This window comes from Marmota monax, unplaced genomic scaffold, assembly GCF_021218885.2.
Source record: "Marmota monax isolate L192 unplaced genomic scaffold, Marmota_monax_Labrador192_F-V1.1 WCK01_AAM20220418_F8-fsc00007, whole genome shotgun sequence".
Taxonomy (NCBI): domain Eukaryota; kingdom Metazoa; phylum Chordata; class Mammalia; order Rodentia; family Sciuridae; genus Marmota; species Marmota monax.
In genome coordinates, this window is record NW_026692781.1 from 7807046 (window position 1) to 8095403 (window position 288358).

The window sequence follows — 288358 nt, forward strand, 5'->3', positions numbered from 1 at the left end:
TGCTTATTTTGGAGGGTGTTCTTGGATAGAAGAGGGTGCTAAGAACTTTCAAGCCACCTCACTGTTGAGAGTACATCTATTTTTAGTGTGGAAATATTTGAAGTAAAGAAATATGAAGGTTTGATAAAGAGTTTGACTGGGTCTCTTTTGTTATTGTTATTTACATTTGTAAAATTATACTCTGCCTGGTGAGAACCAATAAACTTTGAAAAAGGCATGAAAAGTTTAAAAAGCCATAATCAGTGATACCAAAAAACACTGAACTATATTTATTAGCTCTGGGGCCTAAATAGATCAGTATAGTCATAAGGAAACAGGTGCTTGATGAAAGAAAATATCAGACTTGAGGCAATCTTTATGGCACAATTATTATGTGTTTATTTCATTTAGGAAAATATACAATAGAATATGAGATATGACCTCAAGGAGGTTACAAGAGAATGCCTACCAGATTATCATTTTAGTATGTTTGTGAGACACTGTCTAGGGCTTATTGTTGCTGCTGGTTGTTCGCTAAGCCCAATTTTGTGAGGAAAATAGAATGAAGAAAAAATGGATGGGGAGCAAGGGTAATATGGCTAAAAATATTAAGGCTTTAAAGTCATATATAAAGCAATGCATTCAAAGTTTTTTAAAGCTGGAACCTATAGCTAACATCTGTTTAGGCCCTTTTATTTGGTGAAGAGGAAACTGAGGTCTATCCTGTGAACTGACCCAGCTGATAACTGGAAGGACCAAGACCAGAGCCAGGTTCTCTGATTTCCAGTCTAGTGTCCTTTCACAATTAAGTGCCTTTGAAGGTGAGGTAAATGACTGAAGTCTCCTTATGCCTAAGTTGTGCTAATGAGCCCTAGTTTTCTTTTACAGGTATAGATGGTTTTTAGAATTGACTACCAACATTATACATTTTTTAGCATGAATTTCATCAATTCTAATCTTTCAATCACCACAATAGGATTTATTAGTCTAAAATCTAATGACATATTAGAAAGTGGTGTCAAAACTTAGGTTCACCCATTGCTTCACATTCATATCTTTAACCTATATGAATGATTTACAATTTTTGTATTTCCTTCTTGGCCTCCTCTCAATTTCAGTTTCATACTTCAACTGCTGCATCTCTACCTGTTTTTCCTCTCATGATCTCATCCTCAGCAGGAAGCCAACCTTCCCTCCACATATTCCTATTTCTGTCAATGACACCATCATTCTTCCAGTCACCCAGGTCTGAAATCTTGGCATCCTCTCTCTTTCTTCTTCTTTTTCAATCTAAAGGGTCAACAATTCCTCTGGCTTCTTTCTCAGACATGTGTCTCAATTCCATTCCTTCTTTTAAATTCTATTTTGTACATCGTAACTCAGGTCCTCGTCATGCCACTACCAGCTAATCACAATAACCTGGTTCCATCCCTAGCAACCCTTCCTACAACTACTTTGGGCTGCTCTCTAAATTACTATTAAAACAAAAAACAACTTTGATCAAGTTCAAATTCAAAGCCCTGGACAATGTTGCCCATACTTTTGCAACTTACTCTCACTTTGTTCCACAGAATCATTCTCACTATCAACAATCTAGTTCTTTTTTTCCCCCAAAGCCCACTGGCACCTTTTGCTTGCATGCAATAGATTTTTGTCTCCTCATCTGAAGTTGAATGCACCTGAACCTAAAGTCATCAATTAAAGCAGCAAACCACGAGCCCTCAATATTCCGGAGGTATCTCCTGATAGTCCCACTGAGGCACCTGCAGCCCTCTCTTCCAGAAATATATTTTCCTGTTTATCCCCTTCTCTATTAATTAATTAATTAGTAGAGAATTTATTCCTGTAGGGCTTGAGACAATCTCCCATCTCTTTGTACCCCCAGAGTCTATATTATGAGGACTGAGTTGACAGAATAGGTGGTGCTAACTTGTCAAAAAGATGTTAAGGTTAGCAGAGGACTAGGAGCCACGCGCCTCCTGCCTCAGGACAGGGCAGGGGCGCCCCGCTCAGCCCCACTCCGCGGGCTCCGGGACTCTGGTCGGACGGTCCCTGGAGGACGAAGGCCGGGGAGACCCGAGCTCCTTCCCCACGCCGCGCTAGCTGAGCGTCTGAGCTGCGGCCGGGCTGCGGAGGGCAGGGAGGCCCGCGGTTCAGCGCTCGGAGGTAGGTGGTGCTGTTGCGGCGACTGTCTTCCTCATTGGCGCCGCGCGGAGAGGCGGAATGTTCAACTCCTGACTCCGGCGGAAGCGTGGGAGCTTGCGCCGGCCGCCGTCCCCCGACCCCTGCCCCCGCCCTCGTCGCGCCGGGCCTCTGCGCCCCCCGGCAGCTGCTTGCACCCGGCCCGGGAGCCAGGTAGGGGCCAGGCTGCAGGCCGCGGAGGGAGGCCGGGGAGGAGACGCCAGGCCCGCCGCGCTCGCGAGTTGTCCCGGCGCTTCGGGGCAGAGGCCCTGCCGGGGAGTCCCGCCGGCCGGGAACTTCAAGGGCGCCCCTCCCGCGCGCGGAGGCCCGCCCGGGCGGCGGCGGCGGGAGCCACTGTGCTCGGCGCTCGCTGTGTCGGCGCCTGACCTGCCGCGGCGCGGCCGAGCCCGGTCGGGGAAGTTGGGACAGGTCGGACCGAGAAGTTGGCGCCGGAAGAGCGGGGCGCAGGCTGGAGCGGGTCGGGCTTCGCGGCCGTGGTGGGGGCGACCTGCCGAGCCCGCGACCCCCGGGGCAGCGCCAAGGGGTGGCCTTGCGAGAGTGGGGGGGACGGGCACTCCCCAGACGAAACGCGAGCCTCCCCAACCGGAGCCGGGTGCCGGACTCTTCCCAGCCGAAGTCAGCGTGTGAGGGAGAGAGAACCAACTTCTGCTTTTTTGGGGTACTCTGCCGAGAACGGTGTCCCCACCCAGCGCGGGCGCTCCTTGCCCTTCCGGCCGCGTCCTTGGGCAGCCTGGGCGCCCTCCCCTCCGCCGCCGCCTCCACCTTTCCTTCCGCGCAGCCCAGGGTGTCCGCTGTGCAGATCCTCGAGCTCCCGAAATTTCGTGGGCTCTGAGTCCTGCACCAGGCCCGGAGGTGTGTGCCGAGGCCCCCCGCTATACGCCTCGCTTGCCCATGACAGTTTTCAGAAAAACTTTAATTAAAAACTGGGTAGATGACATCGAATTGCCTAAAAAAAAAAAAAAAAATGGGGGAATCATTGTTAGACTGCCGATAATGTGTGTTTCTGATGCGCCTTGAGATCCCGCATAAGCACTGTTTATGGGGAACTTAATTACTATTTTTGTTGGTTAATAATGAAAGCACACCATTTGGTGGCCCATTCCAACGATTTTACAAAAGCAGACTAATAATGTGCATGAGAATTTTCTGACAGAATGAATTCGAGGGTATTCAAGATAGTTGTCGAAGTATAATCCCATTTTACCTCTAAAGCTTTGGTAAGGACAGCCTTCTCACTTTCCTGACCTAAGGTGAAACCAACAGGCAGGATTCAGTGTATCCACACTGTTTAAAGACAAAAACAAACAAGAGACCAGTTAGTGCCTTTTTTATAGTAGGCCTATCTCCACAGTGAAGTTTCATGTCGTTTCTGATTTTCAAAAAATTGGATGGCTGCATTTTAATTATGGTTTTGGTCATTTGTAGAGCTTTTGTTTTAGATTCCTGCTACAATAGTGAGAGATTTGGGAGATTGTAAATGAATATGAATTTGATTTGTTTGGAAAGAGAGAATTAAGATAAAGAAACATGGTCTTTTGGAGCAATGTGCACTGTTTATTTTAATCTTCATATTTTAATTTCTACTCTAACTTTTGGGGATTATTTTGGAAGTTTTTTTTTAAACTGAAAATGTTTATATAAAAAACTTTAGTGGTAATAATTCCAGAGTAAATGACCATAACACAAAGGTAAGAAGAAAAAAATTTTTTCTTGCCTAGGAAAGCCAATAGATGACTGGTCTCTTCCTTATTCCTTTAGGGGCTACATTAGAACACATTAAGGAGAGAGTAATATCCAAATATTAAGCACGCGGATTTGGATCTAAAAATGGATGGTCAAAGATCTTGGGAACTGAGGGACCTTCTTGCCAAATAAGGAAACTTGGCAAGTTGCACTGTGTATTTTAAGTTAGCACAGAGTGAGTGTTATTGGCAATACATTGGCTCAGTGCCTATCTGGAATAAGCAATGAAACTGACTTTGATAGGGCTTTGGTATAATAAACAGGAGTTACAAAGGGCGTGGAGTGAATAATCATCAGAGAAAACTCTGGAGAAATTATGAAGATGTTTCATGAAAAGAGGTCAGACTTAAAGTGAAGCTATTAGTGTGGAGGAAAGCAAAAGGGACAGTGGATTTTAGAAACTGACAGATTTAGAGGAGAGACTGTGTGTGTGCCTGTGTGTGTGTGTGTTGAACTAGAAAAAGGTGTTTGTGGTGATATAGGAGTTCTTGAAATAAGGCAGCCTTATATCTGTATCCTGAGATGTTGGAAATAAAAATCAATTTGGATCATTTGTTATCCATTTTATTCTGCCCAGGACAGATTGACAGGGTGGGTGTCTTGTCTATCTAAATGTAATAGGAACAGTCAAGACACCTTTAGGTCTTACTGCAGGGAAGATTTAGGCTACTACTTTTGTGGCTATTAACCTTGCCCCGCTACACACAAATAAGCAGAGTTCCAGCTGTGATCAGAAAACTGAACCTGTTAAGGGAAGAGAGCCATAAATGCTATCGCTTAGATTGGTTTGACTGATACATGGGTGCTTTTGTGTCAGACCCTCCTACAGACAGCTGAAGCAACGATTATGCCCTAATAGCAGTTAAATAATCCCAACACAGTAGAAGACTGTGACAACAAAGCAGCCATAGTTGCTAAAAGGAAATTAAAGCCCAAATTGAACTTCAGGTGGATAGTAAGCAACCTGGTAATTACTGTAATAAGAGAAGGGTCTGTTTAAAGGAAAAAAGGAAAATTAGAAGGAGGTGGCAGAATGATGTGGTGGAAAAAAGACATAGGTGGAAAAAAATGATACGAATTTGGAGGCAGACCTGAGTTGAATCCCAGTTGTGTCACTTGTAAATTAGGTAGTCAGCTTGGGCAATTTTTCTACCCTTGATCCTCAATTTCTTCACATGTAAATTGGGTACAGTAGTACCTGCTTCCTAAGGATAAATATATGGGACAGTACATGGAAATGCTTGAGCCAGTCTCTCAAATTTTGGCCACCATAACTGAGTGGTAGAGAGGGGCGTTTCTGTGTCTCAAGCTGTACCCAAAGAAAGCTGCTTGTCCCACCTCTCCTAGCTAAGACTTACCCTTAGTAGCTGGCCCTGCTCTCAAATCACACTTACGTGTAATTGGGGGTGGATAGGCTTTCATTGCTACTCTTCTGCTTTGAGTATAAGGATTTCTAAAGTGGCTCTGTGTACATACCTCTGTGCTTGTAAGCTTTGTAATGTTTTGGGGGAGGATTTGAACATTAATGAATTTAATGTCCATATGAATAATTTGGTAGGTATATGAACAAGGGAAGTTTAAGACTTAGAGGCTACAACTGAAATCATTTGAAGTTATTCTTATAGCTGATATTAAGCACAGCTTGTCTTCTGGGTCCAACACCATTCATTCTTTTTGTACTCATTTCTGGACTTCCATATAGAAAAACCAAAAAGAGAAGGCAAGAATTGTTATCCGTAGATCACAGAGTAAATATCTGCCTATTAAACTTTTCTACCAAAGTGCCTTGTTGTAGTGAAGAAGAAATGTATTCCTTCAGGAGACTGTACATATAGCCATAAGCACCTTCAATGTAAGTGTTTTCTTTAAAATCCTGTATTTAATCTTAAAAATTCTTTCCTCTTTTGTTGTACTTAATTGAGCAAACCAATACAAAAAAAGGACCTGACACAAAAGCACCCATGTGTCAGATAAGCTTATTCCGCCAAATGGTAAAGTAAAATTGACGTTGTAGGGCATGTGTTTATTCATATATCATCTGCACAGTGCTGTGTACTCCACATATGGGAATGTGCATATAAGGAACTTGGGATTGGTGCTAGTAAAGGGTACTTGCACCATTAAGCTTTGCAGCTCAGCCTGCTGCATGGGGTAATGTAATTCCATATGCTAAGAAAAGAATAGGGGTACATCATCATCTGAAGAGTTTTTATAGTTTGTGGTTATTCTCTGGCTTTCAAGATGAAGAGAGCTCTTTGCTTTGAGAATGTGGGAGAAGGAAGAGGAGAGTTGTAGGATGGAAATCTGGAATGTATCTCTCATCCTCCCAGCCCGGGGAAGAGAGTTTCCATTTTTCCATCCTGATGTTAATCATTGCTCTTCATGTTTGCTGTCAGGTTCATGACTGCATTCTCATAACAGAAGGGAGACTCTCAGTACTTCATAGTAGGCTGATTAGTCATCATACATATAGGACTGGAGTGTATCTTGAAGAAGCATCCATTCTGCTCACCCAATTGATGCAGGAATCTCCACTCCATGCCCTCACCTTCCACTGAACACTCAGGGATGGATCACTCATGACTGAGAGGGCAGCATATTTTCTGGTTGGGCAATCTGAAGAACCAGGAATTCTTTCTGTAACTTGTATCCACAGGTAGTTTTGCTTCTGGATCAGCAAAGCGTAATACAGAGTCTTAGTATTCTCTAGTTTTAACATTCCCATTTGTTAATGGTTCACTTTAACATAGGGATGACCAGGCTTTAACACACACATTTAGAGAACATTTGTTCTAGGTTATTAGTCTAAAATTGTACCTTGTTTGTCAGCAGCCAGGAAGGTTAGATACTTTCTATTTGACAGAAAAGTGGTTCCAGGATAGAAACAAGTAATGAGCAGCAACAGGCCCCAAGGATGTGGGGGAGGCTGGTCCAGAAAGTAGGCCTCACCCTATATACCTATGCCTGCTTCCTCCAGCCAACCCCAGTATGCCCCCTCCCTGCTCCCTATTTGACTTAACCCTGGTCTCCTCTTCCTTATGCCATGGCAAGCCCCTGTGGTGGCCCATGACATGAATGTGGCTGTTCCCCTTTTGTAGTTGGCTTGGTTGTAGCAAGACACATTCCACACAGCACTTCTGTGGCATAAGCACCCCCACTGACCACTTACCTGGTCTTCCTTTATTTTATTTCCAGTGACATTTCTGGCAAGGAAGCATGCGATGGAAGTTGACTCATTAATTGCTTTAACTAGAGAGTTTTATTATATGTATGGTAAAGCATAGATTGTTGGTGGTGGGGTGGTGAAACAATAGCTGTTTTGTCTTTTAGACTCTTATTTAAAGTTGGCTTCTGCTGGTTATCCATATCTGAAATTTATTCACTCAGCCCAACATATTCTATGCATGATATGTTGTTTTTTGAGAGCAGTCTTGAAGGAAATATTGATGATAGACACAGTGTAGTTATTTATTGATCGAATGCCTAATCTCCTTTAGCTAGTCTTGTAGCTCTTATCTTTTTAAGTGATTTAAAAAAAAAATGACCTAGTAGAACAGCATTTTTGTTCAGTAATAGAGTCTTTGAATCCTTGACCCTGACCTGACATTATGGAGAACTACACCAAACCAGAGCTACCCCTCCTGCACCCCACCTCTTTTTTTTGGTATCAGGGTTTGAACCCAGGGGCACTTCACCACTGAGCCACATCCCCAGCCCTTTTCATGTTTTTATTTTGAGACAGGGTTTTGCTAAATTGCTTAGAGCCTCGCTAAGTTGCTGAGGCTGGCTTTGAACTTGTGATCTTCCTCCTTAGCCTCCTAAGCTGCTGCAATTAGAGGTTTGCACCACCATGCCTGACTTCTCCATTTTTTGAATGTAAGACTCTTACCAAAACAACAACACCAATGATTCCAAGTAGTATCATTTTATTTATACATGAAGAAGAGCACATTTAATTTATTTACCGTCTATGTGAAGGAGGCTGAAATAACACCAGTATACATGAATATTAGGGCAGCAAGGTTGGCAGTTGAGGGCCAAAGGCTATTTTGAAAAATCTTTTTAAAAAACCTTATCCAGGTCATGATAAAACAAATTAGTTTTTTTTTCCTAATTGAATCAGAAATAAACTTATAACTTTGTGAAGAAGGGGGGAAAGGAAAGTATAAATTAGGGATAGTAAGAGAGGAAGGAGCCAGGTGTGGTGGCACCCACCTGTAAGCCCAGTGACTAGAGAGACTGAGGCAGGAGGATCCCAAGTTCAAGGGCAGCTTCAGCAATATAGTAAGACCTTATCTCAAAAAAATAAAAAGGACTGGGGATGTAACTTAGTGGTAGATAACACACAGGTTCCACTCTAGTATGGCCCCCATTCCCCCCAAAAAATCTAAATTCAGAAATTGTAGGCCCATGTACACTAAAAGGTAGAAACATCCAGAGAATGTCCAAAGTTCCCTTATTTCTAATAAAATTAATCCTTTTATCAAGTAGACTTAATTATTTTTTAAAATTATGATGTTAGGTTATTTGATGAATCAGGTTACAGTTTTCCAGAATTAGGTGTCCATGTAATAGGCAGTAGATAAGATCTGAAAGAACAGTGCCACCATGGAAGGTGTGTACTCTCGGGCTCAACCACAGTGAGTGCTGTGATTGAATAAACAGGTTCTAGAAATGCTAATATCTAAAAAGTGCAAAAAAAAAAAAAGTACTACATTTTAATAACTACATATTCTCTCTGGGAAAAATAAGTAAAAACTATAATTGCTAATGAAATAGATCTGACAAAAATGAAAAATGACAAGAAAATAAAGGGCAACAAAGAGAGGAGTTAGGAAAAATGAAAATAAAGAAAATTACATGAAAAGGATTTATAGACCAATAGTATTTATTTATTAATAATTTCCCTGCAAAAGTAATGGAAAGATAAAAGAAAACAATTTTTAAAATGGGGAGAGGAAAACTATCAAGGAAAGCATACCTGACCATGAAGACTGAAGGAATAGATGGCTAAATATGTTGTTATTAAAAAAAAAAAAAAGAAAACAATGATTTCCATTTATTGTGTGTATACTATGTACTGGGCACCAAGGAAGGCACTTTCACATCATCTCCCACTTTCTAAATTATATGCAGAAAAGTTATTATTGCTAGTGAGAAAACAGAGAGCAAAGAGGCTTAGTATTTTGCCCAAGGTCTAATAGCTTATACGTTTGGATTTGCTGCTAGATCTAGTAGGGCTCCTTCCCCTGGACTGTGCTACTTCTTGCTGAAATATCTGTTGTTTGAAACTAAAACTTTTCAAGGAGGTCAAGAAATACAGTGTATACTTAAAAATAACTTTTGGACTATCAATCATGGGACATTAAATGGGAGGAATTTAGAAGATTGAAAACTTTTTAAAAAGTGGAATAATACTCCTTTTAAGGTTTCTAATTTTCATATGACTATTTTTGATAATTAATGATGCTGTATATGTTTTCATTCATTTAGTAGTTAAATTTTTGTTTTGATTTTAATTTAAGAAAAATTTTAGGTTAAAAATATTTGGCATATTACTCAAGTATTCACATGATTGGACCCAACCACATTGTTAGGATCTTCAGAGTTGTGCCATCTTTCTATTCTTTGATTTATTCTGATACTACTGCTCTAGTTTACCCCTCAGTGTTGTGTGATAGATAGTATTTAAAACAGCTTTGCCAGTGCTAAAAAGTTAGTACTGAAAATTGGTACATGGAGAAAAATTGCTTTTTTGGTGTAAAGCAATTTTTTATCATGGTGAGTTGAAAACAGTGTATGTGATTTGGTACCCTGTGTAAATAAACCTACACAGATGACTCGCCACTGGTGTACTCAGTTTGAAAAACTGGAACATAATTTGGTCAGGTAGCAGTCTTCCCCAAGATGCTCTAGTTATAACTGACATACAACTCAGATTTTTTTATTCTTCTGGTAATAAACCAGAAGAAGGTATGTATGCATACACACATGTATATGTGTGTATATATATATATATATTTTTTTTTTTTTCTGACATTCATATGGGTATGGGAATAGAAACCTCAACCAAGTTTTTCAGCTAAGTGCACAATGCTTTGCCAAGCTCACTAGACACCCTAGAATTGTTAGTCTCTTCAGTATCAGATGGGACTTAATTTTTTTACAGTCTCAATAAAACATTCAAGTAATTGCATGGTTCCATTCATGTATTGCCAATTCCCAAATGGCAGGGTGTATCACAATGTGAGTAACTGTGACTCTGGGAAGAACATGACTAGTTGCCTCATGTGAAGTGGTGAAGATCCTGGAGAATGGTGCTTCTACATGGGGTTAGATTAATTCCTATTGATCTCATCCTGGTTCAGATCTATACCTTTGTTTTGAAAAGGATTTCCCTAGTCCTCGAGACTCAGAGGGACCTTGTGAAGATCCACACACTCTCCTCAATCTCCCAGAAAGCCTAGGTAGCAGTTTCCAAATCAGGATTTGCTTCAGAATCCTCTGAGGGCACTTGTAAAATCTACAGGTCTCAGATTTTACTTAATTTGATTGAAATCTTTGAAAACTAGATCTTTGAAATCTAGCTGATCTTTGAAAACTAGATGATTGAAATCTTTGAAAACTAGCTGCAAAATGCACAATGAAAGAATAACCAGAAACTATTAATTTTTTCAAATGTTTTGAATGGAAAAGGTACACACTGTGTGCCTGGTTATGTACAGGGTGCCAAATAACCAGATGGTAATGGAAGTGAGTTTGGAAATGTATGCCTGTTGGGAATTTAGTGGGAAAGATGAATGGATTTAGAAAGATGCTGTGGTACAGAAGAGAAAGAATATAAAGTTTTCTTAAGGGGGCTCAAAGAGGTACCCTGCACACAAGTTTGTTGGGCAGAGACAGGCATTTGAAGTAGAGACACTAGCCTGTGCAAAATATGGAGGCGTGAGATAGTTCAGCACACGTGGGGAGCTGCTAGCTGTTCTTCAGGTGCATATGTGCAGTGAGAAGACATGAAGAAAGAGTGGCTCTAAATGGTAAAGGAACAACACCAGAAAATTTCCTGGAATCAAAGACATGAGTTACAGATAGCTGAGTTCAAATTTTCTATCAGCATTTAAGAAAGACTCACCCCTAAGCATGTCCCAATAAAACTTGGAGTTCCAGGGATGAATAGAGGATCCTAAAAGCTTTCAGAGAGATAAAATCATGTAAAAGGGATTACTTATAAGAGTAGTATCAGACTCTTCAATAACCACGTTAGAAACAAGAAGAAAAAGAAGCAATACCTTGAAAATTATACGGAAAGTGGTTTTCTACACAGAATTGCATATTCAGCCAGGCTACCAATGAAGACATTTCAGAATACACAGGTTCTTAAAAAGAGTTGCATTCTGTGAATTCTGTCCAGGTATCTAATGGGAGGGATGTTGTCAAAACACAGAAATAAACCAAGAAAGAGAAAATGGAAGATCCAAGGACAGGGATTGCCTCAAAAGAAAAAGGTGAGGGAAAATTCTTGAATGGTAGCAAAGGGAAGGCCTAGTCTAGGTCAGGCTTAGAGAGCAGCCATTCCAGCCACACTGAAGCAGGATGAGGTGTACAGAGAAAATGTCTCCAAGAAAAAAAATAGAACCCTCACCCGCTACACCAAAAAAAAGAAGAAGAAAGAAAGAACCTGCTATTTTCAGTTAATTAAGAGACATTTTTCAGTTCTTGAAAGAGTTGATAAGGTGAGTATTATTAGGAATATAGCCTTTTTATGTTAGGAATATAAAAAGCTAAATAAATAACAAATGACAAAAAACAGGATAACTAATAACTTTAGAAGAGACAAAATGTTATTCAAGAAGGGAAATGTAAGCATTAAATCCTGTATAGCACTGCAGAATATAATATTTACTTTGTCAGACTACTATACACTCTGCATATTTACTTAACCAAATGTTACAGTATGATTGAAAACAGGATTGGGCAAGTGTGACATTTGTATGCCTGGTGGTGAATGAAGGATGATATAGGAAAACTAAATCCTTATTTTTCATGGGGGTAAATTAATAGATATTATCTAAAATGTGGAAAAATCAAGAAATGGCAATATAAGCTTATTGTTTAGAAATGTGGAGCTAAATACCAGAAAGAAATACTGAAGAATTTGAAATTAGTTGCCTCTGGAGAGTGAGAATTAGATGTGGGGAACAGTAGGGCAAAAGACTTAATGTTTCATAGTTTTATAGTCCCATTTCATTTTTTATGATTGTTAATTAAGAAAAAAATATAGACATAGCATCTGTAACATGAGAAAATCTTGCACATGTATTTTGCATTTTGTTAAACAAATTTTTTAGCTTAAGTATGTTCCTACCTTTGGCACAGTCCTAAATTTTATCCAAACTTTCTTTTGTACAATTAACTGAGTATGAATTGTAGCAAAAGCCGGTAGGATGAATATTATTTTAGTCTATAACTGGATACATGGTTCCCCCAAACTCCCAATTTTTTTGTGGACCTCTTCTAAATTTTAGAGGATAGACAAACCCACTCTTTCCCTTTCTTGCCGTCTCACCAAAGTAGAGCACAGTTTGGCTTGTGCAAGAAATCAGCTTTCCTTAATGACCTGATGTTCCTAGTCATCTGCATATTAAGATCTCTGAGCTGACTGTGTACATTATTCTGAGCCTCAAGTTGTTTATGGAGAAAATCTGGTGAATTTATATTGATACAAACTGACCCTCAACCTTTTTATTTTGAAAAAGAAATCAAATCTCACAGAAAAAAATTTTACCTAGATTTGTCAGTTCTTAACATTTTGCTACATTGCTTTCTCTCTCCCCCTCATCCTCCCCCCCCCACCCACACACATAATTTTTGGAAGGTGGGGCCAGGTATGATGCCCGAATCATTTACCTGGTCATTCTTAGTGGAGAATAGGAAGACTCCTCAAACCACAGAAAATATCATTGTAATAATCTCTAGGAGGGGTAGTGTGTTACTCTGGAAACAAACATAATATTTTTTAAAACATCCTTGGCAGTGTTCTTTGGATGACTTAATATATTGTAATCAAGGGCAAATTTTTTACTCTTTAATTAAGTTCTGCTACAGTTACAGTTCAGGAAGCCACATTTGGAAAATACTTGGCCAACTTTTCTATCATTTCTAAGCTGGAAGTATGTTATGGGAGTTTAAGCATTGACTGTGCATTTTGTTGGCAGCATTTTGGCTGGGCTGGTGCGGGATGCTCCGTGGCTTAGGTTATGTGTATTAGAGGTGGCCAACCACAGCTGCCAGGAGAGCTGTGCTAGCTTGCTGTTGAAAGACGCTTCCCGTTTGTCAGGCTTCCTGATAGGAGACCTGGTGACACAGTAGCCTTTAGGCAGAGCTCTTTGGGATACGGGTGTAGGAAGTGCTGCTACAGGTTTTGTTGGGGGGAAATCTGAGCCATTTCTCTGTGGACAGCTGCATTTCAAAATCTGGACAAGTTGCCGTTGAATTTTGCACGGGCTGCCAGAGTGAGTGTTTTTATTTTGATTTGTCTTGCTTTTCTTCTTCCTAAGTGATCATGGCCTTTCTGGAAGTTTCAGAGGACTCATTATTCACCATCTAAAGTAAGATTCAAAGGAGTTTTCAAACTTATTTATAATTCAATTTTTTCTTTCTTCCTACAGATTTTGTGGAAGTATACTACTTTGTCATTATGAGATGTCGTCTCTCGGTACCTCCTTTGTGCAAATTAAATTTGATGACTTGCAGTTTTTTGAAAACTGCGGTGGAGGAAGTTTTGGGAGTGTTTATCGAGCCAAATGGATATCACAGGACAAGGAGGTGGCTGTAAAGAAGCTGCTCAAAATAGAGAAAGAGGTAAAAAATCTTTTCCTTCTATCAGAAATGTTCATGACAGCACTTATATAAGCTCTTCTACCTAGAGATAGAGGGTCACAGAACTGCAAGGGACCTAGCAAGGTCTTTGGGGCTGATCCATGAGGCCGTTTCCCAATTTCCATTCTGGGAACCCCATAAATAGAAATTATTGCAGCGTGTGCTTTAGGGTTGAGTTCTACTAGGGGTCATCTGAAGTGAAAGGATTTTTTTTTCATGACATGGAAGAACCTTGTTCTCTGAGCTGGCTCTCCTGGAGTTCAGGGTTTTTCACTTCCGAAGGCAGCCAACAGGGGTCAGTAAAGAGTAATGTGTAATGTTTTCATCCCCTTTTATATATTCTTGATTTTGTGGTCCTTGGGAGTTGTCGTTTAAAAAATAAAAATCAATGTTTTTCTACTGAAATAGGCAGTACTGGCTTCTTGTATTTCACCTCTATTTAAGGCTAGACAGAGAGCTGCCCTGCTTTGTAAAATCAGAAAAGGGCCTTGGTTTTCAGAGTATGGGATTCCTGCTGATTGCAGATGGGCTCTGAATTCTGAGACCTTTCATCTTTCTTAGTAATATGGCCCAACATGGTCCACAAATTCAGTTTGGTACTTCAAGAATAAATCTACTTTCAGAGCTGACCTATGGGGCTCAGCTGAACTAATTTTTGTTTTTAGTGCTTTTTAAAATTTTGAATGTATTTTAACTGATGCATTAAAAACATAAAAATTACACATATTTTGGGGGTACTCGGTAATGTTTTGATATGATACATGTACATAATATGTAATGTTTCAATCAGCTTAAACATGTCCATCTCCTTACACATTGTCATTTCTTTATGGTGAAAACATTCAAAACCCTTTCTTTCAGCTTTTTGAAATATACACGATGTTATCATTACTGTCATCCTACTAATAACTTTTAATTCCTAGCTCTGGAACTTGTTTTGGTCATTTCTGTTTATGTCTGGTTTTAGCTAATTATTGTTCTTTCCATTATCCTTTTAAAGTGAACTTTTCTATAAATATCCTTTAATCTCCTGAGTGATTTTATTTTTTTCCCCATTAATTGTTGTCAGTAAACCGTAGCAATTGATTAGAGAAGGAAACCCAAGTGGGAGCATTTTGTGGATTTTCTTCCAGCAACCTCTATCATGCTGATTACCAGCCATGTTTCCCATCATTGAAGTTGGGTTAGAAGGACTAAGATACCTCTATATTAGGGTGTCTGTAAGTTTTAGAAAGCATTAACAAGTGAAAACTTTCAAAGCTGGTGTATGTAAAACAGAAGGGTCCTGGCTAGAAAAAATTTGTTCTCTTTCCTCCCACTTCTTGATCAAGAAAAAATTTTCAGAGTAGCTAAGTAATAAGGCCATTTCTTACTCTTGACTAAACCCTTTATGTAGTAAACTTTGCATTATTGTCCCCATTTTATAGAATGGGAAATATAGTTAAGATGTCCCAGGAGGGGCAATTGAAATTCAGGAAGCCAGACCCCTATTTTTTAGTATTTAACTCTGAAATTTCTAGTTGATCAGGCAAGAATAGAAAATAAACAATTCTATCTGCTTGTATTGAAAGAAGTTTATGATAATATTTTTAAGCTTAAGTCATGGAACTTCAATACAATGAACATGTTCTTACATGATTATTGGATTTGAAAAAGGATATTATAAGACAGAAAACATATTTTGATAGGAAATATCAGTTGCAGTCCATTTACTCCCTACCCTGCAAAAATTCATTTGTAATACTTTTTCTACAATGTTTGAGAGAGACAAGAAAATTCATAGGACAAGAAGGAATTGGAAACTTCCAAATCTTGCTTTTGTTTAGGTATTTAACCTAAGTGTGTACAGTTCACAAATGGAGTGTATTACTATAAACTGCAAGGGCATAACTCATAAACTTGTAGGTAGGGGCTTGGGCTAGTAATGGAGCGATCATTATCATTATCTTGTGGCAAAGCACCACCATAAGTGCTGAATCAGCATGAGTTTAACATGTGAACAGTTTTGGCTAGGTGCTGGCAGTTATTGGAAAAGAAGTATGCATTTCTTGTGGAAATTGTTGTTATACTTTATGAAATATGTATTGGCTACTGCCTGTACATAAAACATTATTTTATCATGTTTTCTAAATGATAAAATAAAGGTAATAAGCTCTGAATTTTTTTCTGATTTATAAATTCAATCCCTTGTTACTTGGTCATTTTTTGCCAGTGAGTTTGTGAAGGAACAGAACATTTAGTAAAATATTTATAACTCACTTCATATGACTCTTAAGAATGACTTGACATCAGACTAAATGCATGTTTTGTGAACTTAGTGAAATATGGAGGAAACATATACCAAATGCTTGACTTTGCTTATGTGGGAGGGTAAAGAAAGACAATTTGCTTCCACTTTGTTTGAAGACCTCTAGTTTAATGAGTTGCTTTCCATTGTTGTAGTGAGTATATATTACTTTTCTAGTGGTGGGGGGAGAAAACCAGCATTTAGTTAAAATTCTCTTTAAAACTTCATTTTCGGGCTGAGGTTGTGTCTCAGCGGTAGAGCGCTCGCCTCGTGTAGAGTGCTCACCTTGCATGCGCAAGACCCTGAGTTCAATCCTTAACACCACGTAAAAATAAATAAGTGAAATAAAGGTATTGTGTCCAACTACAACTAAACTTCATTTTCAAAAGCCTTTTAAGCTTAGAGAAAAATGACAGTAATACCATGAACTTGAGTATGTCCTGTCCCTAAACTCACCCCTTAGTAACATTTTACATTTGCTTTCTCTCTCTCTCTCTATATATATACACATTATTGATTTATATGTAATCATATTTATTTTTGTTAAACCATGAGAATAAATTCCAGATGTTATAAAACTTTATGCATAAATACTTCAACATCTCTCAATATATAACTACAGTACAATTAAAAAATTCTTATTTTATTATCCAATCTATATTCAGGTTCTTCCACTTATCCCGTTAGCCTTTTATGGCAGTTTTTTTCCAACCCAGGCTCCAATTCAGGATGACAGATTGCATTTAATTAGCATTATCTATTTAGTCTGTTTTAGTCTGGAATAGTTTCTTTGCCTTTGTCTTTTAAGACTTTGACATATTTTTAAAAGTACAGCACAGTTGTTTTACAGAATGTTCCTCGTTTTGAGTTTTTCTGATTTTCCCCTCACTTACTGTAAGTGTGTGAAGTTTGACTAAGAATGCTGCATTGGTCATGTGTCTTTGGCAGTCCTCCCTGTGGCTTCATGGGAATTGCATGATGTCAGTTTATCCCATTATGGGTGATGGTAAGTTTGAACCCTTGGTGAAGAGAAGTTCATCCAGTTAGTTTAAACCCTTGGTGAAGAAAAGTTCATAGTTTTTCCACATTAAAAATATCCATTTTCCCTTTGTAATTAATAAGTAAGCTGCAGGTAGATCTTTGAGGTTGTAAATGTCTTTGCTCAACAAAGCACCTTTTTAGTATCCATTGATGATTCTTGATTGAGTTAAATATTATGACAGTTTATGAAGTAGAAAGCAAAAAGTTCCCTCCTTACAAGTTTTCCTAACTTATTTCTTCCTCTATTTATTTATTTATTTACTCACTCATATATTTATTTATTATTTGACTATAGGTTTAAAGGTTTTTGATATTCAAAGTGTTTGAGTCTGTTACTATTGTTACTCTTTTTTCTTTCTTTTTTTTTTGGTGGGGGGTATTGGGGATTGAACTCAGGGGTATTCGGCCACTGAGCCACATCCCTAGCCCTATTTTTTTGTATTTTATTAGAGATAGGGTCTCACTGAGTTGCTTAGTGCCTCACTAAATTGCTGAGACTGGCTCTGAACTTGCAATCCTCCTGCCTCAGCCTCCTGAGCCTCTGGGATTACAGGTGTGCACCACTGCTCAGGCTTGTTACTCATTTTTGTATTTAAATGGTCACAAAGTTAGCAAGTAAGAGCTCCTTCAGACTGGCTCCTGTGTCTTTTTGATATCCTCTCCTCTCCTTAATTTTTTAAAAATATTTTTTAGTTGGACACAATACCTTTATTTTGTTTACTTATTTTCATGCGGTGCTGAGAATTGAACCCAGGGCCTTGCATATGCTAGGCTGGTGCACTCCTGCTGAGCCACAACCCCAGCCCCTCCTCTCCTTAATTTTTTTTGAACATTTATTTTTTAGTTGAACACAATACCTTTATTTTGTTTATTTTTATGTGGTGCTGAGGATCGAACCCAGGGCCTCACATGTGCTAGGCGAGCACTCCACTGCTGAGCCACAACCCCAGCCCCTCCTTAATTTTTAATGATACTCTTTCTGGCACAAAAAGATGTTCTAAAGAACACTCATTGCCAATTCCTGTAGTCAGCCATTCCATCAGGAAGCCTAGAGTTGGTATGGCTGGGTTAGGAATCAAGATTCATTGACTACTAGGATTGTCTATTTTAGACTTTTTTTAAAATATTTTTTTAGTTGTCAATGGACTTTATTTTTTTTTATATGTGGTGCTGAGAATCGAACCCAGCATCTCACACAATCCCAGCCCTAGACTTATCTTTTTTAAAGAGTCTTTGTCCTTACAGCAGAAGTGAAGGCATTAGATAAATTGTATTTGTGAAAGCATTTAATTTAAAATTTAAAATCATCCCTCTGCATAGGTAGGATCTGTGATACACTGCTATTCTTTCTGAGTTTAGCAAAATGTATCACAGAAAAAAAATATTTAAATGTTTATTTCTTTGAGGCAGAAATCTTACTTATACAACTTTATCCTAAAGAAATAATCAGAGATGTACAGAAATATGGATATAATAGAGTATCTCTGGTGTAGAATAGTGAAGAATTGGAAACAACAGATGATGCTATAGCCATATAATGAAATTTCATTCCATCTAGAAAAGTATTTTAAAGTTTAGAAAAACACTTATAATATATTGGTTGCTAAGTAGTGAAAGCAAGTTCAAAACATTATATATAATACGATACCAAGCATGTGCTTGATGTCTGTATGTCGCGTCTTTTTTTCTTTAACATTGGAGTTTTTCTATGATACTTTCATATTTCCTTTTCCCTAACATTTTATTTTGAAAACTTTCTTTTTTTTCACCTACTTGTTGAGCTTATTTTTTTTTCTTTCTTTTTTTATTTGTTTGAATTAGTTACACATGACAGCACAATGATCTTGACAACTTTCAAAAGTAAAATTTCAAGGGGTTTTACAGTGGATGTCTATCTACATACCATGGAGAGTCTACCATTGATATAATTACTAACTCGATCACATGTGTAGCCAGCTGTCTATCCTCTCACCTCTCAGTTCATTTTGATGCAGTTCAACTAATTTACAAAATCAGTATATTTCCCCTTAAATAGTTTATTTAAGTACATTTTTCTTTTGTGGCAAAATTTATATACAAGGAACTACATAGGTTGCTAGATTTGAGAAATGTGGATATCATATGACACCTGTAATTACTTTTTTTATTATTATTTTAATATTTATTTATTTTTTAGGTGTAGATGGATACAACACAATGCCTTTATTTTTATGTGGTGCGGAGGATCGAACTTGGGTCCCGCCAGTGCTAGGGGAATGCTCCACTGCTGAGCCACAGTCCCAGCCCCCTGTATTTACTTTTATAATCAGAAAAATTCAATGGAAAAAGTATAGCTCTAATAGTTTGTTACTGACTAAAGAGGTTCAAGTAAGTTGAGTTTTATAAACCTCTTTCACACATGAATTTTCTAGTCTCATATGTACCTCTAAAAATTTAGTTTTTACTTTTGCGTTGCTTTTCTATAGCAGGACTACCAGAGCACAGTGGCAGTTGAGCTTGTTTACATTGTTGTAGATTTACTTACAGTGCACAGTTTATTTTTGTTTGAAACAAATGTTTTAAACAGGAAAAAAAATATGATCTTAAGAATAAATACCTAAGGTAAGAATAGAAACCTTTATTGATTCTTGGGAAAGGCCAGAGGAGTTGGAATAGAACTGAACTGCTTTGGCAGAAATTGAAGTAAGGAGGGGAGGTGCCAAAGAAAGACACTGTGATTGCAGTGTCTTATGAGAACTACTTACCCTGAGTAGAACCAGCCCCATACTACACTGCAAAGAGTTCACCAGCTCTCCAAAAAAAGCTTTGAGAAGGATTAATCACACAGCTTAATTTTACTCTGGCAGTAGATTTGATGATGTGTTGAATCAGACATGTCTGCATGTTTTTTGTTTTTTGTTTGTTTTCTCTGGGAAGATGGAAACCTGAAAGCCTTTATGTTAACTTGAAATTTGTTGATATTCAGCGGGTACTAGGAAACCACAATTAAGTATGCGATATGAAAGAGACATTTTTTTCTTTCCCCAAAAGAATAGAAAGGAAATAGAATCCTCTAGAGGTAAAATACAAAAGACCTTTTCTTTTACTTGCCTTGGCTTATGCAAGACACCACTCCCTTTATTTTAAGGGGAAAAAAAAATCCCACCAATTTAGACTATTGTAGAAATGTTAAAAGCCAGATAAATTCAAGTTTCTAAACCTTTTTTACATTATAAATATGTATAAACAGGATTAAAATGTCAACTGGTTATAACAACAGAAACTATCAATTTTTCATATAAAGGGGAAAATATCAGTGTGAATTAGAAAATGAAATCTTGAAATTGTTGTGAAACTCAGAAACAGCCAAAAATAAAGCCTTTATTATACAAAGTCTATCAACATGACAGTATTCAGTACTTGATATTACAAGGATAGTTAAATATTATCACTTTATTGGTATTTTTAGAGAAATAATACTACATTTACTTTCTTTTCAAATCCTTTCAATATTCAAATATATCAATGGGATCAATATAAATAAAAATTAAATATCTTAGATACTTGACAACTGCTATTGAGTTCTGGCAGTTTCTGTAATGATTTGTCCAAAGGGGGCTCAGAGTGGCCATTTGGTATTTTTGGGAATAGAGTTGCCATACTAACATGTTACCTAGGTTGTTTGTTACAGTATCTCCATATGCCTAATCTCTTCCCTATTGCTATTTCTCTCATTATGAAAGGAGACTTTCCATGCATTAGTTAAGACAATTTCATGCAAAAATTTTCTCTCCCCAATCAAATTTGTCCATTCTAGGTTCCATTCTTTTAGGAAAATGGTTCTCAAAGTGTGGCCCCTGGCGGCAGCATCACACATCATCTGGGAACTTGTTAGAAATAAAAACTCTTGGAACCCACCCCAGACCTGCTGAATTAGACACTCTGGTGGGTGGTGTCTGGTAATCTGAGTTTGAAAGCTTTGCGGTTGCTTCTGAGGCCACTAGAGTTTGAGAACTATGGCTTAGGCTGTACCTAGTCAATCATGTCACATTCAGAACATCAGTGTGTTAGCTTCTGTTTGGAACTTGAGATACCTTGTTAAACTTGTGGTAGAGAACTTTTTGTTCTTAAGCCCTTAAATGCCCCCTGTGCAGATGACCACCTGGGTACAGGCCCTGCTTTGCAGTGTCACTGAGCATAAGGAAGTAAGGGCTGACTTAGGAATGCAAAGATATGTGAGACCCTAGATAAATACCTTCATATTTGAGTCCCTCCCCACTTTGGTGCTACCCTCACTTCCACCTTTGTTTTAAAAATGGTCTGACCAGTTATAGTGCTCACATCAAATAGGGTTGTTGAGGATTAAATGAGATAGTATACATAAAATATATAGAAGAGCGATGGACACATGGGAAGACTTGGGTAACTGTTAACTTCCTTCACAATGCTCTCTGAAGTCAGACTAGCAGGTAGGTGTCGTCTTTTGTGAAGATTTTGGTTTGTTCATGCCTAGGACCTCATGTTGAGAAGGGATCAGGTGTGTGTTAGTCACTGTGACCAAAGTACCTGACAAGAACAGCTTAGAGGAGGAAAAGTTTATTTGGGGCTCACAGTTTCAGAAGTTCAGTCCGTAGATTGCAGACTCCATTGCTGTGGACCCAAGGTGAGGCAGAACATCAAGGGTGAAGGTGCTGCCTTTACATTTAGCAGGAAAGGGAGTCGTAGTAAGGCTCAGTGTGACTGTGAGTGGGCAAGCATGTGTGCAGTGTATTTCATATCTCACATCTGAGAGCAGGGTTAGTCTTTGCAGCCGCTGTACCATACTGCTCCTCACACTACACCAAGTATGATTATTATTATGAGTCCAAATTTGGGCTCAGCCCTCTGCTTCTTCAGTTCCTTTATAATTTTATAATTTCCTTTGCTAGGTCAGAAATTAAGGTTCAGAGAGGTTAAGTAATGTGGCTAATATAGACAGCATCCTTTGTGGAAATCTTCCTTGGAAATCTTCACAGCCCTGGACACAGTGCCTTGTTCAGTGAAAACACTGAAATATTTGCTCCTTGACACTTGGTATCCTGTTGCAGTGGGCTTCCCTCTCATTCTCATTCATCCAGGAAAGGTATCTTGTATTGAGTTACCTATATTTTCTGAGATCAGGCGAGTTCAGGATAGTATGGCCAGAGACCAGTTACCTTTATTTTCTTCATTTACTCTGCTTGAATCTGTGAGGACAGTGCAACACGTTGTCTTTACTGTATCACTGTGAATACAGCAATAGGGTGGCATTCAGCTACAGAGTAGCAGGACTTTCAGTTTTCACCTTTTCTTTAGGGTACCTTATGTTTGAATTTATAAATGTCTTTGCTTTGGTGCCTTTTAGATAGTCATGCCTTTACCGCTTAAGGAATCTTACACATTTCATAGTGCCTTAATTTTGTTCTAAATCATCACTTCGAATTAGGAAATAATTAATTTAGAATAATGAATAATTTTATTTGATAATTAGTTTCATCATCCATAAGTATATATTGAATAGCCATCCATTACTCAGCTGTTTTCTCTGTGATATTTCTGTTACTGGGAGCTTGTAATCTATGACACTCCAAGGTGAAATGTTATTAAAGAGAGAAAATTTGGCACATGTTGAACAAATATATAGATTAAATGAATACATATGTATTACCAATATATCTGTTGATAATGTGAACCTCATGGGAGAGGTTGGTGAGGAAAAGCCACTGGAACCAAGAAGAGTTTGGAAAATTACCTGTATTATAAATAATGTTCTCAGTATATGAAATGCAGGTACATTGACACAAATCATTACTGTATGGTGCTTTTTAGATCATTGAGGTGACCATAAAAATGTTTTATTTACAAGTGAATACCTCTTTTTTTTTTGTTATTCAGTCTTTTAAAGTTTTACAAATCCTTTCAAAATTTTTGTTAGATTACATATTTACTATCTGTGGCAGTTATTTTCATTTGCCATAAGAGGAGCATTATTGCAGTGTTATTTGAGCTTTTCATTAAAGTCTTATTGATCTTGGTATATTGAGCAATAAACATCTCAGTTAATATTTGTTCTCTAGCCATGCTATAAATATTGTGCTGAAATCAAATCAATTAATATATTCCAGTAAAAATGTTCTGCCCTGACTAACCGTATGATACAAAGTTGGGCTTTTGCTGCTAGAACAACAACAAACAGTATGCAGCATGAGAAACTCAAAGCCTCATAGAGAACAATGGAACAACTGAAAAATTAGAGGAGAGGAAGAGCTGCCTATGAGTTATTTAGATAGTTTCAAAATAGATATGATTGGCTCTTAGTCTTCAGAAATAGAATTCTCTCACTTGGGTATTAAAAGCTGCCTAGATTTTTCATCTCTGCTCCCTGGTGAAGACAGGAAGTCACTGTCATGAAATTACCCAAAAACTTAAGTTTCAAGTTTCTTGATTCTTGGGTAATTCAAGGTCATGTTATAAAGTCCCCCCCCCCCCCACTGATGCCTGACTCCTGCTGCTGGGTAGGACATCCAGTTTCTGTTTGAACACCACCATTGATGGCATGTGAGGTGCAGGCTGCTCACTTTTGCAATGATTTAATTCTCCAGATGTTCTTCACAAGGCGCCTTCTAGCAGTTGTTACTGATCCTGCCCCTGAGGCCACAGAGATAAACCTTGCTCTTACAGGTCAGCTTCCTGAGGACAGAATCTGTGTCTCATGGGACTGCATGTAGCACCTGGCCCCTAGCAAACAGTAAACGAACAAAGTGGTAACAGCGGTGTTGACATCTTGACCTTTTCTTCTTTTTCAAGATTTGCAGAAAGGCTACAGCTATTTCTGAATCTATAGAGAAGAGTGCAGCTTGCCACTAATAGTCTACTTTGTAGCCTTTCCTTTTCTGTGTTTAGCTGAATTTCCAAGTTCTTAATAGCTTACTTTGTCTCTGAATGAAGGATTCTGTTCTAGAGCAGCAGGAGGGATTGTTCCTGGCCATGCTTATCATCTGGTTTGTTTTTGGACATATTTCCAGAAAGAATTCAAGATGCTTTTTCCTCAGCTCTGCTAATATCAGATGTTCACTGATTCATGACCTGATAAAAATTGAGGTGTCCTAAATGAAATGAGACTGCTATCCCTGATGCCTTTCTTCAGGAAAAGAGTGCTTGGCAAAATTAGCTTCATTGGAGAAGCCTCACTGATAAGGATGAAAATGTCTTCTGAGTGTTCGTGCTGTCTGCTAAAGAGGGAGGAGCCTGTAGGCTGCTCAGCTTTTCCAGAGAGATTATATTCAGCAATTAATGTACAAAATCAGTTTTACTCAGTACATTTTTAAAACATGCAGACCAGTGCTTCCTTTAATGGGAAAGCAAATTGCTTCTGTTATTGGAATGTAGAGTCTACTTTAAGAAATATGTACTCATTTTTATTTTAATCATTTGGATGTGCCTTTAAAAATATAATAGAGTTTCATTAGCATCAGCTGCTGGCCAGATCTTTAAAGCTGTGAAAGTGAAGAACTTTTCCTCCCTAAAAATCTTAGAATATTGTATTAACCACAAAGTAAGGCTTACCCCCCTCAGTGTAGCCTGTATTCTTCCTTAGGAAAAACTTTGCACAAAGAAACTTGGGGGTTGTGGCTAAAGTCAAGGCATCTCTCCTGCTTTAACCAAGTGATCAAGATAAACATCAATAGTGAAAGTCATATTGATAGCATGTATCTATGATATGATGTGATGAGAAAAGCACTTCACATCTGTGATTTTTCTTCTCTGAAACCTATAACCCCAGCTTAGTCATGAGGAAAATATCAGAAAAATCCAAATTTGGTCGACATTCTACAAAATATCTGATGAGTACTCCTCAAGATTGCTGTTATTTGGAGAATGAGTGTGTTAGTCAGCTGTTACTGTAACAAATACTTGAGACAGTCAGTTTATTAAGAGAATGGGTTTATTTTGGCTTATGGTTTTGGAGGTTTCAGTCCATGATGAGCCTCATTGTTTTTAAGCCTGTGGGGAGGCAACATATCATGGTGGGTACTGTGTGGTGAAGCAAAACCATTTGCCTCACAGCCAGGATGCAAAAGAACAGAAGGAGGAAGAGACCAGGGCCCACAGTTCCCTTCAAGGGCATGCCTCCAATGACCTAAAGCCTCCCACTAGGTCCCACTTCTTAAAGTTTCTACCACCTCCCTGTAGTGCCACAGACTAGAGACATTCCAGGTTCAAACCATATCTCAAGGAAAAGACTGAAACTGTCACAGGCCTGAAGAGATTAAGGAGACATGATGATTTCATATGATGTGCTATCCTGCATTGGATTCTAGAACAGAGAAGGACTTTGGTGGAACAAATGGTGAAATCCAAATGAAATCTAAGTGTAATCAATAGTAATGTATCAATTTTGGTTTCTAAGTTTTGACAGATCTACCCAGGTGATATGATATGTTAGGGGAAACAGGGTAACTGGCCCTATCTTTTTACTCTACAACTTTTCTGTAAATCTAAAATTATTTCAGAATAATTTCATGAGTGAGCAGGTTTGTGAGCAGATGAAGAATTATTTTTTATACAAGCAATGAACAATTAGAATTTGCCATTTAATAATATCATTTACAATGCAAAATAAATAAATACATAAACAAACAACTTTTGGAAACAATCCAAATGTCAATCAACAGATAACTGGATAAATAAAATGTGGTATATGTATACAGTGTATACAAAATGTATAAGCATTCAGCCTTAAAAAGTGGATGCAGTTCTGATCCATGCTATAACATGGATGAATTTTGAAAAAATTAAGTGAAACAAGCCTAATACAAAAGGAAAAATTTTGTATGATTCCACTTACATAAGGTACCTAGAATACGCAAATTCAGAGACAGAAAGTAGACTTGAAGTTACCACAGGCTGGGGAGAGAGGGAGTGGAGAGTTATTGTTTGGTAGGTATAGAATATCTGCATGGGATAACTGGAAAATTCTGGTGATAGTGGTGAGAGTTGCACAATGGTGTAAATATAGTCTGTCTTCTAAATTTACACTTAAAATAGTCAAAGGGAGTTAAGCTAGGTGAGGAGGGAAGGAAAAACATTAGGGAAGAGAATAGCAGTGACAAAGTAGAGGTACCAGTGGTTGTAGGTTGAGGGTTTATGAGTTCAGGTAGATAGAAATATACGATACAGTGGTCAGTAGGTGGGCTGCATAGATTTTGATTATAGAAGAGTGTAGGGTCTACAGTGTGACCAAAGGAACTCATGACTGAGGTAGGCTGAGAAGTTTGATGACAGGAAAAGGGTTCTAAGACTTGAAAGAACAGGTGTCAGAGGTTCATTTATGTGTGTGTAACAATTCCCATCCTATAAGACAGGAATAATAATTGGGGAAAGTGGCAATGAGATAGAGGCTAAAATCATGGGGATGTGAGGGGAGCTATCTGAGGATGGGGATATGATGGCAACAGTGAAAGATACTGATTGATGCAGTCTCATGACAAAAGATCCAGCTTTTAAGGAGGAGGGAGGGAGAACTGTCTAAAAGTGGTACCAAGGAGCTCATTGCCATGCCCAACGGAGTAAGTGCTGAGAGGGACAGAGCAGCAGCCATCAAGAGGGCTGCCCAGGAGGGCCTGGTTTCTGTCAGAGAAGGGAAGGGAAAATTGAGAGAAGGGGTTCATGATAGTGGGAGTGTAGCCAGTGATGGAGCTTGAGGTCACAACAGAAGGGTTCCAGGAGTTGGGAAAGGTGAGAGTCGGGTCCGTCTGCAGTACAGGTAGTCATGTAGCATTAATATATGGAAGTTAGGGCCTGGGAGCTGGGCCGTCATGGTGATGGCATAAACAGGGATTTGTGCGCAGGGAGATCTTTCCTGAGGTACTCAAGGCAGAGTCATGGCTGGCTGAGGGATTCAGAAGGTCAGAGTTAGGGCTCCCCTGGCCTCAGGAGTTGGACATACGAAACCTGGGGAAGAGCACCTTGATTGTGAAAATCTGTTTAAAGATGGAAGGATTTTCCACAGATTCACCTTAGCTTGAGGTGCTGGGATTTGTGTAATCTGAATTTGTCACTAACTAAGCAGATGAACTGTCTGAGAACAAGATAATTCTTAAGGACCTAGGAAATCTAAACCCAGCCAAAACTTCTTGCTAGCATGTTCTTTTTTTTTTTAATTGATTTTATTATTTTTTTAAATACACGACAACAGTGGAATGCATTACAATCCTTATTACACATATAGAGCACAATTTTCTTATCTCTGTATATAAAGTATGTTCGTGTCAACTTATGCCATTATACATGTACTTTTTTTTGCATTACAATTCTTAATACACATATATACCACAATTTTTCATATCTCTGTTTGTATATAAGGTATGTTGACAACCAATTCAAGTCTTCATACATGTACTTTGTATAATGATGACCATCACATTCCACCATCCTTGCTAATCCCCATCTTCCTCCCTTCCCCTCCCACCCCTCGAATTAATCTAATCCTCCCATGCTCTCCCTGTCCACCCCACTATGAGTCACCCCCCTTATATCAGAGAAAACATTTGGCATTTTTTGGGGGGATTGGCTGACTTCACTTAGCATTATCTTCTCCAACGCCATCCATTTACCTGCAAATGCCATGATTTTGTTCTTTTTTAACACTGAGTAATATTCCATTGTGTATAAATGCCACATTTTTTTTATCCATTCATCCACTGAAGGACATCTAAATTAGCTCCACAGTTTAGCTATTGTGAATTGTGCTACTATAAACATTGATGTGGCTGTGTCCCTGTAGTATGCTGTTTTTAAGTCCTTTGGGTATAGTCTGAGAAGAGGAATAGCTGGGTCAGATGGTGGTTCCATTTCCAGATTTCCAAGGAATCTCCATACTGGCTAGCATGTTCTTAATGGAGACTTAGTCTTTTTTCCAAAATAGCAGTCATGTATTTATGAAAAGTCTGGAATAGATTTTCATTTATATGCTTTAAAATGAAATGCATGTTTTAAATAATGTCTTCTATTTTTCATTGAAAATGGAGGCATTTAAATTCTAGGAAGCTGTAGAGTTTAGAGCCTGGGCTCTAGCACCAAACAGAGTAGATTCAGATCCTGGCTCCATCTCTTATTAGATGTACAGGCAAGTCACTTCACCAAGCCTTCATTTGTCTTCTATAAAATGTAGGTAATGATAGGGTTCACTTCATAAGGATGTCATGAGGACCAAATGAGGTAATCCACATAAGTACACGCTCATCATTCCTGGCACCTTGTTGGTTTTCTATATTGCTATTATGACTGTTATTTCAACAACTTACAGGCAGAACACACCCAGTGTTTCTACCCTTCTCTGTGGCTTGTTAGCACATATTTTAGCGTATCTTTAAGACATGTAAATAACTAGCTGTTTATGTTGCCCTGTAGTATGATGTTCCCAACTTAAAATTCATGTTCTTGGTGGCATTTTTTTCACAAGCAAACAGTATTTTGTCATTTACTTACTGTATTTCGTGTCATAAACTGGGATATTTTATCTCTTTGTAACTATACATGTTCCCTATCCTTTGGAAATGGAGACCTCCCCCTACTTGAGAATCACAGTCCTATGGAGTCATTATGGTTGTCTGGTAGAGTGGTCTGGAGTTGTTTTTTTCACGTGTAAACTTGATGGGAATGGAAAGCAATAAGAATATTTAGAGCTGCTGAGGTGTGGGACACAGGCACTCACATCCTTGGTGGCAGTCTGAAATGGTGTAGCCTCCTGAACACAACTTGGGAGACTGATAGTCAACATGAAATGCCATTATACTCCTCACCCTCACTTTTGGGAATTTGTTTTAAGGAAAAAATGGGTAAGGGTCATTGAATTTAATGCCAGCTGAATACAGTGATCATCTTCCATTATAATCAGAAAAACAAAGCTAACCAAATACATGGATTGTGACAGGACAGATATTAAGAAACATTTTTATAATTGTTTTTTTATAATGTCTATTTTATACAGATTGGCAATTCACCCCTCTATTCAGTTCTAAATCGTGCAAAATGCTTTGAAAGTACATTTATATGCTTTTGATATTTTCTGCTTCAACTCTCCTAGAATGTCATTGATGGCCCAGAATTTTAATCTCCTTATTTGTCTTTTTTTCCCCCTCCAAGTCCTTTGTCATCCTGAAGCTCTACATGTTTGTGGTATAAAGTAAACATGAATTCTACTCGAGAGTTTCTGTAGGGCTTAGTTGATGGCTGTAGAAACACTGCAGACGTTTTAAGTAAAATGTGATTTGCATTTATCTGGGCACTGGGCACCTTTTTTAGAATTCTTTAGAAATACAAATAAAACCTTGGCTTACTAGTCAGTAATGCATAAGAATTTTGCCTTTGTTTATAGCTTGCACCAGACCTGGTCATTATACAAGGGAGAAATTCCCTGTTTGCTCTGTAGGTGAAGCCTATAAAGAACATGTAACTAGTACTTGGATGGTATTTGAAATGCCCCTTTTCCTTTATTCTGGGGGGCTCTCTTCCAACCCATTTGTTTTAGCAAACCCATACAGGTCCTGGAATGTTTTACCCACAGCCATTTGTCAGGATGAGGAGGAAAAATTTTTCCTTTTTAAGAACTCTATATAAAGAGAGAAAAGCATTTGGCACCTGTTTATCTTAGCAGGGTCTGCAGAGAGGGAGAGTGAGTCTCCATAAACTCTTCCATTCAGAGAGGAGTTTAGAAAAGAAACAGAATCCTGTGACCTTGTCTCCTCTGGGAAAGAGCACTCAGAGCCAGACGGAGGGATTTTGTCTACAAACAAAACTCTTCCTAGATTTGTCCGTTCTCTGGTGGAGCCCATCGGTACAATTGTTTTCATTCATCTAGTCCAGTTAGCTATAATCATAAGATCCATTTGTAATACATCTTCAGAAACTACTTTAGGATTTAGATCTTTTAAAAATTAAAACTGTCTTTCATTTTGGTCCCTATTTGGTGGAGTATGTCTCTATCATCCCGGTCAATTAAAAGATTCAGTTGGGGGATGGGATGGGATATATTTGTCATTTATTTATTGTTTTAAAAACAGGTAATGAACACTGAGCGAGGTAATAAATAAAGCCACTATCTTTACCTTGAGGAGAGGAAGGTCAAGGAGGCAAGAAGAAAGGGATTTAATAGGATGAAAAAGTGAGCACTGAAATAAGTTGTTGGTGGGAACCATCCAGAGTGAAGGCAGGTGAATCCAGAGGGAGGGCTGAGCTTGGTACTGACAGCAATGACTTGATAAGGACGGACAAAGCTCAGCCATTGGCGACTGGGTAAGATGGGAGGCCCAGGCTTGCCATTTTGAAGGTAGAATAGTTCTAGCTCAGAAAGCGGCTGAAGGGATGTGAAGCTGAAAGTCACCACAGTGGGGGTGATAGAAGTTTGCAGTGGGCCCAACAGCCATTTCATGACACCAGGTTCACTCAGGATGGGGATGGTGAGAACTGAGGCAGGCAGGGAACTCAAGGAAGGCGAGAATGTTTGCAAGATAAAGAAGTCTGTAGCCAAGGTCATTTAAGTAGTCATGTGGAAAGAAAGCAGTGATGAGTGTTGATAGCAAACAAAAAAATGCAACTATTTTTTCCATGATTAATGAACAGACTCAGTCCACTCATTTTGATTTAGAAGTTATATAAAATCAACTTTGGGGAGACAGGTCCAGGGAGGATGCTTATCAAAGGACACAATATTCTACTTAAGACAGGAAGAATATGTTCAGAGATCTTTTGTATATCATGGTGACTACAGCCAATAACAATATATTGTGTACTTGAAAATTGCTTACAGGTTAGATTTTAAGTGTTCTCACCACAAATAAATGATAAATATGTGAGATAACTTATATGTTAAATAGCTTTAATTTAGCTATTCCACAATGCCTACATACTTTAAAACATCAAGTTGTTCTCATATATATATATAAAACTTGTCAATTAAAATACACAATAAAAAGTTGTATATAAAAGAATTTTTCTTTAATGCTAAAAAGAAGCTTGTGTCCTAGTTAATACTGAACTGAAGTAATGTCTCAGGAAGATGATCTGCACACATTCCCTCCAGGGAGATATATATCTCACACCCTATCCTACAACTTAATCTCCTGATCTACCAGGATGATAGGGGCATTTACTCCACCAAATAGGGACCAAAAGGAAAGGTAGTTTTCATTTAAAAAAAAAATCTAAATCATAAATGTGTTTCTGAAGATGTATTACAAATTGATCTTATGATTATAGCTAATTGGGCTAGGTGAATGAAAACAATTGTACAGAATTAAAGCAACCTGTCTATTCATAGGTTTAGTTTAAGTAACTTATGGCTTTGTCAAAAATTAAACCCAGGGGTTAGGTTTTTGGCTCAGTGTTACAGCACTTGCCTAGCCCATGTGAGGCCTTGGGTTTGATCCTCAGCACCACATCAAAAGATTAAAAAAAAAAAAAAGGTATTATGTCCATCTACAACTGAAAGAAAAGATTAAAAAATGTTAAACCCAACATCAGGAGAAAATGATGAGATTGAAGAACATAATGAATGGAATTGCAGAGTCTAAAGTTTAAGTCAGTACAAACTCCAGAGTCTACACTGGTGATCTAAAAGAGCGAGGCCAGCCAAACATTGCCTGATGGTAGGAGGTGAGGACTGTGGGAAAGTGGAGTGAGCGCCTCTGCTGTGGGTATCTATATGCCTGTCCATCAGGATCGCCATTTTTGCTCCTTGAAGTTTGTGCTGTTTATGATTAACAGTAGTACACAGGGGTATCTGTCCTCCTGCTATGTTTTATTTGGTCCAACATGAGTATTTTGCAATTAGATGATTTTACAGAAAAATTCTGATTCCTGGCCTCCTTGAAAAAGCGGCAAACTGGATTTCTGTTCTTGAGTGGTGAAACTGGGTGTCTTATTGATGGGGTAAGGCTCGTTTGAATGAATCAGTTCTAAAAGATTCAGGAAACAGCAGTTCTGTTGTTTTATAATTGTGGTTCATGTAATAAGGTCTAATTTTCATTAGTATTTAACAATGCAGACAGTGAAATAAATAAAAGAATTGGTCCTTTTAAAAATTTGTTCATGAGGTATATCTGAAAGATTAAGGAATGTTTAAGCCCAATCTCTTAAAATACCAAAAGAGTTCCTTTTTTGAAGTAGTGATATATTCTAGTAAACTTTTAAACTTCCTCATTTCTTTTTCTATTTTCCAATAAAATATAATGAAGTTTATTCTTAATTGCACAAAAAGAATTGGCTAATAATTTCCAAGATTACACAATACAGAATAGAACAAATGTTAGGATACTTGAGAGGAGTGCTTGTCCAGGAAAAAACATCTGAGTGAGGCAAACAGATACAAATCATGTTTGGCTACAGAAACTTCTGTTAATCACTTCTGGCACCTAAGAGCAGAGAATCTCTCCTCTTGCCTCCTAAGATATGTTGAAACATCTAAGTTCTGTAAGGTCCTCCCCTGCCTCAGAGTGATGTGCCTGTTATTTCTCACAGACAGGAAGGAGGGAAGGGAAAATTTAATGGAAAGGGTGACCAGAGTACAGGATCTGAATCTCTGTGATGGCAGAAGACTTACCCAAAAGGTTTTTTTTTTTTTGGTCTTTATGCAATTATAATTGAAAAATTCTGGATTCAGCTATTTTGTTTCTATCATTTCATGAATGGGGAAATCCAGCATTTGGTAGGCCTTAAAATTGTTTTCTGTCTTTTCTCCTAGTAATTTCATTTTCCTTCAGTCAATTTGGAATATTTCTTAGTTTGTTGTATTATTTACATTTTTAGAAAGAGAAAAAATTTTCTTTATATATACGCCAGAAAGAACAAGATCTGAAATTAGTAACATTAATGAATTTAGTTGGAGGAGCAAGAGCTGACCACAGAATTTTATAAACCTATTAATTTTTTGAAATTCTTTATAGACTCATGTCTATATTCTAAGCTTGAGATAGAGGATCAACCTAGAAAAGAAACCGATAAAAAATGTTAATATTATAAGTGTCAATTACTAAAGACATGAACATGTGAGAGCCATACCAAGTGTACAGATGGGTGCGCCCACACATTTTTCTCCCTTGGGTTTTCACAAGACTTTGTTCTGAATACAATGATTGTACAGTGTAAGGTAATGCATGATCTGGAGAATATATCTGACAAAGAGTTTTCCTGGATTCCTTCAAGGTGAGAGAGTCCTTAATAGCAAGACTTGACTTAGATGCTAGTGGTAATTATGATAGTTCACCATCATTTTTGCATTGACATCATCATGGTACATTGGACTTGATTTCTGTCATCTTTCATTGAAGGAATTACAACCTCTTCCTGTCATTTCCTTAAAATATTATCAAGTTAATCATTCTAGAAGTAGCTGTAGTTAAATTTTGGGAAGTGTATTATGTCAATTGTGTATTCTGTCAAACGAATAATATCATGATACAGTATTGCTTCAGTACAGAAATGGTAGATTATATTAATCAGGGTTCATTCAGGAGACAGAGCCACACCAGTAATTTAAATAGGGAAGTGTTGTGTGTGTGTGTGTGTGTGTGTTACTGAGGATTGAACCCAGGGGAGCTAAATATATTCCCACCCTTTTTATTTTTTTAAATTTTGAGTTTCCCGAAGTTGCTGAGGCTGGCCTGGAACGTGTGATCCTCTTTCTTCAGCCTCTCTAGTAGCTGGGGCTATAGGCTTGTGGCACACAACTGGCTGAACAGGAAATTTTGATATTGTGTAAGGCCTTGGGATCAATCCCTAGTACTGCAAACAAAACAAAACACCATAAAATCATTAATGAGTAAAGGTAATTATAGTGTAAAAAAATATAGAAGACACAGGTATAGTGTAAAAAAATATATAGAACACTATAGAGCACAAGTTGAGAGAGGATACTAGAGGAGGGAGAAGACTAGGCAGAGACTTCTACACAGGCTGAAATTTAGGCCTCATTGGAGAGGGGGTAACTGCTGCTCACCAGATGGTGGAGGCTTTGCTGTGGTGTGAGATTGGAGCTGCTGCTTTTTTTTTCCCTTTTATTTATTTATTTATTTATTTATTTATTTATTTATTTATTTATTACATGACAATAGTGGAGTGCATTACATTCATAATTATCCATTCACAGCACTATTTTTCATAACTCTGTATATAAAGTATGTTCACACCAAATTATGTCATTATACATGAGCTCTCTTATTTTTTTTTTTGCATTACAATTTTAATACACCTTTATACCACAATTTATCATGTCTGTTTGTATATAAGGTATGTTGACACCAAATTCACATCTTCATACATGTATTTTGTATAATGATGACCATCTCCTTCCACTATCCTTGCTATTCTCCTTCTCCCTGCCTTTCCCTCCCACCCCTATTCCCTATCTAGAGGTAATTTTCCTCCCATGCTCTCCCTCCCTACCCCACTTTGAGTCACCCCCCCAGTTATAACAGAGAAAACATTCTGCATTTGTTTTGGGGGGATTGGCTGATTTCATTTAGCATTATCTTCTCTAATGCCATCCATTTCCCTGCAAATGCCATGATTTTGTTCTTTTTTAGTGCTGAGTAATATTCCATTGTGTATAAATGCCACATTTTTTTTATCCATTCATCCACTGAAGGACATCTAGGTTGGCTCCACAGTTTAGCTATTGTGAATTGTGCTGCTATAAATATTGATGTGGCTGTGTCCCTGTAGTATGCAGGTTTTAGGTCCTTTGGGTATAGTCCAAGAAGAGGAATAGCTGGATCAAATGGTGGTTCCATTCCCAGCTTTCCAAGGAATCCTGGAGCTTCTTCTTAAGAAGCCATCTTCTGGGGTTCCAGTGAAGTTCTCAGGTGTGCTGTGGATTGCTGCTGGAATGCGGGAGGCTACCCTCTGGGTACTGAGAGGCTGAAGCTAGCGTTTAAGAATCTTCCCGCTGGATGCCAGTAAAACTCACTGAGGGTGTGTAATACTGGATCTTGCACATGCTGCTGGCAGCCACAGCCACTGGAGGGAGAAAATCAAACAGGACATAAGTGTCTTCCTCAGCCATGCCTTGCAGTGTTGCTGCAGCAACTTGTATCATCACAAGTTAACATTTGCCACCTGACGAAGAAAAACTAGAGTCTAGCTCCAGTTTCACAAGACAAGGCAACAAATGATAGATTTGTTGCTGAGAGGCAAGAAATTAACTGGCACAGTTCATCTTTTTAGCTGTTCAGCATCCATACACAGTCTCAACACACTTGAACTTTCATATAATAATGAAGCAATTCTGTTGTTGTTTTTTTCACTTAGGAAGATCAGCTGCCCTTTGTGTAAGTGAATTTCTCTCCCTTTCCCCGCGAGATGAGATTCATGGTCTCAACAGAATGGATACACTGAAATTCATTTCCTTACAGTACTGAATATTGTTGTCTGAAGGCTGTATCATAAAGTAAACTTTCAACAACTTGTATATAAGATATTAAGGAGAAGGAAAGATAAAAAGGAAATGGCCACTATATATAAGTTGTATACACATATATAAAGAACAAGCAAAGGGAAAACACTCAAAGCTACTCCAGTCCTCATTTCTATTATTGATCTTTGGATTCCTTCTTCTACCTATTCCATATTTTATTTTTCCCCCAGCCAAAAGTCTCAGTTGGCTTGGGAGTCTCTACCTGGTGGGGTTTCCTGAACTTTGATTCCTGAAGGTTCTCCATCCTGAGTAGTCCTGCCTTTTATTTATTGTCAGTGTTTAATTAACATTTATTATTGATCATAGAAGTACTAGGAGGAACCCACAGAATTCTCTGTGTTTTAGACATAGACTTCTTTTATAGTTTGACTTTTAAATGTCCCCCAAAGGTTCTTGTGCTAAAATCTCAGTCACCAGGCTTTGGTGCTGCTGGGAGGTGGTGGAACCTATAGGATGTAGGGCCTAATGGGAGGAACTTAGGTGTTATGGTTTGGTTGTGAGGTATCCCCCAAAAGCTCACCTGTGAGACAGTGCAAGAAAGTTCAGAGAAGTGATTGGGTTGTAAGAGTCTTAACCCAATCAGTGAATTAATCCCCTGATAGGGATTAACTGGGTGATAACTGAAGGCAGGTGAGGTATGACTGGAGGAGATGGGGCATTGGGGATGTGGCTTGGGGGTATATATTTGTATCTGGGGAATGGAGTGTTTGTGTGTGTGTGTGGGGGGGGGGCTCACATCATCATGTGAGCCACTTCCCTTTGCCACACTTTTCTGCCATGATGTTCTGCCTCACCTTGAGCCCTAATGAATAGAGCCAGCGTTCTGTGGACTAAGACCTCTAAAACGGTGAACCCTCAAATTAGCTTTTCTTCCTCTACAATTGCTCTAGTTGGATCTTTTAGTCATAGCAGCGAAAAAGCTGACTACAACATTAGGTCATTAGGGGTGTGCCCTTAAAGGGCATATTGCCCCCCCCCCACCTCTCTTTGCTTCCTGGCCACCATGAGATGAGGAGCTTTGCTTTGCTGTGTGCTTCTGCCATGATGCTATGCCTTGCCACAGGCCCCAAAGCAACAGAGTCAACCAACCAAAGACTGAAGCCTCTGAAGCTGTGAACCAAAAATTAACCTTGTCTCTCTTGGTTCTCGCAGGTATTTTGTCCCAGCCATGGAAAGCTGACTAACATAACTTACTTGCAATAGCCCAATTTTTCACTGGTAATTGGGATCAGTCTCTCCAGTCAGTAGAGGAGCTTTATTTTTGGCTTGTCAGTTCAGTGACAATAAAAGAAACTAAAATAGGCAAGTGGGATTCTCATATTCCAATTCAATAAGATCATTATTGTGTTCCTTGAAAAACACTTCATCCTTGGGGACTAAGACCTCCAACTTAACAGAGCTCATTGTTTCTGGGATGGGGAACAAAAATTCTGTGAGCTGGTTATTAGGTATAAAGATGATAGGAGCCAGTCCCACTTTGGTTCCATGATCCCCCAAATAGATGTGTTCTGTTGTAAGGGAGACAGTGCTTCTGATTCAAAGCTGTAGTTTATGTTGTAAATCAGAAATGCTTTCATGTGGTGTCCCTCACTTCACGCCATATCCCATAACCGAGTCTGCAGTACACCCTTCCACCTTTTTGTTAGGCTGTCTGCTTCTTGAGGGAAGGGATGCGTCCTAGTTAATCCCATATGCATGCGTCCATTGCTTCACTTCCTTTGCTGTGTAGTGGTTTCCTTCATTGGAAGCTTTGTGGTGTGGAATACTAACTGGTGAATAAAGCATCCCGTGAGGTGCTAATGAAGGGATTTTCAGAAACATTACAGGCCAGGAAAACAGATACATCTCCAGGACTTGTGTCCACACCAGTGAGAATAAATCCCTGCCCCCGCATCCAGTATACTTAGCATGCCCTCCTGGGAGTGGCAGCTCTCAGGCTCAGTGCCACTTTTGTTAGTGGATAGATATCTACTTGGCAGTAGCAGCAGGCCATTAGCCTTGCTGAAGGGAAGTCCAGATTACTGAGCCCAGGTATGGTCTCCAGCACTGCCATGTGACTACTTTGTTCCTAGGCACATTGAGCAAGCTTTGAAAAGTCTGGGAAAGAGGCTGAATAACATCCACACTGTGGATAATTTTGTTCGCCTGATAATTATTATTTTTTAATATATATATATTTTTTAGTTGAAGAGGGGCACAATACCTTTATTTCACTTATTTATTTTTATGTGGTGCTGAGGATCAAACCCAGTGCCTTAAATGTGCTAGGCAAGTTGCTCTACCACTGAGCTACAAATCCAGCCCTCACCTGATTATCGAGCACTTCCTCTGCAGATTCCCTGGAGTAAGAGTTCACATGGGACATAGCTTGGGCCCAGTGTGAACGGTCCATTCACATACTTCATCCCTTAAATTCTTTGTACTGATCTTCTAACCCTGTCCCCTTCAAGTCCCTGATAATCAAGCCAAAATGTGAACAGTCACCTGTGAATTAATCAAAATTTATACTTATGGTCATTTCTCATTCCAGACAAAGTGAATCAGCAAATATCCTGTCAAAGTTCTACCCTCTGAAAGGATTTTCCTTAAATGGGGAAATTTGGGGTTCTCCCTGACTGGGCATGTGGTGCTGCAGACATCTACTTTCATTCATTTGGTACTAATTTGTCACATAGAATTGTTTATAATTTGAGCTTGTGTTTTTATGTTTCTCATTCTACTTCTTGTGGAAAACTCATATTGATTCAAGGCCAGACATTAATAATCCTTGAAATGTCCAAGTATTTCCTTTCCCCAGTGCACGGTCCTTCTAGTCAATGGCAGCAAGTCCCTTTGGTGAAGTCCTGAGGAGAATTTATGGTGTATTCCTGGGCCAGAGCTTGTGAACGTAAGTCCACCTTGGGTGCAGTGGGAGAGAGCTGGCCAGCAGGAAGCTACTCATGATGATTTGACATGTTGCAGCTTATGCACAAGAGTCCAGCTCCTGGGGTGTTAGAGAAACTTGCTGGAAGATGAGCTCAGCTGATCTCTGGCACACTGCTGATAGCTATGTCATAATAAGAAGAAAAAGCAACAGAAAATAAGAAAGAAAAGCCCCTTCCTCTTTGATGACCCTCTCGTGCCACTAGTAACAAAGACAAACTGTACCAGATGACAAAAGGAGAAATGTTTACAGGATCTAGCTCAGATGCCCCAAAGGAAGGCAAGGTGTGGATTTGGAACTGAGGAGCAGGTGATTCACGTCTGGCACATTTTATAATATAGTGGGTTCTAATAAAAAAAAAAAATGGACGTACTATTTTTTTATTTCTACATTGAAAATTCACTGCCTAGTCATTAGTTTACATATTTTGTGGACAATATATATGTTTGATCCACCCTTAAAAAATATCTGTTGTAGAATGTCAGATTTATCACCTCCTAAAGGAAAATACTTTCTCAGTGCATTTTTTTGTCTGTGTATTTCAGTCTTCAAATCACTAATACGTCTGGGTCCTGGGACCAGGAATGAAGAATGCGTGTCGTCTCACATCTTTTAGCTTGGTGAGCGCTCGCACCACAGAAGAACAGGGATCTCAGGTCACCCTTTCAGCAGCCTCACTCACTGTGTTTTTCTGCTTAGACATCTCTACCTCACAGATTGAAAATAGAAAATGAAGTTAAATTTCAGACATGTTCTTTGAAAACAGAACCTTACATTACTGAATATACTAGTATGTCTTGTCCATCACTAAAAATGTCGGTACACTGAGCAGTGGCATTTCATTCCAGAGAGGAGATTTCTCAGAAGGCTTTTTTATTTTTCTGTTAATTTTTTAATTGAAGAACGTACATTCTCCAGTGCTGTTTTGCAGTAATCTGTACATTATAATTGAGCAGAAAATTATATTGCTAGAATGATTGAAAACAAATGCTTAGAAGCAATATAGTTAAATTTCTTTATGGAACTATAATGTGTTTAACTCAGAGAATGAGATATTGTCTCTAAATGTACATATTCGAAACACACTTTGTATGATGCTTTTGCAAGGAGTACTTAATAAGATTCATATAAATTGGAGAGGGTATAGAATTTTAAGAGTTTTGCGCAGAGAGAAGAATCGCAGGCGAGAATAATGCTGTAGTGTTCCAGCATTGCGTGGAGTAAGGGCCGTGTCCAAAGTCACAAAGAACACTGCTTCACAAAGAAAATATCCACTCCCTGTCTTTATTGTGGGCCTAGAGGGAAGGGAAACTGCTTCAACTACAGAATACTCTGACAGGCTCTTTGGGCAGGGAGTTCTACTTAGCCAAGCAGAGTAAGCATTCAGATGGGCAGCGTCCACACTGCCAGTCCACAGGCCGACAACAGGCTCAGGATTTCAGAAGATGGAGCAGAGCTGAGTTGCTGTTCTAGTTGTGACAGCCATGTGGCTTTAGAATGGACATGTATTGCCTTGCCAAACCGCAGTCCTAGTTGGTTTGGTTTTGTGGGTTTTTTCAAACATACAATAGGAAGTAGGGACTAGCATTATGACCACTCAGTAAATATCAGGATTTCGATTGCAAAATGGATAAAACAAGGGATAAGAAAGCAAATTTCCGCTGCGGAGGACCACCCAGTGGCCACCTCCTTCTAACTGACAACAAGGTGGGTGAATAATGATCATAAACTCTCTGGAGGCTGGGGCCCACTCCCTCCAATCCATTTCCTACTTAATTTACGAAATCTTTTCCTATTTAATTAGTGATTTACTTCTTTCTCACCCTTTCTAAGCCTTGCACTGCTATTTCAAATGAGGGAAAGATAGGAGAAAAATACCTTTATAAATAATTTATTCAGAAACAGAAATTTTGCTTTTCTGAGGATTGTGTTAAAAAGATGATGTTTAGAATTAGCAGCTCTTTCACATTTAGGATCCCAGCTAAAAGTAAGCATGTTTTCATTTTGAAAAGTTTTTGGTAAGGAGAAAATACAATATGAAGCCGCTGGTATAAGATATAAGAAAAATCTGAAATGTGCCACATTTCAGATCCTGCTTCTTTCTTGAGGAAGCTTTTTTTTTTTTTTTTTAATTGTCTAATTCCTAAATGAGATGGGAGTGTTAAATCCAGAGTGTATCTATTGGTTTCCCAACTAATATGTTAGTAAAATTTATCCTAAATTAGGGCAAAAAAAAAAAAAGAAAGAGGGAGTGAGAAGTCCCATAATTTATACATGTCAATTAATGTTGATGATACTTGTGATCTTTATTGAAATCTTCCCATATGTCAGGCATTGTACTGAGTGTTCTGGGTGCATAGGTGACCTGCCAGTGAGTTAGGTATTATTACCAGGACATAGATGAAGAGAGAAGTGAACTCATAGGCCAAGAGTCCTATGGTCAGTAAGTGGTAGATTTCAAATTTGAACCCAGACCTGCTTGCCTTCTTTGCGTACACATTTTTTTCAACTATTATCTCTGTTAACTGAAGCATATGTAGCCTTTTCTCCTATATCATACTAGTTTAAGTCTTCCCACACCTACTCTTCTCTTTTTAACAAGATAAATGTAATGATTTCATATTGAAGCAAAAGCATCATGAACATTATTAAAATCAAGAGAAAGGCATTTTTCCCTCTAATGGTAAGTTCAGCTCACACTCCTGCTTGATGCCTTCTCCAGTATTTCTCGTGGTGGTTTTCTAATTGCAATTTCCAAGAGATGACATTGATTTGAGTTTATACATCTGCACAAGATGTTGTGATAGCAGCACATGGAAAACCTTAATTATGGTTTGGCTTATGGTTGACCTTAATCAAAAGTTTCCATTCTGTTATTTGCATTATTTCTCCCATAGCTGTTGAGAGACTTTCTTTAAGATTATGTTTTTAGTATGTTGTTGAGTTGATTCTTTCCTGAAAGTGAAAAATCATGATTATTTCCTTCTCAAATAGAATTCCCTTTGAATTACATTAAATAAGAAACTATTTTATTGGTGATATATATATATATTTTTTTGGTACCTGGAATTGAACTCAGGGACACTCAACCACTGAGCCATATCCCCAGCCCTATTTTGTATATTTTTTAAATTTAGAGACAAGGTCTCACTGAGTTGCTTAGCACTTTGCTTTTGTTGAGGCTGGCTTTGAACGTGCAATCCTGATGTCTCAGCCTCCCAAGCTGCTGGGATTACAGGCATGCACCCTTGCGCCGGCAATTGGTGGTAATTTTAATATAAAAAAATCTTACAACTGCATCACATAAAATATAGGCACTAAAAATGTTCTTCAAATCAATTTTACAAATCTTAAACATTGAAAACAAAAATAGATTCATGTAAGACTGCATAAATAATTAGTAATATTTTTGGAGTGCTTATTATACTAAGCTTATTTCATTTTAATCTCCACATAGTTCTGCAAGGTGGTCACTACAATCTTATCGAAGCTAAGGTGCCTTTGATTTTAAATATATGCACCACTAAGAAAGAAAAAAATGTGTCAGTGAAAACTGGATGATGCTACCAGTTGTATACAAACCTAATTTCAATGATACTAGAAGAAGAGTGCATCTTGGAATCCAAAATGTGTCATTATTACTGTTTTACAATCTGAAGAAACTGAGACAGAATTCAAAAACTTACCTGAAATCATCCAGATCAGGGGTAGGAGAACTAGGATCCAAGCCAGGGTCTCTTTGACCATGGACCTTGTGTTGCATTTATTTTTTCAAAGAGGATATCATTGAGGGAAGTGGGGGGTAGGGGTTTGGTATTTAGAAGTGAAACTTTACTAGGTGTTTTATTTATATTTGACCTATCTAAATCACATTGAAATAGCCATTTCTAAAATCAAAAATTGTAATTGAAACCCACTTAACTAGAGTGGAGTCAAGAACTGAAGGCCAAACATAGTATTATGAAAATGGAAAAAGGATATGAAGAGACATTTCACAAAAGAATAGACTATTTACTGTTAATAAAGATAAAAATGAATGCAGATACTATTGGAAAGCCTGGGGAAATAGATATTAAAATTGTTGGTAGTAGCATAAATTCGTATATTTTTGAAGGGCAGCACTGCATTATGTATCAAAACATGTGTACTTTTTGACCTAGGCATTTCATGCTTAAAAGTATATTCTGGGGCTAGAGTTGTGGCTCAGTGGTAGAGTGCTTGCCTAGCACATGCAAGGCACTGGGTTCAATCCTCAGCACCACATAAAAATAAATAAATAAAGATATTGTGTCCAACTATAACTAAAAAAAAAATACTAAAAAAATTGTCTATCCTAAGGTTGTGGGTAAACAACTACATATGATAAATGTGTAGTGATGTTCATGTGTTTTTATACAAAAAATAAGAAATAGCCTAAGTGTTCACCAATAGTAGTGTATTCCTGTTCAATAAAAATTAAGCTGTTATGGAAAACAGTAATCTAGATCTATATTTGCTGACTTAGAAAAATGTCCATTTTATATATATATATATATATATATATATATATATATATATATGCATATATATAACATGTAGACAATGTACATTTGCTTAATGAAGAACTGCTTTGAAATGATACCTATTTAATTTCTGTCAAAAATAAACAAAACCCCAGACAAACAGAACAATAAGAATATGTCAGTACTTCTAAGCTGTCAAGTAGACAAAGGTACTCAAATTTTTGTTCTGGATTCTGGAAAGAAATGCTTTGCCTCTCTGGTTCCTTGTTCTGTAAAATGAGAGTTAAAAAAAAAAAAAAGAATGATTAAAATCTTTTCAGTTCTTAAGTTTAAAGGCAAATTCACTAAAGTACAGAATTAAATATGATGTGAGATGCACTGGATCCCCCAGAGTGTACCAGTTAACTGAGGATTCCAAAATGTTAGGGCATGGTAAGCCTAGACAGGACTAAAAACTTAGCTGGGAAAATGCTCCAATGCAGCGTGGAGTTGGCGTTTCTGTTCTGGGCAAACTGTCTGGTATATGAAATGAGACCAGCCTTGAGGGAGAGGGAAAATCTGGCTGCTGACTGTTGCTGGTACCAGAGTACCATCATATCAAAGCAAAACAAGAACTTTAGCTGCACCAGGATTTAGTGTGATGGGATTTTAGAATCTACCAAAATTCTAAAACATGTAGGTATAACTAAAACAAGATGCTTCCAAAAACATATTTTGCCTTGTCTTTCACTACCTTTGGAAACAATGTGCATAAAATTTATTAGAGAATGTAATTATTTCTCAGAGTAAGTGGCCTTTGTGCAGTTTTTGTGTGTCATGATAAAACAAACAAAAACAATTAGCTATGTCTTCTAACTTGATAACAGCAGCAAAAAGAGTGGCTGCCCAAAAATCTTTAGTCCTCCTTGTGTGTGCTCTCGTTTTGTTTCTCTGCTGGCTTTTACCCACTAGAGGGGACAATGCATTGTCTCCAGGGAATCAAAAACTGTCAGTGTGCCTTAGAGAATATAAAGGAGATTAAGAAACATATACACATATGAAGTTATGTGTATAGTAATCAGTAGTTGGTGCTCCATTAAACAACCAAGTGCCACAGTGTACCAATTCTTTAGGACATGTTGCCATGGATACGGAGTGTGCTGAAGATGGGGAGTTGCATAGGAATTTGACAATTTCACTTTGAGATGGAGTGAAAATAAACTATCCAGAGATAGGAACCATTAAATCTGTCATGTATCAAGAGTTGTTTTCAAAATTGTCAGTTGAAAACATGTTTCAAAATGAATATCAATTAATGGCAGTTACTTTATATTGACTCTTATTTTGTAAGCTAAAAGGCTGGATAGAGGTCTTTGGCTCTGCTAGTAAATCATGTGACATAATAGGTATTCTTAGGAGAAATGTTTTCATCAATATTGAATAAAACTCAGCAAATCAGTGTAGAAATATGGAAGGAATACAGGAGGACCATAGCCTGCAAATTCTCCAAGGGTCAATCAGGTGCACTCAGTATTGTAAACCTCAGGTAGGTTTTGGATTGATGACAAAGAAAAATTTGGAAAAGAAGCAAGTTTTAAAAACAGATGTGATGTGAACAAAACAGAGGCAAAAATGGCACAAATGGTTTGATGGGATTTCATGTTTTCCCATTTCTAAGGGTAGTTTGTAACTGTGATTAGATGTCTAATTTTTGGATTTTCTGGAAATATCCCTGATCTTACCCCTCATCTTCTCTGGTGGAATTTACATATCCAGTACCATGGATTCCAAAACAGAGTCCTGGGAATAGAAGGACAAGACTTCTGAAGAAATGGGTATTTATCTAGCTATTTTCTCAACCATATTAGCTTTGTTGATAAGGGAGTGCAATTTTTTAAAATTTCCCTATTATCTCCATCTCTGCCTCCCTTAGTTCAAGTCATCATTACCTGCCGGCATCTGGTCATCGTTCCTTTCTGATCTATTTGCCATATGGACACCAAATTTAAGAAAAAAGAAAAACAGATCAAATCATGTTATCTCTACACCAGAATCTTTGATGTTCTCTATTACTTACAGAATAAATTTTCATTCCTTAGGCATTTAGGTCTTTGTCAAAAAGTTACCCTCAACAAACTTTTCCAACTTCTGCTACCTGCATCTCATATACCCTGAGTATCAGCTTTAAGAGAGGACAAAACACTCACCAGGCATTGTGGGGAAAAGAAAAAAAAATCAGAGAGGACAGAACATTCTCTCAGTGGACACTGACCTTTTTGGCCTCCAGCTGAAATGCATTTTTGCCCTCTCCTTGCCTGTTATCCTTAAAAATACCTCTCCTGTCCCCTCCCTTCCTTACAGCAGAGTTAAATTTTCCCTCTGTGTTTTTGTAGATGTGTTTACTTCTTTATCAAGTCCTTATCTTAGGATGCTTTCTGTAAGCCTTTCCCCTTCTCTTCCCTGGTCAGATGTGTATATAGTGTTAGAAGTACAGGCTCCAAAGGTGTTGTCCCTGGTTTGAATCTCAGCTGGACTATTTCTCAGCTTTGTGACCTAAGGCCAGTTACTTATCCACTGTATCTCAATTTCTTTATCTACAAAATGAACATAATATTTGTAGCCACTTCATAGGCTTGTTCAAGGAATTAAGAGAGAACACACAAGAAGCATTTAGCACAGTGCCTAGTGCATAGTAAACATTAAATAAATATTAGAAATATATACCATATATTTCTTTCTTTCTCTTTCACTTCTAAGCTTCTAATTGTATTATATTTTGTATATAGTAAGTACTCCAAAGTGTTCATTGGTTTTAAAATATAGCTTATTAATATAATCCTCAATAACTATTTTTCTCCTAAGTTGGTGATAGAGATATAAATTTAGAGGGTAAACTTTTAACATGTGTTCTCTAGATTTTTCTATACTTTAAAATGCAAAGTATAGTGAAGAATTTTTTTTTTAAATTTTTAATTCTAAAATTTTATCAACAAAGCAATACAAACTTTTAAAACTCCTTTACCCAAAGAGGCTGATATCTTGTGTTTTATCTATGCTAATAAAAAGTGTGTAAGATCTGAAAATGGATCGGGTAACATGTAAAAATATGATAATAATTTGAAACTACCTATTTTCAAATTGATGATTCCTGGAAAGACACTCTCTCATGATAATTGTAACTAAAAGGATATAGTGAAATGAGAGGAGAGGCCAAAGTTTGATGTAGAGAGTGAGTCATTCAAGTACTACAACATCTACAGTACCTGAGAATTTTAAATGTGATCATAAAATTGACAGTTGAGATCACCTTTTAATTATAGAATTATACAGCCTGTTTTTCTTTAATAGCCAATGTCCAGGGTGAGTTTATTTCATGGAGAACCCCCCTCCCCAAACAAAACAAAACAACAAAACAATCCACATGATTTTTTTCCAGACACAACATTGTGATTGGCACTTCCCATTTTTCTTTTATCATAGTATACAAAAATGAAGTAACAGAAACACACCAAAAACATACCCCTGTGCCCCTTAAATTAGCATATTTAAACTCAATCTTCTTTCTTTTAAATATTTTTTAGTTGTAGATGGACACAACACTTTTATGTTATTTATTTATTTTTAAGTGGTGCTGAGGATTGAACCCAGTGCCTCACATGTGTTAGGCAAGCACATTACCACTGAGCTACAACCCCAGCCCTAAATTTAATCTTGAATCAGTATTTTGTTATACTTTGATTTGAACTCTATTTACAAATTAAATTGTACTTATAAAGATAGCAACATTTCTATTATAATAGTATTTTGATATATTGTGGTTTTATATCTGGCTATAAAACTTTTTTAAAACCTCAGTAAGAATTATATTTCTTTCATAGTACTCAATTTGTTTATCCATTGAATTTCTGAGTCAGTTTTCTCTTGTTGTGCTTTTCTGCCCTATTATACAAATGACACACACCTTTGGAGTAGGCACAATGTGTCCAGTTTTCCTAATTTTGGCTACACATAAAAATGACCAGATGGACTCCTTAAAATACAACAAGCATTACCAAGATTCTGATTCAGAAGTTCCAAAGTAGAGTCTAGGCTTGTGTGTGTGTGTGTGTGTGTGTGTGTGTGTATGATATTCTTCTTTTAAACATGCATGCCTGGTGACATAGGTCAGTAGAGTGGCATTTGAGAACCTAAAATAAGAATATTGAAATAAAGTTTCCATGAACATATTAGTTGGGTTTATAGACGTTTTTCTTAGTACATAAAGAGTACTTAGTCCTTATGGAATTAAGTAATTTTACTCAGTGTCCTGTTCAACCCTTCCATTGATAATACCATCATGCTTGCTCTGCAGTTATTATGATAATAGAAAATGTAGTTGACATATTAAAAGGTACAATAAGAACCAAACCCTGAAGATATGACAGCAGATAAGAGCAAGAGCCTGATAGATAGAATAAAAATCCTGCATGTAGGGCTGGGGATAAAGCTCAGATTATAAACTGCTTGTCTCTCATGCACAAAGCCCTGGGTTCAATTCCCAGCACCATCAAAAAAAAAAAAAAAAAAAATTCTACATGTAGATTCTGGAAAGCTAAGTGTAACTAGAAGGTGAGGAAGATGTAGCTTAAAAGGACATTTTATATTCAGTTTATGATGGATTAACATGTGATATATTAGCCAGATTTTTAAACTGTGATTAAAATTTTAGAATTCTGAACAAGGGGAATCCTTCCTGGTCTCCTCTGTCCAGAGTTCTAGATCTGTTCCTACTTTGCTCTTATTAACTGGATGCTTGGCAAATAAGCTTACCTCTCTGGGGCTGTTTTTCCATATCATGGGAATAATTCCTGCTCATTGTTATTCCCTTACTTTGTAAAGGCCAAATATAGTGAATGCAAATGCTACAGTGTTGTCCCTTTAGATAATTTTCTTATATTTATTCATATGGTTCAAACTCCTTTTCCTTGATGAGAGTGACAATATCACTAATTTTTAGCTCTCTGGAATTTTAAATAACTGAAATTTAAATTAAATAAAATCTTAAGAGATTGTAGCATATAGATTATTGTTAGACTTTATGTTTTATGGAAATGTGAGCACCAAAGTGGTTGGTAAATGGCACGTTATTTATTTTTTTCTCTTTTAGTTTATATATTCACTGACAAACCTTACCGTGTGTAAAACTGACCGAGGTATTTTGAATGTGATGTGGTAACAAAAGCAGTACAAGCCACCTCACTGAATAAGCCTCTGTTCCACTTTTAGCGAAAAGGGATACCCCAGAAATAGGAAAAGGACATAGTGGTAGTTTCTTTTACACCATTTGCTGATGGCAGCATGTGATGGGGTGGGGGTGGGGTGGGGCTCCTTTTTCCTGTCTGTCGCCTTCCTTCTCCTCCTTTCCTAGCTCTCTTTCTTCCATTCACTTGTTATGACAACAGAAATGTATTATATGGAGATCAAAATCCTGCAGATTATAGTTCTTTCTAATTATGTTTTAAACCCAAACATGAAAATTAGAATCCTTTTACACACAATATGACAGTTTCCCATCAGCCCTAAATTGGCATTTTTGCTTGCATGCTCTGTAGCACCTGAAGAGCCTCCATAGAGAAGGGAAGAGGCAGAGGGTGAGAAAGAAAGGAAGATTCTAAATGACAGTCTTTTGAATAGTGCAAGTTCAATCCCTAAAACAAAAAGCAAGATCTTTTTTCCCCTAAATAATGTGCTCTCCAGCTTCACCTCTCATCCTGAGAAACATGAAAGAGAAAGTAAAAGAGGTGACCCAAATCACAGAGTGCCTTTGATAGGAGAAATTCGGCTGTTTTGAACACTTACAATCAAAGGAAGTGGTTTCCCTAATTACATGAACTATGTGAAATCTCTCAGAATAGCTCTTCCACCCCAGGATTCCTTGCACTTTAGAAGTTTGCATAAAAGCTCACATGGAGAATCAGATGCAAAGTGTTTGATTCAGATTTTATTAGGCAGAAGAGTGCCCACATCCATCCTGCGGTTTGCCAGCTGCTTGGGTTAGGGCCACTCTGCCTGGTTTTGATGTGGATATCTTTCAGGCCTGCAACATTAAGATCTTTGTTCTATCCTTTTCCTGCAAGAAGCACCAGCTTTCAGGGAAAGTAGCTATGAAAATGTCCAGAAGATTGTTCTTCCCAATTTCTCTCCCCAACCTAAAAAGAATCAATAACGCTGTGTGTGAACTTTGCACAGAAAAACAGTTTCCTGTGTTTATTGCTAGGGAATATTCAAGTGTTAGATTTTATTAAGCTTTTTCTTCTTCTTTCCATTTTTAACATTTTATATGTAATAATGACTTGCCATAAAATTTATATGTAAAATTCTTCATTTACTATCAGAATCTAAATTAAGAGTTTGCCAAAGTACTTGGCTCAAACAATAATAGTGATTATGGCTATATTAAATCTTCTGTACCTTGGCAGTCACCTTGTTATTGATGGACACAGTGTCAAGCAGATGTATAAAAGAAGAAAGTTCTTCTTTAACACTATTCTTAAGTTCTCTGTTTGGTGAGGCAGTCCTTACTTAGTATAAAGGCAGAAGAAGACAGAGCATCTATTTTTAATTAAAATGTCATTTTGATATATATCAAAATTTTATATATATCAAAATGCATTCTACTGTCAAGTGTGACTAAAAATAAAATAAATAAAAATTTAAAAAAAGAAAACAGCAAAAAAAAATTGTCATTTTGAGAAGTTTTTTTTTTTCCTGGATGAGTAATTTTATGTGTAAGGGAAATTGTCTAGTAATTATATTTAAGAGTTAAAAGGAAGTGTTATGTGAGTTTTCTCTTGTCTCTCTTCCTTTCCCTCCTCCCTCTTTGCTGTGAATAACTATGTTGCTATTACTGTAGTTTCTAAAATGTTCTGTTGAAAATCTGTGTATTCTAAGAAAGAAATAATAGTCCATGAGCAAAAATAGAAGAAGGTTTTATTTCATTTATATTCTGTTTAAATTATTAACTGGAATCATAACTTACATTAAAATTTGTAATGCTAGGACTATTGGCTCTTAGGCAGCAAGATTTAAGCAAAAGAAAATAAAATTGCTCTTCAACCATCAGACCTATGTACAGCTATTTAAATAATTGCCTAGCCATTTCTTTCTGCTTTTAATAATTCATATTTATTTCAGGTTTGTAGCTTACTTTAAAAGATACATAGATTAATAAATTCTTTTGTTTGTTTTTTGTTTTTATAGTGCTGGGTTTAAAACCCAAGGTGTTGTGAATGCTAGGCAAGCACTCTACCACTGAGTTACACCCCCAGTCCCAGATTAATAAATATTTGTAATTTTAAAGGGAATATTTAACTATCTGAAAGTGCCCATAATTTTGAGATACATATTTTTCTTTTTTGTGTGTTTTGAATTCCTAGTGATGGATGGGTCAAGATTTGGCTATTTTGTACATTGTCACAGCAATATAATATTGAAAAGATATGAAGGATGATGAAGGATTGCTACTGTAGCAGATGTTTTGCTTAATGGGTATTTGCATATCATTTTTAGCTTAGAAGTCTAACACAATACTCATACTGAAATTTTAATAGCAATTTTAGTCTAGCAACTACAAATCATCATTTTAAAAAGTAGTAATTTGAACTTTTGTATAGATAAAGTTGGATAGCAGTATATTCAGTTACTAACAAAGGCCCCAGTCTTTGGTCTGCCCCTTTGGAATTCTTACACAGTCAGGTTCTCACTGTGTCTGTTAAAATGACACTCAGCTACCTGCCCTATCCTTGTTATAGGAGAGAAAGTTGAATATTCCTGAATGAGAGGCATTTGATATTACTTTAGCAGCAAAGGGTCATTTGTTTGCCTTCTTTATCTAGTACGTCTACAGAGCTAGGGATATAGTACCACACATAAGTCAGAATTTATCTTTTTGTTCTAGATCAAGATTATGTCTAAATCATCCCGGATACTGAGACTTATATATCTGTGTTAAAGTTCCACAGGCTGTCTGGAAAGTGGTTCTCTAATCCTTACCATTGAGAAGTTCTGCTTAAAGGTTGACTTAAGTAACTTCTGTTAAGATTTTAACCCACGATCCCTTGCATCATCTTCAAATGATAAACAGTTATATCCCTACGATAGTGCCTTACCATTTATAAAGCTCTGTTAACTTATATTTTTTACTTTTATAAGTGAGGAAATAGTATGTTTTCCAAAATCACAGTGAAGAAACCAGAGCTTAATCTTAGGTTTTCTGGCCCTGGACCCAGTGTTCTTTACCCTTAATAGAATCTCTGCTTTGGAAAAGACCTTAATTGACCACAGTTTTGATGCCTTAAATGTCCTCTGAAACATTCCTGCCACAAATGGGCATTTAGCTTCTGTTTGAATTCTGATTACCAATGATGGGAACTCACTAACCTCCTGAGACAGTCCATTTTATCTTTGGAAAACCATGACTGTTAGAAAGTTCTCTGTGTTCTTTGAGTCTACACCACATGCTGTCTAACAACCCTTGTTTGGGATAAGATTAAAAGGATCAGTGTAATACTATAATGTGCTTTTTAAAAAGCAAAATTATGCATCCCAGAAAACTCTTACAAAATATCTATTATGCCAGTTTTCCCTTAATTATTACTTATAAGTAAAATAACTACACACTTCAGCTTTTTAGTTTTCTGTGAATTTTAAAATAAATTTATTGTTTTTTGGAATTTCTTCCAAGAATTAAAAGTGACCACTGCTTTCTTAATTAAGGGAAGCCAATGAGATGTAATGTATTAATAGTAGAAAAGTAGATTCCTAAGCTCAGCAGCATGGCTTCTTTTTTTCTACTTCATCCTTTTGCTCACTTTGACCTTTTCATGATTCCTGTGTCTAGTTCTATGAAGAATGTCATTGGGATTTTTTTAAAAAATATTTTTTAGTTGTAGATGGACACAACAGTTTTATTTATTTATTTCTATATGGTGCTGAGGATCGAACCCAGTGCCTCACGCTTGTGAGGCAAGCACTCTACCAGAGCCACAACCCCAGCCCCTGTCCTTGGGATTTTAATAGGAATTGCATTAAATCTGTATAATGCTTTTGGTACTATGGCTATTTTGGCAATATTAATTCTGCCTATTCAAGGGCATGGGAGATCTTTCCATCTTCTAAGGTCTTCCTCAATTTCTTTCTTTAGAATTCTGTGGTTTTCATTGTAGAGGTTTTTCACCTCTTTTGTTAGGTTGATTCCCAAGTTTTTTGTTTGTTTGTTTGCTTGCTTGCTTGTTTTTTGTAGTCTTCCTAATTTGTCTTGCAGTGGATTCATCACTGATGTATAGAAATGTGTTTGATTTATGGGTATTGATTTTATATTCTACTTTGCTGAATTCATTTATTAGTTCTAGAAGTGTTCTGGTAGAGTTTTTTGGATCTTCCAGATATAGAATCATGTTGTTGGCAAATAGTTATAGTTTGAGGTTTTTTTTTTTTTTTCCTATTTGTATCCCTTTAATTTCTTTTGTCTGTCTGATTGCTCTGGCTAGAGTTTCAAGGACTATGTTGAATAGAAGTGATGTCTTGAGCAACTAATAAAAAAAAAAGTGGTGAAAGAGGGCATTCTTGTCTTATTCTGGTTTATAGGGAGAAATGCTTTCATTTTTCTCTATTTAGAATGATGTTGACCTTGGGCTTAGCATAGATAGCTTATACAGTGTTGAGGTATGTTCCTACTATCCCTAATTTTTCTAGTGTTTTGAACATGAAAAAGGTACTGTATTTTGTTAAATGCTTTTTCTGCATCTGTTCAGATGATCATGATTCTTTTTAAGTCTATTGATGGAATTACATTCATTGATTTCCTTATGTTGAACCAACCTTGCATTCCTGGGATGAAATCCACTTGATCATGGTGCACTATCTTTTTATATGTTTTTTATATGCAATTTGCCAGAATTTTATAAAGAATTTTTGTGTCTATGTTCATCAGGGATATTGGTCTGAAGTTTTCTTTCCTTGATGTGTCTTTGTCTGGTTTTGGTATCAGGGTGATACTCGCCTCATAGAATGAGTTTGGAAGAGTTCCCTCCTTTTCTATTTCATGGAATAATTTGAGTAGTATTGGTGTTAATTCTTCTTTGAAGGTCTTATAGACCTCAGCTGAGAATCCCTCTGGTCCTGGGCTTTTCTTGGTTGGTAGGCTTTTGATGGAGTCTTCAATTTCATTGCTTAAAATTGGTCTGTTTAAATTGTGTATGCTATTTTGATTCAGTTTAGGTAGTTCATATATCTCCAAAAATTTTTCAACGTCTCTGAGATATTTCTATTTTATTGGAGTATAAATTTTCAAGATAATATCTAACTATCTTCTGTATTTTAGTAGTATCCTTTGTGATATTTCCTTTTTCATCACAAATTTTAGTAATTTGAGTTTTTTCTCTCTTCATTAGTGTAGTTAAGGGTTTACTAATTTTATTTACTTTTTCAAAGAATCAACTTTTTGTTTTGTCAGTTGCTTGAATTGTTTCTTTTGTTTCAATGTCATTGATTTCAGCTCTTATTTTAATTATTTCCTGTCTTCTACTGCCTTTGATGTTGATTTGTTCTTTTTCTAAGGCTTTGAGATGTCATTTTAGGTCATTTATTTGTTGTCTTTTTATTCTTTTAGTGAGTGAGCTCGATGCAATGAACTTTCCTCTTAGCACTGCCTTCATAGTGTTCCAGAGATTTTCGTAAGTTGTATCAGTGTTCTCATTTACCTTTAAGTATTTTTTAATTTTCTCTCTGATTTCTACTGCTACCCTCAGTAGCATGTTATTTAGTTTCCAGGTGTTGGAGTAGCTTCTATTTTTTATTTTATTATTGATTTCTAGTTTCATTCAATTGTGATCTAATAGAATGCAGAGTAGTATTTCTATTTTTTTGTATTTGCTAAGAGTTGCCATGTGGTGCTGAGAAGAAAGTGTATTTACTTGATGACGGATGAAATACTCTATATATATCTGTTAAGTCTAAATTATCATTGTATTATTTAGTTCTATAGTTTATTTGTTTAGTTTTTTGTTTGGAAGATCTATCCAGTGGTGAGAGAGGTATGTTAAAGTCACCCAGTATTATTGTGGTTTATTTGATTTTTGAAGTTGAGAAGGGTTTTTTTGATGTTCGTAGATGCTCCATTGTTTGAGGCATATATATTTACAATTGGTATATCTTGTTGATGTATGATTTTTTTTAAGCAGTATGAAATATCCTTCTTTATCCCTTCTGATTAACTTTGGCTTGAAGTCCACTTTATCTGATAAGAGGAAGTCCATGTGAGTGATATGTTTTTTTTCCCCAACTTTTCACCTTCAGTCTGTGAATGTCTTTTCCTAGGAGGTGAGTCTCTTGAAGACAATATATTGTTGGGTCTTTTTGGTAAATCCAATCTGCCACTCTGTCTTTTAATTGATGAGTTTAGGCCATTAACATTCAGGGTTATTATTAAGATACGATTTGTATTCCCCGTCACTTTGGTTTATTGTTGTTTTTTAACTTTATTTAGTTTCTCCTTTGATTGACTTTTCCTTTAGTGTAGTTCCTCCATTTGCTGATTTTCTTCCCCCACCCCACCCCCAAATTCCTCCTCATGGAATATTTTGCTGAGAATGTTCTCTAGTGCAGGCTTTCTAGTTGTGAATTCTTTTAACTTTTTTTTTAATCATGGAAGATTTTTATTTCATTTTCAAATCTGAAGCTTAGTTTTACTGGATATAAAATTCTCCATTGGCATCCATTTTCTTTCAGAGCTTGATGTGTTATTCCAGGACCTCCTGGCATTGAGGGTCTGGGTTGAGAAATCCACTGAGCTCCTAATTGGTTTCCCCCTATGTGTAGTTTGATTTTTTTTTCTCTCACAACCTTTAAAATTCTATTCTTATTCTGTATGTTAGTCATTCTCATTTTAATGTGCCTTGGTGTGGGTCTGTTGTAATTTTGTATATTTGGAGTTCTGTGAGCCTCTTGTAGTTGATTTTCAATTTCTTTCCTTAGATTTGGAAAATTTTCTGATACTATGTCATTGAAAAGATTATGCATTCCTTTGGTTTGTATCTCCATACCTTTGTCTATTCCAATAAATCTTCAATTTGATCTTTTCATGTTATCCCTTATTTCTTGGAAGTTCTGTTCATGTTTTTTATTTTTTTAAAACCATCTTCTTTGTATGGTTAACTTTATTTTCAAGAGTATATGTTTTGTCTTCATTGCCTGAGGTTCTGTCTTCCAAGTGGTCTAGTCTGTTGGTGATGGTTTCTGTTAAATTTATATTTTTTTATTGATTTCTTCATTTCGAGGATTTCTGCTTATTTTTTTCATAATCTCTAATTCTTTATTGAAGGGATGTTTCACTTCCTGTATTTTCTCTTTGATTTTTACCCCTTATACTATCCTTTACATCGCATATCAGCTTAACTATATACCTGAATGTGCATTTCTGATGAAATTGTGTAGAATTAAACACACAGTGCATGTAAATCTGATAAAATTGGTGGATTGTATCCATGTCAGTTTCTTTGGGGGAAATTGAATAAAAAAAAAACTATATGGGATCTTTTTGTATTATTTCTTATACTAGCATGTTAATCTATAATAATCTTGAAATAAAATGTAAAAAAATATATATCATGGTATTTCATACACACACACACAAATACACATATGTGCAACTTGGGTTTTTAACTTAGTATTTTGAGGCCCCTTTTCATGTGGCTACATATAGAGCCACTTCATTTCTTTTTGAATATCTTTTGTATTTAAATAGTATTTATTTGTTTACTTTACCTTTTACTCCATTATACTAAATTATATTTCTATTCAGAATGTAAATAAAATATTATTAGACACATGAAGTTGTAATTAGCAAAAACTGCAAAGTGACTTTTATAAACCTGTTCAGGTATTTGAAGAAAACCATGGCTAGATTGAGAGAATAGAATGGGTAATTCAGGAAAGTCTGAATATTAAAACTTCTAGAATTTAAAACTGTAGTTTCTGTTATGTAAATTTTACTGGATGGGGCTTAACAGTGGATTGTGGAAGGCAAAGGGAAAAGATCAGCCTATGTGAAGACAGATTAATATAATTTACCAAATCTGAAGAATACAAGGAGAAAAGATTGAATGTTCAAAACTGGGTGCAGCAGTACATGCCAACAATCCAGAGCAAGATAAATTAAAAACAAAACCACCATATCTAGACATACATAGTTCAACTGCTAAAATCAAAGGTAAAGGGAAAAATATTTTAAAAAGTGAAAAGAAAAATGACACATTACATAAAGCAGAACAATACAAATCACTGGTAACGTTTCATCAGAAACAGTGGAGGCCAAAAGGAGGTCGAATGACACTGTTAAGTTGCTGAAAGGAAAACAACAACAACCAAAACAAAACAAAACAAACCTGCCAACTTAAAATTCTATATCCAATTAAAATATTCTTTAAAACTGAAGGTGAGGCCAGGTATGGTGGCACATGGCTATAATTCCAGTGACTTGAAGGCTGAGTCAGGAGGATTCCAAGTTTGAGTCCATACTCAGCAATTTAGTGAGGCCCTAAGCAACTTAGTGAAACCCTGTTTCAAAAGAATATAGAAACAGCTGGAGATGTGGCTCAGTGGTAGTGCCTCTGAGTTCAATCAACAAAACAAACTGAAGGTGAGACAGACATTTTTGGATGAATGAAATCTGAAATAATTTGAGATAATTCTTTGCCATCAGATTTTCACTATTATAAGTGATCAAAAATTATGGTAAATATGAGTGTAAATATTAATGATCTTTATTCATTTTGTTACTTTCTTCAAAAGATAACTGGTTTCTTAAAGGAAAGTTTTAATGTTATAGTATGGATTTTTTTTTAAGTATAGACGTTAAAATATTTAATAGTAATACAAAGGATAGGGAGGAGAGCAATCTTACATTTTATGTATAGTACAAAATTAAATCCAAGTAGATTGTGATAAAGATACATACTGAAGTCCTAGAATCACCACTAAACCCCCTCAAAAAGCAAAACAAAAAATCAGAACAACAACAACAAAAAAAGCCAAAAAGTCAATGGAGGAATAGGAATGAAATACTAAAATAAAATACTGCTCTCCCAAGATAATTCATTAATCAAAACAAAGATAGAAAAGGATAATTAAAAAACAACAAAAACAGATGGAACAAGTGGGGAAATAAAAATAAATAGTAAACTTAAACCCAACAGTGTACATAATTACATTAAGTATTAATGAATCAATACCAAATTAATTAATTAATTAATTTAATTAATTCATTACCAATTAAATGGCAGATATTGCTAGGCTGGATAAAAAAGCAAGACCCAACTGTATGTCATCACAAAGTATGAACTTCAAGAACCAAGGGTTTTAGCAGATAGTAATTTAATAATGATAAGAGTTGATATCTTAAAAGATAGAACACCGTAAGTAAGTATGTATCTAATAACAGAGCTTCACTCTAGAACTAAAGATATGTCAAACTCACAATTACATTTGTAAAATTTCAACACCCCCATTGAACAACTGAGGACATTATCCTTCACATCTATAAAATATACATTCTCTTCAGGGGCACATAGAACATTCTCCAAGACAGACTATGTGATTGTCCACAAAATGAGTTTCTACAATTTCCAATCATATAAAGGACATCCACCAAGAAACTGTAGCTAACATTTTAACTAAACAGTGAAATATTGAATGTTTTTTTCTCCCTAAGGTCAAGAGTATGTCTGCTCTCAAGGATGTCTGCTCTCACCATTTCTGTTCAGAGTGTGGTGAAGGTCCGGGACAATGCAGTTAGATGAGAGAAAGAAACAAAAGGCACACAGTTTGGAAAAGAAAGTAGAAATATCTTTTTTTTTTTAATTATTATGATGATATGGAAAATCTTAAGAAATCTACAAAGTAAGTACTAGAATTGGTCAATTAACTTAGCAAAATTACAGGGAAAATGTTTGATTCTATTTCTATATATTAGCAAAAAAATTCAAAAAACAATTTAGAAAACAATTTTATTTACAATAACACAAAACACACATACACACAAATACACAGAAATGAATTTAACAAAAAGATACCCAAAACAGAGATACCTCTTTTTTGAAAACTATACAATATTACTGAGAAATATTTCTCAAATATAAAGATAAATGAAGATATTTCTTATCTATATATTTTTTAAAGTTATTCTTTCTTAAAAAATATTTTTTAGTTGCCAGTGACCTTTATTGATTTATTTGTTTATTTACTTACTTATTTATATGTGGTGCTGAGAATCGAATTCATTGCCTCACACATGCCAGGAGAGCACTGTACCACTGAGCCCCAGCCCCAGCGCTGCCTTATCCATATGTTGAAATACTGTATAAAGATGTCATTTTTCTCAAAAAATTTATTTATATAAGAACAGAGTTGAAAGATTCACACTGGCAGCTTTGAAGCCTTACTACATGGCAATAATCAAGATAGTATGGTATTAGCATACATACAAAACTATAGATGAAAGCAACAGAACTTTATATTTAGATCTGCACATATAACAATCCATTGAATTTTAACAAATGTGCCAATGCAATTAAATATGGAAAGTGTTTTTAATAAATAGCTTTGGAACAATAGGTTATATAAAGTGAGCCACAAATTAATTCAAGATTCTTAATAAACCTTAATGTAAATGCTAAAATTATAATGCTTTGATGAGAAAACAAAGTATTTTAAACCTTTGGTAGACAAATATTTCTTGGACAAATCAAAAGTGCTAAAAATAAAAGTGAAAATCAATCACTGAAGCTTCCAATTTAAACTTCCCCCTCAAGAAAAGAAATAATTTTTTATTTTTATTTTATTTTTTTTGGTTGTCAGTGGACCTTTATTTTGTGCGGTACTGACAGTCGAACCCAGTGCCTCACACATGCTAGGCAAGCACTCTATCACTGAAAATAAATTGTTTAAAAATAAAGAAGTAATCCAGACTGGGAGAAAATTTTATAATAGATACATCTGCTGAAAACTTGTTTCCAGAGTATTTAAAGTACCTCTACAAGTCAATTAAAAAGTTTTAAAAGTAGGCAGAAGATTTGAACAGTCATTAGATAACCGTTATAGTCATTTGAACAGGATTAGATAATCAATAAGAGTGTGTGAAAGTGCTTAACAGTATTTGCGGTTAAGGAAATGCAAATGTAAACCGCAGTGAGGTTGTTTCAAATTTTGGCAGGAACGTGAATTGGCATATTCCCATTTATTGTTTTTGGGAATGTGAAATGCGACTACTTTGAGATACTTTTAAAATGTTTCTTCAAAAATTAACACTCTATGATTCACCAATTCAGTTCCTAACTTATTTACCCAAGTGCAATAAAATATGTCAAAAAAACCCTAGTGTATTTATGGCAGCTTTATTCATAATAGCCCAAAATATCAAATATTAAGAGCAAAATGGATAAACAAACATTGATAAAATAGAATACTAATTGGCAATAAAAATAACAAATTACTGATATATACAATCACATAGATGAATCTCAAAAATTTGAGCAAAAGAACCAGACTCAAAAGGCCAAATAGAGTATGATTCCATTTATATGAAATTCAAGAAAAAGCAAAACTGTGGTGATAGAAAGCAGAACAGAGCCTATAAGGGTTGGCATTACTGGAAAGTGCATGGGAAGATGGAAATAATCTTTATCTCAATGGTGACAATACATTGATAGATAGGTGCATGCATTCATCAGAACTTTTACTTAAGTTCTATATATTTTACTTCAATTAAAAACCCCAAAAGTTTGATATTTTAAAAGCACACACAAAACAATAATGTAGAGGGAGGGCTTCTCCAGAAGCATCAATGCATAACTGTGTGTGTGTGTGTGCACATACATATACATATAGGTGTGAGAACATTTGTGTTCACATCACAATTATTTTAAAAATATTTTCATCACTTCAGAAAGAAAGAAACCCAAGCCCATCAGCAATCATGTCACCTCAGTTTCCCCTCATACTTCTCCCAGGCAACAACTAATCTGCTTTTATTCTCTACAGATTTGCCTAGTCTGGATATTTCAAATAATACTTAGCCTTCTTTTATTCACATGATTTCAAGATTTATGTTCAGCATTTACCTGTTTTATTTTTTTTTGTTGTCAGCATGTAGGTCACATTTTATAGTTGGTAAGAAAAATATTAATGTTATTTGTTATTCATGTATCATAGACTTAGATGTACTCTGATTTAAAGAAAAAAGAATATTCTGTTTCATTCTTTTTAATTGCCAACTAATATTCCATTGTATGGATATACCATGTTTATCAATTCATCAGGTGGTAGACATTGGATTGTTTCTAATTTTTTTTTATTATGAATAATGCTGACATGAACATTTACGTACAAGTTCTTGTGTGAACATGTATTTTCAGTTCCCTTGGGTAGTTTCCTAGGAGTGGAATTTCTGAGTCACATAGTAATTCTGCTTAATTGTTTGAATAAGTGTCCAACTATTTTCTAAAGCAGGTGTACAATGTCTTATTTCTCTTAGAAGAGTATGAGGGTTCTAATTCTCCACACCCTTACCAACACTTGTTATTCTTTTTTTTTAATTATTACTACCAAGCTGTGTGTAAAGAGGTATTTCATTGGGTTTTTACTTTACCCAATGAGTAATGACATTGAATGTGTTTTCATGTCCTACTGGCCATTTATATACCTTGTTTAGAGAACCATATTGATTCTGTGTCTATTTTTAATTGGGTTATTTATCTTTTCATACCAAGTTGTAGGAGTTTTTAAGTATTGTAGATATAAACAGATTTTTTTAAAATTTTTTATTGTTGGCTGTTCAAAACATTAGTTCTTGATATATCATATTTCACACTTTGATTCAAGTGGGTTATGAGCTCCCATTTTTACCCCATATACAGATTGCAGAATCACATCAGTTACACATCCATTGATTTACATATTGCCATACTAGTGTCTGTTGTGTTCTGCTGCCTTTCCTATCCTCTACTATCCCCCCTCCCCTCCTCTCCCCTCCCCTCCCCTCCCCTCCCCTCCCCTCTTCTCTCTCTGCCCCCTCTACTGACATTCATTTGTCCCCCTTGTATTATTTTTCCCTTTCCCCTCACTTCCTCTTGTATGTACTTTTGTATAACTCTGAGGGTCTCCTTCCATTTCCATGCAATTTCCCTTCTCTCTCCCTTTCCCTCCCACCTCTCATCCCTGTTTAATGTTAATCTTCTTCTCCTGCTCTTCGACCCTACTCTGTTCTTAGTTACTCTCCTTATATCAAAGAAGACATTTGGCATTTGTTTTTTAGGGATTGGCTAGCTTCACTTAGCATAATCTGCTCTAATGCCATCCATTTCCCAGTAAATTCTATGATTTTGTCATTTTTTAATGCAGAGTAATACTCCATTGTGTATAAATGCCACATTTTTTTTATCCATTCATCTATTGAAGGGCATCTAGGTTGGTTCCACAGTCTTGCTATTGTGAATTGTGCTGCTATGAACATCGATGTAGCAGTGTCCCTGTAGCATGCTCTTTTTAGGTCTTTAGGGAATAGACGGAGAAGGGGAATAGCTGGGTCAAATGGTGGCTCCATTCCCAGCTTTGCAAGAAATCTCCATACTGCTTTCCAAATTGGCTGCACCAATTTGCAGTCCCACCAGCAATGTACAAGTGTACCCTTTTCCCCACATCCTCGCCAGCACTTGTTGTTGTTTGACTTCATAATGGCTGCCAATCTAACTGGAGTGAGACGGTATCTTAGGGTGGTTTTGATTTGCATTTCTCTGACTGCTAGAGATGGTGAGCATTTTTTCATGTACTTGTTGATTGATTGTATGTCCTCCTCTGAGAAGTGTCTGTTCAGGTCCTTGGCCCATTTGTTGATTGGGTTGTTTGTTCTCTTATTGTCTAATTTTTTGAGTTCTTTGTATACTCTGGATATTAGGGCTCTATCTGAAGTGTGAGGAGTAAAGATTTGTTCCCAGGATGTAGGCTCTCTATTTACCTCTCTTATTGTTTCTTTTGCTGAGAAAAAACTTTTTAGTTTGAGTAAGTCCCATTTGTTGATTCTAGTTATTAACTTTTGTGCTATGGGTGTCCTATTGAGGAATTTGGAGCCCCAACCCACAGTATGTAGATCGTAGCCAACTTTTTCTTCTATCAGACGGCATGTCTCTGATTTGATATCAAGCTCCTTGATCCATTTTGAATTAACTTTTGTGCATGTCGAGAGAAAGGGATTCAGTTTCATTTTGTTGCATATGGATTTCCAGTTTTCCCAGCACCATTTTTAAGTATTGTAGATATAAACAGATTTTTTAAAAGTCCATTCTGGGGTTGCCTTTTCATTTTCTTGACAGTGTCTACTAAAGCACAAACATTTTTAAGTTTGGCAAAGTTCGGTTTACTTTTTGTTGCTTATACTTTTGGTGTTATATCTAAGACTTTGTCTAACCCACGGTCATAAAGATTTATTCCTATATTTTCTTAAAAGAGTTTTATAGTTTTATCTCATACCTTGATGTTTGTGATCCATTTCAGTTAATATTTTGTTTGAGGAAGGGTTCATCTCCATTCTTTTGTATGTGGATAATATTCTTGGGGATATTGGGAAATGAAATTTTTGTTTGGGGATATAGCTACCCTGAACAAAATAGAATATAGCCCTCAGTACCTGCCACAGCATTGATGTTTTTAACTCAAAATAGTATACCACCAAACTTAATAAATTGTCCTAACATTTCTGAAATAAGAATTTGATCAGGAAGCATTATCTATAATAAGCCTCAGAAAGGACTAAAAGAAAAAGTTCTCTAACCTTACTTGTTAAAATGATCTTATCCTAACCACTCTAAACGCATGAACTTGATTAAGGAGCATTATCCATAAGTGACCTCACATGGAAACTTTAAGGAAGTTTCCTTGATTATTATTATTATTTTTTTTTGTTATTCTCATTTTCCTGAAGACAATGCTGAAAAGCCGATACGAATTGTTATTTATTACAGAGGTTTTTTTTTTGTTTGTTTTTTTGTTTTACTGTTTCTTATGCTTTCACTCAACGACCTATCTAATTACTACCTAAAAAATAAAAAAATAAAATTCCCTCCCTCCCTTCCCCCACCATCTCTCTCTCTCTTTCTCTCTCTCTCTCTCCACCCCCCACTGTGTTCTAGTCTATCTGCTTTTATCCACTAATGTTACACAACTCTTAATGGGTTCAACAAACATACCCTTAAGTGGGCATGTTGATTCTCTATTGAAAAACAACTTAGTTATCCTCCCTGGCCCTTGGGGTCATAAAAACTTCTGGCTACTTTTGGGTAAAATTTTACGCTATAAGAGGCAGGATGTTCAGTGGATTTCAGTACAGGTTCAGCTCAAGAGTTTTTCCTTTATTTTATTGTTCTAAAGCCAGTTGGAGTTAATCCCACTATTTCATAATCTTTGGGTGAGTGGGAGTAGCACTGTCCCTGGGAGAGCTTTTTTCCAGGCGAATTTTTAAGCTGGGTATACTGAGGTAGGAAGAAAAGCAGTACTTCCTGCCATATTTCCTAACCTCCTCATGGTGCTTGAAGGCTGTCTGCAGATAGTTTAATAGGAAATGTGTGGATATTGGTTATTTTGCTGATCTTTACCAAATGTTCCTTTTTGGGACATTTCATGGTTTGCTAAATTTGGCTGAGTTCTTGGCTTCATTGGCTGGGTAACTCTGGGATGTAAGATTGGTGTTTGATGAAATAAAACCTAGGGCACTTCTGAAGTCCCTCCCATTAATGGTTCAGCCTGCACTGTCTCTTGTTTCTTCTCCCACTTGCCTAAACTGAGGAAGGTTCTTATGAAACTCAGGTCAAGGGCTGATTCTCTTAGGCTGAATGCTCATAGACAAAGTAAAACCTGTAGTCATAGGGAATTCTGAACACCAAACAAAAATTGAGGACATGTAGAAATGATAACAATGTATGATAGGTACAACATTTATAATGCTAATGCTAATAATCAATACTTGGAACTTAATGTGTCAGTTTTCTGGTGCTTTATGTGCATGAACTCTATTGAATGCCTAATAATAATAAATTGTATTCTTGCAGTATTTTTCATTTTACAAAGTGTTTTTACATTTATTTGATTCTTATTAAAACCATGCAACTGTGAGACCAGTGGAGACTGGGGAGACATGACAGCTAAAGGCAGTGTGGTACCCAGGGTTGAATCCTGGAACACAAAGAGGATATTAATGGAGAAACTGGTGATCTAAACAAAGTCTGGATTTTAGTTCATGGTAATGTTCAATAGTGACAAAATTTTATCGATGTGGGAAACTGGGTAAGGGAATATCAAGCTCAATTGTCTTTTTCTCTTAAATAAAATTTTTCCAAAAGATATATTTATTTAAAAACCTTAGGATCTAGTCAAGGCAAGTTTTTATTATCCTCATTCTACAGATTTCTAATGTATAGAAAGGATAAGTAACTTGTTCGATATCATACATGGAAGGTGGTGAAAAACCAGGACCAAAACCCTTCTGTGCCTGTCATTCAGAGCTGCCTTAGGGAGAATGCATTGTGCTCTGTGTCTGTGATCTCCATGATTCCTCCCTACAGCCTTTGAGGGTTTCTAGAAAGAATAATTTATCTTTATTTTTTTAAAATGTTTAAAATTTAATATTATTTTAAATTGCATTTTATAGGGTACGATGTGATAATTCCATATGTGTTTAATGTCCAAACCCAGCTAATTAGCATTTCCATCTCCTTAAACATTTTTCATTCTCACATTATAGATAAGAGATCATTGTGATCCATGTTCACTAGTGGAAAAATAATTCAAAAACATATTTCCTATTGAATTTAAGTCAGTAGTCCTTCCATATTTGAATGGATAATATAGTACGGATTTTGAGACCTATTTGATTAAACCAGTACAACAGACACCTCATTTAGGGAACATATAGAGAAGATGTGATGAAAGCTGGATAAGGGCCAAAGCCTTTTTTTTTTTTTTTTTTTTTAAAGGTTGATAGTGTAGGGTGGTTTTCTGTGACCTCTGACCCAGGAATCTGAGAATGGGCAGAAAATAGAAACATAGGAACTGCTCCATCAAATTCAGATTTGTTCTGCAAGTGTAGCAGTTGTGAGGGTAATGATGGCAAGCCAGAGTCCCTGTCCTGGAAGTGGAAAAGAGAAGTACTGCTCAGTTTCTTTCAATTTAGCAGCTTATTTTTCATATAGTAGGATGACTTTAATAGATTTACTTAGAAATTTGCAGAACCGGGCTTTTGGTCATCTGGGTATACTTTGGTCTTTGAATTTATAGATTCTTTTGCTGGTTGTGTTATTGTTACCAGAGCCTTAGGCCAGAGGGCTGACTTTAGCAAGGGGTCCCAGCAAATCAGATCTGACTACTTGCCACAAAAACCAAACAGAAAAGTAATGGTAAAATGCGGGAAAGGAGCTTATTAAATTACTATAGTTATACGGGGAAGCAAAAGAGGATCAGCATTTCCAACTGTCTTCGTGGGTAGCAACTTGAGCTTTCAGATTATACAGACAGGGGGCCAGAAATATGCACAGTCAGGAAGTCTTGGTCACACTGGCCTGGTTGATCATTACCTCAGGATTGGTCAAGTTTTTACCTAAGGGGTAGTTTCGACTTAAAACAAGATGAGCCCTGTTGTTCTTGGAATCCTAGGTGACTCAGAGCAGAGGGGACAGTTGGAGAATGCAGGTAGAGATGCCAAGTTTTTTTTTTTTTTTTTTTTTAATATCCTGTTTTTAGTTGCCTGTTTGACATTTGTGGGTTCAAGTAAAGAGTGTGAATACTTGTTGCAGTATTCCCTGCATAGGTTAACGCATGTCCTAACTCTTCTGATTTTATGTTTTCTAGACACTCTTTGGTTTATGGTCAGTGCCCTGGACAGACCTGTGTTTTGGCCTTTTTCTTTTCTTCATGATTTTTTCTCTGTGCTGTTGTTGTCAGTCTGTGGATCTGCTTTCTAGAAGTTTCTAGTTCTGTATATCTGGGTTCAGTACTGTGTATCTATCTTTTTTGAAATGTTCTTTGTTCACTCTAGATACAGTTTCTAGCAGCTGATAATTGGGAAAAAGATATGCCCATCATGAGGTTCACATATGAGTTTGGTCCATGAAACTGTTTTAATTTGATACTGGTTTTCTTATTTTCCATGTGAAGAACAAATTTAATGACATTAACACACCTGCAAGGCCACACAGCTCATACATGGCAAAACTGAAATTCAACTTTAGGGTTTTCTGACTTAGAAGCAGCGATCCTGCCGTTTAGGTTGTCATAGAACTGCTCTGAGGCCAGTGGCTGTTGGTCCTGGCTGCTGATTTAACTTTCCCAGGGCTTAAGAAGCACCCATTCCTGTGCTCTACCGCATACCAATTAAATTAGATTGAACTCAGAATATTAGCCTTTAAGAGATTTCAGTTCATTCTGTCTGTCCTTTTTACCTCCACATTTGGACATTTAATTAGTAGTTAAGCTGAAGCCCCAAATGACACAACCATCAAGTGTCAGAACCAAGACTACAAGTTCTTTCCACATTCAAATCAAATAAATGTGTTAGAGCATTTACTCTGTACAAATTCTTAGACGTATGTGTAGTCACAGGTGAGTTTGTTTATTCACGTGTAATGTTATATAAATGTTTGGGCATGTACATCTTTGTGATTTTAAAAATTTACATTCATATTTCACAGTTAAAATCATAGGCTTTGCAGCCAGGGCTGCCTCATTCGAATCTTGGCTTCACTGTTTCTTAACTGTCTGACTGTGGGGCAAATTACTTAACCACTCTGCTCCCTGGTTTCTTAGAGATAAACTAGGGATGAGATGGTACTTTCTGCATGAACTGAATGAGTTAATGCATATAAAGTGATGAGCCAATGTTGATACACAGGAAGTGCTCCGTGACTGTATGAGTAAGAGTGTACTCAGTTTACAATTTCTGAAACTTAAGACTTGGTACATGGATTGCAAAAGAATTATAATAATGAAACTGTTTATGTGGTTGGGTTCATATGTGTAAAATGTTATGTCTTCCTATAGGCTCTCAGCAGACTGTTTTTTCAGGCTTCATAGCCCTCCATCTTCTGTCTCCTGGAAAACAGGAGTTTCTAATTTATTTTCTTCTTTGTCTCTGGGTTCACTTTGGAACCATGATATCTCAACTCGGCTTGGCAATGACCTTCTGTGCATTTAGTAGGTAACTGTCTTGATCAGCCAGAAAGTTGCTCTGGTGCAGGTTGTTGGCATATTGCATTAGTCATCGCCAGTTATATTTGCTTATGTCAGAACAGCTCCTGTCTCTTGGAAGTCATAGACAGTCAATAGGCAGTATTACAGAGACCCCTGAATCATGGATATGTGAGGAAAAGCACCCATGAGGCTCTGTGTATTTTCCAGTTGTAGGCAACACGCTTAGATCTGCCTTCTTAGCAACCAACTGGAGGAGCATAAGATAATAGGTTGTTAAAGTAATCACTGAAGCAGTGGGGTAAAAACAAACTGGTGTTTAGGAAAAGCACAAATATTCTTTTTTAATAAGACCATTATACATCAGTTATAACTTTGCATGATTGAATTAAAGAACAACAACATTTTTTCTTTCAGCTGGGAAGAATTTAAAGTTGGTTTTGAAGAGAATTCCAATAACTAAGTTTCTGTCATAAAGCAATATCAGGATAAAAAGTGAATGTATTCAGCCTGGTGATTTTACTTAAAACCAATTATTTGAATGTATCTTCAGAATGACCAATGTGTTTTCATAGACAGGGGTAAAATAACTAAAAGAATAGGTCAAGAAAAATAAGAATTATAATTTTTAAGCTTAGGAAGAACTGACTAATGTAAAACTTAGCCTTCAGATGTTATTTTTCACTATCTTCACCAAACACAAATGAGGACTTGGGTTTCCACATGAAGTTAGTGAAAGAATAATGGTGGCCTGTGCTGGTGCTTGTTAAGTATCAGAGGTTTGTTCAAGTGGATGCTAGCTTTTTTTTTTTTAATCAGGCTATTAGGGGAGAAGTAATCTCTGTTAAGAGTGGAATTGTCTTAAGTTGTGGTTGTAGTTGGGGACTAGGAATACAAAGACTGGAAGACTTCAGATCCCTTAATTCTTAGAATTCTGATTCCAAATTATCTGCATTATGTATTTGTTAGAGTTTGGCACTTTTATTTTTTATTTTTTTGCGTTCAACAAACCAAAAATGTCTGGCTTATAACAAACGCTTGCCTTTGCTTTTAGTTATTGTTTTGAGTGCATTAACAGCAACCCAAAATAGTAAAATCATTAGTCATTTAGCTGAAGAATACAGGTATTCAAAATACTATCTAATTGGAGTCTAAAAGATGTTAAAGGACTTTTCAGACTATTTTAACATTAAATTTGCCTAAACTCTTCTAAATGATTTTGTAGATTTCCATAATAAATGTGGCAAACATTTCTCTTATGGGATGTAAATAATTAAACTCTGTTGCACTGTAGAGTAATATTATAAAGCACTTAGCTAATCAGATTGTGAGAGTTGCTCAAAATTCCTAACCATGTAATTTTTGCATAGAGAGAGGGTGCTTCATGCTGTGCAATTAACTGGTTTTATTAGCTATAAATTTGGTTGTTGCTGGCTGGCCTAATGGCCCAGAGCCTGTGAAGAATTAGATCTTGGTTTTTGACCAAAATCCTGTGCAGTCAAGTATCAGGAAGGCATGGAAATCTTGTAGTGGGGCAATGGCTGAGACTCAATGAGGAGTTGTTTCTCATGCTTCTGTAACTAACTCAAGAACACTTTGGAATTTTCTAGGCCTCTTGTAATGTTTGGATGCTGCATAAACTGATGTTCCATTCTGTTCTCAAATTAGGTTTGTAAAGTAAAGCAGTGATTTAGTGATTGTAGCTGGACGTGGAGATCAGACTCTTTAAAAAACCTGGCTTCCCATTTACTGTGCCCTAGGGCATGTTTTAAAATTTCTCCTTGCCTATATTTCTTTCCTTGTGAATGTTAGATAATAGTAGGCCCTTGCCTATGGTTTTTGTGACAGTTTAAAAGTTCAATCTTCATCAGGCATTTAGCCTAGCTCCTAGTAGGCACTCAATAAATGTTAGCTATTAATATAGAGGAATTACACAATTGGAATCTGTGTAAGCATGGCATTTTTTTAATTAAAAAATGTTTAAAGGCATTCATGATTTTATTGGATTTTTTTAAGAGAAAAGACCAGAAATTAAAAATATATATATGAGAAGAGGTAAGAGATTTGAATTCAGATTTTATCACTGACATTTGACTGCTGGCAAGTGAGCTTAAAACCAACAAAGATCCAATTTTCTCAACATTTAAATATGATAAAATATTTTGTTGGTGAGATTCATGTAGGGTAAATGTTTTGGAAATGTTAAAGTGCTATATTTAGGTAAAAACATAAGTAAACTTGGAAAGTTGATAAATACCTGAGGCTAATTAAATCAAGGAAATATGGAAGTACAATCTTCATTATTGCAAGAGAGGAATTTCCTCAGAAACTTGTCTTGACAGAACAATAAATGATTTACAAAGGAAGGGGATGGATGTCAGAGAAAGGGATTGGCATTGGTTGAGCACCTGGTATTTTCCTGGCACTGGGATAGGATTACAGAGCCCATTGACTTAATGAGGAAACTGAGTACCTAAGAGATTAATTTCTTCAAAGTCCCTGTGTTAGTTAGCTTTGTGTTACTGAAACAGAAACCTGAGATAAATTAACTTAAAAAGAAGAAATGTTTAGTTTTGCTCACAGTTTTAGAGATTTCAGTACAGGACCTGTTGGCTCCATTGCTTTAGGTACTGTGATGCCACAGTACATCATGGCTTGAGTACTTGCCAGAGGAAGCCTTTTCACTTCCTGGCTAGCAAAAGAGAGGAAGAGAAAGGGACTGGGATTCCATTTTCCCTTTAAAGTGCATGCTCTTAGGGGCCTAAGACTTCCCACTAGACCCTACCTCTTAAAGATTTCCACCACTTCCCAGTAGCACCAGGATGGGCACTAGCCTCTTCTACTTGGGCCTTTGTGGGGGATTTCAGACCTAAATTACAGCAGTTCCCCTTGCTTGTAGGTAGAATAGCCAAGACTCACTAAAACCTGTTTGCAGAGGACATCCTAATATACCACAGTTAATTAATCAGATTGTTGTTAAGCTCCTCACTCTGTGAAAAGTAGTACTAGTAAATGCATTAATTTTTCTGAATATGGATGAATAGCAATTTAAAGCACAAAAGAATCTAGGATGTAATTTTGTTCATCCAAGTCATTTTCTAGGAAGAAAGCAAGGTCCAGAGTGACCAAGTGCTTTAGGGCCATCTATTTTGGAACTAGAATTGAATTTTCACTTACGAACGCCAGTATTTAATGATGTTTCTATTCAGTTTTTAGAAGCCTAATAATCTTTCACTTCTTGAAGCCTTCTTCAAGGGAGATGTTCTTTGGGGAGATTTTTTGAATAGTTTAGGATAAAGTGATCATTTCATTGACCAAGTTACATAACTTGTTTAGTGGGAAGTCAGATTCTCATAATATTTTTGTCACTCAAATGCAGGTTGTTTCAGTATATTTTGCTGTTTCATATCATCACAGTGAGAATCAGGGTGAGCACAATGAATGTAAACTCTCTTAGCTTATTTGTGATTTGGAGGTATCTCTCAAGTCCTTGGTCTTAACTCTTCACTATTTGTTTTTCTCAGTTCTAGTCATCCTCCTTTCCTGCCAGGTTATCTATCCTTTTTCTTGGCTAGGTATCTTCTTAACTAGAGAACAACACGAGCCCTGAAAGGAGCTCAGGCCCCTCTCCAAGTGGTGAATCTCTATAACATTCCATGCAGGAAAACCACTGAGCAACCAGAGACTTCCCAGCACTAGTGATGTTTGTGGTAAAAATCACACATGACTCCATCTCAGTGGTTCAAGAAGCATGAGCAGAGGCCTGTCATCTGCTCAATGACTGGTTTATTTTTTCTTCTTAGCTTTCACAGCCAATTTCTTTCCAAAGAAAAGTCTTCCTGACATCAAGCATCATTAAGAATATATGATATCTTACATTATAGAACCAAAATTCAGTTCATTTACCCTTCCTTATTTCCCCAAATACCTAAGGCATACCCCTTGAAAGAGAACCTGTAGAATTGTGAAGTTTGCTGCTTATCATGTGATAGTTATTTAATACATCTCATAAAGTTCAAGTGACTCAAAGAGCATGACCTGGGTATGACACTTGGGTGGTTAAATAGACAATTGAAAATCCTCCAAGTCTACTTTTTAAGTTGTTCTTGTAACATAGCATTTTCAAAAGTAGAGGGGCTGGTTTTCCATTTTACTACACATGTAAGAATGAGTTTTTTTAAAAAAACATTTTTATTTTAGTGGGCTGGAGATATACCCCTGTACCCAGGTGCTGGCCTAGCATGTGCAAAATCCTGGATTTGATCCCCACTTCTTTAAAAAAAAAAAAAATACTTGTAGCTATAGATAATCTTGGGAGTAAAAATATAGTGAATTAAACAGTATTTTTGTTTTGTTTTGATCCAGTAAGACCCTGGGAATTTGATGCATAAAAGCTGAACTTGAGAACTCTGCCCAGTTATCTTTATAATCAGAACCTGAAACAATTAGCAGGGAAGGGAAGGAAAGTTCTACCTATCTCTTCCCTGAAAGAACTCTGTGTTCTGACCTCAGGGATTTATAAATACAATTTTAGGAGCTTTTAAATCAATAATTTCTCATTGTCCTTACATTCTTCGAAGTACAATGATTCTCAGCTCTGTGGTGATAAAGATAAGAGGTGCTCTGTACTGAGAAGACCAGTGCTTTCATCGTTTACAACCTGTCCTTTTATATGGGCCCGATTCATCTGTTGTAGGTATTTATGGTATTGGTCCAGAGAGGGAGCCTGTGTGAAATGCAGCCCAGCTGAGAATCAGGGCTCCACCTCTCAGTACACCTTGGAGGAGCATCTGTCTGCCAGAGCATTCTGGAGCATAGTGGGTATGGAAAGTACAGACTTGACCCAAGCCTCTTCACCTGCACAGATGGATTCTGGAAATATCTTGGGTAGAAAATATAAAATGGAATGTTTAAGACTAAGCAAACCTTTGCATTCTTAACCTTAAAAAGTACAATGCTGAAGCATGGGTATGCTTGAAGAATCCAAAGCAGGAAAGGATGCTCAAGAAATTGTGTTCACTTTGTTTGTCTTGGACACAGAACCTTCAAAAGGCAAAGTGTACCCGTCCAAATCCTCATAAAGTTTAAATCAACAATGAGTTGATGAAATATATTTCAAGTGTGGCTTCTACTGTTGTATAGTTGATTGACTGTCATTGTTATGAAATCTAGATTAAATTATCCTTCCAGATATAAAAGAACAAAATGAATACTAAAATAAATTCGTTTCCTCTAGTATTTTGCTCTTCTCATTATAGTGGTCAGAGTAAACAGGTCCTAACCTAGGCTCTCTATAAAAATTATTTAAATACACTAAATACTTTCATTGATTACTATTGTTCCTTCATCCTTCAAATGTTATTGAGTACTTTCTGTATATAAGGAATCTGACCTTTTCCCCACATATGCTGTTGAACTAGTCATTTTACAAAAGGAGTAAAGTAGGGAAGGTTTTCCCAAAAGGCAGAGGTCACAGGAGCAGACAAAAGAAGAAAAAGGAGTATCATGTAAAAACATTCAGAGCCTGGTACTGAGCAGGTAGAAATCCATCTAAAGTGTGCTCATCTCCTTTGCCTGTGTCCTTAGCGCTGTGGCTCTCGGAACCCATGGCCTTCTGTAGGAGGAACCTGGATGAACATTAGTTTGTTCCAGATCCATGTCAGGAGAAGCTGACAGGTCACAAGTTAACTACCCTAGTTTTTATATGCCTGTAGTATCCTGGGAAGATAGAGTTTTACTTTTTGATGCCTCAGTGCTAGGGAGAATGTGAATTTACTTGTAAATTAATATTTTCAACTCCATATTTATATGTTCTTATCATATATATATTACATACAACATGCTCTTATTGCTTTTTCTGGTTTTAAAAATTATACATGCTTATTATAGTTTAGGAAATATAAAAAATTTAAAATAACCTATGATTCTTTCTTGAGATAGATAACCACAATTAATGTTTTGTTTTATTTCTTCCCATTCTTCTGTATATATCATTTAGTTTATTTTATTGGTACATTATTATTCTACATAATAGTAGGATTCATTATGCCATATTCTTGCATGAGCATAATATAATTTGATCAGTCTCATCCCCAGTACCATCTTCTTTTCTCCCCTCCTCTTGTTACCTATTTTTTTTTTTATGGGATCATCACATATCTTTTCTTGAATTTTGGCAGCTTATAGTGACCTGGGACCCATATTGGTATTTTGGAGACAGAGCTGTCTCTGGAGAGGGCCTTTGACCTTACTTTTACAGTGTGCTTAGTTGACTGTGTCAGCTGAATGACTGGATGAGCCACTTTTCTTTCTCTTACTATCATACTCACATGCAATCCAGAATCTTAGAATTGATAAGGATCTTATAGATCAGGGTCTGTGGAGTAGTATGTTTAAACAAATACAACAGAGAACAAAAAGGAGCCATTGCCATTCATGGGCAGTAAGAGTATACCCTGTGTTCATGCCAGCCACATCATAGGTGGAAGCATGTACCCTGCTGAGACATGGTCCAGCTCAGCAGCATAGGGCCATAAAGCTTGTTCCAAATATAGGATGTGAATGGAGACTTCCAGCTTAGTGATGTGGGGCTTCATACACTACAGTTTTCATTATAGCAATTAATAGGTTGTTGTCATATCTGTGTTTTATTTTTATTTCACAAAAAGAAGCTAATTCAGTTTGTTTGCTTGTTTGTTTTGGTACCAGGGATTGAACCCAGGGGTGCTTAACCACTGAGCCACACCCCTCAGTTTCCTCTTTTTTTTTTGACATGGTGTCTTGCTAAATTGCTGCTGGCCTGGAACTTCAATCCTCCTGCCTCAGCCTCCCAAGTCCCTGGGATTATAGGCATGCACCACTGAATTCAGTTTTATTTTTAATATTTTTGTCATATAAACACACATAGACTTATCAATGGACTATAGAAGATACAAAATAAGTTTTAAAGATGTCGAATCTTTAAGAATATTGTGGCAGCTTTCCAAAATTAAATAAGTTTTAATTTGGGGCTTGGGTGATAAAAAGTTTTCAGTTTTTTTTTTTGTTGTTGTTGTTGTTGTTGATGCTAGAGATTAAACCCCAGGCCCTGAGGCATGCTAAGCAATTGTTCTATCACTGGGCTCCCCTCCCCTCCCTGAAAAATAATTTTGAATTAAGGAAAGGGATGGTATCACTGAAGGTGGAGATACTAATCTTATCTTAAACTGTTGAGAAAGTCCTTTAAGGAAGGGAATTAAAACTGATCTTTGACTTCTTTTAATATCTCCAATGGAATTAGTCTTTTGGAACCTGTGTGCTGGTCAACTTCTGGGAACATGGCACACTAAGCTAATAGCTCATCTCTGCATATAAACAAATAGAAATGCCAGATGAAACTAACAACAAAACACTTACCTCCTCTCCAGGTTTATTAACAAACTGAAACTCTTGTAATTTTTTCTATAAAGAAAGTAAGAAGGAAGGAAGGGAAGAAGGAACTGGCCTCAGCTCTAAACAGTGAGAGCAGGCACACATTTCACTGCAAAGATAGAGCATAGGCATTTTTGTCCATTGATACATGCATTCCTCATAGATATTTTTATACGTAGAGTTTTGGCTACACCATTCATTCCTCTGATTGAGACCCTTACTTTTTGGAGTATGTTGGAGCTTGAGTTAAAATTGTTGAAGTCTCAGCTACTCCTTAGATCCTCAAATCCTAATCTGAACAATTACATATTTATTCCATGGTTATTTAGACCTTAAGATGATTATTGAATACATAGATTCTGATAATCTCTGCAAAAGTCTAATCATCTTTCAAGCTTTTTTATTGTGGTAAAATATATATATAGCATAAAATTTGCCATTTTAACTATTTAAATGTGTAATTCAGATGATTTAATTATATTTACAGCATTATGCAGTCATTGACACCATCTATTTTCAAAATTTTTCATCACCCCTAACAGAAGCTCTGAAACTATTAAGAAATAACTCCCCATCTCCTCCTCTGCCCAGCCTCTGGTAACCTCTAATCTGTCTAGTATGCTTTCTCTCTGAATTTACCTACTAAGTACATTTCAGAAAAGTTTTCAAGGTTCATCCATTTAACAGCATGTATCAGAATTAATTCCATTTATGGCTGAAGTAGTATTTACACATCACATGTTTGTCAGCATATGAACACTTGTTATCACTTTTGGCTATTGTTAGTAATGCTGTATGAAATTGGGTACAAGTGTCTGTCTGAGTCCTTAGAATAGTGTTTTGCAAAGTTTAAAATGTGTAGATCCTATATAGGAAAAATTAAGACTTCTGGATTTCAAGTGTTGACAAAAATTATTACTCATTGTAACTGAAGTAGACACAAGAAGTTGAGAATAGCTCATATACCTATAAAAATCAAAATTAAATTTTCAGTTAAAGATAAAACCAAAATCAATACAATTGAAATTAACAATTTGTATAAAATTATATTTACTGAAAGCAAATGGTTTATGTTGGTTTTAATAATGTAAAAATTTTTTGGCATGATGGACCATTATTAATTTAGCTGTCATCATTATTATGTTTCCTTTTTAACAGCAAACTTATTTTTAAATCACTAATACATTATTTTGGTGGACAGTCCATCTACTAGTGTGTCTCAGAATGTAAATCTAGGAAATAATGGAATAATAACACTGTTGCAAACAGACACCTGTAGGTACTTACTATCAGGTACTGACTGCTGGGAGCACAGGTTTTCATCATTCAGTTAACTCCACGCTTGTTTCTGTTGGAGCTTGTCTGAATTGCTAGCATCCTGATATCATTTGACTTTTTTATTTTTTACAAACCCGTCACTTATTGTCTGCCTGTTGATTATTAGCCTATTTCCATGAAACTAGTACAGCACTCTAAAGTATTGTGTTGTTTTCATGTTGTTAAATCAGATTCTGAGTTCATTAAATAAAAACCTAAATCCTTATTCCAGGAAAATGTCCTTTACTTTCAAAGTACACTGCAAAAGGGTAGTCTTGTGTTCATACTTACCAACTTCTAAAAGGAATAAACACTATCTTCCTCAAGGTATTGCTTGGCAAAACCTTAAATATAAACATGAAAATAAGCTGGAACACTAAAAGTCTCCTGATTTATAAAGTGGTCATCCAAGGATTAAAAATATTCCCATATTTGTTCATTACTGACACAGAAATTTTTAATGGTCACAGAATTCAGATACCCCAAAGAATATACCAAAGGGTAGTAGTTTCTAGTTTGACAAATACCAATCCAGACATAACTCTACTGCTTTTCTCACATTGCATTCTAATGCTTTATTCCCAAAGTGTTGATCTGCCACTGAAAATAGGGTAGCTTGTGATTTCCAAACTTTGTGTGAATTCTTTTTTTTTAATTTATTTTATTTTTTAAATACATGACAGTGGAATGCATTATAATTCTTACTACATATATAGAGCATGATTTTTCATATCTTTGTATATAAAGTATGTTCATGCCAATTCATGTCTTTATACATGTACTTTTTTTGCATTACAATTCTTATTACACATATATACCACAATTTTTTATATCTCTGTATATAAAGTATGTTGACAGCCAATTCGTGTCTTCATACATGTACTTTGGATAATGATGTCCATCACATTCCACCATCCTTGAAATCCTGTATCATTTCATAATGAGAATTTAGAATTGCCATGTAGATGAATAGTTGTGATGCCCAAGTAAGGCATTTTTTTCCTAATTGGGAAGTATGTGAGGGTGGTTCTTGGTAAACACAGAGGCTCTGCACCTAGTAGGCACTTGATGGGTGCTAAGGAATTGTTTGTCTAAGCAATGATAGCCCCCTTCAACACAAAAGAAAAACACTGTCAGCTCAGCCTTGATAAGTGTCTTATCTAATCAATGATAATTTTCCTTTCTCTATTCCATATTAACCCCCTGCCATTCCTCAAACCTGTTTTCTACCTATTTGTATTACCCTCAAAAACAGTTTCACAGATTATGGGTTTTTTTCAAATATTTATATTTTAGTTGGACACAATACCTTTATTTTATTTATTTATTTTTATGTGGTGCTGAGGATCGAACCCAGGGCCTCCGCACGTGCTAGGCAAGCGCTCTACCACTGAGCCACAATCCCAACCCCAGATTATGTTTTTAATGAAATCTCAACTCTTACCCTATAAAAAATATATTAATTCATATGTGCAGATTCCCAAAGGGCAGGTCCCATTCTTCTTCCTCTTTCTCCCTGTCCTCTTCCTCTTCCTTCTTTAAAAAAATTGTTTTTATTGGTAGTACTGGAAATTGAACCCAGGGCCTCACACCTGTTAGGCAAGCATCTGGGTTCCCCCTTCTGACCAGGGCTTCTCCATGTTTTTTTTGGTGGGGTAGTGGTACTGAGGATTGAGCTTGGAGGACTCAACCAATGAACCACATTCCCAGCACCCACTGCTTTGTGTTTAAATTTTGAGACAGGGTCTCACTGAGTTGCTTGGCGCCTTGCTTTTGCTGAGGCTGGCTTTGAACTTGCAATTCTCCTGCCTCAGCCTCCTGAGCTGCTGGGATTACAGGTGTGCACCACTTGCCAGTCATCCATTTTTGTTAATGAAGATATTTTTCTTGATGATCCCCTTTCTGGGTGAGATCTTAAAAATCTACTATTTTCTTATTGCTAATAACATAACTTTCACTTAAAATATAAAACATTTTTTATATTTAACTCCCATGATTTTATGCTTCATTATATTTATAATTGATTAACTATAGTTTATCTCCATAAAATAATAAAATTTCAATGAATATATATGATTTATCTAGGCAGTATCTAATATTCTATAGACATTGTCAAGTATGCAAGGTGGTATGTCTGTTTTTCTATTTTAACAAGTTTAATAACTATTTTTTGCAATGTCACTCTTCAATGCAGTTTTCTGTATTAATATATTTCAAAGTATACAAACATGGTGTCCTATCAGATCACCGTGAAGGTCAAGAGCCTACCTTTTATTTTTACAGTAACTTGCATACAAAAAAGAACAATACTATATCTGGAATAAATTATTAGGTAATAATATAAATGGGTATTACCTGAATCTCTTCCATTAATATTTGAAAATCTCTACCTTAATTTTGACTCATACTATCAACAGAAGTTTAGACTTGCTGTGGCCTCCCAAAAGAGATATTATGCAGAAGAAAATATATATTTTGTTATTAGGAGAAGGGCTTTAACTATATGGCATCTACCTCTTGAGTCACCCTCCTCACTGTCAGTCATGCAGATTTTCTAGTACCCACCTCTTTGGTTGCCTCTTCAGCCTCATTTCCTTTTTAAATTTTCATAAAGCTTCAAAAGAAATTTTTTAACTTTCAAGTATTTCACTAAAGACTATTTTCTCAGCATCACATATTGTTGTATATCTCTGTAAATGTAAGTAAATAAAATTGAGTAGGAATCCTATTTTATTAGGCTATTATAAATGGAATTTTATATAATTTTGCATTTGATTTTTGTACAGGCAGAAATACTGAGTGTCCTCAGTCACAGAAACATCATCCAGTTTTATGGAGTAATTCTTGAACCTCCCAACTATGGTATCGTCACAGGTAGGAACTCATTATTTGACTTCTTTCTTTCCCTAATTACCTAGCTTTAGATTGCTTAATATGCTAAAATGCTTAATATTAGGTTCACTCATGAATTGTGTACTACTGTCAGATGTCACTTTTGTTGCTATAAAGCATTAATAAATTTGATTATATCAATATAATTAAGAATAGTGTTTCCACTTCTACCCATGTTTAATTGTGCTAATTATATCTGCGTAAATGCTATTTAAATGCACTCGCAGCTGCAATGCCAATACTTAAAGGTGCCGTTTAACTAAAATTTCATTTAATTAGTTGAAATGAGAGATGTTTTTTGTAACTCTGTGACCTTTTATAAATTAAGATTTCTTGAGCTATTCATGCTGTAATTCTTTGCAAGGCATTTTAATCCCATTAGAGCATTTTTTCTTCAAGGTCTCTGACTTGAGAACAGTATTTTTCAGGTTTGGTCATCTGATCTGATAATGACCTTGAACCAAATTATCACTTAATTTGCAGCAGTGATTTTTTTTAACTGATGGAAATACCCTTTTCAAAAATGAGCACATAGAATATTTTGTAATGTGAAACAGAAAGACCTATTTTTAATATTCTGTGATTATATTTGTACAATCCAATGGGAAGCTTTAGGTCTACAGTAACTATAAGTTCAATTTTAAAGTAAGTAACTTTGGTCAGTTCTTTATCATGGCACTTCTTTGATTAAAAGCAAACCAAAAAAAAAAAAAAAACCTCTGAAAGAATAGCTCTATTTTCTTCCACCACAGTAGTAAGAGCCTGGATTGTCTTTAAAGAAAATAGCAATAAAACACCCTCATTAAACAAATAATTATGTTAGGTACTTTCTTATAGATTATCTTACCTAATGCTTACAATAACTCTTTGAGTAAGGTGAAATAATTTCTATTTTACAAGTAAGAAACTAAAATTCTAATCAAAGTGACTTTCCCAGAGTCCTCCAGCGAGTGGTAGAAACAGAGGGGTTCACATTTCCCAGACTAAGTTTTCTTGAAGCTCCTTTTGAATGCAAGCCAGGTTCTGGAAGGCTATGAGCTTACTTGTTCTTCAATTCACAGGGACATGTTTGCTATTACTTCGGTCTTCTGACGATATGTAGTTTAACATGCTTTTGCTCTTTAGTAGCATTTTTACATAGGTTCTTAGCTGGAGGGACTTTTAGCCCAAATTGCTACCTTTAGGCTTGTATCAGAAATGGGATATGCTGCAATTTTCCTCTTGAGCCTGTGTTTCTTATTAACATTGATACCTCCAGTTGTGTTTGGTGTTAGGGATAAATCATATCTAACCTTTTGTATCAGTTTTCTGACTTAGAATTAGACCTTTTCCTAACTCAATTATCTTATGGCACCTTTTCCCCAAATTCATTTTTTTTTTTATTTTTATACATGTGAATCTAGTTTTCTGATCCTCATTGGTGGCTGATGCTATTCTTGCCTAGTAGAGGCTATTTCTGTCTACCAAAAAGATTAGAAACTCTGCTGTTTCTATTGTACCCTTGATGTATAATGCTTTGGAGAAGATTTTAGCCTAAGTAGGTCAATGGGCTATTCATGGAGTTTTCTAGTATCTTGAGGTGAGGATGAATTGTAGAAATGGGAACTTGAGTCAGGGTGCAGGTTCTTTTCTTACTGTCAGTTCCAAGGAAGATGTGAACAAATTCATTCTTGGCCAGCATATTCAATCTGAATTACCTCATTCAAAGGAGGGAACTGAGTGATAAGTTTGATTTTATTTAGTATTTGTATCAAATTAGCTAGTCATTTATTTCATGCATCCTTTTAGCATTTCCTACCCAAATTCTTTGCTTAAATTGATTAGTTCTTGATGGATCTGTTTCCCTCCAGAGCCAGTAAGTAAGCAACTGTTAACATTAAACATTTCTTTAAAATAACATTTCAGAATTGTAGCATAATAACAAATTGTATACTTATTGCTCTCTTATTTACCTGTTAAAGTTGATTATTAAAGAGATCTATTAGAGAAGTTTCAGTGCTCTTAAATGTATTAATTTGGTGATTGTTGTTTTTGCTAGAGATTTAGTTTTAACTCAGTGTTTATTTATTCAAACCTTTTCAGTCAACCTTGTGCAGCATTAGGATAAAGCTATGCTCTGTACATGGATAGCAGTACATATACCAACTAAGCCAAGTTTTGGGGTAAAATAATCCAATGGATTAGGGATGATAGCACTTACCCTGCCTCTTGAAATGAATACAAGTCTTAGTGTGAAGACGTGAAGGGAAAAATAAAGATAGGCAGCCAACAGACTTTGCTCATCCAGACTAGCTAGGTAGCCCTCTGTGAATCTTGTCATCTGTATCAGATGTTGTGGACTCCAAAAGAGGATGTTTGAATGGCTTTTGAGTTTGTATAACTTGGAGTTTTTTGTTAATAGAAAATGTTGTTGCAGCCAGCAACTATTGTCAGTCATACTGAGGGCTTGATAGAATGATTTATCAGAGTAATGGAATGGAATGAGTGCTGAAATGGGAATTAGAAGATCTGAGATCTTGTCTTGACTCTGCCAAAGCTTCGTAGATGGGTCACTGAGGATCTCTGTATATCTCGGTTTTCTCATGTAAATGAAGGTATAAAAAGAGAGGATCTCTGAGAGAGAGTGTATGTGCACATTTATGCATGTGTGCTTGCTGAAACTTTTCATTACAGACTTATAAAACCTGATTATAAGGAGGCCTGGTAAAATGTCTAAGAAGCAGCTGCTAATTTATTTCCCTTAGAAGGGATGACCGTCATTCCCCTACAGTAACAAAGAAATGGAATAAGCAGAAACTCCAAAGTCAAGAGATAAGATAAAATAATGGGCTGTCTTTTCTTCGATCTTTGGAAACGGCTCAGTTCTGTACTAGTCTCATTCTTTAATATACATGCATACATACTATCATAAATACTTCCCTATGAGAGGGAGAAAGGAGTTGTTAGATACTAGATCATGTAGCCCTTTTGTTGCATGCGGAATGGGAGGGGAACCCCAACTCAAAGTACCTGATATTCCAAGTGTAAAAAAGGGCTGCCAGACTGGGTCTCATGGTTTCAGGGAAAGCAATTTGGGATTCCAGAGACCTAAGGGGCTGCATCTTTGTTCTCAGGGGCTGATAGCACCCCTTGTTTGTCACCTATTCCATATTGCCATTTTTTTGGTTTTGTTTTTGTTTTTCTTGTAGTGCTAGAGATTAAACCCAGGGCCTCATGCATGCCAGACAAGCCCTCTACCACTGAGCCACATCTCCAGCCCCTCTGTGTTACCTTTTACCACTACACTAAGAGAGGATACTAATTCTGCATGATTTGTCAGCAAGCCCAAGTTCTCATTAAATTTGACCATGGAAAGCATACAAATTTAAGTGCCCAATCTCATTTCCTTTAACTTTATATTGATTTATTTTAAGCACAGACACATTTAATTTGCATTTTGATATTGTGCTGATCTTTTTAGCCAATTAAAGACATGTCAGTTTTTATTATAGCAGTTTGCAGACATTTGCCCAAATTCATTTGTTCTGCTGTTTATGATCCAAACTAAGTTTGGTCTTGGTGATATTTTATTATAAAGAGATTTCATGATAATGGTATTTGATTCAACAGTACTCAATATGTTTGGCTTTCTGTATCTGAATATTCCCCATTCATGAAACCAACAGAGGGTCAAAAATATTTTTTAAATAATAATAAAACAATACAAATAAATAAATAATACAACTATTCACATAGTTTCTACATTGTATTAGGCATTATAAATAATTTAGAGCTGAATTAAAGTATGGATGCCCCTCCTCTAGTGTTGGGATTTTGTCCTGATAAACCCTCCATTAAGTTGAAAATACCCTAAGTTGAAAATACATGTAATGCACCTAACCTACTGAACATCTGAGCTTAGCAACGCAGTGCGCATGGAGTATCGATTGTTTTCCTCTTGTAATCTTGTGATCTTATGACTGGGAACTATGGCTTGCTATTCCTGCTCAGCAAGAAAGTAGATAAATTATTGTTCTGCGTATTACTGACCTGGGAAAAGGTCAAAACTCACAGTATGTTTTCTATTGAATGTATATCACTTTTACACCATTATAAAGTTGAAAAATTATAAGCTGAACTATTCTAAGTAGGGGACCATAGTATATGGGAAGATTACCTATGTTATATGCAAATAATATGTCATTTAAAAAAATTTTTTTAGTTGTAAAATACCTTTATTTTATTTATTTTTATGTGGTGCTGAGGATCGAACCCAGTGCCTCACACATGAGTGTTCTACCACTGAGCCACAACCCCAGCCCCAATATATCATTTTATATAAAACGTGCATCCAGGAATTTTAGTATCCTGGTGGGGAGGATCTTATCTTCATTAACTATCAAAATAAGACTGGTGGTAATAGTGTAGTAAACCTGATAATTTCAAGTTGTTTTCTCAACTATTATCTATGAGATGAAATGGGTTAATTTTTAATTGGTGACTCAGTGAAATAATAAATTGTTTAGTTCATCATTAGAATAACTTTTAAAGTTATTTTACATGGTTTTCAGAGTATATGACCTTCACTACAGTCTAATATGTTTGAAATATAGTTGTTTTTGGATCTCTGACTGTTAATATCTGTAAATTTATCCTAAGCTACAAGTACCCAAAGGCACAGAATTAGGGTTGTTGGATATTTTAGTCCCATAAGATATAATAACCCTGACTCGTTTATTTTTTCTTTTTTTAGTACCAGAGTTTGAACTCAGGGGCACTGAACCAGTGAGCCACATCCCCAGTCCTTTTTTGTATTTTATTTTGAGACAAGGTCTCCCTAAGTTCCTGAGGCTAGCTTTGAACTCACAATCCTCCTGCCTCAGCTTCCTGAGCCACCGGGATTACAAGTGTTCACCACTGTGCCTGGCTGACTCATTGCTTTGTAAAGTTGTTTGTAGAAAACTTACTTTTAATAACTTCCTGAAGTCATAATTCAGACTTCATAGTTCCAGACATTTCTTAATATGTGTTAAGCTTTGTACCTCTAGTTCTCCTTCTTCCCCTCTTTCTCCCTAACACATATAGAGCACAGCATCCAACAAAGAATACATATTTTTTAAGTACACATAGAACATTCTCCAGAACGTATCCTAAGGCCATGAATAAGTTTCAGTGTATCTTAAAGAATTGATATTGTACAATGTATGTTTTCAAACCACAGTGGAATTATGTTAGAATTCAACAATAGAAAATATGAAAATATGAAAGAAATATGGAAAATTTCCAAATATCGGAAATTAAACAACATGTTTCTAAATACCCCTGGGACAAAAATGGGATATTGATCCTGAAAAAAAATTTGAATGGGTTTTAAAATGTTTCAAGTTGAAAGATTATAGAATGCAATTGGAGCAGTATTTACAGGGAAATTTATAGTTCTCAGTTTTAGTATTGATAAACGAAGTTTCTTCAACCTGAAGAAACTACAAGAACAAAGTAGAACTAAAGTAAGCCAATGAAGGGAACAGAACTCAATAAACTAGAAAGCAGAAAAATAATGGAGAAAATTCCATGAAAAAATTTGTTTTAAAAAATCTTTTTATCAATAAAATTGACCTTTGATTAGATTGAACAAGAAAGGACAGAATATACAAATTAGGAAAGTCAGGAATCAAAGAGATGACAGCACTGTGGCTCCTACAGAAGTTTTAAAAGATCATAAGGGAATGTTATGAACAACTTTATATTAACAAATTAGTATTTAGATTCAATGAACAAATTTCCTAAAAAGACCCTAGGTATCAAAAGTGAACCAAGAATAAAACAATAATAAGCCTATAAGAAAATTTTTTGAATTAGTAATTTAAGATATTTCCATAAAGAAGAGCCCTGGCCCAGATAATTTCACTGGTCAGTTTTAGCAGCTGTTTAGAGAAGAAACAATACCCATCCACACTCTTTCAGGAGACAGAGGCCAATATTCTCTAAGGTCAATATTATCCCTGTACCAAAGCCACATTAAGACATAAGACAACTACATATCCCTTGTATAAATAGATGCAAAAATCCTTAACCGTGTTAACATATCATAAAAAGGACTGAACACCAGAACCAAGTGGAATTTTCCCAGAAATTCAAGGTTGGCTTGACATCTGAAATCATTTAATGTAAGGCACTATAGTCGATAAATATAATAAAAGATAAGATCTTTATATGACTCTTTCAAGACACCGAAAAAGCATATGACAGAGTATTAACACCCATTGATAATGAGACTCTCAACAGACTAAAGTAGAAAGAAATTTCCTTTACCTGATAAATAGCATTTACAGAAATCCACAGCTCGCATCATATTTAATGGCGAAATGCTTGATGTTTTCAAGGAGACTGAGGAAAAAACAACAGGTTTCACTCTCACCGTATCTCTTCAGCATGTACTGAAGGTTCTAGCCGGTCAGATCAGGCAGGAAAAAGAAAGAAATGCATTCAAATCAGAAAGGAAGAAGTAAAACTGTCTTTCTAACATCCTTTCTGTAGAAAATCCCAAGGTATCTACAAAAATAAAAATTTCTAAGTCTAGTATGCATTTTTAGCAAGGTCACAAAGATCCAAGGTCAACATACAAAAATTAGTTTTACTTCTATATACTAGAAATGGAACAAACTAAAAATGAAATTAAGAAACAATTCTGTCATAATAGTTTCAAAACAAATAAAACAGTTGATTATAAATTGAACAAAATAAATGTAAGATTTGTACAATGAAAACTAGGGAACATAACTGAGAAAAAAGAAAATCTAAATAGATATTTCATGTTCATGGTTTAAAAGATTCACTGTTAACAAGATAGCAGTGTTCCCCAGGTGATCCACAAGTTCAGTACAATTCCTGTCTAAATCTCGCATTTATAAAATTTGACAAGACAGTCTTAAAATTTATATGGAAATACAAAAGACCTATAATAAGACGAACCAGTCTTTATAAATTCTTAAGTTTGAGGTGTAAGACTGCTTTATTTCAAAACTTATTTTAAGTCTGCAATAATCAACACAGTGTAATGTTGGCTTAATATATATAGATCAGTGGAACAAAAGCAAGCCTAGGGGAAAAAATATTTGTGCATTGGTTTTCAGCAAAGGGGCCAAGACTATTCAATAAGCAAAAGATGGTCTTTCCAGCAAATTATGCTGAGATGATTAAAAATCCATACATAAACCAAACAAATTTAAATCCTTATCTCATGCCCTAGACAAAAATTAACTCAAAATGCATCATAACCTAAGTATAAGGGCTAAACCTATAAAACTTTTAGAAGAAGAATAGGAGAAACTCTTCATGCCTTTGGATTAGGCAAAGAGTTCTTAGATATGACACCAACAGTACAAGCCCATGAAAGAAAAATCTATAAATAAGAATTTTTACTCTTTGAAAAATCGTGCTCTTAAGAGAATGGAAAGACAAATGACAGATTCAGAAAAGATTTGCAAATCATATATCTAATAAAGGACTTGTATCTAAAATAAAGAACTCTTAGAATTCAATAAAACAACTCAAGAGAAGCCAGGTGAGATGGCGCACACCTGTAATCCCAGAGGCTTGGGAGGCTGAGACAGGAGAATTGCAAGTTCAAAGCCAGCCTCAGCAACCGTGAGGTGCTAAGCAACCAGTCAGTTAGAGACCCTGTCTCTAAATAAAATACAAAATAGGGTTGGGGATGAGGCTAAGTGATTGAGTGCCCCTGAGTTCAATCCCCAGTACCCCCCACCCCAAAATGGGTAAGAGATTTGAATGGATATTTTGCTTAAAAAACAACACACACACACACACACACACACACACACACACACACAAAAGGGGCTCGGGGGTGTAGCTCAGTGGTACAGCATTTGCCTAGTGTATGTGACCAGGGTTCAATTCCCAGTAATGGGAAGGAAAAATAAAGAACATATAAAAATAAAGAACCAAAAAGAAAAGATGTTAACTTCATTAATTACTAGAAAAATGCAAATTAAAACTACTACAAGATACCACTAAAGGTACACCCAATAAAAGTATGCTGCACTTGTTGGTACAAGTGAAGCATAATCATAAAGATAGTACCAAGTATTGACAGAATATGGAGAAACTGAAACCCTCACTTATTGCTTGTTGAAATTGTAAAGCAGTTTCATAGTTTATTAAGATAAACTTACCATATGATCCCTACTCCCAAGAATCTACCTAAGAAATGTACATATTTCCACACACAGACACAAATGTTGAGAGAAGCATTATTCATAATATTAACAAAAAACTGGGAACAACCCAGTTGTCTCTCAACTGGTAAATGAATGCAGTATATCATACCATAGAAGAGTGTTCAGCAATAAAAAGGGATGAAGTATTGATACATGTCACAACACGAATGAACCTTGGAAACTGCTGAGGGAGCAAAGTCAGACACAAAAACCACAATTGGTCTGATTCCATTTATCTGAAATATCCAGAAAATGCACACAGGTAGTGAGAAAAAGCAGACTGTCGGGCTGGGGGTGAGAGTAGTGATTAACTCTAAGCGGCGCGAGGGAATTGTTTAGAATGGCAGAAAGGCTCTGAGACTGGACTGTCATGATTGTTGCCCAACTCTTGACTTTACTAAAAATCATCAAAGTGTGTACTTACAGGCAGTGAATTTTATGGCATGTAATTTATTCTTCAGTAGAGCCATTTTTAAAAGAATCTTCTCACTTTCTTGACCTTCTGTGTTTGTATTTTGAGAGCTCTTCTAAATCCAGATGCAACAAGGATTGGTTTGTTGACAGTTTGTAACATAAACTCTGATTTATTTATTTAATAGTATTTATCTCACCAGAATAACAACTTTTAAAGAAATACCTATTTGCCTGCATGTCTGTGTTTCAAGTACATTTTTCCAACACTTCTTTGTGTTTCTCAGTTCCTTCTAAATGGCTTTTGATTCTCAACTAAAGTTTACTGTTCATTTTGTGTTAGCGGGCTTGTCTTTCACAGATTCCCCCTATCCCCAATGATATTAACTTTTAGAAAACACAGCATAGAATAAATTTTTGTATACTTTGGATGTCTTTTGTTAACTTTGTTTGTTGATGAAAATATAAAGTCTTGTTTCTGAAATGCTCCTTGGTTTTGATTATGTGCTTTTCTTTCCTTTTAAAATAGAATATGCTTCTCTGGGATCACTCTATGATTACATTAATAGTAACAGAAGTGAGGAGATGGACATGGATCACATTATGACCTGGGCCACTGACGTAGCCAAAGGTAACATTGCTTGGTGAATTCTTACAGAATTGGTGGGAGCATTTCCTCACTCTGACATGGGGACTTAAGACAGAAATTTTTTTATTCTGTTTCTTAGATATTCTTTTTTCAGAACAAAAGTAATATAAAAAATTCTGCAATTCACTGTACATATTTTAGGTGACTACCTTTCAACTCCTGAATTCCTTTTCTGTTTTTTCATCATTCATTTCTTTTCCTAAAATAGAGTTCTGCAAAATTAGTAAACTCCAGGGTGAATGTTTTAGTCTTGTTTTGTGACATTGTAATTGACCAGCTGCTTGACACTTTAAGTGGAAAAATTATAATTCTGTTGTCCATGTGAGAGTCTCTCCCTAGTATCTAAAAACATGATTTAGTGTAGGATTAGCTCCACTCATTTTGTATACATAGTAATATACTAAAAATAGTAATGACTCGCCAAAAAAGTTTTCTCTTGCCATGTAAGAGCAACTCAGATTTTATTTTATAGTCAGTGTAAACTTGGATATCACCTTTGGAAATAAAATAGTTTTAATATGCAAAATCCCTAAACAAGGTGTCTACTCCCCCACCACCTACCATAAATTCCTACAGGGACTAATGCTTTCTTAAGCAATTCAGATTCCATTTATTTTTATCTTTTTTTTCCATTTTTCGAACTGAACATTTTTAGTTTCATTTGTAACTGTCAGAGTTACTTTGGAAACAACATAATCTAAGTAATGAATGCTGGTAGTTACATTTGTATTCTGGTAACCTCTAGGAAGCAAGTGTGTCCGCATTTTACTGGAGGCACTTAACTCCTTTGCATCTTGCTACTCTATTCTCTAGAAACATCTCTTTACAAAGCAAATGTAAAGAGAACTGCTCATACTTTGCTTTCAATGCAAGGTCACCCAATGACTTAGGAAAGCAGTAGTCTGTCCTTCTGGGAATTATCTTAACTGAAGTTTTATGCATACCTGTCAAATTCTTCAAATATGGAGAGTTAAAATTTTTCTTAAGGTTTCGTGCTAGATTCTGCTACTAAATGATGTTTTATTACCTTATAAGAATAACAAGCTCTGTGTTTCGGATGAACTACGTAAAGCTTGGGTATATTAATGAACTTAATTGTGTATTCATGCATCAAACATCTCAAATCAATCTTGAAATTTCACATTAAGATGTTTTCATGTGGGCTGGAGTTGTAGCTCAGTGGTAGAGCACTTGCCCAGCATGCATGAGGCACTGGGTTTGATTCATGACACCACATATAAATAACTAAAATAAAGGCCCACTGACAACTAAAAAATATTTTTTAAAAAAAGATATTTTCATGTAACATCACAGTCACTTCTCTGCATGTCAGAGGTATAGGAACCACTTGTGTGTAAGCAAGATTATGTGTTGCCTGCAGTATTATGGAAATATATTTACACAAATGGAAATGCACACATGGCTCTTCTTGACACTTAACCTTATAGATATTTATATTTAAGGTGCTTGGCCAATTACATCCATGTTATTACTTCATGGCGCTTAGCATGGATAGACAACAATGACAGAATGACATCAGCATTCTGCTTCAAGTTGTCCCTAGTAGCCTATAACACACACACACACACACACACATACACACACACACCCGCCCCACCCCACCCCTACCACATCATTTGTATCTGGGGCAAGTCTCTTGGTTCTAGCACAGCTGTGACCTTCTGGAGTTTTTCAAGAGTTCCTGACTAGCATTAGAAGGTCAGGAAAGAACAGAACAGAATAAAGTAGCAAAGCAGAACCTGAGGTAAAGGGTAGGAAAGGAGGGGGGAAGTAGACACCCTGAACAGAGTCCAAATCTATGAAGTAATAAAATCCCTTTGCCAGATTGGTGAATTGGTCCGAAAGGCAAGCACTAATGTATCTGGCCTCAGCTGAGGATGTCTTTACCTATTTATAATTACAATTTTTTAACTTTAAAAGATCCTTTTAGATGGCCTATAAAAAGGAAAAAGAAACAATTCTTTAGGAATAACTTCAAACCTCTCTAGAAAGCTAGTAGAACTTGGAGATTAAATAGGAAAGCTTGACCTTGTTGATTCTGTTCAAGTTCAGCGAGGCACCTCTCAGTTTTAACTGTGATTTGAAGTTACTGAAACAACTATATGTTGAGAAATCAGAGACTGAATAATTCATTCCATTAATGAGAGTGGACCTGTGCATTTTGAAGTAGGCATTGCTCACCATCATTGCTGTTGAAAGAGTTACGTCCTCAAAGCTAAAAAAGATTCACTTGTTTCTGGATGGGAAGAGGAATGGGAGTTGAAGCAGTCCATCTGAAATTGTCACAAGTCAGTCAACAGTGCATAAAGGAACAATTAAGCAGATCAACTTGGATCCAGCCTCGAAATGTCACCATTAATTCCAAATCCTCCCCAAAAGTCTTCTCAATGACACCATCAGATTTTTTTTTTCTTTTAGGAAACCCTGAATATTAAGCCTGATTGACATATTTTTCAACCTTCTAAATGAAGCTGAATTATAGTTGATTTTATAAAAACAAATTAAATAGAATTTTATATGATTATGATTACTATATAGTAATATGTACACTAAATATTATTTAAGTATATTCCATACATTGCACACAAATAATTTATGGTACTTTTTAATAATAATCTGCCATGAGGAAGAAATTGCCTGTATTTTAAGCTTTTATACTTGAAACTGTCTTTGTTTCTAATAGTAATTAAACAGATTTTACCTGAAAAAATTTCAGGGATTTGTTTCTAAATCAAGAGAGAAGTAGCTATGAAATTGGATCATAAAATTATTAAATGTTACTCATGTTGTAACTATTAAATTTTTATAGTTTGAAGTATGTAGAACTTCATATTAAAATAGATTCCCTTTGTCCCAATTGCTTCTTTCTTAAGAACATTTAATTTCTAATACTTTTGTTAACTTCCCTCTTTTCAGTGATATCATTATATGAAGTTTACACTTTTTCTTATTTTCTGTGTTCGTTCTTTTCATGTTTCTTCAATATATAATAATCATAATAGTAGCAGAATAATAGATTATTAATAAATTAACCTTTATAAGATTGAAATATTCTATATACTTTTAAAAATGAAAGCCTAATTATTAAATTGTTTTCAATGGATAGTTCATTAACAAAAGGAACCTGTTTGATTTGGCAGTGGAAGGGGCAATTTTCTCCATTATTTAGAACAGAGAACTGGAGAAATAAATACTCAGTAGAAAATATTTTTTTCCTAAAAGTGTAGCTAATATATACTTATGAAAAGAGTCAAACACTACTAAGGAGGTTACCACAAAAAATTATCTTTTAAAAAGTCTAATTTTTTATTCAGAATAATGAATGCATTTAGTTTATACTTATGTATCTTGATTCATATTATAAATATGTTGGAGAGAATTTTGTAGTATGTTTAAATAAAGATTATTTCAAAGATTTATCCTGGTGAAAATATTTTAGTTTACAAAATAAAATATTTTGTAACTACTATATATTTTTCTATCTTAAGATCATAAAATCCTTTACCGGTCATAACTCAGCAGTCCTCCCGGCTCCCACTCCTGCCCTATCTTCATTCCCAGGTCTTATTAGAATGAGTACTGAGAAAAATAAACCAGCTGGGTAACTGCAAACCTGCAGATATCCATATACAAATGGGAAACAACTTTAGCGGGTGCAGAAGGCAGTTGGTAGTAGGATACCTAGTCATGGAGCACTTTTTCCAGTGATTCCCATGCTATATTCATACAAATTCCAGAAAGCTAAGGTGTCCTTACTAGGTATTGTAAGAAGCTAGCTGTACCAATCAAATTCCAACCTCTAAGAGATTAAGACATAAATCTTGCTTAAATAAATGTTACTAATGTAGACATAGCCTATTTCTGTTTTATCAATCCTGGAAGAATAGAGCATGTGGATTTAGTTTCTGCTATTGAATTCTTTGTGAAAATATGCATGGTAATACTGATGCAGTATTGAAAAATATTAATAGTCTTTTTTCTTTCTTGTATGAAAAGGAATGCACTATTTACATATGGAGGCCCCTGTTAAGGTGATTCACAGAGATCTCAAGTCAAGAAATGGTAATGTAGTGATATGTTTTTTTTACACATTACAGATTACATGCACCTGTGTATAGAAATAAGGATCATGCTTTATTTATCCTTTGTGACCTGATGTTTGACTCACTACTGATACCATGAAAATTTTCCACTGTTAATAAATATCAAAATTCTCTATATTGTTTGAGGAAGCTGCATAATGTTCCACTGTATGAATATAGCACAGAATGTGGACAATTTGGATTGTTTACATTTTTTCCTATGATAAGAAATGTTTGGTTTAATACCTTCCAGCCAAATTTTTCAACACATCCCTAATTTTTCCTTGGAGTCATTTCCTAAAAGAGGTATTGCTGGGTCAAAGTGTGTAGTCATGTATTTTTAGTTTTCTATGTTTACATGGTTCTCTGTACTAGCATTTTTGAGTTTCATTTCTGTTACTTCTTCATTATATGGTATAAATTTTTATGTCATCCTTGCCCATATTACCTGGAATAGTGCCCAAAAATGATCAGTATGCTTAGGAGTTTGGAAATAAAGGCCTTTTTTCTTTTCCTTCTCTACTTTTGTACTTTCTATAGTCTATTTATGATTCTTTGTTTTATATTTTGGAGAGTGAACATTTTAAAATAACTTGCAGTTAGACATTACCTTCAAGTAGGAATAGTAACAGTGCTTCTTCCATTACATCACTTCAAAGTTATGGGAGAAAGGCAGTAAGATTATTTAGCTAAAGCAGAACTAGCTCAAGCAAACATCAAAGTTTGCTACTTTAAAGAAAAAAATCTCGCTATCAATTACTTTTTTTTATTATTTCCAAGCAACTTGCAGTAAGGAGGAGAATTATTTATTTTAAGAAAATCTTTAGGTCAGTGTTGCAAAAAGGGGTGTTTGATAGTAGTGTGCTTCTTAGAATGGGTAGCTATAGCAAGTAGAGGAGGAGGACCAGGGAATGAGCAAGGTATGCTTGCTCATACTTAGGACTGTGAGGTCTGACTGGGAGGGGTGGGAGAGATGGGGAGGAAGGAAAGTTATTGGCAGCTGCCCCTCTTCAGGAGCCCAGGTTGGACCCCCAACCTAGTCGAGATGACTCTGCCTGACTATCTTGCCCTCTTTAAGTCATCACTTATCCTTTGGCTCATCTTAGAAGCTTCCTGGAACTAAACATTCTTGATATAGATGACTAATAGGAAATCATTAGAACATAATCTAGAATCTATTAGGAAGTATCAGAGTTCTATGTCTGGAAATTTTCAGTTCATGCTCAGAATTTCAATTTAAACAAGTTATTTGATTTCAGTAGATTCTAAATCTTCCACAAAAGAACAAATTAACTAATTTGTGGGTTTATCTATTCTATCAATATGAAGACCATATAATAATGGAGAATTTTACTTTACCATTTAAAAAAATTATAATCTGTACAGTTACTTGATAGGAGCATAAAACTCAAATTGAAAAAATAAAGACTCAATTTTTTGCATTTTTTCCCCCGGAGAAAAGGAACAAGAATTCCAGTTTCTATGTTATACATTTTTATAATGTTATTTTTAAAAGTATTTGTTAATCTTACAATAAGAGAAAGCACTAGAGATTTTCAAAAACAATTGAATGTAATATTAGCAGTATTTACATTTCTATTTGCAAAAGTTTGTAGCAAACGTCTAACACCATGTTTACCCCAAGGCTATTTCTACATATGAGGTCATGCAAAGATTATTTTCTCCATTTATCAAAATCATTAGTAGCAGCTAATAAAAACCTGTACTGATTATCTACCATGTTCAGGCAATGCGTGGCTTACAAAAGAAATACCAGAAGCAGTGCTTCAGGATTCTGTCCTTGGCCTTCTCTCCTCTTATGGTCTTATCCTCCCACTCCCACTTACACCTTAATATTCCCATGTAGGTCTCAATTTCAAAACTATCTATCTGCTTATTAGACATGTGTGTATATATTTTACATGACCCTAAAATGAATTTTGTCCAAATTAATCTTTTCATCTTCTCCTTCAATCCTAAAAGACCATTCCTGCATCCCTCTGCCAGTGACTGGCAGTACAGTTGCCCAAGACAGAGATTAAATAAAACAGAATTAACCATTTAAATCCAGAGCTCATGTTCTAACCATTAAGCTGTTTCACTCCTTATCTGCTTTCATCCTTGAAACCTCATCCCCAATATCCAGCTATTCATCCAGCCTCACTGATCCTGTCTCCTGAGTATTTTTTCTCTCCCACCCTTTTTCTTTTTACTTTTTAAAATTAGAGCATTCTAGTTTAACATAATAGCTAGGTTTATCCCTACAAACCAAACATGCATGGAATTCGATTATAGTTCATATTCTCCCCCTTTCCCTTTCTCCTTCCTCTCCCCATTCTCCTTCCTTGACTGTACTTGATCCTCCTTTTACTCATCTATTAATTTATTTTGATTGATTCTTTCTACTTATACCTAAAGGTGAAATTAATGAAATTATGGTATTTGCTGATAAATGAATGAAAATGGAGAACATTGTGTTAAGTGAAATATGCTAGTCTCAGAAAATCAAAGTTGAATCAAGGGTCATATCTCTCAATGTGGAACCTTGAGCAAAATAAGGGAAAGAAGGAGGGGGGAGGAGGATCAGCCACCATAAAGATACAGGAAAGATCAGTAGTGTAGAAGAAGGAGATCTTGAGGGAGGAAGGAGGGATGGAAAAGGAGGAGAAATGCAGAATGAATTTTTAAAAATCATTGTATGTGTATGTATAAATACACCGCAGGGAATTTCACCCTTGTGTCCTGAGTATTTCTCGACTCACTATTTCTTTCCTGTCCTTTTTCACAGCACTAGTACTGTCATCCTCATCTGTCTCTTGGGCCACAACCTCTTGCATGCACAGCTCCCTCTTTGTCTCTTTTTCTCTTCTATAACATGGTCTGCTTCCTGCACATTTGCTCATTTCCTTTCTTCATGAAAATTGTTGGTTGACTTTCCATTTCTCACAAGGGCTCTTCTTTACTTGACCCTGCCTCCCAAAATTCTCGTGCCTTGTCTTCTGCTCCTGAGGTTTTGCATAGATTCTCTTTCTGCCCAGAAAACTACTTTCCTCCTCCAGCACGCCTCATTTCTAGTTAGCCCCTACATTTTTAGGTCTTTGTATAAGCATCATTTCTTCCTGAAAACTTCATCTGACCTCTGAAGACTTGGATATCCCTGTGGGTTGGGTCCATAATACTCTCATTCTCTCTCATTGTGGAATTTTTTTTCACTTTATTGTTGATGTTTAATTTTCTCTCTGATCAGACCATAAACTCCACCAGAGCCAAGACAGTGCCAGTCTCATTCACCTTCTGTATAAAGCATATACATGGCTGTTGCCAGAGTAGATATTCAGCAAATAGTTGTTAAATGAGTGAATGAATGTATGAATAAGGAAATAAATTAACATTGTCTCTGCATTTAAGAATATTATTTTGAGGGGCCAGGGTTGTGACTCAGTGGTAGAGCACTTGCCTCGTACGAGTAGGGAGCTGGGTTCGATCCTCAACACCACATAAAAATAAACAGACAAAATAAAGGTATTTGTCCATCTACAACTAAAAATTTCTTTAAATTTTTTAAAAAGAATATTATTTTTCAAATTACAAATGGTCAACAAATATATGAAAAAATGTTCAATATCCTTAGCAAACAGGGAGTTGTAAATCAAAACTACACTGAAATTTCATCTCACCCCACTCAGAACAGCAATTATCAAGAATACAAATAACAATAATTGCTGGTGAGGATATGGGGAAGAAGGTACACTTATACATTGTTAGTGGGACTGCAAATTAGTACAACCACTTTGGAAAGCAGTATGGAAATTTCTCAGAAGAATAGTGATGGAACCATCATATGACCCAACTATCCTACTCCATAATTTTTATCCAAAAGATTAAAAAAATCAGCATACTGTAGTGATACATGTATATCAGTATTTATAGCAGTACAGTCCACAATAGCTAAGTTATGGAATCAGCCTAGGTACTCATTGATAGATGAATGAATAAAGAAAATGTGGTACATATACAATGGAGTTCTACTCAGCCGTAAGAAGAATGAAATTATGTCATTTACTTGTAAATGGATAGAACAGAACATCATGCTAAGTGAAATATGCCAAACTCAGAAAGTCAAGGGTCAGATGTTTTCTCTATATGCAGAAGCTAAAGAGAAAAAAGTAATAAACAAAAGGTATCTTGCAAAAATACAAAGGAGAACAGTAGAGTAGAAACAGGGGGCTGAGGGAGGAGGAAAGGCAAAGGGGACGAACTGGGGAATAAAGTTGACTAAGTTATGCCATGTGCACGTGTGAGTATATCACAATGCATTCCAATTATATATAACTACCAGTAAAAATAAATAGAAAGAAGATCAGTAGAATAGAGGGGGATTGGGGGAAGAGGGGAGAATGGGTCAGTACTGCGGATTGAAATTTGGAAAACTATGTACTATGCATTTGTGAATATGTCAAAGTAAATCCCACCATCATATATTACTACAATGCACTATAAAAAGAAACTAAAAAGAAAAAGAAAAGAAAATTATTCTTCAGTTGGGAGAAAGAACTATATATACCATAAAGTAATGATGCTAATGATTTCCTCAGTATCATATTGGCATTCTACCAGCAAAACCCAGGTAAAAATTTGGTTCTCCTAACTACTCTAATTTGGTGCCTTTTTTACTGGACAGTACTGCATTTGTTTATATCAAGTGTCTTAAAAGCCTTTTAAGTCAGTACCTCATGGAATTAAGCTTTTATTTTAATGTCAGATCTCTTTTGCAAAATCTTTAATACGGTAAATATTTTGATTTTTGTCTTTTATAATATCAAATTAGAAATTTAACATATTGAAGCTAGAAATAGAAGGTTATGCTTTTTTCAGTATAAGACAATTTAATAGATGATTGTCATACTTTATCTTTTTTTTTTTTTAGTTGTTATAGCTGCTGATGGAGTATTGAAGGTATGACTCTCTTTTAATTAAAAAAAAAAAAAAGATTTTTTTTAACGTCTGATAATTCTCTTATTAGTCACTAAGTACAAAGTTGATCCTGGTTTCTCTGTTCTCAGATCTGCGATTTTGGTGCCTCTCGGTTCCATAACCATACAACACACATGTCCTTGGTGGGAACTTTCCCATGGATGGCACCAGAAGTTATCCAAAGTCTACCTGTGTCTGAAACGTGTGACACTTATTCCTATGGTGTGGTGAGTTCACTTCTTGTTTCTTGTTTGCTAAAGGAAATGCAGAAACAAAACAGCCTAGAGAAGAGAGACTTCATAATTGAACCTGGTGTTGAGTGTACAGCTGTTTTTGGAGGAATGTCTAAAGCTGAGGCATGGGGAGAACACGTCCCAGTTGTTGAAATTTGTGCTTTTATCACTTTTATGCATCTGAGTTATTTATACTGTGTTGAGACAAAAGCAGTACCACTTCCAAGAAACAGAACCTGAGTTAGCCTAAGGCTCTCCTGCAGAGTACTTTTTTGCTAGGTGAAAATACAACCAGAGACTATCTCTGGAATTCAGGGGAAATGTGGATCATTTGGAATAGGACTTCCGTATGATAGATTTCTCAAGCAATATAAAACCTAACAATAGACATGCCAAGTGAGTTAATTAATAGGAAACTTTTGAGTGTCAACTATTAAAGTGATTAGTGAGTTTCTAAAAGTACAAAAGAAAATGTACTTGGCACTTAGCAGATGTCTACTGCAAGTGACAGAGTAGTAGTGACCATCTGGAACAAGAATCTGAGGTATTACAGGAGAATGACAACAGAGCATCAAAGAAGAATGGAATCCTGTGGAAGTGTGGGGAAAGATGCTCAGGGAATAGAGACCACAGGAGGGAGCCAGTTAGGGAGCAGGAACTTATGCAGGAGTGAGGAGATGGATCATCCTGGAAAAAAGCAACCCAAGGTGGGAGCACATCTTGCTGGAGAAAGAATTCATTTGCTGCCTTTCTTTGAGGATGAGTTCTATATTCCTTTTAAAAAATCCAAAACAGTATTTGGAACTCCTTGTCTTTGCATCTCATCTCCTTGTATTCATGCTATGTGTGCTACCTCTCTGTACCATTACTTTTTAAATGGACATTTTCATTATAATAGGAAAAGAAGACCAGTTTGGGCTCAAATCAGCATGCTTTTCTTCCTGAAGTTATGTGTATTCTCACTGAAGGTACTACTAACAGTGTAAGAGGAGGTCAACATGGGCAAACATGTTCCCTTTCTTTAATCAGTCTCTGGGTGTTTACTGCTGGCTTCATTACACTTTGGTCTTTTTCAGTTGGCTAGATCTTTCTAAATCATAACACAGCCTATGTACCAAATTACTTTAATAGAGATGAGTTTTGTTGGCTATTGAAAAAAATCATTTCTGAATGAAATATGTGTTTTGGCTGAAGGCTAGAATTTTAAAGGTTAAACGACAACAGTAACATCAAGCTAAATCTCCAATTCCTCTCTAGTGTTTCTAAGAATGAAAACTATACACTATTATAGATAGTGATGAAATAATTCTCACTGAAAAAAAGGAAAATAAGTAAAATGAAAATTTCAGAGACTGGATTCTAAAATAGGTCTTCTGTGTCAAAGTTTACTACAGTCTAATCATCAGACTTTTTCATCTTATGAGGATTCTGAAAATGGGGATCTGTTCTCTTATGAGGTTATGTTCCTTCATATTTAAGCAAAATTAATGTATTGAGTTAGGCACTGTGCTGACACCAACTTAGGGCAATTTAAATTATATGTGGCCTACTCACTGGTACCAGAACAAAAGGTAACAAAACTTTTCTACAAAGGACCAGGTAGTACATATTTTTGGCTTTGAGAGCCACTCACAGTCTCTGATACATATCCCTCTTTGTGTTTTACAAACCCTTTAAAAATAACAATCCTGCTCATGTTCTTTAAGAGACCATACTTTGCAGGCCCCACTGTGGAACAAGGAGACTTGGAAAAATAAGCAACATAGCTTATCTGCAGCTTGTGCCAGCTGACTGTTCAATAGCAATTCAATAGGTGGGCAGTTTTTACTCCTTTCATGTGCATATAAAAATATAAAAACTTGTATATCTACTGTCATGTATAACTAATTAGAACAAATTAGATATAAAGTTTACTTAATCTATACATACATACAAGATAGTTTAATACCTTTTGTATTTTCTGTGATATCATATTCAAAACTGCTGTTTTGAATTTGAGATTTATGTTCCATTCACTTTTTTTAATATTTATTTTTTAGTTGTAGATAGACACAATACCTTTATTTTATTTATTTATTTTTATGTGGTACTGATGATCAAACCCAGGGCCTCACATGGCTCTACCACTGAGCCACAACCCCAGCCCCCATTCATGTTTTTATAATGACATCTGATGCATAAATACCTACGAAGAATTACGTGAGATATATATATATATATATAAACATAATTTGGTGGTCATGGTTTTTAAATTATTTTGCATAGTTTTATGAATTAAAAGATTTGAGGTTTATTTTCACACTCTACAAGGAATAATAACTGGCTGCCTATGCTTTTACTTTGAAAATTTTCTCCAAGTCTTAGAATTTCCCTGTTAGAAATTTTTGATATAAAGATATAACTGTAAGTTATTCTCATATTATTAGTTATTCTTAATATTATTTCACTTATGAAAACAAACTCCATGCTACCTTCTCTCAAAGTCTTTCAGTTGCCCAGGCCTCTGATGTGAGGTGCACCTATCTGCTCTTCATTAACTGAAGTTAATGACTGGGTTCCAAGAACCAAGAACAAATGCCTTTATGCACATAAGCCATAAAAGTTGTTGAGAGATGACTTTGGTTAGGATCTTTCCTGTGTCTCTACAGTCTCTTTCAAACCTTGACCCCTTCTCTTAAGCACAGTCTGAGTCTGCCTTTCTGCAGCTGCAGGTGTTCAGTTTGTTTTATTGAAAACTTTCACACAGGCAACTGGGCTCTGCTTTCCAGAGGACCTGAGTGGATCTGTTTGTAGATTAGGCCTTCTATTTACTTGTTTACTGACCCTACCATTGGTTGGTTTGATTTGGTTTAACTGAGGAAGGAATTTAACAAATGCTTATCAAGTCATTCTCTAAAGTAGTTTAACTTACTCCAGCCAGCAGAACATTGGGTCGATTGACATTTGTATGCCAGATGTCACTCCACAGAACCTGTTAGTCCCTGCCACGTGACAGTATCAGTATCAATTCACATTCATATTGGAGCCTTCCCTTACCTGGGGGGAACAGAAATGCCTCCTTAGTGACTCTCTTTTAAAACAGCTTCTGTCATTTGTCTTTCTTGAAGTGAGAGAGGTTTGAGTCGGATACTGGTTTGCCTCCTGCAAAGAACTCCCATCAACAGAATTCCATTCAGAAAAATGTGCAAATACTAATTTAATTTTAAACAAGAATTCAAGATTCTGTTTAATTCCGACTCCTTCTCATTCTGTTTGTTCTAAATAACATCATTAGTGAAAGAATAAGTACACACATGCTTTCCCAGAACTCTTTGGTTTAAACAATTGCACAATTTTTTTTTTTTTTTAATGAAGGAAGCATTATGGGTTCAAAGTAGAAATTACATCAAAGAGCAGGAGAGGACAGTTGTTAAGGTTGGGTCCATGTTAGTTTTAGACTTTGGTGGTTTGCAAACCTTGAAAATAGTCCCTATCTAGGAAAACAATGTGATATAGAATTTTTTTGATGTCATTTTAAAAAAGAGGTGCATAACCAAGACTCATTTGTTAGCAGGAGCATCTGTTTGCCTAACACATCCCACAGTTCATTAACAGCTTCTTCTGTTGATTGTAATCTCCCCCTTCTGCACAAGTCACACGCAGATAGATAGGGAAGAGTTGTCCTTATTGAAACCTCAAAAATGCAATGTAGTTTTACTCTTGGTTTTTAAATTTTTTCTACCAGGATTTAGTTCCCTAATAACTCTCAAAAATACTAGTGCTGCCCAGATTGATAAACTTGTGTTATTTCTTAACACATGGCAAAACTAACTAGCCTTGTACTGCCTTAAAACAAATGTGCCCCCAGTGCCAGAAATGGATCTTGTGATCTTTGTCTCTAAGCTGGTAAACATTGCTAGGCAGGCAATTGTTTCTCTTTCCATTGATAAAAGGACATGTTTCTACTCTCTTATGATAACTTCTCTTGAAGGACCAAACCAGAAAGTGTTTGATGTGTAATCCACAAGAAAAAAAAAAAAGCTTCAGAAAAGCATTGGAAGAATAAGCCTTCTGAGAACACAAGGTCTCACCACCCTCTAAAAACAAAGCCATCCTAATGACAATGCAGAAAGGATTAGCTTTCATGAGGCTTCTCAGCCAAAACCAGCTTTAAAAGCAGTAGCTCAAGAGACAGCCTCTCTGCCATGCTTGTCTGTGAGCCCTGTTCCAGAACCAGCCAGGCTCAGGTAATGGCTTTTTATTGTTTGTAAGAGAAAAGGCAGGAGAAGTCCACAGCCTCATCCAAGTTTCTGTTCTGTAAACTGAAAATAGAAATTTTCCTGTGAGCACAGTTGAAGTGTGAGGATGTCCCAATACACAATGAGTTGGAAAATATTTTTAAGGTGAAAGATCACGATAATATTTGGCCTACATTCTCCCAACTGGTATTTTAAGGCATCATTTAATATATTTTTAGACCTCCAAGTGACTTCCTCAGCTTAGTTAGTTTTTTGTGCCAAATGCCATTTTATTGAGTGTAGAAAAAGCCATCCTATCTTATACCACCTGCTTTTTGGTACTTTCCCAAATCTGAAGAATTAATAAAAGGAAATCTTGAAATGTGCTGATACTAGAATCAAACCAAAGACCCTGTCTGGGCTTCACGGCGTGGTGGTTCACAGCAGTTCACTCTGCCATCGCCAGTTTTACACCCATCAAGTGCCTGCCTCCATCAGCTATGGTAGCTCATCTGCGACATCAAGAGAGAGTGAAATGAAATCGCCCTGTTTTTTCAGAGTTAGAGCTCTTAGAGAAGTATAACTTGGATCTTATTAAATTTAGGACATTTCCAGCAGAGTATCTTAAAATAAAGAATGAAGAATAAATAGCATTCTGATATTGTTTTCTCAAACTCCGGTGTTGCACTTCACCTTGCAATATCCAGTTTGTGTGTGTGTGTGCAAACGCGTTTGAGTATACATGTATGAGTATATAAGGTGTGTGTAGGCCAAACTAAGAAAGGAGGAGGTGCAAGACTGCTCATCTGAACATTTTGGGATCTGGAGCAATTGATTTATTTGAGGCTGATTACCTATTCCCATTCTCCTTAGGAATGCCAAATTCATTAACTTACTTGCTCTTCATATCCTTCCCTTCCCATCCCCAACACCAGTGGAGTGGTAACTGTGAATTGAGGGGCTTCATTTCCTGCCAGCCCATTCACTGCCCCACCCCCCTCCCTGGTGCAGATGGAGTGTCGGGGTGATTGCATACCTGTGTGGCTCCCACCCTTCCTTCCTTACAGCCGCCACTAGAATTGTCCCCTTCTGGGATGCCCCTTACCTTTTCCTAATCACTTGTGTGACTCAAATAGAATTATTCAGTAGCTCTTCTAAAGAAGTACCTTATATACTTGATTAAAAGCCCAAAGAGGCTCCAGTGGATTTTTTTCTCTTGCTTGAGCAGCATCTGCCAATTTCCCTGATTTTCCTGCTAATTATCTTCGTATTAGCCAGCATTCGTTTAACATGTTGTGGCTCGAAAGAGACTGAGCACTGGCTGAGGAAATAGTGAACATACAGCTAAAGGTTTATAGGACTTATTCTAATAGAGCACATGTCCATTATCTATATGCTCATTTAAATATTCTCATTTTGTGTTTTGAACAAGGGAAATCTAAACCTAAGCTACTGAGTGCTCTCCTCACTCACTGCTGCCGTGGCTCCGTGACTATAATGTCACTCTAGTGCTGTGGATTCCCCTTCCCTAGAATTACCTGGGATTAGAGTTTGACCTTTAGAGCAAGTTCATATTCTGGCTCTGCCACTTGAAAGCTGAGTGTCTTTGGGCAAGTTTGCTTAACTTTCTAAAGCCTAGTTTCCTCACCTAGAAAATGAGGATAATGTCATTGACATTGATAAAGTTATTATTATTGATAAAATTTGAGTTGTTTGGGCTGGGGTTGTGGCTCAAGTGGTAGAGTGCTCACTTAGCACATGTGAGGCACTGGGTTCGATCCTAAGCACCATATAAAAATAAATAAAGATACTGTATCCACCTAAAACTAAAAAATAAATAAATAAAAAATTTGAGGTTTTTTGTACTTTACAAATATTGGTAGACTCAAATTTTGGATGTACATTTGTTTAAACAGAGAAAATAACTGAGTTTCCAAATCTCCGTTATTCAGTGTTTAGAGAAACCAAAATCAACAGTATTTCTGGTACCAGTTTTCTTTCTCTGGGCAATACAGGTCAGATTTATTAACCATACTGATCTTAAGAATTGTGTAAGGTGAAACACATATAAACTCACATATACACAATCAGCTATTATGTGTCTACAGTGTTTATTACATTTTAGAATATGGTATTGTAAATTATAGGTAGCTAAGAATGGATCCTTTAGACTGCCTCATTTTGAGAGAAAATTGTTCAAAACACAAAATCTAAATGTTATAATTTTGCATATATCTCCCATTGTGGGATAGATAGGTTTGCCAGTGATTTGGATTAGGGGCTCAAGTTTTTTGTTTTTTGTTTTTTAATGAGACCATTATTGAACTTTTAAAAACATAGTTGCATTTCTAGTTTTTATTGTATAGAGAAATGTAGCAGAGATTGAAGGTAGAAAAAATTTTAACTTTTTGTAACAAAACATAAAAATCTAATTTGTGGGAATAGGTGAAAATTCTAGTAACTCATGAGATTAAGTTAAATTACTCAGGCCCATTAATTTAATAAAATTTTAAGTGTGGCTCTAGGTAATCTAACTTCTTGACTAAGTTTGTTTCTATATTTTAAAAAAAGAACATTAAAAGTATATAATATGTGAAAGAAGTCCTATGCATCAATATATATTTTGTCCAAGTTTCTACAGATGGGGTTGGTTGTATCTGGTAATTGGATACAATTAAATATTACGTAAAGTTTCAGTAATATACCAAAAATATAAAGTACAAGAATAAAATTCCGTTTTCTTTTTGTTCCAGGTTCTCTGGGAGATGCTAACAAGGGAGGTCCCCTTTAAAGGTTTGGAAGGATTACAAGTAGCTTGGCTTGTAGTGGAAAAAAACGAGGTAAGACTACGTTTCTCCATTCAGGTACATAGATCAGAAAACAGTATTGGGGTTTTGCAAAAGACTTTTTCATCTTCTTCAAATTGAAAGTAAGTTCACGCTTATGGAAAGATTAGCAGTAGGAGCTAACACAAAGGGTCAAAGTGATGTTATTCCTCATGAATGGACCCTTTACATCTAATTGTTGCAGCTTCACGTCGTGATGCTGTAGATCAAAAATTGTACAAGTACTGTACTAGTTTCTCAGTCTCAATTGTAAAACCTAGGGGTTTGTTCTTAGTGATGAAAGAAGCCATTGCGTCCAAGGTAGGGGAACAGTTTAACTCCATCTCCTGCGTTTAGGACATCTTTTTTACTGGCCGGGAGTTGATATATCTGTAAGAGACCTTCAGCTACTTCAACTTACCTCTCCCAGCAGGAGTCACTATAGTACAAGAAACTGTCGCTTAGATGAGAATTTCAAAAATAAAAGAAGAAAAAATAGTTTCAAAAAAGGGAAAAATTACAGTTTTGCCACCTACGTTGAACACTACATTGAAGATGAGCTCCTCACTGGAATTGGCGAGGCAGTGGCATAACTGTTCGCTTCTTCATGCAGAGCCTTTCCATTTCAAAAGAACTTCAGTGGCGTAAACACCGTTTGTGCTGTGTCCCCAGCCTCGCTTTTCTTCTTCCCACAAATTGAGGCTTTCAGTTAGTTGGACCTATGAGCCTACATCAGAGAACATGGCACATTCATATCAAAGAGAGCAACTACATTTTGAAAGGTTTAAAATTGTGCCTGAAACGCAGAGCCATGGAAATTCTCAGCATAAGGATGAAGCATCCAATATCAAGGTATTATAAGAACTTAGATCATGTAATGGAAGTATGCAGTTGTCTTTGCAAGGTGAAACAACTTTATTTCACAAAACTTCTTCATTTTCCAATCTTATCTGTGCCCTCCACAATGGTAAGAGTGTAGCCTTAAGATAAAATAATTTTCCAAACAGTGAATATATAAAAAGATCCCCTTTTTAATGCCTTAAAAGAATTAGCTTGATCTGCTTCCCAGGTGAATGCAGGAAAAGCTGGATTAATCAAAAAGCTGCTATTGACTAGGAGAAACCAAGTTTACTTCTTTAAGGTCACATAATCCAGAGTTACCTTATTAATTTGTCCTCCTGATTCATTGGGGATGGATGAAATGTTGATGATAGCTGAACTTGATGGGAGAGAACTGCTTGTTTAAGAAATGAAAAGGAGTTGTGTGCAAGAGTGTGCCTTCCCCATTGTTTCACAGGAGCTGTTCAGTTTTAATTAGATGTGATGGCAAGCCCCAGTGTGCAGTTAAGTAAGATCTCACACACGGACAGCCAATGTTTTTAGGATATGAGAGCCTACTTATTTCTGTTCTATTTATTTTGCCAATGATATGATTCAATGTTTGATTCAGGGCTTACAAATGAAAGTGAAGAGCATTATTGACCTTCTGTTGACTCTAGAGCAGAGCACCCGGGGTGATCTTGCCCACTACCTGCACTGAGATAAACCAAGAGAAAAGGGTATTTAAAGCTAAGTGGACCATCCAGATAAGTGTAAGACAGAATAATTAATATTTTAAAAATAAAATTTAGCTGAAGAATGGCAGAATAGGGGTAAATCTAATCTAAAGCATTTTTAAAACATTGAATATCAAAAGATGAAGAGAAGGATTGGCAATTACTCGTGCAGGACCTTCAGAGCCCCTTTAGCATTGTAGTCGAGGATGCAGCCCTCCCTCCATACAAGGAGCACACCCTTTAGCTGTGGTCTGTTTTGATGATCAGTTTGTGGTGCATGGAGACCTCCATACTGTATGTATTAAATATAGCAGCAAGTGGAAAGAAACCACATGTGATGTGAGTTCTCTCAACTTTCTAATGAATTTAAGTAAAATTTGGTATTATAGGGATACTTATCTGCTGTTTTCATTCTGCACAGTACTTATTTGTCAAAAACATGGAAATTAAGTTTAAATGCAGTTTTCATTGTCATTCAAGAAGGTATCTTCCTCTCACCTCATAAATTGGAGGTACCTGTTTACAAAACAAATTTTGTTGACATAGCATTAAGGTAATTCCCAAAGGTTGATTTCATTTAGTAACAAAATTAAGACTTAAAGAAATATAATGTACAAAATCTTTTCAGTTTCTAATTATTTTGTTTTAATGCTGAGTACCTTTGGTTATTGGGTTGAAAAAAAGGTAACTGTATTTTTAACAGATCTCATTTAAATAAAGAATGATGTGTTTAAACCATCAAGGAAAAATTTTAAATGTGGTCTAGTCACCTGTAATGTCTACATCCAGTTATTAGAGTTACTTTTCTTCTTAACTTTCTATCTTGAAATAATTACAGACTCACAGGGATTTGTAAAAATATTGCAAAGAATCATCCCCATCACCCAGCTTCCCTCTGGTACCTTACATAGCTATAGGACAGTATCAGAATCGGGGAACTGAGACTGGCACATTGCTCTTACCTAGATGTGAGTCCTGATTCAGTCTCACCATTTAGGACTGCTTTTTGCATCTATAGGAAATTAGTACTTTTTAAAAATATATCTGAAGATCTTTGCTTTAAACCCTTAATAATGAAATGTAAGACTTTAAACCATCTTTTTTTTTTCTAATATTAAATCTTACTAAAGCTAGATGCATAAAGCCCTATTAAACTTAAAAAGTAAACGGTGAACCCTTATGGAAGGCCTGGCTTTAAGAGGGCATTACTAAGGAGTTTTTAAATATACTCATCAACAGATGAGTATATTTGCTGTTGTCATTTCCATGAAACTCCATCAGTGGGCATTCAGAATGTTCTGGCAGCATAATTACTACACTTATAAATATTTAGATTCTTATGTAAAATGTGTTTTGTTCTAAGAAGCAAAACAATTTGATTAACATAGAAATCTTCATAAAACAATTCACTATTCTTGACTATACATTTGAAAGATAAAAATTTGACTTAAAAAGTAATTTTTATATCTTATGTAGAATATGGTGCAAAAAAAGGATGTGATCTTTTAAAAATGTCATGACTAATTGAATGATTGGGAAATATTTTAATTTTAAATGTGAATCTTTATTTAAAAACATTGTAAGCAGCACCACAAACCTGGTGCTGAGATCTAGTTAATCCAGAATGTTTTAATGTATTAGGAATGTCCACAGTTACATAATCAGGACCTACATGCTTTGGATTCTATTTTAAAGTACTTTTTAATGCACCAAAATAATCCCTTACATAAAGTGTTTTGGTCTAGATTTAACTGATATTTGACCATGTCAGATTATTTTAAATGATGTGAGTTTTTGTGTACTTTGTCAGATGTTGTGTCAAAAAAGTTTTTCAGTATGAAAATATGACAGAAATCATTATCCATGTCAGCCAGTTCTCATTTCAGTTCATGGAAAAATGTTGAGGTACGGTTATATTGAAAAGTATTAATTGACCCTTTCCAAAAACTCATTATTTTTAGTTATATATGGAGTACATTCAGTTGCATAAATGCAATTATAGTCTGTTTTTATTAGTCTCCATCTCTCAGCCATCTTATATTTTAAAAAATGAACACATGATTTTTCTTGATGAAAGTCAACATTATAGTAAAATAATAGTACAGTTTAATACTCCTTTCTCTAATTTGAGATCGTTAAGACATTTAAAAGTATTTAGTTTAGCCTTTAACTTGGAGAAGTTTGTTTTGTTTTTCATTTTATTTTGTTTTGAGATTATCCATAATTCCAAATATAGACTTCTCAGCTTTCTTGCCAAGGCAACTGTTTTTCTAGTTTTACACATAACTTTCCCCAGTCCAACCAAGTTCAGCTTGAAGTTTCTGTTTGTACAGTTTCTTTGGTAGACAGTACTGGGGAAAAATATTAGTACTTCATAGTGCAGCAGTTCTCAACTCTATCATACCCAGAGCTCTCTTTATAACAACTCTATTAACAACCAACACACCTCTGAAAGGAAATTCAGAGAAACGCAACATGTACACACGTTATATTTTGAGTCAGTATAATGTTGTAATATAAAGGAGAAACTGAAATACATATTGCAGTGTACAAATGCTCAGGCATGACCCCACTAGAGGAACTAATGGGACAATTTTAGGTGCTTGCACCTGTGGCTAAATAGAATTCAATAGCTACAAATACAGTCCCACAGAGTTGGGTTATATTAATGACTCTGGTACCAAGAGCAGCACTGCTCTTGGTGACAGTCTTCAAACTCTTGATAAAGTTATGAATAATGCAAAAATCAATCTGCCTTTGATTTGTTTTATTTGGTAAATATGTTGTAAATCAGAGTTGGATTCTAGGCACAGAAAATTAGAAATCTCATTGTTTACTTGTTTGTTTGCATGAATGCACATAGGGCATTTGAAATTTGTGGGTTGCAAGAGAGTCCTTGATCATGTCGGACTTAATGGCATATTGGAGGAGGTCTAACACTTATTTATTTATTTATTTATTTATTTATTTATTTATAGTACCAGGGATTGAACTCAGGGGCACTCCACCACTGAGCCACATTCCTAGCACTATTTTGTATTTTATTTAGAGACAGGGTCTCACTGAGTTGCTTAGCACCTCGTTTTTGCTGAGGCTGGCTTTGAACTCGACTCGAGATCATCCTGCCTCAGCCTCCCAAGCCACTAGGATTACAGGTGTGCTGCTGGGGATCAAACCTAGAATCTTGCATATACTACAAGGTGCTCTGCCACTGAGCTACAGCCCCATCCTCTGCAGTCTTTAAAACAAACAAACAAAAAAATACCTTCTCAGTATAATGGTCTGGCATGGTCTATGACAACCACTACTGTAGAATGCTAGAATAGAATTGATGTTTGCATGATAATTTGTGTTGTATCGGGTCCTTACAGTAGATGGGTGTGACCAAAGCAAAGCTATGAGTCATACATTCATGTTTTACTTTCCAATGAGAAAAGGCAGAGTTTTAAAAAATTATCTCTATAATTTTCTGTGCCAAAGATGTTTTCAGAGTTGTAAACCTCTTGCCAAAACTAAACTGGTTTCCTAGTTACCTGGCCTGTTTGCATTATTTCTTAAATTGCTAATAAAAATACAGACTAAATCTATGGTTTTAGATTTAGTATCTAAGTTCCAACCTGCCCCTCTCCTACTATAGTTTCTTATAGTCTTGATCCTGTTTTATTGCATTTGTGCTGATGAACCTGACTTCTCCATCCACTACAATTCATCTGTGAAGGAAAAAGTGGGAGTCTTTGGAGATTAGATGATACAAATCTGAATGTAAATTCTCCCCTGTCATATATTAATCCATGGAGACTTCAGATTTCATATCTTGTTTATGCTATCAAATTAGCTCTTTTAGGGCTCCCTTTCAAATAGTCTTTGCTTACTGTAATGAGTAAATCCTATGATTTGTTTTGTTTTGTTTCCTTCTCTCTGTTGTAGAGACTAACCATTCCAAGCAGTTGCCCCAGAAGTTTTGCTGAACTGTTACACCAGTGTTGGGAAGCTGATGCCAAGGTATATTTTTTGGTTGTTCAGTATTCTGAATTTTCACTTGTTTGTTTGGTTTTGAGTTTTTAAAATTTGAGTAATAAAATCCATTACAAAGCAAAGTTGGATTGGTGTTCCCGTGAGCCTCAGCCTGACTGCTAAGGCCCTGTGTTGGCATCTGCTTATCTTGATCTCTAGAGACTCATTATTGACTCTTTTTAAAAGTACTCTTTGGTATTCTTTATTCAGTAAAAATAATTTTGTTCTTTTGTTTTTAACCTTTAATAACCATTGGACCTCTATGTTATAAAAATGGCTAACACATCACAGTACATTTTATGTGCCATTGGTTCTAAGCACTTTGTATATATTAACTCACTTATTTCTTAGAATGTATCTTTGAAATGGGTATTGTCATTACCCTCATCTTAGACATGAAGAACCAAAGCAAACAGAGGTTAAATAATGAGTCAAGGCCACACTGCTAGTATTGAGCTGATATGGTAGGAGCTGATCATGAACCCCAGAAGTCTGGCATGAGGCCCTGCTGTGTTGCCTGCCTAACCAGAGAACAGGCACAAATAGCACTTCCAGAGAATGTTGTTATGTCCTCCCTGTCCAGTTTCAGGGATGTTTTTGAGTTATCACAACAGAGTTGGAGAAATTGCAAAACTTGGCCTTTCTTGTGGTTATCGCATTTGAGCATGAATAGCCTGTTTCCTTTTCCTGCAAAGATCATTTAAAAGATTCTCACATACATATGGAAATATTTACAGATAAAGTGGTAGGCCAGTATTGGATTTACTTCAAAATGAGGTGAAGGCTAATGGATGCCAATATAGATTAAACCAGATTGCCCTAATAATTTCCAAAGCTCAGTGATAGGACATGGAGGTTCATTACATTGTTTTCTCTACTTTTGTGTATGTTTTGAATTTTTCATAAGAAAGTTAAAAAATAAGACTCTCACCAATTAAACATTGGAATAAGAGAGCAGTTAAACTCAAGGAAGGAACAGAAATCTTCAGGTTCACATTGGTGCCAGTTTTCATAGAAATAGGGTTATTTCTGACTTTTGAAATAGAGGCCTAAAAAGAAAGACTAAAAAGTGAATTCTATCCTAATTTAAACCCAGTTCTGTTCTGACATCCAGGAAGCATGAGTGATCACAACACATAGTCTGTTCTTCTACAACATACATCTTTAGTTGTGAGTAGCTCAGAAACTATTGGTGTGTATCAGACTGTTAGTGTGACACAGAATTTATGTTGATTCATGCAGAATGTTTTCCAGCACATTGTTCCACACTGAGAGCGAAGTACAATAATGCAGCCTGTGAGGCAGCCTGGTGCTGTGGGGCGCTTTCACTCCATATGGTCCTGCTTGGCCTGGTGTGGAAGTCTTGTTGCTGGTTCTCCCCAGCCACGAGCATTTGCCTTTGCCCTGGTGTCCAGCAGCTTCAATCTTTGCTGTCAGTCCTATTCTTCAAATTTATTTTGCCTATATTTTTTCCCAAATTGAGTCCTATATTTACTCAGTATTATTTTATTAAATATTTTAACATGTTTTTAAGCTGTATTAGTATTTTTATTTGGAATAATTATTTTATTAGTACTCAGTGACAAAATTGCATGGGTTTTCAATGGTCTTCCCTACCCCTGTTTAGGTCCTATTATTTTTGTGCATGATTTTACAAAATGTGGGTATTTTTAAACATTAAGAGAAAAGCCTACGCTTTGCAACTAATCCAGAAGATATTTGTAAGCTTGCTTAAAACATGGTATATTACCCTTACCCTACTCCTTCTATTAGTTACATAACCATTGTAATATATACAGTGATTTTGGTAGTATTTTTTCTACTACTTCAACAGAAATTTTGCCTGAAATTATTTGTATTAACTTAGATTAATGCATATACATCTGTATAATTGTAATTATATTTCAGTATGCAAAGCAAGTTTGTAATTTCTTAATTGAAAACTTGGCACTACATTAATCAAAATTCTAAGAACATATATTTATTGCTCATTAATTAAATCATAGTATAAAAACTTCATACAACAAGGACATTAGGCCCAACATTGAAGCCATGAAGTTGACATGACTTTAACATGAAGTTAGTTGACCCTTCTTTGGGAACTAAAGAATTTAGTGTTTAGCCATGTGAAGTATAAAGAGAGTTTAAGATTGATTTTTATTTTCTCAATTCATGACATCTCTTTTTTTTTCTTTTTCTTTCTTTTCTTTTTTCTTTTTCTTTTTTTTCTTTTTTTTTTTTTTTTTTTTGAGAAAAAGGAAAAAGAGGTTTATTGCTTTGCTAGCAAAGGAGAAACACAAGGGACTCCTGTCCCAAAGGCTGTGATTCTTCCCTTCAGCAGGAACAGGGGGCTTTTAAAGAGGTGATTCAAAGGCTACATTCCACAGGTTCTCTGTTGGAGTTGTAACTCACTTCTTAATTTGGGAGATAGTAATTTATGAGATCTTCTGGTACCCCAAAGTCTGGATTACTTCCTTTCATGACATTCTGATCCAACTATTCCATGCCCACTATGAGGGGTTTGATTGCATAGAGGTTGCAGCCCACATTGCCACCCAATCATTGTTCATCTCCTCCAGATCACCTTGTGTACCTTCATTTCCTGAGCATGCTCTCTTCCTTCTGTCTCTCTCCCTGATACTTCACTATGGAGCCTTCCCTGACTACTCTGTTGTCTCCAGACCAGGCTTAGTCTAGCCTCCTGTTCCAAACCACAGTCTGGACCACTGCCCTACTTGAACTGTGCTATTTTTTAAAATATCTTTTTCCTTCCTAAATGCATTGCAAGCTCTATGAGGGAATAGAACACTAATTCTTCTGTATTTCCTAAGAGCGCTTTACATCAATTTAGTACATAGATGTCCAATTTGTTGTTGCCTGAAGAAGCTGGACCACAGTACATTTTCTGGAAGGTAGATTTTAGTTCTCTGGCTAGAAATATGTAGCAGTTCAACCAGGAGTTGGTGCCAGTCCTGTGCATATATGGAGAGCCATAATTAGTATTTTCTTTTTTTCTAGTCCTAGATTTTTAGAGTATCAACACCTAGGTTGAAATATTCACCCCACCTCTAGGACTGATGTTCTTTTGTAATGAGGAGAGATGTATATAAAAGAAAGCTTGTATTAAGTAAATGTTGGGTCACTCTAATAGTTCATGACAGGTGCTTAAAATATTTTATAGAAGAAAGAATTAATGAATATTAATTTAAGTCTTAAAAGAACATTTTTAAATAAGGAAAAAGAATAGCTAAAGCCATAAGTTTAGTAAGAATACCTCGTCCTTCTGTAATAAAAGGTGTGAAGGGATTAAGAGCATGACTCCAGGTTGTGTACATTGCCTCCTGTGTGATGCTGGGCAGTTCAGACTTTTCTGAGACTAGTTCTCCTTATCTATAAAATGGAGATAACAAACACAGAAAAAATAAATGTAGATGTTTAATAAATATTCCTAGATGTGGTATTGTAAAGTAAACCAAATCTGCATAATACCTAAAAGGCACTTAAGCCCCCTCAAAGGAATGTCCATGAGAACCTATATCAAATGTTTTATTGTGTAAACAGAACATTCAAAGATATTACCATAAAATTCTATACTGTTGTTGCATTTTTCTTTCTTCTTCTTCATTTTATTTATTTTTTTCTTTTTTGAGACAGGGTCTCACTGTGTTACCCAGGGTAGTCTCCAGTGATCCTCCTGCCTCAGCCTCATCAGTAGCTGGGACTGCTGGCACATGCCACCACACCTGGCTGTGCTACATTTTGAATGTTCGCATTAATCATTTCTGTCTGAGAGTAAATGCTAGCTATAGAATTAAGATTTTTCTAGGAATGCTTGTCATCCAACTACAAAAGAGCATCACCTTAGAATAATTAAATATAGGGATACATGTTTTTCTTTAAAAATCCATTAGCTTCTCCTCCTTCTTTTCCTTCTAAAATGAAAATCCTGTATTTATTATATAATTAATTCCTGTGCAAATGAAACATTTTTTTTTCTTTTAAAACATGACACATGGTAGGAGAAATTAGAGTAGGAACAAAGGTAAAGAAGACAAACAATATTTCTCAAGTTTCCTACTTAAGGCATTTTCTTCTTTATTAGAAGGCTTAATGTACACCAGTAGCATTTAGCTACTACACTCTCTTAAAACATAACTCACACATGTGCCTTTAAAAGAGAACAATATCAGTGGAACTCAATAAATATTCTAGTTTTATATTTCTGAGCAATGAAAAAAAAAAAAAAACTTTTCTTCATAATGTAGGAAGCATTCAAGTCCCAAGAGCAAGCCACCTCAACATTGTTCCTTCTTGTTTTTATGCTCCTAAATTAAAATGCATGTTTTAATTGCTGCAACTGTAATTTGTTCAGAAATGGTATAATTATGAAGCCTGATGAAGAGAGAATATGCATCATCCTTTTATTATCTTTCTCCATTTTTGTTTTAACCTTTTGTTTCAACCTTGGCTAGAGTCTAAAGAGAAAGACTAGTGTAGTTACTGCTCATTGAAGAAGTACACTTAACCACTGCCTTTTCAGTTTCTGCTGAACAGGATCTTCCATTGTCCCAGCACTAAAGCTGGTTCTAATGTGAAATATACATTGAGAGCAATGACATCAAGATAGCTTTAAAATTGGGGTTTCTTCCCAACCAACTGATTTGGGAAATTTTATTAGTTCAGATGGATTGATTGGTAGATTTTTCCCCATCATTTTACATAAAATCTTTCAAACATATGGAAAAGTCAAAAGGATTTCACAGTGACTAGCATGCCCATGATGCTAGTAATGTTTTACTAGCTTTATCACATAAATATTTACATGACTTAACTTTTTCCTTTTAGGGACCTTAATCATTTCAGAGAGAATTAGCACTCTTTTTGCCTAGAGAAAACTACTAATTACCCCAGTTTTAGGCCACATGATAGAAAAATAACGTCTAAATCTATTTCTTATAAATAGTTGATTGGGCCAGGCATGGTGGTGCACACCTGTGATCCCAGTGACTCGGGGAGGCTGGAGGCAGGAGGATTTCCAGTTCAAAGCCAGCTTCAGCCACTTAGTGAGGCCCTCAGCAATTGAGCAAGAGCACAATGAAAAGGGCTGGGTATGTGGCTCAGTGGTTGAGCACGACTGGGTTCAATCCTTGGTACCAAAAACAAAAATTGTTAGTTGAAAATAGAGAACACAGTTCCCTAAACCAGAGCAATGTGATGGTTGTAAAATAACTAAACCAGAACACTGCATCATTTCTTTTAGTTACAGTAGGTTGAGCTTATTACTACATTTTTCTCTTGAAGATCTCCCTTCTTAAGTGTCCACAATTGATTGCTTTTCTTCTCTTCTTCAGAAACGGCCATCCTTCAAGCAAATCATTTCTATTTTGGAGTCCATGTCCAATGACACCAGCCTTCCTGACCAGTGTAATTCGTTCCTGCACCACAAGGCAGAATGGAGGTGGGTGACCCTGGTGCCCAGTCCCAGCCCTGGCTTCAAAGGTCCATCACTAACCTCAGTAGGGAAAAGGACCAGAGACGCTGAACACAGTCTGATTGCTAAGCATAGCATAGAAACAACACACAAAAAAAGTCATAAGATTTTGGAGATCTGATTAGTCTTCCATTTCATAAGTAAGCAAGAAAGCGTATTTCTCTAAGCTTGTTGCTTTAGTATGTTACCCAGTATTTGGAAAGAATATTGAAATCATATCTTCTGAGACAAAAGATGGTTACCAGACATTTCTGTATATACACTGTTAGGAAGCTTTGGCCTCTAACCAGTAAGAAATAAAAATACCATTAGCCTTGAAGTTTGAAGTTCTCTCTGTGTGCTAGTTAGAGGTTAGAAAGACTATACAAACACTTCTAAAAGAAAACTCTAGATGTTATAAATCCTATTAAAATTTCTTAAGTGTAAAACAAACGTAGTAATAAGAAAATCGTATTATATGAGTGGAAAAAGTAAGCCAGGGTGAAACATTTGCGACAGGTCACATGATGCAGGAATATAAATAGCGTGTTTGGGAGCTGACACTACTCCTCCCCTGACGCTGCAGAGATTTTAAGTAACTTCATCTCTGCTCCTGACAGCCCTGGCAGTAAGTGACGCCTTACGCCATCTGCTGATGCCAAGTGAATACTGCACATACTGTGAAAATCTGAGTTTTTTACTGCTGTTGTTAAACATTTCTTGGGGAATTCTGTTGGTGTTTTACAGTGCTCTTATTTATTTATTCTTTTGAAATAGCTTTGTAGGGCCAGTGAATTTAATGAATTTTTATTTAGGAATACAAATGTAATACAGTAAAAAGTCTAGGTATGGAGGCTAGAGTTGTAGCTCATAGGTAAAATAAAGACATTGTGTCCATCTGTGACCAGAAAAATTTTTTTTTAAATGTATAGTTATGAGGGACTTTTTTTAATGTTGAAATAATTAACAAAACAGAACAAGAAAGTAATGTTTCCTATATTAAGAGGTGAGTGCACACCTAATCAATTCACTCCCCTGAAATCCATACATGTTCCCATTGCTCCTAAGAGAAATACTTCAGAGTCAGGAAATACTTCAGAGTCAGGAAACCCCCTACTCTGATTTCACTAGTCTCATCTTAACAGCACCAGTCTGCCCCTTAGTTTCTGGCCTGCAGTCCCACAACAGAGGAACATTTCTGCTTTACTCAGAGTCTCTGCAAGCTCAGTTTCCTAGTTTAAAGCCATCCCATCTCAGTTACACTACACCTGACCCCATCCCCCACCCCAGCTCCTACTGGCTTCAGTGGCCACTGGACCAGGAAGTGTACCCTGAGCCAGGAAGGTACCCTGACTCTAGGTCAGACCATTCCCACCTGCATGCTCTGCAGTTTATTGTTTAATGTCTCAGTGGCTGAAACATTGGAGGGGTAGGCATTACATTATCTTTGTTTATCACTCATTGTCCCCACAGCATCTAGCATGTGCCTTGAACATAGTAGTTACTCAATAAATACATAGGGAAGGAATAAAATACCATAACGATGATAACATAAAAGACATTATGCTCTTGCACAAGAGAATATAAATATGTAAGTTAATTTTCCCTACAGAAGTCTTTCTTACATTCACTCGTTGGTGTGTTCCTTGAACCTCTGCATTTGGAGACATGGGTGGTGCCATTCTCAGTATTGGACTATAGTAATGAGCATGACCATCCCAAAGCTCATGGTGCACTCCAGCAGGAGAGGCCAATGTTAAACTGCTAAATATAAGTGTACAAATAACTATTTAATTACTGTTTTGACAAGCATTATGACAGAAGTACTGGATATCTGAGAGCATTAACCATGAAATCCAATCTAGTCTGGGGATATAATAAAAGAATTCCCCAAGGAAATGCTATTTGATCTGTTACCCAAAGGATTAATAAGATTTTAATACTAGTATCAATACCTTTGAGATAGGGAGTCTCTAAAAGTATGCCAACAAAATCAGAAAACAAATTGATGTTTGTAAATTTAAAACCTTTAAAAATAAAAATTCAAAACATGTATATGGCCAAAAGCAATGTCCATCATAAATAAATTTCCAAGTACTTCTCAAACATTTTGGTCTCAGGATCCTATTACACTCTTAAAAATTATTGAGGACTTCAAAAAAATTTGTCTAAGTCATATCTGACAATATTTACCACATTCAAAAATAGAACTGAGAAAAATTTAAAATATGTGTTTATTGATCTGTTTCAAAAACAATAATAAATCCTGCTTCTCAATTCAGCCTATGGCCCTATCACATAATGCCCCTGGAATACTCTGTACATTTATAAAAGAATTAGAGTAGAAAAGGCAAATCTGTCTTAGAGGTATTCTGGAAACCAGTCTGACCTCAAGAATCCTCTGAAAAGTTCTCTTAGGTTCCCATACCATACACTGAAAAACATTTTGATAGAGAATTACTATCTTTAAAAGAACAATTTAATTAAAATATACTAAAGGACATGAAAGAGCATTTCACAAAACGAGAAATCAAATGGTTAATAAACATATGAAAAATATTCAACCTCCTTTAATCATCAAGTAAATACAGGTAACCATAATTTATTAGATTGGCAAAAATTCACATTATGAAAATGCTTAGTGTTATAGGCCTTCTCATACATTGCTAACAGGGGAAACACTAACTGCCGGGACAGTTACATTCCTATAAAATGTTTTTATTCTATGTCCCAGAAGTCCTACGTCTACCATTTTATTCCTAAGAAATAAACAGGAATGGTATGCAAGAAATGTATAGGCACTTGTTCAGTCAGCCTAATTTAGATTTGCACAACTAGAAGTGGTGTTAAGTACAAAAATATGGAAATAGTTTTTTAAAATGATAATATTGCCATATACTAAATAAAACAGAACCATTATACACACACACACACACACACACACACGACAAATGATTTTAAAATAGAGGCTACAGTCCAGTTTGTTTAGAATGATTCCATTTTTTTATAAAATAAAGGTGCATTAATAGTATGTATATAAATACAAAGAAAAAGTACCAAAAAGACATTTTTGCAGGGCATGGTGGTTTATACCTGTAAACCCAGCTACTTGAGACACTGAGGCAAGGATCCCAATTTCCAGGCCAGCCTCAGGAACTTAGTGAGACCCAGCCTGAAAATAAAAAATCCAAAGTATTGGGGCTGTAGCTCAGTGGTAGAGTGCCCCTGAGTTCAAATTCCCACTACCAAAAACAAAAACAGAGTGTTGGGACTGGGGTTGTGACTCAGTAGGGGAGTGCTCAATTCCCGCTACCGAAAAAACAAAAACAAAACACAGTGTTGGGACTGGGGTTATGACTCAGTGGTAGAGTGCTTGCCTAGCATGTGTAAGGCACTGGGTTCAATCCTCAGCATCACATAAAAATAATATGTAAAATGAAGGTATTGTGTCCGTCTACAACTAAAAAAAATTTTTTTTTAAATCCACAGTGTAATCACTGGGTAGTGAGATTATTGAAGAGTGCTGTCTTTTTGTATATCTGTATTTTTTTTTACTTGTTTTACATTAAGCCTGGATTAGTTGAATGATTAATTTTTTAAAGTCTTCAGGCCAGGTGTGGTCGTACATGCCTGTAATCCTAACTGTTCAGGAGGCTGAAGTAAGAGGATCACAATTTGGACCCATCCTAGGCAACATAGGGAGACCCTGTCTCAAACAAAGAATACTTCAAGGTGAAAAATGAGCAAAATAAATTTGATGATAGAGGATGGAGGAAAATACATCAGTATGTTTTTGGAAAATACAGTTGGCCAGGGGGCATCCTTAGTGGCTCTTTCAGGAACTATTGACCCTGCTCTTAGGGCTGGAGAGAAAATGTGTATTTTTTCCTGAACCAGCAAACCATAGATTGAGAATCCTAGAGCTGTTTTAACTGAACTTGGTAATTGGTTAAAGACATGGGGAGTAATATCAATTATAATAATAAACACAGTTACTGTTCATGAGGTTCCTACCAGATGCCTGTACTTCATTTGGATTATCTTTTTAAATCCCCATGGCAACCCTAATTGTATCACAGATACAAAAACTGAAGCCCAGGCGGGTTGGGTAACTTGCCGAGATCATACTGTACTGAGATGAAGCCTGTAATGGGACCCAGGGGGTCTGGTACACAGGCCACTCCGGCATGTATGCTGCACTGTGCTTTTGCTGGACTGTGGCCACTGGTTATGCCAACTCCCCATTAACATGCAGGATTCATTTAACTGGATCCTGTTTAGCTACGAGTCATATTACAGGGCATGATTGTTTTAGGTTATCATTACAGCAAAAAGACTGTCTTACTCAATCTGCCAAGTGCTGAAAAGAATGATGTTTTTATCAGATCATCTGGGTATTTCAAAGGACAACATATTCAGACTACTTCTTGCTTTTCCCCAACTTTTGTGTGGTGCCTAAAGCCATGGGACTGGGGTCCAAAGACTATTTTAGCGAATGAGAGTCACAGTGCAGTCTGCTTCCAATCCTGCTGTGGTGTGTCTGGCAGATGATTGTTTTCTGGTAGAGCTTTCTCTACACATAGACCAGATGGAACATCTATTTTTGGAAAATTAAATGATTCTAAAATTCTTTTTTAAAGCTAGATTATTAAAATCCACATAAACTGTGTTCTTCTTGTTGGTCTAATAAATAAGAAAGAAATCTAGTATCAGCCATTTCCCTGTTCATCAAATCCTCATCTTGATTCTCCTCCTGTTAACATAAGAGCAATAATGGCAGTGAGCATTAAGAACAGAAAGTGTACCCTGTTTGTCCTGTTTGCAGTTTTTATTAATCCCTGTGATTGTCTACAAACGATGGCATTCTGCATCAAGTGAGTTACATAGGATTATGAGCATTCAGACCCATGTCTCTGGCAAACACTGTTTGTTGTGTTTTTCCTTGGTGACCAAAGTCCTCTCAGCGTGACATGCCTTCTTGACAACAAAAAGCTGAGATCAGAAAATGTAATCGTTCCAACTTAGATTTTAAGCACAAACATATGATACATAACACTAATGTATATTTATCATGTAATATATATGTGTGTGTGTGTGTGTGTGTGTATATATATATATAATTTTAGCAAATAGATCTTTTATTTCAAAGTAAGTGTCTATTTAATGAAAGAAGTTAATTACAGTTCATTGCCTGTTCATAGAAATACTACTTGAAATCAAACTTGGTTGGGTTTAGTTTAAGAGAAAACATAAAATTTTCACCAACCAAGACACTTAAACTATAATTTTAGAACAGGAAGTTTATATAAATGCACCAACAAATGCACTTGATACAGAACAACACACCAACAAAAAGGGAACATCTAGGGGATCAGTGTCTGTCCTTGGGCTTGAGTTTCTTGTGGTACCTAACCTCAGAGTCTTGGGCACAGGAGCCAGAACACAGCTGGGAACCTGGGCCTGAGGAGCAGATGGAGGAAGATCTGTTCAGTCAGTGTTTGTTTGTGTGTCACAATTTTCAGCTTACTTAACTTTTGATGTCTTTTCCAGAAGGGCTCAAAAAATCGCAGTGGGCTCCCAGAGCTGGAACTTGAGATGAGCTCTTGGGTTCAATTACAAGTGAAACAGAATGTGTTGGCCATTTACCCTGACTGAAAAGAACATCAGTGAGATCAGTCTCACTGGCAGGAGAGTTGGGACTGGTTGAAAAAAGGGCTGTACAGACTAATGGCCCACACCACTGCCATCTCACCTCTGAGCATGCCCAGCTGTGAGGCCTCTTTGCCACCCTCTGACTGAAGATAGCTTGCTTTTTTCTTTCTGGATTACAAAGTTTATCCTAACATTTTCCATATTGATTTTTCCCCTCAATCCCTCATTTGAAAAATAAAAGCACGTTGTCTGTGAATGGGCATAATATCCTTGTCAGAAATATCAATGGTTTAATTTGGATTTTATAATAGTCTTGATTCTGAAATATTGCTGCTTCTGGGCCTTATTAGAAACTGTGACGCGATTCTCTGTATGCCTTTTCACATGGCATGAATGAAAGGGATGGAGTGTTGATATTTGTGGGTGGCATTTACTTGCTGCCTCCCTAGCTAAAGAACTTTTCAGTCAAGCAGAGAAGCAAAGCCTTGGGCCCACATCCAGACCCACCTCAATAACTGTTCCCTGAGTTGGACTTTGCCAGTGAATACCTAGAAACCACTTGTTTTCCTTCATTAAGTTCTTATCTGTAAGAGTATTAGAATAAGCCTCTCACATCCTCTGATTTTCCCTGGTAATAAAAAGGCAGATTTTGGGGGCTGGGGATGTGGCTCAAGCGGTAGCGTGCTCGCATGGCATGCATGCGGCCCGGGTTCGATCCTCAGCACCACATACAAACAAAGATGTTGTGTCCGCCGAAAACTAAAAAATAAATATTAAAATTCTCTCTCTCTTAAAAAAAAAAAAAGGCAGATTTTGGTTGCACATATTCATTAACTTTGACCAGGGGCTCTCCCTTTCACACCTCCCCATCTCCCTGAGGATGCAGTCTAAGGCACGGGGGCATAACTGTTGGCAGCACTCAGGAGCCAATAGACATGGCACCGATTTCCCACTTGCCACCTCTTCCTCCTTTTTGTCTTCCTCTCTGTGGGCCTTCCTTCCTGGCCTCCCCTTCCCTCTCCCCTTCTCCCAGTCCCCTCTCATCCCCTCATTACTGTGGCTTACTTACCAGCTCTTCAGAAACTCAAGGAAAGAACTTCCAGTTCTCCAAGCATAAATTTAGACATCATGACAGCCCTGCAGGAGAAAAAAGTTTGTGCCAAGCCATGTTAGCAATTTCCCTTGCTGTGAAGAACAGGTTTCTATTACTGGGCACATTGTTCCAAGTGTGAGGTTGGTGGGCCCAGAGAGATGAAGCAGAAATCTTCCTTTAAACATTATTAAGAAAGAGATCTTCAGAGCTCCTCTGGCCCACAGTGTCCTATACTTACCTGATTGTAAAGACTTTCCTGAGTTTTTATCAAATAATGCAAGTCCTTCCCAGCCCCCTGTCTAATGAATCATGAGCTCCAAGGAAAGGGAATCTGTGCTTTTGTTGTTTTGTTGTTTTCAACAAGCTGCCCAGGTAATTCTTAGGATCAAGCAAGTTATAGAGTCTTGATATGCTATAACCACCACCCCTCCAACCAAGGAAGCTGAGTCAGATTAATCTATTGATTGCTAGGGTTGCTCAGCCACAGGTAGGCTAAAGTGCCATCTCAATCACTTGCCAACAGTATGATACTGATAGCCTAACCTGAGTGTCATTTTCCCATCCATAATACAAATTAGTAACTGTTTGTTGGGCTGTTCTGGGAATAAGATGAGATATGTAATGTACTTTATAAACTCTATAAACAGCTCTCTGACTATAGGCACTCACTAACGACTAGCCTAGACACCAGCTCCAGGTTATGCTGCATCCCACGACTCTTTGATGCTTTGTTGCAATACTTTGAGCATGTTTTTCCAAACCAGAAGCTACCTGTTGATTTTTAAGGATATAGAAGATGCCTGGTTCCCTGGGTATGTCCTGGTCAACTTCAAAACACACGCATTAGTCTTTTACTCTGATGAGCATTCTGATGGACACTGTAGTAGAGTTGAGACTTACTAGTTGTCCTTGTGCAGGTGTGAAATTGAAGCAACCCTTGAGAGACTAAAGAAACTAGAGCGTGATCTCAGCTTTAAAGAGCAGGAGCTCAAGGAACGGGAAAGACGGTTAAAGATGTGGGAGCAAAAACTGACAGAGCAGTCTAACACCCCGGTGAGTACTCGCACCCGGCTTCCCACGTGCAGCATTAGAATGTGGCTGAGCATGGCAGCTCTTCTCCTGTCCTGCCTCCTCCTCACTTCCTGCCTTACGCCTGTGTGCTAAAGGCCTTCATTTGTAGCAACTAGTATAAATGATCAAAATGCCAGAAATTTAAAAGAAAAGTCCTGTCCTATTTCTGGCTTTTTCCTTAAGAAATGTTATTCTCTCCATGTGCTTGTATATTAGACTTACAAAAATAAAATCTGATGTATTTTCACACCATCTGTTAGGTCCCCAGAACATGTGCCTAAATGCTGATTAACTCTTTATTAACTTCATCAGTAATTAATAACTAACTCCAAGGTAGCTAAGAAAGTCTTTGTGCCGCAATTCAACCACATTTTTCTTCTAAAATAGAACTAGCCTGATGGTGTTAATATTCCTTGCTCAATTTAGTGTTATGACCATGGCAGCAAAATATTAGAAAAGCTTAGGATATGCTTCTAGTATATTCTATATCCAGGAAGAGTCTTGATTTTTCCCAAGTATTATATTTAGAGAAAAAAAATTCTTTTTAAGGATTTTACTATGTACACACTAACCTTGAGCTTATATTCTAACATAATATGTTAAAGTCTAAGCAGATTTCAGCATTCTTTTCTGTTTTAAATGACTTGTTTCTAGCAACTAAGTACAAATTTATCTGTTTTTCCAGGACTTTTAATGGGAAATATTTTCCCACTCAAAATCACAATGATAGAGTAAAAGTAAACTTATATTTTTATATTTTGATAGTTGCTATGACAATTATACCAAATAACTTAAATTCCCTTCTTTTTAAATTTATATATTCATTCTAATTTGTTGTACATGACAGCAGAATGAATGCATTTCAGTTCATAGTACAAATATAAAGCACAATTTTTCTAAATGCTCTTCATTAAGCAGTCAGTGCACAATTGCAAATATTTCCCAATGTCTAAAGAGTAAAAATAGTTTGTCTTCTTTTCCAACTTGTATAGAAAAGCAACCTGATATCCAAAAATGAAAACGCAATGAAATTAAGTGTCCATTATCAAATTTAACTTTTTTTAAAAAAGATTTTTGTAATCCAGTGGACCCCAAAATAAGAGTTTAATAGCTACACATAAGACTATCTTGGGACATTACAAAGGTACATTTTCTAAATTTCTAGATTTCACTTGGTTTTCAAGTAAGGAGTAGAGGGAAGTTCCCTGATGAGGTTGAATTGATGCTGGCAGGCAGACTAGAAAGCACTACCCCAGGGATCTGCACAGGAGCCCTACTTTTCTAGGCTGATGAGGGACAGGAGCAGGAAGGGGCCCTTGGCCCTGCAAGCACGTCCTCTGAAGCCTGAGAGGATTTTTTTGTTTTATTTTTCAAATGCATTGAAATCTTAAAGCACTGCATGGCTTGACTCTTTCTAAATGTAGTATTTTAAGAAAAAAAAAAAACTTTAAACCACCTATTAGAGTATGCTTTAGAACCTTTCTTTGAATTATTGGCATCAGTTTTGCTAAGAAATTATGGGCTGCCTTGCACACATTATTGCTATTAGTAACATAGTTGTGTAATAAATAATAAAACGCTATGAGTGCTCAGTAGGATGTATGCTTGCATTTTAACTCCAGAAAACTTTCTGTAAAGGAACTGCTCTGAGGGCCACCATCTAACAATGGACAGCATGAAGCACAATCTCAGTGAGATTTCCTTTGCTTTTCTTACTTATGAGGTCTAAGTTTTCTTTCTTTATAGTACCTGCTTTTAATGTCTCCTCTGCTTAGAGCTGGTATTTCTGAAGGAAAGAAAGTTTATGCTCAGATATTTTATAAGTAGCTGTTTTCTTTTATCCTCATTTCAGTTTCTAGTTGGCTTTAAATGAGATTACTGAAAGATAAAATAAATCTTTGAAAAAGGAAGTGGCTGGAAGCTGAGGTTTTCTGTATGTAGCCTCGTCTTAATTATAAAACTTTAACGTTTATGTAACTTCATAAAAACCATTTATTGAACTGATTTCAGGGACACTGTTTTCTAAAATTAAAAGTTAAAGATACTTGAGAAGATGAGTTCTCTATGCATAAATAAGGATGATGTTTCTTTTTTAACTACTGTAGCTTGCTTTAAAATTTTAGGAATAAAATCTTATTTGAGGGACATTTGCAGAAATCTTTGGTGTCTAACATAACATGAGGAAAGACCTCTGAAATAATAAAATAAGCAACCAAAAGTTCCTGAGAGGATCTAATAATTAAAAATAAATTTGAGAATCCAAGAAGGGTGCCAACAAGGGAAATCACATCCTGTTTCCAATATTTAAGGATCAAAAGCAACTTTTTTCTTCCATATACCTGGTGCTTTTTAGCTGAATTATATGAAATTATTTCTGAACTAACACTTCTAGGAGTCTTCCTAATAGAATGAGCTGTTTAAAAAAAGAAACAACAACAACTCAGATCCAACTTCAGTTTAAAAACTAAGAAACTGGTACTAAGTATTGGGTAACTTTATACCCAGAAAGTCAGGGTCCTCCAAGAGTTAGGTGATTTGTGGATCATAAACTTATTCATATTAAACCACATCAGAAATACAAGCCTTCATTTGCTTATTTCTTAAGAGGAGGCTGGAACATTTTACATATCCTAACTCTGGTATGAATATGACCGAACATTTATGGGAATAGGTTGGCTGTCCAAAATAATTATGTAAGATTTTTTAAAAACATTTTTTAACCTGTGCAAAAGAGAATTCTTAGGGGGGAAAAAAAGTTCTATTAAAAGGATGAAACTTGAATATTTGAGGATGAAGAAAACAGTAATCTAAATGAATATTCCCTCCCCCCATTTTCACATATATTTACATACTTGTGTAGAACTGAAAAGTTAGACACATTCTAGAATTTATTCACAAATAAATTATTGAATAATTTGGACAAATAGTACTACATAACATCTGGCTGAAGTAAATAATACAAGGAAGCACATGGATTCTAGGCTCATTTTTAGTGCATAGTCAGAATACTAAATCAATTTAAAAGGTAATTAACTACTCAAATTCTCCTTGAACCACTTTGAGAACAGAACTGATTTTATACTTCCTCTGAGCTTTTCTTCCTTGGTACAGAGTTTCTTAATTTTTCACTTGAGATTTTGTGTCTGCTTAACTTCTTCTTCTTCTTTTTTTTTTTTGATATGATGGTTTACTAAATGTTTCTATGTGGAAGTAAAATTGGGAAAAATTAAGAGAAATTTCAAAAACTATTTTGTTTTAAGCAAAATGAAGGCTGAGGACTTGCCTCTTCCTGTCCATTTGAAATTTTGTTTCCTGTGGTGCTTTGCAAACTTTTGTTTATGATTTACTCTGTCATTCGTAAATTACGGCAAATATGCTGGAGCTAAATCTGCCATTAATTAAATTCTCACCTATTTCCCTACATTCATGGATTTCACTAATCACTTACTTCCTGTGTAGTACCAACTAATTTTGTGGTATCTATTTTCTTATTTAAATTGGTCCTAATTTCTCTTTTTACTTCTGTCCTTTCTTCCCTTTGATAGCTTCTCTTGCCTCTTGCTGCAAGAATGTCTGAGGAGTCTTACTTTGAATCTAAAACAGAGGAGTCAAACAGTGCAGAGATGTCATGTCAGATCACAGCAGCAAGTAACGGGGAGGGCCATGGCATGAACCCAAGTCTGCAGGCCATGATGCTGATGGGCTTTGGGGATATCTTCTCAATGAACAAAGCAGGAGCTGTGCTGCATTCTGGGATGCAGATAAACATGCAAGCCAAGCAGAATTCTTCCAAAACCACATCTAAGAGAAGGGGAAAGAAAGTCAACATGGCCCTGGGGTTCAGTGATTTTGACTTGTCAGAAGGTGACGATGATGATGATGATGACGGTGAGGAGGAGGAGAATGACATGGATAATAATAGTGAATGAAAGCAGAAAGCAAAGTATTAAAGTTGGAAATGTTCAGAAAGAAAAAAAGGAAAGAAAATTGTTCTCTCAGTCTGCATAAATAACAGTAAGGAGGCAGAAAATCAAGCACTGCATTGTTAGGCCAATCACATTTACAGGACAGTCATTTCCTTATCTATTTAACTTTTGATTGATTTTTGCTTATAGAAAGGGGGAATGATTAATCCAAAAAAGATATATTTATGAATCAGCAAATACGGTGCCTGATTATAGAAATTTGTACTTCTATATACAATATAGTATTTTTAAACTAATGACATTCTGGCTTTTTCTTTTTTTAATGAATATTTTATAGTTTGTATTTGACTTTATTTTATTCCCTTTATTCACTTAGATAAGAAAACTTGCATTTTGAACAAGCACCCTTCACTCCTAATTCTTTTTTGACACTTGATTCTTCTGGAACATATTACATTTTTTTTTCTTATGACAATGTATTGTAACGTCAAAAATGATTGATAGTGACTATAAAATTCAACCACAAAAAGATTGACATGAAAGAAGATTGTAAGAAAATGCTTCTTCAGAAATACCTAAATGCCAAGAATCTTTAATACTTAACAGCACAGCTGCTCAAAGTGCTACCTGGGAACTGTTCTCAATAGTCCATTTGAAGGTAGATACTCCTTCTGAAGCCAACAGTAGGTGGCGGCTTGCATACCAGAGCTAACCCAGGAAGCACTTTAACAACAACACACCATCATATAAGGCTTATCCACAGAAAGGGGGTGTGGGGGGCACCTGTCCCAAAGGGATACTCCCAGGTAAGCACATACTAAGCACCAGCCTGCTCTTCACTTCCAGTAAGGGCGCTCTGCATGACCTTTTCTTGGTTTTCCAGAGGGGTGTGATAATACTGAATTCAAAATATATGTATCGATATCTTAAAGAAGAAAGTAAATGTTTTAAAATGAAAGCAAAGATAAGTCACCCTTACTTAGGTATAAGCAAATTCTGAAGGGTGCTTTCTATATCCAATCTAGTTTCTCAGAGTTTTTTTTTTTGTTGTTGTTGTTGTTGTTGTTTTAAACCTGTTCAGTGATGCTGGTATTTCAGAGAAATTGACACAGGTGCTGCTCTAAATATGAGGCTACAGAAATATTCTCAGAATGATGTCATAGGTTTGTCAGAGCTCATTTAAACTATAAAACACCATTTTTAAAATTGTAACTAGATAAAGAAAAGCAAAAGAACCAAGTTTTTTCTAGCCTAAATTGAAAAGCAGACAATTAAACAAATAGTCAAATTAAACTTGACTATTAAACAAAACTACTTTTAGCAGTTTATTATATTAAAGTTAAAAGAAAGGATGTCATCATGGATATTATCTAATATTATTTCTAAGTATATTCATAAAAGGGTCTTTTAGAATTTGAACTATGATGTTCTTTTAATTCCCATTGAGAACTAAAAACTCTACCAAATGGTCAGTGTGCTGTGCCACTGACCATTATATAGGGAGAAATCACTAGTAAAATGTTGTAGGTTTCTACTTGCTGTGCAACCCAGGGCACAGTATTTAATCTCTGTGAGTCTGTTTGCTCATCATTAACATGGGAATAATAGTAACCTACTTAAAGACATGTCATGAGGATTAAAAGAAATAACATGTATAAGGCACTTAACTCAATACCAAGCACATGGTAAGGGGCCAGTTAATGTCAGCTCCTATTAATTGTGCCAGTGAAAAGACACTGAAAAATAAGTGGTTTTAGTAACCTTCTGGAAAACTGAACTGTCAATTTCAAGTGATACTGCTTAGTATATGAAGTGAAACTTTAAAATGAGTAGCTCTCAGGAAAGAAAGAGAATATTCTTAGAATCTAAACTGTACAAACTGATTTAATTCAGTTGCTCTTGGGGAAAGTCTGAGCCCTGACAGGTGCCCCAGACGCTGTTGTTTGCAAGTTGCGCCACCAAATTGAGCATATACAGAATGAGCAGGTAAACCTTTGCCCTGGAAGGTGGGTCCTCCTCACACCTCTGCTGTAACTCCTCTGTCTGTTCACATAAGATCCAGCTGCATGGGCAGCCTGTCTGCTCAGAGACAGAGATGTGCTCCCCACACTAGCCAGGCCATGCAATCAGAACATCTTGGTGGAGCAGAAGAGACACCTTGCAGCTACTCACTTTTCAGGGTCCCTTGGAACCTGAAGGAGAGAGCAGAAGGTGTGGGGTTGTAAAAGCACGTAGACCTTTTCCAGGCAAAAATAAAACCATCCATTCCATAGATATTCACTGAACCCCTTCTCTGTTACAGGTAATGTTTTGGGGGAACAGCTAGGGGAAGAAAGCTCTTTGCACTCATGGAGCATACATGCTATGAGCAGAGAAAATGCATCATGTGATACATTAACGTTCACTAGGTACCTGCTGAACAATGATTCAGGAAGGAGGAGAAGGCCAGTGGAGGAGGCTGAGGTTTTTAAAGTGTGGTCAGGAAATGCCCCAGTGATGGGTGACTTTGAGCAAAACTGAGGAAGCCAGGACATCTCTGTGCATGGCAGGATCTTGTGTAAGAATGCGAACCAACCTTACCACCTCTTAAGAACAATCCAGGGTAAATCTAGAACATATAAACAGAATGAAACTGACATTTTCTTAATTATCATATAAATCCATGTGATTATAAATAAAGTTGTGGTGCATTAAAAGCAGCCAAATAGGACCAAAAAAGGAGAGTTACAGGAGTCTGTATGTAGACCTAGGTTTATCATTAATTAGATAGCATTTCTCCCACTCTTAACTGCTGCCATTTTCCTCACCAATATTCCAGAGATGTCATAGCTCAATACTCTGCTTAGTAATATAATGTATTATCATTAAGGAAAGACATGTAGTACGTTACAGAAGAATCAAGTGTCAAAGAAGAATTAGGAATAAAGGATGCTTATTCAAAATGCAAGTTTTCTTGACCAATTGAATTAAGGGAATAAAAGTCAAATGAAAACTATAAAATATTCAGAATAGTATGAAGTGAACACATGCTGTGCTTTCCAGAGGAGCATAATAGTCCTGGGTTCTAAACATGTGCCATTAAGAAATAGCAAGGATTTAGGATACAGCAGAATTGGCTCAAAATTGTTCTTCATCTGGAATTGGACTATATGGCTTTGGCTCTTTTAACTTTTTGTTCCAAATCAGGGTCCTGGTGGTTTTAAAATGGTAAAACATCCCTGAAATCCAAATCACATAAACAGAATTTTGCAGTGCTCTCATTCTGTCTGGAAAGATTATTTAAAAGACTTTAGATTGCTAATTTTATTAATTTTAAAGAGAAATGCCTATTAACCATGTGTAGAATTTCTAAAGATATTAATTGTACACCTTCAAATTTCACTTTTCAGATCAGTTTTTGAAATGGCAAATTATCAGTATTAGACTTAGTTCGTTTCTTAACAAAAATGTACATTTCTAAAGAGACGAGTTAAAGAAACAGAAATGTAAAGATTCAAAATGAGAATTGAAACTCTAAATTGTAATAATTGTCAGAGTCATACAATTGAAAATGTATCACCTTTTGCCTTTTTTTCTTTAGTCACAAAGTTGAGCATGTAGAATTTGATAACACCCTACTAGTGGCTCTCACCTGGAGCAGCAGTGTGTCACCTGATGGTGTTTGGGGTGGGGGTTGGGGCTGAGACACATTTTCAGTTGTCACAATAACCAGGGCGGTACATAGTACCTCCTGCCAAGACTGGTAACATCCTGCAAGCCAGGGACATTCCCACCCTGTAAAGAATTCTGTCCACAATCTCCATAGCATCAGTCCCTTCCCCAGTAGGAAACTCATTAGATCTGGCAGTTTTAGAGTTCCACCTCTTAATTGTTTTCCCCAAATGAAATTACCCAAATTCAAAAAAGAAAGAATAGAAATAAAATAAATTATAACAACTAGAGGCTCAGGTTATAGTTCAGTGGTAGAGTGCTTGCCTAATGTGTGAGGCACTGAGTCCGATCCTCAGCACCACATAAAAATAAATAAAATAAATGTATAAAAAATTACAACAACTACTCAATCAAAATTTTGTGATTTCATCTCAGATCCACCATTTGTGGAAATGGTTTCATGGTGGGGCGGGCAGAGGGGGCACTCTCCATTATACTGATCAATGATGCCACAATATATAAAAAGAAAAAGTCTCCATTATGTTAGTTATAGTTCTTTGAAAAGTTGCCAGATTAATTTAAAAGGCCCTTTTCCTAACAGCATATTTTTTAAAGCAAAATCACATTTTAATATTTTATGTAAATAACCAGTGGGAAGAGTGTGAAGGCACATAGCACAACTGTTTTTAATGTTCTGGAAATATTGAGAGCTGTTTTTCAGGTAGTGATTTATTTTAACATGCAGTGGGTTTTTTAGACTTCAACACCAACTGACATACTCAAACTTGGTCCCCATTAAAATCAAAGGAATTGGAGGTAGGAGAAGGGTTTAGGAGAGACCCAGAATGACTTCTCTTAGCCTACTATGTACATAACTTTGTTTTTCAGAGTTTTCATTAGAGAGATAAGAGTTTTATAAAAGACAGTTTTAAAACAGTCTAAAATATTGACACTATTTTTCTTTGGATCTTTGTTCCACTACACTCATTAGCTATGTAAAACTAGTAGTGTCTTACTATACCACATATATAAGAGAGCATAATTTTTCTATGATCAGGCACCTTTTGCTGCTTTTGAGTAAGACTGTTTTCCTGTTTAGATTTTTAAGCATTGCCAGAGAGGTGAATCTGCTCTATTCATCTGATTGTAGCATAGCCTGAAAACTCTAGGTGCAGTATTTCTATGATGAAAATGAGTGGTCTATCAGAAAATCTGAAATCTGGGGGCTGGTCATTTTCTCAGACCCTAGCTTCACATGCACTCTGTTGCCTGTGAGGAACTTTCTGACATGTGATTACTTACTTCAAAACTAGAGTTTCAGGCACTTACACTAATTATTTTATATCGTGTGCAGAATAGTTTATCTTTTAATATTAGATATGATACACTGCACATACTGCTTTTGCACTCTTAAAAATTTTGTACTAAATGATAGAAAATATTTATATTCTTTGAGTGTGAGCTTTGAATAGATGGCATTATCACTTTATTGTTTTTTTTTTAACAAAAACCTTCTCTTAGTTATTCTAATGCATTGTTATTCTGAGCAAGTCATATGCCAAATATTGTGTATAATGTTTGTATGGAAGATTAAATTTTACTCTCGTGTGGTAAGACTATTCAGTTACTGCCTTCATAGTTGGAATTTGATATTCCAGCAAAAATTCCACAATGTATTCAGAAATCCAAATTGGTGTCATACATTTCATTTTGATGTGAACTTTACTTTGCTTTCCTTTGTTCTAAGACTCCATTTTGCAATAAACGTTTTGACAGTAAATCCCTTTGTTATGTGTTGCTGTGTATATAAGATCTTTGTTAAAGTGGATTCCCAACATCCTTTGAAGGAATCATTGTCACACACATGCACATGAGTGTTAGCTTTTTTCTCCTGAAGTCAGTTGGAGTGTAAATAATGAATTTCTAAAGTGATGGGGCAGTCATGAGGGATTTTTTTTTTTTTATCCCCAAAGAAAGAAAGGCTTAGAACTCATCCTTCAGCAGATGCACTGATATGTTAACAAGGTACAGAAAACATAAAGGAAATGGTAAGCCACTATGTGGCTGGAGATCATTAACTCTTATCCCCTGTCTTGCCAAATTCAAACCATCTTGAAGCAGCGCCTGGCTCCAGCTTCCTCTCACTGATCGTTGTGTGCCTCATGCAAGGACTCCTGCTGGAGTGAGTCAGACCCAGTCCAGTGTCTTTCCCTGGCACTGTGCGGGCTGAGCCCTCCTCAGAGAACTCCACTCTCCTTTGACATTCAAACCAAAGATGTTGGTTATTTCACTTGCAACCTTTATTCTATTCAAAAAATACTTATTTCTCAATTTAATTTAGCACATTTGGAAATTGTACAAAAATCAAAACATCACACATGCCCCCGTTTCCTGTAAAAACTGGCCTCAATGCAGGGAAATATTTCCACAACGCAGCCTGGTGTTTCTTGAACTAATGAGAAAAGTTCCTTATTTCACATTTGTGTCCATGATGGGAGAAGGAATGACATATTTCTGCAGCTGGATACAGCTGCACTGTGAAGAAATAAAACTTGTCATGTATTTTCTTTGATCAAGTTCAGCTTTAGATTCAATCCCTTGAGTCTTTCTCTTCTCCACATTGTTACAGCAGGTGAGTGTGTTGGATGATTCCTACATAACTCCAGTGTTTCAGAGGAGGGAAGGGACACTCCTTGAGGTAATCGAAGCACGTGGAGGGTAGCTGAGTATACATAGAATAGTCTGGATTGAAGTGTAAGCTTTGTGTCTTTGCAACTTGTCTATATTACTCAAACCTACATATTTATATTGATTTTAACCTGTAGAATTAAAAAAAAAATCCTGTTCTGCATGCTGCTGCCACCCCCTCCCATCTTATGCACTCCCCCTTTTTCCTCCAAATGTGAGCTCCCAGAATCTTCACTTAGGCGAACATGCCACACCCATCCTCCCTCTTTCCCTCTTCCCGGCCCCTGCAGGGTTTTGCCTTGTTACTTCTCATCTGGAATCACTTCTCTTCGCCCTGCAGCACCCAGCTCAAGCCCCTGTGCCTTCCATTCCCCCATGATACATATGGAACCCTTTGCTAATACACTGGCCTTTGTACACCACAGACACTAAACTCCATACCAGAGAATTCAGCATTTCAGTACATGCAGCCTTCAATTTTATTCATTCTACAAAATGGTTCAGCAAAAATGTACCAGGTATGGTATGGTATTCTAGGTACTGAATAAACAATGGTGAAGGTGGCCTTGGACTGTCCCACATATCATCCACACCTGTTTCACCTTTAGTTCTATTATAAGCTCTTGAAGGAGCTGTGCCTCTCCTAGCAGTCTTGAGTATGTGAATAAATACCTGCAGGTTAGAAAGATTAAATAATCCACCCTCTGGTCATTAACATTAATTGTAAAAGCAACCAAATTCAGCTGCTGCTTTTCAACTCATCCACAAAAAAATTATGATTTGTAACAGGTTGAGTGACACTTTGACATGTTATCTCATGAAGAAGCCAAGCATTATGGCTTGAGCTCTAATCCAACCCATAGGACACACAGATTTTTTTTTTAATTAGGTAAGCATTTATTATTTAGACTGTGATCATCAGGCCTACACTGAACAGGAAGCTCTTTGGGCTGAAAATGGTGTGGGCTGAAAGTCTCCATTCGTGCTTGTGCACCTGGAAGCGAGGTGTTTTAGTCTATGCTAGTGCAACTCTGCACCTGGGTTTCTTAGAACAGTTCTAGTTTTGCATGTCTTACTTCCTCCCTGGATCCTGATATTTGGTATTAAAGAATATAATGCAAGTGATACAGTTAAACACTTAAACCCCTCCCTCCGCCTGTGAGAATAGGCATACTAAGTCATCTGGTTACCAAGTGCTTGCTTTGGAATTTTCATTGATAAATTGATCCTCATGTTGACTGAGAATTCTGAGGAAGTCTTGGTCTCTGGTAAATGTCAGAGATTCCTTAATGCTGAAGCTTTGTTACAGGATATAAAACCATTCCTAGTGTGCTAAGGACCAAGAGAAGTACATACCAAGTTGTAGAAAATCCCCCCCTAAACAGCTCACAAAATGCAACAGATTGTTACTAGAGATTGATACACATTATTGGCTTCTGGGGTCTAAATCCCTAGAACAGAGAACTTTCTTGTAAGGTCAGGAAAATTGCTTTCCATTCACCCTGACCTGCAGGAGGAACCACGCCAGAGCAGCCACTGAAACCAAGTAAGATGAGAGGCTAAACCAAAAAGACGAGGATATTATTTTTTTTTTCATGTCATTCATATTTCCCACGCAGCTGCTGCCTTCCTTTGAGATTGGTGCATGGACTGAAGACGACGTGGTAAGCTGCTTCTGTTAATGCCTCAGTGCACCTGGACAGGTATCTCACACATTTATCCACAAGTTAAAAAATGCAACTAGAGGGAATTGGGCCATAGGAAAATCTATCTATCAGAAGCTGACAAATTTCATTTTCCCCTGTTTTTGATACAATAATAATGGAAAATGAGGCCTCCCTAGACAAGCAACTATCTCCTCAAATCTTCTAGCAACTATCTCCTCAAATCTTCTAAATCTTCACCTTCCCATTGGTCATGAAACTACTCCAGAATATAATAATAAGTACCAATAATAAAATTAAAGCAGTGACCCAGGAAACCAAATGAACATTCTTGGAAAAACTTTGACTGTAAACCTTCCTAAGATGCCAGATATGGACTTGAGCCATGGTGGAGAAGGATCTACTAAAGGCAGTGCTGGGCTGGGATTTCCCCTGCACTGGGTTTCCTTCCCGCCTTAGGCCTGCTCATAAGTGACAGCTTCATATTTGCCATCCTTGCTCTGGCCTTCCCCAGGAGGAATGGACACAGTGCTCTCAGACATCCTCTGCAGCCATAGCCAGAGGAGCTCCAGGATGAGAGGATGCTGAGAGGATGCGGGCAGAATATTTAAGTCCAAAGGAAGTCTTCCGCACCACGCTCCAGGTAGAAGCCCTGAGGAACAATCCTACTTATCTCCATATCTGTTTCCTTAGTGACAAAACAGGTAGGAGAATTCCTGATCGGAGCCCTCAGGGACTGTCCAGATCTGTTTTACAAGCTAGAGGGCATCATTAAATGAAGAAAAATATAAAGATGGAGCATAGTCTTCACAGGCTGGACCCCATCTCAGGGAATAGACCCAGTGCCTCCAGGAACACTCTCGCTGCTAGATCCTCTTCAGAAGCTCCACTCACCTAGCCCAACCCGATTTGTGGGCCAGGGCATTTCCCTTTCTGCCCTTTGTATTCCTCTGAAGTAAAACTTTCATCATTAGGTTGTCTCTGGCTCCTGCAGGGGAGGAAACTTGGCACCAGTTCTCAGGTTCTGAGCCCCAGTAACACTAACTCTCCTGCCAACCCTGCTTACCACGGAAAGAGGACTTAGGGTCTCCTTTATTCCCAAGCCTGCACATAATCTCTTTATCCCTAGCTGCAAACTTGGCCCCTCTGCTTTGAAAAGAAATTGTTAAAGCACTTGGATTACAACAGTTATTTTTAGTCTTTGCTCTGAGTTTGAGTGGTTTCTAGGCCATTTAAATAAAATTTCAGGGTCAAGGGCTCCCCAGAAAGTCAGAGGGACTGAACCTGGCCTTCTATGTGCCTTCACACATAGAAGGTAATGTCAGAGGCCAGTGTGATCAGGTGCCAAGTGAGATAAAAGGATAAGGGTTCACTGGTCTAGCCTCCTCACTCCACACAGGAAGTTCCATGCTTTGACTCGTCCAGGGCCACGTGGCTATGTCATGACCAGACAAGCCTAGGACAGAGGATTCATTCTGTCCATCTCTCTGTGCACTGCTGTGTGAGCCCTGTTACTCATACAACTCCTGAATATAGTGCCCCTGGGCAGTCCAGAGACCATGGGCACATCTGTGGAAAAATCACTTTAACCACCCTCTTGAAAACATTTTAACATTTCTCCCAAGGAAATGCCCCACAAAGAGAGGGATCTCTCCAATTTCAAAGCTTGAGATTTTAAAATCAGAGAAACTCTCCCATCTTACCTTTGTGGCTGAGCCAGGAATTAGAGATATTTTCACCTGTTGAAAATGCTGTGTGTGAATTTTCCAAGCCATGTATGTCCTCTCTTCACAGTATTTTTGGGTTCAGCAGCTCGTCAGAAAAGGCAAGTGGAATAAGTTATCTTTTTATTCATGGAGTTAACTTTGTTGGGGACATGACTTATTCTAACCTCTTCTTCTGTCTCCTCTCTTCCCCCAGGTGACTCTTCAGTGGAGATGAGTGGCTATGCAAGTTTGTTTAAGGAAAACAACATCACAGGCAAGCGACTGCTGCTGCTGGAGGAAGAAGACTTCAAAGACATGGGCATCGTCTCCAAAGGACACATCATTCATTTTAAGGTACCTTGCAAGGAAAAACATCCCATCCACAATTATTTACTGAGCACCTGCTATGCATGCAACAGGTGGTGTTAGCAGCTGGGGGTAGAAACAGTCAGTGCTGAAGTTACAGCTGAAATGCTTCTTGTTGTATCTGTCCATATTCAGCTGCTCCCCCTTTCCCCTCCCCCCTCATAATCCCACGACAGACAAGTTAACCCATCACACATCAGGTGTGACCTGAATGTACCCTAATATCACTCCTGTGCCCTCAGGAAGTTCCTAGTCTAGTGGGGAAGATGAATAGTTTTCGTGCAATCATGATGAAATGACTTCTGAGCAATGCCACACAGGCGAGGTGGGTTGGGATGAGGGAGGCTTTTGTGAAGAAGTGATGAAGGAGTTGACAGCTGAAGACAAGTAGGTGTTCCCCAGGTGAAAGATAGGGCAGGATGTCTGGAGAGGCACTGCCTGTGGCAAGGCCTGGGTGTGGGAGAAAGCTCAGTGTGTTTGAGGACCTGTGAGCCGAGCAGTATGGCACCACACCCGCACTGGCAGGAGGCCACTTAATCCATTTCATGCTGGGGAAGCCAAATATCCATTAGGAGTCCCTCTGGGACTGGAACTTGTGCATGGCCTGAGGGAACCTAAGCCAGAGAGGTAACCTGAAGTCATGGGAATGTGTGGTTGCTTTTGTAATCTTCATAATTGTCACCTGGAATAGACATCAACACATGTATATTCTAATGCCCCACTGAACTCAGGAATTCCTAATGTTTCCCCTAAAACTTCAGTCCTGAATAATTTCAAACTAAACCTCTACTTTCATTTTTGTTTTTGTTGCTTTTTTGCCACTTAGGAATCAGGTTGGGTTTTGTGTTTTTTAGTTCCTCAAATCTAATAGGAATTGCAGATACCTGTGAGCAATGTTATTGATCAGAGAACAATTTCCAGAGAGATCTTAACCAGGATAAAATCAAGTTTGCTTCCCAGAGCCCTCACCCGCAATGTGGGTAGATGGAGGGGTATTCACGGGTTAGAAAGGGCAGAAATCAAATAAAGGAGGAAAAGTAGAAAAAAAGCAACTTTCTATCCAAATCCACACCTTCACAATCTGTCAACATGCCAGCTAACTTCCCTTTACCCCGGAGCCACTCATATTGGCTTTTCTAGAGAAATCACCACAAAGTCCAAAGAAAACCCACTCACTTCATCTCATGGACCCAGATCCATGTAAGAAACATCTTACAGTCTCTTGGCACCCTTCAGACAATGGCTTGGCACAAAACCACCAGAGACCATCTATAAGGCAGAAAGCAAGAACTTTCTGACATTTCCCTCCCACAAAATGGGCAAGAAAGCTCATGCATCAACATACATCTCAAAGGCTAGCAAAGAACTTAATCTTGGCCTCTGGGTATGCCAAGTTCATCCTGAAAAGCTATGCTGGCTTAGATGTTTACAGTACGAAAAATTAATTTCAATAATATACAGAGAAGTTCCAAAGTTTCAAAAGAGAAATTTTATAAACCCTGTCCTATGTAGCAAATGCCAAATAAGATGTTCCTACCTCCCCTTCCCTTCTGCTGTCTTTTAAAAAGGACCAGTATTCCTTAAGTACTAGTTAGAGGGGAAAGGAATGGTAAGCCGTGATACCTCAACAAACCGCAAGTGATTTAAATATTCCCAGACTTGGCTGAGAACAACCAAAGTGGCCCATTCATGCTGGTTGTTAGTATCAAGACAAGTAATGTTCAAATTTACTGTTTATTGCTCAACAAATTCAGTGAATGCCTACTAATTGCAAGACTTGGCCTGTGAAGAGTCAGAGAATCATCCTGCCCTTAAGGAATTTATATGCCTGAAGAGAGATAAAACATGCACAAGCAACTTCTTATGAGCAGTTGGAAGAAGAGAGGCAATTCATTACTGGGGAGGAGCAGAAAAGGGGAGGAAAGGGGAAACGTCACAGAGTGGGGGCTTTGAGCTGGATCTTGGAGGAAGAACAGAATTTGGAATATAGACAGAAGTGGGAAAAGGAAGAGAGGAAGCAGATAAGAGAGGCAGGGAAGAGACGGAGAGGAGCAGAGCAGATTGGTTGTGTTAGAAGGGGCAGCGGGCAGCTCTTTCTGGTGGGAGCCTGGGCGGGGACTAGAACTCATCATGGCCAAAGTCTAAGGCAGGTCTGGCCAGGTTCTGGACTGCTTCCAACTTTAGGCCGGAGGTCTGGAATTTGACAGAGCTGGAGAGAATGTGTTTAAACTTCACTTCTGGATGTCTTAAAGTGGATTAGAAAAGAGAGGCTGGATTTTGAAAAACACTGAGGAGGTTATAATCTAGAGAGGAACAGTCAGATAGCAGGCTGTGAACAGGAGCAGGGAATGGGGCACCAGGAAGAGAGCTGTTCACAGGCTCTTGGAGGAGCCCAGCGAAATCCAGGTCCTGCTGCAGGTGGATGAGCCTTGAAACCTGATGCTCAGTGAAGGAAGCCAGGACGAAAGGTCACATTTGTATTCCGTTATGTGAAGTATCTGGGCTGTGTGCATCCATACAGACAGAAAACAGATGAATGGTTGCCAGGGGCTGGAAGTGATGGGGCAATGGGCAGTGGCCGCTGAGTGGGTGCAGAGTCCCCTTGGGATGATGGAAATGTGTTGGAATGTGTTTTAGAGAGAGTGGTTGCACAACACCATGAAGGTACAAATGCCACTCGGGGGCGCATTTTTAAATGGCTAAGTTTATGGTACATGAATTTTCCACCATTAAAAATTACTAATAGGGGCTGGGGTTGTGGCTCAGTGGCAGAGCGCTTGCCTTTCACATATGAGGCACTGGGTTCGATCCTCAGCACCACGTAAATATAAACAAACAAGGGCCAGGGTTGTGGCTCAGTGGTACAGCGCTTGCCTAGCATGCATGAGGCACTGGGTTTGACCCCCAGCACCACATAAAAATAAAATAAAGGTATAAAAAAAAGAATTTCATTAATAAATGAATAAATAAACAAAATAAAGACATTGTGTCCATGTATAACTAAAATATATATATATATGTGTGTGTATAACTAAAATACACACACACACACACACACACACACACACATATATATATATATATATATATATATATATATATTTTTTTTTTTTTTTTTAAATACTAAAAGAAAGAAGGAAAGCGCAGCTACACTTAACACCCCTGATCTAGACTAGACCCCTTCCATCTGGGCAGCTGTCTGTCTGATTGACCAGGGGCCTGTATAAAGGCCACAGGTAGCAAGGAGGGTCAAATGAGCCTGGGCAGGAGAGAGAAGAAGGGGTGTGTGTCTGGGAAGTGGGGAATGGGGGAGAATGGTGTTACAGAGGCCACTGTTGAAACAGCTGCGAGATACAAACAGTGACCAAAAGGGTCTAATCATGCTGCAGAGATGCCACCAAACATGCAGGGAGAAAATGCCCTCATGGGAAGCAGCACATGGGGTGGGGTAAGAGCAGTGTCCTCCCCAGGACCCAGAGGGTCTCCCCGGGTGGTCAGCTCTGTTTCAGGACCTAGGTGAGTCTGCCCATGCATATAAAAACAGTACACAGGGGTGATTCTCCACAGTCAGGAATGCAAGGCCACCTCACCACCACAGCTGGGCTGCATTAGAATGGCTCCCGGTGGGGCCTTGGCCAACAGATGGCGCTCCATTAAACCCATCTGGAACGTGGGTATTTCTGACACACTTCTGTGAGAGGGAAAATTGAAGGGAAAAGGTCGTGGAAACTTGTTCCAAGGGAGCTACCATACTCTTAAGGCAGTTAGAATGAATAATGCTTCAAGCTGGGCCTTTGGGGACTCGGCCCTGTGAGCATCTCCAGGCTAGATGAGCCCTCCTGATACTTGTCAGGAACATCTATTGTATACACGTAGATGCACACGCGCACATGCATACACACAAGTATACACGGCCTGGTGGTGAGATCGTGACCTTCATTTTCTGCTCTTTCACTAAGGAAGGCACAATCCTCACTGTATACCTTCTTGAAGGGTCTCTGCCCAAGGGTAGGTGATGAAACTGGAAACTGGAGCAGCACATCCTCTCTCCTTTTCTACAATTGGCCCTCCCTCTAAGCCTGTCTGGGGCTCCCTTCTCCCCTGAGCGTGCAAGTCTTGATGTGGAGGAGCCAGGTGTAAGGAAGAAGATTGAACATCCAGTAAATGTTCATTACATTGTCAAGTGTCAGCAATTTCATTTTGCTTTAGGACAAAAAAATGCATCCAGTTTTTCTCAGATTGGTACTTCTTTTTCCCCTACATGATCAGTTTACAGAAAAAGTATATATTTTCTAATGAGTGTCAAAAACTCATACTCTAAACTAGCCTACTATCTTTTAAGATTTCTTTGTGTTTCACCAGGGGTGTGCTGGACCCCTGCACGGAGGAAAGTCCTTGCAACCAAACCCTGTAGTGAGGCTGCAGCCTTTCTGAATGCCTCTGGTGTTCTATTCCTGCACTTTTTGGTTTTCCCTACAGTTGACACAGAATGATAACTGCACTTTATACACTAGGACATTAATTTGTCACACAATACCAGTGCTTGAAGAATGGTTTTTATTTAATGCGTAGTCTAAAGTTTGACATCTTTAAAGTCTTTCTGTTCCTTTAAATAATTATAACTGCCTACCCTACGTTGGACAATCAGATATGTGCTCCATAAATGATAGATATTTACATCCCCAAGATATTTTATGAACTATAAAATAAAGGATGCTTTTATATGGGACCAATAATTTAATCCTTTCTTGGTGTATTCAGCCATTAATGAAATCATGTATTTTTTTTTTATAGTCGGCCATTGAGAAACTAACACATGATTATCTGAACTTTTTTCACTTCCCACCACTAATTAAGGTAAGTTTTTTTTTTCTTAGTGAAAGTGTGCAACTTTTATTGACACATGCACCTGCCACATCCACACCTAAATTTGCCAATGTCGGAAACTGATGTTTGAAGTTAAATTTAATCATATCTGTCCAACAAAAGGCCCTTTGAAGACTAGGATGTGTGCATATATGGTTTCTTCTATGCCAGTTAAAATATTAACAAAACATTCATGATAAGAACAACACATCTCATCTGAGTGGCTAGAAGATGGAAGTGCCGGTATTATAGGTGACATTGGCCTCCCACCTGCTCTGGAGACCTTCCTGCGACTGGTCAATCACTAAAGGAATTCACACACTAGAACTCTGGGTTGTCACCACATTAAGGGAGGGGTTATTGTTTGAGTGACATATTCATACAGCAGTCCCCCTAATCCACAAGGAATACATTCCAATATCCCTTGTGGATGCCTGAACCTGAAGTTAGTATCAAACTCTATATCTACTATTTTCCCCTATACATACTTACCTATTATAAAATGAATTAGGCATCATTGGAAATTAACAGCAATAACCAAGAATAAAATAGAACAATTATAACAATATGCTCGAATAAAAGATATTTAAACTTATGAATTTTTAATTTCTGGAATTTTCTATCTAATACTTTTGGACCACAGTTGTCTGCAAGAAAACAAAACCTAGGGTTAGGAGTATCCTTATTCTCTACTAGTTAAAATATTAACAAAACATTAAGTACTACTTAACATATTATTCTGAACATAATCTAAGCATATGGCATACTTTGTTATAAAGTCAGCAAAAACTTTGAATTAATACACAGACCTCTACTCATTCAGCAACTACCATGGTTCTCCATATGCAAGTTCTTGGGTCCTCCATCCATATATACTCTAGGAACTGCAGAATTCCTCTTTGGGAATAACTTGTGCACATCTTGGGTGTCTTGAAACTCTCAAGTTGAAATCTCACAATGCACCTCCACAAAGTGCATTTTAGGATGAAATTGCAAGATATATTGTGAAAAAGATGGTGACATTCAATCTGAAGTGTGTAGATAAGTCACTTGGTAAAGTTCCCAAAAGCCTGTCATTTCTCTTGCTTTGAGCGATTGTAACTTGTAACTTGTAGCTTAATCCAAAATGACCAAAGTAGATTTTTTTCCAGTATATTAGAATGAAAAAAAAAAAACTAGCAATAAGAAATCATCTGCTTTATATAAGAAGTCAAAGTAAAAAAGCTACACAGAATAAATGGGACTTGGTTTTCTGTTTTAGGACTCAGGAGGTGAACCTGAAGAAAATGAGGAAAAAATAGTGAACCTTGAACTTGTTTTTGGTTTTCACTTGAAACCAGGAACTGGCCCACAGGTAAATCATATTTCAGATCTTTTGGGTGAATTTCAATCTAATTTACTCTTTTGCTGTCCTGTAACTCCCATCCGCCAGCCACCTGGTAACTTGATTCTGAGTAACTTATAGACTTTATAAAATAGAATTGAACTGACAGGCTGCTGGCAGCCTCTGTAATCCAATCCAGGAGGCTTATTTTCTCAGTCAGTGAAGAATCCTACAAGAGGCCACCAAACTCTCAAGGTGACTCTCAGCAAAGTATGGAAGGGAAGGGAAGGTGGTGGATACCAAAGTGATATTCATTCTGCTCAGTATCACGGCTTCCTGATCTCTGAGTCTTGAGGAAAATCAGCTCTATAATACAGAGAGTAAAACAACACTGAGGATGTAATTCTAGATAATAGAGAGACCCAAACTATCAGCTCCAAAAAGGGTGGTGGGACCTTAGGTTAACACTCATTCAATCAGGTTTTTCACTTTATGTCATTTTTTAGAATCTGGAAAAAAACTGATTTGTCTAGGTAGCATGTGAATTAGAATTTCAATAGTTTTGTGTTATTTCAGATGACCAGAAAAGCGAATAATCAAGATAACTTCTATTACTTGAACTCTTATCATGTACCAAGCATACAGAACTGAAGCGTAAATGCTACTTCCCCCCACTTTGCAAATGTGGAAACTTGCACAGGGAGTACGTGGACAACATTTGCAGAATGAGGACTCAAACTCTGGCCTTTGTCACCAGAACCCAAGCTCTTAGCTACTGCATGGCTTGTCCTTTTCTCTTTAGGAGCCAAGGGAAGTCTCAATGCGAGTCTTCATACCTGTAACCATTTGCCATGGGAGGGCTGGCCCTGGCCCAGTGGCCCAGAGGGTAGTCATCAGTAAAGCCACACCAGTCTAGGAACTGGTTCTTGGGAGAGACTGGAAGTTGTTGTAAGGGTTGAGTTTCACCTGGGCCTTCAAAAGCTGTCCTTTCTAGACACCTGACAGGGAGTGTCCTGCCTGCACCACTACAGGGATTCTGATGCTTCTGGCCATACTCTTGGTGGAAGGAGAGCCACTCTGAATCCAAGTTTCTTGTATATGAATAATTTTCTCTTCCCTCTGTGAACAGGTCACTGTCTATTCATTCTTGTAGTTAGAAGCAGACATATAAAGGGGACCAGAGAGCAAAAGTCCCTCTTTCTCCAACAACAGTAAACAGCCCTTCTATCCTGAAATTATGTAGCTGCACCCCCAAGTCCATCTGATGGTAGACAGAGTGCAGATTTCAATTTGCGTCTGTTGGTATCCTCAAGTACATAACACTTAAAATTTGTGAATTCTCTTTGTTTAAGGCTTTTTATGGCTTGTATACAGTCAAAAAGGAGAAAAATTTTCTTGAAAGAGATGTGTCAATAGAGATCTCAAATAAGAAAGTATTTTCAGTTAATGAAGAAATGACTTACTAACATGGAAAACTAAAAAATACATTTTTAGTAAAAATCAGAAGCTATAGGTGGTATTTGAGACCAATACAATGGTCTATGTTTGATCATTATCATATAGGCTTCTTGAGTCATGGTTGATCCACAAGCCTAAAGTTACACAACTTTCCATGTTCTGTGGTTCCTGGGTCACCCATCCAGAGTAATAATTTCATTCATTCATGCAGCAGACGTTTACTAAGGACCAACTATGTGCCTGACTCAGAATGCTACATGTTCAGAATACAAAGTCAAGAAGCATAGTCCCCGCTTGCAAGAAGTGCACAGCTTGCTGGGAGAAGCAGGCAAGATCAATGAATGGTTATAGTGCAAAAGGATGAGGCTTTCCAGTGCCACTCGATGAGCATGAAGAGGATGAACATCTAGTACAGATGAGAGAGGGGTCGGGGGGGTCTTAAAGTCCTCCTTATAGAAGTGGTACTTAAACTAGCTGGGCACTGTGGGGCACGCCTGTAACCCTAGGGCTTGGGAATCTGAGGCAGAGGGATCGGGAGTTCAAAGTCAGCCTCAGCAACTTAGTGAGGCCCTAAGCAACTGAGCAAGACCCTGTCTCTACAAAAAATACAAAAAGTGCTGGGGATGTGGTTCAGAGGTTGAGTGACCCTGGGTTCAATCCCTGGCACCAAAAAAAAAAAAAAAAAGTAGATGCTTCAACTAAAATTTGAAAACCATTAAGATTTGCTAGGTAGGGAGTGGGTGTTGAAGGCAAAGGAACAGTGTGTGCAGGCATTCAGGCAATGAAGCCAAGGAAACGTGGGGAACTCTTCTTGGGCTGCCTTCCATGGGACCTCTCAACTCACCTCCCTCTGAGGAGACTTGGCAGGGGGCAGGGGAATAGTGTAATAGGAATTAAGCCTGGAGAGGGGGACTGGTGGAAAAGAACTATCTTCTGGTGCTAAGCTAAAGGAGTTTGAAGTGTTTAAACAGAGTAGACAGGATCCGATTTTTATCTTTTAAAGATCTCTCAGAAACACAGAGGAGGATGAACTGGGAAGGACGAGGCCAGAGTGAGAAAGATCCATAAGTAGGCAATGCAGAAAAGCAACTGGTATGTGATAAGCAACGAGGCTATGGCAGTGTCATGGAAGTGCTGTGTATCCCAGGGTGCACTTAGGTGGAGATGGTGTGAGAGGGAGGAGCCAGGATGATACCAAAGGTGTCTATTATGGGCAACTGGATAGATGGTGTTATAACACAACAGATCAAAAGTAAACTAGCTGAGGGCTGGGGATTTAACTCAATTGTTAGAGTGCTTGCCTCACATGCACAAAGCCATGGGTTCAATCCCCAGTACCACAAACACACACTCACACACACACACACACACACACAAAAGTAAACTAGCTGAGCTGGGGGTGTGGGTCAGTGATAACCTAGTGAGTACAAAAACCTGGGTTCAGTCCCTAGCACCGCAAAAAAAAAGAAAAAGAAAAGAAAATTGCAATGCCAACGTGATAAATGTATAAAGAAGTCATTGGCCATTGGCATGGGTGAGATCAATCCGGAAAAACTTTTTTATTGAATCAAAGCTTGAAGAGGTTGATGGGAAATTGCAAAATAATTGCCTGAATATAATGTTTAAAGCTTATGCTTGGAGAACACTTTTTTATAAAGATCTGAAGTATTTTATAAATGTGTCCCTTTTGTCCCCTTAACATTTATGTGAGGTGCCCAAGGCACAGTATTGTCATCGATTATTAGGAAAGAAAAAACAAGAGAAAGTGTGTGGCCAGCCTGGGGTGAGGTGAGGACAGAGGGGAGACCAGAAAGTATGACTTTGTTTTTGTCTTTGTATTAAATACGTGCTAGCTCTCATACCTGACCCAAGATATTTAAGCCATCTACAAACTGAAATGAAACAATCCTAGAATAGATCAACCACCCAATTATGCCAACCTGTGCCTTCACATTATAAAATACTATCTTATAAATGTGCTTGAATTGAAATTCTAACTCCCTATATGGAAATCCTGTTTCTTTGACCTATAAAGTTAGAATCCAAAACCAAAAAAAAGAAAAAAGACAAAGAAGAAGAGGAAAAAAGAAGAAGATGAAGAAGAAAAAGTAAAAGACTTCCTCAAAACCTCAATTAACTGAGTAATGTACCCATCTCCCCAGAACAGATAGAGCCTCACATCCACCCCACTCTGTTACGACTAGGATGAGCACTGAGAGTAGGCTGGAGCTTTGGATGTTCTTCCCAAACCTGAGTTTGCAGATCAGAGACATTTGCTTGATATCACCTTTTCTTTCACAAGTAAAATGAGAGGTGTGTTCTAATAGGAACCTTTGGGAATAATGCCTGACAGTGACCTTATCATCAAAAAGTGACTACATTTTCCCTTTGCCTTTGAGAAGGACTGGTAGCTAATACCCCTTAAAATTGGTTTGCTGTTTTAGCAACTTTAAGCCTATTAAGAGCAAACAGTGAAAGTATGATTATTATACACACAAACAAATAGATGCAGGGGAGAAATGCTTTCATTGTAAGATCTGTCAACCTTTTCTTCTAAAAATTCAAACTAGATTATTTTTCTTAACTTCATTTGACAACCAAATGGATCATGGGACAAAACAAGGCTGATTCACAGAATCTTGAAAAGCCTTCGGTGTTTGAGTGCCCTGTGCCCTCTCAGATATCAAGGATCAGTGCAGTGACACCTAGTCCATGACCTTAGTCTTTACAGCTGTATCCCCTAGGGAACCAGGACCCAACCAGGCTCTAACATCATACATGCTACAAGCATTCTCTCACAATCAAATGCCCTTTTTCACTTCTTTTTTTTTTCTGAAACAACCTGACAGGGGGCAAAAAATACATGATTGAACAAAAACTTCACTAGCAACTTAAATTAATAAGTGAGGGGCTTAGGGAGTAGCTCAGTGGTAGCACACTTGCCTAGGATGGGTGAGATTCTGGGTTCCATCCCCAGCACTGCCAAAAAAAATTAATAAATGAGAATGAGTTTTACTCAATTGACCTGTTTCTAGAGAGTAAAGTTATTTATTCATTTAAATAATATTGTATGTTGAGGCAGCCTAGAAGTTATGCAATCAGTCTGGCAGAAATAGGGTCATATTCAGCCTGAATGTCTCCCATGTGAGGGGCAGGAAATGCCTGTGATAATTATTATTACCTGAACTTCTGGTTGACACTGCGGTGAGCATTTTGCAAACATTCTTTCATCATTAGAGCTCAACATGATGGGGAGCATCATTCCTGTATTAGCCTCCTCATGAGGAAAAACAGAGATGTGAAATTCCTCACCCAGTGTCCCCACCTGGTAAGGGAAAGATCCAGTTCCCAGGCTTAACCACTGTGTAATTATCACCTCTTTCTGGAAAGTACCATCGTCCCCCAAAGTAGGTACATTGGTAATCAATATTTTTTTTGTCAGTTAATAATGCTACATTACCACAAATTTTGTTTTGTGTGGAAAGCGCCTTGTGTTTTGTAATCTAAAGCCTTTGACTTGGCACAAAAGGAAAGCAGCTTTCTGAATTTCAGGCAGCTTTGTGCACTCCCCAGGGTAGCAACCACCCTTTTTTATTGAAATATTCAGCTGCATAGAGTTTATTATTATATCTCTTATCAGCTCGCCAGTCAGGAATATTGATTCTCAAATTGCCAAGGGATAAACTATCAAATCACCCAGCAGTTTTCTCACCAAGATCTTTTTGAGACTTTGTGTCATAAAAATTCAAAAGCAGAGGAAGGAACTATTCGGGAGACCTCCATTGCTGGTGAGTGCTGAACAGTCAGACCTAGGTGAGTCCTTATTTCCCCGTGTCCCCAGTGAGACAAAGGAAACCTGACACAGCCCAGTTCCCGTGGGTCTGAACTGAACCCAGAGAAGAGGAGGGTGGAAGGAGACAGCACCCCGCCTCTCCCAAGACTCTCCAACAGTGGGCCCTCAAATAGGGGTCTGCTGCTGACATCAAACCATCCCTTCCAAATGGCTATCGCTTCTGATTTCCTTTTGAGAGGTATTTTGAGGGGTCAAGAGATCCAAGAAGAGAAAATGAGAGGAATGTTTTGAAGAGGTCGAAGCAGAATGACGATTCCCCTCAAAATGGACAGTTGTCTCGGGAGGACTTTCCCTTACTACCTTTCTCTCTCTTTCTCCATCCAGACTCCTCATTGTTAGCACCTGGCCCCTTCCCCACCCATCCGCCACCAGAAGAAATTCAATCAATAGTTCTGCTTCTCCAGTCATTTCATCTATAGGTTAAAAATGCTGCATTTTACAAATGCTTCTCACTTGTATTGTGCTCTCAGGTCTTTATTAGATTGCTTGTAAAATGTTGCATTTAATAAACTTAATTGAATCTCCAGGCCCTTTCTCAGAGCACTATAAATATCAAAAACTGTCAAATAGAGCTTTTTTTCCTATTGTGTAATTTTTGTAAATGGATAGATAAACATGAATAAAATAACAGGGCACAAAGAAAAGGATTTTGTAAGGAAGTATAAAGCCAATACCTTTTGTAAATTTCAGAACAGCTTAAAGCAGAGCTTTTCTTCACTTCGATATATGTTGTATTTATTTAAAAAATCAGTGTAAGGAAGTTCATGTCTCATGATCAGCCATGCAGAGAGGCAGTGGACAGATGTACACAGACACATATCTTTGTGCCTAAGTATGTAAGCTTACAGTGGTAGGGTTTGAGGCCAGCCTCAGCAACTTAGCGAGACCTTGTCTCAAAATTTTAAAATAGGGCTGAGCTGTGGCTCAGTGGTAGAGTGCCTCTGGGTTCACTCTCCAATGCTGGAAAAGAAGAAAAAGAAAGAAAACACAAGTTTTAGGGAAGAAGAAACAAGGAGGTAGTAGTCAAAGAGTACAAAGCTTGGATTATACAAGATGGTTAAGTCTCCAGGACCAGCTATACAGCACATCACCTATAGTTAAGGATACTGTATTGTATGCTTAAGATTTTGCTGAGAAGACATATTATTAAGTGTTCTTATCCCAAAAATAAAAACAATGATAATAATAAGAGAACGGGAAAAACTTTTGGAGGTTAATGGCATAGATTGTGGTGATGCTTTCACAAATGTTATCTCCACATTGATCAAGTTGCTTACCTTAAATATGACCTGCTTTTTGTATGTCACTCACACCTCTGTGGAGTGGTCTTTTGAAAAGAGAAGTACAAGTTTTAATTGACAGCAAAGAAGCCAATGCAGCTCAGAATTTTACAATTGCATAACTCACCGCTGATTTCTAATTACAGTGTGGTGATGCACTCTGTCAGATGGGTTGGACAACCGCCTATAGCACCAGAGCAGAGCTAGGCAAGGTCTCAGCACATGCCTGCGGACGGATTGACAGCCATGTGTACAGTTAGCATGCCAGGGAATGTCTAATGACTGGAGAAAATGGCCCCGATCTGTACATTTGCAGATTTCCATGTTGTAAATATTCCCATGGCTGATTTTAAATCTGATGTCATTGAACTTGAAGTTGGGAAAAACTATGTGCAAATCTGTTTGAGAGAATAGTGATGTAGCATAGATGAGAAAACATAGGCTTGAGTAAAAATACAAACCCATTATTGCTGGTTTCCAGCTATACTAAGTGTAGTTAACTCAAAGAGAACTCTGGTCTCCTATGGAGTCCATTGCTGGCTTAGATCTCCTTGGGTCACTGTTGTCTCATATTATCACCTTGTTTGATACTGACCATATTGTAAAAATAATCAAAAACTGGGATTTGAGTTTGTGGAAAGTAAAACTAGAACTTATGGAGATAAAACAATTTAAATTTGTGGCTGACTTTTAAAAATGAGGAAAATGTCCTCATTGATAACTCCATGATGACAGGCACAGGTGTTGAAGTAGGTTTTCAAAAACCTCTGAGGATCACTATAAGTTGTGCAGAGAAAACCTCTGTACTCATAGTGACTTGTGTTTTCTAAACCAAAAATTAGGTCTTGAGAATAATTGACTATAAAAGGGACAGATTATTTGAAGTAGAATTACAAGCACTATGTTGGGAAATCAAGGATGTGTGACAACTATTTCAATCCTAGACATCTGAATTGGAACTGAGAATAGCCCAGCTGGTAAGCAGTGCCTGCTACCTAGACCAGGGCTTTTTCAAAAACCATGTTTCTTGTCGTCACCCCTAGAGTAATGGAGGTGGGAAAAGAACTCAGTAGATAGAACAGCTGTTTTTACATTTTGAGGGTCCTGGGTAAAAGCTTATTTGCAGCATATTTCCCAGTATTAAAAAAAAAAAATTAAACAGCACTTAGGTAAGCCAGGTCACCTTCTATAGTAGTTAAGAAACCCAGACTAAGACAAGTAGATTCTTTGTTATTCACAAATGAACAGCAAGACTTACTATTCTTGTTTTTGCAAGATGAACACCTAGTACCTTCCAATTTCAAATACAGTTTAAAAAAAACAGCCCTTCCCAAAGATGTCAACTAACATCTGAACCATTTTTGATAGTCAAGTGTGTAATGCATCCTATGAAAGTATCTCACTTGATTTGTTTCACTTTATTTTAATATCATCCCTAAGCCCCTTTTGCATACATAACTCCAATAACAACCCCCCAAAAGGCAACATAACAACCTTATCTCCACTGGTGTCTACTTGGCACCGATCTGCCCTGACCTTAGACAGGAGCCATTGTTAAGGGTATAACGCATTTACATATTTTGCAATAAAACATCAGTTATTTGCATTACTGTGTCAAGTTTTATTTGATTCTTTCACCTAAAAATGACTCATTTTCCTTTCTTGTATTTTAAAAACCAACTACTCTAAGCTTGTTTGAGAATAATCAAAAATTGCCCATTTAGCTAGAAGTCATTTTCTTTTCAAAAGGCAAATGTTATTTAATCTTTCAGCTGTTCATTGTGCCATCATAAATACTTTCTTTTCAGCACAGTTGTGGGGACTGAAATGAGCCCACTAATTGCCTCCCATTTCGACTGACATGTGGTGGTTTAGTGGAAAGAGAACACAGCAGGGAGAAGGAAATAGGAGGCTGAGAAAATGAGAGCTAATTATTTTCACTGCCTCATGTCAGGCTCTGTGTCAGCCTTGTTTTTACAAACTGGAAGGTTTTAGCACTAAATAAAACAAACTGGCGTCATGTTTTTATATACTGGCAGTGTCATGGAAGCAGCTGCACATCTCAAAGACAATATAATGCCTGCGTTCGCATGGACACCATCTGACAGACACTGTGAGCCACGGCTAATGAGGATATCACAGTGGTGCCAAAGTGAAAGGTGCTGAATTATGTATGATCCTGCATCGGTGCAGCAATAGTCCTGTACATCATTATGAGACATTGTTTTGCTGAAGAGATTAAAACATTCTTAGTTCCAGACCCTGCAACCTACACGCGCTGAAAGAGGTTATTAATGGAATTTTTAGGGAGAGTTTCTTGTGGATTTCTTTGGGGTTGAAAAACAGATCTCATGGGACAAAGCCGTGGTGGGTCATGACACTGTATAGATAAAGAAGAGAAGCAAATTAACCATACTTGTATTATCTTCCTTTTAAAGGCAGCATAATAAAATATAGTGGAGCGGGGTGATACTTAATGATAAATAACCCAGGTGCTATCACGGGATGCTCCACTCTCCTGCCTTTAACACAGCGGGTTTCGGCAGCTGAGCTAGATAATAGCAACGCATGCAAAGGAGCCTTCCGGGGCCTCAATCTCAACATCTCACTGCTGTTAACACCAGCCTGACCAATATTTTTATCTTGCTTTTATTTCATCTGGCATTACTTTTTAACATTTCGCAACAGTCAGTTGTCTGCTATGACTCTTGACTTTGTTTCCCCCTCTTGAATCTTGAAAAGTTTATTCCCACCGCTCTATTTTGTGTTTAAAAGTATCTCCACGGTACAGGTCTTTTTGCTGGAACCCTGGTAGTCTCAAGTGATTTTGTTTTCTCCATTCATGGGAGAAGAGGAGGGGGTGGGGATTTTGAAAACCAGTGTCTCTAAGATTAGACTTGATGTACCCAGGACTTGAATTCCACCTCCCTCAAGCTAAATGGCCTTGCTGCAGATCTCTCTGGTTTGTGAGGCTCAGTGTCCTCATCTGTAAAATGGGGACAGCATTCTCTAGAACAGTGTAAGGCTGAGGGTTAATAATGTACCCAAATCTCAAAAGCGTGATGCCAGGCAGATACAAGTACATACTGTAAAATTTTAATCTGTGGTGATAGACATGGGGCTAGTGGGCCACTTGGTTGTAGAGGGGGCTGCCTGGGAAGAGGCTAAGAGAACATTCTAGGGCACTGGGAATGACTTGCTTGTTTTGTTGGTCACCCAGGTGTATACATTTGTCAAAACTCAGTGAATTGTGCACTTAAAGATCTGCATGTCTACTTCTGACATCACTTGGAATGACAAAAGAATTTTAAACTGCTCACAAAGTGTGTGACAGTGATTTCTCACAAAGAGATACTTAATTTAGCATGAACTGAGTGTTGTTTAGGATTTTATCTTCTCAGGGTAAGAGTTTCTGTTTTCTTTGGCCAGGAATCTTAATTCAGAATTCTTTTTTGACAAAATTGGCATTCCTGAAGCTGATCAATAAGGATGAATCTCATCCTCCATGAACTACAGACTTGCCCCTAAAATTATCCAGGTATTTCAACAGCTTCCCAGAGAAATATACACATCCTGGTCACCCATCAGAATTGTCCTATTTTTCTTCAGTTTCAAATGTACAACTTCCTTCTCCCCAGCAAAATTCCATTATTTTATTGAAGATTTGTGTGGAGGGGCAGATTTTCTAGCTAGTGGGAAGTTTCAGGTTACTGGTTTTTGCTACGATAAGCCCTAGCAAAAGCACATCCCAGTGCCCAACTTTGCTCCTCGGCCAGGGCCTCTTCCCTATGGATTAGTAATTGGCACTCTCCAGAAAGCTGTGTCAGGATACATAGTTGAGGGCTGATGCTGTGGCTCAGTGGCAGAGCACTTGCCTAGCATGTGTGAGGTACTGGGTTCGATTCTCAAGACCACATATAAATGAATAAAATAAAGGTCCATTGACAACAAAAAATATTTTTTAAAAAAGATACACATTTGAACAGTGCAAATGGAGGGAAAATTGGCTATGCTAGACTTCACAGAGATAGTATTTCATCTCTGCCATGGAGCCCCAGAGAGGAATTCACCAAGAGAATCTGGACTGTTTGTGATTTTTGCCTTTCACATTAACTTGGGATTCCTGGCACTGTTGTTCATCCTTTTTTTTAACCTATAACAAGGGAAAGTTCAGGATTCAAAAAAATCTGAGAACAAGTGCTATAATTTTGGATCTGGCATGCCCAATGGTCTATGTGTTAGAGGCTTGTTCCTCAGCTTGGAGATGTGAGAGGTGGTGTGGTGAGCGGTGGGACCTAGTGGGAGGTCTTCAGGTCATTAAAGGTGTGTCTTCATAAGGGATTGTAGGATCCTGGTCTCTGTCTTTGCTCTCTGGCCATAAGGTGAATGGTTTTATTCCACCACATATTTTGGTCATGAGGTTTTGCTTTGCCATAGGCCCAGAAGCAACAGGGCCAACTGATCATGGGCAGAAACTTCCAAAACTTTGAACCAAAATAACCCTTTTCTCTTTATAAGCTGATTATCTGAGGCATTTGTTACAGTTATGGAAAGCTAACTAGCACAGGAAACCTGCTCTTCATGGCACCAGGAAACTGCATTAGGTTGACCTCAACCCACCGTTTGCTACCTGTGTGATTATCTCATCTCTCTGTGCTTCAACTTCTTTGACTAAGACTCTGGCTGTCAATCACGTTGAATAGCCACTGTACCTCCAGACATCTGATGGTCTGATGAGGACTGCTAAAGCAGAGAAGGGCAGAATTGGTGTTATAGGACCCATCTATGTAAGGAGAAAAATGTATTCTATTTATTTCCTAAAACAAGTCACTGTTACGTTGCCACTTAGCTACACCTCTTTTCTACAACACTGGTCATTCCCTGGTGTCAGGATTATTCAGACTCCTGCCCAAGTAAGATACTCTGACCCAGCCTGCCTACTCTGGCATGATCCTTAGTATAGACGACCCTTTACACTATTCTGCCCACCAATGCTCCTTTGCTCTTTGTCTCATTCTCTTACATCATTGCTTGGTGACAGGCTGGCTAGTCTAGTGAGCTAATTGGAGCTATGTTGATGACCATACTGGAAACAATAATAATTACTCCTTTTTGAGTTCCTAATTTGGCTCTGACACAATGCTAGGTACTGCATTTATATTATTTCATTAAATCATCACCCAATACAACAACCCACTTGTGAATAATAAAAAATACTGAGATTCAGAATAGTTATATAAGTTCATTATGGCTAAGGGGGGAAAACTAGGAGTTGAACCCAGATAAAGGAGCTTCAAACTTGTGGTCTTCTACCTTGCCCTCCATGTTCCCACAATAAGGCCTTAATATATCATCTTTTCCCAGATTGTTCCCATTTTAATAGGAATACTCAATGTCTTAATCCAATTGGGTGAATAAGACAGACATTTCAGACTTTCAGGGATGAGGTGGTTTGGGAAAAGGAATCCTTCAGGGACCCCGTGGGCTCTCTCAGAATCCGGAGCTGTCTGCTTTTGATTTGTGCCTGTCGGGATAGAGAGTTGTTCACAGATGGCCAAAGTTACCCTTGAAAATCTCCCATTCAAAAAAAAACCCATGTTTTTCACTCATATCAAGCCAAAATCAACACCAGCTCACCCTGGTAGAAGTGCATATTTTTTATTTCAGAGCCCACCAGGCTACCAGGCCTCTATCATGACTAATAAGCAACTGTGCAAGTAAAATCCTGCATTAGGCTCATAAACATGTGGAACTATGACTTTTAGTGACATTGTTGGTGATTTAATTCATCTTGTTTTGACAGTTTCTCAGGGATGAGTTGGTCAAGAACTTGGAATTTAGTAGTAACCTGTGGACAATCCTCACTGACAATTTATGACTCACCAGGTGGCCAAAATGCCAAGGATACCTGAGGTTAATTTGAAACTGAGAAAAATTTAAGGAATTCTGTTGCTTCATTTGTGGATTACTTTTCTAAGCTAAGTGTCGAGGACACCTGGAAATTCTTAGGAATATGTCAAGGCTTTGGCATGTTAAGTCAGTGCTTTAGGTGAAAGCTATGTAGTCCCTTTTACTCAGCTTTCTAATAAGCGATACCTACTTTTTTTTTTTAGAGAGAGAGAGAATTTTTTAATATTTGGTTTTTTTTTTTTTTTGAGTTTTCAGTGTACACAACATCTTTATTTTATTTATTTATTTATTTAATGTGGTGCCGAGGATCAAACCCAGCGCCCCGCGCTTGCCAGGCGAGCACACTACCGCTTGAGCCACATCCCCAGCCCCAACGTTACCTACTTTTTAATGAAATGGATAATGCCCCCCTGTCTTATACCTTCCTTGATGACAGTTTTATTGCTTCTGTAACTACCTTATGTTTCAGTTAAAAGGCTTTCTTTCAAATAAGAGGAAAAGAGAGTTTAAAAAAATAAAAGATCTGGCTGGGGTTGTGGCTCAGTGGTATAGTGCTTGCCTAGCATGTGTGAGGCACTGGGTTAGATCCTAAGCACCACATACAAATACATAAAATAAAGGTCCATCAACAACTTTAAAAAAAAAAAAGTTTAAATAAATAAAAGATCTATAACCCTCTTATTTGGATCGGTGTCCCTCTGAGTTGGCTTGGGGAACAGGGAAGCCGCTGCTGGCCTTCTGGGTTTTTGTTATTGTTGCTTTATCAGCAAAATCTTCTCAGCTCCTTCTCCCTCCTGTCTGTTGTGAATGGCTCCTCCCTTGAAGTCTGGCAAAACCACTCATTGAGTCCTGCCCCCCACCCCTTCTGATTGCCCTTCTCCATTAGGGTCTTCTCCAACTTTGGAGTCAGGTGGCCTTGGCTGCCCTAATCCCACCTCCACCATTTACTGGCCAAGAAACCCAGGGAAGTTTCTCAATTTGTCTGAGCCTCATTTTTCTCATCATTCAAAGGGGAAATAGGCCTGACTTGAGGGTTCTCATGAATACCAAATAAACTAGCATGATGTAAGTACCCAGCAATATACACAGAGCATAGTAAGCCCTCCAAATGTGAGGATCCTCCCACCAGCCCCTCTTAACATGGCGCTCCTCAGACAGCACGCCAGGGGGCTCTGATTTGGAGTATGAGGTCAAGGAAGAGCACCAGGGTTAGGAGCCTGTCAGGAGCCCGGGCATTACACACAGTTCAAAGTCTTTAGACTGTGCTTTTGTCTAATGTAATTCCCAAACTTGACAGGATAAAGAAACAGAACTAAGTAAACTTAAGACCTTTTATTCCAGCCCTGCTTGGAGGAGGCCCTCTCCATTTCAGAGAAGAGCAGTCGTGACACCAAACAGTCATTATCCTGCCCAGTTATCTCAGGGTCCACGTTGCCTGGGTAGCAGTGGCTCCACAACAAAGAAGTATTGAGAGATTTGTCAATTCTCAGCCACTAATTTGACTTCTGTAAGACTAGAGCTGGGTTTTTATTTTACTGAACTAACCTTTTCTTTCACTAATTGGCTCTCCATCTTGTGAATGTGGCTGGGCAAAAAGGATCCGTCCCCTCAGACGTAAGCCCCACTTGTGCAATTGGTCCAGAGCCTCCCCCAAAACATCAGCCTCCCCCAGCTTCTGTTTGAGCCAACAGGTTTTCAACAACCTCTTTGTTGATCCTCTTCCATGAGAATTGTGTCTGAGCTTGCTCTAAGAAGCATCCCAGGCCCACTCTTAGGAGTGTTTTCTAGTTTCAGTATGTGAAGTGCTTGGTCCATTTTCCTTAATCTCTCAGAATCCTTCATTTAAAAAAAAAAATTGTAAAAGAGATGTGAATTCACAGTCCAGGGGTCAAATTTGGTACAAAGACACAGGTTAATATTTCCTTTGGATTGCATACAATGTTTACCTTCCAACATTTTTATTACTAAATTCTTCATAGAGCAAAGCTAAAAGAATTTTATAGTGAACCCTCCTATATGCATCCCAAATTCAGTCCTTATCATGTCACTATGCTTACCTAGCTATCTAACAATCCTTATTTTTTAAATTCCTTTCAAAGTCATTTGCAGACATCAGTACATTTCCTCCTAAGTACTTCAGTATGCCAGAATTCAATAAGAAGTGCACACATCTCAAGGTCACATTCATTGAGTTTTGACCAGTGCCTCCTCCAGCGTAACCCTAACATGCATTAACAGAGCGCAACCAGCCCGGGGAGTTTTCTCATACCCATCCCAGTTACTCTTCATTGGCAGAGGCAACCATCTTCTGATTTCCATCATAGATTAATTTTGTTCAGAATGTAATATAAATGGAGTCCTTAATATGTTCTCTTTTGTGCAATACTTGAGTATATTTTATGTAATACTTTGAGATGTACCCATGTTGCATACCTCAGTAATTTGCTCCTGTGTATCACTAAGGAGTAATCCATTCCATGAGTATACCACAGTTTATCCATTCTCCTTTTGATGGACAGTTAGCCTACTTCCAGTTCTTTGTCTATTGGGATAAAGCTATTAAGAACACACTTAGATCTAAGTCTTTTTCATTTATCTTGGGTAAATACCTCCTAGAAGCAGAATTCCTGGCCATAAAATAGGTATGTATTTAGTTTTATAACAAATTGCCCAAACTGCAATTTATTGGGTGATTTTACACCATTTATATTCCTACCAGTGATGTATGAGCATTCCAATGGCTCCAAATCCTTGTCATTGTTTGATGTTATTTACCTTGGCCATTCTGGTGGTGGTAGTGGTGGTGGTACCTCATTGTGTTTTAATTTGTATTCCCCTGGTGGTCAATAATATAAAATGCTTTTTTGTCACATTCACTACATTATTGAAAATTTAATTGACATAGCATCACTTAAAAATTAAGTTTTACATAAGAACCCAGATTTCCAAGATTGTCATAAAACATTTAAGGGCCTAACAAAACTGGACTCCTGTTCCCACTTGGGAACAATCAACAGAAGCTGTAGTGGCTGTGCCTTTAGGGCAACTGCTCTTCAGCTCCCAGAGTCCCTAACCCTCCACCCTGCTCCCCAGTTGTCAGTTCCCACATGCATCACATTGGCAGTATGTTTTCCTCCCTGTTAAGAGAAAAGTGAGCTATTTCTTGAACCCATATCATTATCAATACTGGGAAAATTAAAGGTAGACCAAAAGGGCCATATGGAGGAAAATCATATTTCTTTGTGGCAATAAGAAAATATTCCTATGTTTAATGTGTAAATCAAATGGATCTAAGCTAGAGAGAGAAAAGAAAAAGGTAGGTTAATGGGGTGGGGGGAGGCTCATAAGATCTGTAGAGGTGAAGAGCCAGGTGGAGGTGGAAAGGAGGGCGCGGGGAAATACTGAGGTTTGGTATTGGCCAAATTATATTGTTGTATTATGTACATGTACAAATATGTAACAACAGATCCCACTATTATGTCTAACTATAATGTACTAGTGGAAATATGGGAAAAAAATTAAAATAAATGGATCTATTTTGAAAGGGTACACTTTGAGACTCTAATGAAACTGCCTGGCCTCACTTATTTTTATTAGCTGCTTGGCCCCATTAGCGTTTGGGGTTTGCAACACCTAAATAGAACACTTGAACTGATAAATCATGTCTCAAGGCTGCACTAACTGGGGATTATTTAGATATACAAAGGGATCTAATTTCACATCCTCATATTGAAAAAGGATTAAAAAAAAAAAAAACCACTCCTCCCATAATAATTTATTTAGACTATTTGGTGTGTTATAAAACATAGAGACTAAAAAAAAAAATTGTTTCACTTTCTCAATTCTGTAATTTTGCTTTTTAATTCCAGGATTGTAAGTGGAAAATGTATATGGAGATGGATGGGGATGAAATTGCAATAACCTACATAAAAGATGTGACATTCAACACTAACCTACCTGATGCAGAGATTTTGAAGATGACAAAGGTAAGGTTCTATTTACAGCTTAAAAGCTTTTTTGAATTCACAGATATCAAACAAAGACATTAAAATACCCAGCAGTGAGCTTTTGTGCATGTCGATGCTCACATCAGCTCAGCCTCAAGCTGGCTCTTGAAAGGCACATTTTATTTAGCAGATTGAGACTATAATAGTTTTTTGTTAAAATTCCACTTATGCTGTGTGAACTAAAAAAGCACTGTAAAAAAAAAAGAATCGTTTAATTTTTTAAATTTCCTTTTACATTTCTTTATGCTTACTCTATCATTATTAAAAGAAAGAAAATGTTATTGATGAAAATATTTACTTCAATTGGGATTCTTTTAAACTTCAGAAAACTTGTCAGGAGGAAGACTTTTCTTGAAGGACTGAGATGAGGCTATTTCTGAAGGACACTTTAAAGTCTTAATGGCTTCCTTGCCATTAAGGAAGGAATTTATTTTGTGTGTGTGTTGCTGGGGATTGAACCCAGGGCCTTGTGCATGCAAGGAAAACACTCTACCAACTGAGCTATGTCCCCAGCCCTGCACCTAGGAATTCCTGAAGTACTGAGAACATGTTACCACTCCAAAGTGGTATGAAGCAAGCCATAGAAACACAGAAGAGAGACTTGCAGAAGTGCTTCGCTGGCTCCTCAGAATGGAAAACAATTCCATTCCGTCCCAACCATACTGAAAAACATACACGTGACACTTTAATTGTAGAAGGGAAACAACTTCAGGCAAAGAACAGTGGGACAATTGCCCGAGCCTCTAGTAACCGTTAACTCCAGGACACCAGTGACTGTGTATTTGTTTTCAGGGAAGCAAATGGGACTTGTCACAGAAAACCAGGGTACAAAAACACAAGTAGAACAGAAAAATGAGTGTTCAGAGCCACAGCACTAGACTTGTAAATGCGTTCTCCTGTTCTACACAGGCATGAGATTGCTAAACACCCAAGTCCTTTTAATATAGGAGCAGACTCATCATCAAGCACACTGACTTAATGTTCGTTGTTGGATTCCTTTGCATAACTGGAAGGTACTTCAGTGGCATTATTTATCTGTCAAGGTTATGATTTAATTTTAACTTTTTTGATGCTGTAGGGGCATATTATTTTGATGTTTCTTGAAGACAGGAAGTATAGATGCTTTTTCATAAAACTGAATACAGATGTTTCGGTTATACTACCATATATGCAACATCGCATACCAATATTGACAAGGCTCATAGGAAAAATAAGATTGGGCAGACCATTCAAAATGTGTACAACATTTTAACACCAAAAGAAGTAAAAATAATCCTAATTAAAAAAAAAACAAAAAAAAAAACACAGACTCAGTAGCACAGGCCTATAGTCCCAGCTACTTGGGAGGCTCAGGTAGATATTGCAAGTTTGAGGCCAGCGTGAGCAATTATCAAGCACATTTCTGTACCCAACTCAGGCAGTCATTGTTTTGTAGCTTTAAACCTGGAGGGACAACAGAATGGGAGCAGAAGGCAACTCACTTCTATAAGGATTATTTTAATCAAAATTAACATAGGATCCAAGGTACAGGCTTCTTCTCTAATCCTTTGTTGTTTTTTATTAAATTTTATTTATCCTAATTTGTTATATATGACAGCAAAATGCAATTCAATTTATATTCCACAACTAGAGCACAATTTTTCATGTCTCTGGTTGTATACAAAGTAGAGTCACACCATTTGTGTTTTCATACATATACTTAAGGTAATTATGTCCATCTCATTCCACTGTCTTTCCTACCCCCACGCAGCCATGGTGTCTTTATTTGTACGCATAGCTTTGCAGGATAACCTGACAGAGGGGATGCTCAGGGATTGTCGGTACCTCTGTACCAGCTACTGCCCAAGGAAGACACTTCCTGGTCTTCTCATATTATTATGGCTCTCTCTTAATTTTGAGAAAGCTTTCTGCTGATGCTTCAAACATGAGCATGAATGAACAGCTAATAATAGGACTGAGTGATAGTGAATGTTATATCACAAAAGAGGAGACTGTGGGAAACAGGACTAGCTGTTTACAAATGTGTGAAAGGATGTTTTATTAAAAAAAAAAAACCCAGAACATTAGTGTGTTTTGAACCAAAATGACTTCTATGTTAATCTGATACTATATCCCTATCTTCCAACTGTGTATGGCACAACTGGCCTCAAAGAAACACACTATAGCCGAGCAAGTTGTATTGCGGTACCATTTTACCCTGACTTTTGTTTTCCAGCCACCATTTGTAATGGAGAAGTGGATTGTAGGAATTGTGAAAAACCTGACCGTGGAGTGCACTGTCACATATGAGGTAAGCTCCTGGGGAGGAAGGCTGGTGGCTCCACCATCAGGTAGTAGGTGAGGATTCATCAGGTCTCTCTGAGTGCACCTCGCTTACTGGAAGACACATGATTTAACCAGCACAATTATGGAGATTAATGTAACTTCTCTAACGAAGTGTTGGGAAGAAAAGAGAACAGGATAAAGTACCTAGATAGAGGTTGGGGAACCCTTCACCCATTTATTCTTTGACTGAATGTAGTAAGTTAGGAATGAGAAATGCCAAAGAGGGACTGAGACAGATTTTGGCCTTCTTGGAACTAAGAGTTTAGGGTGAGAAGATCAGTGATTCTTCAAAAGACAATTCCCACTCCACCTGGGAAGAGAGTGCATTTATCAAAAACAGATGAACAGTTGGGTGCAGTGGTGCATGTCTGTAATCCCAGCAGCTCAGGAGGCTGAGACAGGAGGATCATGAGTTCAAAGCCAGCCTCAGCAACTTAGGGAGGCCCTACGTAACTCAGCAAAACCCTGTCTCTAAATAAAAAATATTAAAACAGAGCTGTGGGATGTGCTCAGTGGTTAAGCACCCCTGGGTTCAATCCCCAGTACCAAAAAAGAAAAGAAAGAAAAATGAACAGACTCCATAAATTTTCATATAGAAAAATGGATTCTTTTAGAAAAAATTGCTGTTGAAATTAAAATTCATAACATTTAGTACCTGCTGGCCTGCACTGTTCTATAATTAGGATAGATGAGGTCTGTACTCTCTTCAGACTTATATTCTAAGCAACAAAGAATGAGAGGTAGAAGATGGGAAATAACTTGGGGTGTTGGATTGGAGAGAAGAGCTCTCCTCCAGGAGGAGACAGGAAGTGGAACTGGAACAGCAAGTTGAACTCTAAGGAACAGAGTCCATGACAAAGCTAGCCAGGTAGCCATACCAGCTCAGCAAGGAGGTTCAGGAAGGAGCCTGTATTCACTTTAAGCACAGTGGGAAGTCAGTGGACATTTTAAGCTATAGAGAGAAAGAACCTAATTATGTTTTTAAGATCTTCTGTAAAATACTGTGTATATAGTTAACAATACTTTGTACTCAAAATGTAAGCAAATAGAGTTCATGTATTTTACTGATATTTTTAAAAAATTACACTAACAGAAAATGATCTCTCTATAAACATGTTTTAATAATCTATGTTCAGGGCTGAGGTTGTGGCTCAGGGGTGGAGCGCTTGCCTAGCATGTGTGAGACACTGGGTTCAATCTTCAGCACAACATAAAAATAAATTTAAAGAAAGGTATTGTGTCCATTTATAACTTGAAAAAATTAAAATAAATAAATATAATATGTGTTAATAAATGTATTGAAACTAGACTTTTTTGTTTTTTGTACTAGGGATTGAACTCAGGGGCACTTGACCACTGAGCCATATCCCCAGCCCTTTTTTGTATTTTATTTAGAGACAGGGTCTCACTGAGTTGCTTAGTGCCTCACTGCCGCAATAAACGGCTCCTACTCCTGCTGTATCAACGTACACAAGTTATTCGTCACCCCCTGGTTATTTTGCTGCAGCCGGACTGCGGCACCTCACCATTGCTGAGGCTGGCTTTGAACTCACAATCTTCCTGCCTCAGCCTCCCAAGCGCTGAAATTATAGGCATGTACCACTGGGCTGGGCTCAATAAATGTTCAGAAATGTACAACATCTTCACGGCTAGTAGGATACTGTCCTTACAAATTAGTGGAACCCTACACAGAGCCAGGTGGATTGTGCAGTTATAATCAGAATCTGGGGACACATAAAGATATCAGTATACATCTATCATCCATAGGACATGCACTTTCTTAAAGATTTATCAGGAACCAATCACCATAAGAAATGCAGACACCTGCTGTGTCTCACCAACCTCAAGTAAATACTGAGAGATAGTTATCCTTGTCTCCATTTTTCAGATAGAGAAAGTTGATCAGAGAGATGAAGGGCAGTCCTGAGGCTTGAGGTACTCAGTGACAGAGCTGTGGGGGTCACATCAGCATCTGCTGACCAGAAAAACACTTTCCCCTCTTGTTAGCTTCTTAAAGTCGACTTTAAATTGGACTTTATAAACTGTGCTTTGAGAGGGTTTCCTGAGCTAGCCTGGTAGCTCTTCTGTATTAGAGATCCAACTCTGGCCAGCCCACTCCGAGCCTGATCTGCTGGCAGTGATGAACCTTACCTGCACAGGTTTGCAGGTATGCTGCACCTGAGAAGTAACATGAGCTTTCAAAATATAGCTTGCAGGGCACAAAACTCAATCAAAGGAGGTTAGTTGGTCTTGATCTTGTCATCTAGACCCTTTGGCACCTGTTAATAGGTCCTCACTACCCAGAAAAAAAAAAAAAAAACAAAAACCCTCTTCTTAGTAAGCAGATGGTTGGAGCAGCCAGATTTCACTGCCTGCTGTAGGTGTTTCTGCACACACCTCCACCTGTTCCTTGCTGCTTCTCCCTCACTCCCCTTGCTCTTCCTCCTGCACCTCCCCTTTTAAACTCCATAATGATAAACCACTTGTGTCTGTGCTTTTCACTTCTGAGTTTTGTAACTGTACTGAATCTTGGAGACTTTGTTGTCATTGTTGCTGTGTTTTGTTTTGGGATGCTGGGGATCTAGCTTAGGGCTGGACAAGAGCTTTACCATTGACTTAAATCCCCAGAATTTTAACCCTTTAATCTGCATGGATTTGGGAAGCCTGGTGATGAGGGAGATTTCAGAACAGAAATGGGCCATGCCTTGATCTGGTATCCTCTCCTTTTTCTGATCCTGATTTCTTACTCTTGACCCATCTCACTTGGCACCTGTTACCTTTGGCTCTTCCTATGGGGACTAGTTCCATCGAGCTCCCCACATGCACCCAAATTCTCTGTGACCAAAGGCTGGCTTGACCAAAAGGGTGTTAAATGTTCATTTCTTCAATAAAAGATCTCTTTTTAAGTACTAAAAACAGAAGAAATTATTTTTCATTTCTTATCAAAGAGGTAAGTGGAGATTGGCCAAATGACACATACACATTATGAGAGAAGATAATCACAAATGTAACTACTACTGGAATCTACTGATGAATTTGTTATACTCCATTAAGAAATAAAATTATTTTATTTAAGAAATAAAATGCATTAAGAACACATGCTTAGAATTTCTAAGACCTTGGATTCAATTATAGCACAGAAAGGAAGAAAGAAAGAAAGGGGGAAGGGAGAAGGGAGGGAGGGAAGAAGGAGAAGAAGAAAGTGCTATAATCCACTAAGGAATGAAGTAGTTAAAATTTTCCTCTTAATCAATTTAGCATATTTAGGCAAACTATTCAAATAGTTTACTTAAGACAAGTGTTTTAAGGTATGAAATTGAAGTGACATAACAACCCAGGTTTCTTTTCTTCCCATTTTTAAATATATGTTTGCTCACAGGTTTCTTTCTTTTTCTATTTTTTTTTTTTAATCAGAATGATGTGAGAACTCCAAAAAGCACAAAACATGTCCATTCGATTCAGTGGAGCAGAACCAAGCCTCAGGATGAGGTGAAAGCTGTCCAGCTCTCCATCCAGACCGCGCTCCCCAACACAGAGGGCAATCCTGGCAGCAGGTCCAACTCAAGTAAGTTCATATGCTCATAACACATGTGTGCTGGATTTCAGAAAGTTACAAAATTCTCATAGCAGAGGTAAGGGCCAATCGATGTGTGGACTCAGGTTTTCAATATAATGCTACCTTCTTATACTTTTATAATATTGGTTTTATAAACAGATTGTATGGAGAGTTGTATTTATAGACATAAATGAGCATATTATAATAAATTTCAATATTTAAATACCTATGATAAAAGATAAATATTTATGATTTCATTGCATTGGCAAATAAAAATGTGTTTGCAAGGTTAGTTTCCAAAAGTGTGTCTAAACTATGTGCAGTGGGCACACACCTGTAGTCTCAGTGGCTCCAGAGACTGAGGCAGGAAGATAGCAAGTTCAAAGCCAGCCTCAGCAATTTAGCAAGGCCCTAAGCAACTTAGTGAGACCCTGTCTCTAAGTAAGTATAAAAAAGGGTTGGGGATGTGGCTCAGTGGTTAAGTGCCCTGGGTTCAATCCCAAGTACAAAAAAAAAAAGTGTCTATACCAATATGAATTTTAATTTTCCATGTGTAGCAAACATTCCTACAAAGCCATTGCTGTCACGGGGACAACTTTTTTGAGTCCTGAACACCATTGCTACATCAAAGCATGGGAATGATGAGGGAAGGATGGAGTGAAAACACACAAGGGCCAGGAAGGAAAGAAGAGAGAATAGAGGAAGACTGGGAAAACTTGAAATGCAAATGATGGATAGTGGTGATAATAAGTACAAATGATATAAAGAAACAATTTAGAATAATAGAGAGGAAGGCTAGCTGACTGGCTATCAAATTGGTCTTTATTTGATGGATTCGAGGAAGAGGTTCTGATCCTCAGCTTTGTAGATCCAGAAATACTAGTAACTGCAGAACTGGGACAATCTAACAAACACGTTGCAGACAGATGTAGACAAAACCCCCATGGAGTTCCCTCTTCACCATGAGAAATACAACCGCCAAACAAACCAGAAATACACGTTTTCTGAATAGTGCATTGTTTTCCTAAGGGGAGAATATGCCTGTGGAGCTACGTGAGAAGGTTCTTTGGTGGCCTGGAAACAAGCCAGGGCCTCTGTGAACCTGCCAAGATGACTGGATATTCTTTTTTTTTTATTTTTTTCTGGTACTGGGGATTGAACCCAGAGGTGCTTTACCACTGACCCATATCTCCAGCCCTTTTTTTGTTTTTATTTTGAGACAGGGTATCACTAAGTTGCTTAGGGTCTCTCTAAATTGCTCAGGCTGGCTATGAACCTGGGATCCTCCTGCCTCAGCCTCCCCAGCTGCTGGGATTATGAGTGCATATCACCATGCCCAGCCCAGCTATTCTTAAATGTCCATTAACCAATGTGCCCAGAATCCTGCTTTTATCCACCAAGAAATTTTCTGACAGCATGCCAAAGCTATCCACCTTTGTCCACATAGTTGGTTCGGTTATATTCTGATAACGAGGCCATTCTGACCATGCTGATTGGGCTTAAGTTTTTATCAAGTTGTCTTGTCTACAAACACATTGGGAAACATATTTTAGGTGTGCTGTTTCTACAAACAACTATTCTACACCATAGACATGGATTCCCATCAGCTTCCCCCTCCAAGTTATTTTCTATTTGTTAATTCAACGAGTGCTGCCTGGCATGCCCACTATCATACCTTCAAGGACTTTTTTCTATAATCACTAACGTTTATAGCGCATGTGTTACTTCTACAGGCTTCATAGCTTTGATCCCTACTACCCCTGTGAAACCAGGATGGGGGCCTTCTTTCTACATTTCTGCTGTATTTTTCTCTTCCATAGTGGTTTTCTATTTCCCTACACCTGTGATCCTCCTGCCTCAGCCTCCCCAGGTTTCCAATATAATGCTTCCAGGACACAAAATGTCTGCCATCACCTTCAAAGTTTTTACATAGTTGAAATCCTACCCTGTTCAAAGTCACCCAATAGAAACTCAATCAGCCCTGATTCCAAATTCCCTGGGGGATCTTATGGTACCTCTAGCCTATGGGTGCTATTTTTTTCTCCCAAGCATTCTCCATGGACCAGTGAACCAAGTGGTCAGAATGAGATGGTGATGGATGGCAGAGAGTCACAGCAACATGCTGTGACCTGAGGGATGGAGGCAGGGATACCCTTCTCCGAACAGTGCAATGGGCAGACTTCCAATGTGCCCTCTATTTCTCTTAAATATAAATCTTTTAAAAGACAGTAAGTTATTCTTTCTCTAAAGATGTATGCAGGGGGCTGGGGATGTGGCTCAAGCGGTAGCGCGCTCGCCTGGCATGCGTGCGGCCCGGGTTCGATCCTCAGCACCACATACAAACAAAGATGTTGTGTCCGCCGAGAACTAAAAAATAAATATTAAAAAAATTCTCTCTCTCGCTCGCTCTCTCTCTCTCTCCCACTCTTTAAAAAAAAAAAAAAAAAGATATATGCAGGAATGGTCAGTGAGAGCCCTTCTATCTTCGCTTCTATCTTGACTTTTATTTGGAGTTGCTCCAGATGAATTTCTACCCTCTCAATATCAACTGGAGAGTTTGCAACATTGGTTTCCCTTTGACTTACTCCAGTTTGGGCCAGTTCACCTCCCTTCCATTCTCCCTGTATTCCTTTTTAACCCTTTATCCAATATGATATGAAGCCCCGAAGGATTCCACCCAATCAGCTAAGATCTCTTTTTTGGGCGGAGGGGGTATACTGAGGATTGAACTCAGGGGCACTCAACCACTGAGCCACATCCCCAGCACTATTTGTATTTCATTTAGAGACAGAATCTCATTGAGTTGCTTAGTGCCTCACCGTTGCTGAGGCTGGCTTTGAACTTGAAACCCTCCTGCCTCAGCCTCCTAACAATCAGCCAAGATTCTTTCAGCTGCAAGTAGCAGGAAACCCAGTTTCCACTGACCTCCTTCGAGGATGGTCAAAGGGTGATCTGAAGACCAACGGCATCCAGATCACCCCCATGAACTTGTTAGAAATGCAGACTTTAGGGCCCAGCCTCAAACCTACTGAATTAGAAATCTGGGGGTAGAACCAGCAATCTACATTTTAAGAAGCCCTGCAGGTAATTCAGAGGTATTCCGAAGTCCCTCAGCCACTGATTTAAATTACAGTAAAATGTTTTGTCTTCCTTAAGAAGTCCAGAGGGGGCACAGGCAGGAAGATGAACCAGTTCAGTGATGTTGAGGTCAGGGAACCCCCTTTCCTTCATTCCACTCTATCATACTCACCCTGTTGGCTTGACTCTCAGTCTAGACCCTCTTGTATTTATTGTCATGTGAAGATATGACAGTGCCCAAAGGAAATGAGGGGTGAGGTCCCCGCTCCTGTTCTCACATTAAGGAATGATGAAAGCTTTCCTAGAAGATTCCAGCAGACTACCCCTCACCAATTCTGCTTTGGCTTATCCATTCCTACCATCAGCATGTCTGGCTTAGACTAACCAAGCCAGAAAGTGGCTACTGGGGCTGGAGACCAAACAAAATCAGGGCTCTATGGGAAGCTAAATTTTCAGAGAAGTCAAGGTGAGGGAAAGATGGCATTGTGACACTATGTGATTCTGTGTGTATGAAGTTTCTAGAATAATCAAAACCATAGAAACAAGCCAACATGGTAACACATGCCTGTAATCCCAGCAGCTTGGGAGGCTGAGGCAGGAGGATCACAAGTTCAAAGCCAGCCTCAACAATTTAGAGAGGCCATAAGCAACTCAGTGAGACCCTAAATAAAATATTTTTAAAAGACTGGAGATATGACTCAGTGGTTAAACTTCCCTGGTTCAATCCCTGGTTTGGAAAAAAAAAAAAACATAGAAACAAAGTCAAGGTAGATGCCAAGGGGTGGGAAGAGGGAGGAGGGGAAGGAGGAAGTGGTGTTTAGTGGGCACAGAATTTCCATGTTGCAAGAAGAAACCATCTAGAGATCTGGTGGACAACAATGTAAATATACTCATCATTTCTGAACTGTACACTTAAAAATATATGTTATGGTAAGACACAACAAAAGAAGGCATCAAGGTTGACTGAAGATTCCTATGCACAGGCCACTGGTGTCAGCACAAGTCCCTCACCCCCAGGGTGCTGATCATCTGTGCCCAGGCAGAGAGGGAGGCAAAGAGAAGTGAGCACATGCCGCTCCCCTCCAGAAAGTTCCATCAGCATATGCAGAGACAGAGAAGGGGAGGAAATATGGCAGGGAGCACCACCCAGAACTCTGGCCTGTGGGCAGCACAGTTCAGGCCCTGGGAAGACAAGGAGATCCCAATGAGAGGAACTTGTGTGGCCACTGAAATACAGCTTACTAAGTGCTCCTTGCAAATTAGGCTTTTTCTTTTACCCTCACTTCTTCCTACCTGACACACAGCTTCATTTCTTATTACTGAAAGCTCTCCTCCTTGCTGACCTACTGGCAGTTCTCTGGAGATACGCTGTCTTCCTTCCAAACACCTGACTGTTTGCACCTTTGGAACTTTACTGCTTTTATCTGCCTTTGGGTCTTTGAGGGTTTCAAAGCACCAGGTTGGCAAAAAGCCTTTAGTTTATAAAACATGCCCCTGACACCCAAGCACAAACAGCAGTATCTACAAGTGAAAACACAACTACATAGGAAGAAGGTGGGATTTACATGCAGAAGGACCTGGGGTAATTGAATGAGTGAACTTGGGCAAGTTACCTGACCTTTCAAGCTTCCTCATTTATAGAATAAGATTATTAGTATTTACCTGAGAAATCAGCAGAAGAATTGGACAATGCCAAGCACATGACATATATTCAGTGCCAATGTCCTTATTGGGGGGGAAAAAAAGTTCTTGTACTAATATAGGAAATGCCCTTATACTAGTCTAGAACTTCTATGAATGGTAAAGCTTAGCGTGTTCCAAACAGCCTTGCGTTCCCCTGAGACAGTCTTGTGAGTTAGACATGCAGCTTCAGCGTGCCTTAAAGGATGCTCATTTCCATTTCTCCTGCAGGTGCTGACTGCCACTGGTTAGACACTCTGAGGATGCGGCAGATTGCATCCAACACTTCTCTGCCGTGTTCCCAGAGCAATCCTATTCTGGGGTCATCATTCTTCCCATACTTTGACAACCAGGATTCCTACGCTGCAGCTGTGAGGCGGACCCAGGGGCCCATTAAGTATCAACAGATTACTCCTATCAACCAGTCCAGAAGCTCCTCCCCAACTCAGTATGGGCTGACCAAAAACTTCTCCTCTCTGCATCTCAACTCCAGGGACAGTGGCTTCTCCAGTCTCAACACTGACAGCTCTACAGAGAGGGGCCGCTACTCAGACAGAAACAGGAACAAATATGACCGAGGTAGTTCATCCCTCAATTCTTCTCCTAGAGGAAGATACAGTGGGAAAAGTCAGCATTCCACTCCTTCAAGAGAAAGATATTCTGGAAAGTTCTACAGGTTGTCCCAGTCAGCACTTAGTCTTTACCAGTCACCTGACTTCAAGAGAAAACCTAGTGAACTCCGCGTACCCAGAACCATCCCAGGGATGCCCTTGCACCCTGAGTCTGACTCCAAAGCCAGTGAAGAGGAAAGCAAAGTGAGCGAAGGAGGATGGACTAAGGTGGAATACCGGAAGAAGCCCCACAGGGCCTCCCCTGCCAAGACTAACAAAGAAAGGGCCAGAGGAAACTACCGTGGGCGGAGGAACTTTTGATGAATTGACCTAGGCCCGAGTTTTCTGAACAGATGTTTCTTGCAAAGGATTTTCATAACAGGATGTCTTCAGACTCAGTTACCAAACTCACAACAACTCTTCCACGTTTTGGATTGGGAAATACCTTCTAAATGAAACTACTGCCAAACCAGGGCCAAAATTATGGATGTCGGTTGCCTAGTAGTGGTAACTAGACTTGAAACTTTTGTTGGAGAAGGGGCTCTGCCATCCCTTTACCCTAAGCACTGACATTCTGGTTAGCAGGACTGAGACCTGAGAAAGGAAGTGAGGTCAACAAAAAATCAGAATTCTAGATAAAGTCAGGAACAGTAATATTGAATTTTTCCTTCTGTTAAAAGCTCCTGTATGGCTCAGCAAGACACCATGATTGATCCTTTATTTATTTAAACTTTTGATTTTTTGTTCATCTTGAATTTTTTATATTAGTTGCCCAAGGCTCGTGTCTCACTCATCTCACCCTTGTCTCAGCCCTGCCAGTTAGTATTTATTTGAGTAAAATATTTGTGTTTCTATCGTGGTCACAATTGAACTGGTCTGATTTGTCCATTTTAGGTAATAAAAAAAGCTATTGAACTTAATGTTGGTCTTGATACATATCAGTCACCACGGTTCCTCAGAAACCAAAGACCTAAATTGCTGAGGAGGTTTGTGATTTTTTTTTTTTTTTAAGTTCTCAGGGGTCCTTTTGAGTAGTTTTCCACATTTTGCCAAAGAAAGAGCGAGGAGGTGAAAATAGCAGTCCATACAGTGCCCTTGCCATGAAAGAAATCTAAAATCTAAAAAAAAAAAAAAAAAAAAAAAAAGAACAGCACAGAATAATAACATCACAAGTTAAAAATCAGAGAAATTTAAAATTACTTGCATACTTATTAGAACAAGACAGTAAATACCAGTCCTGCCGCAAGACAGCTCTAAGCAGCTGGGGGGTAGAGAGGAAACTGCTTGCAGTTCAGGTCAGGAATTCAACTTAAATATGAAATTCTTCATATTTTACAAATCAAAAAGTCGGGTGGCAACAAACCTATATCAAATAAATGTTCCTTTCAGTATTTGAGATTCTGTTCAGCAGACAAGTGTCCTTTGCCCTGCCCAGGATTCTTAGTGCTCTGTTGAAATCTAGATGATACATGGGTAATTCTGTGGGGGTGTGTTCTCTTTTAATAGAAATCCATCATCAAAGTGCATGCGCATGTCCTCAGAGGATCTGGCCTGTTTTAATACAGTACTTGGGGCCTGCTGGGGAAAACTGGGTTTGGACAGCATCAAGGTCAAGATTACACCTGGGGTTATGGCTCAGTGGTAGAATGTGCTCTCCTAGCATGCATGAGGCACTCTATTCCATCCTCAGTACCACATTAAAAAAACCAAAATATTGTGTTCACCTAAGACTGAAAAATAGATATTTTTTTAAAAGTCAAGATTATAGGAAATGACCTTCATTTACAGGGGAAGCAGTCACAACCTAAATATTGATTCAACAACTTGCCTTTATATAAGCCTCCTCCTTTGCCTTCTGCAGTTAAAGGCAAAGCGAGGGGAGGGGTGAGATCCGTTGCCCAGCACTCATTTTTGTCGCAGACAACCAACTTCTTCCAAAATTTCTAAGCCTTATCCACTGGGATCCTTTCTCACAAAGCTTATTTATATCAACCACAGTCTGTTTTCAATTGCTTTCCTCCTTTGTTCATGTTAAATTTAAAGAAAAGCCGATTAACACAAAGTATGGCATCTTAACAACATGCTGTTTCCAAAAAAGCAATAAAATATTTTCTTCAATTAGAATTGTTGGATAAGTAGCTGAACACAGTCTTGGCTCAGTCACTCTGAAAGAAGCACAGAGTATGGCTTTTATTACTAAACAACATGTGCATTCTGGGAAATTACTGATGACTCTGGTTTAAAAGGGTCCGTTCAAATGATGGCATGCTTCGTGCCCTTTGCCCCATCTTGCTTTCTGGACCCAGAATTTAGGGAATCCAATCTAGTCTTAAAATGACTCCATGGTCTCATCCATTTTAGTACAGAGGGTGACCACAAAGAAGTTAGTCAAACAGCCCATAGAACTGACCACTTTGTAATATCTCATGGAAAAATTCTTGTCAGCATCAGTGCTCCCAGTCAAAATCAAAACACGAACATCTGCAGTCTGCTCCTTGATTGTGAAGAAATAATAAGAGTTGGATGTTCTTTCTGTCTTTGCTTTTGATTCTAATGATGCTTATTCACCAAAAGTGGCTTGCCAGGTTGAAAGATGAATGTAAGTCAAGCACAGAGCAGGAATTAGCAGATCCCCCCACCCCACACACCACCACAAAAAATCAATTACCAAAAAAAAAATAAATAAATAAATTAGAAATAGGGGCTGGGGACATAGCTCAATAGGCGAGCATGTACTTATCATGTGCAAGGGCCTGGGTTCAATCCCTAATACTGCAAAATAAAATAAAGTAGTTGCCAGCAATTAGTAACTGTATTAGTTGCAACAGATTGAGATTAAAACATACCTCCCACCACCCAGAGAGAAAAGAGAGAGAACAGAAAGACAAATTTTAGGAGAAACACTTATAGTAGGAAAAAATTCAAGAGATTATACCTTGGCATCTTCAACAAAACACCTCCGAATGTGGAGATTTGGTGGTCCCTAAATAGGCTTCAGAGTTAATCTAGAACTGCTAAATCTAATATCATTTGCTACCATAGAGTTAGTCCTTCTTTTAGGCAAAGCCCAGAGAAAGCAAAATGTTTTTCTCTTTGCACAAAATCACTGGATTAGCAGTGTAATAACATATCCTGAATAATTGAATAATCCCCCCAAACTGTAAACTGGAATTAATTTTTTTTTTCTTTTCTTTCTTTTTTTTTTTTTGGTAAATCAAGAACTTCTTTAGAAATAAATACAGGGGCTAGGGCTATACCTTGGTGATAAAGAGCTCGCCTAACACGCACAAGATCCTGGATCCTGGATTCAGTCCCCAGCACCAGGAGAAAAAGAGAAAAAAAAAGAAAAGAAATATAAACTATCAATATCAATTGTTTTCAACCAATTTATAATGAATATAGCTCAAAAATCTAAACTTCAGTGTTTAAAATAATTGACAATAACTTTTGGAACAGTAAAACACAACCTGGGAAAATTGCTTAAGAAACTGGCTATAAAAGAAAACTCAAAGTAATTGGTCCAATTCAGTATGAAACAAAAAAAAATGATGTATAAAATCTTCATTGTAAAATTTAAATTGAAGCTGAGCATGGCAGCACATTCCTGTAATCCTTGCTACTCAGGAAGCTGAAAGAGGGGAATCACAAATTCAAGGCCAGCCTGGGCAATTTGGTGAGACCCTGTCTCAAAATAAAACAAAGGACTATGGATGTAGTTCAGTGGTAGAGCATTTTCCTAGTATGCTGAAGACCCTGGGTTCGATCCCAAGTACTGATAGAAACAACAACAACAACAACAAAAAAAAAAACAAACTTAAATTGAAAGGGACTGATCCCATGAGGAAAAATAAGTAAAATAAAAAAACAATACAAATATGGGAAATGTCATTTTGTTAGATAGGTAATTAAGGAGAAAATTTAACTCACATAATAATATTCACTCTATAAAGTTCTTAACAAAAACATTCCTCAATTATATTTATTTTTTTCGGAACTGGGGATTGAATTCAGGGGCACTTGACTACTGAGCCACATCCCCAGCCCTATTTTGTATTTTATTTAGAGACAGGATCTCACTGAGTTGCTTAGAGCCTTACTTTTGCTGAGGCTGGCTTTGAACTCACAATCCTCCAATCTCAGTCTCCCAAACTGCTGGGATTACAGGTGTGTGCCACCTTGCCAGCAAGACTTTTGTATTTTTTAAATATATTTTTTGTTTGTTCTAATTAGTTATACATGTCTATAGAATGCATTTTGACACATCAGTCATAAATGGAGTATAACTTCTCATTCTTCTGGGTGTACATGATGTATAATTACACAGGTCATGTAATCATATATGCACATAGGGAAATAATGTCTGATTCATTCTACTATCATGCCTACCCCAATGCCCCCTCCCCTCTCTTCACGCCCCTCTGTTTTGGACTTTTATACTTTTGATCAAAATATTTTATCCACAAATGCAGATGTCTTGGGGTCAAAACAGTGAGGGCACAATATCCAATAGTTCAAAATGGCATGGTCAAAAACCTGGATACACATGGAAGTATTCTGACTTCACTGCACCTTCTCCAATGCAGAATATTTTATAAACTTCCCAGGGCCTTTCTCTATAATGTATCCTTTCACCACAACAAGTTGGCACAGGTATGCTATGCTTTTGGAACTCTGGCTCTCTGGAACTGCTCAGTTGTAAAAGACCACGCCACGATGTGGATGTGCCAGCTTGCTCTGGATGCAGTGTGATTGAAATTTAAAATCTAGAGAGTGTACTTAGAAGGCTTATAAAAATCTCTTGCCATTATTAGATTTGAGAAGCACTGAAGCCAGGGTGTCCTTAGGTAATGAGAATGTCACCCCTGGCCCCAGCTCCTTGCTCTCCTGTTTGCTATTACTGGAACTGGATTATGAGGTTGTTGAGGTGGAAAAAAAAAAAAAGCACCAAATCCATGGTCAAAATTAAAGGTTTGGGGGCTGGGGTTGTAGCTCAGTGGTAGAGCGCTTGCCTCGCATATGTGAGGAACTGGGTTCAATCCTCAGCACCACATAAAATAAATAAATAAATAAAACAAAGATATTGTGTCCATCTACAACTAAAAACATTTTTTTAAAAAATTGACAAGCTCTTGATGTATCGGATGCCAGTGACTTCTCACTCTCCTGTCCTTTCTCTTTGCTTAATCAGCAGGCCAAATAATGCATGACTGAACCCTCAGAGTCAAAGAATGAAAAGGCCCTGTAACCTCACAGTTTGTTTAAAACTAAAGATTTAATAGCAATAACCATGTTCCAGTTGCTCCACTCTACCAAAGAAACTCCTTCCCCGTGACCTAGCCGCCTCTCACTCAGCCTTCAGCCACACCACACTTTCATGCAGGGCACAACCTGCCAATCACACATGGCGGGTCTGTAAGCAGGACCAGCGAGACTTCCAAAGTGACATGAGAATGCACTCAATCTGAGAAATGCAAACCTGTGTGGAGATGGTCATGTGACCCAGCTCCTGCAGACCTCTTCTGTGCCACCATTTGCCTGGTCACCAAGGTGAAGCAGTCAAACATTACACTGTAGCCACACCAAATTCCACGCTTTACTCTCTCTTGCTTTCAGAGCTTTGTTCTCCCCACAAATTTTTGGTCTAGCTAAGTCTGCTTTGTGGTCTAGCTAAGTCATTCTACCTCCAGGAAAACTTTCCTGATCCCCAGGCCTGAGTTATCCCTACCCCTTGTATTCACATAGAACCTTATGGCCACTTGATCATATTTATCCCTCTGTATTATAATTGTCCCCAGACTTGCTTTTCTGTATCTGCTTGCCTCGCTAGACCATTAGCTCCATGAAGGCAGGGATTGTGCCTGCGTTGGTCACCAGTATCTCTCTAAAACATAGTCAGTACTCATCTATTTGTTAAGTCAATGGATTAATTGATTGACGGATTAATCAGGCTTACAAACTATCAAATTCTCTAAATTTTTGTTCCAAACATACTCATTAAGTGACTTTCAATAGTCGTGTCCAATTTATCAAGAATCAGACCAAGTGTTAAAATAATTGCCATTCTTATGGGATTTCAATGTAGCGTTATCTATTAAAGAAAAAGAAATGCCTATCCATCCGGAATTGGTCAAATAAATCAGTAATTTAAGACATAAAAAATAAGAGTTACCATTCTGATTTTATACATCAGTCTCTTGTGAGCTTTACCAATGGGAGTTGGCCCCTGAGTGTGACTCTCACACAGTGATTCGGTTTCAGGGTATGTTGCTAAGAGCAGGTTCTGGGTGTGCAAAGGCTCCCAAGGAAAAAAGCCAGTCTATTTTTTTCCAAGAAGCTGGTCTTTGAGTCATAGTGAACCAGGTTAGATTTCCATTTTTAATTTCTACACTACACATAGCAGTATAAATGTGGGCTCTTGATAGACACTTGTCACAGGAATAGAAAATAATAAAAATGGTAAGTATGTTCAAGAAATGTTTACACACCGAGATAGTTCTTTTGGACATTTACAAAATCTCACTATATGGCTTTTCTTGCCAGAGGCCCAAGATCTGTCTTTTTAATGAATCTAGGTTGTTCCTAATCCTTGTGCCCTCTATGGTCCTGCTGCGATTGCTTCCAAACGCAGGCGAAGCTCTTCTGAAAGTCTGACCTGGCAGTTTTCCTTTCTCCTGCCCAGAGGCCCCAGGCCCCCTCATTAGCTGCCTGATGATGCCTGATCTGGCTGAGACTGGGAGAGGCTTTGTGTGTTGGTGTAGGGACAATTCAAGATTTGTCAGCTGGTTGTGGCTGATTATCAAGATGTCCAAACTGGCTCCTTTGCTATGTGTAAGCAATTTAATTTCGAGCCTAATTTTAATCTGCAGTGTACTGTATGTCTGCATCTGCTGCGTTAAAGCATTCATTAGCATTTAAAGGGGGAGCTGATGGTATTGATCACTCTTATTAAAACCCAAAACAATCATGCGGCAGGAACTGATGAGCATTCTCTTCAACCACTGGAGTCACCGCCAAACTTGATGTCCCCAGATCACAGGCGAAAACTGAAAATGTGATACTGAAGCAAGGGTATAAGTGACATCTGTTACAGGCATTGATGGTGTTTATGGAGTTATCTGTTATAGGCATTTATGCCACCTCCAACCCCACCCCCAGCTTCCCAGACTGTGAGCTTCTAGAAGGCAGCAAACTGTATTTATTCCTGAATGTCGACCACCTGGCCAAATGAGTTCTCCATAAATTTTCTAATGAGAAAATTAAAGAATGAAAGTGAAATATCCAGTGTGTTAATAGACATTGTTAATAGCTATGGATTGCTTAATCAAATCTCTCCAAGACTTAGTGACTTAGAATAAACACTTATTTTCTCATGCCATGTTTGTGGGTCAGGACTTCCGGAGTGGCTCAGCTGGTGGGCTCTGGCTTGGGTTCTAGGAAGGTGTCAGTTGGGGTGCTGACTGAGCCACAGTCATCTGAAAGCTTGACTAGAGCTGGAGGATCTGCTTCCAAGGTGGATCCTCAGATGTGCTGGCTGTTGGCGGGATGTTCAGTTCCTGGGCATGTGGGTCTTTCCACCTGCCCTAGGATCCACATGCACAGTGGCTTGACTCATCCAGAGAGAACGAGAGATCTGAGAGGGTAATGTGAGAACCACAATATTTCTGATGGCGGAGCCTCAGAAGTCACAGCCAGTCACTTCTGAAATATCCTCCTGCTTACTTAAGTAAGCATGGGAGGATGCATGGTTCTCATGGAAGCCCAGGTTTTGTGAACGGCTTAATTGCTTGTGAAACTGGTGATCATGAGATTGGTGGGCTGAGTTAACACTTACTTTAATGGTGCAGTTGAACCTTCTTGGGTCTTCACAGAGATTGTAAGATTCTGTGTGGATTTATAGGTGAGTAAATGATTCTAAACAGCAGAGCACGAGGGCAATAGATTTCCTATTTCTTTCATCAGGCATGTGTTGGTTTCCTCTGAGTTTTATGGTATTATAGAGAGAGTATTTGTTTTATGCAATAAATATTTCTAATAAAGATGTCTGTACAATGAGTTTTTCATGCTCAGTTCAGCCAAGCAAACAAGCCGGACATCTATGTGAGTAAGGGGCTGGCCCTCTTCTCTCTGATTTCCATTGTTCATTCAGATACAAGTCTCAGAGGTTAGGGGAATATTTCCCTATAAACTAAATTGGAAACTTCGGGAAAAAAAGAGATTGAAACATAAAATGAAAAAAGAAAAATCACTTATTTGTGCAACAGAAATAATTTTTTCTGGGTGGTTGAAATAACAGAAATTCCTTGGCCAGTTCTTGGCTACCTTCTGCATCCTGTCTCACTCCCCTTTTCCCATGTGTGCACATCACCCTTTCCTGAGGCTCTTGAACTTCAAGTCCCCCAAGTTCTTTGAACTTGAAGTTGTCATGAGCCAGCTCTATTATCCTGTGTCTTTGTCTGAAACTAAAAGTCACTAGTTCCTGAATTTAATATGTCGTACTCAATGATGACCCTTCTTTCAATTTGGGCCATTATAGCAAGTCAGCATCTTATTGTATCACAGTTTCAAAATGAGTTTACTATGCTAGATGGTTGTTATGGATTTTATATTTATACCCCCCAAAGTCATATATTGAGAACTTGTTTACAATGTGATATTTGAAGATGATATTTGAGGACGAGACCTTTCATAGCAACAAGGTTTTCTCTCATTACCTCTCCTTCCCTCCTCTTGTCTATGTGAGGTACAGCAGGAAGTTGGTAGTTTGCAACTGAGAAGAAGCCTTCACCAGAAACTGACAAGCTGGTACCTTGGTATTGGACTTCCCAGCCTCCAGAATTGTGAGAAATGACTTTCTTTTGTTTAGACCACCCCATCTATGCTTATTTGTTATAGCAGCCCAAACAGAATAAGACAGCAGTCAATTTTCAGAAATCCCATCCTTCCCCAACACAGATGAAGTTCTAAGGAAATGAAGTTCGAAAGGAAAACAATTAACACCTGTTTCTTTTACTGAAGCCCTACTGAATTAATCCTGGGCTGAGTGCACAGCTCAGTGGTAGAGTATTTGCCCAGCATGCTCAAGGGCCTGGGTTCTATCCCCAGCACTGCAAACAAAGCAGAGCTAAAGTTCCAACACATTTGAATTTATTGCAATGTGGTATAAAATATATCATGGAAGTAATAATTATGAGTAGAGTTGACATTTATTGAGTGCTTGCTATGTATGTGCCAAACTCAGTTCTAATTTTTTTCCTCATTTAATCGCCACACTAGCCCAACAAAATAGATTCTATTATTATCTACATTTTACTGTTGAAGAAATGGAGGCTAAGAGAGGTTAGCTATTCGTTCAAGGTACTCCAAGAAATGGAACCATAATAGGATAGGACCCATACAGACTGAAGCTGGTGCATGGATGAGATTTGTGGTAGCTTTACAGGCTAGGTGGGTAGCTGGCCCCGCCCTTGTGTTCCCCCATTAATGTGACTCAGCCACCCCGACTTGCACTTCTTCCGAAGCCTCCACTAATGTTGCCCCTGAACTGAGGTATAGATGCTGCTGTCACCTTTAACTGGTAAATTCCTTCCAGACCCTTGTCTCAAAGTCCCCAGAGAGAGAGAAGATATTTGGCTCAGTTCATGTTTTTCAGACAGACCTCAGAAGTCACAAGTGGCTCAGTGAATGTCAGTTGGTAGGTGCCCCTCCCTGGGCTTGTGGTTGTGGCCTATGAAGAGGAGACAGGTTGGCAGCTGATAAAGTACAGCACGTAGGCTGCAGGTGCAATGATTTCTCTTAGAATAGGGTTTAGGTAGAACCTTCTCAGCATGTTGTTTTTCTCTAGTGTTTAATCTAGTTTACATATTTAAACAAATTTGCTAAATGTAATATATATTTTTATGTGGCATTCATAAGAACTGTACCAAGAAAATTGTGCAAATAAAAATCTTTTCTTAAATGCTTGGATTGGATAATTTTATAGACCAAAATGTAATCAATTTAAGCCAATATTAAATTGAGCACCTACTATGCCTATAGCACCATCAAGGACAAACTTCTTCAAAGTAAGAGAGTTGGGAAGAACTTTGGGATCACTTGGTTCAGTGTTGCTCAGACTGGGGTCAGATACATTGTAATGATCACATATTCTTTAAGAGATTTTTTTTTTAAGTTTTGTGTTTGTATTCTAAGAGCAATCTGAAAAAATGAATATGAACCTATTCTGAGTCACCTGTGCAGCCACAAACCTGGACACTGCCCTGCAATTTCAGCCTCTGTGTCTGTGTTTTTGTTGTTGGCACCAACATTAATTTTGTGGGCCAAGAATCAGAGAAGAAACCTTAATGCCAAGAAATGCATTTATGCCCAAACTCACTGCAGGCAGCAGTTTGGTTTCCCAGTAGTTTAAACAGAGAAAAAAAATGGACAGAATTGAGGTGGTGAGAGGACTGCATCCCTAACAAAAAGGGCAACTCTGTTTTAAAAAGCATTCTCTTCATGTGCAATTAATGTTAAGACGGGACTTGGCTTACATTTAGTTTGTAAATTCGCCAGAATGTAACAGGTGAAGGACTCTTAAGGTAAGGGGTGTTTATTGAAGACACATCATAAACATAGCAATTTATCACTACTCAGAGAATGTAATGATTCTTTTATTTTAAAAGGATGCCATACCTAGCCAGGCCTTGTGGTGTACACCTGTAATCCCAGCAGCTCAGGAGGCTGAGACAGGAGGATCCAGAGTTCAAAGCCAGCCTCAGCAAAAGCAAGGCTCTAAGCAACTCAATGAAACCCTGTCTCTAAGTAAATACAAAATAGGGCTGGGGATGTGGCTCAGTGGTTGAATGCCCCTGAGTTCAATCCCCGGTACTTTCACCATTGCCCACCAAAAAATAAAGATGCTGTACCTGCTCAAGTTTGAGGAATACTAATTCAGGTCAGCCCTGTTGATTTTTAGATGGTAGACAGGCCCTGGAACGTGAAGAAACTCCGAGTTAGTTAGCAACTGTGGTATTCACCCTAAGTGCCCAGAACTTGGCCCCTGGCCAACTGTGGTGGAGGTCAAGGCCATAGGAAGATAACCACAAACCAGGGACTACATTCCTGGACACACATTCTTCCCTAGACTTCGCCCTGGGAGTCTTTTTGTGTTTGTTTACCTGGATCACCTAACTAGTCACTTTCTTGCTTCTCTTTTCTGCCTTTCTTCTCTCTTCTGCTTTGAGGACTAGTAATAATTAACTATGGCTCACTGTGTGCCAAGTGCTTTATAAACATGTTCTTGTGTAATGTTCCATTAGAGCCCACAAATCCTGCATTATCTTCAGTTGGGTCTTGTTTACTCTTCTGCTTTTGCCTGTTTCTTTGCTGATCAGCTGAAGGGTGGCTGAGGGAATTAAGCCATTGTGTCTATTACTGGAATCAGGAATTCATGATACTTGTTGAGTCATTATCTTGAGAGCTTTTTGTTATCCCTAGAGAGACACCGTTCATTTTGCTTGTATACGACCTTGGTAATTTGGGTCTCAATAAAAGAGAGTGTCCATGCACGTGAAACCTTTGCATTTTACAGGGTTCTGAGCTGAGCTGGGTTTTCCTCAGTCAGGTCCCCTGAAGGAAAATTCCCTTCCTCTTTTCCCCTCTGTTCATTATTTTTACAGGGACAGGTTTCTCAAACAGGAAAACAATCAAATGTAACAATGCTTTTCCTTCATCCGGTGCTTGACAGGCAAGCCACCAACGCTGGGCCCCACAACAGGACAGGCTAGCAAGGCATTTATCACCCTTATCTCTAGTCTACAGAGATGCAAGGATTTCCCTGATCAAATTAGAAACACTGAGGTTAGAAGGCAGCAGAACTTAAGTTTAGTATTTTATTTAGAGTATTATGGTCCCATTTACAATATTATCATTGCAAGACTGACTCTGATCATAGCTATGGAAAAATCAGAATGAACATTCTAGTCATCTTATAGGAGCTTCCTCAGACTAGGTGCCAGTCCTCAGTGCCACAAAGACAAAGAATGGCTTCCCCAAAGTGGGGAATGGCTGTGAATTCCATTCACTTGTATTTTATAATAATGGAAAAATTTCCTTCTCTTATTGTATGTGTATCTTAAATGATAATTTCTTAGATAAGAACTATGTCATGGATTCCCAATACCAATTATTCTGTTATCTGGGATGGATAGCTAGAATTTTAATAATAAGTTACTTTAACTAAATAAAGTTTAAGCTTATCTAAGTTATATTTGTTCTGCAGATCCCTAGTTGATGTTATATAAAGGTTGAAATGAATGACAACATGATTCTCATTTAAAAACAAATGATTAAAAACATAAAAAGCAGTCATTATCAACATGCACTTTCTCTTTTTAAAATTATCATTCCTGAATTTTAATAAGAATTCTGAGATGTCCTAAATTTAGTTACAAGCCAGAAGATGAAAGAAAAGAAAAAGATAATAGAAGTTTATTTCATTGATAGCTCTGGGCTAAACCAACAAAGAAAAGAAGAAAAAAAACCAAACACATTCCTTTCCTGTATGTTCAAGATTTGCATCAAGACCACAAGGCTTTCTGCTTTGGAGAATCAGCCAGACAGGAAGCACCAAGCCTCCTTATGGGCCCTGCTCCCATCCAGGGACTTTTGCCACAATAAGGGATTTATGCCTTATTCTCCCCTAATTTTCATTATAAAGTCCCCTGGCTTCTTGGATCCCACGGATGTTTTCCAGATTGATCTCCAGCCATGCTGCTGGAGGCTCGGGGAATCAGTCCCAGAACCAGTCCTTTTCTTTATGGCTAGTGTCTGTCACAGCTCAATAAAACCCTTTTGTTTCAGAGATGTCTTGGTGGCTAAAATTTTAGCAGATTGCTGATTGTAAAATTTGAAAGGCAGAATGTTATCATTTACAGGTAAGGGAAGGAAACTAATTCCCAACATTTTCTGAACTTCCAGGGTTTGATCTTTAAGGCAAGGAGAAATTACCCTTGGAGGTTCTGGCTCATTTACCAAAGCAAATAGGGTTTTTTGTTGTTGTTGTTGTTGTTGTTTTAATTTTGTTTTGTTTTGTTTTTAGATTTTCAGGTTGAACTAAAAAAACTGAAAATGAAGATCTGTTTTTGTAGAAAAAACAGTGGGCACAGTGATGCATGCCTGTAATCCCAAGAGCTCAGGAGGCTGAGGCAGGAGGATCACAAGTTCAAAGCCAGCCTAAGCAACTTAGTGAGGCCCTAAGCAACATTAAAAACAAAAAAGAAAGAAAGAAAAGACAGCAACAGAGTTAGGGCTGGGAATGTATCTCAATGGTAGAGTCCTTGCCTAGCATGTGTGAGGCCCTGGGTTCCACCCCAGTACCAAAAAAAGAGGGGGAAAAAAAAAGGTTTCTGGGTAGTGTTCACTATTTCAAAAAGTCCTCAAAACAAAAATGTTTTCCTGTTTGAGAAACCTGTCTCTGTAAAAATGATGAACGGATGGGAGAAGAATCATTTCTTTCTCCCCCTGTTCAACCCCCACCCCACCCCCGCCAGCCAATTATCTTCTAATTCTGTATCTAAAACTCTTGGGTTGAGGATGTAGCTCAGTGATAGACCATGTGTTTGGCTGCACAAGGCCCAGGGTTCAATCCTCAGCACCATAAATAAATAAATAAACAAGTAAATAAATTTCTCAAGACTAAAGCCAGAGATTTCACAGATCAGACAGTCTGAGCTCAAATTCCAACTCTCCACTTTGAAACTACGTAACAAATTACTTAAGTGTGTTTCTGTTACCTCAACAGCATAATAAGATAATAGTAGTACCCAGCCTGTCTTACAAGGTAAATTGCTTAGAAAGGTGAGAGCTCAGCATATAGTGTGTCACTATAATTATGTGCAATCAATATTATAGAGGTGAAAAGTAGTCCACTAACATCTGCAACTCCATCAGTCCATCAGAATGACACTCCCTATGTGTGTCACTCTGCTTCATGATGACCACTATCATGAAATCACTATATGTGCATACAATTGTCACAGGGAAGAGAACAGGACATATATGGGCAGTCTCCAAAGTAATTTTAGCATGACAGGCGTCTCTGAAAGGGTATGAATGCAGAGTCCCTTATATTTTTAACTCTTGGTTTCATGTCCTTCATTCCAGCATCCCCCAGTAGATGTCCCCACATATATGGCAGTACTAGAGGAAGACTAACAGAATCATCATACTCCATAAGACCACATCAAAACTATTCCATGCACATCTGTGATCCCAGAGGCTCAGGAGGCTGAGGCAGGAGGATCGAAAGTTCAAAGCCAGCCTCAGCAAAAGCAAGGCGTTGAGCAACTCAGTGAGACACTGTCTCTAAATAAAATATAAAATAGGGCTGGGGATATGGCTCAGTAGTCAAGTGCCCCTGAATTCAATCCCCAGTACCAAATCAAAACAAAACAATTCCCTGGTGGGGAATGGTGGCACACACCTGAAATCCCAGTGGCTGGGGGTGTGGGGGTGCCGAGGCAGGAGGATTGCAAGTTCAAACCTAGCCTCAGCAATTTAGCGAAGCTCTGAGCAACTCAGAGAGACCCTGTCTCTAAATACAATATTTAAAAATAATAATAATAAAATTTTGGGGCTGGGGATGTGGCTCAAGCGGTAGCACGCTCGCCTGCATGCATGCGGCCCGGGTTCGATCCTCAGCACCACATACAAACAAAGAATGTTGTGTCCGCCGAAAACTAAAAAAAATAAATATTAAAAAATTCTAAAAATAAATAAATAAATAAATAAAATTTTAAAAAGCAAAAAGCTGGAGATGTGACTCAGTGGTTAAGGGTCCCTGGGTTCAATGCTTGGTACCAAAATAAATAAACAGACAGACAGACTATTCCCTTGTCAGGGACTAGAAGGAAATTCTCCTTCAAAGAATAGCCTGACAGCCCCCTGGGAGACATCCTGCAACTACCTATCTCCCTGGAACATCCTGCGGTTATCAGGATCATCAGACATCTTGCACCTGGCAGTTTTACCACCCACATCCAGCAATTGCTGATTAGAGAGCTTCCCCATCCCCAGCATATAAATACCCCTGTGTGAACAATAAAAGTTTGCAGCTTGATCAGAACTGTCTTGCTGTCATCTCTCCTGTCTCGTGTCTCTTGTCCCTTCATTCCTCTCCACCTAGGTTCACTGCCCACGTTGATGTGTCCTGCCGGACGGGACATTCCCTAACCATTATCTGTACACTCCCTGAGCTAATAGCACCATATAAAGTTTCTTGAACGATCTTTGTTCTTCCCCTTCTTCCTGTGTGCAACCACTGAAAACGAGGACTTCCATGTGCACCTGCTGTTAGTGAATCTGTTACCAGATTCAGGTGATACTGCTGAGGATCAAATCTTTGCCTTTTAAGCTCAAGTATCCCACAAACTCCTAAGTATACTGGGAATATGTTTCAAAGATACTCATTTGAATTTTTACTTCCACAGTGAAATGCCCTTTGGCCTAATTACTATTATCATTCTGAGCCAGAAAAAAGACAAGTTGCTTTATTTGGTCATTGAGAGGAAAAAAACCTGAACCAGAAAGACCTCCTGACACTCCATATCAATAAATTAAAAGAAAACCACACGTTCCCACAAAGAAAATGGAGAGCAGCAGAAATATTTCATAATGGGCTACACATGGTATAGAAGTATTTTTTTCTCTGATTTTTTCCTTCCAATACACTTCCAGAGCTCCAAGAGTCACATCCTTGCCTGTGACAGGTTGGAGGTTATCTAGGTGTTTTACATATTTAAAGTTAGTAACAGTCTGCGAAGATTATGTTTAACTGTGTGTAAACGTCTTGAATGGAAAAACAGAATAGGCCCAATGTTAGACCCAGCTGGAAAGTACCAGAGCATTTAGCTGAAGACCAAATGTGTACCTGCTTCTCTTCTGAGACTATCAGAGGACATATTTCAGTGACCTGGGTTTCCCTGAGGATCCCAGCTCACAGAAAGTTTGAATTTCCTTTCTCGAAATTCCTAGACCTCTTATAAAGATCTGACCTTTATATTCTCACACTTGATTTGGCACAGAATATGCAAACAAGTATTAAAATGATCAAACAGACTCTACAGATTGGTTTTTCTCACTACATAGTATCTCTCTCATCAGAAGGATCATTGAAAACCTATTAATTCAATAACAAAAGTAATAGGCACCATTATGGACTGAACGTTGTTGTCACCCCCAAATTCATATGTTGACATCCTAACCTCCTATGTGATAGTATTAGGAAGTGAAGCCTTTGGGAGCATTATGGGCCAGGTTATATGGACAATGACCAAACAGACTCCATTTTACCCTGAGACTCCATATCATGTAAGAAATGTTTCTCCCGTGGGAAAGCCCCACCTCTGTACCCATTAATAGTTACCTAGCATAGCAATTCTTATACAATGTAAAATTGTTCTCTTTACTTTCCATTTTTGGGGGGCAATGTACCTTGTCAGATATTAATTGTCTAGACGTTAATAACCATTCTCTAACTTGTACTCAACTAGGGTCATTTTGACCCACTTCCCTTCTGCTTGCTTGCTGCTATGCCAACCTGGAAAGTCCTGTAGGAAATACCAATGTACCCATTGCATTGTCTCCTTAACTGCCCAATTCAGCTTCTGCACTTGCTTGCTTACATTGGCTAAACCCCCAAACGTCCCTTTTGTGGGTTTCTTTTTTCTTTTTTTTTGGCTTAAATATGAGGCCAACTGAAGGCGGGTGCGCCACTCTGACTATCTCATTCTTTGGAGAGCAGAGTGTTCACTGCTGGCCAGCAATAAAGGCTTAATTGGAATGGCAATGTGTGGTCTGAGAGTTATTTGAGGGTCTCTGTATTGGTATCAGTATAACAAGAGGTAATTAGGTCATGAGGTGGAGCCCTCATGAATGGAAGAGGCTTCCTTTATGGAAGAGAACTCTCTCACCCTCTTCACTCCATGAGGATAGAATAGCTAGCAGTCTGCAACCCACAAGAGGGCCTTCACCAGTATCTGATCATGCTGGCACTATTTGGGGCTTCCAGCCTCCAGAGCTATGAGATATAAATCTCTGGTGAATATAAGCCACCAAGTCCTTGGTACTTAGTTCCAGCAGCCCAAAGATAGGCACAGAGTAAATGATGCTATCCATATGACAGAAGAGATGGTGGTTCAGGATGAAAACACCAGTGGTCAAATGACATACCCACCTCAGCCTACTCTCCTGACTACCATACATCAAAAGGTAATCAGGCATGTGCTTAGTAAAACAAAATGTATGTTGCACATCTGTCATCCCAGTGGCTCAGGAGGCTGAAGCAGGAGGATCGCAAGTTCAAGGACAGCCTCAGCAACTTAGCAAAGTCTTAAGCAAGTTAATGAGACCCTGTCTCAAAACAAAATATAAGGGGCTGGGAATATAGGTCAGTTGGCAGAATGCTTGCCTTACATGCACAAGGCCCTGGGTTTAATTCCTAGCACCAAAAACAAAAAAATAAAAAATAGAATATAAGAAGGGCTGGCGTTGTGGCTTGGTGGTTAAGCACTCCTGGGTTCAAAACTCTAGCATTTAATTTTTTTCTGTACATTTATTATATTATTCAGGTGTGATAGATTTTTTAGTCAGGTAACCTAGTTTATATTCCCAGTTGATAGGAAGCTCTGAACACATGACTGTGGTTTGTCAACCATGGAGCATTAGCTTTCAAAATGGCTGAAGTCTGGAAGCCAAAAGGGAGCGCCAGCGCCTCCATATTTACTCATGAACTAGTATGCATCACCTGCTTCCAGGCATGGAGTTCCTCATTTCAGCAATCCTTTCTCCTCTCCCTTGTGGAAGACCTTCAGTCCTCTGGGGAAGAGGCAGCCACTCAGTGGCTCCCCTGGGGGAAGAGGAGTCTGGGGCTGCAGCTGCTCCTCAAACCAAATTTCAATTGTTCGTCACTCACGTGCACCGCTGTTCAGAAAGGTAAGCCATGTTTCCACTTCCTGAGAGTTTGTGGTATAAAGAGTTTGTTTTATGCTCTAACTCACTGCAAGTTTCAGAACCCATTTTCTCAAGTTACTCCACCATTTTTCCATTTTCTAAAATGATGTTATTGGTGTCTCCTCTCTTACCCTTTTTGGTCTCTTCGAGTTTCTGCTTTAAAAATGAACAAATGGGGCAGGGATGTCGCCCAGTGGTAGTGCACTTGCTTACTATGCATAAGGCACTGATTTTGATCCCCAGCTCTACAAAAAGGAAAGGAAAAAGAAACTAAATGAATAAGTAATGAAAGAAACCCCTGTTATTGTGGAGCATAGCTTATTGCTGGTATTAAATCTCTTATGGTTGGAAATGACGTGTCTTCCCCAAAGTTCCTGTGTGTAATGCAGGGGGTGGATGATTGGATTATGAGGCCTGTGACCTGATCAGACCCTCCTAGTTTGAATGAACTAACTGGGTGGTAACTGTAGGCAAGTGGGGCATGGCTGGAGGAGGTGGGTCACTGGGGGTGTGCCCAGGAAGGACTCGTCTTTCTTGCGGCCCCTTCCCCTCTTTCTCTCTCTGCTTCCTGGCCACCATAAGCTAAGTACCTTTCCCCAACAACATTCCCTTCTGTCATGATGTTCTGATTCACCTCTGGCTCAAAGAAATGGAATCAGCCAACCATGGACTGAGACCTCCGAAACCATGAACCAAAATAAACTTTTCCTCCTCTACATTGGTCTTATTGGGTTTCAGATATGAAAAACTTACTAAAATAGATCCCTATGGGGCTGGGGCTGGGGTTCAGTGGAAGAGAGCTCACCTAGCATGCTTGAGGCACTGGATTAGATCCTCAGCACCACATAAATGTAAATAAAGATATTGTGTCCACCTAAAACTAAAAATAAATATATATATATTTTTAAAAAGTCTTGGCCTGGAGATATAGCTCAGTTGGGAGAATGCTTGCCTTGCATGCACAAGGCCCTGAGTTTGATCCCCAACAACAAAAAATAAAAAAAAGTCTTAAAAAAAAGAGATCCTAGTACTACAGAAAAGATATTAAAAGAAAACAAAAGAAATCCCTGCTACCGAGGAGCATAGTTAATTGCTGTTATTAAAACTGACGTTTTAAAAATGAGAATCATACATATTATCATATTTCCCTTTACATTTTTATTTAATATTATAGCATAATCATGTCCCTGTGTGATTAATAACTTAATAAGCATTTTAATCATGGCTTATATTTCATTATCTTTTCTGAATGATTTTCCTATTACAAACATTGAGATTGTTTTAAATTTTTCCAAGTATAAATAATACTGCAATGAACATCTTTGCATATGAAATCCTGTCTGCTTTTTGGATTTTTCAAAAAATAAAGTCTCAAAGGGACAAATGTTATGTGAAAAAAGGGAGAGAATGAAAGATGAAAAAAAAAAAAAAAAGTCCTCAAAGGAGCAGGTCTGTGCCTGCAATTCTCAAACTGGCTGCTTCAGAAAGTTTGGGTAAGCCTCAGTGGGATGTAATGAGGGAAAAGTTACCCAAGGATTATGGGAGGTTATTGTTTTGGACCAAGCTCTTATACCTGACCAGAAGGAGTCACTCATGCTAAGTGCCATATAATCAACTGAAATTTTAAGTAAGCAGGTGGTCTCTAAAATAGATCATTTCTTCCTGAAAACAGGAGATACAGCTTTCTCCAGTTAGCATGATAAGGAAGTCCCCTCTTCACTAACACTTACAAAAAAGTCATATGAAGTTACCTGGTATTAGCCTAACTTCCTTTCTTTCTTTCCTTCCTTCCTTCCTTCCTTCCTTCCGTCCTTCCTTCCTCCCTCCCTCCTTTCTTCCTTCCTTCCTTCCTTCCTTCCTTCCTTCCTTTCCTCCCTTCCTTCCTTCTTTCTCTTTTTAGAGACAGGGTCTCACTAAATTGTTTAGGGCCTTGCTAAATTACTGAGGCTGGCTCTGAATTCATGATTCTCCTGTCTCAGCCTGTGAGTCGCTGGGATTACAGGCATGCTCTACTGCGCCTGACTGACAAACTTTTTTTCTATTATTCTGCTTCCTTGTTCCTACCTTAGAAAAGCCACTGCTTTGCCATTGCTCAATGGGAGCTCTCATTTTATGTTGCGTAACAGAGGCTTCCCCCATTCATGAATCGCAAATAAAATCAATTAGAGCCAGATGTGATGGTGTATGCCTATAATCTCAGCTGCTCAGGAGGCTGAGGCAGGAGGATTACAATTTTGAGGCCAGCCTCAGCACCTTAGCAAGAACCTGACTCAAAATAAAATTTCAGAAAAGAGAGAAAAAATAGAAAGGGCTGGGGATGTTACTCAGTGGAGCTCAGTGGTTGTGCTCTTGCTTAGCATGCTTCAGGCCCCAGTTTCCATCCCTGATACCGCTAAACAAAAAAACAAAGACAAAAACCCCATAACCAGTTAAATCTTTCACCAAGTTTTTATAATTTTGTCTATAAAGCATTGAATGGGACCATTGAGAAGCCAGCTTAAGTTAGGCATCATAAAAGTCTTGTCTGTCTTCACTGCCAGGTTATTTTTTTCAACAGTGCTCAGCTGCCGAAAAGACCTAAAGGGTGAACAGGGCCACAGCACAAGGGGCAGAAGGAGCTGAGCAGGACCAAGAGGAGCCAGCAGGACTGTGATCACTGAGTGTGTGGGGAGAGAGAGATTGAAGTGATGTTCCCTGACACCTGGCACAGAGGTGAATGCTCTTGTGCACTGGGGCACTTACCAAGGGACTAGGTGAGGGTAGCATGATTTGATTAAATATAAAGTAGGAGGTTGGGGTTGTGGTTCCGCAAGTGCTTGCTTAGCACGTGCAAGGCACTGGGTTCTATCCTCAGCACCACATAAAAAATAAATAAAAAAAAATCTAAAAAATAAATAAATAAGGCAGACCTTGCGGAGGTCAGTGAGGGAGAGAGCTAGAGGGACCCGAGATTATCCTTGAGATTCTCTAAATGGAGGAGCTGCTCTGAACAGCAGGAGGAATTTGGAGATCATTAGAATCAGATCAAGGAAGTCTGAAGGTAAATTTTTAAATGGGTTGTTTCCTTTAAGATTCCTGAGGATAATGACAAAGGCTGGGTGACTTGAAGGTTGGTAAATGAGGACAGTGGGTGGGGGAGAGTGAAATGGAAGGCAGAGGCTTCTGCTGCTCTAAAAGGCTTTGGCATTGAAGTGGGAGATGAATGAACTGAAGAAAACCTCAGAGAGCTAGGAGAATCCACACACCATCTTCCCTTGGTGGTGATGAGGTGCAAAGGGCTGACGGCATCCGCTGGAGACCATGGAGGCGTCTGGGTATCTGTCATGGGGATCCAGACATGACAGGAGTTACAGGTGCTGAGAAGGAGGGTCATTACTACAGGGACTTGGAGATTAATAGAAGTTCTCCCAGAAAAGCCTGGAGTCTAAAGGATGGTTTTGGATACACAAGAAACCTAGCAGCTGTCAGCCAGGATGAAGGGTCACCAGGAATCAGCGGGTGCATTATTGTGCCATTCATTAATTAATTATTTCCCATGGAGTTAATGCTGCTGGGTCCAGCCATAGTCTTCATCTCCCCAAGGTCATGGTCAATCTCAGGCCCCAGGCAACCGCTACCCATGTCAGTGTTTGTACTCAAAATTAAAACTGTTGCCATTCTAATGCTAGGCCTCAGGAATACTGAGTCCTATGCTCAAGGATCCTAATGGCAGGTGAGGATGGTCTAGGAGACAAAGCACTCTTGATGTGGGCTCAGAAGAGAATTACCTAAGTGTAGAAAGCATGATAGAAAATGCCCTCCCAGAGGACTTCCATATGTCAAAAGCTGCTGACATCAGTATGTCCTGGGAAGGAAGTCCTCAAAACACAAAGAACCTATTTAAGACAAAAGTCCTCATTACCTTTGGCTACTATTTCCGACCTACTTTATGAGAAGAGAAGTGAGCTGAAGGCTATATGAAGGGAGTCAGGGGACAGAGGTAGGTAGACTTGTCCCAGGCTTGAGCCCTCAGAGGTGCCTTAGAAAGACAGGAGCCTTTGCCAAGACTGGGTGATCAAGCTTATAGGGAAACAAATGGGCTGTTCTGTTCCTGGCAATCGATGACCCTCACTTCACCTCTGGGGTTACAGGTCTTTCTTTAAAAGTAGACACACTCTAACTCATAAGGCTTGGTCCCAGAAGGTATAAGCAGCAGGGGAACCATAAAGGACAGAGAGGAGCAAGCAGGACCCGCTGTGATCACTTCCCTGTGTGTGAAGGGAAGAGAGCAACCAGACTGGACCAGGTTATTTTCCTCTGCACCAGAGAAAACCAAAATACATTTCCCTAGAATGTCGGAGCATCTTCCCTCCATTTGCCTGAGGAGAGAACAGAGATTCACCGGGACCAAAGGTCTTTCTACCTCTCCCCTCTTCCTATCTCAAGCCAAGGACAGCTGCTTCCTGACACCAGAGGAAATCTGGGAGGTGATATTAGCACCTTCCCATACTTTTCCCACTTCTAAAGCCTGAAACTCTATGCTCCTTTGTCTTGTCACTCTGAGATTTATTGCTGTTTCTTCAAATACTAGTTAAGACTGTCCCACCTGACTGTTTTGAGAAAGAGTCACTTTTCAAAGAAAGTTGCCTCTTTCCCTTGACAGACGTGGCAAGTGTCATTAAAACTGCTTCTTTCTCTCCTGTTAATTTGCCTTTTGGTTAACAGGAACTGTCCCCATTAAAAACCTGTGAGGACTGAGAAAAGAAATTATCTCTATCTCCTTTTCAAAATCAGTTTTTAGTGTGGGCAGTGGAAATGACTTGGAAGAAATGAAAAGATTGCCTATGTAGGGAAAAAAATTTTTTTTTCCTACTACCTTTTCAGATTTTCTGGCTTGGGCCCTATAGATTATCCTGACAAAGAAAGATGGACGACAGAAAAACATTATCCATGCATACAACCTATCTCACCTTGAAGAAACCTTCAAGTAAGTCACAGGATTGGTTACAAGTTGGCCTTACATAGCATTTTAGCAAAGGGACAATGAATTTTTAGAGAAAACCAAGGAAAAGACTGTGAGTTTTTAGGGTGGCAAATTGTGTGAAGGCCCCTGGGCTCAGGTTGTTTGTGCAGGTCCATCTTGGCACCAACTCTGTCTTCCTCATAGCCATAAATCCTCCCTGGGAGAGGGGATTTATGACAGTCCTCATTTCTCACAAGTTTTTGCTTTTAGTCAGATGACGGAAGCTCCTGGAAGGTGATTTTCTCTGTCTATTGGTTCTTCTTTGCCTCCAGCTCAAAATAATTTTTGTAGGTTAGCATAGCGGGGGGTGGCATATTTTGACCCCCTTGAAGCACCCTATAGGAGTTGCTGGGGAAGTGTGATCCACTCCCTAATCTTGGGAAAGGGAGAAGAGAACTGCAAGTCATAGGGGATGGCGGGTGGGAGAGCTTTAAGAAGTGAAAGGCAGGCTGTCATTGGAGGAGACAGACCACTAAAGACTAGTAACTAACTAGGCTGAAATTCTCAAATTTTTTATTCAGTAGCAGAAAGATTCATTGAGAAATTGCAAACTGGGTGAAGGACAGAAGGCAAAACACACTTCCTGGATACAATGATTCTTGTAAGGGGAACTGTGACTTCAAAGGGCCATTTGGCCCACATTTTCCTACAAGCAGGAAGCCATAAAAATTGTTTTAGGAAGATATCCTTGACACCCAAGGCTTGAAAATAGCCTTGATCACCAGAGACTCGTCATGGGGCGCAGTGAGTCGGAATCAACACACTCTGAAGTCACACTTACCTTCCCCTGGCTCCCACCCCCCCCCACCCCCCCCCACCCCCCGCAGTTTCTCAGTAACATCTCTGGAATTGACTACCTAGACTGGTGATCATTTGTCCTTTCATTCCTTAACAAGTTTATTGCTCTTCATCTGAAAAATAGAAAAGCATTGCACTTTGGTCATTTCTGAGGACTTCGTTCTCTTGTGACAAACCCCATGTATGTGTCAAATTAGTAAAACTTTTCTGTTAAAAAAAAAACAACATAATAAGCATTTATATTAATTGGATCCCTGGATCCAGCCAAAGAGCTCACCTAAGAACTAAGCGGGTAGAGGGGACCTCTTGCTCCCCTCCAAAGGGAGCTATGCAGTCACATGCCTGTGCTACAGACACTTGCTGGCCAGTAACTGGCTGGATTGCGGGGGTGGGGGGAGACAAGGGGCAGGGAGGTGACTGAGTTTCCTCAGCTCCTCCTTCTTCTCTGGCATCATTTTTGCTCCTCTCTATAAGATCCTTGAAAGGCCTAGTCCAGAGATTTATTTTTACCCCCAGTCTCTGTGGGTTGATTCTTTATTTTTATAGTTATCAGAATGAAAGTAACAAGCCAAGAGTCTTTCTCCCTAAGGGAAAAGGAGGAGGAGGGGAAGAGGGAGGGGGAGGAGGAGGAGGAGGAGGGGGAGGGGGAGGAGGAGGAGGAGGGGGAGGGGGAGGAGGAGGAGGAGGGGGAGGGGGAGGAGGAGGAGAAAGGAGGAGGGGGGAGCAGGAGGAGATGGTTTATTAGGTTTTAAAATAGGAGAGGATTGCAAGTACTGTAACTATGAAACTCTCAGTTGGCTTCTCCAGCATCTTAATTCATTTAACATTTTAAACATTCTGGCTACCATATTAAGATAAGACCATGAGAGTCATGGGATTAGGCAGGATCTTTGCTGTCTTAGAGTTTACATTCTAGATAGGGGTGTGTGTGTGTGTGTGTGTGTGTGTGTGTGTTGGGTATAATCAGTGAGATAGATTGTACAAATGTAACCATGAAATTTTTTCAGACTTTAAGACAAGTGGTCAGAAAATAAATAAAATGCTGAGAGAATAAAATAAATTAAGAGTTTGGGGGTAGCCTCTCTGAATATATTATGGTGGGGCATAGAGGAAGGTGACATTTGAACTTAGACTTAAATCCTGAGAAGATATCAGATCATTTAGTAATAAAGATCATTTAATGAAGATAGACTAACATGTGCAAGACCTCAAGGTGGTTATGAGCCTGAGGATCCTGTGGCTGGATCCCATTGAGCAAGGGGCCATGGGTATGGTATCAGATAGAACAGAGCCAGGGGAAGGATCATGCAGACCTGGAGCACTGGAAAGCTAATGGAAAGAGAGAAAGCATGTGTGTGTGTGTGTGTGTGTGTGTGTGTGTGTGTGGAGGGGGGTGGCTAGGTACCAAACCTAGGGCCTTGAACATGCTAGACAAGTACTCTACCACTGAGCTACATTCCAAACACTCAAAATTTGGCCCTCCTGTATTCCTCAGTCTTTGCTTCATTTGTTTGTTTATTTTGGGGAGTTGTTTTTCATTTTTGAGATGTGATCTTATTACATTACTCAGGCTGGTCTCAAAACTCTTAGACTACAGGGATCATTCCACCTCAACCTCTAGGGTAGCTGGGAATACAGGTTCAAATCAGTATACCCAGCTTAATTGGTGTGTTTCAGTTCATTTTCATTTGATGTAATTATCGGTATGTCAAATTCAATTCTATTATTTCTGTTTTATTTTTTTTTATTCCTTATTTTGCAAAGTCAAACATCTTTTTTTTTTTTTAGTACCAGGGATTGAACTCAGGTGTACTCAACCACTGAGCCATATCCCCAGCCCTGTTTTATATTTTATTAATTAGAGACCCTGTCTCTAAATTTCTATTTCTATTTGTTGTTTCCTTTCAGACCTTGTCTTTAAATAAAATACAAGGGATGTGTTGCTTAGCGCCTCACTATTGCTGAGGCTGGCTTTGAATTCATTATTCTCCTGCCTCAGCCTCCCAAATTGCTGGGATTATAAGCATGCTCCACTGTGCCCAGTGGAAGTCAAATATCTTTTGTATTTTGGTTTCTCTATTGACTTCTTGACTGTGTATCATGTTATTTTCAGGGTTGCTTCAGGGATTACTTTATGGATTCTTAATTTATCACAGCGTATTCCAAGTTCATATTGCACCATTTCACATAAAATTAGGATCCTGGTAATAGTATAATTCCATTTATTTCCCTTATAATTTGTGCTAGTGTTATCCTATATACTACTGTATATATGTTACATGATGCAGTATTATTTGCCTTAGGCAGTCAGCTGTTAAAGAAATTAAAGAAGGAAAAAAAGCCTACATATTTTTCAATATTTATTTCCCATTTCTTGTGTTCTTCCTTCCTGTCAGTAGATCCAAATTTTATATTGTTTCCTTTTAGTCAGAATAACTTTTTTCCTGCAGATTTTTTTCATTTGCTCTAATTAGTTATACATGCAGAATAACTTTTTATTTCATTTTTTGTACCAGGGTCTATTGTTGATGAATTCTATCATATTACTAGTATCTGAAAATGCCTTACTTTATACCTCCTTTTTTTAGAAGGAGGATCTCACTGGATATTGACTATTTGTCAGAGTTCTTTTTTGCCTGTCTCATGAAAGACTGTTCCATCGTCCTGTGGCCTCCATTGCATCAGATGAGAAGCCAGCCATCATTCTTAACACTGTCCCCATGCATGTGATTACTCTTTTCTCCTCTATGGCAGTTTTCAAGATATTTTTTTCTCTTGGATTTCAGTTTGACTGATTAAGTGTGCTTTCTTTATATTTATCCCCTAGGGCTTGCTGAACTTTACATATATGTAAAGTGATATTTCTTGCCAACTTTAGCAAAACTTCAGCTAAGATTTATTCAAATAATTTTCTGCCTCATTTGTACTCTTTTTCCCCCCTGGGATGTCAACTACATATATATTAGTATGGGTGATATTAGAACATTCCCACCTTCCAACTATCATTTTCTACTGGACTCCTCAGAGTCATTTCTGCACAATCCTAAATCTGAGATCAACCAAGTATTTGACAGGAGTTTATATGAAAATTTGAGGATTTCCCACACTGTGGCTCTTTCTTTTTTGGAATTTCCCCCTGGATTTCCAGCCACTCTTGCAGCTCTGAAATCCCAGCTTCTAACATCTCAAGCCAATGAAACTGCAGAATTCTCTTTGCATTCTAACTGCCCCAAGCTGCAAAGACATGGGGAACCTTTATATAAATGTGGATCTCATCCAGTGAGTGTGGTTCCCTTTTTAAGTCCTGAAATTCTAACTTCTACTCACTTTTATTGTCATTCATTGTCTTCAAATAGTTGGTTATTTTGTCTATAATTTATTGTTGTTTTTCTGTGGTACTAACTACATTGACATTGTCAACATAGGATCCTTGGTTCTCATCCCCCTTCCCTGCCTATTTTGAATGAGGCAGTAATGGTGTTTTCTTTTCCTTTTTGCAGTGCCAGGGATTTAACCCAGGGCCACACGTACACTAAGCAAACACCCTACCACTGAGCTATGCCTCCAGCCCTGTAACTGTATTTTAAATGTAACTTTATGTTCTAAGCATATCGAACTTTGTTACAACATTTGTGCAATAATAATTTGAGATCTTTAAGCATTAAATTTCTTCATTTCGACCTCTATGTGCCAGTAAGCTTTTGGAAATAACTTGTTTTGTTTGCTTTTCTCTCTTTCCTTCCTCCTTCTCTCCTTTCCTCTTCCTTCCTTCCTTTCTTAAGCTTTAATAGATTTTATTTAGTTCTCTTATGGAATGACTTGTGTAAAATCACTTTCAGATGTTTAAAGTTGAACAAAAATCAACCTAAAGTTAATTGATTGTCTGAAGAAATTTCTAGCAGTTGTTAGTTTAACCTTACTAAGTCTACAAAGGTTACATACCCCATTGAAAATTTAAAAGAAAATATGAAACTTGTCTTCCCTTAAAGTAAATCAAAGATCAAAGAAAACTAATTTCACTTTGAGAAAATTAGATTTGGTGAATTGCCGGCCAAAAAAAAATCAAACTTATCCAGAAGATAAGCTTCTAAATATAAGCACCTTTTATTGCCCTCTGCACAATTTCATATTGTTGTTGTTTTGACAATTTTAATTTACTTTTTATCATTGCAAATACATATTTTTATTCAAAGAATAATCAAAGGCAACTTGAGGTCGAGACAGCATGATTTAAGAAATAGATTGATTTCTTTTACTATCCAATTTTAGGCATGACTTCATTTTCTTTAATGCTATATTTTTGGTTAATATTTGCATATAACATTTTGGGCTGTTCTTATTTTTATCTTCTTCCATCTTTAAAAAAAAAAAGTGTCAGTTCTCTTCTAGTCCTGTAGAAGTCCTTCTAACTACACCAAGAAGAAAGCCTTAGTCTGATGATTTTTTTTTTTTTTGACACTAAATACTTTTTATCTCATCAAAGAGAGAGAAGTGTAAGATTTTGGAAGACAATAACATGTAATTAGAGCTTAATAATAAGGTTTTATATTGCATTTATATATCATTTTATTGGTGGCTACTAATACTGGTTTTTTTCCTAATTGTAGCTATGATTTTAAATTTCACACGGTAAAAGATATAAGTCAACTTAAAGAAAATAATTAAGACATGATAGTACAGGTTTAAACAGTGAAGGCAAAACGTGTCCGTGGTGCAGGAATGACTGAAGTTAGGAAAATAGTGTCCAGTAACATACTTCCTCTAACCATGAAACAGTGGTACCTGGCAATCTAGAGTTAGGAAAAGAAGTCAGGGTAAGAAATATAGATTTGAGAATTCAAAGGCTTCAGACCTTCAGTCCAGTGCCATTGTTAGAATCAGGTTTCACACTTTAATGTAAAGGTTGTTGAGAATATAGCCATTCTAAGAGGTTCTATCTTTGGTCCCCTGAGATGTTTTTATCCTTATAGGTTGTTACATTTTATAAGAATCAGTATAAAATGCTCAATTCCGCTTCTGATTTATGTTTTTTTATTTGATTTTTGCTTTATATTTCCAACCATTGTGAGGATAGCTTTAAAATACCTCTATAAGTTCATTTGTTTGAATGTCTCTGATGAAAACTTCAATTTTAGAAGTATCTATTGTTATCTTTCTTTTTCTCTACATTGATCTTGATCCTGAAGAGAGTTATAAAATTTCCTTTTAAGTCATTCGACTCTAGTCCCGGATCAGGTCAATATCACCTGAAAACGGAACACTTCTGTTATCCAAAGAACATAAAGAAAATAAACCCCCAGAGAGACAGCATTGACTAGAGATTAGAAGAAGGGGCTGCAAGGATGATAATCCAATTAAATCAGCTACACTTTTTTTTTTTCTGATCTCTCTGCTCCTAGTCCTTCCTACCCTGGCTTTTCAAGTGTTTATATGACAACCTGGCGCTAACATTTATTTAACAAAAGCACGATTTATTTTCTTAAACAACTAGTTTTTTGTTATTCTACTATGGAGTAACTGGTTCTTTGATCTATTTTGGAAGATGGGACTGAAGGGGAAAAAATACCAATAATTCTGCTAAGGGCCTAACATCATGGACACATGTTTCACTGCCTTTACTGGCTGATGGTCTCCTAAAGTTTCACTACACTGAAAACATGGACTGTGAAATAAACACAAGTACTTTTTATAAGTTGGTAGTCACTTGTGTTGCAATCACCTACATGTAATGCATTGATTTTTTGAAAATTGCTTTTACGACTTTTCTCGTCATCTGTGGTTTTCATAAAATTTACTAAAACACTGTCGATGTGGTTTTCTTTGTATTCATCCTGCTTGGGGTTCGCTGAGCTTCTTCAATCTGTAAGTTTGGGAAATTTTTAGTTACTATTCCTTCAAAAATTTTCTTCGTTCCATTTTCTCTCCTTTCCTTCTAGAACTCTTAACTACTCACGTTAGAAATATTTAGATGGTCCCATAGGTCACTTAGCCCCTATTCTATTCACTTTCCTCTCCCCAATTCCAAACTTTGTCTGTGTTCTTCAGATAGGATAGTTCCTAATGATCTGTCTTTATGTTCATTTATTTTTACATCAACTCCTATCTTCTCTGTTAATTCCTTCTCTTAAATGTTTTTAGTTATTTTATTTTTCATTTCTAAAATTTTCATTTGGTTCTTTTGCATGCTTTGGTTTTTTCTGTTGATATCTCCTATTTGTCTATCAATTATATTTTCCTTTCTTTTCTTGAACATGGTTTTAATAGCTGTTTGACAATCTTTTTTTTGCTAACTTCAACATCTGGGGAATCTTCAAGTCACTCTTCACTGATTGTCTATGAGTTATGTTTTTTCTTCTGTCTAGTAATTTTGGATTTTATTCAAGATATTATAAATGATACATTGTAGAGATTCTGGATTCTGTTTTATTCTCCCAAAGAGTTTCAAGTGTTTGTTTTAATGGTGAGTCAACAAGACCTGCCCTCACACTCCAAAATCAAATATTCCTGCAATTGGCAAGAGCTGAAATCTCTGCTTTTTTTTTCCCTTATCCTTGGCTGAACTACTTGGATCTGTTCCACATGTGTAGTTTAGGGATCACCCAGAAATTTCAGCAGAGTTTGTGTGCAGAATTCTATGTGTAGGGTCTTTTGGAGAATTTGAGGCTATCTTTTGGTAACCACTCCTTTTTGAAATTTCTCCCTCAGCTTATAGTTGCTATGGTCACTTTAAATTCTTCCATCTGGTTTCTTCAAGTCAGTAAGACTGCGAGCTTCTTGGAGTTGTAGCTAACCTGTCTGTGCCAACCTAGGACTACTTGTAAGTAAAAAGCTAAAATACAGGAAACACACAGAGCTGTTCCCTCCAACCCACTACAGACTCCTCCACAGTACCTGCCTGCTTTCAGTCACTTTCAAGTGCCTCCAGGTTGTTTTTTGCATCTCGTTGAGGAGTGTTGGTCCCAAGGGAGCTTTCCACATCATTACTAGAGCAGAATCTCCTAAGTACTTTTTAAAAAATTATATTTGATTTAATGTATCTATGTCTTTAAAAAAAAGGAGAGGATCTTTTTACTTTAAGCCTTAAAAGATAATTCTTTATTAGCTTCATTTTTCAACTTATTTTATTTTATTTTTTTCAGTGCTGGAGAATGTAACATGCTAGGCAAACCACTCTATTGCTGAACTACATCCAAAGCCCTTCTTCATTTTTTTGGACTGAAAATTTTTATTTTAAGATAATAAATTCATATGCAGTTATAAGAAATAATGGAGATCCCACATACCCTTTGCCCAGTTTTCCATGATGGGAAGATATTGCAAAACTACAGTATAATATCAAGACAGGACATTAACATTGACATTAACATAGTCAAGTTACAGAACATTTGCTTCACAAGAATCCCTCAAGTTGCCTTTTTATAGTTACATTCACTTTCTTCCTGCTTTAACCTACTCCTTAACCCCTAGCAACTGCTACTCACTTCTCCATTTCTATGATTTTATTATTTAAAAAACATGACATATGGAATCACACAGCATGTAACTTTTTAGATTTGGTTTTTGTCACGTAGCATGATTCTCACAATGCATCCAGGTTGCTGTACGTTTCAACTTGTTCCTTTTTATTTATGAGCAATATTCCAAACTATTGATAGATGTACCATAATTATTTAACCATTCGTTCATTGGGGGTTGTCTGCTCCTCTCCCCAGTTTTTAACGATTATAAGTAAATTTGCTATGAAAACTGATGTTCAGAATTTTGTGTGAACATGAGTCTTCATGTGTCTGTAATAAATACCCTGAGTGTAAAAGCTGGCTTGTATGGTAGTTGCATGCTTTCTATCTTAGAAAACTTTGTTTTCCAGAGTGGTTATATCATTTTATATTCCCTCCAGCAATGTGCAAGTAATCCAGTTGGTCATCCTCATCAGTATTTGATGGCATTGCTATATTTGATTTTAGCCATTCTGAGAGGTGTGCCACGATAGCTTGTTGTGATTTTGTAACAGTCGTCCACTTTATGCTTTGAATGTAGCCCTCTGCCACTGTAATTTATTTTTAAAATGGACATGTTTCTTTCTCTTCCTCTCTCCCTGCTCCTCCCTAATCTCTCCCCCTCCCTAATCTCAGGGGAAATAGGATTACCTTTCTTCCCCAACCTAGGCAGAGTTATCTGTCTCTGAGGACACACCCACCATAGGAACAAAGTAATCCAGACTTTGGGGATGATACCAGAAGATCTCAGAAATAGATTATCTCCCAAATTAACCAGTGAATTACAAATTCCAATAGAGAACAGGTGAAATGTAGCCTTTGAATCACTTTTAAAAAGTCTCCTGTTCCTGCTAATGGGTAGAATCACAGCCTCTGGGATAAGAGTCCCTTGTGTTTCTCCTTTGCTAGCAAAGCAATAAATCTTTTTTCTCTAAACCATGTCCTCTTCATTGGGTTGGCATCAAGGACAAGGACCAAGCTTTTAGCAACACTGCAACTCTAAAACCTTGTGTTGAAAAGGCTATCTTTCCTCTACTGAATTGCTTTTACACCTTTGTCATATCAGTTGGCCATATTTTTTTTAAATATTTATTTTTTAGTTCTAGGTGGACACAATATCTTTATTTTATTTTTATGTGGTGCTGAGAATCGAACCCAGTGCTTCACACAGGCTAGGCGAGCGCGCTACCACTTGAGCCACATCCCCAGCCCAGTTGGGCATATTGGGGGGGGCCTATTTCTGAGTTCTCAACAGAAGTTGAAATGTCTATCCCTCCACCATATCACCCTGTGATCAGTGCAGCAATGTGGTAAGTTTTTGGTAGACCAATCCCTCTCATTTTATTCTTTTATAAAATTGCCTTATTCTGCATCCCTCACCCCTCCTCCCTCCCTTCCTTCCTTTCCCTGTGGTGTTGGGGATCAAACCCAGGATTTTGCCAATTCTAGGTAAATGCTCTGGCACTTAGCTACATCCCCAGCCCCTTTCTTTATATTTACAAAAAAATCTTGCTGGGATTTTAATAGAAATTGTTTTAAACTGTTTATCAATATGGGGAAAATTAATATCTTTAGCATATTGTCTTCCAATCTATAAGCACAGTATTTCTCTTCATTTATTTAGATTTTCTTTGATTTTTTTTTTTTTTTGCTCAGCATTGTGTACTTTTCAACATACAATTCCTGTGCATGTTTTGTTAGATTTTACTTTTTTTTTCTCTTGGTAGTACTATAAATGGCATTGCATATTCAAATTTCAGTGTCTGTGTTCATTGATCATAGCATATGGAAATAGAAATGCAATGTTGTTTTTTTTTTTAAAGAGAGAGAGAGAGGGAGAGAGAGAATTTTAATATTTATTTTTTAGTTTTCTGCAGACACAACATCTTTGTTTTGTATGTGGTGCTGAGGATCGAACCCGGGCCGCACGCATGCCAGGCGAGCACGCTACCGCTTGAGCCACATCCCCAGCCCGCTCTATGTTCTTATGTTCACCTTGTTTCCTGAAATCTTGCTGAGCAACTTATTCATTCTAGAGGGTTTTGTTTTTGTGGTCTTTTCTTTTTTAAAAGATTCCTTGGGATTTTCCACTTACACTTAAGAACAGTTTTGCTTTTCCTTCTATGGCTTTTTTTGGAGGGTGGTACCGGAGATTGAACTCAGGGGCACTCTACCACCTAGGCACATCCCCAACCCTATTTTGTATTTTTTTTTTTTTATAGAGACAGGTCTTACTGAGTTCCTCCTCTCTTGCTTTTGCTGAAGCTGGCTTCGAACTTGCAATCCTTCCGTCCCAGACTCCTGAGCCACTGGGATTACTTTTATTTCCCCCCCACCACCCATTGTGCTGACTGAAACTTCTAAAGCTATGTTAATAAGAGTGATGACAGCAGACATCCTTGACTGTTCCCAGTCATGAGATAAGAGTCAGTCTTCTACCATTAAGTGAAATGTTAGTTGTAGATTTCCTGTAGATAACATTTATCAAGCTAGGAAGTTTCCCTCCAATCTTATTTTTCTGAGAGTTTTTTTTTTCTTTTTAATTAGTAGGTACTCAATTTTCTCAAATGAATTTTCTGCATATTTAATATGATCATGATATATTTCTTCTTTAGCCTATTAATATGGTAGATTTTGCTGATTGCTCTTTACATATGAAACCAGCCTTACATCCTTGAAATAAACCCCACCTAGTCATAGTATGTAATTCTTGTTATATGTTGCTGAATTCTATTTGCTAATATTTTGTTGAGAATTTCTTGCTTCTTTATTCATGAGGAATTGAAAAACCAGCCTCTACCTCAGAGCAAAGCCTGTCCAAGGAGACATCACCTTTGTCCTTGGAAAGACCCACAGAGCACTCCTAGGCACATCCCCACCCTGCTAAGTTGTTTACCTACAAATAACAGGAGAGATCTGCTGCTATCTACAAATAACAGGAGAGATCTGCTGCAGCCAGGTGTCCCTGACTCAGTCAGGCTAGGTGGGGATCCATAGCAACCCCCTAGCAGCCACCAATCAGCATGAGACAGGAAAAATACCTGGGATGCCAGATGACCCTCCCAGTAGTTTATGGTGGTTGATAACGTGTTGAGAAACCATGTAGTTCAGCACGAACACCCCTTTTGGCTTAAACCAATCAGTTCAAACGAATCCCCCTCTTGTACTGACCAATCACCCCTACCCAACTTGTTCCCGCCAGTGAATGTGCTAATCATGTTTTAGAGTTGTTATTTGATTTTCCCGCGGTGTCTGATGATTTGCTAAGAGATGCTATGATGTATGTGGGGGTCCCCGCCTTCTCCAAAGAATGTATAAAACTGCTGCAAACCCTGGGCTCCAGGCCTCTCAGCATCACCAGTTGCTGTGTGTGTTCCCAGAGGACCGAGCTAGCTCACAATAAACACCTCTTTGCTGTTTACATCCATCTTGGTCTCTGGTGGTCTTTTTGGGGGTCCCGAATTCGAGCATAACAGAATATGGGCTTACATAATCTTTATCTATTTTTTGCATCAGGAATAGTGTCCTTGTAAGTTGAGTTGGGAGGTATCTCTTCTATTATCTTGAAAAAATTGTGTAGAATTGATATTAATTCTTTAAACATTTGTTAGAATCTCTGGTAAAGGATACAAGCCTGCATATGACTTTTGCTGTGAATTTTAAAATTATGTACTCAATTTCCTTAATAATTATAAAGCTATTAAAATTATCAGTTTTATATTTGCTGAATTTTTAAGGAATTGGTTCACTTTATCTAAGTTGTCAAATTTGTATTAATGGTATTTCTTTTTTTTTTAATATTTATTTTTTAGTTTTTCGGCAGACACAACATCTTTGGTTTTTTTTTGTATGTGGTGCCGAGGATCAAACCCGGGCCGCATGCATGTCAGGCGAGCGCGCTACCACTTGAGCCACATCCCAAGCCCTAAAGGTATTTCTTAATTGTCCTTTTTTTTTTTTTTTTTTTGGTCTATAGAGTCTGTAGCAATATTCCCCACTTCATTTATGATATTGTTGATTTTGTATTCTCTATTGTTTTTTGTGCAGCTTTATTAGAGATTTCTTTTCAAAGAACCAGATCTTGATTTCATTGGTTTTCTCCATTGTTTTTCTGTTTTAAATTTCACTGACCTATGCTTAAGTCATTATCATTCTAGTTGTTTTGGGTTAATTTGCTTTTCTTCTTCAGGATAGTTTAAGGAGGAGCTTTAACTACTGATTTGACACTTGCCCTCTTTTTGAATATATGCACTTAGTACCATGAATTTTCCTATCAAGATTGCTTTATCAGTACCCCACATGTTTTTATATGTTGTAGTTTTCATTTTCATTAAGAATTGTATGTTTTAAAAATTTCATTTGAGGCTTCCTTTTTCACAGAGTTTATTTAGAAGGGCACAAATAAGTTTTCATATGTCTGGAGATTTTCCTTTTAGTTTCCTGCTGTTTAGTTTTATTCCAAAATGGTCAGAAAAGACATTCTGTAGTATTCTTTCTTTTAAATTTTCTTAAGGTTTGTGTTTTCACCCATGATATGGTATATTTGACCATATTCTCTGGGTATTTGAAGAGAATAAACATAATGTTGATATTGGGTGGAGTGTTTTGTGAAAGTTAATGAGGTTCTGTTGATTGATGGTATTGAGTTTATCCATCTCCTTGTTGACTTTCTGCCTAGGTGTTCTATCATTGGTTAAGAGTGTTAAAAGTCTTCAACTGTAATTATGGATTTGTTTATCTCTGCTTTATTAACTTTTTCTTCTCACATTTTGAGGCTACATTGTTAGGAATATACAAGTAATAATACCATGTTTTGATTTTAAAATGACTGATTTTCCACTATACAATGCTGCCGAAGTCTGGCTGGGCACAAATAACCGAGCTGCCACAAAGCCTTGTTGGTTCAAACAGCCTCTTTATTCCCGAACTCTCACCGGCACTCTACACACACTTCCTTTGAACACACTCCCTCCACCAGGCTCCGGGTGCCAATTCTCTCAGAACCCCGAAAGAACTCAATGGGAACTCCAAAGTAGCAAGGCAGCAGGATCCGCCCTAATCCTGGAGCCACCCTATTCCCCCCCCAGGATCCGCCCTAATGGCAGAGCCACCCTAATCCCGGAGCAGGGTCACCTTTCAACCATTCCCTCTAGCAAAATGCCAGGTGTCATTCCTACTAAACTGTGGCTCTCAACACAATGCCCCTCACTGTCTTTTAAATTTTTCTTTCCTCCAAATTCTGTTTTGATATTGATGTAACCATTCTTACTTTACTATTATTTTTGGGGGGTGGGGTGGGGTGGGTATGGAGATTGAACTCAGGGACATGATGACCACATTCCAGCCCTGTTTTGTATTTTATTTAGAGACAGGGGCTCTCTGAGTTGGTTAGCGCCTCACTTTTGCTGAGTCTGGCTTTGAACTTGAAATCTTCCTGTCTCAGCCTCTTGAGCCACTGAGATTACAGGCGTGCTCCACTGCACTGCTTTCCTTCTATTGATGTTTTCATGATCTATCTATGCAATATATACACATATATGTACTATCCAGTATTATTTCATATGTAGTACATTTCTTGTGAACAGTATATGGTTGCGTTGTTTTCAAAAATTAACTCTGAAAAATCTCTGCTCTTTAATTGGTATATTTAGACCATTTATGTTTAATATATTATTTATATGTTAAGACTTAAGTCTGCCACCTTATTTGGGGGTTCTCCCCTCCTTATTTTCTCTCTTATTTTTTTTCTGCCTTCCTGTGGATTATTTGAATATACAGCCTTAGATTCCTAACATAATCTCTAGATAGAATTTAATTTTATGGTTTTAGTAGCTGATTAACAGCATATAGCTCTATATTTACTGACTATCTCATAAGGATGCTCAGAGTTTACTTTTGATTACAAGGGAGGATGTTTTGAAGAATTACCCAAAATTTAGAAATAAGGCAAAAAGATGATTATGGGACGCTATTTTGATTATGTGATTTAAGGATCATCAACTCTGTAGGGAAATGGACTTTTTTCATGGGATTAGCTACTAGACATTCTATAATTGTATAAAATAGATAAGCAATGATGATTTTCTATTAGTAGAAAAGATAATTATAAAGGATGTGGTCTGCTGGTCCTCTGGGACATTAACCAGCTATGTACAAAGATGATTATAGTTTCTAAGAATAATGTTTGAGATGGGGAGACAGAAACACAGTTGAGCATAGGCCAATCACATTATTGGTAGAGAATCAGGTGAAGACCCATGAACTCTGAGAGCTTCTACAAACCCAAACCCCATTCCCCACATGAACAAGACACATTACAGCCTAATATTTGATCCTGGATTTTCATGAATCTCTTTTATTCCTCTTACTTGAGTCATCTCAGACAGGTTTCTGTTTTTCTTTTTCTGTAACCTGAACTGTCTTCTAGATACCACAGGCTTGAGATTTCTGAAGCTACTGTATAAGTATCTGCTGCTGGTCAAATGACAAGATTTCAGCCTTTTATCTTTGTCTTTCTGGAATCTCCAGAGGTAATCCTGTGATTAACAATGATTCATTCTAACCAACTGGTACTTATTTATTTATATTTCTAATTTTTTTTTTTTTTTAAATACGGTCTTGGTATGTTGTACAGGCTGGTCTGGAACTGGTCATGAACTTTCCTATTGCTCTATTTTTTGCTCCTACTTCAGCCTCCTGAGTAGCTGGTACTATCAGCATGTGCCATCACACCCTGATCAAATTGTGTTTAAAAGTCACTTTCCAGGGGCTGGGGTTGTGGCTCAGTGGTAGAGTGCTTGCATCACACATATGAGGCACTGGGTTTGATTCTCTGAACCACATAAAAATAAATAAATTAATTAAAGGTATTGTGTCCATCTACAATAAAAAATATTAAAAAAAAAAAAAAAGTCACTTTCCAGGCTGGGGACGTTGTGGCTCGGTGGTAGAGCACTTGCCTAGAATGCTTGAGGCCCTGGGATCAATCTGAATCACAGGAAAAAAAAAAAAAGCTTATTTCCCTATTCTTCTGACATAAAACATAGACTGCTATGGGATGACACTTTCTCTAACTTCTATGAATGTGACTGTGTTTAGAAAAGGTGTCTTTTGGAATATAATTAAATTTAAGGATCTTGAGATGAGGTCATCCCCAAATCCAAAGAGCCCCAAATCCCTTGACAATTGTGTTATGTTCGAATTCGGAACCCCCAAAAGACCACCAGAGACCAGTATTGATATAAGCAGCAAAGAGGTGTTTATTGCCAGCTAGCTCGGTCCTCCACGCACACACACAGCAACTGGTGACGCTTAGAGGCCCCAAGTCCAGGGTTTGCAGCAGTTTTATTCACTCTTTGGGGAAGGCAGGGACTTCACATACATCATAGCATCTCTTAGCAAATCATCACACACCATGGGAAAATCATAAAACATGTTGTTCACTGGCGGGAACAAGTTGGGTTGTAAGGGTCCCGCGAAACATCGGAGAAAGAGACCACCAAGTGACCACTCATGCAATTGGCAGAAGGGGGTTTTATTGAACCAGCATGCTGGGGCTCCGTGCCCACTCAAGAAGGGAAAGCAGCCCAGAGCCCCGAGCAGGGGCTGAGCACTGCTTAAGTACACTTTTTGGGGAGGGCGGAGGGCTTTGTATACATCAGAACAAATCATCATGAGGCGCGGGAAAATTGAACAACAACTCCTAAACATGATTAGTTCATTCATTGGCGGGAACAGGTCAGGCTGGAGTGATAGGTCATTCCTAAGGAGGGGGTTACATTTAAACTGATTGGTCCAGGCCCTGCAATGCCTACGTGCGACCACACAGAGCCCTTATTAAACAACCAAATAGTCAGGGGAAATATTTACTGGGCAGTTGTAAGCATTGTCTTAACAGCTACAGAAATTTCAGGTTTTGCAGGTAGCATAGAAACCTAACAATACCTAATCCTTTACATTTTAACTCAGACCTTGCAGCTTAGAAACTTTACAACACCCGGTCTTTTACCCTTTAACTTTTACGCTTTAACTTCAATTTCTTTTACCCTTACAGGGTAAGGGTGATTGGTTAGTACAAGAGGGGAATTTGTTTGAACTGATTGGTTTAAGCCACGAGGGGAGTACGTGCTGAAGTACTTGGCTTCCCAACATGTTATCAAACACCATAAACTACTGGGAGGGTCATCTGGCATCCCAGGTATTTCCCTGTCTCATGCTGATTGGTGGCTGCTAGGGGGTTGCTATGGATCCCCACCTAGCCTGAGTCAGGGACACCTGGGGCCACAGACCTCTCCTGTTATTTGTAGATAAACAACTCAGCAGGGTGGGTATGTGCCTAGGAGTGCTCTGTGGGTCTTTCCAAGGACAAGGGTCACACCCCCTTCCGTAGGACAGGCCTTGAGGTAGAAGCTGCTGTTATATTTTGTGTTTTATTCAGAGACAGGGTTTCACTGAGTTGTGTGCCTTGCTTTTGCTGAGACTGGCTTTGAACTCACGATCCTCCTGCCTCAGTCTCCAGAACCACTGGCATTACAGGTGAGTGCCACCATGCCCAGCTTCATAGCTCTTTTATTTAATGCCTAAAGAAGTAGTTAATTCTCAATTATAATTCCAGGAAGGATAAGTTCTGACATTTGGAATAGACTCATTCTGTGTACCTCTCAAAAACATCCCTTTTTAAATCTTTTTTTTTTTTTTTTAGAGAGAGAGAGAGTTTTTAATATTTATTTTTTAGTTATCGGTGGACACAACATCTTTGTTTGTATGTGGTGCTGAGGATCAAACCCGGGCCGCACGCATGCCAGGAGAGTGCGCTACCGCTTGAGCCACATCCTCAGCCCTCATAAACATCCCTTTGTATCAAATATTCCTTAGTGTTCTAAGAATCTAACTCAGATTGATTATCCTGTCAAGGTCATTTCCCTTCATCCTAAGTGACCCTCACCAATGGAGAGGGATGCCTGCTTTCGCAAGGCTTGATTTCTATACACCTGGATGTTTTTCTGGATGTTTTTGTCACATTTCTTCCTGATGGCCCATCATGTAAATACATATTTGAGGGTGTAGAGATTATGTGCCATGATGGTGAAACATAATTATTTTTATTTTTTAAAAAATCACAACCCTTATACTGTTATAGTGATAAGAAACTATGAAAACTATGAATTATGATGACTTTAAAAGGTATTAATAATTAGATCACATTTCTTCTCTTCTCTGGAAAGCTGGGAGAGGGTGGGATTAGAATGTGTTCTCTTTACCGTCAACATCTTTAACCAGACCTCATAAGTCTTTATGAAAAAGTTTTTTTTGGTAGGTTTTAAAAAAATACTATGGTAAAATTCACATATCAGCACCAGGCATGGTGGCACACACCTGTAATCCCAGCGGCTCGGGAGGCTGAGACAGGAGGATCACGAGTTTAAAGCCAGCCTCAGCAATGGTGAGGCGCTAAGCGAGACCCTGTCTCTAAATAAAATACAAAATAGGGTTGGGGATGTGGCTCTATGTTTGAGTGCCCCTGAGTTCAATCCCTGATACCAATAAAAAAAAATCACATGTCATAAAAATGACCATTTTACCTTTTTAAGTATACAATTCAGTAACAGGGAGTACATTCACAAGGTTGTAGACCATATCACTATACATTTCCAGAACTTTTTCATGATCCCAAACAGAATCTCTGTATCCATTAGACAATAATCCCTAATTCCTCTTCCGCTCCACTTTTATCCTACTTTCTATCTCAATGAATTTGCCCATTCTAGGCACCGCATGTAAGTGGAATCAAACAATAGTTGTCCTTATGTGTCTGGTTTATTGTACTTAGCTAAATGTTTTTAAGTTTCACCCACATTATATTATGCATCAGAACTTCATGTCTTTTTAAGACTGAATAGTAGTTCATTGTATGCATATTATAAATTTATTTTTATTCATTTATCTGTGATGAACACTTGGATTATTTCTGTTAGTTATTATGAACAATTCTGCTGTGAACACTGGTGTACAAGTATCTGCTTGAGTTCCTGTCTTCAAATATTTTGAGTATATACCTAAAGAAAGAATTGCTTTTCCCTGGGGCCCCTCACCAATATTTTACATTTCATTCACTCCAGAAATTAAACAATCTTCAAATGATTCTAAGTCTCCTTTTGGATAATAGTTAAACTTCCTTTCTCTGCAATGATTCTTTTCCCAAAGAGTTGCTTAAAAGGAAAAATATTTGAGGAAGAAATCAATGACTCTGGTAAGCCACAACTAAGACAAATGCAAAGGACAGAGGGTTTTCACAACTTGTTTTGAGTACACTCCAGTTGTTCCCAAAGGGGGAGATGATCAGATTAAAAATAAACAAATAACTCTTAGGTAAATATGAACAAAAATTCTGCCAAGTGCAATTTTTTTTTTTTAAGTTAGAGGGGAGTTACAGATGATTTAAAAAAAATGGGCAGACTTAAATTTTAGTTGTAATTTATCTTCCTTAATGTTAAAACTGACTGATTCAGTAATTAAAGCTTGAATTTACCTTATCCAAGGTACTTAACAGGGCCTGGAGTATAGCCCAATGGCACAGCTCTTGCCTAATATACATAAGGCCATGCACAAGACCTGGGTTCCATCCCAGGCACCACAGGGGAAAAAGGAAAAAGCCTTAAAAGTATTTAACACCTGCAGTTATGTACTTCACAATGGACAATGCTCATCCAAGAAAAAAGCAAGTATTTTCTCTAAAGATGGCCAGATTTGCATTCATTTTCCCATAGTCCTCTCTCTAATCAGGTATTGGATGTCAGCAAACTGACCTACCTAAGACACTGTTGACATATAATCAAAAGCAAACATACTGATATGGTTCTTGGGCTAGTACTTGTGAACTGAGCCTGGGTGGTAAAGGACTGGGCCCTCCCACCGAGTGGCTTCTGGTAATGGAAGCATAACTTGCGGCCTTTTAGGTTTCTTGCCTTTATGCATCCTGAAAGCAGGCACAGCAGAGGTAAATCTATAATTAGGGGGTTATTTAAAATAGAGATTTATGACCTGACAAACTGCCACCTGTCTGTACATGCCACAGTGAAAACTCTTTCCAGCCCTTTGTCTCCAGGGGTGTCTAGTCTATTCTAGGTCTCTGGTTTCCACTGGCTGCTGGGTTCATATTACTCTGTCTGAGCAGGGTGTGTGGACTGAGGTGTGTGCATAGCTACCCCGACATTAGCATTGTATTGAAATCTCATTTAAAAATGATACATCTTTCTCCATGTTGCATTCTTTGTCCTAAAACCAGTCATCCTGATAAAGTTTGACTTTAGCTCACCTCACTATACAAGTATTGAATGCTCAGAACCTTAAGGTCAAGTTTCAGACAACAGAAAATAGAATTCTTTGTGCAAGGTGAATAAAAGCTACAGGAAAATACATGACAATCCTTAAAATTCGTAACAGCTCAAGCAATTCAAAGCTCTGTAACAGGAGAGTGATATTTTAGAATGCTTAACACATTTAAGAGGGCTTGGTGGCACACACCTGTAATCCCAGCAACTGGGGAGGTTGCAGCAGGTGGATTGCAAGTTCAAAGCCAGCGTGGGCAAGGTAGGAAACCCTGTCTCAAAATAAAACATGAAAAGGGCTGGGGACAGGGGTAGTACCCCTGGATTCAATCCCCAGTACTGAAAAAAATAAAAAATTTGCTTGCAATCATTTTAGTTGGTAGTAAGTATTTACTGAGTACTTGTTGTATTTACAGCCTTTATATCAAATCCTGCCTGTATACATCAGGCATGTGTTTATAAAATGTCATTCCCTGTTATCTGCTGCTGAAGCCTGGGCCTCACTCTTTACCCACACACTGATTTTCCACCCATGCTTACTCACTGTGTGTCTTTCATTCAAAATAAAAATATATACCAGTGTATGATTAATACAGTGACTTAAAACCTTGAATTCCCATTTATTGGACCATGTAAATGAAATGCATATTTCACACTATATATACTTGCAGGATACATTCTTTTCAAGACTTATTTATTTTTGTATGGGGGCTTGAACTCAGGGTCACTCAACCACTGAGCCACATCCCTAGTCCTTTTTTTGTATTTTACAAAATTTTTTGTATATTTTACACTAAAAATATAAAAGATACCCAAGTGCTCATATTTACCACTTTTCTATATTTGCTTCATACTGGTTTTATTTTTAATGAAAGCATTTATGATAGAGTCGAAGGTCCCACCCTCCCCTCTTTCCTCTCAGTAAACCTCTCCTCTTTGACCATGTTTTTGAAACTTTCACAACTTACATTGTATTTATTTATTTTTATATTTATTTTTTAGTTTTCGGTGGACACAACATCTTTGTTTGTATGTGGTGCTGAGGATCGAACCCAGGTCACACGTATGCCAGGCAAGCGCGCTACCGCTTGAGCCACATCCCCAGCCCACAACTTACATTTTATTATTATTTTTGGCACTGGGGATTGAACTCAAGGGTACTCAGCCACTGGGCCACATCCCAAGCCCTATTTTGTATTTTATTTAGAGACAGGGTTTCACTGAGTTGCTTAGTGCCTTGCAGTTGCTGAGGCTGGCTTTGAACCTGCGATTCTCCTGTCTCAACCTCCCAAGCCGCTGGGATTATAGGCCACTATGCCTAGCCTAACATTAGTTTTTTAACTAATGAGTACCTCTTTCATTTCCTCGCTCTTAATCTTGCTTCTGCTTTTCATCTTTTACTTTTCTTCTCAGAAGTGATCACACCTAAAATTGTCTTATGTGTTTATTTCTTCTCCTCCCACAGACTGTAAAGGGTCTGGACTTTGCCTTCTGAGTACTCAGAACCTGTCTGGCTTATTAGCCTTCAATACTCTTGACTCTTGACGGAATGAAAAAATGCAGGTCCATCTGTATATGACTCACCACCGCACATTCTCTAAGGCAGTACCTTGGTCCTTCACAGCACAGCAAGAGATACATTTTATATAAAGTCACACACTTATACACAAAAGTGAAAGAAAAGTTTCAGGATACAACACTCACACTGCTCTCATATTCTATTTCACTGCAAAGACAGAAATACAAATGCTGCAGGATTCCACTTATGTAAAGTATCCAAAATAGTCAGTTTTACAAAATTGAAATGGAATAGTAGTTATCTAGGGCTGGAGAGAGAGAGGGAAGTGAGGAGTTACTACTAATCATCAGGCATAAACTTTCAGTTAAGTAAGATGGATAAATTTTAGAGATCTGCTTTTCAACACTGTAACTATAGTTAACAAAACAGTATACTTACAAATTTCTTAGGAGGGTAGATTTCATGTTAAGTGTTTCTTACCAACCACAATAAAATAAAACTACTAAGGTAAATGAACACACACACACACACACACACACACACAGAATGATATAGAAAAATATGCTAGTTGCAAACTACTGAATTGATGTCACAATCCACCAACAGATTCAAACCTATTCTAGAAAAAACAGTTCTAGTTATATATCTTGAAATGCTGTTGCTGGGTTTTTACTAAATATTTCGGAATTGTTCTCTAATATTAAAAAAAATTACAGTACTAACATTATTGTGAGACTTGCTTGAATCCTTACTCAAACTTCGTTTTATCAGACTTTATAGCTTTGCCAGTCAGAGCAAAACTGTATCTCCTTGTTTTAAGTTTTCATTTTCCTGATTACTAAAAAGAGTACATGTCTTTTTTAAAAAGATCAAAGAGCTTGGGCTGGTGTTGTGGCTCAGTAGTAGAGCAATCACCTAGCAAGTGGGAGGCCCTGGGTTGGACCCTCAGCACCACACATAATAAAATAAAGGTACTGTATCCAACTACAACTAAAAAATAAATATTCTTAAAAAAGAATCAGAGAGCTTATCTTTAAAAAGCATGTAAGCCAAACTATTATCTAATGCCTCAGGAGGACTAAGAATTTTCTTATCAGAGCTTTTCATAGGCAAAGTGACTTAATCTTCCCTAGTTTATGTGATTGGCAATTACAAATGCTAATGTTTTTAATCTTAATGGCAGAAAACTATCTTCCAAGGACACTGCACTAAGGACAATTTTAATTCATTCATTTAGTTGTTCATTCATTCAACAAATATTTATTACTACCAGTAATTTCACCAGACAGACCAACAGCTTCTCCTCCTGGCCCCTACTTTCCAGATCTTGAATTCTTTGGCTCTTGCACAGAGACAAGGTGACCTTTGGGCAGGAGTGTTTAAGAAAAGCTCTAAGACTCCTCCCAATCCATTGTTCTTATGCATTATTTATTTATAGGTTGTATCTTTCATATATCCAGAGAGGCACTCAGTGGGTCCTCCCATGCTGTTAATTACCAAGGAATTAGTCCCTACAGAAAAAATTTGAAATGCTGGGGAAATGCGAACGTTTTCACTTCAAGCACTTTTTAAAATTTAAAGTCATAATTAGGAGCCTTTTAAAGCAACCCAAATTCTTGCTGTTTCTTCTCAAAGCAAGTTTTTTGCTCTTTAAAAAAAAAAAAAAAAAAAAAAAAAAAAGGCTGGGCGCAGTAGTGCACGCCTGCAATCCCAGCGGCTCTGGAGGCGGAGGCAGGAGGACCACCAGTTCAAACCCAGCTTCAGCAAAAGCGAGGCCCTAAGCAACTCAGTGAGACCCTGTCTCTAAATAAAACACAAAGGGGATGTGGTTTACTGGTCAGTGCTCCGGAGTTCAATCCCCAGTATCCACCCCACCCATACACAAACAAAAGCCTCACACTTTACTTTGTGGCCTTGCCTGGTTTGATTCAAAGGGCATTACAAATATCTTACTCAGTTAATCCTAATCCTGACGGAAGGAAATATCTCTAAGCCATGTTAATACAGCCTGCAGCTTCTATCTCCAACGGATATTCTCTAAAATCTTTTTAAATTTTTTTTTAAATCCCACTTAAAGGTCTTCACTAAACTGCAGGGACTGTTTTTAACTTTGAATACTACAGGTCTTAAGTAAAACAAGTCAACTTCCTGCGCTTTCTGGAAAGGTCGGGATTTAAATCATTTAAGTGCTTTAGACAATGGTGTGGTTACCAGATAAAGAGGGGCTACACCTAAAGGTGGTACTTCTGCTTATAAAGGGTGGTTCCTGTTGGATTCTTTGATATACATATGTTTTAATTATGTAAACCACAAGGTGCAAGGGAAGTGGCCAGTGCCCAACGCGTAAACCGATCTCCTGCGCCGCTCTCCAAAAATCCCAGCTCGGCTTTCCTCCCCAACCACGGAATTCATGCAAATCAGTTTTCTAACCCCGGGGCAATACGAACTACTTTCGCGCCACTAGTTCAGGACCGTGTAGCTGTGTAGAGAGCATCGTCCTCACAGCTCCCAAAGAGTCACTTTTTCAAAGGTAATTTTAGGAGTCACCAAGGCTAACCTTTGAGCTCAGAATAGGTGGAGGGCCAAGGTTTTTTATCTGGGCTTGAGTAGATCTCGCGCCCGGTCGGGTTGTTAGCTAATCTTGCAGGACCTGCACCACAACGCGGGAAAGCCGGCTCGAGCCCCGCCCCTCTGAGCCCAGGTTGGAGCGCCCCTCCTGCCAGCAGCTCGGCTCCCTCTGCAGCTCCTCTGTAGGACCGCGGCGCGTGGCTGCTCGGCTCACCCGGCTCGGAGCACAGCCTGGGTGCCCGCCGCCAGCATGGAGGGTCGCCGCGTGCTGGTGAGGGCTGGGCGGGCTAACCTGAGGGGCGGGTGCGATGGGGGCTGGACGCGAGCGGGCTGGAGGCTACACCCCCCGAGTGCGCCGCGGAGTGTGCTTATCAACTGGTGGTCGCCCTGGGCGTCGCCCTTTTGGGCAAGTCTTGGATTTTTGTGCTGCTGGGGGAATTTAGGGCCAGTGGCAAACCCGCCGGCGTGCGCACAGGCGTGCGGATGGTTGCGGAGAAGAGAGCTGTTTGTAGGATGGTTGGCCACGCTGGGGAGCCTCCGCACGTGTGCCCGAGATGCACGTGCGCCTGCCAGAGGCCGGGACTGGCCGGACTCAGGGCACACGCTCGGCAGCCGCCAGCCCAGCTCTCCTGTATGCAGCTCCTGGGCCAGTGAGGGCCGTGGGATGCGCATCCTCGGTGGCTGCTTCTAACTGCTGAGCGTCTTGCAAACGCATCTTTTTAGAAGTTGGGTTGTATACGGGAGAAGTTTTGTTTTGTCCCAGATAGTGGTTAATTGCAGTTTAAGGGCTGGATAATCCAAACCATTTGCGACCATTTACTCATTCCTCACTTTCTTCTCTCACCTCCCAACCTCAGTTCGCAGTAGCGAGTTGCAAGCAATGAAACGGTACTGTTTGCTCTAACGGAAGCCAGAATGTAGGCCTGCCCAGGAAGCGGATAGTAGAGTGGGGGTTGGGTGGAAAGGAAGAGAATGACTGCTTAAAATAAATAGCACGGGTTAAGGACCCACGTGGGGGAGGCTGGGATGGGTGGGAGGGGGCGTGGTTTCAGCCTGGCCGGGTGGCACTGGGCTTGGGCCAGAATGAAGAAAGCCACGTGTTAGCTGAGCTTTGAATCTGATTTAACTGGGTTGGTGTTTGGGCCACCCTGTGATTTGAGTAATACCCTCTGAGTTTTAGTTTCCTCATTTGTTTAGTGAAAGTAACGATAGCACCTTTGTTGCAAAGACTTAGAGCAGACTTAACGTAGTGCCTGGTATGTAATACAAAACCCAGTATAAATGGTATTAGTTGTTCTGCTTGCCAGAAAAGTTCATGTCTGTCATGACCATTTGCTCTGTCTCTGTCTTTTCCTCCCAAAGTACATTTGCCAGGTAAATAACTCTTGGCACGCGCTGACTTGTTAAATCTTCGCTTGTCTTTCCCTGACAGCTCCAGTAAAATGCCTCCCTTGAGGCTGCCTTGGGCCTCTCATGGCTTGCAGGTAGATTGGTGAGAATACCTGAAGTAATGCATAGAGCACTGCTGTTTTTTTTTTTTTTTTTTTTTAAAAGAGAGTGAGAGAGATAGAGGTAGAGAGAGAGAGAATTTTTCAATATTCATTTTCCCAGTATTCGGCGGACACAACATCCTTGTATGTGGTGCTGAGGATCGAACCCGGGCCGCACGCATGCCAGGCGAGCGCGCCACCACTTGAGCCACATCCCAGCCCCTAGCACTGCTGTTTTAAGAGATTGCAGACTTGAGTTTTTCCAGCCCTGTGATCTTGGGCAGTCTTTTCCACCTTCCTGGGGCCATGAATTGCTTCCGCTGAAAATTGGGGGAGGGGTTTTTGCGATATCTTTCTGCTCCTAACATGAATTGTATACATTTACATGTAACCTTTTATATTTTGTAGCTCTGCCTGTTACCATGTTTTCCTACCTTGCTAAAAGGTCAAAAGACAGAAACTTCCTAAGAGGATTGAATGGCATTCTCTTAGGGGCATAGGGAAATTACTATGGAAATTCTTGCCAGTAATTTGCAAGAGACTGAAATGTGGAATGTGGAGTGAAGGTGATCAAGAATGTTCTTTCCATGACTGGGGATGTGGCTCAGTGGTGGAGCACTTGCCTAGCATGTGTGAGGTCCTGGGTTCGATTCTCAGCACTGCATATAAAAATATTTTTTTTTAAAAAAAGAATGTTCTTTTGATTCACCTGACACCTCACATCTTAGCATTGTTTTGTGAGACAGCAAAGTTGACTTTCAAAGATTTGGGTGTAAGGACTCAACTGTTATTCCATGGTCTTACAGAAAGAAAATAGAAGCATAGAAACTAAAGCAATGCTTAAAGTCTCCATAAAGACTAAGAAATGGTAGAAACTACTACTCTTTTTACAAAAGTTAGATCCCAGTTGTGTTTTCTCATGAACAATGCAAGACTGTTCATTGAATGAGTGAAGCATTGTTTTTTCATATTTACCAATAATTTGCATGTTATCAAAATGTTTAAAAAACAAAACAAAACAAAAAACCCTCAAGTCCCCTGCCCTCCCAGACTATCTAACTCAGGGCCTCCTGTTTGCCAGGCAAGTGCTCTACCACTGTGCTATACCCCCAGCCTAAAGTACTTGAGTCTTTTGTGTGTGTGTAGTGCTGGGGATTGAACCCAGGGTCTTGTGCTTGTGAGATGAGCATTCTATCAACTGACAATCTATGGTAATAGAGTGCTAAAATAGAATCAGGTACTCTGCCTAGGTTTGGAGTGCTAGTTGAACTATAACTTGATTTTTTAAAAAAAATACTTATTGAGTTGTAGATTAACACACAGTATCTTTATTTATTTTATATGTGGTCGTGAGGATCAAACCCAGTGCCTCACACATGTGAGGCAAGCACTTTACCACTGAGCTATAGCCCCAGCCCCTAAGACTTGATTTCTTACACCATTTGATTTGTAAGGACTTGTGCTGAAATCATACTCCTCCTGATGGGAATGCGGCCTGTTGGGAAGCCTGCCATCTTGAAGTAGAGTTCCTGACCGATTTCCATAGTTTGGAAAATTAGCATCACAGTACAGAGCCTAAAGCTTACATCAAAAAAGACCTCATTAGCTTGATTTTGGCTGAGGGAGAAAAATAGCTCAGGCATTTTGTACTTTTGAAATTTTCTTTTAGTAGTGCTATTTAATTTTTAAAAGTGAGGTTGGATTTTAAAAGTTTAGCATTAAGCTCCTGTGGGGCTCATTATAATGCTAAGAACTTGGGCATTTAAGGTTGGGAAGAGGTAGCTCAGAAGATGTTTGAATAAATTGATAAATATCACTAAAATTGTCTCCAAAGGGATAACGTAGAATTTGACCTGGTTTTGAAGATATTTATAGCAATTGCAAATCTTCCTTTTTCTCTGTATAGTATGAGAAATGGACATACCTACTTTGCTGTTTAAACCTACTAAACTCAAAAGTGATGTCTTTAGTTGGATACTATAGTAAACATCCACTTAATAGTATTGCCATTTCCATTTGCAGCAAAAGGATCTCAGAGTAAAGAACGTAAAGAAATTCAGATATATGAAGTTGATTTCCATGGAAACCTCGTCATCCTCTGATGACAGTTGTGACAGCTTTGCTTCTGATAATTTTGCAAACACGGTAAGTGCTGCCTGAGAATAAACAGAATTGAGTCTGCAGTGCTCAAAATGCCCCAAATGCTTTGTGCGTGATTAAAACTGCTTGCTTTTTGCCTACATTTCTATACAGCCGTTATGAAAATACAGTATGCACTGTAATTTCATTTCACTTTTTGCTGTGGTTCTAGGTAGTAATTGTTGGAGATAGATTAGCTACTTATTCTATCCTTTTGAAATGTCGCCTAACCTAACATGCCTGATGATTTGCCATAACAACTTAGAAATCATTTGTAAACCTCAGAACCATTTTTCTTTGTAACAAAAGCTATTCTCTTGTAGTGCACTTGTAAATGTGATTTGCTGTCTGCACGGTTTATGGAAAATTGGTTCTTGAAAAAGAAAAAAAAATGTACAACCACATTTATTTATTTATTTTACAGAAACCTAAATTCAGGTCAGATATCAGTGAAGAACTGGCAAATGTTTTTTATGAGGACTCTGATAATGAATCTTTCTGCGGCTTTTCAGAAAGTGAGGTGCAAGATGTGTTAGACCATTGTGGATTTTTACAGAAACCAAGGCCAGATGTCACTAACAAACTGGCCAGTATTTTTCATGCCGACTCTGATGATGAATCATTTTGCGGTTTCTCAGAGAGTGAGATACAAGATGGAATGGTGAGTTTGAGAGTTTCACCAATGTCAAGAAGTAAGATTTTAGAGGCATGACACACTTGCTTTTTTGAAAATTTTTTTTTCTTATGATTTTTCCCTTTAGTCATGCCAGAAGATTTTGTTGACCTTTTTAAAATTTTGAGTATTTTCTTCATGTCTTAAAGCAGTTTTTCTAATGTAGTCCTACTTTGAAGTCTAAAAACATTTTGTAGGGCCTGACAATCTTAGAAACTTGTAAACTAAAGTTGGCCAACCTCCCAATTCTCATTGTCACAGAGATCCAACCTAGTCAGAGGAAATACACACATCCTAAAGATCAGCTACATTGACATTTACATGCAGGTGCCCAGCCCTGTACCTGGCAGAGATCAGGCCTTTGATAATAGCTAGTTTCCAGAGTTAGATTATTACCTGAATCCCAAGAATGTGTGAGGACTCCTATACAAGAGCTCAAGTGCATACAAGGACAAGTAGAATCCTTTCTGCTTCTGAATTTGCAACTGGATAGTCTTTTCCTGTGCTTGTTCTGTCCTCTTTAAGCTCTGTCACCTTGCTCAGACTGATGCTGCTGCTTCTCTACTTGACCCCATACCCTGAGCACACCATGTAATTCTGCAAACATTTTCTTGTCCCAGAGACTTTTTCCAAAGGAAGATGTGTTATTAGAATCAGGTGCATGCTCTTCAGCTCACTGTGGTCTGAGATGGGTCCACTGCCTGTGGGTCACCACTTGAGTAGCACTGAGTGACAGCGCTTGCCCCATGACTGTTTTATTACTGTCTATTCATCCTAGTATGTGTTTGCTCTAATAAGTGATGTTGAGCTACCTTGGCACTTAGGAACATTTTATCACAGGGACCATTCTGTAAATCTGGATGTGACCTGTTGTCAATGCCCTGAATAATTTCTGCTCAATGTTTCAGTTTTTTATAGACACTACCTCTTGTGATTAATATAATGTCTATTGATTAAAAGTGCTAAGGATTCATGAAAGATTTTTGTTTAGTGTTCCCTCTATCCATGAACAGTACTAAGAACTGTTTGTTGGGATTTGAGAAACATTTATTTGTTGGTGCTGGGGTTTGAACACAGAGCATCATACATGCTGAGTGTGCACTGTACCACTGAGCCACACCCCTAGCTCATTAAATGTTTGAGCCAGGTGAGGTGATGTAAGACCCTGTCTCAATTAAATAAAAGAAGAAGCTGCATGCCTATAATCCCAGTGATTTGGGAGGCTGAGAAAGGAGGATGGCAAGTTCGAATCCAGCCTTAGCAACTTAGCAAGGTCTTAAGCAGCTTATCAGGTCTATGTCTTAAAATTAAATAAGAACAACAAAAAGTTGGCATGTAGCTCAGTGGTAAAGTGTCCCTGGGTTCAAGCTCTAGTAACAAACAAATAAAAAAGGGCTGAGAATGTATCTCAGTGATAGAGCACACCTATGTTCCATTCCTATCACCCTCCTCCCAAAAAAAGTGGACAGAGAATTGAGACATCTTAATATAGTTTAATGTATTGCCATAAGGATTGAAACCACATTTATGAGAGAATACAGTTGTTCCTCCAAGAATTCTATTTAAATGCAGAAAGAATTTTTTTTTTTTTTAAGAAATGAAAAAGAGCAGGAGTTTTCACATTTTAAAAACTGATTCTGAACCATCCAAGAGCCTATAAAGCACAGATTCAGAACAGTGTGTCCCAGATAAGCTACATGTAGCCAAACTATAATCAGATTGTTCCATTTACTTGAGCAATTCTTGATTTTGTTACCCAGCGCTGTCAGTTCATTTATATTTTGTTCGTTAAAGTGTATTTTGTTCAGAAGTGATTTTATACTCACACTGATGCAACTTGTCTGCCCATCAAGTGATTAATGACTCAATTGCTCTCATTAACTAGAGATCGCAGGCAAACCGGGAAGGCTGTAAGACCCGCAGCCAGTATAGGACCCGCAGCCAGTACAAACTTTCTGGACCTCTCAGGGTGGCGATGAAGTTCCCAGCACGAAACACCAGGAGTGCAGCCAACAAAAAAGTGGCACCCCCCAAGCCCTCAGAGAATTTCACTATTGATTCCAATTCTGATTCAGAAGATGAAAGTGGCATGAACTTTCTTGAGAAAAGGGCCTTAAATATAAAGCAGAACAAAGCAATGGTATGTAATAATTTTGAACATGTCAGAACTAACTTTCCAACTTTTCTAAGCAATTTGTTACTTAGACTCGTTTCTTTATTTTCTGTGTAGCTGTGAAGTCTTCATGATGGGGGATATAGCCCAGTGATAGAGCAGTCTTGCATCTCATGTACTCCCTTCCCCCCAATTTTTTTCCCCTCAAACTGCTTCTTTTAAAATCTGTTAAGCACAGAGGTGACATCAGAAACTCTTTGAATTTGTTGACTTAAAGCTGCTAGTGTAGTTTTCACAAATAAGTTTCTCATTTTCAGGTTTTTTTTTTTTGTTTTTTTTTTTTTTTTTGTGTGTGTGTGTGTGTGTGTTGCTGGGGATTGAACCCAGGGCCTTGTACATGCAAAACAAGCACTCTCCCAACTGAGCTATCCCCAGCCCCTTCAGCACTTATTTTAACCAAGAATTTCTATTTAATTTCTTCCCTTTTTAGCTTGCAAAACTCATGTCAGAATTAGAAAGCTTCCCTGGTTCCTTCCCTGGAAGACGTTCCCTCCCAGGCCCAAGATCAGTAAATGTAAGTCCTTGTTTGTATAGTATTGTTTTGGGCAAGCCTAGGACAGATTTGTGTGAGATTTTAAAATGCAGTTTCCTATTTGGTCTTCTAGATGGTCAAAGGGTAACTTGAAGACTCTTTTTGGTAGCTCTGGATTACAGCTCCTACTGCCTGTGGAGCTCATACCCTTTTAGAGTGGCTATTTCCCTCCTTCCCAGTTAGGCAAAGCCCTTTAGTATGGTGAGGATTAAAGGCTTGTTTCAACTTTAGCACATTTCTTCTTCATGGTAGATGGGTGATTGATGTATTTAAAATCCAAGAGTGAGGGGAAAAAAAGGAAAAAGTTCATCAGCTCATGGCCCAATATCATGTATGATGGTTTCCTGAAAATGAAGCTCAGACAACTGTGATAACAAAAGAAAAGTCTGCTTTATACTGACTCCCATGAGGAGGAGGAATGGCAGCCAATAAAGAAGGGGAAAAGGAAACCAAACACTCTATGCAATGTAGAGTGTGGGTGCAGAGCTCAGGCGGAATCAGAGAGAAATTTTTGTTGGAACAGGAGGTAAGTTTTTTTTTTTTTTTTTCATTAAGTAGAGTAATACATAGACTGATTTGAGAGAAAATGGGCTTAAAATTCCAAAGACCATAATATGGATTTAGGGGCTCATTCTCTATGTAATGTGACATTTTTCCAAAGGGTTGCCTCTTTTTGTTATGGAATGAATGGGTGCCTCCTGCATGTATTTTTCAGCAGTCAAAGACACCCCGAAGGCGTACATTCCCAGGTGTGGCTTCCAGGAGGAACCCCGACCGGAGAGCTCGTCCTCTGACTAGGTCAAGGTCCCGGATCCTGGGGTCCCTTAGTGCTCTTCCCACAGAAGAGGAGGAGGAAGAAGAGGAAGATGATAAGTTTATGCTGGTGAGAAAGAGGAAGACTGTGGACGGATACATGAACGTGAGTTCTCCACATTGGTACTCACTCCTCTGTTTTACTTCTTCTGTTGGCCCTGTTTCGTGAACACACAGCCTCAACACCAATTATGATACAATTTAAATGTTTTTCATGAACCATCCATAATTGTTAATGTCACATAAACTTACTTGATTGCGTTAGCAGATGAGAGGTAGTTCTGCTTTTCTAATTGTAGGAATCAATTCCATAATGTTGTCCAGTTATCCTTACACTAAACTTACAACTTGCCCGTTCTCCATGAGCAAGAGGCATTTTCCAGGTTGAATTTTCTGTACAGAATAATTACAAATCAAATATCTAAAGATTCAAAACTGGAGAGAGCCAGTAAGGAACTCTTGTTTCATGCTTCTTGTTTCTCAGGATGATGATACGCCCAGAAGTCGGCGCCCAGGATCCATGACCCTTCCGCATATAATTCGCCCAGTGGAAGAAATCACAGAGGATGAGTTGGAGAACATCTGCAGCAACTCTCGAGAGAAGATATATAACCGTTCACTGGTGAGAGCCTCTAAATTGTGTTTGGAAATGTAAATATCCATGAGAGGAGGGACAGCTTCTGTCCCTAGAGTGGTGCTCATGTTCTAAAGGTCTGGGCATGAGGGATGCCCTCTGTCACTTGAATTATCTTCCTGGTAAATATGAAGTAGTGGCAAATCTTTTAATTTAGAAATTTATTTATTTGACTCATTTATTGTGTATCTATTGTGTACATGGATACATATACATGTGGGTGTTACAGCGGTGGGTGTGTTAAAGATAAAAATATATTGGAGCTGGATTTTTTTTTTTTTTAACTATGTTAAGGATTGAACCCAGGGCCATGTGCATATTAAAATAGGCAAGTGTTCAAATGCTATGTCTCTAGCTCCAAAAAAAAAAAAAAAAAAAAAAGATGTTTTAGTTATGAGAACTATTGCACCTGCCAATCATCCTGCTTGAGATACTTTTTGTGCCCTGGCATATACCTACGTATAGAGATATGAAATAAGATTCAAAGACAAAATGTGAGGATCGAATCCAGTGCCTCACTCATGCTAGGCAAGCGCTCTACCACTGAGCCACAACCCTAGCCCCAAGGATATTTCTCTACATAAAGCTGTGTTTTCATGTCTTCTTATTTGCTCTTTATTGGTAGGGATCTACTTGTCATCAGTGCCGACAGAAAACCATTGATACCAAAACAAACTGCAGAAACCCAGACTGCTGGGGCATTCGAGGCCAGTTCTGTGGTCCCTGCCTTCGAAACCGTTATGGTGAAGAGGTCAAGGATGCTTTGCTAAATCCAGTAGGTGCCTTGGAGAAAGGGGTTTGTCATGGGGACTTGAAGGTCAGCCACAAGCTGATAAAGCCAGAAGAAGGGTAGTAGGAAGGGATTGAGGCCCTAGAGTTTTGAGATGCTCTTTTGGGGGAGTCAGATTAATTCAGTGTTAGTGCTGCACAGGTACGAGCCCTATCCAGAGTGCTCAGACCCAGCTATTCAGAGAAAGTTGACCCTATTTATTCCTGGAAGTTGTGTAACTGTCTTTCCTGAATTTTTTAAGGAAACAATGGGCATGACTCATGCATATTAGCTATTTTATGACTTCTTTTAATCTAAAAAATGGATTAATGATACCCATATTAAATAAAAAGATGAAATAAAATGGAGTAGATAAGTATGGGGAAAGTAAGGCTTGATTTCATGGTGTTTTTACACAATGCTCTTTCAGAACTGGCATTGCCCACCTTGTCGAGGAATCTGCAACTGCAGCTTCTGCCGCCAACGAGATGGACGGTGTGCAACTGGGGTCCTTGTGTATTTAGCCAAGTATCATGGCTTTGGGAATGTTCATGATTACTTGAAAAGGTAATGGCAGTTATTTGTCTTTCTTCCACACCTGAATCTTGGATTCGTTTATGGATCTTAATACAAAGATCCATAATACAAAAAAGATCTTAATACAAAAAGATAAAATGAACCAAGGAGGGTCGGGGAATATAGCTCAGGGATAGAAATGGTTACCTCATGTGCAAGACCCTGGGTTTGATCCCCAGCAGCACCAAAACCAAAGACTATAATGGGTATAGTATAGGTAGTGTTAGAAAGGGTATATTGGTTTTTTTTGGGGGGGATGGTGCTGGGGATTGAACCCTGTGCATTCAAGGCAAACACTCTACCAACTGAGCTATATCCCTAGCCTGGAAACAGTATATCTTAATCTGGGTTGTAGTGACTGGGTGGCCGGTGTGTAAAGTTCAGGTTGAACACTTGATGTATGTACTTGACCATATATGTGTTATATAACTCAAAACATGTTTTAACAGTTGAATTTGGCTTTCAAAAGAGAATTCTTAGATCACGGACTATATCCTAATATGTCCCCCTTTCTCTTTCACAGCCTGAAACAGGAATTTGAAATGCAAGCGTAATACCCACCAGATGCTGGCCTTCTGCTTCTCACACCGCCCTTAAAGTTCTCGGTTTTGTCATTGATTAAGAGTCTTGACGATCAGTCTGCCTTATGGGAAACTCAGTCAAGTTCATCTCATTAGACTGGCACATATTTCTGGAACATCATGGGAGACATGTGGCTGGTTACACTTCATCCTCCTGTAGTTTCTCCTCTGCTTCCCCTGGACCCCATCACATAGCCCCTCTCTCTTTTTCCAGGAGTCCTCTCTAGTCACTTAGTTTCAGAATTCTTTTTAAATCAGAGTTTTAACAGCATATTTGATTTAATTGGTGTTGAAAATAGCCCTGAAATCTACCCATAAACCCTGAGCACTTAAAAACACGGTATAAAAATACTAACTGTTCTGTCGAGTTCCAGAGAGCAGCCCTCTGACTTGTTTATACAAAAACAATGGTTATGACTTTAATGTTCACACTAATTGACATTTTTAACAGAATCAAGGCATGAAAATCTTAGAACAATGTGGAAAAACTAGTAATTGTTGGAAAATGAAGTATATTACTGTGTGTGAATGCCTCTCATGAGAATACCAGCATGTATTGTGGTTACTATATAACTTGTCACAGTTGAGACTTTGTTGCCTCTGATTTCTTCCACCCTAAAGTGAAGTGGTGCATCCTGTTTACAATCTTCCAAAGGTCTGTGGGCAATAAGACACTGCACTACTTAAAACAATTGTCTTAAGAGAAATTCTGGGAATTTAGGATGGGGAAACCTCAGAGTAGTCTGATATAAATTCTTGCTGTAAAAGTTTTTAGAAACTTGATAATAACTAGACTATTGTTCTTTGCAGTTTCTTATATTATCCCTGGGTGTTGCTGTGTACAGGGATTTTTTTTCAGGTTTTAAGCATTTTTTTATAACAATGAGAAGTGCCTTTTCAGAGATGAATAATTTTCAATGGTTTTTTAACTTGGTATCTCTGCCATTGTAGTTTCTGGGCAGATTTCTTGGAATCTTAAATTGTAATTCAGCCTTATTAGGTATGTAATTGGGAAGCTTTAAATGTTTAGAGGTTATGCAAATTGGTACTTACTTGGAGTCTGTCTGTGTGGTGCAGGGGATTAGAACCCAGAATCTTGTTCCTGGCCAAGCCCATATTCCACTGAACTACATCTCCAGCCTGTTGTTTGGAAAATTTGGGTTGTTAAAAAAGATTTTGTCTTTTTCTTTCCTTTCACATAAATCATTATATGGTAGAAGTGGAATTTTAAGTGTTTGTGTGTCCAGTGTATTGCATGTATAGCCTGTTGCTGTACCCTTTCAGAGTTTGATGCTTAATTGGACTTTGAATCAATAAGTGTAAATATAGCTTTTGATCTGTAATACTTTTATACAAAGGTTTTTATTTTAATAGTAAAACATTTTGTCATAAAATGTCTTTTTTTTTTTTTTTTTAATAATGTCTTCCTCATATTTACACAAATGTCATTTAAACTTTACTTTAGAAGTTTCCCTCTTGGCTTGTTTCTGAAGGTTAAGGGCCACCCTCTCTTGAGCAGTGTCTTTCTTGGTAATGTGACTAGTACCTGTGATCAGAAAGTGGACTAAGGCAACCATGTCACCTGATTGAACACAATATGCTCTCAGGAAATTACACAGTATTATTTTTTTCCTTTATTATATACTGCCCCAGGAACTAATGGTGATTTTGCAATACTTGGCTGCTTTTATCAATCATTTGAATATTAAATGCTTGCTGTTCCCTGAGGCCTGTTCCAGGACTTGAGTACCAGAAGACACAAAAGTACTGATCTAAAAGCTTGAATAACCCAGATTTTTAGATCAGGGATTGGCAAACCACAGCCTGGGTCAGATCTTGCTATAGCCTAGCTTCTAATGGTGCATATGTAATTTTTCCCCCCACATTTTTAAAGGGTTGCTGTCTTTTTTTTTTTTTTTTTTAAACTTTCTTTACATTTTATTTTTTTTGTTTTAATTACACATGACAGTACAATGATCTTGACATCTTACATTTGAATCAAATGGGGTATAATTTCTCATTCTGAGTGTACAGGTTGCAGAATCACATTGGTCATGCAGTCACGTATGTACATACAGCAATACTAGTGTCTATTTTATTCTGTTGTCCTTCCTATCCCCCCTTCCCCTCCCCTCCCATCACTTCTCTCTACCCAATCTAATGTGACACACTTATTTTTCTTTTTCCTTTTCCCTCACATCATCATACATGTAATCTGTATAACAATGAGGGTCTCCTTCCTTCTTCCGTGCAATTCCCCTTTTTCCCCCACATTTTTAAAGGTTTGCTGTCTTAAAAAGGTGGGAGACAGGCATTGTTCTCAAAACCTAAAATATTTATAGCCTGGAGCTTTACGTAAAAAGCTGACCATGTCCTACACCACACTGTGTGAGAAGCTATATTTACTTAAACACACCTGGAGAGAAGACCAAGCCAAAAGAAGTTGTAAAACTAAATTGATATTTCTTCATAAATTCTTGGAATCTTAAATTGTAATTAAACCTTGTTAGAGATGTAATTGGGAAGCTTTAAATGTTTAGAGGTTATGCAAATTGGTACTTATTTGGAGTCTCTGTGTGGTGCTGGGGATTAGAACCCAGAACCTTGTTCCTGGCCAAGCCCATATTCCACTAAGCTACATCCCCAGCCTGTTTGGAAAATTTTAGGTGTTAAAAGATTTTGTCTAGTAGAGGAACTAAGGTAAAAATCTAAAAATAATGTCCTAAGGGGGATGAAGGAAAGAAAACAGGTGTTTTCTTATCAGACCTTTTCAATCTTGGATGAATATATGCATTTCTTTGTGGGATTTTCCTTTTGTTTTAAAGGCGTGGTCTCTTGCTCAGGTTGACCTTACCTGGGCTCAAGTGATTCTGCCTCAGCTTTGAGTACGTGGGACTGGCTCTCAGCCATGGGCTTTGTGGTAACTTAACAATAAGGAAACCTCAGGTCAATTGCTTGGTCTTGGCCTTGACTGTCTGGAACCTACAGGTCCCATTGCAGAGCTCCACACCATCAGATTTGTAAAAATAGAGTTTGAACAGTGGATGTGAAAGGAGGCACGTGACAGCTGTGCTCTACGAGCTCTTCATGGAGGTAGAGGTGGTGGCTACCATTTCGTTTTGTCACCGCTTACTCTGAAGAGACTAAGAAAACTTTCATGGTGCTTTTTGCTTTTAGAAGAAAGGGAGCTACTCCCTGTAGGAAAGTAGGAAATTTGGTCTTTTACAAATAGAGGATGAAATAGAGTTCAGTGCTTTTGGGGGGAAAATATTAGGTACTAAAAAGAACAAGTTCTCAATTTAAAAAAAAATGAGCACATGTTATTTTATGTCAATGTTAACCAAACATTTATCAGGTATCTGCAGGATGAGGAAGTAAATATAGAAAAGTTGAGAAAAATGCCCAGCATTATACAACTGAAGTGGCAGAGCTGACTGAACTGGATATCAGGGAGAGGACTTTATCTTTTATTTAAGCAAATGGAGCTTGCCTTAGCAGGAGTAGAAAATGCAGAGGAGAGTGTTGATCCTGTTGTGTAGGAGAGCAAGGTCCTTTGGGTGCTAGGTCAAGCCTGGCTGAGAAATCCCACTGCAAAGGGACTAGGTAGCCAGAGGGCTCATGAGGACCAAGGGCTTGTGCTGGAGGTAAAGGTGGATGGAGAGCAGGCTCAGGAGTGAGGGAGTGGGATGGACAGAAACTAGGTTATAAGATCATCCAGCATAGATGCTAGAAACTCCTGAGGTTTTTAAACTACAGGCATGAACATCCAGGAGAGGGCTCTTGAGAGACCTACAAGATTGGAGAAGGAAGAAGGAAAGCAGAGGGCAGAAATGACTAGGAGCTGTTGGCTATGAGACAAAGCAAGATGGCACCAGCTTGGAGAGGCAGGAGGGAGTCAGGAATTTGTAGAGAAATGGATTTGTTCCAAGGAGAGGCCTTTATCTAGTAAGATCCAGCTGATGAAAGACTTGGAGAGGAAGAGTGAGGTAAAAGGGAGATGACAAAGTAAAAATCCATTAATACTAGCACTAGTGGTTTTTTTTTTTTTTTAATTATTTTGCAGTTTTGGGGATTGAACTCAGAGCCTCACACATGCTAGGCAAACGCTCTACCACTGAATAACATCTACAGCCCTCCTTGCATTTTTTTTTTTTTTGTATATATGGTGGCATTTATACTATGTGTACGACTTCTTCAGCACTAAGATTTGGCCTCAGAGGTCTTTAATAGCTTTTTGTTTGTTTTCCGGTTCCAGACAAGAAGACCTTATGTACTTTCTGCTCCAAACCTTGAGTTAGCCATTTCTCCAAAGCCCTTTTTTTTTTTTTTTTTTTTAAGAGAGAGAATCTTTTTTGTAGATGGACACAACACAATGCCTTTATTTTATTTTTTTTAATGTGGTGCTGAGAATCGAACCCAGGTTGCACCCAGGCTAGGCGAGCACTCTACTGCTGAGCCACAATCCCAGCCCCAAAAGCCCTTTGTTTTTAAAACCTATTCCTCGATGGGTGCAGTGACAGTGATCTCAGGTAGTTGGGAGGATGAGGCAGAAGGATTGCAAGCTGGAAGCCAGCTTCAGCAATTCAGCAAGAACTGTCTCAATATTTTAAAAAAAATTTTTTAAAGGGCTGTGGATATAGCTCAGTGGTAGAGTGCTTCTGGGTTCAATCCTCGTAAAACAAACAAAACAATTCAATAATCCATTATTTATCTGTATACTCATGTGCATCTGGTTATATATTAGTATATTTACATAAATATATTAATAGTAATATTGTTATATATACATATATAATTTCTGAATTGTAATACCATTGTTATTACTAAAAAGATTAATATTTTTACTTAAAACAGTTTTTTTTTTTTTGGTCCTTAGTGTAAATTCTAGATACAGTCAACTTAACTGTATATTAAAATCATTTAAATAGTCCCTCATTATGTAGTTAAGCCAACTTGATACATGTTTAGATTAAATTGTTGGCTTTTTTTTTAATAGTTTTTTTTATTTTTATGTGGTGCTGAGGATCAAACCCTGCACCTCTCACATGCCAGGCAAATACTCTACTGCTGAGCCACAACCCCAGCCCCTAATTTGTTGGCTTTTGATTTTAAAGATTTAATTTTTGGGGGCTGGGGATGTGCTCAAGCGGTAGCGCGCTCGCCTGGCATGCCTGCGGCCCGGGTTCGATCCTCAGCACCACATACAAACAAAGAAGTTGTGTCCGCCGAAAACTAAAAAATTAATATTAAAAAATTCTCTCTCTCTGAAGTCAAGTCTATAAAATAAGTTGGTTTTTAATTTTTGTCTTTGTGGTACTGGGAATTGAACCCAAGGGCGCTCTACCACTGAGCTACATACCCAGCTCTATTTTTTATCTAGTGACAGGGTCTTACTTCATTGCCCAGGCTGGCCTAGAATTTGTGTTCTTCCTGCCTCAGCCTCCGCAAAAGCTGGGATTCCTGATATGTGGCATTGTGCCTGACCCCAAATAAGGTGTTTTTAGAGGAGTCAATCATATCCCTGGCCCAAACCCGGAGCATTCTCTCATTCTATAGGTAATCATTTTAAAAATCATTTTTATGATTTGTATTTTGATTTTGTAAAATCTAAGCAAAAACATATGTATTATTGTATCCTCCTCTTGCTTTTCTGATGCATGGTGGCATAGCACTCACGGTATTCTTTTCTCCTCTTTTACTTAATATGTATAGGAGAGATAAGCATAATAAAGGTTATTATACAAAGAATATTGCAGAAAGAATTCTGAATACACTTCCTTATATGAACATGGAATTTAGCTTCAGAGTTGCAAAGGAAATACCCGTGAAGACTGCTTTTCTCTCTTCCCTGGCCACTCAAAAGACAGTCTGCTTTGTGAGCTTCTGCTAAGGAAGTTAAGTTCATGCTTCGTGGGCAAGCCATAGCAACAGGAATCCATATTTTGGTTATCTCTTATTTTTATTTGGTTACTTTAATAGACTGATCCTCGAGTTTGTCTTTTAAATTGAATAGCTGTAAATGTTTTTCACTTCTTAATGACCATTGCATATTAGCAAAGTAATAATCACCACTGGAGCTTGCTCGAGTTTCCAAGACATGGCCATTTTGAGCATCCTAGTGCTCAAGGAGGAAAAATATGTAAATAAAATTCCTTTATGCAAATGCATTCTGCAACTCTCATTGCCAGCCAAATTCTTATAAATCATGATAAACAGATGCTACTGAACTAAATGACTAAGTAAAATTATGGAGATAGATTCTATTTATCTTATTTTTCAATGTTGGGGAGGGAGAAAAGGATATTAACTAAATTTTATCCGTCTGCGTGATGATTAGGACAGACATGAAGAACTCTATTAATGATTTTAGCAGGCGAGATGTGGGACTCTTAGGAAACGGAGAGCTTAGGAAATGGTAAGGCAGAGGTTCTGTTGCAACCTAGTTTGTTTCATCAGACAACTGGGCTTTGGAAACAGTATCAGGCTTGCTAGGTCTCTGCCTATTGTTTTTCATTTGTTATTTTATTATTTTTCCTTAACTTTTTAAAAAACTAAAGCAAAGGGCTGGGATTATAGCTCAGTGGGAGAGCGCTTGCCTAGCATCTGTGAGTTACTGGGTTTGATTCTTGGTATCACATGTAAATAAATAAAATAAAGGTCCATTGACAATTAAAAAAATATATGTATATAAAGTAAATCTGCATAACAAAGTTTACCATCTTAACCATTTTAAAATGTACAAAATTGTGATTTTTTTACAAGTAATTGAGAGATTCAGGAATATCATTTCCTCATTTTTTTCCATATTTTTATTGATATAATTATACACAATAATGGAATTTGTTTTATATATCCAGACATGCGTAAAACGATATAATTTGGTCAATATTGTTCCCTAGAAATTTGTCTTTTCCTTCTCTCTTCCCTCCCCGTGGTCCCTTTCCTGTATTCTACTTGTCTCTCTCTCATTTTCAAGAGATCTCCTGGCAAACTGTTTTTCCTTTTTTCCTCTCTAGCATCCACATATGAAAGAAAACATACAACCTTTGACTTTCTGAGTTTGGCTTATTTGGCTTAACATAATACTCTCAAGTTCCATCCATTTTCCTGAAAATGACATAATTTCATTCTTCCTTATGACTGAATACAACTCCATTCTGTATATATACCACATTTCCGTTAGCCATTTGTCTATCAGTGGGCACCTAGGCTGATACCATCATTTGGCTATTGTAAATTGTGTTGCTATATATCATAATATATATTATGATGACTTTAATTCTTTTGGAAAAATATCAAGCAGTGATATAGTTGGGTCATATGGTGCTTCTATTCCTACTCTTTTGAGGAAACTTCATATTTATTTATTTATTTATTCTTTAGTTGTAGTTGGACACAATATCTTTATTTTATTTATTCTTATGTGGTGCTGAGGATCAAACCCGGGGCCTCACACATGCTAGGCAAGTGCTCTACCACTGAGCCACAATCCCAGCCCTCATACTTATTTCTATAGCAGTTGTACAAATTTACAGTTTCACCAACAGTATAAAAGTGTTCCTTTCCCCCCATATCCTCTCTAGAATTTATTATTGTTTGTATTCTTGATGGCTGCCATACTAATTGGATTGAGATGAAATCTTGGTATAGTTATTATTATTATTATTTGGTACTGGTGTTGAACTCAGGGGAACTCGACCACTGAGCCACATCCCCAGCCCTATTTTGCATTTTTCATTTAGAGACAGGGACTCACTGAGTTGCTTAGCACCTCACCATTGCTGAGGCTGGCTTTGAACTCAGGATCCTCCTGTCTCAGCCTCCTGAGCTGTTGGGATTACAGGTTTGAACTACCTATCGTGCCCAGCTCGGTATAGTTTTGATTTGCATTTCTCTGCTAAAAAAGTCGAAGATGTTTTCATATATTTGTTGACCATTTGTATTTCTTTTTTGAGTAAGTGTATGTTGAGTTGCTTTGCCCATTTACTGACTGGACTACTTGTTTTTTGGGTGGTAAGTTTTTTTAGTTCTTTCTGGATATTAGTCCTCTGTCAGAAGAGTAGCTAGCAAAGATCTTCTTGCATTCTGTAAGTTTTCTTCACATTCTTAATTGTTTTCTTTTTTGTACAGAAGCTTTTTAACTTGATACCACCTCATTATTAATTCTTGGTACAATTTCCTAAATTTTAAGGATCCCATTGAGGAAATTTTTGCCTGTACCTATATGTTGGAGAATTGGTCCTACATTTTCTTTTAACGGTTGCAAAATTTCTGCTCTAAATCTAGGTCTTTGATCCATTTAGAATTGACTTTTGGGAAGAGTGAGAGACAAGGATGTAGTCTAATTCTTCTAATAGGGATTACCAGTTGTTCCAGCACCATTTGTTTAAAAGGCTCTTTCCTCCAATGTATGTTTTAGTCAGCTTTTTCGCTGCTGCGACTAAAAAATCCGACCAGAACAATTTTAAAGGAGGAAAAGTTTATTTGGGAGCCATAGTTTCAGAGGTCTTAGTCCATAGAAGGCCGGCTCCATTCCTCTGGGCTTCATGTGAAGCAGAACATCATGGAAGAAGAGTGTGGCAGAGGGAAGCAGTTCACATCATGATGGACTCCACTAGCCAGATGCAAATACATACCCCCAAATCATGCCCCAATTTCCACCTCCTCCAGCCACACCCTACTACAGTTACCACTCAGTCCCTCTCAGGGGGTTAATTCACTGGTTGGATTAAGACTCTTACAACCCAATCATTTCTCCTCTGAACCTTCTTGTATTGCATAAACTTTTGGGGGACACCACATCTAAACCATAACAGTATGTTTTTGGCTCCTTTGTTAAGGATCAGATGACTGCATTTGTGTGGATTTGTCTCCGTGTCTCCTATTTTGTACCATTGGTCTATATGCCTGTTTTTATGCCAGTACCAAGTTTTTGTTACTATAGTTGTGGAGTATAATTTGAAGTTGGTATTGTGACGCCTATAGCATTGCTTTGTTTGTTTAGAATTGCTCTGGCTATATGGGGTCTTTTATTCTTCCAAACGAATTTTAGGACTATCTTTTCTAGTTCTGTAAAGAATATCATTGGTATTTTGATGAGGGTTTCATTGAATCTGTAGGTGGCCTTTTTTTTCCTCTTTTTTTTTTTTTAATTGTAGACAGACACAATAACTTTATTTTATTTATTTTTATGTGGTGCTGAGGCTTGAACCCAGTGCTTCACATGCTAGGCCGGTGCTCTACTACTGAGCTAAAAATCCCAGCCCATGTAGATGGCCCCCCTTTTTAAAATTTTTTTTAAGTTGTTGATAGATGTTTATTTCATTTATTTATATGTAGTGCTGAGAATCGAACCCAGTGCCTCACACATGCCAGGCAAGAGTGCTACCGCTGAGCCCTAGCCCCAGCCCCTGGATAGTCTTTTTAACGATATTCATTCTGATTATGCATGAACATGGAGAAATCTTTTTATCATCTATTGTCTCCTTTAGTTTCTTTATTTAGTGTTATAGCGTTTTCATTGTAGAGGTCTTTCACCTCCTTGGTTGGATTTATTCCTAGGTATTTGTTTTGTTTTGTTTGAGGCTAATGTAAATGGGACTGTTTTCCTGATTTCTTTTTCAACATATTCATTTTTGATGTATAGAAAAGCTATTGATTTTTGTATGTTGATTTTGGATCCTGTTTTTAGTTAACTTTTGTATATTGTGTGGACGAGGGATTGAACTTGATTTTTGTGTGTATGGATAGCCAATTGTTCCACCACCATTTGTTAAAAAGTCTATTCTTTCCCCCATTGAATGATCTTGGCACTCTTGTTGAAAATTAATTGAACATCGCTGTAAGAATTTATTACTGGGTTCCCAATTCTTTTTTTTTTTAAATTTTTTAGTTTTTTTAGGTTGACACAATATATTTATTTTATATTTATGTGGTGTTGAGGATCGAACCCAGTGCCTCATGCGTACTAAGCGAGCACTCTACTACTGAGCCACAACCTCAATCCCCTGGGTTCTCAATTCTATTCCATTAGTCTTTATGTCTGTCGCTATGCCAATATCAGTACTTTTTTAGTTTATTATAGATATACATGAAGGTAAAATTCACTATGGTTTATTCATATATGTACATAGGATAGTTTGGTCTATAGTTTTGAAGTAAGTTGTAAAATTGGGAAGGACGATCCACCCAGTTTTCTTCTTTTCAAGATTGTTTTGGCTATTTGGGGTCCTTTGCAATACCTTATAAATTTTAAGATCAATTTGTTCTTTTCTACAAAAAATGGAAATTGGAGTTTTGATAGAGACTGCACTGAATCTGTAGTTCCATAGAGGGAATATGGCCTTCTTAACAACATTACATTTTCCAGTCCATGAACACAGATGTCTTTCCATTTATTTAGGTGTTCTTTAATTTCTTTCGACAATGCTTTATAGTTTCCACTATGCATGTCTTGAATGTCTTTGGTTGAATTTATTCCTAAAAATTTTATTCTTTTTGATGCTGGAATTGTTTTCCTAATTTCGCTTTCAGATTATTCATTGCTTATTTCTAGACATACAGCTCATTTTGCATATTGATGTTACTATTATTTTTGAGGCACTGTTTTCCCACCAGTTCATTCCTGAGGACTTTTGCTAATTCTTTGGGTTTTTCAGCCACTCAGTGACCCTCTGTCTTTGTAAATGCTGAAGATTATTACTGCCCTACTTAGTCTTACCCACAGTGATGCAGGCACTGCAACACTGACAAGAAACTAACCACAGATAAAATTCCATTTGACCATGCTGACTGAAATGTTGAGGAAGAGGAAAAAGAGCAATATGGGAAATAAGCCTATTTTCATTATGTTTTTAAATTTATCATTATTTTATTTTTGTTCAGTATATTTTAAAGTTTGCAAAATATCTTTTAGTTACTTCTTATAGAAAGTTGGAATTTAATAATTAAAATCACCCATAATCCTGCTACTCACAAATCAACACAGTTAAGAATTTGGTTACTCGTGGGTATTAAACATAAGTATTGTTATTATTTTTAAGATTATAGTCAGTATAATCTTATCATCCCTCCCATTTTTTTTACATTTAAGTTATGTAATAATGACTCACTATTAGGAAAATCAATTTAAATACACTATAAAATAAGAAGCAATAGTAATTTATTTAAATTTCTTTGAACAGCCACTTTGGGCATGTCTTTTTCATGGATCCTTTTTCTTTTTTTTTTTTTTTTTGGTAGTACTGGGGATTGAACCTAGGGCCTTGTACATACAAGGCAAGCTCTCTACCAACTGAGCTATATCCCCAGCCCCTCATGGATCATTTTTAAAGTTTTCTTTTTAATTAAAGAAGTGCACATATTTAGTTAAAACAATCAAATAGTGTGCATGTATGAATAGTAACAGGAAATCCCATCATTTTGTAAAACTATAATACACTGGGTCTGGGGTTGTGGCTCAGCAGTAGAACGATTGCCTTGCATGTGTGGGACCTGGGTTCTATCCTCAGCACCACATAAAAATAAATAAGTGAAATAAAGGTATTGTGTCCAACTATAACTAAAAATTTTTTTAAAAATACTATAATGTACCAATTTTTAAAAGTGTGGAAAAAAAGAAAAAAAAATCAAATGGTTCTGAAGGATTTATCATGAAAAGAATCTACTACTTTACTTGTTTCTCTAGAACCCCAATCCTACTATCCTGAGGGAGACCATTATTTATTTATTTAATTTGTAGTGTGGGGCATCCAACCCAGAACCTCAGGCATACCAGACAAGTGCTCTACCCCTGAGCTACATCTCCAGCCCCTGGCAACCACTTTTAACTTCAGTTTTTATCTTTCAAGGAGTAATCTCGATATCTTAAATAATATTTCTTTCCAATATTTCTTGATTTCTCAACTTGAGAAACTATCCACTGATCTCCTGACCTCTCTTCTCCACTTCTGCAACAACCTCTGGCACCTCTTTATTTTTCTGTGATTAAGGGTGATAATATTTATATTTTATCCTATCAGTATAGTCTTTGGAGCCCTATCTCTAAGATGGTTCTAAAGAACAAGAGGAAGTAAATAGCATTTACATTAATAAAAACAATGTAGGTCCTTTTATTCGAGTTCTGAGTGACGTTCATAATTACATCCTTCCCTTCCTGATCACAGCCTTTGGTCTCTCAAATGAAAATGTTCCCAGTGTCACCATCAATGGGATTCTCTATTATAATCTCAAAATAGTACTACTTTTTTTTGGGGGGGGTACCGGGGGACTGAACTCAGTGTCTTACACATGCCAGGTAAGTGCTCTACCATTCACCTGTACCCTCAAAACCCAAATTTTGTTTTTCTCTTAACTTTCTTACAGAAATTGTGACATTTCTCTCAGATTTTCAGATTGCCTTTCTTTTTTCTTGAAAGGCAATTGAAATATATGCCTTCTTTATCATGCATTTAATCTCTTTCACCTTCTCTTTCATTCTTTGTCACTCTACCTGTTACTTGGAACCTCTTCATCCTTTTCTGAAGGCATTGAATCACTCCTACACTTAGCTACACCGTTGTTTTCCTAGGACAGGTAAATAAGCCATCATTTGTAGCCCACATTTCCTAGCTGCCTATCATTCCATCTGTAGGGTGAAGGCAGAAGTGTTGGTTGCCTGATTCATATACATGCTTTTAATATTTTCCCACTCACACTTTTATCATTGTCCCACATCAACAGTGGGACATTTGCTTATTCACTGTCCTGCTGGGTATAGTAGTTCCCCACCTTTTGTGGTCCTTTATCTTGGAATGAAGGGAGACATATTCATATTTATATTCCCCTCTTCACAAATTTTTCTTAAACTTTGATTCTCTAGGAATATCTCATTAATGGTCCGACTGCAGGTGGGCACAAATAACATCTTGTGCTTGAGAATTAAGGGTCTAGTATAACCATCTTGAAAATGTGGAAGACTTATAAAGATTTCCAAAAACCAGGGAAGTAAACACGATCAGACTTGGTGATCCTACTGGAGTCACTTGATGAGGAGAACTAATGACCTCAAAGATCCCCTCCTCCTCTACCACAACAGAAATTCTACCATTCATTTTCTTATAGGAAAAAAAAAAAAAAACCCAAAACTACATTTTTGTAGTTGTTGTTGTTTTTGTTTTCCTGATTACAAAGTTAAACCATGTGTAGTGTAGAAAATGTGGGAAATGCTGAAAGCCCAAAAGACAAAATAAAGGTAATTTTAATCTCATCCCTGAAATGAGATTAACATTTTGAACACTTGGCATTTAGCATTTAAAATTTTCTGTGTTTGGTTGGTTATGTACAAATTTTTTCTTAACAAAACTTGGATTGTATTGGATATGCTGTTTTGCAGCTGCTTTTACAAATTAGTTTTTTGCCCTGAACGTTTTTTGTTTTTTTGTTTTTTAAATACAAGCAAACAGCCTTGAGAGGCTGAGGCTTAGATGACTCCATTAGGCTCCACTAGCAGTCTGTGAAGACTCCTGTGCTAATTTCCTAGAACAAAGTACCACATGATAGGTATGCTAATTACCCAGATTTGATCATGGTGTAATAGATACATGTATTGAAGTCAGCACATTGTATCCCATACATATGTGTCAATTAAAAAATAACTTTAAAAATAAAACAAAACAAAGTGCCACACACTGGGTGGCTTAAACCACAGAAATATATTTTCTCACATTTCTACAAGCTAGAAGTCTGAGATCAAGATGCTAGCAGTAGCCGGGTTAGGTGGTGCACACCCGTAATCTCATCTGCTGGGAAGGCTGAGGCAGAAGGATTGTAAGTTTGAGGCTATCCTTAGCAAGTAATCAAGATGCTGTTTCAAAAGAAAAAAAGGGTGGAGGACGCAGTTAAGTGGCAGAGCACTGTAGGCCCTGGGTTCCATCCCCAGTGCTGGGAAAAAAAAAAAAGTCTCAGGGTGAGCTTCTTCTGAGGGCTCTCTTGGGCTTGTAAATGACTGTCCTCTCTTCCCTATCTTCCTTCGGTGCCTGTCTGTGTCCTAATCTCCTCTCTTATAAAGACACCAGTCCTATTGGAGGAGAGCCCACCCATATGACCTCATTTTACTTTAATCACCTCTTTAAAGAGGCCGTTTCTCCCAATTGGGCCATTTTTTCAAGTAGAAGGGGTTAGGATTTCAACATTCAAGTTTTGAGAGGGAACAAGTGAGCTCATCACAGCGACTCCCAGGCACTCTGGCTGTCTGTGGGCTGGAACTCTGTTTCCTGTCCTACTTATTCCTTTAGGGCAGAGGACCCTGGCTGCACTTCTCTTCTGGCCAGATTTTTCTTTCCTTCTGCCTCCCAGCCATGCCCTTTTGCTGTTTCTGGGGTAGATGTTGCTTTGCAAATTGACACAGAGGATGCTGCCTATTTTGAACTGTGGTGAGTTCCAAAAACAGTAGTGATATCCTGACCTGCAGGCCAATTAAATCAGGGTCTATGGGGAAGGGCCTTGGGTATCAGCATGTTTTACAAGTTTCTTGATGATTCTAATATGGCACCAGTGTTGAGGCCCATTGTTCTTTGAGGGGAGAGAGGTTGGAGTGGTAAGCCACAGAAATAAATGTCACCTGTGGTAGCAAAGTGCTTCTTGGATTAGAGAAAGAGAAATCAAAACCAGGAGATTCCCAACACATTTCTCCATGGCTTATGATATAAAAAGGATGGGGCATTAGATGGAATATAAACCAAAAGAGAGAAAGAAATATCCATCCCACTAGTTAAAATGTGAAATTCCATTAACAGAAAAGGGGCAGGGAGGAATTAGGAGAGCACAAGACAGTGACTGAAAGGTGAAGAAAAACAGCTGAATAAGGTTTAGTGGGAGTCTCCTATTATGGCCTGTTTTCATGTTTTACTTTGGAAATTTCTAACAGCAGAATTTATTGACTCTTGTAAAATGGGAAAAATCGACTGCCGGTTTTATTGTTCAGCCCCGGAGCATACTACCCAACCAGTCAAAAATCTCAAGCCCACCATCTGAAGTCTGTGCCCTAGGGTGTGCTCAGGTAGCCCTGTCCTTGGCCACACACACTCCACATACCTCTCTTCTGGACAGATTTTTTCTTTCCTTCTGCCTCCCAGCCGTGCCCTTTTGCTGTTTCTGGGATAGATGTTGCTTTGCAAATTGACACGGGGGACGCTGCCTATTCCTGAAGTCATTTATATTGGTATTACTACAGTAAATTCTTTATGAAATAAAAATCAATAGTCACCAACATCCTGAGTAGTGAGGAAAATAATTGTTTATGGCACTCAGCTTAAGCTGTTCTGGTAATCACGTTGAAAAATACAATATTTATTCATTAGATCAAATTTAATGAGGCCTCCTGGCAGTAATTATAAAAATTACTGTAGCAGTAAATTACTAATGAGTTGTGATGTGCTTCCTACCTGTGAAGAAGGACTGGGGGTTGAAAAAAGCCTGCTACCCAGATGAGGAGGCGAGGGAGGGAGCCCCGCGGGCCGCGCTGCTCTCTCACCCAGGCAGGAAAGGATCAGTGTACCCAGACCACAAAAGCAAACAAGAAAAAAGACTGAGGACACACAACCAGGGGGCATTCTTGCAGCCGTGGGAACAGGATCAAGATTAGAGCGTTCTTTTCCCCAAAGGTGAGCATCTTCTCAGAGTCGGTGTTGCTGCGTGCTGGGGTCACGGAGGGGCACTCGGCTGCTGCCTGGGAAAGGACAGAGCTTCTTATTAAGGGCCGGAAATGATTCCAGACACGCGCCGCGCGGTCCCTGCAAGTGCGAGGCCTTGACTCTGACCGCTGAGGTGCAGGTTCCGCTTGGCTCTTTCGAAACCAGCTGCGGAGCATGGCGCCTGCTCTGATGCAAGAGCACTGGATGGTTTTACAAGCACCTGGGGGTTCTTCCTCCTCGCAGGGATCAGAACTCGCTAGAATGTTTGCTCTTCTATTTATAACATGGAGCTAAGTAATTTTTTTTTCTTTTTCCAAGAATGCAAGCAATTAATTTTGATTAGGAGTTTATATGTACAAAAGGCAGAAAAAAAACAAAAATCTGAGGGCAGGCATGGTTTTAAAAAATACATGGAGTTAAACGGAAGCATTAAGTCTTGAGGAGGCATGGCCGGACAGAGCTTTGTGACACCAGTTTTCTGGATTAATCTAGCCTTACAACATAACTAGGCTACCTCAGTTCCTCCCCTGCAGCCTTTGTTCCCCAGACACAGAGGAATCCGTGCAATGAGGGGCCAACCATGCCAGGGGAGGACCCTACCCCATCTGCAGCTGGAATCTGGTACCCAGTGGAAACACCCTCTGAAGGCCCAGCATATCTCCCCTTAGAAGCAACCTCTCTGAATAGCCCGCAGGCTGTCTTCTGGAGTGACAGCTGTCTATTCAGGTAGTGGCTGCTATTGTCTTCTCACTTGTAATACCAAGAGGGTTTTTGTTTAACTTTAAAAATTCTGACAGCATCTCAGAATGTCGTACTCCAAGTGGGTCCAACCCCTCCTCTAATGGGGAGGGCGCAATGACATTAGAGTGTACGTTTTTTTCTTTAAATTGCAGATGCCTTAAAATGAGATTGTCAGGTTTGTTGGCTTGTCAGACGAGAGTATCAAGATTGTCACAGTGTATTATATCACTATAATATGATCATTGTACATGAAACTAACGAGTAATATTGTACTTAGTGGTGGGACAGAGTCACAGTAACATTAAAAAGCAGTGAGCAGCCTGTGTTTTATGCAGGAGAATCTAGGGAAGATGGCTGCCCCGTGGGATAGAAGGCCAGGATTTCCTCATCCAGGGAAAGTCTAGAAAATCTCTTTGAAGAGGGAGGTGAGGAGGTAGCCAGCTGAGGGCTGTCCTGGGGAGGCTAGTGCACAGGGAGGCTGACTGAAGTGTTTGCCCCCTCCTAGGCACTCAGAAAATGGTTTCTGAAGGAGGGCATGAATGGATTTTCTTCACAGTTAGGATCCCACTAGGCTAGAAGCAATCTGAAGAGGACTCAACTGAAACCACAGTGTTGCTTCAGTATCTGCCTCTCTTAGCCCCTCCTTGACCATCCATTTACTCACTCTATCAGATGTTGATACGCCTGACTGTGTGCCAGGCACTAGGTACCCAGTGGTCCATGTGACAGGCACAGCCCTGCCCTGGAAAGGCTCGAAGCGCAGCAGGGCAGACTCTGGACAGGAAGGAGCACGTACACAATGTACACAACAGCACACCGTGCCGTGGGGAAGAAGGGAACTGGACACAGGGGGCTGGCCTATTTTGAGGAAGCAATACTGAGCTAATAACTCGTTAGGACAAGAAGGAGTTTGGATGGTAAATATGCTCGAGGTGAAAGTAGCAGAAATTCTGAGCCCCTGGGAACTGAGAGAAGGTCAGAGAAAGTAGAGGGACACAGTGGCCCCATGGTCACTGGAGAGGGAGTATGGCTTCCAGGCTCAGGGAGACCTGAGTTTGCTTTTGGGCCACATCCCTCTTTAAATTACACAGACTTGGGGGCTGGGGATGTGGCTCAAGCGGTAGCGCGCTCGCCTGGCATGCGTGCAACCCGGGTTCCATCCTCAGCACCACATACAAACAAAGATGTTGTGCCCGCCGAAAAAAACCTAAAAAATAAATATTAAAAAAAAAAAAATTCTCTCTCTCTCTCTCTCTCTTAAAAAAAAAAAAATTACACAGACTTCACAGGCCCTCAACACAGCAGGCCCTGGCTTGTGGTAGAAATTTAATACATGGAAACACTCATTATTGCTACCGGGAGGCAGGATGGTGAGCTATGGCTTTCATGGCAATATGAAGACACATCCTTATTGTGTGGGAGATAGGCTTTGGGGGCATAGGATAGACAAAGGGACAGGCATGTGCAGGCCTGACACTGTCATTTTACCTGGGTTCCCATGCAGAAGAGGACAGAAGAGCAAGCACTGACATGGATTCAGGATAACAACATCTCTCAGTACACATTCCTTTACTTTGGTAGAATCGAGCAATACATCCTCGTATTGCTGTAGAGATTAGATTGCCCATCACGGCCTCTCTGAGAATTGCTCCCTAGGTTTGTTCAGAACACAAACTGCACAGCCATGCTCAGAGGCCCCCAATCCAATATCCCACTCTCTCTCTCTCTCTCTTTTTTTTTTTGGCATGTTTGAATAAGCAATGGTAAATTTGAAGTCTGCATTTTTTTTTTCTTCTGAGACTTTTTTTTTGCTCTTACGCCTGCTATTCCAGAGAGCCTTTTTCTGGAAGAAAGCAGACAGGATTTACAGTGTTTATCTTTTCCACAAGATGCGAGTACATTCCTCTCACTAATGTTATTGCAAACTGTGCTCATATTTGAAGAAGGAAAACGTCCCCCCACGAACTGCAAGAAAAGGTAAACATCAATGTTTAGAGTCTGTAGTTAGCTCTCCGCCGCCCACAGTTCTTCCTGCTTAGGAGCAGCGTGGTACAATGAAGCACTCAAGAGTCCCCTCATCTCCCCCCACTCAGGAGCACACTGAAGGCTGGTGGAAATTCATTTTGGGGAGGTAGGTTGTGAGCATCTGGATAAAGGACTAATGTAGGCTTGGAATTCCAGGAGAACAATTTGGTTAAAACATGGCATTTTATTCCAAGTATCCTGCTCATCTATAGCTTCCCTAGTTCTTCTTGATATTAGTCATTGTCACAGGGGGTGGGGTGGAGTGGGGGGCGGGTATAATGTACCCCCTTAGTATTCCTGGTAGCTATGGTGCAGCTTTTTCCAGAACACCACAAGCTCTTCTTTTCTGAGGACCGTTGTCTACAGGAGAAGTGTTCACTGATGGGTTGAGTGAGCTTGGTGACCAAAATGGCTGAATAAATGAGATGTGGGCATTCTAAACTAGCTTATCACTTCAAAATGCATAAAGTGGGGAGTGCTGGGATGGGGGGACAGGACAGGAAAAGGAGGAAGAGAGCAGAAGCAGGCTGGAGACTCACCAGTCCTGCCAGGTAGGGCTTTGTTTGGCCCGCACTGTCTCTGGTACGTGAGGGCACACGCACATTCTCACGCAGCTCCACTCTCCCTTGCCTGCAAGCCTGCTGCCCCCGAACTCTTTTTAGAGTGCCAGCTCTGAGTGGGGCTTAAAGAGCCATCTGCAGAGCCTGCTCTGTGCACATGGTCAGCGCTTTGTGGAAGCTGCTTTCTAGGGGTGCTTTAGAACTCGGCCTCTTTGTCCGGCAGACCGCATACTTCTGTTGGTTTTTTCCCCCTAAATTGAACCACTCCTGTCCCTAATTGTGTCACTCCTGCTGTCCCCTCTAGCCATCAGAGCCTGTAGCATGGTTCTGATTGTGTTGCAATGCGTCCTTGAAGCATTCTTTTTGTTTGTGTTCAATGGCTCTCCTTCAGCTCACAACACAGTGGTGGCAGTGGTTTCCTAGGGTCACCCATTCTCCTCTGAGGACCAGCCCAGAAAAGCTCCGTTGTAATGAACGGGGCTTCAGACGGACAGACACATACACGGGCTTGAGAGGCCTCCTGGCTTTGGCCACTCTAACAAGATTTTGTCATTTGTGGCTTTTGCACATTGGAAAAAAACTTTCATCTCTGAGTTTCTATGGGCTATAAATACTTGGTAGGTTAAAAAGGAATCATTCAGAACATGAAATAAACAGAGCCTGGCACGTACACAGCAACACACCTCAACGGAGCCCTTCAACTTCTAGGCCAGAGCGGCAGGAATCTGAGACAGGGCTTCCTTCATCCTCTCTCTCATTCACTTCCCTCCCGGGCTGGACACTGCTCTGGTTTATGACCTCTTTGGGCTGGATATTTTCCTAATGAGGCAGGAGGATTAGGTCTCCATGTTACTTACACCTTTTAACCACCGAGTGAAAACTGTTGATTTCATTGAGGTTGGGAACATTTTTAGAATGTATGGAAAACATGATATTGATATTATATGCCTATCACCAATTGAGAAAAGAGGCTGGCAGAGAAAAATTATATCTTGATTTTGAAGTCATTATGATCCTGTTTTTTATGGCTTGACTATTTTTCCAAAACAATGGCTGTATTATTATTATTATTTTCAGAATCTAAAAGAAATAACTGAGTGCCATTGTGCACACCTGTAATCCCAGTGACTCAGGAGGCTGAGGCAGGAGGATCGCAAGTTCGAGGTCAGTCTCAGAAATTTAATGATATCCTATGCAATTTAGCAAAACCCCATCTCAAGACAAAAAGGACTGGGGATGTGGCTCAGTGGTAAAGCACCCCTGGGTTCAATCCGTGGTACTAATACAAAAAAAAAAAAAAGAGGAAGAAGAAATGCACATAATGATTGTTGTAAGACATTCAAGTAATAGATATAGACAGACTGAGAAAGATGAAAATCTTCCAAGACAGTAATCTTAGCATCTTGGTCCTATGGTTTTGTTTTGTTTTGGGTATTGGGTATTGAACCTGGGGCACTTTATCACTGAGCTACATCCCCAGTCCTTTTTATTTTTCATTTTGAGACAGAGTCTCCCTAAGTTGTCCAGGCTAACCTGTAATTATGATCCTCCTGCCTCAGCCTCCTGAGTTGCTGGAATTATAGCATATGCCACTGTACTTGGTGGATTTTTTTTTTAAATCAAAGTATAATATACATATAAAAAAGCTATACAAATCATAAGTGGATTTCTTAACATTTTAAAAATTATACACATGTCACCACCACCTACATCAAAATGTTTCTTGTACCCTAGCAAATTGTATGTAGTCTGTTAGTAATAATCTCTGAAGTCTCTCCCCAAGAAGTGACCAGTTTCTGATTTCTTTCACTCTTATACTTTTATACTTTGTATACTTTGTAATATATACATGTATTTATGCAAAATATATGACAAATAATACAGATTACATTTGTATTTTTTTCTCTATTTTATCTTTTAAGATTTGTTTTGTGTATATACACATTTGCACAAAATGAATTAGATCTTCATTAAATACTGCAATCTGATCTCTATATCAGTTTATATGTATACTAGACATGCATTTTTATTATATAATATCAACAAAATGCTATTTATGTTATTAGAAGTATATAATTTATGTAATTATTACTTTATATAATACCTTTCTATCAATAAATATAAAACTAAACTACTACTTTTTTAAATAAAAATTTTTATTTGTTTTAATTAGTTACACATGACAGTACAATGACCTTGACATATCATGCATTTGAATCAGATGGGATATAATTTCTCACTTTTCTGAGTGTACAGGTTGCAGAATCACATTGGTCATGCAGTCACGTATATACACACAGCAATAATAATGTCTATTGTCTATTTTATTCTGCTGTCCTTCCTTCCCCCCATCCCCTCCTCTCCCCTGCCATCACTTCTCTCTACCCAATCTAAGGTGATGCTATTCTTTTATATATATATATATTTTTATGATGTTGGGGATGGAACCCAGGGCCTCATCCATGCTAGGTCAATGCTCTACAACTGAGTTAATTTCCCAATTCCAAAACCATCACTTTTAGTGGCTGCATCTCACTGTTAGGTATAGCATAATTTATAGACTCTCTATCTCTTTTATAAAATCTCTTTATCTACATTTAGTGTTGTTTCCTCATGATTATATTTAAAAATTTCCCTTAGGGTAACATCTAAGAACCAACATATTCCAAAGGCTTTGTAATCCTGTTCAATGTAACTAATTATGAGTACCCCAGTATTCCTTTATTGTTTTATGTTTTTGGAGATGATGTCTTGCTCGGTTAGCCAGGCTGCTGGCCTTGCATTCTCCTGTGCTCAAGGGGTTCTCTTGCCTTGGTCTTCTGAGGAGCTGGGACCACAGGCATGTGCCTCTGAGCCTGGCAATTAAGAATGTTCTGAAATATTACATTTTAGAATCTCCATTTCTTTTGTTCCACGTTGTTTTTGTAGCTTGCTCTCATCTTGTAGCCAGTGCTAGAGGACAGTGTGTGTGTGTGTGTGTGAGAGAGAGAGAGAGTGTGTGTGTGTGTGTGTGTGTGTGTTTGTGTGTTACTGTCTATAGTGCTGTTATTTTAGCCTTCCCAATCCAGCCTAACCTGGGAGCAGGAGACATAAAGTATGCTTGGAGCCACACACTATGTATGTCATTTAAAAATTCTCCCCAGATTTCATTTCTAGCTGTTGGAGAATTTCTTCACAGATCATTCGATTCCTTCAATTCCCAGGAGAGAAAAAACAAAAAAACTTAAAAAAAAAATGTATCTGGTTCCAGTGCTGTGGTTGAGTGAAGTGGTTGTAATGTCACCTCTTCCACTTGACTGGAAAATGCCCGTGAGCACACACACGCATGGCTTTCCTCTTTCCTCCATGAATATCACTGCCCTTGTTTCCCAGCCCAGCCCAGGCTTTCCGTGTAATGCTCTATGCTTTTTATTAGGAGTGAGATTCTCTTACAAAACCCCAGCACTGTGAGTTGGCAGGTTTGCTGAATTTTCATTTGGGGGTTCATTTTCCTGGTCAGTCACTTAATTTATCTTTGAAAGACTTTTTTTTTTAATTTCAGTCAAAAAGACAAGTAAAAATAATTCTTAGAGATATGTATTTAAAGAAGAAAGGGTGTTTTATTAGGATGTTTGTTTACATCAATGCAACAGAATTCTTTTTAGTCCAGAAGCCACGGGGATTATTATTTCTTTGTCATGGAATCCCTAGGTCTTTGTGGGAGGCCAAGAAGCACCAGTTTCTCTTCCATTTAAACAAATTCAATTCAATTCACTCACTTTGGCAGAGCACACCAAAATCTTAATTTTCTCAGCCAAGGAGAGCAAAGTTGGCCTGAGAGCGTTTTGAACATGATTTTTTTTTTTCCTTTTCTCCCATCCTAACACATGCCTAGAAAAACAATAACAAAACAAAACAAAAAATACTCTCTAAAGCAGTGAAGACACACAAAGTTTCTCTTCTAAAACCCTTTCTGGCCAGGAGATTGAGTGCAAGTGAAAGTGAGAAGTAAACAAATCTTTCTTATTGTCTTAAATAACCAAGCAAATCAATACTTATTTTTAAAATTTAAACATTAGAAAAAAATTTTAAATAATGCAATTAGGTTTCTCATGGTTCCAATCTCTGATACTTAACATCAATGTGATGATTTAGAAATAGAAGATGGGGTGCATTATCCCTACTGTCCTTTAGTAGACATATAGCTGCTCCCCTCCACTCTATATTAGATGCTTCTCCATGGTGAACACAAAGACCAGCCTTGTGCTTGAAAGACCGCAGAGGATCCCAGAGTACAGATCCCTATGATATATTAACCTAGACAACTAGGTTTTCTACCAGTTTTTTCTACTTAAAAGCCTAGATATTGAATCTAAATGTGTCAGAGGTCTCGTTATAATGCTAGCCACAGATCTTAGCCAGTTTTGGGGACAGTCACAATTGGCGGTTGGTGGCTGCTTTTGTCCATTTCTATTTCTAGAAATGGAGGAATGGGATAATCTGTAGCTAGTGATTGGCATACCTGCCAGGAGTACAAATGTAAATATGAAACCTCTTCTTTTATTCCATCCCCATCTCCCTGAACCCCTTCATAGATGATTTGCTTCCCCAATCATATGGTTAAAGGAAAGTTGCCAAGAAAAATTTGGGGGCTTGATCTGAGCTGATTTACACAAACTTATTCAGAAAAATGACTTCATTATATTTTTATGGCTCTTTATTTTTAATATTCTTCTACAAATTCTTTGGATTGTTTTGCACATGGAAAGATCTCTAGTGGCTGGAAGGTCGAGGCTGACAAAGTAACTTGGTAGCAATTTCACACTAAGCTCAGCATTCTTAATTCCAACAAGGTGCTCTTGATCCAAACTTACAGCATTTTGAGTCTCCATGTTTGTGGTTCCCCCTCCTTCATCACTGAAAATAACAGAGCACATCAGTAGGCTGAAACTGCACAAAGAAGACAGCTTTCAGACGTGCATGTTAAAAGGGCAGAGTTCTGCGTGTTGTGTTTGTACTGTCAGCCCACGAAAACCAGACAAGATTTAGGGAGAAAGGAAGGCTATTTACTAGAACAAAATACATGATAGTTCACATTACATATTTTCTTGATGGACACAAAGTGACATCCACACTGATTGACTGTCGGCATGCACCTCTCCCAGAGCTGGGTTCTGTGTGATGGATAAGCCAGTCGCAGGCAAGTGTCAGGAAGATTATCAAAAGAAAGAGCTGTCTGTAGTTGTTCCCTCACGGAGGAGATTGACAACTCACCCTAACAAAAGGAAACATTAGTGTGCTATTTGCGTCTCCCAAAGAGACTGTGATAAGATGACGTGATAAATGGTGGGGTGGGGTGGGAGGGAGGTTGCCATAAAAACACATAAGGTAGCTGAATCGTGAAATGCAAAGAAAACCTCGGCTAGCACAATTGATGAGGCTTGTTTATTTTAAAAAGGTGAGCTGGTCTGAACAACTAATGTGCCTGCAAAGATCTTAGATGACAGCATAAGTCCTCTAATCAGTCCCAGGGAGAACTACAGGAGACCCTGAAATACTGTGTGCTTCCCCGCTCTTGGTGCCTTACCCCAGGCGCTCTTATAGACTGCAGGTAGCTTGCACAAGAAGATAGGTTCCACACAGAGCAAGAAAGCAGTTGGCGAGTGGCGAACCCCTGTTCTTGCATGTGATCCAGAGTGGGGTCCGGGTCTGGCAGAGCCCCAAGAACAAGAGTTTGTGTACTGGAGCTGGAGGGTGTTTATTATGATTTAGATACAAAACAGAATGAACTAGAGTGTATCCAAATAGGAAATTGTCCCCCAGAGAGGCTTTACCCACAACTGCAGCCACTGTCACCCCTCATTAATTGCAAGGATGGCACCAATTTCAAGTCATCTTGGCAGGCTCGCTTCTCGACCAAATAGGTGGAAGTCAGTACGCTGTGTTGCACAGTGCTCTGACAGATGGCTGAGGCCCGCAAGTAGCTTCAGGGAGCACTCCCTTTTTCCTCACTGACCCTGCAGTTTACAGTTTTCCCAGCTGATATGGTGCTATTGGGGCTGGGGTGGGGTCTCTGGCCCATGGCAAACCAGACCATGTCTAACAGGTGGCAGGGCTCCTTTGGCCTGAGCTGATGTGGTTCTGGATCCCTAGGCTCCCTGCAGAACCCAGCCTTGGACCAGGCAGTCTTTCCTGTGTATCCTCAGGGTATGACCTGGAGTGGGTCCTCAATAAATGTGTATGAACTTGGTTGGTTTGGAAGTGCTGAGGGCTCCAAGGGGAGCTCTCATTTAGCCTTGGATATCTAGAACAGGATTTGGACTGAGCTTGAGTCTCTCTTCCATATATCTGGTTAAGTCCACAGATCTCTACGATTGCTTTCCACTGGCCTACGTGAACTTGGCTTTTATGGCTCAGTTTTTGGATTTTTCCAGTCTTTCCCACTGCACATGTAGGAACCTAAGCAAAATCCTCTGGATCCAACCAGTTCAGCAAGGACACATTTGATGTTCTGACCCTGAGGATTTCCAGGGGGGATCTCTGACCCAAGACTGGGTTCTTCAGAAAGTGACAGAGATCCCAAACCACCTTAGCTTGGGCCAACAAAAGCCCTCCCATCCTCTAGAATCAAGATAGGTTCTTACATGTGCCAGGGAAAAAGCCGGGTATTGTCAGGGGTGGGGAAGAGTCTCCTGAGATTGATGCAAGCACTGACCAGGTGAGGGACATCACACTCTGTCCACAATTTGGTGTTGGTAGAAAACTAGGTCAATAAATTTGAAAAGAAAACAAAACAGTATTAACAAGAGGAAACACTTCTGGTCAGTGTTTCCTTCTACTCCGGGGATATCTGTTACATCCTGGGCATGACCTACCTCCCTTTATGTTTATAAAATGCTTTAATTTCTACTGTCTTAAAGCAGTTTGAATCTTCATGTGGTTAACCTTGGATTCCTGCGTGGTTTGCATTTCATATAAAGCTTTTTGTAAAGCTGTTTCCTTAGGGATGTCTGGGTAAGAGACTGGTGACCTTTCCATTTGTTCCCACTGGCGTTTGGAGGGATGTAGGGAACAATAAGACATGCCCATTGGTGTGCTTTTCTTGGTCAATGGGAATGACACCATCCAGTTATGATAGTCACTGATTTGGTGCCTACAAAGACCCTGTGAAGTGAAGCCCTCACCTGGCCCATGGGAGAAGGCCAGATACAGATGTGGATCCTTCCACATTGAAGTGCCTGCCAAGAAACTGCTCTCTGAGGCCAGCCTTTGTCTTTTGAAGGCCTTGGACCTGACTGAGACCCTAGAGAACCCACATCCCAGTAATATTTTTTCTCTCTTCTTGATCTTCTGCTTTACAACTCTGAACAACCACACTCTTTAAATAATCCTGAGGGCTGGGGACATAGCTCAATGGAACAGCACTTTTCTGATATGCATGAGGCCCTGGGTTGGATCCCCAGAACCCCAAAACAAAATAAAAAATAAATAAACCTGATTCCAACAGGTTACGGGATCCTCTGAGCCCTAGGAGTTTTGGGACACACTGATCCGCATCAAGGCCTGGATCTGAAGAGACTTAGAAGGGAATAATTGGGGAAAATGGCACAGTGAACAAAAGTCAGAGAAGAAAACGTTTGTAAGGACTGGAAAGAGGAAGGAAGAAAAACCACGGAGCCAGAGAGAGGCTGCAGGTGTGTGTTGGGGGAGGAGGGAGGAAGGGAGAGAGAACAAATAGGAAGTCCTGCTTAGGCTCCTACTGATGCAGGGGAAAAGACACAGGAAAGGAAATCAGTTTACTTGAGCACAACAGAGAACAGCCAGGCCCACCCCAGTTCTCTAAGGTAAGCAACATCCAGCAGGTGAGCTGACAGTGACACCAGGTGGCTGATGAGACCACACAAGGGTTATCTTAAAGCTCTTCCGCCCCCCCAAAGCCCAAGTTTTGTTTGATAAATGGATCCTTAAAGGGACAGGCAATTGAATCAGTCTAGAGATCACATTTTCCAACTGCCTTATTTTTTAGTTGAAGATACTGGGCCCTCAAATGACCCACATTGATCAACCCAACCCACCCACCCATCCAACAAGCAAAAAACACAATCCAAGAGAGAGACACAGATCTTGGTCTGAAACAGTTCCACCACTCCAGTTTCTGTGCTAATAACAGTTATAAAAAAATTTGCATTAGCTGTCTTTGAGAATTAGGTGTCAATAACAGGCATCTGATATTAAAACTCAAATTTCCATGGGCTGGGCATTGATTAATTTGATTAATTCAGATGTAATCAGGTGATGACTGCATAGACTTAATCATGGGAAAAATAACCAGAAACACATGTAGAGTTATCTATTGACTTAAAGCAGATTATTGAAAAGAAAGCATGACTTGATTAGTATTGTCCTTCCTCCGTATTCTTGAAAACTTAACAAAAATTATGGAGAACCTTCTGCTGTTTTTGGATAGTGGCAAGTATAGATCATTCATCTTTGTCAGTTTTTAATGTATATCATACAGTAGGATTATTATGTGTAAGAGACAACCGAGAAATTCCAAATATTTCTGATGTTTTACACAGTAAAGTAGAAGGCAAGGGTCTAGTTCTCCTAGTTATGTCTGAACATAAATTAATCTAAATTGTACACCAAAAAAAGCATTTGAATTAAAAAAAACCCTACAATTCACTATTAGTATGTGAATCAGCAAATATTGGGCATGAGAAATATTATCCTGGACCTTTATAAAGCAATTTGGCTCTTGAGGGAAAAATTCTTACAGGGTAAAACAAAGAGATATTTGGGGTACATTGAAAACTAGTTCTCTAGCTTAACAAAATATCTTACATGGCCAATTCTTGTAAATTATTGAAAGTAAAGAGGAAAATCTTTATGATTTCAAAGAGTGGTTTAAGTAATTTGATTCATTTTATTGGCTTTTTTTTTTTAAACTACAAAACCGTTTCTTGCTTTGCTTTCTCAAATTAAAGGAAAAAGAAAAATCAAACCAGAAAATAGCTATGTTAAGTGAAATCGATGAGCATACAGAAGAACACACATAGTTACCACTTTTGTGAACAATTTTCTACCTCTGTAAATTTACGACCCTTCCCTGTGAGCAACTCTGTATTTACTGACCATATTCCTCTCATCAGTGACGGGTGCCCAGGCTGCAGAACAGGCTGCCCAAAGTCACTGCCAGCACGTTAGTCTGGACAGCAGAGTGTGGGGTACATGGGCAGGGGCTCCCAAGGTGATCTTTTATCCCTGAACCCAGGTCATTTCTAGAAATAAGAGCACATTGCTTCTCCAGCTCTCCTAACAAAAACTCTAGTTATTTTCATCATTGCTCATAGGAGGTACCTTGATCAGAAGTGCAAAGAAAGACCCAGTTGGAGCGGTCACGTTGAAAAAGACCCAACATTTATAAGACATCCACGCCTGCCTTAAAGCAACCTGTGTAGAACGCAATCACAGGTTCTCTATTGACACACATTTGAAGGGGGCTGCTGTGGAGTTTCAGAATTGTCTTTTAGTTAAATTGTTACTAAATACAAACATGGTCTTTTAAAAAAATATTCATTAAAGGAACACATGTTCTTCATGTTCCCTCTCTAATTTCTGAAGTACTGTCTCATGGCAAAACATTATTATTCCATTTGTCCCAAATTAAACAATTTCATATTTTAGAAAAGTACTTTTTCTTATTTAAATGAAAATAAGTAATGTAGTTTGCAAAGTAAAAGGCAGGGTTTCATCTTTTAGACAAAAAAAAAAATTAAAAGAGAGAGAGGAAGAAAGACATGTATTGTCTATTTAACAATCAAAACACTACAATGAAATAAAATAAAATCGTGGTATCATAATAATGAGTTCTCTTTCAAATGGTTTGCTCTGAACTAAATTGTGTTCTTTATGTAATAGAATGACAAATTGTTTAATTCAGTATCAAATATTCATGAGCTGCAAATGTGCTGCATCACCAGAACTGTGCACGATCATAAACAAATACTGTAGCACGAACAGAAATGGAATCTGCCGGAAGTGGACGTGTACACAGGTTTCCAGCATCGTTGCTGCTCTGAGTCTGTAAGAAGACAGCAGAAGAGAGAGGAATAGAATGTCCCCTTCTCTTCCTCCTTACACTGCTGCTGTGGGGAGAATACAAGGGTGAGAGAGAAACCTGAGTGTGGATTCTCATATCTCCTTTTTTTCTGCAGATCCGAAAGTGCAAAGCAAATCAGGAATTAGACCAGAAGATGACAAAAAATTGCTAGACATTTCAAAATGGAGCAGGGGAGTATTTCTTCATTAGAAAGGAGAATATATGAACTCTTTTTCTTAAAGGTTAGCACAGACAATTATCCTAAATCTGTATTTGAATATAAATTAGATTCCAAACTGGGTGTGGTGTGGTATACACTTTTGATCCTAGCAATTCAGGAGACTGAGGCAGGAGGACAACAAGGTCAAGGCCAGCCTCAGCAACTTAAGGAGACCCTGTCTCAAAATAGGGCAGAAAATGTAGAATGTAGTTCAGTGATAAATTACCCCTGAGTTGAGTCCCCAGTCACTCCCCAAATACACACACACACACACACACGTGTGTGTGTGTATGCTGGATTCTGACCAGGGAGAGTGAAATGAAAAATCATGGTACATATTCTCTACATGGCCATTTGGCAGAACTTCATAGGAAAGACAGGCCTGTGGAAATAGTGGAAATTGCAACTAAAACCCCAGCTCTATTCTGTAGGCTCAGAGAGTATTCTTGGTGCTCCCTGGAACAAATTTACTAATTTAGAATGATAGATTTCTTCTTTTATCTTCAGCCAAATGTACTTGATGGCACCCAGAGATTTTTCTCCCTCTCTGCTGATGGTGTTTTGTCTTGTAGTAATGGAAGACCTTGTATTCAGGAGACAAGAAAACCTTTACTCTACAGGGTCTCTTTACCCTGCAGGAGACAGACCTTATTGGGATTTTTCTAGAGCTCACAAGTTAGGGAAGGTCGAACACGCATTTCATGAAGTGAGGAGATACAGTCCCATCCCCGTGAGTAGTCATTGGGACTTAACCTGAGAAATCTTCAAGAATTCCCCCAAACTGAAACCAATTCTGTCAGATGGCAAGAAGAGTTCCTAACTATTAACTCTACCATGCCTGTTAGCTCAGCTCGTTTTCCCTTCTGAGAAGAGCTCTTCTTGCATCTAATCACACCTAATCTTGCCTCAAAGATGTTTTCCTAAAAAAACGGTGTAAATCAAGTTTTTGTAAATCTAATCATATGTTTTATGCATCAGAGGAACTTGGAATGTAAAGAAATCCCATGGTGCATCCTTCTGTAAAATGAAGATCTGCTTCTTTATTATTCATTTTTTGTAAATCTGAATAATTATTCACTGGTTTGGAGGAGGTATGCCTTTATTTAGGTTTTTCATTTTGTGTCTTTCTGTTTCTTATTTTCAACGGGCACATATTTTACCCTCAGAGGAGGGAAACCGCAGTATGCCCCCCTAATTCTAAGATCCTAAAGAGCCTCCAGATTCTGTGCCAATGGATCATAACGGATCCTCGTCTGGTGGAGAAAAACAGCAGAAAACCTTGCCCCTATTTCACATGATAAACCAGATAACCATTTCACACAGTCTCAGTTCTATTCCTTCCTTCTTTCCATTCATTTTCCCCTTTGGCAAATGAAAAGAGGCACAGAATTCTTAATTTCAAATAGGTGGTGTCTATTCTGGTTTTATCTAGGGGAATTTTCTAGATTGAGGGGCATGACATTTCTCAGCCACCAGAGATTATGGAGACTCTGGTCTCTTAAGATGACGCTAGAAGTGAGAGAAAGGCACATTCATTCTTCTACTCGGCAGAGACCACAGGGCCCTACAGCAAGGACAGGCTTAGCAATCAGAGCAAGGTGGAACCAGGTCTCCAACATTTGTGCCATTTGTCCTCCCTCCAAAGGGGGAACTTCCTTGAGATGTTTTTTTCACGCTCATCCCCTGGCTCCCAATGAAGGAAAACTTTTTTTTTTTTTTCAACCACGATACAAAAGCAGGTCTCTCTTCCATCCAGGTGAGCAATACAGTCGGATTTTTTTTAAACATATTTTGTTATTGAGAAGCTTGTCCTAAAACAAGGATTTCCTTGTTTTAATTTGAGAAATCCCCCAAACCTCAATTCCCAGCCTAGGGGGAGTCTGATTAGACGTGGGCGGGGCTAGCTGGAGTACCCTTCAGTAAAGGGGACCGAGAGGAGGGGGAAGGAATGGCTGAACAGCGATGTCAGCTCAAGTCCTTGGAAACAGCCTCTGTATGAGGGTAAAGTGGCTGGCTGAAAGCTCGCTCAATCAGGGCTGCGGGTCCTCTTGCTGAGATAAAATACTTCCTGGCCGGGCTACGAAGTGCCGCGGATTCCAGCAGGGGGAGCTCTGACTCTGGAAACCCGACGGCGGTCACCCAACGCGGGGTAACCGGGTCCGACCTTCCCCAGTTCTGCGTTCTCTGGTCACGGAGGTTGGTAACAAGGTCCACAGATGATGTCGCTGAACCAGAAACAGAGGTCTCCCTTCCCACGGTCTCTGGACAAGGAAAACAGTTAATACCTTTATAGAAACAGCTGGCAAGGCATTTTAAGAACAAGTGACCGAAGTCTTACAAAGGCAGAGAGAGAGAGAGAGAGAGAGAGAGAGAGAGAGAGAGAGAGAGAGAGAGAGAGAGAGAGAGAGGGAGGGAGGGAGGGAGAGAGAGAGAGAGAGAGAGAGAGAGAGAGAGAGAGAGAGAGAGAGAGAGAGATGGAAATGGAAATAAGGGCCCTTCTTCCTCCACTTCCCCTCCTCCGCCAGGAGCAACTCTGTTTCTCTATCAGAACTGCACTCTGTTGTGACATCTGCGAAGGTACATTCGGTGGGTGCCACGCCCCGGGTTATAAGAGCTGCCTGTGGCTGGGATGGGCTGGATTTCCTCATGCAGTCAATCATCAGCTCTGGGTCACTGATGGGTCTCTGCAGCTCTCACTTTGGGTTCTAGGAAGGAGAAACAGAAAACCCTCCCACCATAGATATCAGTGCCAAGAGACCCCACTCCCCATGGTCGGTCCATGTTCAGCTAGAGTATAGTCTGCAGGGAGACATCACAAAATGGAAGCATCACAAAATGCGGACACATAATATAAAAACCATTCAGTCCGTGAAATACCTGAGAAGCAGCGAGCTCGGGCAGCATTTTTGAAGCTGTGTTGGGTGGATTGTTCCTGTCCCTCCGGAGCTCCCAGTTATTTCTGTGGTCATAGTTAAAGAAGCTGTGCACACTATCCAGACAAGTACGCTGTTTTTGAGTCAGTATATGTGGTGCCCAACTTTGTGGAAAGAAAGCTTGGTCCAAGTCCTAGAAGTTCTACAGTTCAAAGCAAAAAATGAAACAGCAAAAACAACAAACCAAACACCAAACACCCAATTTTATCTAATTCAGCATTTCCCAAACTTTTCTGACTATGAATTTCTTCCTTGCATTCCACAGAGTTCCCCTATACCAGGCACCTGGGTTCCATGCAGCACACTTTGAGAAATGCTGAGTATGAATGAGAGAGTGAAGTTCAAGGTGTGAAAAAAATTGTGCATTTCTGTAGCTTGGTCCTGAACCTAATGGCTGCAATGAGCTTTGACAAGTCAGGTAACCTCTTTGGCCCTCAGTTTCCTCTTCTGTAAAATAATGATTCCTCCATTTCTACATACCTGTGTGACTCCTGGTTGGAAGGGAAATGGCAGTGGCCCCAATACACTGAGAGTTTCTAAAATTTGTGCTTCTGAAGATGGAAATGATCACACATTTACACTGAAAGTAGATTGTAGACTTTTGTCTACAAGTGAACAAAATCAATTGACAAGAGGAAGCAATATTCCCCTCTCTTTGTGTTTGGTTTATAAATCACTAATCACGCCAGTCCTGTGGCTACTTGTGTCTTTGCTTTGCTTAATCTGTGGAAGAGTTGCACGATGGTTCTCTTTGCGTTTCATGGAAAAGACTACAAAGACTTTTGTTTTGTTTTAACTTAGGTAATAAAGAAATTTAAATACTGAAATATTCATTCAGAACTTTAAACTAAAGGAGGTTCTAGAGATTTCCAGGGCAGATAGTCTCCTCTAAAGAGCAGAGTGCATGAGTTAGGGACCCACAGTAATAAATGGTGCAAGTTGTAAAGCGTAGACCTGAAGTTTTATTTCTAAATAGTTATAAAGGGCAGTGGCAGAAGTGGTCAGGAGATTATCAGGGCATTTTTTCTTTTTTCCAAAATCCCTATCTCCTTCACTTGGAGTGGAAATGTAAAAAGAAATAAAATTACTATAGTTTTTTTTTTTTTTTAACAGTGCCAGGAATTGAACCCAGAACCTCTTGCATGTTAGGTAAGCACTCTACCACTGAGCTATATTCCTAGCCCTTTTTATTTTATTTTGAGTCAAGGTCTTACTAAGTTTCCAGGCTGGCCTCCAACTTGTAATCCTTCTGTCTTAACATCCTGAGTAGCTGGGAATATGGGCATATACCACTGTGTCCAGCTTTGTAAATGCCTTTTCTTGGGCATTTACAAAGGAAATGCTTCAGATGGAAGACAAGGATATGTGGTCTTGCAGTTTGACATTACTGACCATCCACCTTGCCCATGCCTATCTATATTCCTTTGCTCAACAATTTTTTTTTAATATTTATTTTTTAGTTTTCAGCGGACACAACATCTTTGTTTGTATGTGGTGCTGAGGATTGAACCCGGGCCACACGCATGCCAGGCGAGCGCGCTACTGCTTGAGCCACATCCCTAGCCCCTTGTTCAACAATGTTTAGCCAACAAATTTTGCTTGAACACCTACTATGTGCCAGATGTTTATTCCCATCAAGTGCAAAGTCCTCTTTCCAAGCTCTGAGGCTCAAGTTTTATTTACTCTGTGCAGTCTTCTTGATATTTCCAGCCTGCCTTAATTGATTACTTGGTAAATTTTAAATTGGTATAGCTGGGGTTACACAATTTAGCATTCATTATGTATTGCTTTGTTGCTGTGGTTTCATATGAATGTTAACTCATTTGTGAGCCTCAGGGGAGCAGGAGCTATGTCCTAACAACCTTTTCCTTGCTCATGCTGCACCTATGTATATAATTCACCGAATGAGAGCAAATCACCAGAGTCTGGGAAATCCTTCAGATGACCGGTTCTGTTTTTGAGTCAATAGTATATGTGCTGCCCAAGCACCGCAGCATCTATTGGTAACATCTCTCTTTCAGTTGGTTTCTGTTTGTTTCAGAATTAGAGGGTCTGATTTGGGGTTTACACCAATTTGTTATTGATGATGTTGTGCATTAGGATTTGTTGAATTATACAGAATTGAGTGCCTTTCTGGGTGGTCTGAATTCATCTCCGAAGGCAAGTTGCACTGATGTGGTCTTTCCCCATGGCTTTTTGTTTCACCATCTTGCGGCTAATTATGTGGACTTGGATCAGATGATGCAGCCACAGATGACACCAGCACCTCAGGTGGCCCAGAGATTGGTGGGGCTGCCATGTCTGGGCTCCTCAGAGAGGCCCGCAGGGAAATGCAATTTGGTTGTGGACTTGTCTCTGTCCTTCTTTCTCTCTTCCTGCTAGCACCCTCCCCCACCTTGGAGGTGCTGTCTCCACCTCTCCCAGAGTCTCATTTTCTCATTTAGGGATTCCCTGCTGCAAAGTCCCATTGCCCAAGCCCAGCAGGGCTGATGAAGTATTTAGAACGGGTCCCCACCCAAATGCAGACTTACTTGAAAAATTGATCATGAATACCCAAAACTGTTTTACAAAGCTAAACTTGGCTGATTTCCCCAAATGGCTCAAACTGTAATCTTTGTGTACACTTTTTACTGTCTAGAAGACACTTTCATGTACTAGATCAGGCGAGCTGTAAAACGACCCCAGGAAGTGGGGGTGGCTGTGGAGAAGCAGGTGGTAGATGATTTACACAAGACAGAGGAAATGATGGCAGGGCCTGGATCTACCTGGTTCTTCCAGCATCTCCCTGCTCTGTATTTTGCCTTGAAGTGTGGTTATTGGTGTCCTCAGGCACTGTAGTCAATCTGACAACCTGACCCCCAAACTAGGTCTCAAGCAAGTGGATATTAATGATAAGTGTTGAGAGCCACAGCCGATGGCTCTCAACAGATAAGGATGCCAACATCCTAGGCAGAGTCAGTCTTCACTATGTGCAAAGGATTGTTTTCATATCATCTCACTTAATATAGCAGCCCCTGGAAACATGTTTTACCAGAGCAATCTCACAATGGAGTCTCCATGAAGGTTTCACCATCATAACTGCTGCTGCTTGGATCTATAGTCATGTTTGTTTTAAGCTCATGATCATCCACAGTTTCTGTGTTGGTCATTGACTGGGTTCACGTAACTTGTAGCGACTCACATGGTGCCAGACTGATGTGCGGTAAGCTCACAATAAGCCCTAGGTTTTTCTTTCCTTTCCCTTGAGGCTAGGGACCTACCCACACCCATCCTTGTGCTAGTTAATCTCTTTTATTGCATAGATTGATTCTCAGTAAGTGTTTATTGAGTTAACTGGAAGTCAAAGCTAACAGGGACACAAACTGTGGCTCTCTTGGGCAAGTATGGAAAATAATGAAGACCTAGGCTGTCACATGGCAAAGGTCATGTGACATTATACTAGGTTAGAGTATAATGATACTAGGTCTATGGCTTCAGTCTCCAACCACTATCGCCTGGTTCTTCACCCAGTCTTTGGCTGCCTCTTCTTGTCCTCATCTGTAGGTGCCTCTTTGTCTGCCTTCATGCTACTGTCTATGTCATGCACAGCACTGATTCTGCTCCTATAGGTGCATATATATCCTTACACCCACTCATCTCAAAGCCTCATCTTAAAGTTAGCACATCTTGTACTGAATCTATTATTCCCTCATCCCACTTAGGTGCTCTTTCGTTTAAGTTCATTTGAATAATTTCCAGGAATGGTGGTTTTATTATAAGGATACATATATAGGAGAACATAGAGCTCAGAACACAAAAATCAAATCAGATCTTTGGGGAAGGGAAACCACAGTAGGTCAGGAAAAGTGAGACCCCAGAGCACCTTGGAAGGTCAGCAGGAGGAATGTGTGTGCGCCTAGTCTGGGTGCCATTGCTAACTTTCCCAGCTCTCCTCCAGGGTCTGCCCCACTTGGCACTTGCTGAGTGGCTGATCCCCCTGATAGGGCGAGCATTTTTGTTTTTACCTTAAAGCTTCTGCTATCAGGTAGACTCTTCTTTCTCAACTTGCTCATGGCTGGGTCTACTTCTGCATAACTCAGCTTGCCTCCCTACCCTCATGGGTAGGGCAACTCTAGCTCAGGGAATCTTGGAGCAGCTTTAGATTTTACTGAAGCCTGCCTCATTCTCTCAGTATTTTTGAAGTTCAAATGAGAGAGAATCTGATCATCTAGCACAGATGTTTCCTGCCAGATCACCTCATTGGTTGTTGCACAGCGTATGAATTGGCTACCCTCATGTCAAGAGCATACTGATCCAATCTGTCAGCTGTGGCCAAGGGTAGGACCATGGGCTGCCTTTTACCCTAATATCTATGTTAGGTTTATTCACCTAACGTAGATATTAGGGTATCTACATTATATGATTACATGTAGTCATATGATTCCGTTTACATGTAATGCTCAAAGTAGGCAAATCTGTAGATAGAGAAAATAATTAGTGGTTGCCTAGGGCTAGGGGTGAGAGTAGGGGACTGAAGAGGGACAGTTACAGAATATGCATTTTCTTCTGTGGTGATGAAAATGTTCTGAAATTGATTGTGGTGATAGTTGTACAATTTTGTGACTGTCTTAAAAGCCACTGACTCTTACATTTGTATGGTAAGTGAATTATTTCTGAACAAAAAAAAATTTTAAAGGATTTCATAGAAGCAATTTTCTCGGGAGTAGCTGAGGACACAGCAGAAACCCACGTCATCCTTAGTTATTTATCTTAATAAATGCCTTTTGCTTTTTAGCACATCTTGCCAAATTAAAACCTTAGAATTCATTCTGACATCCCTTGCTTTTTCAGTCCAAAGGCTACCTCTTTCCTTGATTCCAGCTTTTGGTGCAGTCGTTGGTTCTTTCCTCTGTGCTCCAAAAACATCTGATACCTGAGCCTGACACCACTTATCTATATTATAGCTGGTGCTTTGCCAGCAAGCCCTGCTGCTGGACTCTAATCTACTGAGAAGCTTGCACCTCCACATCCTTGCCTCCTGCCTGCCTCCTGAGGAGCCTGAGAGCTTCTGGTACAGCTGGGATGGATGGATGGGATGGATGCAAAGAGAGAGCCTCTTACTGTCCCTGTCCATGACCACTACCTGCTCTTAGAAATCCTACCTATTGCATCAAAGATACGTGTCCAGGACAGAATGAATGAGGACAGGGTGGATTAGTGGCATCACCACTGTTTCCTATTCGAGAATCCAAAGCACAAATGAGACTCATGTGGTTCAGCCATGACTGCCAGAGTAGTTACCAGGCACAGCTGGCAAGCTTCTGAAGACTCAGTTTCTGCTCACTGTGATGAGGTGTTTCTGATGTGCCCTGGGGCATGACGTACTGTTGAGGGTAAGAGCAGACCCAGTGACTAGAAATGACTAGAAACACCAGGTCTATAAAGTATTGCTTTATAGACCTGGTGTTTCTAGTCATTTCTGTGCTGAGCCTGCTGGCTAAAGCCAAGGGCAGGAGGGTAGAAGACAGAGGAGAGATGGGGAGAAGAATAGCCTTCTCAGAACAACGATTGATTTGAAATATGAAGCATCTTATTGATAAAAGTACAGCCCAGATGGAAGGAAGCAGTTTGACATAGCACACTATTTGAAAAAAATCATGTGCATCTGTTTAGCACAATATACAACATAATGACAGCAATCTTCCCTGTTTGTATCTATTCATCTGATTATACAGAGTAACAATTCTTTTAGTTACACATTTATTTACCCAGGGATTTTTTTTAATAGATAATAAGTTAGTAAATCAGATAGCCTGGGTTCTGGATAATACTTTAGTAAACTGTCTACCACACAAGACAGTTGCAATTCACATTTTCTATAATATCCAATGTGCCATTAATACACATAGGACAATGTGAAGCTATGAGCAACAATTCAAGAAGGACAAAGCAGATTTTAATGATTATTTAATACTGTTTGATCTAGACACATATTATGTTGAAAAGCTCGATTTCAGTCTTGCAATGTACCACAGATGCAATGAGAAATGTGGAATTATTTGAAGTATAATCCAGTGGCCTTCTTTTGATGCAGTTGTCATGGCTGTTGGTGCTAAAGTTTCTTGTCTTTGATACAAGGATACTCATGAGTCTTTTTCTGACTGGTAAAAATCCACACTTGAACCCTCAAAGCATACATATCATTTCAGATCAAAATCATGAACACTAAGGGAGGATAGTATTTAGCTTATGGCACTCAAATATGATGAAAATAAAATAGTTCTTCCTCTCTTTCTGAAGTGGTAATAGATGTCAACAAAATTCCTAATTCTTTCTGGAATGCTAAGCTGGGGAGGGAAGTCTCCTGGTTTAAGACTTGAGTTGAAGATGGAAGAAGAACACTGCTAAAGAGAAGGGCCCAGCACATGGTAACTCCTCATCCTCCACTGGACAGGCTACCAGGAAAGCATATCTGCTTCTATGCAAGACCCACCATGTGCACCAGCAATCTCTAATTTACCCAGCAGCATCCACTTGGAAAATATTCACCTCCTCTGCGCCTCCTGGAGAAGGTCCTGACTTTTCTCAAGGCATTAAGGTGAGATATATTGTGGACTTATGATCACATTATGCACCCTATTTTAAAGAAAATCCCTTTATCAGATTCCTGTTACAAGCCAACAGTAGGATACTATTGGAAATGAAAATCAGAATTTTATTATTTAGTGAGTCATGAACAAGGAACTTTTGCAGGCATGCTCTGGGCTGCTTCAGGGTGGAATCTACATTTTAACTCAGATCAGTTAGAGAAAACAGTGAGACTTTTCTATTTCTATTCCTTTCATGGCATGGCTTGTGACAGTGTTGCTAAATAGGGACTCATTGCTCCCTAACATGGTACTCACACTTCATTGTTCCTGCACAGGGTCACCAGGTGGTTGATTAGCCAGGGACTCTGAAGCATTTGGCAAGTCAATTCTGGAATGGAATGAAAAGACATTTGGATATCTGAACAACTTTCTTGAAATAATTTAGCAAAATTAGATTTTTTTTTCAGAGCACAAAAAACATTAAAGAGTAAAGGGAAAGAAACTACATTCATATCTACAATTACCAAACATTTTCCAAGTATATTCTCATCTAATGGTTACAATTACCTTTGAGTGAACCCGGGGCCTTGTGCCTGCTAGGCAAGTGCTCTACCACTGAGTCACATCCCCAGCCCTCAATGTGCACAGTTACCAGGGTTAGAGCCACTGTCAGAATCCAAAGCCTGTGCTGTTCATACCAGTGCATCACAAACTGTACAATGCTATTGTTTGGTTAAGAACTTTTGCTCTTGTTCCACCTGCAGAGATTCTGAAGCAATTGGTCTGGGCTGGCACCAGGCCATCAGTATGTTTAAGAAAACCACTCAATGATTCTAATCAACAGCCAGGTTAAGAAACCTGGGTCAGGGCTGGGGCTGTAGCTCAGCGGCAGAGCACTTGCCTACCATGTGTGAGGCACTGGGTTCGATCTTCAGCACTACATAAAAATAAACTAATAAAATAAAGGCATTCTGTCCATCTACAACTACAAAAGAAAAAAAAAAAAGAAACCCTGGGTCAGTCTACATTAAATTTGTGTATGTGTGTTATTTTTTTTTTTTTTCTCTTTTGGTACCAGGGATTGAACTCAGGGACTCTTAACCATTGAGCCACATCCCCAACCCTTTTTTGTATTTTATTTAGAAACAGGGTCTTACTGACTTGCTTAGTGCTTCACTAAGTTGCTGAGGCTGGCTTTGAACTTGCAATTCTCCTGCCTCAGCCTCCTGAGTTGCTGGGGTTACAGGTACATGCTCGCACGCCTGGCTTACATTAAATGTGTTTTTGACTTGATATTTTCAATTTACCAGAGGTTTATCAGGACACAACCCCATCTTACGTTGAACATCTGTGTAAGTCATGTACATTTACCTGAACCAAATAATTCCTAATCATTGGATATTCTGTCATCTACATTGCAGGACATACAATAAAAAGTGGATGTCCTTCACAGAATTAATAATTAATTCTATTAATTAGCTATTTTTAGTTAATTATGAACTTTATGAACTTCCTTTCTATGAACTTCTCACGCTTTAGAATGCCATGGTGGGTTGTACTGGCCTCTTTCTGTTTTCTCATTCCAATTCAACAAATCTTAAGATGTTTTAAACAAGTGCATTGAACTGTATTCTGGTAGTGGTTATGTCATACCAAGCATATTAAAATAACTCAAGAAAGGAAATGATCAAATGAGGCTGTATCTCCACAGGGTCAAACCTTGGGTTAAAAGTTTAAAACTCAGACATTTGCAGTGGTTGATTTCCTTTGTTCATTTTCGGGACCTCGAAACTCTTGCAGGATTAGATTTTTGTTTGGTTTATTTCAATAACTAGGCTCTAGCTTTTTGCTTGGCAAATTATTCTGGGGCTGCAGTGGCCCTTGCTATGAGGAGAAATGGTGAGATGCTGAATGTGGACTTGCACTGGAATCAGAGCTAATTTCTTCAAGGAACCTTCTGCTCTTTTGGTGCTGTGGGTATTCTCTTTTGACATATTAATGCAATCACTTTCTCCCAAGGCTGCGAAGGCTGTATGGCACAAAGTCCTTAAATAAACAAACAGAACAGACAACTGAAACAACCAACCTCCAAAACAACATTCACAGTCCAAGAGTTAAATTATGTAAACAATATGGTTGTGGTTAGAAATATTAATGTTTACTGGAAGAAGTGCTTCAAAATGCTCCCAGTGGCTATCCTTATGGATGAGAGATATGTGTGGAAAATATATCCAAACTAAATATCCAAACTAAACCCCCAATTTTTTTTTTTTTAGATTTAAAAAACTGCTTATATATCTGTGTGCTACTTACCATTCTCTTCTGAGACAGTGGCACAGGGTCATTTTCAGGAGTCTTTTTTCCTTTTCCTTTTTTTCAAACTATTTGCATCTTATTTCAATGACTTGCTCTAATAAAAGTGTTTTATTTTAAACATGTGGGAGTAGAGATTAAAAACACTAACATTTTTTTTTTGCTGAAAATCCTTTAAAATGAACAAATATGTTTCCAAAGCATTCTCAGACTTGAAGTTGTTTGAACTTCTCTCTCTCTCTCTCCATATATATATATATATATATATATATATATATATATATATATATCTCCTGATTTTTTTACCTGATTCTGATTTCAGATTTCATTGAAGAAATAAAAGTAGAAACATTACATGTAGTTTAATGAGGAAGAATTTAAACTAAAATAAAGAGAATTAGTTCTAGCAAAAAATCTTCTACATCACACAGTGTGAGGATTAAGGAGACAGATGCTGGAGTTGCAATGCCTGTGACTGATTCCTGTCATGTGGCCACGGCATCACTAAACCTCATTTGCCTCTTTTTTTCCATCTGTAAAATGGGGCTAATATTTAGCAACTTCCTGAAGGAGTTACTAGGAGGGTCAAAAAATTTAATGGGTGTAAAGTGCTTAGACTACTACCCAGAAAGTGTTCAAGACATGACAGTTATATTATTCCAGACAGACAGATACTTAGAGCAGTAGGAGAGCAAACATAATTGTACTAACTCTAAGGTGGGTAGCTTTGTTGTTGTTGGTACTGGGGATTGAACCCAGTACCTCACACATGCCAGGCAAGTGCTATACCACTGAGTTGCATCCCTGGCCTTTACTATTTCTTATTTTGAGACAGGGTCTCACTAAGTTTCTGAGGCTGGCCTTGAACATGTGATCTTCCTGCTTCAAACATCACAAATAGTTGGGATTAGAGGAGTGCACCACAATGCCTGGCCTTTATTAAGTTTTTCTAAGGAAGAAGGGGATTCACCGGGCAGAGGGTGAAGAGTAGTAGAATCACTATTTCATGTCACACTTTAGTGCCATACGAAAACTAAGTCATTTTGTTTGGTTTCAATTCCTAGATGCTGCCTTAGGAACTTCAACAGGTAGTAAAGGCAGGTGCAGATTTATGTCCTGGTGACCAGCAGTGAGCTCTCTTGGCCTGGATCATAGGCAAGAATTTTAGCAACAGATCATGCTTTGAGCCTGGATTTAGAATATATAAAGACTTTTTTACATAAGGGTCCAGAAGGGATATGATGCATTATCTCCCCCTCCCTGTCTCTCTCCCTTCCTTCTTTCCTTTCTTATTCTTTTCCTTTCATATTTTAAAATTTATTTTTTGTAGTACTGAGCATTAAACTCAGAGGCCCTTTACATCCCAGGTCCTTTTTATTGTTTATTTTGAGGAGACTGGTCTTGAACTTACAATACTCCTGCCTCAGCCTCCCAAGTAGCTGGGATCACAGGTATGTACCACTGTACCTTTTTCTTTTCCTTTTTTTTTAATGATCAATTCTTTTTTTAAAAAACCACTTTATATAAACTTACTTAACTGTTTGCCAACTGATCAAGAAAAATCATTGAATAAAAACAGAAGAAGTTAACTAAAAGCAACTGAAAAGATAACCATGGCTAATGTAGCCAGTAGCAAACACTGCTTGCTTGATACTGGCTTTCTGTTGCATGTTACCTTCCTGGGACAGGTGAGTCTCCTTTCCTCCCAAGTCTCCTGCATATGCTTTTCCACAGACCTCATTCCCCGGTCTCCTTGCTTCCTGCTTCTTAATCATGAGGAAAACTCCACCTCAGCCTGCTTTGGGACCAAGACTGCTAAGGGAAAGGCTGTAGCACTGGCACGGCCAGGGCCGCTGTGGCCTGTGGTTTCTTACCTCTGTCTCAGCTCTAAGGGCTCATCTGAGCTGATGGGCTGTGAAGGAATGCATTTCTTATATCTCTATCAGCTCTTACTTAACTCCTGCCTGAGATGACAGTACTCTTTCCAGCACTATTAAATATGGGAATCAAAAAAATATTTTCCAGAGTACTTCTCCTGTCTTCTAAGTCGGACCACATTTTGAGTGCATGCAGTTAACTACAAGGCATTCTTTCTTTGACTGTAAGTTCAGATGTCTTTTTTTCATTATAAAACAACCCTGTGCAAGTCCCAAATTTCTCATATTTCACTTTGATATTTTTTTGGATTCACTTAGTATATTCTTCTTAAATCATTTATTCAAATTCTTAACTAAATTTCCTTTAACTTTTGCCTCTGCAACTTGGAATCTCCTCTGCCCTAAAAATAATACTCCTTTTTCTCCTGAAAGAAATGCAATAAGTCTAAATAATTCTGTTTCTGCAGTGTCCCCCTCCCTCGCCCCAATTAAAGATTGTGGTTTTAGCGACTTCCAGTGCTGGGCTTGCCACCTACGTAGGATAGAGATACTTAGGTGCTGTATTCCATGTTTGCTTAGAGGACCGGTCGATCTGATTAGTCACAATGAAATCACTGTACAAAAAGCCAAGGAAAGGGGCTTAAAAGCATTGGGTAAAGCCCTCTTTTATTAAACTATAGAGTTGGATGGATTTCAGAAATAAATTGGTTTGTCCAGACATTTTTCTAGACGAAGAAACGAAAGGCTCAGAAATTTACTTTTCTTGGCCAAGTGCCACACACACGACCAGGTCATGGTAAAGTTAGAATTAAGTCAAAGCTTTGTGACTCCACCTGTGCATCCTGATCATCCCACCCTCCCCCCTTCCTCCCTCCCTGCCTGCCTTCTTTCTTCCTTCCCCCAATGTTTCTTCATGCTTACTGTGTACTTGTTTAATAATAAACAACGACCTTTACTGATTCATTTTTGGCATCCAAAACCTGGATGACATATGGTCTGACAAGTACTAATAGTCCCAGAAACAGAGCATTCGAAATGAGAACTACTCTGGAAAATCTAATTTGTGTGCCTCTAGTCACCATAGCCTGCCACGTCCATGATAACACATACTATACCACTTTTACTGTAAGACCATAATCCAAATCCGGATCCAAAACAAGGCTGAGAAGACCAGAGAACAAGTAGGAAAATAAACATCCACTCGCACTTGCAAACCCATCCACAGAGAGAGAGCCGCCTCAGATGCGATTCAGCAGACAATCAAAACACTGACATTTTGGCAAAATTTCCAGGCATTTCCATAAATCCTTTTTAGATTCTTCTTCCCTCCAGCTCAGCAAGACAGTCACTTTTTTTTTTTTTTTTTTTCTGGGCCTCAGACAAACAATAGCATCCAAATGATATTTCACAACAACCCCCCAGCATGACAAGCGAGGCTCAACCCATCCCAGAGAGAGGAAGGTCACCATATGCCCTGAGCTCTTTGTGTCCGGCCTCGCTGCCATTTTACAGCTGCCCTTGCCTCTTTATTTTACTTTGGGAGACAAGAGCTCTACTAACGTGCACAAAGGGGATTTAGGGTTAAGCCTTGTCTTCTGTCTCTCCAACCTATAGCATCTTTCATCCTCACAAAGGTGGGAGGAGCTGAGGAGGAAGCGGGGCAGACAGGGGGCAGGGGAAGAGAGCCCATCTTTTTTGCTTGCTGTCCGTCTCACCCTCGTTTTTTCTTCATCATACAGAAGCACCATCTGTTCCCAGCCTTGACGCACTTGCATTTGTTTCCCATTCAGGAACAGCTTATGTAGGAAGCAGATGATGAAGTGAGCAAAGATCCTCTGACTGGATCAGCAATTGCACGTTGTCCATTCCTTAAAACTTCACGGGTAACTGTGGTCAGATCTGTGTGGTCCTGCCCAGCTCCCCCAGGCTGCCGTTCAGCCCTGGTGAGCGCCACTTCTCTGGTGACCTCTACACTCCTGCCTCTTGGCCTCAGTGCATTTTTTTTTTTTCAAATATTTATTTTTTAGTATTTGGCGGACACAACATCTTTGTTTGTATGTGGTGCTGAGGATCGAACCCGGGCCGCACGCATGCCAGGCGAGCGCGCTACCGCTTGAGCCACATCCCCAGCCCAGCCTCAGTGCATTTCATTTCATTTACACTATATTTTAATGAACTGTTAAATTTTCAAATTCTTATGTTTCCAAAAATATTTTCTAGTATGCGAGCCTAGAGAGAACATAAATGAATGGAGAAAGAGGAATTAACTGTGTGTTTCTTGCCATATTCCCTTCTCTCTAGGCAACCACAGGGTCTTCTTAAATATCTATACTGACTTGACTACACTTTTCAGAACTTCCAAAGGAGAATGAATCACAGGAGATCAGTTATACATATCAAAACATCACCATTTGCCCTTTTGCTCTCTCTAAAAACAAAAAACAAAAACAAAGAAAAGATATCTGGTCTTGATTTTAGGCAAGATATGCTCCAGATACCATGATCTTCACACTTCACAAGTTACTCCATGGAGCTGGTGAACTCAAGATTGCATTCCAATCCTGTTGGACGTTTTGGTTACTTTAAAATTTTCAATGATAGATAATGCTGAGGCCAACATCTTTGAACATGAGGTTTTTTTTTTTATTTTTAGAATTATTTTCTTAGTCTGTATTATGAGAAGTCGAATAATAGAATAAAGTTAACTACATTTTGAGTTTAATCTGCAAACCCTACCATTTGGAAAAACCCACTGTTGAGTAGGATATAAAAGATAGGAGTATTAATTCATCATTGAATGTAAACATTTTCACCCAGATGTTATTAAGTAGCTTTGACTGTCAGTTAACTAGAGTTTTCATCAAACAGACATATTACTTTTTTTTTTTTGTACTGGGAATTGAACTTAGGGGCACTTAACCACTGAGCCACATCCCCAGCCCTATTTTGTATTTTATTTAGAGAGAGGGTCTCACTGAGTTGCTTAGCACCTCACCGTTGATGAGGCTGGCTTTGAACTTGCGATCCTTTTGTCTCAGCCTCCCAAGCCATTGAGATTACAGATGTGTGCCACTGTGTCCTACTGACATCTTATTTTTTTAAATTTTATTTTGGTCATAGTACTGGGGGAATTGAACTCAGGGCCTGGTGCATGCTAGGCAAGTGCTGTACCTCTGAGCCACACCCCCAGACCAAACAGAAAACTGAATGTTTACCTGAAAAACCTTTATCTAGGAATATAAATAGCTATTAAATAACTTCATTTTTTTAGGGATTCAATGAATATTTAAACAATCTAGTAGAGAATATAAGTGATTAGATTAGATATTTTAACTTAAACTATGATATCCTAGTCTAGTATTATGATACACTCTGTACATTCCATAAATGGCCTAACCATCAAACTATAGAAGAGTAATAAAGAAATATCAAAGTTTAGGGCTGGGGTTGTGGCTCAGTGGTAGACCACTTATCTAGCACATGTGAGGCACTGGGTTCTATTCTCAGCACCATATAAAAAAATAAATAAAATAGAGGTATACATAAAAATGCTCTCTCTCTCTCTCTCTCTCTCTCTCTCTCTATATATATATATATATATATATATATATATATATAAAGAAATATCAAAATTTAAACTCTAAAATGTGTAGATTAATATATGCACTGATTTTCTAATAGCCAAGTTTAACTGTGATATAATATTTTATCCCACTTCATAATTTCCTTGGAAAATTTTGGTTTTAAAATCTAAATTAAATTTGTAGAAAAGACCTCAGAATGTGTATTTTAAATCAAAATTTAAGAATTATGCCTTAAGAATTAAGAATCGACCTACTTGTGACACTTAAACTTTTTCTTAGGTTTATTCCCCTAATTGCCTTGTTTTAAAAGTATGTACTTCTTGACCATAGCCATGAACAGTGTCAGGGAGGCATGCACCCATATGAAGCGCAAGTCCAACCAATGCTTCAGTTGCTGTTTTGCTGAGAAATTCCTCAAGGGAGACAGCTCCAGGGTCCAGTGCACGGATCTCTTCAATTGCTACCGGTAGCATGTTCAGAAAGCAATGAAAGAGAAAGAGAGTCCCATTGAAGAACTGGAATTCATGGGCCATGGCAAAGAAAAGCCTGAAAGCTCTTCTTGACCTTGACTGTTAACCTTGAAAATGAATTCTAGGGCTGCAGTAGTAGCTCAGTGGTAGAGTGCCTGCCTAGTACATGTGAGGCAATGGGTTTGAACCTCAGCACAAGAAAGAAAGAAAGAGAGAAAGAGAGAAAGAAAGAAGAAAGAAAGAAATTGTATCCATCTACAACTGAAGAAAGAAAGAGAGAAAGGAAGAAAGAAAGAAAAAGGATTCCTATATTAGGAAATTGAGGGCTCTGGATTTTGTCCACCAAGGCTGTGAAGATAGCTGTGGGATTTGATGGAGTTTCAGAGGGAGCTGTGTTTTTCTTCCTTCTGAAGTTTTCCTCTCACTTTTAAAAGATGATGAACCACTCCCTTCTTTGAGGCAATTTCTCATTTGCAGACCCTTAGTGTGTTAAAATTGAACAATTTCTTGGTATTATGGTTGCAATAGGTAGTTTGGAATCAACTTTGAATATATCTTGTATATGAATAATAATAAACTACTTATTGTGATCAGAGTTGCCTGATTTCTTGGTGTTTGCTGCAAAGGACATTATGTACACTGAATTGGGGTCATTATTATGAGAGCAATTGGTTAGGACTTCTCTTTTCTCTCAGGAGCTAATGCTTTAAAAAGGTATCCAGGCACAACAGTTTCATCCAGTTTATTTTTATGCAATTAAAATTGTTGGTGGCCGGGGTTAGCAAAGAGGAAGACAGCTTTTAACAGACAGCTCCCTGCTTTAACAAGAGGTGTCAGAGTATATGCGAATGCTTCTAAAATGTTGTCATGAACACCATTTCATGACAACATAGTTCAGGAACTGCGTTGTTTGGAGTTGCTGTAGAAAAAGAATCTAAACTACAAAGACTTGCTGTTACCAGTTTTCAACCCAAGTTAATAAATTAAATCATCCTGTGTATCATAAAAAAGCCAAAATACAGCGTCTGGTTGAATGGAGGAAAAGGTGCTTGCTTCATTTGCCTTGTTGGCCCACCCTGCCCTAAAATGTCTGTAAACATGATGATGGATTAAGTTTCAACATTAGTTTTTGTCATTAAAAAAGGGTATACTGGGCTGGGGTTGTGGCTCAGTGGTAGAGCGCTCGCCTAGCATGAGTGAGGTATTGGGTTCGATCCTCAGCACCATATAAAAATGAAATAAAAATATTGTGTGTCCACCTACAACTGAAAAGTAAATGTATATATTTTAAAAAAGGGTATACTTCTTGGTTAATTGCTTCTTTTTTACTGCTTTGGAGCATAAACATTCTTCAGTTCAAATGGACCTTTTAGTTTTTTCACTAAAAATTATCTATATGTAAGATATATGCACAGGACAATTTCTGTGGTGTGTCACCACAGCCAGGACCGACCACAAACATGTGGCTGCATTGCTGGATCTGAATTCTGATGTGTGCTGTTGGTACAAGTACATGCTATGACAATCTACTGATATGCATAAAAATCCTTTAACTTCCCATAAGAGAGCTTCAGCTTTCTCAATGTAAAGCTTATACTCAGTAATGTAATAGCCTCTATTATTTATCAGACTGAAGGTGGGCCCTGGGGAGATTGTGAATTTTCATTAAACTTTGTCTTTTCCCATAGTTTGTTGCTGAATTATAATTATATGTAATAGTAGGATTTGTTGTTACATACTTGTACATGTACAGAACAATATAATTGGGTCAGTATTATTTCCCACTATCTCTCCTTCCCTCCTCTTCTGTCTTTCCCTATTCCCTATACTCTACTGATCTCTCTTCTATTTTCATGAGATCGCCCCCATCTTGTTTTTTTTTTTCCCCCTAAGACCCTTAGCCTTCTGAGTTTGGTTTATTTCGCTTGATGTAATGTCCTCAAGTTCCATCCAAATTTCTGCAAAGGACATGATTTCATTCTTCTTTATGACTGAATAAAACTCCATTTTGTATATATACCACATTTTCTTTAGCCATCCATCCACTGATGGACACCTAGGCTGGTTCCATAGTTTGGCTTTTGTGAATTGTGCTGCTATAAACGTAGGTATGCACCTATCACTACTGCATGCTGACTCTAATTCTATAGGATAAATATGGAGGAGTGGTATGATTGGGTCATACTGTGGTTTCGTAAACTTTGTGTTTTCCATACTTAACTATTATTGGATCTGCTTTTCTTTGAATTTTGAGTCCATGTTAATATGTATGACCAAGACATACAGAGCTGGGTGGGTTGTGGGCAAAAACCCCGTAAGACTGTTGCCTGCCTTAGGTGAGGAAGTGCAGATATTTTCAACTCTTCCTGCCAATGGTTATGGTTCTAGTGCTTAAATGTGGGAGGAGTCAGATATTTCAAAGTGCTTTTCCTCCCAGGACAGCAGGATGACAGCCCTTTCCTCTGGTCTCTGCACAAGCACATTGCATAAAGCAGAACACCATTCTCTCATTTTCCCCCCTCCTTGCAAAAGTTAAAGATCCAAACCAAAAAATTCCTCAAAAATTTAAAGGAGATCCTAACCCTACATTTCTCTGTTGCCTGCTCTTTCTTGATCAACTCCTCATCTGCATCTTCACTTTCCAGGTGTGATAACAATAAGCAGAAACAAGCAGAAGAGGGAAAGAGAAAAGCAGAAGAGGGAAAGAAAAAAAATGCCCTTAAAATGAAGGCCTGAGCATTGGTCTGGTAGACTCTTCTGGAAAGTGTGGACTCTGCAGAGGGGATCTCATGCTAGTGTCTGTGCAACGGTCCCTTTCCTTGTCTACAACTTCTGAATCACTACATCTACGGTTCCTCCTATATGGTATCTGGGTGTTATCTAGTGGTGTGATGGTAACTAATAGCCATCTCTTCTGAAAAAAGGAATCTCTGTGGGGCTGGGGTTGTAACTCAGTGGTAGAATACTTGCCCCTCACATGTGAGGTTTGGGTTCTATCCTCAGCACCACATAAAAACAAAAACAAAAATAAAAATAAAGATATTAAAAAAAAGGAATCCCTGACAGATAGCAATCGTCCATTTCCATGATCTAAATATTTCCACCATTGCTGATTTTAAGCTACCAATGTTGGGAAGAGATGTGCAAAAGCAACTCTTGTGAGTTGGTGTCTTCTGACCATCTAACACTGCTGAGCCTCTGCTTTTACTCCACTAGTGAATCTGTAGATTCTCTATATGATCTTGACTCCATGGTCGGCCTCTCTCTTTCTGCCTTTTTTCCATCCTCAGATACTTATTGTTTATTTGCCGAGAGTCAAACACAGCACAAGGCATTGTGGATATGAGGTTGACTAAGACAGGGATCCTTGCTTAAGGAGTTTATCATCTAGTGTGGACACAGATAAATCACCAGACTAGCCAGGGAGACCAGGTCAGAGTGTGTCCTCGCTTGCCTAGTGTCATCAACTCTCACATTTGCTGGAGACTGCACAGGACAATCAGGACTCTGGAACCAACATTCCCCAGCGAACCCGATCAGGGCTCAGCCTAGTCCTTAGCCTAGACCCATTTTGTGACATCTCTCACTGTCTACCACTCATGGCCCTTTGGGTCACTTGCCATTGCACTATGTCAAAGAGTCTAAGATCAAGCTCATCACCTCCTTTTCTCTTCTCCATCTCTGGTTCCATTCCTTCTCACTTCTGCTATGGATCAGATGAGAGACCCTGGGAAAGCAAACGACCCCTCCATGGCTTGGTTTCTGTATCTCTAAAATGGGGATGATAATAGCTCTCATGTTACGAGTTTTCGAGTTTTGAGTGAACGATTAATGTAAGCAGTTAGAATAGCGGCCCACAATGGTAAGAACTCAGCAATGACTAACTATTAATAATATGATTAGCATTTGTTCATATTCATGGGAACATCGTTATCCAAATTCCCAGTGCCAAAACCTGTGAATGATCATTGATTCCTCCATCTCTTCCTTTCACCATTTCTGGGCACTGGCTGAATTGCTTGGATCAGTAGTTATGGCTTCACATCTACCCGTTCTCTTCTTTCCTTCCACTTCTGGGTCCTTGTCACTCTCCACCTGTGCACCTGTTAGAGCTCGCCAACCATGTTTCCTGCTTCCTGTCCCCACATGTGGATTTATCCTTCCCACAGTCACCATATTAATTTCCCTGCAAAAAACTCCTTTCTTCACTCTGGGGGAGATAGGAAAGAGGGAGCCCCTGTACAAAGTCTCACTGCCCCATTTCCTGCCTTCCGCATGGGTGTTGCTGTCATGATGACGTGTGTGCGATCAGGCAGCTGAGAGCACTTCTAGAACTGCAGAGCTGTGCACACCACCGGGTGTTGTTGGTAACTACTGTGAGGTGAATTCTGCATACATGAGTTGCCTTACCTCACTTCCTTTAGCTGTTTCCCAGAAATAATCCTCTGCTCCGGCCAATCTGATGCCCTTCTGTGCCACTAATAGGCCTGAAGGTCCTCAAGCTTAGATAGGATTCCAGTTCAACAGGAAACTTCTCTTGATCTCAGTGGCTCACAGCGCTGTCATGTCTTCCTCTAAACTCTTCAGGGCTCTCCACTGGGGGATGGCATGTGGATCCATTGGAGGTTCCCCTACAAATCCCCTTCAGGACTTGGAGGGGATTTGCCCTTGGCCAAGGTGACTTTTCTCTGCCTGGTGGCCTCCACATTCAGTAACTTGTTATAGAGGAGGAAGGGCCCAGGCCCAGGCCCAGTCAGTTCCAGGGCCCACGTGGGACTGGCCCAGGTTTCTCTGCCTCACAGTTCAACTCTTCCTCTCTCTGCCTCCTCATAGGGGTTTGCCTCTGAAAGCGTCCCCCAAAATCTCTTGCATGTGAATTGCAGCATTTAATTTTTTGTTGTTGTTGTTTTAGTTGTAGGTGGACACAATATTTCTATGGTGTTTATTTATTTATTTCTATGTGGTGCCGAGGATCCAACCCAGTGCCTCACCTGTGCTAGGTGAGTGCTCCACCACTGAGCCACAACCCCAGCCCTGAAATGCAGCATCTTAAGGTCTGGGAAATCCAACTTGCAGTTGGGCAGCCATCCTATGATGCTTCATAACAGCCCGTTCTTACTACTCATGGTATTTCGAGGTAGAGTGAGAACACAACAGGGACCAATAAATAGTTTTGAACCAACAGAGAAATAAGACAAAAGAGTTAGGTCAGTATCAGAATAGAATCCAAATATCACATTGGCTAGTGGGCAATGTGGTACTGAGAATAGGACATATCTGCAGGAGATAGATGGAAGTCCTCCTGCCCCCAGCCCTGTCAATGCTGCCCAAAGTCTGCTCCACTGGACACACATGGGGGTTAGGAGCAGAGCAGGAGAGCTTCCTTCCTGCAGGCAGCTCATTCTTTGTCCTAAGCCCATCAATTTGTACATCACTATAACTTTCCAGGGCAGGAATGATGGGGAGAGGAGAGCTCAGGGTGCTACGCTGGAAACAGTCTCTCTCTCACAGATGGCAATTCCCTTTGAGATTGTGTCTCTTTCTTGGGCATTCAATCCATTAACAAATTAATGTCACAAAAATTATTGGGTGCCAATTTTGTGACAGGCATTATCTTAGGGGACTCAGAAGTGAACAAAATGGGCAAAAATCCCTGTCTTCATGGGGTTACAATCTATTGAGTGACACAAAGCATAAACAAGGAAAATAAGTAAAAGTGCAATGGTAATGGTGTAGGGACAGTTGAGTCAGGGCACAGAAGAGAGCAGGAAACAGTTTTATTTGGTTGCAGCCAGGTTCAGAGGGCACAGATTTCGCTGTGATCAATCAATCCCCTGAACCCCGAGTTCAGGTAGTTTCAGAATTTTATACCCAGCACGTAAGGGGAGGGGCTCAGAAGTTCACAGTCTGCAGATGTTCACATAAAAGCAGCTTTTTCTTTCACTGTTCTGGGCAAGTTAACCCTTCAAGGACAACACCTGAGAAGGGGAGAGCTTCTTATCTCCTTTCTTCCCTCCCCCTGCCAGCTGTTACCAAGGAGCCCAATTGGTAACTTCTTTTATCTTAGAAATGTAGACATCTCTGTGAAGCTCCAGCTCAAGGTCAGAGGACTTGTTAAAGAATTTGTATTTTTTTTAAATCACACTTTGCATTTGCAAACACACTTTTACAAACTATTATACTGGATAAATGTTTGTGAAAAACTAGTAAAGGGGCATTCAGCACCTGGAGTGTTGAATTCTTCCAGGACAGTAGCCAAGTAAATAGAGCAACAGGAAAATAGGAAGTTTACTTACATTGAACTCTTTTGTAGAGACTCCTTTGCTGATAGTCCTAAAATCAATTATGGAGAAGATTTCTGGAGAAGCTTAGTTAAGATTTTCTGTGGAGAAAGGGGGTGCCCTACAGTAAGGATGGTTATGAACGCTCAAGAGAAGCTGCCAGGTAAAGAGTGAGGGAGGGACTGTGAGGAATGGTATCTGCTATAGATTAGATCTTGAGTGTTCCTCCAGTACCCACATGTTAAGGCTTGGTCACCAGGGAGGTGCTATTGGGAGGTAGTGGAACCTTCAGAGACAGGGCTTAGTGGGAGGTCCGCCTGTAACTGGGAGCATGCCTTAAAGGCGACATTGGGAATCTGGCCCCTGCCTCTCTCTTTGATTTCTGGTAACAAGGTGTGTAGCTCTGTCAAGTGCTCCCTGCCTTCACCAGCTGCCCACCGGAAGCTAGAGCAATGGGTCTGCTCCATTTTGGAAAGGAACTTCTGAAATTGCGAGCCCAAATAAACCTTTCCTCTTTATTGATGATCTCAGGTATCTTGTTATAGTGATGGAAAGCTGTCTAATACAGTGTCCAAAAGGACATAGAAAAATCCTCCCTCCGCTTGGGTAAAATAGAGGTGAGGGAGTTAATATCGCCACTTCAACATGCTGCCCATTTCGGTTCCCATCACCCCAACACCTCTGATGCTCACCTATCCCAGAGTCCCCCCACCTAGCCCCATAAAATGTTTACTGCTTCTGCAAACTTGAGCACTCACTGTGCCCTTAGTCCATCCTCCTCAGTCAAGGTCAGTGGCCTTGACTGCAGCTTTGAAGATATAAGCATTTCAGGGCTCCTCCCTGGTGGAGCTCAGCTTGGCTTCTCTGCCTGAATTTTTCCTCTTTGCTCTATTTCAGAGCTGCTCTAGCAGGCTGTGACTCATGAGCAGACTGAAGGGACCGGCACTGTCGGCATCCAGTTAGAAGCTGCTCACACAGCTAGGCTTGTCATGTTGACCTTGCTGCAGTGAAATGAACCCGGACCAGAAGAATCCATGGACACTTGGGAACTTGGAATGGTTTGGGGAGACCTGACTCCTCCCATCTTCTGGAAATAGCACCCCTTTTCTTCAGGAAGTTGTTCTCTCTAATCCATATGGGTCACGTGGGGAGTTCATGCTTTTGCAGGACACCCCACTTGATCTGTAAGAAGTACTGGATCATAAGCCAGGCCCTGGCCAAGCTGGGCTCATCATGGAAGTCACTGCCCTGCCACAGAGACGAGTCTCTAATGGGCAACTAAAGCTACACCAATCAGAAATTCCTCTGGCACTTCAGAAACTAAACCTGCAGGGAAATCTTGTTCTCTTGAGGAAAAGCTAGGCTTGAGGTAAGGCAGAGCGTCATGGTAGAGCTTATGGAATACAAAATGGCTCTCCACATAGCCAAGAGAAGCAGATGCTGCAGTCCGGCTGCAGCAAAATAACGGGGGGGGGGGGGTGATGAGGAACTTGGGATTACAGGTGTGAGCCATCATGCCTGGCTAATGTGTTTCGTTCTTTCTACCTGCTATCTTAGTCAGCCTTTTGCATGGGAACCATGTACATCTCAAGAGCAAGGGTCCTATTTTATTTATCTTTGCACCCCTGAGGTTTCCCAGCACAGTTACGCCTGGAATAGTTTTTTTTTTTTTTAATAAATTCTGTTCTCATATTGTGAATTTTCTAATTTCTTTAATTCAGGTCATTTGCAAAGGTTCTCAATGGGGATTCATATGACAAATAATTGATTCTTTCATTTTTAGATAAACTGCATAGGTAATAGCACTAATGAAAATTGTATGAAAAAGGAATCTACCCAAAATGTTACTGTATTATATGTCATGCACGTGCCCTACTCCACATGAAGGACCATCGAGAAACACCAATCAGGGACCTGTTCAAAGATGTAGGAAAATTTTTTTCTTTCATGTTAGGAAGACTAGAAAAACCCATAGAGAGCCTTACAGGTATGCATAATAATCGACACGATGGACTGTAATGTCTCGTTAAGTGCTATTTTGAAATGCTACTTATCATTACTTAATATGCAAATAACTCATTCTAGGTCAAAAAACTGCATGGTTAGTGGTCTTCCAACTTAATGCCCCTGTGCGATACCATTGCTGGTCACTGGGCTCCCTAGCTGGGGAGTCTGAAGCAGCCAAGGCTATTGGCAGCCTGTGGCCTGTGGACCTCCCTCAGGCCCTTCTGCAGTGCAGCTGTAGAGGACAAGCCTTGGATGTGAAGTCCCCAAGTTGGGTTGACTCAGCCCTGCTTATCACTACTTGAGGTCAAAACACAAATACCAAAATTCCACTGTCCTCCATTTTCTATGTTTGCTAATTGCACTCACCTTTCTCTTTCTCTTTATATCCTACACATTTGGCATTTTAAAAAGGTGTTTTAGCCTCTGAATGTAAACAAATTGGTCCCCAGAACTCCCCATCACGCCACACACTCTGAGTTAATATTCCTGAGGTCCCAATGTTAACGCCTCTTGGCTTTGCCCAGTTGCCTTTGCCCTGGGTCCAGCATTTTAAACTGTTTACTGAGTGTGACTTCTCCTCCTCCTCCTTCCTCCTCCTCCTCCTCCCCCTTCCTACTTCTCCCCCCCTCCTCCCCTTCCTCCTCCTCCTCCCCCCTCCTCCTTCCTCCTCCTTCTCCTCCCCCTTCCCTCTCCCCCTCCCCCACTCCTCCTCCTCCCCCAGTCCACCCCATCTTCCTATTCTTCCCCCCTCTTCCTACTCTTCTCCTCCTCCTCCTCCTCTTCCTCTTCCTCTCCTTCTCCTCCCTCTTCTTTCTAAAGAGTTAGAATATTCCATTCAGTTGGATATTGATCTGATATTGAACTGAAGTGGCACCCCCTTTCTCCACAGAAAAGCCCTCTTCACCATGGCTGATTTTAGGACTGTCAGCAAAAGAGTCCATTGTAGATAAACTTCTTATTTTCGTGTTGCCCTGTTTACCTGGCCACTGGCCGAGAAGATACCAGCACTCCAGGTGCTGGACACCCCTTTACTAGTTTTTCACAAACGTATCCAGTATAGTACTTTGAAGAAATGTGCAAACAAGGCTCTGACCTTGAGCTGGGCTTCACAGAGATGTCTACATTTTTAAGATAAGTTATCAACTGGGCTCCATGGTAACAGCTGGCAGGGAGAGAATAAAAAGGGGAGAAGAAGCTCTCCCTACTCAGGTGTTGTCCTTGAAGAATTAACTTGCCCAGAACAGTGGAAAGAAAAAGCTGCTTTTATGTGAACTTCTGCAGACTGTGAACTTCTGAGCCCTTCCCCTTACACGATGGGTATAAAACTCTGAAACTCCCTGAACTCGGGGTTCAGGGGATTAATTGATTACAGCAAAAGCTGTGCCCTCTGAACCTGACTGCAGCCAATAAAACTGTTTCCTGCTATCTTCGGTGCCTTGCCTCGATTGTTCCTACAACAGAACTTGTATTCATTACTACTCTTTACATAGGACAGTTAAATTATAATGATAATTTTCAAAACAGAGAATCCATAGCAAGTTTGTGTTTAGACAGGAGAACACTTTCTTGATGGTGGTGGGGACCTTCAGGGCCCTTTGTCCTAGAAAGCCTTCTTTAGTAAAGAAGAGGAAACTCATCTTGTAATTGTTGGGAAACACTTCGTTTGATTTTAAAAAATGCCTGCTGTACCTGTTAACAAAAAGGCACAGAGGACTCTCAACTAACATTGAGAAGACAGGTCACAAAGGGTCCAGCATACTTTCCACTTTAAGGAGATTCTGAAAACCCAGACAATGATTTCTTATCAACATCAAAACACAGTTATTTCCAAGGGTAAGGGAAGATACAGGACTGTCCTCTCCTCATATTTTTTCTTGCCTTTGATCCCTCCTTTGGACTTTCTTACTCAGGAATGATCATTTCCATTTGTACTATCATCCTTGGCCATGAAGAATATAGATGAGAGGTAGTTCTATCAAGATAATATTTTCATTGGAGCTATTGTTATCAGAAAAACACACCAGCAATGTCTTCTATTGAAGTGTATCTGAAATGTTCCAGATTCTTCATTCTGGTGTTCATATGAACTTCAGCTGGGGCCTCCTTTGTTCAACCAGCTTTGTAATTTTCAAGTATTTCTCCTGGTTGGTTGTTGAACATGCTTTGCTGATTCCCATTCCGTGATCAGCACCCTGTTCCATTGTTCTCTCTGATCTGCTTCATCTTCATAGTGGACACAGATGCTTCCCATAACTCCCCCTGTGGAATTGTATACAGGGCTGTGACATTGGAGGATTTGGGAGTACAGGAAGTGAATTAAATCCCAGGGGCCAGGACTGTAGGAAGGACTGCTCTGTTTCTGGCACCCCATCCTTCACAGGGATACCACCTGGGGACTCTTTTCAGATTCTGTCAGCAGCTGTGTTGCAAGACCTACTTATCTTCTGTAAGTGGGCAGATAAGTAGGTCCTGATTCTCATATGCAGTGTGCTTATATTTCCCTCCCTAGAGCCCCCAATCTTGAACAGACCAGGGGAAAGGAAGGACTTCGTCCTTCAGCTAGATTAGCTTCCACTTTTCTCTTCATAAGATCTGCTCTCCTTTCAAGATTATGTTACAGGAAAATATTCACTTCTCTTAGCAGCAGTTCAATCCCTGTGACCTTGCCCTTTGCCACATAAGGGACTTCAGAATTCAATGGTCTGATGTATTTCTCAAAGTTTGGGCTAGTTACTCTGGTTTGGGGTATTTTTGCAGAGGGGTCAAGGGGCTTCAGCAGTTCCATTCTCCTGCTTCTCACAGCTCGTCTGGAATCTCTGTTGTCTAAATTCATATTTAGTAAGGAAACCTAATCTGTGGAAGCAAAGGTCCCATTAAAAACTGAATCCAGTTACTGAAAAAGACACTTTACTTCCCAGTCGGAATCACTGGCATCCGGTCTTTCCCAGGAACACTGGCAGCCTTGCTTTCCATTTGCACATCTCTGAGTGACAGGGGTCTGGAGTCATGTGGGGGTCCCACGAGAACAGAGGCCTTATCTCCCGTTGCTGGCTGGCAACGTTTCCCCAAATGCAAGCTTAAAAAACTTCTGTGATTCTAATAAATCACGAGATTAAACAAGATTTTTTTCCCCCAAATGAAATATGTCTCATGGCCTTTAAATTGCCCTTCACATTATACAACTCTCGGAGAGGGATGGTGTAATGTGTCTCTCAACATTTTTGGCCATTCACCCCTCTCCTGCCCACGAAGAGATGTTTTTCTAGAACTTCAGTCAAGGTTGAATGGATAAGTTGAGACCCTTTTGCCTCCCTTGGTCAAGGATACAAGTTTACATCCCAAAGATAAAAATAATTACTCGGACTATGCTTAAAATTATATCTGAAGCCTGCTCAAGGGAATAGAGAAAAATCCCAGAAATCCTGTGACCTGGCAGCCTCCGCAGCCTGAAACAATCTGTCATGCTCCAGATGGTTTTTGTCCAGTGAGTCCATATGGCGCAGCAGACCCAAGCATCACACTCTCTCTGCCCGACCTTGTGCTTTTGTTCTTTTCTCATTCTGAAAAGTTCAGGCATGACCCCTTAAAGATACCTATGCACATATATTAGGCTCCCCCTTTTACCTGTTGCTTTAACCCCTTCCTGATGGTTCACCACATTTAAAAATGACTTACCAGGTTAGAGGAAATTTGATTTTTTTTTTTTTTTTTTGCAGGCAACAATTGTATAATGTCTAGTTTTGGGCAACAATCACATACAGGCATTTATTAGTATTTAATAGTTAATTTATGCACTATATAAAATATAAAATATAAAGAAAAGGGGAGGAGGGAAGGAAAGAGGTGTTTACTAAGCACTAACTATGTGCAAGCATTGGTCTCATACCTGCCTGGTCCCCTCTGTGTTGGGTCAGGGAAGAGCAGGTGGGGAAAGTATTTCAGGCAGAGGAATCAAACACAAGGCAAGGGTGGAAGTAAGTAGATCTATAGTTTCCTACAAATAGTTCCAGGAACTAGTTCAAAGGCTTTATTGGACCATTAATCAAAGCATCTGCATTGCTTTTTCCAACAACTTCTCACGGATAATCAGGTGAGACATTTAGTGTCTTTGGGTCCCAGTTAAAAATAATAGAAAAAAGGGACTGGGGGAGGGAATGGGGAAGAAAAGGGAAATTACTGGGGAATGATATGGACCAGATTATATTGTGTACATGAATGAATATGAAACACTGAATCCCACCATATGTATAATCATAATGCACCAATAAAATATGGAAAAAATTTAAAAACCATAAAATACAGACACTGTAATATTATAAATGTTATTATATAATACTTGCTTCAGATTTCCTCAGTTTTCCATTATCTTCAGATGGCAAATCTTGCATCGTGGCTATAATTTATCTTTCTTGATGAAAAACAAATATTTTGTTATATTGCTCAAGGTAATTCTATAATAAGAAAACATGCTACTCAAAGTGCTATTTCTGATCATAGAAACTCACTTTAGCCCCTTGGAGACCTGTGGAATGTCCTGTCTTCCAGAAATATGGATAAAAGAGTAATTCTGGGGAGCCCATGCTGATCAAAAAGCTAGAGTGTAGTGTCCTACTTTACTATTAAGCACAAGC

The 288358-nt window shown here is 38.6% G+C and overlaps 2 protein-coding genes and 1 pseudogene across 9 annotated transcripts; all 3 read left to right on the forward strand.

The window, feature by feature from the left end:
• Positions 1 to 2006: 2006 nt before the first annotated feature.
• Map3k20 (mitogen-activated protein kinase kinase kinase 20) lies at positions 2007 to 172237 on the forward strand. Of its 5 annotated transcripts, none has more exons than XM_046447168.2 (20): positions 2007 to 2145; positions 13593 to 13785; positions 78779 to 78866; positions 88041 to 88142; positions 92178 to 92243; positions 97191 to 97219; positions 97327 to 97464; positions 104441 to 104527; positions 109996 to 110070; positions 115434 to 115540; positions 123215 to 123350; positions 135253 to 135297; positions 137092 to 137122; positions 137218 to 137357; positions 142164 to 142226; positions 143497 to 143589; positions 159930 to 160046; positions 162283 to 162357; positions 165807 to 165957; positions 170938 to 172237. In XM_046447168.2, exons 2-20 carry the CDS (start codon positions 13627 to 13629, stop codon positions 171636 to 171638), a joined length of 2403 nt encoding a protein of 800 aa, XP_046303124.1. In that variant the 5' UTR covers positions 2007 to 2145; positions 13593 to 13626; the 3' UTR covers positions 171639 to 172237. The 5 variants fall into 5 exon arrangements, with proteins under 5 accessions (XP_046303124.1, XP_046303125.1, XP_046303123.1 ...); XM_046447169.2 differs by lacking the exon at positions 2007 to 2145 and adding an exon at positions 2185 to 2334; XM_046447167.2 differs by lacking the exon at positions 2007 to 2145 and adding an exon at positions 2885 to 3033.
• Positions 172238 to 218154: 45917 nt separating this feature from the next.
• On the forward strand, positions 218155 to 229789 carry Cdca7 (cell division cycle associated 7). Of its 4 annotated transcripts, none has more exons than XM_046447614.1 (10): positions 218155 to 218286; positions 221528 to 221650; positions 222069 to 222305; positions 224203 to 224457; positions 224921 to 225004; positions 225738 to 225941; positions 226320 to 226457; positions 227095 to 227244; positions 227669 to 227805; positions 228338 to 229789. In XM_046447614.1, exons 1-10 carry the CDS (start codon positions 218266 to 218268, stop codon positions 228366 to 228368), a joined length of 1380 nt encoding a protein of 459 aa, XP_046303570.1. In that variant the 5' UTR covers positions 218155 to 218265; the 3' UTR covers positions 228369 to 229789. The 4 variants fall into 4 exon arrangements, with proteins under 4 accessions (XP_046303570.1, XP_058436184.1, XP_046303571.1 ...); XM_058580201.1 differs by having other exon boundaries at positions 225741 to 225941; XM_046447615.1 differs by lacking the exon at positions 222069 to 222305.
• Positions 229790 to 266902: 37113 nt separating this feature from the next.
• On the forward strand, positions 266903 to 276029 carry LOC124094438 (TP53-regulated inhibitor of apoptosis 1-like; annotated as a pseudogene).
• Positions 276030 to 288358: the final 12329 nt, after the last annotated feature.

Excerpts from the sequence above, each read along its gene's own strand:
- Map3k20 (XM_046447168.2), top strand. The coding sequence starts at position 13,627 with ATGTCGTCTCTCGGTACCTCCTTTGTGCAAATTAAATTTGATGACTTG. Across the intron at positions 92,244-97,190 it reads AGATCTCAAGTCAAGAAATG|TTGTTATAGCTGCTGATGGA; the intron begins GTAATGTAGTGA and ends TTTTTTTTTTAG. Across the intron at positions 137,358-142,163 it reads GACACATCATTCATTTTAAG|TCGGCCATTGAGAAACTAAC; the intron begins GTACCTTGCAAG and ends TTTTTTTTATAG.
- Cdca7 (XM_046447614.1), top strand. The coding sequence starts at position 218,266 with ATGGAGGGTCGCCGCGTGCTG. Across the intron at positions 225,942-226,319 it reads CTGTGGACGGATACATGAAC|GATGATGATACGCCCAGAAG; the intron begins GTGAGTTCTCCA and ends CTTGTTTCTCAG. Across the intron at positions 227,806-228,337 it reads GTTCATGATTACTTGAAAAG|CCTGAAACAGGAATTTGAAA; the intron begins GTAATGGCAGTT and ends TCTCTTTCACAG.